Here is a 288,358-nt window from a genome sequence, read left to right as displayed (position 1 = left end):
TCGAGGGTCAATTGATTCTAAAAGATAAGTTTATTACCCAATCAGCCGCAGATATCAGGAGAAAGCTCCAAAAACAAGCCCTGGGCCCTGAATAAAATTTGGAGGCATTATTAAACCTAGAAACCTCAGTGTTCTATAATAGGGACCAAGAGGAACAGGCCCAAAAGGAAAAGCAAGATCAAATAAAGGCTGCAGCCTTAGTCATGGCCCTCAGACAATCACCCCTTTGGTGGTTCAGAGAGGACAGAAAATGGAGCACGCCAATCACCCAGGAGGGCTTGTTATCAGTGTGGCTTATAAGGACACTTTAAAAAAGATTGTCCAATGAGGACAAAGGTTCTCTGGGTCAGAAGCCCCTAACCAGATGATCCAACAACAGGATTGAGGGTGCCTAGGGCAAGTGCCAGCTCATGTCATCACCCTCACTGAGCCCCGGGTACATTTAACCATTGATGGCCAGGAAATTGACTTCCTCCTGGACACTGGCGTGGCCTTCTCAGTGTTAATCTCCTGGATGACTGTCCTCAAGGTCTGTTACCATCTGAGGAATCCTGGGACATCCTGTAACCAGGTATTTCTCCCATCTCCTCGGTTGTAACTGGGAGACTTTGCTCTTTTCACATGCCTCTCTTGTTATGCCTGAAAGTCCCACATCTTTATTAGGGAGGGATATATTAGCCAAGGCTGGAGCTATTATCTACATGAATATGGGGAACAAGTTACCCATTTGTTGTCCCCTACTTGAGGAGGGAATCAACCCGGAAGTCTGGGCATTAGAAGGACAATTTGAAAGGGCAAAAAATGCCCACCCAGTGCAGATCAGGCTAAAAGATCCCACCACTTTTCCTTATCAAAGGCAATATCCCTTAAGACCTGAAGCTCATAAATGTTTACAGGATATTGTTAAACATTTAAAAGCTCAAGGCTTAGTAAGGAAATGCAGCAGTACCTGCAACACCCTAATTCTAGGAGTACAAAAACAGAACGGTCAGTGGAGACTAGTGCAAGATCTTAGACTCATCAATGAGTCAGTAATTCCTCTATATCCAGTTGTACCCAACCCCTATACCCTACTCTCAAATACCAGAGGAAGCGGAATGGCTCGCTGTTCTGGACCTCAAGGATGCCTTCTTCTGTATTCTCCTGCACCATGACTCCCAGTTTCTCTTTGCCTTCGAGGATCCCACAGACCACACATCCCAATTTACATGGAAGGTCTTGCCCCAAGGGTTTAGGGATAGCCCTCATCTGTTTGGTCAGTCACTGGCCCAAGATCTAGGTCACTTCTCAAGTCCAGGCACTCTGGTCCTTCAGTATCCAGACGATTTACTTTTGGCTACCAGTTTGGAAGCCTCATGCCAGCAGGTTGCTCTAGATCTCTTGAACTTTCTAGCTAATCAAGAGTACAGGGTGTCTAGGTTGAAAGCCCAGCTTTGCCTACAACAGGCCAAATATCTAGGCCTAATCTTAGCAAGAAGGACCAGGGCCCTTAGCAAGGAATGAATGCAGCCTATACTGACTTATCCTTCCCCTAAGACATTAAAACAGTTCCAGGGGTTCCTTGGAATCACTGACTTTTGCCGACTATGGATGCCTGGATACAGTGAGATAGCCAGGTCCCTCTATACACTAATCAAGAAGACCCAGAGGGCAAATACTCATCTAGTAGAATGGGAACCAGGGGCAGAAACAGCCTTCAAAACCTTAAAGCAGGCCCTAGTACAAGCTCCAGCTTTAAGCCTGCCCACAGGACAAAACTTCTCTTTATATGTAACAGAGAGAGCAGGAATAGCTCTTGGAGTCCTTACTCAGACTCCTGGGACAACCCCACAACCAATGGCATACCTAAGTAAGGAAATTGATGTAGTAGCAAATGGCTGGCCTCACTGTTTACAGGTATTTGTGGCTGTCTTAGTGTCAGAGGCTATCAAAATAATATAAGAAAACGATCTCACTGTCTGAACTACTCATGCTGTAAATTGCAGATTAGGTGCCAAAGGAAGTTTATGGCTGTCAGACAATTTCCTACTTAGATACCAGGCGCTACTCCTTGAGGGACCGGTGCTTCAAATACGCACGTGTGCGGCCCTCAACCCTACCATTTTTCTCCCAGAGGATGGGGAACCAATCGAGCATGACTGCCAACAAATTATAGTCCAGACTTATGCCACCTGAGATGATATCTTAGAAGTCCCCTTAGCTAATCCTGACCTTAACCTATATTCCGATGGAAGTTCACTTGTGGAGAATAGGATACAAAGGGCAGGTTATGCCATAGTTAGTTATGTAACTGTACTTGAAAGTAAACCTCTTTCCCCAGGGACCAGTGTCCAGTTAGCAAAACTAGTGGCACTTACCCGAGCCTTAGAACTGGGAAATGGAAAAAGAATAAATGTGTATACAGACAGCAATTATGCTTATCTAATCCTACATGCCCATGCTGCAATATGGAAAGAAAGGGAGTTCCTAACTTCTGGGGGAACCCCCATTGAATACCACAAGGAAATCATGGAGTTATTGCATGTAGTGCAAAAAGCCAAGGAGGTGGCAGTCTTGCACTGTCAAAGCCATCGAAAAAGGGAAGGAGAGGGGAGAACAGCAGCATAAGTGGCTGGCAGAGGCATGGAAAGACCAGCAGAGAGAAAGAGAGAGACAAAGTCAAAGAAGGAAAGAGAGAAAGAGACAGGAAGTCAGAGAAAGAGAGAGAGAGGAAGAGACAGAGAGACAGTCAAAGAAGGAAAGAGAGGAAGAGACAAACATGGATTCAGAGAGAAAGAGAGATAGACACAGAAAGTCAGAGAGAGGAAGAGACAGACAAAGAAGCAGCCAAAGAGAAAGAGAGATAGAAGTGGTACCTATAATTGATAACTGAAGGTCTCTGTAACCTTATAACACTCCAATACCACCTTGTTATGAGGGTAAACAAGGGCGTAGACTGAAAGCACTGAGGCCACTGACAACCTGTAGCCTTCCTATCAAAAATCTTAACCCAGCAGGTTTTCTAACAGGGGATCTAAATCTTAATTATCATATAAAGGTCCGACCAGACCAAGGAGGAACTCCCTGCAGAACAGGACGAGATAGATGGTTCCTCCTGGGCAATTAAGGGAAAAGACACAATGGGTATTCAGTAAGTGATAAGGAAACTCTTACAGAAGCAGAGTTAAGAAAACTGCCTAATAATTGGTCTGCTCAAAAGTGCGAGTTGTTTGCACTCAGCCAAATCTTAAAGTACTTACAGAATCAGAAAGGAGACATCTATACCAATTCTAAGTTGACATGGACTGAACGAGGTTTTATTAATAGCAAAGAAAAGTTAAAATCCCAAACTTACTAGGTTTTCTACTAAAGTAAAGTTTGCTAAAGTTACCAGTGTAACATGCATTATCCTATTACCACACACTCTCAAATTCTTTCTCAGACAGTTTGCAAGAAATAATGAAATCTATCTTATTCTACAATCCAAAATAGACTCTTTGGCAGCAATGACTCTCCAAAACCACTGAGGCCTAGACTTCCTTACTGCTGAGAAAGGAGGACTCTGCACCTTCTTAGGAGAAGAGTGTTGTTTTTACACTAACCAATCAGGGATAGTACAAGATGCCGCCCAGCATTTACAGGAAAAGGCTTCTGAAATCAGACAATGCCTTTCACAAGTCTTATACCAACCTCTGGAGTTGGGCAACATGGCGTCTCCCCTTTTTAGGTCCCATGGCAGCCATCTTGCTATTACTAGTCTTTGGGCCCTGTATTTTTAACCTCCTTCTCAAATTTGTTTCCTCTAGAATCAAGGTCATCAAGCTACAGATGGTCTTACAAATGGAATCCCAAATGAGTTCAACAAACAACTTCTACTGAGAACCCCTGGACCAATCTGCTGACCCTTCCACTAGCCTAAAGAGTTTCCCTCTGGAGGACACTACAACTGTAGGGCCCCTTCTTCACCCCGATCCAGCAGGAAGTAGCTAGAGCGGTCATTGGCCAAATTCCCAACAGCATTTGGGATGTCCTGTTAAGAGGGAGGATTGACAGGTGACAATGTGCTAGTAGCCCTTGCTTGCTCTGGGTGCCTCCTCGGCCTCGGTGTCCACTCTGGTCACACTTGAGGAGCCCTTCAGCCTGCTGCTATGCTGTGGGTGCCCCTTTCTGGGGCTGGCTGAGGCCAGAGCTGGCTCCCTCTGCTCACAGGGAGGTGTGGAGTGGGAGGTGTGGGTGGGAGACAGGGCTGCATGCGGCACTCACAGGCAGGCAGGTGTTCCGGGTGGATGTGGGCTCAGTGGGCCCTGCACTCAGCATGGCCGGCTGGCGCCTGCTGGGCTTAATGGGGGGACAAGCTCACTCTGGGCTGCTGGAGTGCCCAGACTAGGTGCCGCAAAGTCCCACAGTGAGTGCTAGTGAGAGGTGAAGCCGGCTGGGCTTCTGGGTTGGGTGGGGACTTAGAGAACGTTTCTGTCTAGCTAAAGGATTGTAAATGAAACAATCAGTTCTCTGTGTCTAGCTAAAGGGTTGTAAACGCACCAATCAGCACTCTGTCAGCACGGACCAATCAGCTGTCTGTAAAATGGACCAATCAGCAGGATGTGGGTGGGGCCAATAAGGGAATAAAAGCAGGCCATCCCAGTCAGCAGGGGCAACCCAGCTGCTCAGGTCCACTTTTACGCTGTAGAAGCTTTGTTCTTTGGCTCTTCACAATAAATCTTGCTGCTGCTCACACTTTGGGTGCACGCTGCCTTTATGAGCTGTAACACTCACCATGAAGGTCTGAAGCTTCACTCCTGAAGCCAGCGAGGCCACGAACCCACTGGAAGAAAGAAACTCGGGACACATCTGAACATCTGAAGGAACAAACTCCAGACACACCATCTTTAACAACTGTAACACTCACGGTGAGGGTCTGCAGCTTCATTCTTGAAATCAGTGAGACCAAGAACCCACCAATTCCAGACACAGAACTACAGATAAGTGAAGACTACTATAGTTTCAAATAGTTGTTTTCTTTATCTGTGAATTTTGTACTTTATTTTAAGTTAAACTTTATAAATTGAATAATTTTATTTTTTAAGAATGTGGAGTTGAATTTAAAGCTAAAAATAACCATGTTATATTCCATTTTCAAGTTTGAGAAAACCTGGATTGGTGATAGAATATAATGATACTTATAAAATTATCATTGCTATGTATCTAGGATCCCTATTTTAGTACTTTGAAAGGCTGGGACAAAATTAGTATAAACGGGAGAAATATAGTTGATGCTTAGAAACCTGCAAATGGTTAAAAATATGTTACTGAATAATCTCTGAATTCAATTTTTTTACTCCTGGTATCCTCTGCTATCTGCAGTGAATCTTTTAGTATGAGTAAGCTTCTAATGCTTTCCACAGAAATACTATCATGTTAAAAGAAAAAAAAGAGCAAATAGAGCTTAGAAGTTATGCTTAACAACAAAAATGAAGTTCAACTAAACACATTTTTATGTGTTTAATTACAGTTCCCTGTTATTTTTTTGTAAAATATTGCATTTATATATAGCCTATGGGCTAAGGAGTAAATACACTATGGTTAGCTGTACTTGTGATTATATATATTGGAATATATATATTCCAATGGATTAAATTATAGTACTCTGACTAAAATGAGTCATATTTTCATATTTAATGACTAAATATTTGGTCATGTTTATGTGAACATGTGTGGTCATTTTTGTTGTATAAGAGCCCAAAAGTACAACTTTTCAGTAGCATGGTACCTCATGTATATTTAAACAAAACAAAACCTAGGCATCTTATTCGTTGAAATATTTTCTAAATAAAATTTGAATATTTACAGGCAAAAAATGTTTTCTTTTCAATAACATTATCTTCTTAAAGTACAAAACAATTACTATATCTATCAGTGAACTGTAAGTGGCCATATTTACTAAATGTAAATGCATATTCTGTATCCCAGCAATTGCCATCCAAAGAATACACCTAAAAAGAAATGAGTATACTTGTTCATCAAATGATATGGACTAACCATATTCATAGAATCACTGTTTTCAAAGTTAAAAATTTAAAAAAACTGTAAGCTATTTAAAGTCCCATTATGATTCAAATTCATCAACAATGTATGTTCTGTGTACACAATAGATCATTATACACAATGAAAATGAATGACTTTTATTATAAACTATTAACAGCATATTTCCTAGACATAATTTTGAATGCAATAAGCCAGGTAAAAATAAATTTACACAATGTATAATCTGTTAATATGAAATACAGTAGTAAAAAAATGTGAAATTTGTTTATGAAATTAGAAATTGTGAGAGTGGTTATTCTTTCATGGGAGTGACTACAAGGGAGCACAAGGGAAGAGGGCTTTACTTGTAATTTCTTGTCATTCTTTCTCATAGTTTTCCAAAATGCAATTCCTTAAGGCAGCACACATTTAATTTCTTGCAATTTCTGTAGGTCGGAAACTGGGAATAACTTAGCTGGGTGTGCTGATTCAGTGTTTCTCACAAGACTGAAATAAGGGGCTTTTCTAGGGATGTTGTCACCTCAATGCTCAACTGTGAAAAGATTCAATTCTAAGCTCACACATGTGGTTGTTGGCAAGATTCAGTTCCTTGCATGCTACTGAACTGAGAACTCAAATTCCTTGCTGGCTGTTCATCAGAGGCTCACCTGAGTTTCTTACAATGGGAGCCTCTCCTACACAACAGCATGCTGAATCAAAATCAGCAAGAGAGAGAGTGCTAGCAAGATGAGAGTCATAATCTAACAAAAACATGAAAGTGATGTTCCCTCAACATTGCCAATTTCTCTTTCTTTCTTTCTTTCTTTCTTTCTTTCTTTCTTTCTTTCTTTCTTTCTTTCTTTCTTTCTTTCTGTTTCTTTCTTTTTTTCTCTCTCTCTTTCTTTTCTTTCTTTTTCTTTTTTACTATCCCTCCTTCCATCCCTCCCTCCCTTTTGCCTTCCTTTCCTTCCTTCCTTCCTTCCTCCTTCTCTCTCTTCCTCCTTCCCTCCCGCCTCCCTTCTTCTTTCCCTTCTCTCCTTCTCCTTCCCCGTCCCTACCCTCTGCTTCCCTTCCCTTTCTTTCTGAGACAAGGTGTTGCTCTGTCACTCCAGCCAGAGTGCAGTAATGCTATCACAGCTCACTGTAGCCTCAAACTCCACTTCCCAAGTAATCCTCCCACTTCAACCTTCCAAGTGGCTGGGACCACAGGTGTGAACTACCATGCCCAGCTATTTTTTTATTTTTATCTTTATTTTTGTAGAGACTGGGGCCTCCCTTGTTACCCAGGCTGGTCTTAAACTCCTGGGCTCAATCAATCCTCCTACCTCAGCATCCCAAACTGTTGAGATTACAGGTGTGAGCCACCATGCCTGGCTAATGTTGCCAGTTTCTGTTGGTTAGAAAGAAATTACACAAACTCAAGAGATTACATAAAGCTGTGAATACTAAGAGTCAGGGATTATTGTGAGTCATTTTAGAGGCTGCCTCGGCACCGTTGTCAACAACAAATTGAATACACACACAAACTATATACCTATAGATATTGCTATGTAAATATCTATCTATTCACTCATTCTTTATTCTGTTTCATTAATCTGTATATTTGCTCTTATGTGAATACTATGATGTCTGGATTACTGTGTTATATTAAGCTTTGCAATTGGGTAATAGAAGTTACCCAATTCTGATCTCTCTCTTGGGCATTTCCCCATACATTTAGTGTTTCCCTGTCAGTTTCTATAAAAACACCTGCTGAGACTTCGATTTGAATAAATAAATCAATATTTGGAGAATTGACATCTTAGTACTGTTGTTTTCCAATTTCTATACTTGGTATGTAATTGTAGTCATCCATGCTATATAGTTTTATGTGTCTAGGTTTTACATAAATATTTTAAACGTTTATTCCAAATATGTCATGTTATCAGATGCTATTGAAAATAGCAATTTTTACATTTCAGTATAAAACTCTTAATTGTTAACATATAAATGTACTAAATGATCCATATTTTGTGACCTTAATTAATTCATTTATTAGTTTTAGAGTCATGCTTGCATTTTTTTTTAAGGATTTCCTATGTATGTGATCAGGTTATCTGAGAGTAAAGACAGTTTTAATTTTTAATGCTGAAATATTAATATATGACTTTTATTTCTGATTAGGACCTCCAATACAGTGTTGAACAGAAGTGGTAAGAGCTGATATGGTTGCCTTTTTTACCAATCAATCACAGAAAATATTCAGTTCTTCATCATAAAGTATGATGTAAGTTATATGATTAGAAATGCCCTTTATCAGACTGAGGTTGATACCGTTTTATTTACTAAAAGTTTTTAAATTAATAAATACTGAACTTTAAACTTTGTTTAAATGTTTCAATTAAGTTAAAGTGTTAAACCAACTTTACCTTCTTATGATAGCGTCTATGTGGTACATTAGCCCTTTTAAACATTATTGGATATAACTTACTAATATTTTTTAAGGAATACTGCTTCTACATTCTAGTTTTTCTATGATGTTTCTGTTTAATTTGAATATCAGTGTAAATATAGCCTCATACATTATGTTGAGATGTGTTATCTCCCTCTTATTTTGTGAAATTTTACTATTTTATAATTACTCTTTAATTTTTTGATGGAACTAAACTGACTTTTCTATGTGAGAAGATTTTTAATTACATAGTAAAATCACTTAAAATAGAAGGTGAGTGAGATTTTCTGTTTTCCAGAATTGATTATGGTAACATGTGTCTTTCAAGATTAGTTTCTACTTTATTTATGCTGTCAAATTTGTTGGCATAAAGTTTTTCATGACAGTTACTTATTATTCATTTACTATCATTATGAAGTTTGTAGTTATGCTTCCTGTTCCAATTCTGAGATTTGTGAATTCCCTCATTCTTTTTACTTTGTTTTAATTGGCACAGCTAACATTTATCAGTTTTATTGATTTTTCAGAAAAGGGGTGTTTGCTTTTATTAATTTTTCTCTATTGCTTGTCCATTTTCTTTTTTATTGATTTTCACAGTTATTTTTTTATTTATGTTTTATTTCTTATACTAATCCTGGGTTTAATTTGCTCTTGTTTGTATAGCTTCTTAAGGAAGAATATCATTAAATTTAAGGAGTTTACGTATAATAGAAAGTTTATAATTTTAACATTATTGTCACTTTTATGTTATTATTTTTACTTGCATAGGTGTATGTTTCCATCTATCTTATTACTTATATGCTTGAGAAATATTCTTTAGCAATATTTATAATACAATCCTACTATTAACATATTCTATACTTTTTATTTGTCCAAAAATAAGTTTTTATTTTGCCTTCATTTTTGAAGAGTTTTAATGAATTTGAAATTCTTACTTGACTTTTTTCCCCTTTTTTGAGCACTTTATTTATATTGTTCTTTTCATGCTTGTGTAGGATCTGAAGAAATGTATACAGTGATGCTTATCTTCATTCCATTGTATATAATTTATCTTTTTGTTTTTCCTGCTTTTAATATTGTTTCTTTAGCAGTATTTTTTAGCTATTTAAAAATCATTAGCTTTTTTGGAGTTTATTTCTTTGTTTTTCATCCTTGAGATGATTTAGCTTCTTGGAAGTATTAATTCATAATTTTTATCCATTTTAGAAAACATTGTTATTTCTTTTTTCTTTTTTCTTTTTTTGAGACGGAGTCTTGCTCTGTACCCCCGGCTGGAGTGCAGTGGCCAGATCTCAGCTCACTGCAAGCTCCGCCTCCCGGGTTTACGCCATTCTCCTGCCTCAGCTTCCCGAGTAGCTGGGACTACAGGCGCCCGCCACCTCGCCCGGCTAGTTTTTTGTATTTTTAGTAGAGACGGGGTTTCACCGTGTTAGCCAGGATGGTCTCGATCTCCCGACCTCGTGATCCGCCCGTCTCGGCCTCCCAAAGTGCTGGGATTACAGGCTTGAGCCACCGCGCCCGGCCAAAAACATTGTTATTTCTATCTTGAAATATTTTTTTCTGCCTGCGCTCCCTTTTGTTTTTTATTAGGACTCTAATTATTAATACATGTACGTTAGAGCAAATGTTATTGTCCCTACTCCCTCCCTCCTTCCCTCCCTCCCTTCCTTCCTTCCTTCGTTTCTCCCTCTTTCTCTCTCTGTGACAATTGTCTTCCCTCTATACTTCCCCTTTGGATGATTTATATTGCTATATTCAATGTTTTATCAGAAGTGTATAATCTTCTGTTACTCTCACTAAATAAAATTGTTATTTCAGACAGTATTTAATATGTTATATTCATTTCTAGGAGTTCCATTTAGTTTTAATCCTTCATTTTTGTTTATATTTTCCTTTAAATTCATGTAAGTAGCCCTTTAAATTTTTTGTCTTGTGTCTGACAAAGACACATTGTGTCTGACATTTTGGAGTCTGTGTTATTTACCAATATTTGCCTCTTAATAAGTCACATATTCCTCCATCTTGGCATGTCTTGACACAGTTTATTGGATATTGGGTATTGCTATGGACTGGACTAAATTTTATCTCCCCAGAATTCATATGTTGAATACCTAACCCTTGATACTATATTATTTTCAGATAAAGCCTTTTGGAAGATTATTAAGATTAAATGAAGCCATAAGGGTGAGTCCCTACTCTGACAGGATTGGTATCATCACAGGAAGACAAAAAGACACCAGAGAGTTCCCTTGCTCCCCTTGCATGATGCGTCAAAGGAAGTCCATGTGAGGATACAGCAAGAAGACAGCTATCTACTGAAGTAAAACATTTTAAAAAATCGGTAATAGCATAAATAATAATTATAATTATAGTAAAAGAAATAACAATAGCTCCTAAAATAAATTGCTATATTAACCAAGGCTAAAAAAATTTAAATAGCCCCCTTAAAATTAAAGTTAAAAAAATTAACTGTCTCTCCCAAAAAACATTAACCATATCTACCCTCCACACATACTGTACACTCCTATTTCTTTCTTCCCTACACAGCTCCAAGGTCACAAAACAAATAAGCACAAGCAGCAAACCAAATTTTCCCAGAAATATAAGACATATTGCCAAATTTTCACAGCAGCCTTTACTCTCACTTCTACAAACCTGCTTCCTACTTCACATAATGCCTGCCTCAAAATACTTTTTAAAACACTCGTTTTCTTTATTCTAAGCTCAAACTTTAAAAACATGTGTCCACTAAGCCGATGTACCCTTTAAAAAAACACTTACCTGCACTCCGTTCAATCTCGCCAGTTCCTTAATTTCTGGCAACACTACAAGCCAGGAAGAAAGCCCTTGTCTGAAACATAATTTGCTGTTATCTTGCTCATTCACTTCTAGCCTCAACAACTTTTGAGGAAATAATTGTTGTTTAAACCAACCAGTCTTTGGCATTTTGTTATGGCAGTCCAATAAAAAGTACAGATTTTATATTATGTTGTTTTTGGTTTGAATCTTGTCTTCATTTAATGTGATATTTTCTTTCATGGCAGGCAGTTAAGTTGCATGTGGGTTAGTCTGATAGGCCTACTAAAGCTGCGATAAGATGGTTTAAAGTATCCTACATTTAGTGAATAGTTCCGTCCTATTAATAAGGCATGTCCTTACTGGTAATGCTATTGGCTGTCTGTAGGGTTGAGATCACTGGCTGGTTGGGACTCAAACATCTCCTATCCTGTATGAATTTCTGGAATTGTTAAACTTATAATTCAATGATTTTTTTTACACAAATGAATAGCGTTTCACCCGCCAGTCATTTATTGGAAACAACTTAAGGATAACCCTGTGCAAATCTCTGGATTTTTTTTCTCCACATGGTTCCCTCCTCTTTGTTACTCTTCCTCTCAATTTCCAACCACTTTGGCCTTCCCAGACTCTGGCCTCTGTCTTCTCAACTTAAAAAGTCTGCTAAATTCTGACTGAGTTCTCCTTCCCTGGCCCTCAGTTTGGAAATTAACTCTGGGCAGTCACCAATGTTGATCTTACTTCTCATTTTAATTAGTTTCCTTCTTTAGGAATCACAATAATGTGCTGCCTGTTTTCCAACGTCCGAAAACTGTTATTTCATGTATGTTGTGCTCTTTTCCAGTTCCTAAGGGTGAAAGATCTAAAGCTTTAAATAAAAAATCACTGATCTATCATAAAGTTGTATTAATATCTAATTGAAATTCCCCACCCCCACCCCCCATCTGGAAAAGGTTTGTTGTTTTGTTTAAAGTGGTCAGAAAAATACTCTTTCATAAAAAACCTGAAAGTAATGAAGATGCAAGTTGAGATTATACTTGTAGGAAGTTTTTGGTTAGAGGAAATAGTGAGGGTTAAGTGTGTAAAGTGGAACATTTAACAAACCGCTAGGTGACCGATGAGGCCCTTGTGGATGGAGAAAGGGGAGGAAGGTAACCACTGAGGTATGTTTTAAAGGCCCAGAATTTGACTCTTCCTCTATATGTGCTAAGAATGCCATCTGGGCTTTTGAGTATAGTATTGGCATGCTCTGACTTGTCTTTTTAAAATACCACTGGCTGTTTCTGCAAACATAAAGGGCAGAAAAAATATTATAAATAACTAAAACATGTGATTACCATAAAAATGTATATTATTTTCCAGGCACTACTCTAAGTGCTTCGTATCTGTTAATTCGTGTAATTCTCACAATCAAATGGTAAAGAGATGTGCTAGCATTATTCCCATTTTACAGAGAAGGAAACGAAGGCATTCAGAGAGTAACCATGGTTACCTTGATAATAAGTATGGCAATCTGGCCCCAATGCAGTGATCTTCCTAACTATAATATGTCAACACAATTCCCAGGGTTGTTCTGAGAAATAACTGATATAATTAATATAAAAGGTTTAGAAGAAAGGTCTGGGGCTTAGTACTTTCTTAGTACTCAAGAAATGTTAGTGACTGTCATCTCCCTTGTGCCAACTCTGCCCATTCCTACCTTACCATTTATTGTGAAGTCATATAACACTTATTATGGTTTAATCTCTTAGTAGTTTTGCTTTCTCATATCCCTGGGTCTTTGCAAATGGATTGTATTCTTAACTTCCTATTTCCTGAGGTAAACTTTAATTTTTCTTTACTTTCTTTTTTAAACCTTAAATTTTATTTTAGATACAGCAGGTATACGCACAGGTTTGTTACATGGTTATATTGCGTGATGCAGAGGTTTTGAGAATGTATCCTATCATCCAGATAGTGAACATAGTACCTAATAGGCAGTTTTTTAGACCACGCCCCCTTTCCTCCCTCCCCCACCCACTAGTCTGCAGTATCTACTTTTCCCATGTTTATGTCCATGTATGCTCCATATTTAGCTCCTACTTATGAAAACGTGGTATTTGGCTTTCTGTCCCTGTGTTAATTCCCTTAGAATTGTGGCCTCCAGGTGCATCCATGTTGCTCCAAAGGACATGTTTTTGTTTATTTTTATGGCTGGCATAGGATTACATTGTGTAAATATAAGATAGGAACATAGAAGGTAATTCTGTTACGTATCAATTTAGGTTCATACACTTCATTTATCATAGCTTTTTCAAATAGTTTAACTGAATTTTCTACTAGTTGTAAGTTTCCCTTAGTAACAAAGCAGTAATTACTTGTGCCTATAAGTCATTTTGAGTGTCTTATTATATAATGAGAATGGAATTATATAATCAGTTGTCCTTGAAATAACAAATAGGCTATAATGAAATTACTTCCCTGTTAAGAAATTAGTTTTAGTGTTAAGTTCATATTAACTTCTTTATGCATTTATGTATTTACATATTTGTTTACCCTATGAAATTCAATCAAAATGATAAATTGTGCAATAATTTTACAGAAGAAATGCAAGTAATATACTTATAAATTATCAAAATTAACATTTTTTCATCAGCTTCCTGAAACAAATCAAACTAAGAGAATCAGCATGATGTAACAAATATACAACTAAAATTTTAATTAATCATTCAAGATTTAAATCATTACACTATCACTTATCTTTGGCAAGTAACTTAATTATGCTAAGTCAAAATTTTATTCAAGTGAACCTACTTCTTTTGAACAATTGCTTATATTAACTATATCAGTGAGCACACAGAGAAGAGGTCACATGAGGACAGAATGAGAAGGTAGCCAGGAAGAGCAGCATCACCAGAAACCAACACTGACCTTGATATTAAGCATCTAGCCTCCAGAACTGTGAGAAAATACGTTTTCACTATTTAGTCACTGAGACTGTGGTATTTTATGATAGCCCTAGTAGACTGATACAGCCATCATCAACGATTTTTTTTTTTTTTTTTGAGACGGAGTCTCGCTCTGTCGCCCGGGCTGGAGTGCAGTGGCGCGATCTCGGCTCACTGCAAGCTCCGCCTCCCGGGTTCACGCCATTCTCCTGCCTCAGCCTCCGGAGTAGCTGGGACTACAGGCGCCCGCCGCCTCGCCCGGCTAATTTTTTGCATTTTTAGTAGAGACGGGGTTTCACCGTGTTAGCCAGGATGGCATCAACGATTTTAATGTATTTTTTTTCTTCTTAGAAATCATATCATTCTTAATGTATGAAATTAAGGGCACCATAAAAACATAAATATATATGCACATATACCCCTACGTAATGATTAGGTACGTTTACCTCTTTCCGGGATGTATAGACAACCTGCATATATGGAATTAATACAAATAAAAAGAACACATCTAAAGTACTGTAAATACTCATTAAACTGCTCTCAAACTATTCCTAGGCACTACTATCTAATAAAACCTTGGTTATTTGAAACTTATGCATGACAGAATAACGTAGGCTATAAGGAAATCAAAAACTATAGCTAATCTTTTTACTTTGTGTTGCCTGAAACTCTAATATTATTTTATTTCTGTCTGAACTAAAATGAACCATAAACTGAAAAGGAGTAATATATTCTAAAAATGGACTATGATATGATACAGCAAGTTTACTCTAAAATCCCAAGGGAACTACAGATAGCAGTAACAATTTTCACATAATAAAATGAATTGGCAAGAAACAATATGAAATTATGAATCAGCTGCCAAAGCTCTTATATTTTAAAAAAAGAATTTCATATCTGAATAACAAAAACCTTTGTAACCATGACAGCTAAAAAGCAAAATGTTAGTGTTGAACAACGTAGTAATTCTCAAAATGAGTTTAGGCCAAGGGCACCTGAGTAGTTTATTGCTCTAGTAATACAGAGAGCATATTATTATTTTATTTTACTTTAAAAGGAAGACTGTTTTCTATTGAAATATTTGTTATGGCTGTTAGAGTTGGAAAATCTAAGTATTTTTATTTTTCCCTAAAAAAATCTATAAATCAACAAAAGCAGCGGTTCATTGTGTATTTACCCAGAAGAATACAAAAAATCAACTTTAAACTTTTATGGCTAGTGTACATATTATATATATATATATTCATATATACATATAGGTAAATTTCACTCCAGTTCTACTCAGCTTTCTTCTTCTTGAAATGAAAACATATATGAAGTGTTTTTGTTTTAAGATCCTTAACCTAGATAAAAACAATCTTCGTTATTGAACTAGAAAATCTTTGTCAATTATGGAATTGATCTTATTCAATTTTGAGTGAGTCATATCCAAGTAATAAAGTGTCTTTCTATATTACATATATTGTAATTAAACCATATTCTGTTTGAGGTGGTTTACAAATATCTCACAACTTTAGCAAAAAAGTATAGGGTAAAAATTATCCTCCTTTCACACATAAGTCCCATGAGGTAATATACTCAAGTTACACACCTAGTTAACAATAGAACTAAGATTAGACCTAAATATACATTATAAAATATCAGTAGTAATTATCAAAAGATAGTAAACATTAACATCATGTAAGGTCACACTTCAGTGAAGATTTACCTTCATGAATGGTATAGTAAGACCTTACACCATGACTTCCAACGTTTAAAAACTCTTTTTACTTCATTTAAAAATAAAGACATATGATTTCATAAACTACATGCACATTTTGATTTTTTTTTCATTTTGAATTTTGTTTCTCTGATTCTGGTTTGACACACATAAGTGCAGTACTTCCTTTGATTTTCGTAAGTACCCAATAATTTATATGTATATGGCATTGGTGATGGCAGTGGTGGCCGGTTTGAATAATTAAAAGAGCTGTGGCCGTGGACTCGAGAATCTCTGCATTCTCGGGGGTCCAGGAAGCCCGCTCCCAACAGGCTTGGAACTGTCTGCTCCCGCTGCCTGGCCTTTTCTCGCTCTCAGCAACCGCTTTGATTTTGGAGCATAGTTGGGGCCAGATCCAGGCGCTGTCACAATTCAGCAGGATGTGTGCGCACTTGGGGCAGCATGGAAATGCCACACCCCTGATGCCTTGGCTCCCTCCAGACTTTGGGCACCAGTGAGCATGGGAGGGAGGCAGAGGGAAAACTGAGGATGGCTCTGTGTGAGCCTGCAGGTGACCCTTGGCATGAATAGCCTGGGTATCATGGATGGCAACAGGAGGCATGCCGGCTCCCAGGCAAAATGGGGTGAGTCCCCAGTGAAACCATACATTCAGGTCAGGGACAGTGTGAGGTCTGGGAGCTGGGCTACCAATTCCACAGTCCCAAATAAGAATTTATGGTTTTTTTTTTTTAAATTTATTAATTATTATTATACTTTAAGTTGTAGGGTACATGTGCATAACGTGCAGGTTTGTTACATATGTATACTTGTGCCATGTTGGTGTGCTGCACCCATCAACTCGTCATTTACATCAGGTATAACTCCCAATGCAATCCCTCCCCCCTCCCCCCTCCCCATGATAGGCCCCTGTGTGTGATGTTCCCCTTCCTGAGTCCAAGTGATCTCATTGTTCAGTTCCCACCTGTGAGTGAGAACATGTGGTGTTTGGTTTTCTGTTCTTGTGATAGTTTGCTAAGAATGATGGTTTCCAGCTGCATCCATGTCCCTACAAAAGACACAAACTCATCCTTTTTGATGGCTGCATAGTATTCCATGGTGTATATGTGCCACATTTTCTTAATCCAATCTGTCACTGATGGACATTTGGGTTGATTCCAAGTCTTTGCTATTGTGAATAGTGCCGCAATAAACATACGTGTGCATGTGTCTTTACAGCAGCATAATTTAGAATCCTTTGGGTATATACCCAGTAATGGGATGGCTGGGTCATATGGTACATCTAGTTCTAGATCCTTGAGGAATCGCCATACTGTTTTCCATAATGGTTGAACTAGTTTACAATCCCACCAACAGTGTAAAAGTGTTCCTATTTCTCCACATCCTCTCCAGCACCTGTTGTTTCCTGACTTTTGAATGATCGCCATTCTAACTGGTGTGAGATGGTATCTCATTGTGGTTTTGATTTGCATTTCTCTGATGGCCAGTGATGATGAGCATTTTTTCATGTGTCTGTTGGCTGTATGAATGTCTTCTTTTGAGAAATGTCTGTTCATATCCTTTGCCCACTTTTTGATGGGGTTGTTTGTTTTTTTCTTGTAAATTTGTTTGAGTTCTTTGTAGGTTCTGGATATTAGCCCTTTGTCAGATGAGTAGATTGCAAAAATTTTCTCCCATTCTGTAGGTTGCCTGTTCACTCTGATGGTAGTTTCTTTTGCTGTGCAGAAGCTCTTTAGTATAATGAGATCCCATTTGTCAATTTTGGCTTTTGCTGCCGTTGCTTTTGATGTTTTAGACATGAAGTCTTTGCCCGTGCCTATGTCCTGAATGGTACTACCTAGGTTTTCCTCTAGGATTTTTATGGTATTAGGTCTAACATTTAAGTCTCTAATCCATCTTGAATTAATTTTCGTATAGGGAGTAAGGAAAGGATCCAGTTTCAGCTTTCTACTTATGGCTAGCCAATTTTCCCAGCACCATTTATTAAATAGGGAATCCTTTCCCCATTTCTTGTTTCTCTCAGGTTTGTCAAAGATCAGATGGCTGTAGATGTGTGGTATTATTTCTGAGGACTCTGTTCTGTTCCATTGGTCTATATCTCTGTTTTGGTACCAGTACCATGCTGTGTTGGTTACTGTAGCCTTGTAGTATAGTTTGAAGTCAGGTAGCGTGATACCTCCAACTTTGTTCTTTTGACTTAGGATTGTCTTGGAGATGCGGGCTCGTTTTTGGTTCCATATGAACTTTAAAGCAGTTTTTTTCCAATTCTGTGAAGAAACTCATTGGTAGCTTGATGGGGATGGCATTGAATCTATAAATTACCTTGGGCAGTATGGCCATTTTCACGATATTGATTCTTCCTATCCATGAGCATGGAATGTTCTTCCATTTGTTTGTGTCCTCTTTGATTTCACTGAGCAGTGGTTTGTAGTTCTCCTTGAAGAGGTCCTTTACATCCCTTGTAAGTTGGATTCCTAGGTATTTGATTCTCTTTGAAGCAATTGTGAATGGAAGTTCATTCCTGATTTGGCTCTCTGTTTGTCTGTTACTGGTGTATAAGAATGCTTGTGATTTTTGCACATTAATTTTGTATCCTGAGACTTTGCTGAAGTTGCTTATCACCTTAAGGAGATTCTGGGCTGAGACAATGGGGTTTTCTAAATATACAATCATGTCATCTGCAAACAGGGACAGTTTGACTTCTTCTTTTCCTAACTGAATACCCTTGATTTCTTTCTCTTGCCTAATTGCCCTAGCCAGAACTTCCAGCACTATGTTAAATAGGAGTGGTGAGAGAGGGCATCCCTGTCTTGTGCCAGTTTTCAAAGGGAATTTTTCCAGTTTTTGCCCATTCAGTATGATATTGCCTGTGGGTTTGTCATAAATAGCTCTTATTATTTTGAGGTACGTTCCATCAATACCGAATTTATTGAGCGTTTTTAGCATGAAGGGCTGTTGAATTTTGTCAAAAGCCTTTTCTGCATCTATTGAGATAATCATGTGGTTCTTGTCTTTGGTTCTGTTTATATGCTGGATAATGTTTATTGATTTGCGAATGTTGAACCAGCCTTGCATCCCAGGGATGAAGCCCACTTGATCATGGTGGATAAGCTTTTTGATGTGTTGCTGAATCCGGTTTGCCAGTATTTTATTGAGGATTTTTGCATCGATGTTCATCAGGGATATTGGTCTAAAATTCTCTTTTTTTGTTGTGTCTCTGCCAGGCTTTGGTATCAGGATGATGTTGGCCTCATAAAATGAGTTAGGGAGGATTCCCTCTTTTTCTATTGATTGGAATAGTTTCAGAAGGAATGGTACCAACTCCTCCTTGTACCTCTGGTAGAATTCAGCTGTAAATCCATCTGGTCCTGGACTTTTTTTGGTTGGTAGGCTATTAATTATTGCCTCAATTTCAGAGCCTGCTATTGGTCTATTCAGGGATTCAACTTCTTCCTGGTTTAGTCTTGGAAGAGTATAAAGGTCCAGGAAATTATCCATTTCTTCTAGATTTTCCACTTTATTTGTGTAGAGGTGTTTATAGTATTCTCTGATGGTAGTTTGTATTTCTGTGGGGTCGGTGGTGATATCCCCTTTATCATTTTTAATTGCATCGATTTGATTCTTCTCTCTCTTCTTCTTTATTAGTCTTGCTAGTGGTCTGTCAATTTTGTTGATCTTTTCAAAAAACCAACTCCTGGATTCATTGATTTTTTGGAGAGTTTTTTGTGTCTCTATCTCCTTCAGTTCTGCTCTGATCTTAGTTATTTCTTGCCTTCTGCTAGCTTTCGAATGTGTTTGCTCTTGCTTCTCTAGTTCTTTTAATTGCGATGTTAGAGTGTCAATTTTAGATCTTTCCTGCTTTCTCTTGTGGGCATTTAGTGCTATAAATTTCCCTCTACACACTGCTTTAAATGTGTCCCAGAGATTCTGGTATGTTGTATCTTTGTTCTCATTGGTTTCAAAGAACATCTTTATTTCTGCCTTCATTTCGTTATGGACCCAGTAGTCATTCAGGAGCAGGTTGTTCAGTTTCCATGTAGTTGAGCGGTTTTGATTGAGTTTCTTAGTCCTGAGTTCTAGTTTGATTGCACTGTGGTCTGAGAGACAGTTTGTTATAATTTCTGTTCTTGTACATTTGCTGAGGAGTGCTTTACTTCCAATTACGTGGTCAATTTTGGAGTAAGTACGATGTGGTGCTGAGAAGAATGCATATTCTGTTGATTTGGGGTGGAGAGTTCTATAGATGTTTATTAGGTCTGCTTGCTGCAGAGATGAGTTCAATTCCTGGATATCCTTGTTAACTTTCTGTCTCGTTGATCTGTCTAATGTTGACAGTGGAGTGTTGAAGTCTCCCATTATTATTGTATGGGAGTCTAAGTCTCTTTGTAAGTCTCTAAGGACTTGCTTTATGAATCTGGGTGCTCCTGTATTGGGTGCATATATATTTAGGATAGTTAGCTCTTCCTGTTGAATTGATCCTTTTACCATTATGTAATGGCCTTCTTTGTCTCTTTTGATCTTTGATGGTTTAAAGTCTGTTTTATCAGAGACTAGTATTGCAACCCCCGCTTTTTTTTGTTCTCCATTTGCTTGGTAAATCTTCCTCCATCCCTTTATTTTGAGCCTATGTATATCTCTGCGTGTGAGATGGGTCTCCTGAATACAGCAGACTGATGGGTCTTGACTCTTTATCCAGTTTGCCAGTCTGTGTCTTTTAATTGGAGCATTTAGTCCATTTACATTTAAGGTTAAGATTGTTATGTGTGAACTTGATCCTGCCATTATGATATTAACTGGTTATTTTGCTCGTTAGTTGATGCAGTTTCTTCCTAGCCTCGATGGTCTTTACATTTTGGCATGTTTTTGCAATGGCTGGTACCGGTTGTTCCTTTCCATGTTTAGTGCTTCCTTCAGGGTCTCTTGTAAGGCAGGCCTAGTGGTGACAAAATCTCTAAGCATTTGCTTATCTGTAAAGGATTTTATTTCTCCTTCACTTATGAAACTTAGTTTGGCTGGATATGAAATTCTGGGTTTAAAATTCTTTTCTTTAAGAATGTTGAATATTGGCCCCCACTCTCTTCTGGCTTGGAGAGTTTCTGCTGAGAGATCTGCTGTTAGTCTGATGGGCTTCCCTTTGTGGGTAACCCGACCTTTCTCTCTGGCTGCCCTTAAGATTTTTTCCTTCATTTCAACTTTGGTGAATCTGGCAATTATGTGTCTTGGAGTTGCTCTTCTCGAGGAGTATCTTTGTGGCATTCTCTGTATTTCCTGGATTTGAATGTTGGCCTGCCCTACTAGGTTGGGGAAGTTCTCCTGGATGATATCCTGAAGAGTGTTTTCCAACTTGGTTCCATTTTCCCCCACACTTTCAGGCACCCCAATCAGACGTAGATTTGGTCTTTTTACATAATCCCATACTTCTTGCAGGCTTTGTTCATTTCTTTTTCTTCTTTTTTCTTTTGGTTTCTCTTCTCGCTTCATTTCATTCATTTGATCCTCAATCGCAGATACTCTTTCTTCCAGTTGATCCAGTCGGTTACTGAAGCTTGTGCATTTGTCACGTATTTCTCGTGTCATGGTTTTCATCTCTTTCATTTCGTTTATGACCTTCTCTGCATTAATTACTCTAGCCATCAATTCTTCCACTTTTTTTTCAAGATTTTTAGTTTCTTTGCGCTGGGTACGTAATTCCTCCTTTAGCTCTGAGAAATTTGATGGACTGAAGCCTTCTTCTCTCATCTCGTCAAAGTCATTCTCTGTCCAGCTTTGATCCGTTGCTGGCGATGAGCTGCGCTCCTTTGCCAGGGGAGATGCGCTCTTATTTTTTGAATTTCCAGCTTTTCTGCCCTGCTTTTTCCCCATCTTTGTGGTTTTATCTGCCTCTGGTCTTGATGATGGTGATGTACTGATGGGGTTTTGGTGTAGGTGTCCTTCCTGTTTGATAGTTTTCCTTCTAACAGTCAGGACCCTCAGCTGTAGGTCTGTTGGAGATTGCTTGAGGTCCACTCCAGACCCTGTTTGCCTGGGTATCAGCAGCAGAGGCTGCAGAAGATAGAATATTTCTGAACAGCGAGTGTACCTGTCTGATTCTTGCTTTGGAAGCTTCCTCTCAGGGGTGTACTCCACCCTGTGAGGTGTGGGGTGTCAGACTGCCCCTAGTGGGGGATGTCTCCCAGTTAGGCTACTCAGGGGTCAGGGACCCACTTGAGCAGGGAGTCTGTCCCTTCTCAGATCTCAACCTCCGTGTTGGGAGATCCACTGCTCTCTTCAAAGCTGTCAGACAGAGTCGTTTGCGTCTGCAGAGGTTTCAGCTGTGTTTGTTATTGCCCTGTCCCCAGAGGTGGAGTCTACAGAGACAGGCAGGTTTCCTTGAGCTGCTGTGAGCTCCACCAGGTTCGAGCTTCCCAGCAGCTTTGTTTACCTACTTAAGCCTCAGCAATGGCGGGCGCCCCTCCCCCAGCCTCGCTGCTGCCTTGCCGGTAGATCACAGACTGCTGTGCTAGCAATGAGGGAGGCTCCGTGGGCGTGGGACCCTCCCGGCTAGGTGTGTGATATGATCTCCTGGTGTGCCTGTTTGCTTAAAGTGCAGTATTGGGGTGGGAGTTACCCGATTTTCCAGGTGTTGTGTGTCTCAGTTCCCCTGGCTAGGAAAAGGGATTCCCTTCCCCCTTGCGCTTCCCAGGTGAGGCAATGCCTCGCCCTGCTTCAGCTTTTGCTGGTCGGGCTGCAGCAGCTGAGCAGCACCGATCGTCCGGCACTCCCCAGTGAGATGAACCCAGTACCTCAGTTGAAAATGCAGAAATCACTGGTCTTCTGTGTCGCTGGTGCTGGGAGTTGGAGACTGGACGAATTTATGGTGTTTTTTCCAGGCCCACCCATGGCCGCCCATGGACCAATCAGGACCCACTTCCTCCCTTCTGAAGCCAATAAAAATCCCGGACTCAGCCAGACACGGGCAGATGTTGGGATGACCTGCCTGTGGAGAGGAGGTACTCACTTTGGGTCTCCTGAAACCTGTTCTGCTGCTCAATAAAGTCCCTTTCTGCCTTGCTCACCCTCCGGTTGTCCATGTATCTCATTCTTCCTGGACACCAGACAAGAATTTGGACCTGCCAAATGTCAGGACTGAAAGAGCTGTAACACAAGCAGGGCTGAAACAAGCCCCTCCACTCAGCACCTTGCAGGCAACAAGAAGGAGAAGAGTTGCAGCCCTTTGGGGAGCCCAAACCTCAGGGATCCCTGAGCCAAGGCTGTGACATCATCCTCTTTGGGGTTCTGTGGTACCTGGCATCTCCAAGCTTCCAGAACCACCAAGTTCCCCTTGTCCAGATGCAGGTGCCTGCAGTGGAAGCCATGTGCAGTATATGTGGTCCAGCAGCAGTCTCGCCCAGAGCCAGCGCCTGGAGCTACCGGCCCCACCACAGCAGCCAGAGTGCTTGTCTGTGCACAGGACGGACCCTGTGCTTGATGACCACACACCCCTCATCATTCCACACCTGGGGCTTGCCTTTAGCAGGTGTGGGATCCAGGTCGGTAGCGCAAGTTGAGCGCAGCCTGATGGGCCAAGTGGGCAGAATGAACCCAGCAACGGAAAGCAATACTCAGGCAGAAGGTGCTGCCAGCCACAAAGTTTTCTGGCCAGAGAAATACACCCCAAGGATCCCTTGACATTTTTGTGAGCACATCTGGGATCTGCAAAAGTGTGGATAAAAGCAAACTTGCTGGTTTCTATCCTATTTTTTTCAAAGTCCCTAAATTCCACAAAAGCTAAAATGAAAGAAAAATACTGGGCCTCTGTCAGCCAATTAAAAGTGACTAGCACAGCTGCCAGACTTAAGACACAGAGGACAGGCTTGCTGGGGAGGAGAGCGTGGTCAATTCCCCATTACCCTCGGGGATTGGGCATGTTGATTTTGTTTCAATACACTTTCCTTTCATGGAGGTCTAGCCATCATATGAGATCAGAATAAGCTCCTGGGGCAAATAAAGGCATCTGCCTAAGCTCCTGGGGCAAATAAAGGCAACACACCTCAGTGTTGCCTGAAGGCCCCTGGACCTGCTCCAGTCCCTGACAGGGGCTCATTAGGGTGTCAGCACTAGGACCTTCAGTCTTTCTTATTGTAATTTCTTTCTTTTTATCTTTCTTTCAAGACTTCCATGGTTGTTATCCTTTTCTTTGCATACAATGTTAAGGGTGTTCTTGCAAATCACAGAGAAGATATTACTGGGTAGAATGGGCAGTCGGCTTGGTCATTAGGTGTGTAAAATCAGACGTTAAGAGTAGCACAAACAAAGCAAAATGTGCCTTGGTATCGTTACATAAATTTGTAGCAAAAATGTTATTGTCATTTCCTTGGTTGCCAACTTAGTGCCAAGCACCTTGAGGCACAGGAAAGAAGCATGGCCTCAGGAAGGAAGCATTAATTTCAATATCATCCTGCAAATGGACCTTTTCCATAAACACAAGGGCAAATGTTCTAAGGTCCCATGTGTGCAGACCGTCTTTGCCTTGCACTGTAATACGGACCTTTTTCAATGTTGTAATATTGATTCAGCCTTCCAGTGGCCATAATAGGAAATACTGCAAGGGGCAATCCCAGGACACTAGGGAAGAAAACCCAAGAAGTACCTCCAGCGGGGGAGTCAACTCCCTTTGCTCTTTCTTATCCAGGTTGTCTCTCAAGCTTGCCCCAACCTAGAAATCCTCATTTTAGTCAGGTCAATCTCACTCCTGCCCCTGAAACAGATGCCTGGTGAATATAGCCCAGTGAAGATCCAGGTACCTTTTTCTCAACAGGACTTAAGGCAAAGTAAGGGGGAATCTTCGCAAGTTTTCAGATGAACTTCACAGGTATGTAAAGGCTTTCCAGGACTTAACCCAAGTATTTGAATTCTCCTGGAATTATGTCATATTACATTTGAACCAAACCTTGACTACTGCTGAAAAGCAAGACACTCTGCAAGCCCCTCCCCTGAACTTAAGATTTTGTTTTGTTTTGTTTTGTTTGTTTGTTTGTTTGTTTCCCTACACCATGTTAGGAGTCAGCATAGTCCTGCAAATACAGGGAATTTGTCTATGTGAGGGGTCAGTTTTTGTTTGTTTGTTTGTTTGTTTACTTTTGGAAAGTACCTTATTAGGTCAGGTCACCAGTTCCAAGGACTCCCTTTCATTCTCTTGTTTGAGGAGGACCTGGTCCCATCACTTCATCTGCTTATGACAGGGAAGCAATGGAGGCTCTGCCTCACCAGTTGCTGACAGTAATTTGGTAAGGGCCACCTGAAACTTAATTTAATGAGTCCATCCACTTTCCTGAGGCAATGCAAGCTTCATGCTGAAGCCCTGAAATGCAAAGCTAGACCTGAGGGACCCAGAGAGAGATGACGGCAGAAGTCAAGGGGCACAGTACAGGTGAACATGACTAATTCCTGCCAATTAAGCCCTCTCACTTTGTGGATTGAGGTCATGCTAGACTCCACGGCATACATAAGGTCTAGGGAATCCAAAGGTTCCCAACAGTGGGAGGATAGGGCAGTACATAAGTAAGTGTGAATATTCCTACCCACTAGGCCTCCCCACTTCACGAGTGAAAGTCACACTTGCACCCATGGTTGACACTTGCAAAGGTCACCAGGATTTGGGAATATAAAGTTATAAGAAAGAAGGGGACACCTTTATTTTTTTCCCTTAGGTATCTTTGGTATTTGCTGGAAACAGAAAGGAACAAAGGGGCACCTCTTTCCTCTCTTTCCAGAGGGGTAACCAATCATCTGCAACATGCACTCCTCTTGAGTGCATCCTTAATCATTGGAACTTTCTTGACCCTCAGACTCTGGAGAAAGAAAAAAGAAACGTTTTTCTGTTATCCTCTTCTGTCCTCTCTGTAGGGGATCACATATCTGTACCACAGGACACTCCTCAGATGCATCTCCCAAACTGGGAAACATTTAATTTCCCCAAACGTTAAGTTGCTTGGCAATCTCTTGAAGAGGCCATCCACTGCTAGGGAAAAGGGAAGCCAGAAGCCTAACATGCCAGCAAAAGGGTAAAAGTTCTTAGCAGTTAGAGTCTGGGTTCTCTGTGCAAACTGGTTGTAGGAATGGTAAAAACAACTGTATTCTCTGCTCCTCTATGAATTCAAAGCCAGAAGTATTGGCCATTTGGCATGGCTAAGGTCGGGTAGTAAGGGAGTTAAAAGGAATTCTTAAAAAAGAAGTGATATGGATAAAAGTCAGCTTAACTTAATGTGGATATCAATGTTATATGTCTATTCAAAAGGACTTTATACCGTTTCTCTTCATGGACCTTGTTTCTCTGAAAAAAGGTTTGTTTCTTCTCAGTTGACTGAATTATTTCTCTCCATTTTGTCTTGCCACTCTTAATGCACACATGAGAGGCCCTAAGATACGTTCTGATGGCCTGGGACTCCTTGGGACAAACAGAGGAGGTGCCACTGACCCCGTTTTGGGGAAAAAAAATCCTCTGTTTTCCTCATTGGACCGCAGGAATTAGAGGTGGATGGATCCCTCTCAAAACCTGTTTTAGTCTTTCCACCATGCCTGCTTATTAGGCACCTGTAAGCTGCAGGTGTTCCTAGCCCTGTTTCTTGAAGGGCTTCAACTTGAGGCCAGTAATACAATTAAGAGTTCGGCAAATGAAAAATCTTACAACTACTGGATATTTTTCTGTCTCTCTGTGTAATTATATATGTGTGATGTTTATATGAAAATGACCTCTTATTAATTGGCTTAAGAAAAAATGCATGCTTAAATCAAATATGTTTAAAGAAAATAAAACTGCAATGCCTTTTAATTAATGTGAGTTTAACTTTTGAAAAATTCAAACAGCTTTAAAAATTATTGGTAAAATAAAAATGTCTTAGAAATATAGACATGTAGTCTAAATGATGCAGGTAAGAAACTAGGTTTGCTAAATGCTTTAAGGTCATAAATTACTTCTTTGGCTTTTGAAAACTGTTTGGGTTGCCTGCTTTACAGTTTGGTAAGACCTGGGGGCATATGACGTTAACCGCACCCCTAATTATGCTGGAAAGAGTCAGACCTCATCTGCACGTTGGCATAATTAAAATAACTTTCCAGATTTTACACCAGAATTAAAAATTGGTAAGAGCTACCATTTTAACGTGTTGTTGAGACTACTAGAAATAGATTTACATGCAAGGTGTGTAAGGAAAATAAAATGTGTCTTTTGTAAAAGATTATAAGAAGGCATAGGAATGTCAATTTTCTCCTATTGTATAGGGTTAAAGGATTGTTTTAAATTACGTAAGCTAAAGTAAAAGGTTTAATCAAGTTGCGGAAGGTACACAAATATTAATTGTATAAGAGCAATTCTGTGTGTGAACATACTGACTAAATTTAAATGGGTGTTATTTGGTTTTTCTGTAATTTGAACATTTGAATAAAAGCACAAAAAGTTTCTTAAGGCACTAATATTCTCTTTAGCAAAAATCTGTTAAGTGTAAGACTTTTAAGAATATCACCTCATGGTCAAACTGATTAAGATTTGACAAATTTGTCTATAGGATTTCATTGAAAAATGGGGGTTAATATTAATAATACACCAATGCAAGGGTGAAATGTGGCTTGCTTTCTCTTGAACAAGAATTTCATGTAATGTTAAAGGATAATGAAAGATTTTTATTTGCCTCATGAATAAACTACTGAACAAAGAAAAGAAAGACTGGAGAAAGATTGTTCAGAAAGCTAAGTCTTTCCTCTCAATTAGTAAGGTTTTTTGCCTTGTTTTTTAAGTGATCATTTTAACTAAATAAATGTCTTACGGGAACCTGGAATTCTATTTCCTAAAATCAAGTGTTCTAAAGCTTTAACTTATTTTCTAGGCTTCCCAAAATCAAATTTCAGCTTTGAAATTGGCTTCTCTAACCCTTAAGTTTAGGATGTGATGGAGGGCCACTGGAGCATCCAAAAACAGGAATATTTCACATGTTTAGTTACATGAGAGTGCCAAAATTAAAATGAGTTTTAATGTTCTTCAGGTTATATTTTAGTGAATAATATTAATATATGTTCAAAAATTGTGTGGGAGTTCTAAAGTCAAATGTCTGAGTACATGCTATCAATCATAATTAGGGTTACTATGTTAAGTTACCATAAAGCAAAGAAAAAACTAATTTTTTTGTCAATATTTGGTCTGCATTTTAGACTAACCTTGCTTATTCTTGTGAACTAACCACTGATCACTGACTGAAGTTCAAAAGAGACAAAAGGGAGAGGTAATGTAAAAATCTGAATCAATATTCTAATTCTGTGTGTGTCAGCAGCCTCAAGATTTTTGAGCTGTCCTTACCCCTTATTTTGATTTGATTCCTATCTTCTAATATCACGGTTTGTCTCTTTTCATCTTCAGGTCACCAAACTCCAAATGGTCATGCAAATGGAACCTTGGACAATGGCTCCCTTTTACTGGGGACCCTTAGATGGGCCTTTCACAGAAGATCTGACTGCCATTTCCCCCAAAACAATGTCCCCTGTCAGCATGAAGCAGTTAAGAACAGTCATCCTCCCTGAGTTTGTGTCCTTTGTAGGGACATGGATGCAGCTGGAAACCATCATTCTCAGCAAACTATCGCAAGAACAGAAAACCAAACACTGCATGTTCTCACTCATAGGTGGGAACTGAACAGTGAGATCACTTGGACTCGGGAAGGGGAACATCACACACCGGGGCCTATCACGGGGATGGGGGAGGGGGGAGGGATTGCATTGGGAGTTATACCTGATGTAAATGACGAATTGATGGGTGCTGACGAGTTGATGGGTGCAGCACGCCAACATGGCGCAGGTATACATATGTAACAAACCTGCACGTTATCCACATGTACCCTAGAACTTAAAGTATTAAAAAAAAAAAAAAAAAAAAAAAAAAGAACAGTCATCCTCCCTATCCTAACAGCAGTTAGATGTACCTCTTCAGAGTGTGAATTGATGGGCGGTGGCAGCCCATCTGGAGTTGCTGCTGCTACGATGCTGACTGCATTTGGGGAGGTAAAGCTGCTGCTCTGTGCTCCACAGAGCTGGTTGGAGCTAGGAACAGGTGGGAGCCCTGCCTCCTAAGTTGGACCCCCTAAGTTACATACACCTTGCATGTAAATCTATTTCTAGTAGTCTCGACAACACGTTAAAATGGTAGCTCTTACCAATTTTTAATTCTGGTGTAAAATCTGGAAAGTTATTTTAATTATGCCAACGTGCAGATGAGGTCTGACTCTTTCCAGCATAATTAGGGGTGTGGTTAACTTCATATGCTTAGGAGCCCTGCCTCCTAAGTTGGAGGGGTGGTAGCCTCACCTTCCCAAGAACAGTTACATCCACCCAGCTGTAGCTGTGGTCCTGGGCATCTCTGCACTCAGAAGGGTCCAGGAAGTCCCCTTTTCCCCACAGGCTCAAAAGTGCTTGCTCCCACTGACTAGCCTCTCCCACTGGCACCTACTCAGGTTTCAGAGCAAACTTGAGGCCACGGCTGGTGCTGTCACAACCCAACTGGGTGTGTACATTTTCTGGGTAGTGTTGACATGCCAGATCCCTGCCACGTTGACCCCCTCTGGACTTTGGGCACCAATGTGCATGTAAGGGAGGCCTACGGGGAACTCAGAATGGTTCAGCATGGGCCTTCAGGTGCCCCTTGGCACAAACAGCCTGGGAGCTGTGGATGGTGTCAGGAGGCAGGCAAAAAGGAGTAGGTCCCCGGTGAAACCCCACCTCTAGGCCAGGGAGAGCCTGAGGCCTGGGGGCCAGGCTGTCAGTTTTGTAAATCCAAATGAGAACTTACGGTGCCTTTTCTGGGCCCACCCATGGCTGCCCATGGACTAATCTGCACACATTTCCTCCCTTCTAAAGCCCATAAAAATCTATGGACTCAGCCAGACTTGTGCAGATGTCAGTATGACTTGCCTGCAGAGAGGAGCTACCCACTGTTGGTCTCCTATCACCTGAGTGCTGAATAAACTCATAGGGACATCCTGCCTGTGGATAGGAGCTACCCACTTCAGGTCTCCTCTCTGCTGAGGGCTGTAGACATTAGGATAATCTGTCCGTGCATAGGAGCTACCCATCTGGGATCTCCAGAGAACTCTCCTGCCACTGAATGAAGCTCCTGTCTGCCTTGCTCACCCTCCAGTTGTCCACATACCTCATTCTTCCTGGATGCAGGACAAGAACTGAGTACCTATTGAATGGTAGGACTAAAAGATCTGTAATACAAACAGAGCTGAAACACACTTCCCCCACTCGCCATATTACAGGCGACGAGAAGGAGAGAAGAGCAGCCCTCTGGGGAGCCCGGACTTGGGGGCTCCCCGAGGCAGGGCTCTGACACCCTCTTTAGGGTTCTGTGGATCCTGGTGTCTCCAAGCTTGTTGGGGGGCAACACGTTCCCCTTGTCCAGATGGAAGTGCCCACAGTGGAAGCCTCATGTAATACGTCTGGTCCAACCTCCGCCTTACATGGAGCTGGTACCTGTGCCAGTGTCTGGAGCTGTCTACTCTGCTGCAGCAGCCAGTGGGTCTGGTTGTGCGCAGTGGCCAGAGCCTGTACTCACTCACCCACACACTCCTTGCCACTCCGTGCCTGACCTGCCCTTGGTAAGTGTGGGATCTAGGTCGGTAGCACGAGCTGAGAGCAGCCTGCCAGGCCAAGTAGGTGGAATGAACCCAGCAGGTGTGAAAAATACTCAGCTAGAAGGTGCTGCTGGCCGCAGAGGTCTTTGGCTAGTGAAGTGACACCTAAAGTATCCTATGACGTATCCATACATTTTATGTGCATTTATCAATTACAGTTGGTTACAAATTTGATAAAAAGACATTGTACATTTACTTACAAGAAATAAGGCAAAGAGAGGAGTTGTGTAAAATGCAATCAACTGATTGTATTACTAAGCAGAATTCTGATTTTTATTTCTTTGAACTATTCCCCTTGACTGCTTTGACACTATCAAACACAACCTACGTTCTGGAAATATGTGACATATTTAAATATCATGTTAGATGAGAATGCACTTTAGGAACTTATTTATAATTTCTTTCATTTTTTAATATCTAGGTTATTTTGTTTTACTGATTTATTCTGCTTCTCAGTAGATTGCCTTGAATTTAGAAAAGTCTTTAGTTTGTTAATCTTACTACAAAATGAAAAAATCTATTAGAAACTGTGTAATCACAAAATGTGAACATGCTTTTTTTACTATTTTTATTTCCTGTATATAGGTTAATCACATTTGAATACATGTATTTTGAAGCATTTATTCACTACCTCTAGAGTAAAAAAGAAGCATATATAAAATCCAGTTGAAATATGACTGCATCGATTCATAATTTTCCAGTTCTAACTGATTTATGATACCCTTGAAAATACCATAAAAATCTAATGTCCTCAACATTTTTAAATCAGTTTGAATTTTTATATTGATTTATATTATTATACTTATTTTATTGTAGATACAGTATAGCATTGCAAATTCTAGTACTAATCTTAAAATAGCACTTTTTTTAAAAACAGAAGACATCGGAAACAAAACTGGTTCCTAATGCCATAAAAGTCTCAGGAGTCTTAGATATCTGCACCTCAGATGACAACTTGGGACATCTAGTAATTTATTTTGAAGTCTCTAATTTCAAGTTTGAATAACCTAGAAGTACTTTTTCTTCTCATGATTGACATATTTCCTGGACATCATCCAGAGAAGCTATGTACTATTAGTCTTCATATTCTTTGTCATTTGTTATAGAACAAGCTTAGTCTAGTGTTTTCTGAAAGGTAGAAATTTTTCTATCCAGAACACTCAGTGAATGTAAAACAATCTAAAAAAATTAAGAACTTATTCTATAATTAAAAGCATCCATTAGACAAATATTCATTGATGTTTACCCTGCCACAAATCCTGAGCTCTGGATATAAAATAATGAACCCTGCTGCTATTAAGTTTATTGTTTACTAAATGATATGGATATTAATCAATTAAAAATGCATCTGACAGATTAAATAATTTGAAAACATTGAATTATTTCAAAAATATCACTATAACTGACATTATCTTAAGGTCATATCAGAAATAATAAACTATAAATTGATTAGATGATGATAATATTTCTTCTAAAAATAAGTTTTTTCTGGTCTTCCAAGGAAGTCTATCTAATTTTCCTCAGCTCATACTTCCTAGAGATACTTTAGTAGTTATTATACAACCAAATTCTTTTATGAAACTACTTCAGCTTATCTTTGGAGTGTGTGTGTGTGTGTGTGTGTGTGTGTTCATGTGCCTGTGGATGTATTTGTGCATGTAATTTGTTATGCCAATATTCATGTTATTTTTATTTTATTATTTCATCTAACATATCTCTATAACTTCCATTTTGGTCGTAGTGATATTCATGAGAAATACATCTTAGAGATCCACTTAGTGAAAACCCAAGACGAGTCTTGAATTCTTTTATCTTCAATGTTCAAATTTTAAATGTTTGGTATTTTCCATAAGCTATAAAGTCCTTCATGTCTACTAGAAACAGATTTGCCAAAGAGGAAATAATCTTAAATAATTGTCTTGGAAAAGACATAAGACACTTGTTTTGCCTCTTTTCTATTTGTTCATTTTACCAAAGTGAATGCACTTATAATACAACAGTGAAATATGTTTCCACAGTCCCACTATCAGGCTTTTCCAGTTTATGTAGTTGTCCACGGTGCTTTTATTCAAAGAATATATTTTGTAGTGTTGCCATGAATACGAACTAATATTGGTTGTATTAGTTTTCCAAGACTGCTGAAGAAAAATACCATAGAGGTAGTGGCTTAAAACAACACAAGCTGTTATTATACAGTTTGGGACATCAGAAATCTTAATGGTTCTCATTGGGCTCAAGTGGTGTGATGCTTGCATTCCTTCTTTCTGGAGGTTGTAACAGAGACTTGAATTCATGGCTCTTTCAGCTTCTTGAGGCTGCCCAAATTCCCTCACCCATGGCATTCTTACTCCATCCAACCAGCTTCCTCCAGCCAGCAATAGTGGGCCAAGTTGTTTTCACATTGTATCTCTGACTCCGACTCCTCCATCCACCTTCCTTTTCCACGTTTACAGTCTCTTGTGATTACTTTGGATCTACCTGTATAATTTAGGATAATCTCCCTACTTTAATATCAGTTCCTAATCAACCTTAATTTCATGTTCTACTTTATTCCCCTTTGCCATGTAACCTAACATATCTTCTGGCCATTAGAAAATGGACATTTTGGGGAGCTTGATTGTTTCTACCATGTAGAGTAAGCATTAAATTCTGAATAAATTATGTAGATTGACTCATTGTATTCATTAGTTAACTATTGAATCAATCTAATTATATGTGAATAGTTACATGATAGATATTAAAGCAAATTATCTGTTTGATAACCTATGTATTTAAGTGCATTCCACATGATGAAATAAATAAAAGGAGTCATAATCCTGTGTGATTTGTGGCCAGAAGAAGCAAAACTATTTTTCAAAATGCTTACATAAAATAAAATTCTTACTGCATGTTGAAAGCATTTTTAAAGATTTTCAAAATATCTCAATATTTTTTGGTTCATTTATTCTTTGAAATAAATGGAAAATATACAAGCAAGAGAAAATATTACTACCTCTGTATTACAGATAAGGAAACAGAAGCTCATAGAGTTTAAGAAACTGACAATATAATAAAAAAGGATGATTTAATCTTTTCAGAGTTTCCACAGAACTAATTCTATTAAAAGCTGAGTCTGGCAAATGCTTGGCTTGCCTTACAGTCAGTTTAATCTCTTAGAAGCTAGAGAGAATTATGAGAGGGATTATTCTATACTTAATTCCAGCCAATGAAAAGTAACTGGCAGAGAAGTTGAAATGACAGAAAATCTAAAATAAATTCAATCTAAACTCTTAAAATTTATTATTGTTGAGGTGGCTTACTTTGGTTTAGTCGAATATACAGCTGCCGAGACCAGCTTGGTAAGGGAGACCCTAACCCAACAGCTAGAGGAATTAAAGACACACACACACAAATATGGAGGTGTGAAGTGGGAAATCAGAGGTCTCACAACCTTCAGAGCTGAGAGCCCCGAACAGAGATTTACCCATGTATTTATTAACAGCAAACCAGTCATTAACATTGTTTCTATAGATATTAAATTAATTAAAAATATCCCTTATGGGAAATGAAGGGATGAGCCAAATTAAAGAAATAGGTTGGGCTAGTTATCTGCAGCAGGAGCATTTCCTTAAGGCACAGACCGCTCATGCTATTGTTTGTGACTTAAGAATGCCTTTAAGCCATTTTCTGCCCTGGGCAGACCAGGTGTTCCTTGCCCTCATTCCCATAAACCACAACCTTCCAGTGCGGTCATTAGGGCCACTATGAACATGTGACAGTGCTGCAGGGATTTTGTTTATGGCCAGTTTTGGGGCCAGTTTATGGCCAGATTTTGTGGGGCCTACTCCCAACATACAGCCTTCAACAGGAAAAGATTTTTAAAAACTTTAACTTAATAGAGATAAATAAAAACAAAATGCTTACTGAAATTTATTCATTTATGGGACAATATAGAATTAATTAATAGGAAACATTAATGATAACAATGGATTACTTTGAGAAATAAAATTCTAAAGAGGTGGTCACAAATAATCTTAAGAAAGAAGAAAATAGTAATAGTATTTAAAGAGCCGGTCATTGAAGGTATTGTAATAAAATGTATAAAAGATGAAATAGAAAGTATGCTAATTAAAGGTAATTATAACAAATTGGAAGCAAGCTATGAAAACTTTTGTAAAGCAAAACTAGCATGATATGATTCTTGTGAAAAAGTATTAAATGACCACATAATGGTCTTTTAAATTATATTTATTATAAGACAAGAAATGCTAAAATCAATGCTCAGTTTACTTTATGATAATGCTTCATTGCTAACACATCAACAAAAATTATACAAGTTTTCAGCTTTTTCTGGCAAGGTGAATGACTACCCCCAACAACAAAATTTGACTCAACATTGGTAAAAGTGATATTAAGTCTAAGATAGGAGAGAAGATTTTTAGAAAGGATATTTTTAGAGAGCACTTAGCTGCTCTATAAAAATGTAAATCTCTTGGCCTGGATGACATCCATTCAAGAATGCTGAGAAAGAAATTGAAGATGAAATCTCTGAATAGCTGTCAATTTTCTTGGAAATATTAGGAAGAGAAGGAGAAGGCCTGGGAGACAGGATAAAATGATGGCACAACTTTCCTAAAGGGAATATGTAACTTTTCTTAAATTATAAAAGGTGATGTAGAGTAAGGTAATGTACAAAAGCAATAATTATTAAAATTTGGTATTTATTATTATTTAGAAAATGTCATTTCTTTAAGAGAAAAAGCTTCTCATTAGTAAAATAAAATAAATGTAACTGTATGCCCTTTAAGTGATACACCAAAAATAATACAGTGCAAAAGGGTGGATAAAGGATGTGGTAAAAATATGCCATGGAAAAGCTAGTATAAGCAATACACACTGGTATACCAATATAATTATCAGAAAAAATACAATATGAGGCAGAAAGCAGTCCATGGGGGAAACTGGTATAAAAGGCCAAGTTCAGTTTACCAGTCTTTAGTTTTTATTCTATGTGCTCTATGCACTTATTGAAAGTAATTAAACTTTCCACTTTAGTATTCTATAAGACTTCCATTTGAAATCTGTAGAGATATAGTGGTTATTCAAACACTAGTGCTAGAAATACTGGTTATACTAGTTGCTATGAAACACTCCATACTGTTTTCTATAGCAGTTGCATCAGTTTACATTCTAACCAATTGTGTGCAACAGTTCTGATGGCTCCACATTCTTGTTATTACTTGTTACCTTTATAGATAGATAGATTGATTAATTGATTGATTGATAAATAAATAAATATAATAACCACCTTGACAAGTGAGAGGTGAGCATCTTTTCATAGAAATGGTAGCCATTTCTATGTCTTCTTTGGAGAAATGTCTATTTAAACTCTCTGTCCACTTTTAAATCAAGTGATTTGCTTTCTGTGATTGAGTTTTAGGAATTCCTTGCATATTTTGGATACTAATCCCCTATAACATATGGTTTGCAAATATGTCCCCTAAATCCATAGGTTGCCATTTTACTCTGTTAATTGTTTCATTTGCTGTGTAGAAGTTTTTAGTTTGATGTTGTCTTTCTTGTCTAATTTTACTCTTGTTGCTTGTGCCTTTACTATCATATTCAAGAAACTACTGCTTAGCCCAATGACCTGAAGCATTTTCCCTATATTTTTATCTAGGAGTTTTATAACTTGATGGACCACATTAACAAAACAAAGACTAAAAATAACATGATCATTTGAATAGATGTAGAAATAGGATTTAACAAAATTCAGGACATTTCATGATCTTAAAAAATTCTCAACAACTTAGTATAAAAGGAAATTTCCTCAACTTAATAAAGGTTACATATAAAAGCCCATAGTTAACATACTCAACTGTGAAAAATGGAAAGGTTTTTCTCAGAGACCAGTAACACAGCAAAGAATTTTACGCTCACAACGTCTATTCAATACAGTACTTGAAGTCCTGGAAAGAGCAATTAGGCAAGAAAAATAAATAAAAGCGATTTGAATTGGAAAAGAAGTAAAATTACCTCTGCAGATGACATTATCTTTTATGTAGACAACCCTAAAGACTCAATTAAGAAAAGTTTTATAACAAATAAATTCAGTAAAGTTGCAGGATACAAAACCAACATACAAAATTCAGCTGTATTTCTATACATATACAATAAATGATATGAAAATGAAATTTTAAAAATTCATATACAATAGCATCAAAAGGAATAAAATACTTAAGTATTTCGGGGAGGTGAAAGACTTGTAAAATGAAAACTACAAAGTGTTGATGAAACAAATTAAAACAGACACAAATAAATGGAAGACACCCATGTTCATGGATCAGAAGACTTAATATTATTAAAATGTCCATAAGTACCCACAGCATTATACAGATTCAATACAATTTCTATCAAAATCCTCGTGGCATTTTTACAGAAATAGAAAAAAGAAATATAAATTTCATGAAGAACCATGAAAGATCCCAAATAGCCAAAATGATCTTGAGAAAGAACAAAGCTGAAGGTATCATACTTCCTGATTTCAAAACATATAACAAAGCTATAGAAATTAAAAAATTATGCAACTGTTATAAAGGCGGACATATAAATCAATGCAACAACGTAGAGAGTTAAAAAGAAACCATGCATATAGTCAGCTAATTTTTGACAAGGTTGTCAAGAATACACAATGGGGAAAGGATAGTGTTTAACACTTGATAATAGAAAAACTGGATATCTACAGGCTAAAGAATGATATTGGGCTCCTATCTTACACCATACTCAAAATCAACTCAAAAGATTAAAGATTTAAAAATATTACCATGTGAATAATTTGTAAAATTGTTTTTTCTAAAATTATAGCAAAAGTGGAAGCAGTATTTTTATGTATAGAAATGAATCAAGTAATCAATAATATTTGTTATGGAAATAATGTTTTAGATAACAGTTCCTGAAGCTGTAATGATAAGCAAAACAGACATAGTCCCTGACTTATTTCCCATAATGGATTTCCTGGAGTTGAGGACCGTGGGACTTGTAAAAATCAAATCTAGTAATGTAACGATATCTCTGACTAACATGCTGAACTTCATAATATTGAAGTTTATTGTTTGCACAGGTTATTTTATTTTAAAACACACGAGGAATGTAGTATTTACAAATGTAGATTATATAGGTCTACATTTATCTATAATATAAGCATATTGTCTCTGAAAATAGAAAACTGTCTTTGTAAATTATATATGAATTTTTAAAAGCTGTGTGTCTAGAAACCAGCAAGTATACATAAAAACCATTTTGCAATACTCTAAGCAATATTAGCCTATTGATTTTAAATGATTAGTTACTGATCACTTAGATAGCATTTGCTGAAAGATTATACTTAATATTTGTAATAAATCCATTTTCACATATTCATATTTATTTACTAATCAGGTATTTATTTTAAAATATTAGACTGTTATTCTACTTTTTCACAATGCTATTTACATAATCTTTATTTTCTTAATTAACTTCTAATGTTAACAAAATGCAATAATTGTGTACATATTTTAAAATTAAAATAACATAGAGCTTAAACCAACACAGCAATATTCTGTCCCAGATTCCCCTTTTCTAGGGATAAGCACTTTTAACTCCTTTAAATCTCATTGGTGGTATTTACTTTCATATTTTTATGTAGCATGTTTACATGTATCTTAAATATATTCTAGTTTTATGTATTATTGTTTAACATTCTATATTCTACATAGAGGAAGAGTTATGCAACTCTTGCACCTCCCTCTGCGTGAATGCATGCACGCACACACACGTGCTCACACATGACTTTGCACTCTCTTACTCTCTTCTAAATTATGATTATATATTTTACATAGCTGACTTTAACAGGAAACTATGCCTGCATTTCTATTTTTAAATTTTTAAATGGAAAATTCTATTGAGAATATTATAGATCACATGCAGTTCTAAGAAGAAATAGAGAGTTTCCTTATATGCTTTGCCCAGTTTTTCCCAATTCTAATATTTTGCAAAACAATAGTGTGATATCATAAAAAGTATATTCACCTAAAAATGATCCACCCATTTTATTCAGATTTCCGCAATTACACTTGTACTCATTTGTTTATATGTGTGTGTGAGTGTTACATTCTATAGAATTTTCTATATCACATGTAGACTCCCAATACATTACCACAGTCAAGATCCTTAACAACTCTAAAATCAAATAATCCCTGCATTGCTGTTTTGTAACCATGCCTGCTTCTCTCTAGTCTCTCTAGTCCCCCTGACTGGTCCCTGCTCTAACTTCTGACAATGACTAATTTGTCCTCTACACAAAATTTCCTTCATTTTTGAAAATGTTATATAAACTGAATCATAGTGTATTACCTTTCTATTGATTTTAATCACTCAGCTTAATTCCCTGTAGATTCACCCAGATGTGTACATAAATAATTTATTTTTTAAATTATTGAGTAGTATTCTATAGTACGTATGGACCACAGTTTGTTTAACCATTCTTGCACTGAAGGACATCAGGAAAATTCTGCTTCTTGGTTATTACAAATAAAGCTGCTTTGAACATTCATGTGCAGGTTTTTGTGTGAATGTAAGTTTTTAATCATTTGGGATAAATGGCCGGAGGTGTAATTGCAGAGTCACAGAATTATGGCATGCAAAGTGTTTTTAAAAACTGCCAAATTGTTTTCCAGAATGATTGTGCCATTTTACATTCCAATCAGCAATATGGAGTAATACAGTTTGTATCTCACCATCACTATGTCATATCACTATTTTTATCTTAGTTACCTTGATAGGTGTGCAGTGAGACATTTCTTCATATATATATATATTTACTATAATTGATGCTAAAGGTGTATATTTATATATTCATACAAATATATATACATACGAATATGTTTATATATAAAAATACATATTTACTTTCTTTGAAAGCAATGTTAGTTTCATTTTTTATACATTTAATTTCCAACTTTTAAATCACCTGTTTACCCACAATTTTTCTTTCACACATACCTGATGATTTACTAATATTTTTCTTCTTTTAGAAATCACCTATAGAAACCATAATCTTTCTCCTCTCATGTGGATTATTTGCTTTCTAGTCCTGTGTATAGCTGACATTCTGTACTTCCCTTGATTTCATCCTAGGAATTCCTTTACCTCTTTTGGGTTGGAGATCCAGTTTTCAAGAGCCCATATTTTCTCTTCCCATTTTATTCTCTCGTTTTGATTGAGTATACTTTCCTAGGATTTTCTGAGATAGGTGATTTTGAAAGTAAATTTGGGGGGAATTTTTTTTTTTTTTTTTTTTTTTTTTTTTTTTTTTTTTTGAGACAGAGTCTCGCTCTATCGCCCAGGCTGGAGTGCAATGGCGCGATCTCGGCTCACTGCAAGCTGCGCCTCCCGGGTTCACGCCATTCTCCTGCCTCAGCCTCCCGAGTAGCTGGGACTACAGGCGCCCACAACCGCGCCCGGCTAATTTTTTGTATTTTTAGTAGAGACGGGGTTTCACCGTGGTCTCGATCTCCTGACCTTGTGATCCGCCTGCCTCGGCCTCCCAAAGTGCTGGGATTACAGGCGCGAGCCACCACACCCGGCCGGGGGGATTTTTATACCTAAAAATATTTCTATTATGGTCTCACATTTCAGTGAGAATTAGTTGAGTCCCTCAAAACTGGAAGATTATTCTTCACTGTTTTCTACTAATTCTGCTTCTTTATCTGTATCCTCCACCCAACCCCCTTTTCTGGTAGCATTTAGAATTTTCTAATCCTTGGCAATATAAAATATGGTAATATTGCTTTTATTTGGTTCTCTATTAATTGTTTTTGTTTTTCTGTCAGAACAAGACCTTTTATGAATATGTAGTGAAGTGTGGCTGTCTAAAAGGATGAAGATCCTGAGGAACTAATTAGAAGCTCTGTTTGTTGTAGAGGCTTGTTGACAGCTAGGCCTCACTTAATGTGACCAAACTCGATTGTTATATTGGGGAATTCCCAAATATGAATACCTATAGGTATTTTCTTTTGAGCTGCTTAGTTTCTCCAAAAACCTCCTGTTTCCTGTTTAGTACATATAAGCCAGTGTTCTAGGAGTTCAGGGAAGGAAAAGTGTGTTTGTGTGAGGAGCTCATCATCAGTATGAAGATTTTCACTGAATCCTGTTTTCAGCTTCACTTCTCCCCACAGCAGGACCTCTTTTTCCCTAAGCCGGAATCTGTCTTTTAACCTCTCCAGAGAGTAAACATCTTCTGAAAGAAGAGCAGAAGCGTATTTGATGGACTTCATGGACTGTAGAAGGATTTCTGGTTTTCTAATAACTTCCTTAAAAGAATTTTACATAATCTTGAGTCTCTATCCTTGAGTCTCCATCCCTGCCTATGGGTTTATGGTGCTTAAAGTTTTTAACCCTACCTGCTTATCTCTTTTTTTGCTCTAATAATATAAGTCAGTTACTACTGGTTCATGTACTTTCTAGCTTATAAAAATTCAGTAAACCACTTGTTTCCAGTATTTTCATTTTTAAAATCATTTTGGCCTGATGAATTGATGCCATTCTTGATCCTTTACAACTATTAATGTAGGATTTTATAAGCAGTGGGGAGAAATGCATACATTCAATTTAATATAACCAGAACTTACTCATTATTTTGTAGAACCTCCATTAAACATTACACATATAATGCAATTTCAGTGCATTATACGTTGAAAATCATAAATCATCTTGTTATGAAACAGTCTTTCACACACCGTTTAACGGCTCTTGATCTGAGGTCCTACATGGTGTCACTGATTGCTAGGTAACCCTTAAGTTTCAATTTTAATATCAGCATTCTAATGATATTTCCAGTAATTGATGCTAAAGGTATCTAGTGTTATTTTGTTGTTGCTGTTTTAATTTTTAGGATAAATTGGAAACAAACATTATAATGAAGAGCAACCAGTTTTCCATAATTGTTGAAACATCACAGGTTAGACTGATGGATTTGAGAAGTAAAACATGTCTTGATATGATTAAGACCTTTTTTTTTTTTTTTTTTTGAGACAGAGTCTCACTCTGTCGCACAGGCTGCAGTGCAGTGGCACGATCTCAGCTCACTGAAAGCTCTGCCTCCCGGGCTTATGCCATTCTCCTGCCTCAGCCCCCTGAGTAGCTGGGACTACAGGCGCCCGCCACCTCGCCCAGCTAGTTTTTTGTATTTTTTTAGTAGAGACGGGGTTTCACCGTGTTAGCCAGGATGGTCTCGATCTCCTGACCTCGTAATCCACCTGTCTCGGCCTCCCAAAGTGCTGGGAGCCACCGCGCCCAGCCAAGACCTGTCTTTAAAATGTGTGCACAATGAAAAAAAATTGTAGACAAATATGTGTCTTTAGTTCCTTTTTTAAAAATTTCTAAAAGTAACATAAAATATTTAGAATAAGTTAAATCCACATCTTATAAATTAAATCTAATGCTGCATTAGGAAGAAGAGATGGTATCAGCAGACCAGACACTTCAACAGTTTCTGAAATATTATAGGCGTGAGCCACTGCACCCTGTCCCATAAATTTTAGTAACTAATGAATTCATAAGAAAAATAAGAGGAAGAAAGAAGGAAACAATGACATATGGGCAAAAATTCTGAGAAAGTGTTCAATAAAGGGAAAGCCAGAATGACCATATAAGAGGAAATACATTTTTAAAAGACTTTATTTAATATAATTTTAAGGTGTTTATTTCCTTATCATTAAACTATTTAATAGACATGTTTAGGGAACAGACAGGAAATTTGATAAATGACTCTTAAAGTACCTTTAAGATCTGAGATTATTATTCTAGGATTCTTCTTTCTGAATAGCATTCTGTTTGCTATACTATTTTAAGCTACTAGAGATTCCCTTACAATAATACATAGGGCATTTATAATATCCACCAAATTTGCATAGTGCTAACAAGAAAATATGGAATCTATAAAATAAAATATTATCATGTATGACTCCAGATTATATGGAGACCTGTGCATTCTTCATTTTTATATGAAAGGAAATCCAATATGGAAATAGGGACAGTTACAATTCTCAGGAGTGAATACAATCTTAAACGACATAAGAATCAACTATAATGGCGGTGAAAGAAGGGACTTTTTGAGTCAAGAAAATGGTTTGTGGGCACTCTCTATGGTTGAAGTATAGTATACATTGGTATAACCTGAAAGTATCTGTAGTGGAGGCTTTTTCTTGTGTTTGGAATATAAGATAAATTATTTTTAAGAGAGGCACAATATCTTCCTTACAGTATCTCCCCAATCTCATATCTGCAGAATTTGAATACTTCCTGTAACTTAAGGTATGAACCCGATTGTACATTCTTAGAGATTTTTCCATACCAGATACCCAACTTTGTATAACTGTAATCCTAGTTCCATATGTTCTGTAGCAAGTTTCTCTTTGCAAAAATTATGGCCTAACCAAATTTATTTACAAAGTTATGAGACTGTTGACACAAGAGCCCTGAATACCCCATGAAAGAAAACTAGGAACTCTACCAAAATGCAAAATTGTTTCTATCTATATCATAAAACATGGTTTGACTGATATCATTTTTAATAGGTACCTGAGTTGATTGCAGTGTGTACACTACAGAGTGAAAGCGAGTGATAGAGATCATTCCATCTGAGGAAATAATAAAATCTATTCCTGATCTACATTCCACATGGCCCAATGGCAAGAGAGTCATTTGCTGATGGTCATATGTAATAAATATAAGTAGTGTTTGGGATATTGACTTTCAAGAACCATTCCTAAAAGTATGCTTATTTGCAAAGTTATGAGACTACTGACACAAGAACCACTGGTCTACAGATAATGGTAGGAAGTGAAATGATAAGAGAAGATATGAAATCACACAGAAGAAAACAGTGGACTAAAATAAAATAAGGTCAAGATCAGAAATTTGCAAACGACCAACTTTAAACAAAAAAAGGAATATAATATGCTAAAAGAGACTGAGTAACATCGTGAGATTTCAATCAAAGAGAAAGGGAAGATTGGTATTTTGAAGGAAAGGAAGTAAGAACGTAGAGAGATGAATATAATTGAATAACCATTATGTGACAGATATCATGATAAGGAAGAGAAAATTCATAGATTAATTACTGTGATATCAAATATCACAGGGAAGTTTAATAGAAGTAGAAATGAAAGGGACTGTTTGTTTTGGTAAATAAGAGGTGTTTTTTATACATAATGAGATCAATATTATATCATCAACTAATATTTCTGCCAGGTGTTGTTTTGTATATTGCCATACTGCCCTTGAGAGACTCACTTTTATTGGGAAATGGGATCAATAAGCAGAAATACCTTTGTAATAAGTAAATTTAATAATAAGTAACTTTGAAACTATGGAAATAAAATATCAGGTACCTATGTTTCAATAATTAGGAATATTTGCAAGCATCCTTGATTTGTTATTTCTATTATTCTCATCGTCCATAATGATCATTATGTATGCCCATTTTAGTCATCTAAATATATTTGTCATTTGTCCACTCGTTTTCACACTCAGTCTATTTTCACTACTTATCTGTGCTACTACAGTGTCCTCTAAACCAGTCTCTTTTTATTCAAATTGTCTCAACATAATAAAATCTCCGGAGAGGTGCCAAAATAATATTTCTAAAACAAATCTAATTGTATCACACACTTAATTAAAATTATTCAGTAGTTCTTTACAGGCGTCAGACTAAGTACCAAAACACACAAAGCTTTTTATCACCCTGTCTTGCTGGCTTCATGCAATCATGGAAATCTGATCAGCTCTATACTATAACATCTGTTGCATATTGGTATGATTGAGTGGGCTCTGTGTTCCCACTCAAATCTCATGTGGAATTGTGATCCCAAGTATTGAAGGGGTGGGAAGTGATTGAATCATAGGACTTGATTGGATCATCGTGGGACGTCCCCCTTGCTGATCTCTTGGTAGATTTCTCAGGCAATCTGGTTGTTTGAAAGTGTGTAGCACTTTCCCCTTCACTTTCTCTCTCTCCTGCTCCACCATGGTAAGATGTGTTTTCTTCCATTTCGCCTTCCACCATGATTGGAAGTTTCCTCAGGCCTTCCAGCCATGCTTCCTGTACAGCAGGTAGAACTGTGAGTCAATTAAACCTTTTTTTCCCCTAAATTAACCAATCTCAGGTAGTTCTTTACAGCAGTGTGAGAACAGACTAACACACACATTCTTTTAATTTCTGTACATTTTTGCCTGCTCTATCTTCTTTAGTTAGCTGCCTTTTAGTTCTGTTTGCTTATGTTTTAAAATAATGCTGAACATATAACAGTGCATGATTGTTGATGAATTCAATATATGAGTACATAAAAACCTCTAGAAATGTTTACTTTTGTTTATGTGGCAACATAAATAGTAAATAAGTTATTTAAAATCATGTTACTGAAAACATAAAATGCATTGAATAAAGACTGAAAAAGTAAAATACTTTATAAGCATACCTTCATAATAATTTTCATAGTTTATTTTCCTCCACATCATTTTTAACTTTAAATACATGCCTTATCAATTCTTTACAGAATCTTTGAAGTGGGAAAAAATGAGAGACAATATCCTTTTGAAACCATATTGCCCCTGGACACGGTTTTTAAACTATTGATCCAACAAAGGACTAATGTCCACATTCTTTAAGAAACTTAAACAAATCAACAGGAAAAAAATTCCATTAAAAACTGGGCAAAGGGCATGAATAGACGCTTTTTAATAGAAGACATATAAGCAGCTAACAAACATAAAAAACTGATCAACATCACTAATCATTAGAGATACAAATCAAAACCACAATGAGATACCATCTCACATGAGTCAGAAACGCTATTATTAAAAAGTCAAAAAATAACAGGTATTGGTAAGGCTGTAGAGAATGCGTAGACACTGTTGGTGGCAAAAGAATGCAAATTTACTCAGCCTCTGTGGAAAGCAGTGTGGAAATTTCTCAAAGAACTCAAAGCAGAATTACCATTTGACCCAGCAATCTCATTATTGCATATACATCCAAGAAAAATGAATTGTTCTACCAAAAATACACCTATACTCATATGCTTATCATAGTATTATTCACAATAGCAAAGACATGGAATCAATCCAGGTGCCTGTCAATGGTGGATTGAATAAAGAAAATATGGTACATATACACCATGGAATACTATGCAGCCACAAAAAATAATGAAATCTTGCCCTTTGCAACAACATGAATGTAGCTGGAGGCAATCATCCTAAGTGAATTAACCCGGAGGCAGAAAACCAAATACTGTGTGTTCTCACTTATAAGTGAAAGCTAACCACTGTGCACACACGAACACAAAGATGGGAACAATAGATACTGAAGACTCCAAAAGGGGGAAAAGAAGAAGGGGAGCTCAGGTTGAAAAGCTACCTATCAGGGTCCATCTTTACTACTTGGGTAATGAGATCATTAAAAGCTCAAATTTCAGCATCACTCAAGATACCCACGTGGCAAACCAGCACATGTACCTTGTGAATCTAAAATAAAAACTAAAAATAATTTTTAAAAGACTCTTATTCAGAGTCCAGTCAGCAGATTAATTTAGCTGAAATATCTCAAAAGACTATGGCATACAAGTCTGTCCCTGGAGAAAATTTTGGAACTGCGATAGAAACTCCAAATAAGAAAAAAAGGTACTTCCTAAGATTTTTCTATCCACATTACTATGACTTCCAAATAACTAAGGAATAGAGCAGCTCTGAACTGCTTTGCCTAGAATGTAACAGGCATTCTGTCTTCATCCTCTAAACTCACTATCTTTTTTCAGTATTCTAAACTGATAGTTTGAAAGGCAAAAGGTCACACTCAGTCCCATATGTTCCTCCCATCCCCTCATGTCGTCTCATCATATAAAGAATACTTAAATGCTGTTTAGTTTTTACATCCATAGTTATAGCCTGACATAAATACATTTTTTAAAAGAAATATAAACAATTCCCACTGATTATGTTAGTGGCTGCAAATCTTAGATAAACAACTTTATTAGTTCTTACAACTTTCCCGGTTAATAGTCTAAGATAGATGTCTCATGACAGGGTTTGATATATTATCAGAAACAGGTGATTTTCAAGTATGACCACCCTCCAGAATGTTTATTGAATATCTTCTAATTTTTTAAGTGTTAAGGAAGAAAATGACAATATAGATGATTGCAATGAAATAAATATCAACTTAAAATATATAACTTAAAATATATTGTAGTGCAATCTCTATGGAAAATAGTATAGTGGTTTCTAAAAATATTAAAAATCAAATTGTGATTCAGCAATTCCACTTCTGACTGTATTTCCAAAATAATGAAAAGCAGGGTCTTGAATAGATATTTCCACACCCATTTATTTCACAGCAACGGTACTCATATTAACCATATGATGGAAACAAGCCAAGTGTCCATCATCAGCTGAATGAATCCACAAAATGAATTTGCATTCATCAGATGAATGAATCCAAATGTCCATTATCAGATGAATGAATCCACAAAATACACAATGTAATTACTCAGTCTTAAAAGGGAAATAAATCATGTCACCTAATTAACATGTATAAAACTTGAGGATACTAGGCTAAGTTAAATAAAAACAATCACAAAAAGACAAATATGGAATAATTCTACTTATGTGAGGTATCTAAATTGTGAAATTCATAGAAACAGAAAGTAGAATAGTGTTTACCAGGGACTGCAGGGATGGGGAAATGGGGAATTGTTGCTTTGTTGGTATAGAGTTTCAATTTTGCTAGATAAAAAGTTCTGAGGATCTGCTACACAACATTGTGAATATACTGAACACTATTGAATTGCACACTTAAAGATGGCTAAGATAGTAAATTTTATATTATGTGTTTTTACCACAATTAAAAATTTAAAATACTTATAATGTACATAGAAATGTATAAACAGAAGAATCCACAAATTATAAAATGTAAGAGTTGAATAGGGACTCAAGTAGCATTTAATCCAACATTTGTTATTCTCACTCATTGTAAAACTATCACAGAGGATGAAATGTGCTTTACAGAAGAGCATATAGCTATTTAGTGGATAAATTAGGTCCAAAATCAGATCTCTTGATGTGGTGCAGAGCTCCCTATACCTCATTAAGATGTCATTTCCTTATTTTCAGGATTTTTTAATATTTAAACCAAACAAGCCATATGTAACTTTCCACTTGAAATAGATTTTAGGCATATTAAATACAATTTATTTTATGTAATATTTTTGTTTCTTATCTGAGAAATCTTTATAAAATATCTTTACCCATTTTTCTACCATTTCAGTGTAACGTGAAAAGCAGTTATTTTTGCTGTAGTAATTTTGCAAAATAACTCATTGCTTCCTTGGACATGTTTGTTCTAAGTTAATTATTTCTATTCCTTTGGCATAATTCATAAGAAAGCGAACTTCATCATGTCAGGTATTTACCTACTGAAGCTCATTTCCCTTCCTTCTGACTACAACAGAGATAATTCAACACTGGCAATTTAAAATTCATACTGCAGGGAAAAGGAAAGGGGCAAAATTCCTCCTTATGAAAAAAAATCACAATAAATCACACAAAATAAAATTGCTGAGAACTACAGGAATTAGTTGGGTTCGGGTTTGCAACATCTGTTGTTGTTAACAACAAGTCTTTAGCTCCAGGCTAATCAAAGATTAAATAAAATAAATCTTAAAATTTTATTACATATTTCTTATATGTTACATATGCATGTATAATTTCAGGATCATATGCAATTATATTTATAATATATAACTATAATTATATAATTATATTTCCATGGTATTGTATATTATATTTATATATTTTTATAATTATAAGTTTAATTATATAATAATATTTATATTATGCCACCTGCCTGTTAACTACTTAAATGTTATCTTCTACTCAATTAGCTCATCCAGTCATAAACTGGCAGCACCTTAGATGCTAGGAAGTAGGAAATGTACTGAATGGAGGTTAGGTGTAAAGAATAGTACTGACATTTCTTCTTGCCTTACATTTCAAACCCTTTATTTTAAAAGAATTAAATAAATAAAATTTTATTTCTCAATTGAACATTATGTATACTATTAAGATATTTTCACTCAGTGGGAACTTTTGCTTCCTTCCTTTTTCTTTCCTTTTGTTCTCCTTTCTTTTTTTCTTATTTACATAATAAGAGAAGAAAGGACAGTGTAGAAATAAGAAGCTAAGTGGAAGATGCTATTGCTTTTGAGAAACTTACATGTATCACAAGAGATCCCTGCAGATGGAATTAATGCTAGGCTCAGGCGGAGCCAGTAAAGTTGCATTTGGGCTACTCCTAGAGCCTGAAGAGACTAGGACCTTTACTGGAATTAAATGTGGCCTTTAACAGGTTAGTACTTATTAAAAGGATGTGGCCTCATTAGGAAATAGTTGAACTTTTATAATTAAATAATTGAAATTTAGCTCTGATTTTATGAGAAAAATACTTTCAGAATTATGGTGTTGGTTGCATATTTTAATAAGAAACTTGATTTGTATCTTCATAAAACAGGGAAATTTCACAAAAGTTATAATGTTTTATAGATCCCAGGGTGGACTGGAAAAGTTGGGATAGTAGAGTGTGAATCTGTATTAGAAAATAAGGTTGAGAACAGGGAGAGGAGAGAAAATGAGCACAAAATAATAAAATAGTACAATTTTTTAATAAGTGCCTCCAAATTGTTTGGTCACCTTTTAAAGAATGTCCGAACAAAAAACTATCTCAGAATCTTTCTATGTTGACTGCTTTGCTTCACAGAGCACTAGCACTCACAATATTTATTCTCCAAAACTCACTTCTCAAGTTTAACACAATTTACAAATGCGAAATTTCATAGCTCTCAAAGTCTATCACTAGTGTCATTCACAGGAATTTCCCAATTGTGATTCTCTCCTTGGAAATCAGTCTTCCACCATGGCTGAGAGAATGTATTTTCTCCATAAATTGCAAGTCTATTTTGTTTTCTCCTTCTTCACTTAAGTTCAGAGTTTTAAAACCTGGTCTCTCTTCCACTATTAGTGGGAAAAAGGTATTTTTACAATATAATAATCTTCGTAGGTTTGCATGTCACCCTCAGTAGTGATAGTATATTACATTATTAAACATATACATTAACAACTAGGACTGCAAGCATCTATGTACATATAATTGTTGTTTAATTGGTTACTTTTCCAGGTTCAGGACTTGCCAAATATTAACGAGTAGAAGCCAGGCTTATATTTATAAAGCTAAAATGGTTCACAGATATATAGGTGCAGCTCCTCTTGTCAGGACAAATTTAAAGTGTCCACTATAGAATATACTATATATATTTCACTATAATAATATTGTATGTAATGCTATACTATATATGGTATATATACACATATATATACACATACACACACAAATACAATCTCCGTAGACATTATTATATTTAACACTATTCCTGATAAATAGGGTAAATCATCTTGAAGACCATTTCAAATAGGTGGTCAACAAGTTAAACAGAAAAAGAAATGAAATAAAAAACAGTTGTAAGGCAATAGGTTCAAAAGAGCATACTATTTTATAATCAGTCACAAAACATATTTTAAAAATCAATATGATCTGTGGTGACTCAGCTAAAATTCACTGAAAGCAACTGAAAAGGAATAAAATTAGTTAAAACTGAAGAAATAAAAAGACTGCATTTTAGGAAAGACTACGTGTTCTAAGTTTATGTGCCTATGTCTAGTTAAAATGGGTAATAATGAGGTTAAGATATTTTTTTAAAAATTTCGATCTCACATGAAATCATTCAATCTGATTATATGAATTGAAATCATATATGAAAGTATGATTATATGAATTACAGTAAAATGGTTATAATCTCATAAAACTATAGGGTTTGTACAGACAATGAATTTATTTTCCTGTGAAAATAATTTATTTATTTAAAAAACAACTTTGCTAGACATTTTCCAAAAGGAAGAAGGAAATTTAATCTCTGGCATGTGGCTCTGGGTAGAACCAACAGCTTCTAGTACTGAGCTCAGAAGTAGGAGCCATGCGGAAAGGGAGTGGTGGGTATGTTCTATACTTAGACTTTGCCTAGAGGCATTCTTAGTCTCAGGTGCAAAGATTTTCTCTTCAGTTTGTCTAGCTCTCCCCGAGTTCTATGAATTGGACTACATGCATTCCCTCTTGATGTAGTTCCCATTTTCTGAATTGCTCTTTCTACTGTCTATCCTCTTCCTATTTAATCCCTTATATTTGTCTGTCTTCCTAACTAGATAATGCCATTGATTTTAAGGTTATATATATATTTTTATTACATGCATGACTTGCTGGAAGAGTGCTTTTTTCCAATTCAGAAGTAAACTCCTTGAGACCAGGTACTATGTTGGCTTTGTTCTCAATTGTATCCTTCACGGATAACATATAGAAGTTTGCTAGCATGTAAGACATTTAGTTAATATTTGTTGAAAGGATAAATGAAACCACTCTAGTGGTTGGGGCTTTACAGTAACTTACTGAAGGCTCAAGATTTACAAGGCAGGTGGAGAAACAGATACCCAGGAAGGAATAGAGATAATTGATTTTCCATCATTCCATCTTCAGCTTGAGAATCCACCTAAATTGCAAGAGAATCTCAGTTGCAACAGAATGGTGTATGAATTCAGTCTAATTAAATGTTTTGTAAGACAAAAGTCATCAGAAAAGCATTTGATATGTGGTTAAAAATCAAAGGCTCATGGCTAATTGTTCAAAGGCTTAGGGAATCTGAGGAAGCTAAATATTGCCATTCTAAGTATGCTTTCTCTAGATATGTCGTAGTTTCATTTAAAATGTAAAAAGGAAATCAGTAACTGATACACAGTAGTGATTCCTTGAAGAAAATCAATTAAAAATAAATTTGTTAAAGTAAATCTTAGACTAAATGTATTAAATTCTAACAGGCTTAAATACACTGGTAGCATTTTGATAAATAACTGACTTCCCATTTTCCCTCTTCAGATGACAAAAATCCTTAAACATACACACTTTTTGATAGAGAAATTTGATCCATAGTGATATCTATGGTGAATATTAAAGCTAATGAATAGAAAGGTTATATGAACTCCCAGGCTTGACTCTAACTTAACTGAACACAATTTCTGAGTCAAAACAAGAAAATTAAGAAAATAAAATAATGTGAGTTCTTTTATTTAAAATAAAAGAGCATGCGGTTGTTGAGAGATAAAAAGCCAAAATAGGAAAGCATTCATAATTGCAGAAATATTCTAATCATATTCCTATTAACTTAAAAAGGTACGCATCTGAGATTACTGTTTATAAAATAAATACTGTTCCATGTAAATAATACCAATCCCATAACTTGAGTTGCTCTCATTGGACACAATTTGAATGTGATTTTACAAAAGTGAGGACAAAATTTATTTTTTGAAGGTTTAGAACTGTTTTTACAAATATTTCCATGAAAGGCATACCTAATAAGGAAATGCAGACAGTTGGGATTTGCACTCTTTATTACCCTCTTCACACAGGTGCATTTTCTCACGGCAGTGACTCAGGTCAAATAATATTGCAAAATATTATACAAAAAGAAGACTCACTTGATATAATTTTTCTCATTCATTTAGAAAGCATTGACAGGTGCTCACCAAGGTCCAGATGCTGATAATACAGAGACGAAAGAGCAAGACCTAAAGGCATGTGAAAGTATGATTATATGAATTACAGTAAAATGCTTATAATCTCATACAACTATAGGGTTTGTACAGACCATGAATTTATTTTCCTCTGAAAATAATGGTCACCAACGCTACTTTGTTTCAAATCCAATTCTCCTTTTTTAAGAAATCCCTTTCAATTAAGTAATGTACTAAAACATTAAAACAACATGGTCTTTGGATTTTCAATACACAGCACAGTAGAAAAGCTATGAAACTGTGTTGATACCGATGATATCTGTATTAGAGTGCAGTATATAGTTTATGCCTAGTATTCTTAGAAATCTCACCCTCCCTCTCTCTCTCCCGCCCACACTATATAATACTTATCGCTATATCTTCATCTCTGTCTATTTTCATTTCTATGTCTTTATTCTTTCCTTTAGTGAAAAGTAGGGAAAGCTGTGGGATAGGGTCTGTTCCACAAGAGGCCAGGTAAAAAGATACCTGGTTGGTCATAGCATATGAAAGCATGGGATTGCACATAGTCACAACAGTCCTTGAATCTGAATCAATCCATTAAAAATATACCCATATTTAAATTACAAGAATAATTCCCTCTGAAAGGAGGTCTTTATCACTTAGAGTTTTTAACCACCTAGTTTCCAGAAACACTACCATTGCTCCATCTGTCCCCTGTCAGGAAGTATGAGAGATAGGCTGTGGGAGACCTTTGGTTCTCATTGCTTGGGAACTGAGGAAGTAGGGTTTCATGAGTTAGAGATCAGCCACAAATCATCTTGCAGTCTGGCCCTTGTGTATTCTTTCATGGGTCCTGCGGGGAGGAAAAAACAATAATAAAAAATTAAAAAAAAAAAACAAAACAGAATAGTGAAAGCACAAGTCATCAGCACATTAGTGTTGGCAACTTCAGTGGTGCTATGCTTTATTTCATGTGTCTGCTTATCTGAGCTCATGGATGTGCCCAGATAATGGGTATTTGGGAGTATGTTTGTGAGGATATTTCTGGAAGAGATTAGCATTTGAATTGATAGATTAAGTAAAGATTGCCCTCACCAATATGAATGGGCATCATCCAATCTATTGAGAGCCCAGATAGAAGAAAAGACAGAGGAAGGTCAAATTTGCTTCTTTTGAGCTAGAACATCCATCTTCATCTGTCCTGACACAGGTGATCTTGGTTCTCAGGCCTTTGAACTGAATTATACTACTAGCTTTCCTGGTTCTCCAGCTTGCAGAGGGCAGACCATGGAACTTAGCTTCCATCATCACATGAGTCAATTCTTAGAATGAATCTCTTTTTCTCTGTACATACACACATACTTTTTAGAAAGCAAGGAATCCACTTTATTATTTAATATTTATTTTTAATGAACATATAATTGTACATATTTATGGGGTACACAGTGATATTTTGATATGTGTAGTGTATAGTGATCATATCAGGATAATTAGAACATACATCATCTTGAACATTTATCATTGATTTATGTTGGGAGCGTTGAATATCCTCCTTCCAGCTGTTTCAAACCATATATATTATTAACTATAGTCATCCTACAATGCTATAGAACACTAGAACTTATTCTTCCTATCTAGCTGTAATTTTGCATCCTTTAACAAATCTCTCCCTATGCCCCCAGTCCCCATCCTTCTCAACCTCTAGTATCTCCTGTTTTACTTCTTACTTCCATGAGATGAAAGTTTTTAGCTTCTGCATATAAATGAAAACACGCAGTGTTTAACTTTCTGTTCCTAGCTTATTTCACTTCACCTATTGCCCCCAGTTCCATCGATGTGGCTATGAATGACAGGATTTCCTTCTTTTTTATGGCTGAATGTATATATTCTGTATTTTCTTTATCTGTTTATCTGTTGTTGAATACTCGGGTTGCTTCCATATCTTGGTTATTGTGAATAGTGCCTTCTTCACTAAGTTTAATCATTTCTAGCTGTTGAATTAAAGTGAGAGACATGCAGCTCTTACTTTCATTTGAACAGGTAGAAGCCATTGTAGGGTTATTAGTTGGCCTAGTTTCAATATTGTTAAGTTTCAGTGAATAGGGTTGCATGAGGAGAGCGAGAAAGACAGGAAACGCTGCTAGGTGGAGCTATCAGAGCACACACATTCATCAATTAAGTTCACCTTCATATATGGATGCAGTTCATGGCACCACAATATAATTACAATAGGAACATCAAAGATCACTAATCACAGATCACCATAAGATATATAACAGTAATGAAAAACTTGAAATATTGAAATAATTACCAAAATGTTATACAGAGACATGAGGTGAGTACATGGGGTTGGAGGAATGGCACTGATAGACTTTTGATGCAGGGGTGCCACAATTCTTCAATTTGTAAAAAGCGCAATGTCTGTGAAGCACAAAAAAGCAAAGTGCAATAAAAGGAAGCATGCCTCTGTGTGTGTGTGTGTCCTATTGGTTCTCTTCCTCTGGATAACCCTGACTAATACAAATGGAGACAGGAGGTGGAGCCTTAGGCATGGACATAGGAGCCCTGGGTGTCAGGCATCAGACTCTCCCTCCACACACGCATTGACGAGCATGGACAACACAACTGCCACATTGGTCATGGCAGCTACAACGCATCCCCCCAGAAGGGGAGGAAAATGGAAGGAGTTCTAAAATTATAAAGAGGTCTACTTTAGGGAATGAATGTGAAGCAGTTCTGGGTACTCTAAAAATTTCTTAGAAATTATATGAAGAGGAAATAATGCAGTCATTTCCGTAAAATGAGAAGATGAGCCAGAAAAATAATGCTTTGAAAATTTTTTGAAAAAGTTTTCCTCAACATAGTCTTGACTGAAATGTATGGATAACACTTCATATTTACTTCAGCGGTACATCAAAAATCAGTGACTTAATATTTAATCTCAAAAACAAGAATAATTTTAGATAAGCAGTTTAGGATCTGTATTATTGCATGATGAGTAAACAGCTTTTACCCTGGTTTTTTTTTCCCTTTTACACATCAAACATTTCAACAAATCTGTTACCCTGAACACACAAAGGGCAAGGTTAGAAATATGGATTTAGTTTGTCCCAGAGCAAGGCAATGAGTTCCTAAGCAATGGAGGACTCCTTCTCATTAATGGAGAAGGGAATACAAGAGTGAAGTGAAATATGAGAGATAGCATTTGGTAAGGACACAAAATTCTTTTCTCATATGGCATTTTACTTTAAAGGATATACTGGTCTGGGATAGCCAAGACTGGCACTCCAGGGTCACTGATTGATAGGAGTCTGTGCCACACTAATTACATAATTTGAGTATCATATATAAATATAGCTAATACATGGAATATGTATAATTTTATAAAGATAATAAAGTTATGAATAATGATGATCAAGGGCTTTTAAAAATAATGACTTGAATAAATATGAAGAAATGGACAGTTACTGATAAGAACAAAATAAAGTAGCAGAAGTCAATAAAATTTCAAGGAAAATTGGTAAACTGGATAAAGAGCAAATGATAATAAAGAATGGAAATAATTCATACGCTCTGTTAGGAAGGCATCAGTAATGTTTGGTAATTAAAAACTGAAAAACTTTTTAACGTATTTACTCTTTTTAATGTATTTACTCTCAAAAATTCAATTATTTTTTAATGTGTTTACTCTCAGAGGTCATCTTAGACTTGTGCATTGTGTATTGGTTGTATCAGCCAAGATAACCTACAGTAGAGCAAACTCTAGATGGCACATGAACTTCTAAAAGCACTCAGTCAAGTAGGTCTGCCAATACACCTCTTATCGGCTTTACATTTTAAATTGTTTAGGCAGTCCACAGCTTTGAAACGCCTAAGAGTTTAATTACCAATATACATATGCTGAGTAAAAGCACTACAACTGTTAACTTTCACTGGCTTCTTCTTTTCTCATTGTGTGAACGTCTTTCCATCTTTCCCAACTTTCAACTAGAAATGACCACCCTTTTTTCTTTGAGTCCCCATATTCCTACTTCAATCACAATTTATATGGCATGTCTTGGATAAATTTAATTACATGATGGGCTCTATCAACAGTCTACACGCTATTTGGAGATAGAAAAATATATTATTCATTTTTGTGTCCTAAGATTCTAACACAGGAGTTAGGACATAATACTCATTGCGAATGAATGTTTATTGAAAACTAATAGGGTTACATTGCTCTTGATATGGCAGAAGAGATGCAGCAGAGCCTCCCCTCCTGGTTATTCATCAATATCCATTCTTCTTTTCTTTCATGGCAATAGGCCATGAAAGAGAAACCCTGAGCTGTTGCTAGGAATATATTTTCCACCATTCCTGATGGCTGGATTTGGCCACATGCAGTGCTCAGTACGATTTCTGTCTCTTTCACTTACAAGGGAACTGCTGCAACACTTGACATTCTCTGTCATCCTCATCATGCCAGCTGGAAACCTGACCTGCCTTTTACTCATCCTCAACCTAAGTAAATGATACCCTAGGTAATGGCAGAGCAACAAAAAGCCGGGAAACTGAGTCTCTGACGATCACTGGAACAGAGATGTGCACACTCCCCCACCCCAACCTGGAATCTTCATTCACATTCTTGGGATGAAGGAGAGAATAAATATCCTTGTTCTCTTAGCCAGGGTGTTTTGTGTCACTTTGTTACAATATATTCATATTTATTCTAATTACTAATATACACATTCTGAGTAAAAGCACCAAGCACAAAATACCTAAATATATTTCTAAGACATGTTTCAAGAAATTTTTAAATTAATACCTGAGCTGGCAAATTATGAGAACACATAAATAAACTGAAGACTAAAGCCAGCAGTTTCATTAGGGATATGTGTAGATCCCTAGCAGCCTAGCACTTTGATTTTTAGGAACCACATTTATGACATAGGAGACAGGACACACCAGGCAACAATTTAGATTATAAAAAGCCAATACCCTATGAAGAGTGAAGTAAAGAAAAATAAAAATGGTTCCAGAAAAGAAAGACATTTTTCCCGTCTTTTCTAGTCTAGATTCCAGATTTATGAAATAAAACCAGATGCCCCTCCCAAATGTTTAACTACACATTTGTATTTCATTGAGATTCTCATATGGGTAAGATCTGTTAAAGCTCAAACTGAAAGGTAATTTAATCAATTAATCTCAGGTTGATAATATATGCTCATGTACCTGGAAAAAGAAATACACATTTTGTTTGATGGAATCCACATTGAATGCAGGCTTCTAAAAATTCCTGTAGATAAACTGTCAACGACCCTGAGCTCAAAGAATCAGAACACATATGAGAAGAATCAGAGCAACACATATCACATATATTATATCAGCTCTAGAATATAAAATATCGATACATATTAAATTTTAAAATAACAACTGAAATTAGACAATGAGTGCATTGGGTAAACAGCAAGTTAGAGACATCTGAAGAATAAACTAAAACAGAATTGATGAGAATATTCAGAATGCAGACAAGATAAATGAAGAGATGGAATATGTGAAAAAGAGAATAAGACACATAAAGGACTGTGGAAAATGTGCAAATTACATTTAAATGAATTTCAGGAGGAAGTGGAGACATCAGGGAAGGAGTGATGTTTAAAAAATAGAAAAATGTTTCAGAATTGATGAAATAAATTAATCCTCAGATTTGAAAATAACTATCAAACATAATGAGTAAAAATAAAGCTGCATCCAGGTTGATCAAACTGAAACCGCAGTGCTCCAAACACAAAGTAAAACAAAAAATAAAAGTATATTTCATCTATTTAGAAATGATAGCTAATGTCTTTATATCACCAGTGTAAACCAGAAGATAGTAGGATAAATATCCTCAGAGTAGTAAGATTGTCAACTTAGAATTCTTTAGTCTGCTGCATTAACATTCAATAATAAGTATGAAATAAAGATATACTCAGATAAAGAGTAGGTTTTTACCCACAGATGTAAAGAATAACTTTGGGAAGAATGAAGGCTTCATACACAAGAAAAAATGGTGAACTCTAAGAATGGTAGGCCATGTGAAACAATATATAGATATAATGACTACATGAGGTAATTATAATATTGTCTAATTTGTGTTTTTAAAAAGACGGTTCTAATGTACTCCACAAATAATAATAATATAATAAGGAGAGGGCAACTGAATTTAAACCTTCAAAGATAATTTTCTGACTACAGCAAAAGATGAAAATATGGAAAAAGTTTAGTTATTGTTTTGTTAAATATGTGCATTAAAATTCACAGAGTAGCTATAAAGTATAGAAACAGTGTAAAACTTGCATAGAATGTTTTGGAAAATGGATTGATGAAAAATCAATCCGAAAGAAAGCAAGACATTTTAAAACAGTAAACACTGGGACAATGAGGATACAAAATAAAATGCTATACACATGTAATCAATTTTAAAAACTAAATGATCGTGCTCGCTTCGGCAGCACATATACTAAAATTGGAACGATACAGAGAAGATTAGCATGGCCCCTGCGCAAGGATGACACGCAAATTCGTGAAGCGTTCCATATTTTTAGACATTTCTCAAAAGAAGACATTCATACAGCCAACAGACACATGAAAAAATGCTCATCATCACTGGCCATCAGAGAAATGCAAATCAAAACCACAATGAGATACCATCTCACACCAGTTAGAATGGCAATCATTAAAAAGTCAGGAAACAACAGGTGCTGGAGAGGATGTGGAGAAATAGGAACACTTTTACACTGTTGGTGGGATTGTAACTAGTTCAACCATTATGGAAAACAGTATGGCGATTCCTCAAGGATCTAGAACTAGATGTACCATATGACCCAGCCATCCCATTACTGGGGATATACCCAAAGGATTATAAATCATGCTGCTATAAAGACACATGCACACGTATGTTTATTGCGGCACTATTCACAATAGCAAAGACTTGGAATCAACCCAAATGTCCATCAGTGACAGACTGGATTAAGAAAATGTGGCACATATACACCATGGAATACTATGCAGCCATCAAAAAGGATGAGTTTGTGTCCTTTGTAGGGACATGGATGCAGCTGGAAACCATCATTCTTAGCAAACTATCGCAAGAACAGAAAACCAAACACCGCATGATCTCACTCATAGGTGGGAACTGAACAATGAGATCACTTGGACTCGGGAAGGGGAACATCACACACCGGGGCCTATCATGGGGAGGGGGGAGGGGGGAGGGGTTGCATTGGGAGTTATACCTGATGTAAATGACGAGTTGATGGGTGCTGACGAGTTGATGGGTGCAGCACAGCAACATGGCACAAGTATACATATGTAACAAACCTGCACATTATGCACATGTACCCTAGAACTTAAAGTATAATAATAATAATAAATAAATAAATTTAAAAAAAAAAAAAAACTAAATGATCAAAAATGCCCTCCCGAGGCTCCAAGATGGCCGAATATGAACAGCTCTGGTCTACATGAGATAGACACAAGCTCCAGTCCCACCGTGATTGACACAGAAGAGGGGTGATTTCTTCATCTCCAACTGAGGTACCTGGTTCATCTCATTGGGACTGGTTTTGACAGTGGGTGCAGCCCACTGTCAATTTTGGGGGATGCCAAAATTGTGGAATTTTGGGGGATGCCACCTTTCTTAGAAACTGATTATTCTCTTCATATTGACTATCATGTTCCCTGTCTTGAAAAGTTAAGCTGAAATCTTATACATGAAAAACAACATTAACAGCAACAAAGCAAACCTGAAATTATAACTTTGAATATCTATAAGAGAAGGAAACGTTAAGAATATACAGAAACATAAATCCTTCTTGGAAAACACTGCTTTTGACAATTCAAGGGAGGAATTATCTTGCAAAATAAAATTTTAAAGTGACATTTTAAAGGAGTTCTCCTGATAGAACTTTGCTTCTGTTTTATAGCTGGTTAATTGTAGCTTCGGTGGACAGTTTGGCATTTAGAATTGAAGGTAAGTTAGCTCATGAAATCAATTACATCCACAGCCATGTTTTTAATGTACAATTTTACTCTGGTAAGTGTGCTATCAAAAACATGTGGGCCTCCGTGTCTATTATACACAGTTACTGCTAAGAATGCAGGGACTCAATGAGATGTTTTCTCTTTCACACACTGGAAATATATATAATGCAGTACTAATACCCTTTGTTTGCACCACAATTTTCAAACTTAACTATCGTGACAGAAAATAAGCTACTAAATTGACATATTATGTGTTTAATTTTGTATTGAGTGTTTAAAACATGGTTACATTGAAAAAATTGACAATTTTGAAGATTTTTAGATAAAACAATTTATCAGAAATGCTTATATATGTTTATTTTTCTGTGAATAATACTGGGAACTAACCTTATTCTTTTGCTTCTGTTCCATACTCAACAAAGATTTATTAGATTACCTTAAAATGACAGAAATAAAATTATATACTACATATCTACATACTACCCACGGTAATATCTACTTACTTACCCATGGTACAGGTATCTTGTGGGAGTTTGCTTTAGTTTGAATAGTATATTAATACAAAAATAAAAGTCATAATTTACTTGTTAATTCAAATATGTGAAGAATTGGAGGAAAGAAGATAAAAAAATTGAAACCATTATTGCATTGATATGAACCTAAATACTTCTTTCCTTTGACATTTACTCATTAAGCATTTAATGTATCAGTTGCTATGAAAATTACAGCAATTGATAATACATAGCCCTTGGCCTTAATATACTTTCTAATGTGAGCCAGAGAAGAAAATGAAAATAAATAAATGTATAAAATAAGCGCAAGGAACTATATCAACGTTGTTTGAAGTAGTAAACCTAATGTGGTAAGACCTGTGGTTATCTGATTTCAGCTGAGTGAAAATCAGGGCTGTACAAAACTGTTGAAGACTATAAATTCAAGTACAACATCTTACGCAATTATCCATGTACATTAAAGCACCATTATAATACTCCTACTGGTTTGTTTAAAATAAGCATTTATGATTATATTTTGGTGAATATATTTGAACAGATTTGGAAAATATGACGTGTACAAATACATACAATTTTAATTGCAACATCATAAGTATTTAACAGTACACTGTCTTTATTAGAGGCCTTGCTCTGATGCCTAGAGGCCTTTTTACCATTACTATACACAGTTTTGTGTCTAAAACTCTCTCTTGTTATTAAATTTTGAAAATTTCTTATCTCCCCATGCAGTGTAGTATTTTTACACATGCCTTATGTGCTAGAGTGAAGAAAGCATCTGGTAAAGTATAAGTACATAGCTTCCTTCACATGCACATGCATGTGTTTATATATGGGGGGATATATACATGGGCACATGCATACATACATGACATTATATATGTGTTCTATATATCCATAAATACATATTTAAAAAACTTTTACCAGAATCTAGGCTTTCCTATACATAACATCATGTCACCTTCAAACACAGACCATTTGACCTCCTCTCTTCCCATTTGGATGTCCTTTATTTCTTTCTCTTGCCTAATTGTTCTGGCTAGGACTTCATTGCTGTGTTGAATAAGAGTAGCGAGAGTGGGCACCCTTGTCTTGCCTCAGTTCTTAGAGGAAAAGCTTTCAGTTTTTCCCCATTCAGTATGATACGAGTTGTGGGTTTGTCATATATGGCCTTTATTGTGTTGAAGTACTTTCCATTCATACCTAATTTATTGAGAGTTTTTATCATAAAGGGATGTTGAATTTTATCAAACGCTTTTTCTGCATCTACTAAGATTATCATATTACATTTTGTCCTTAATTTTCTTGAAGTGATGTATCACGTTTATTAATTTGTCCATGTTGAACCATTCTTGCATTCTTGAGTTAAATCCCACTTGATCATGATGTGTTATTTTTGATGTATTGTTTTATTCAGCTTACTGGTATTTTGTTAAGGATATTTGCATCTACGTTCATCAGGGATATTGGCCTGTAGTTTCATTTTTATGTTAGTTCCTTCTCTGGTTTTGGTATCAAGGCTGGCTAGCCTTGTAGATAAGTTAGGAAGAGCTCCCTCTGCTTCAAATTTTTTGAATAATTTGAGAAGAATTGGTATTAAGAACTTTTAAACGATTCATTAGAATCCAGCAGTAAAGCTATCCAGTCCAGGAATTTTCCTTTCTTTTCTTTTATTCTTCACCTTTTACTTTAAGTTCAGGGGTACTGTACAGAATGTGTAGGTTTGCTACATAGGCAAATGTGTGCCATGGTGGTTTGCTGCACAGATCATCCCATTATCCATGTATTAAGCCCAGCATCCATTAGCTATTCTTCCTTATGCTCTCACTCCCCCAGCACCCAACAGACCCCAGAGGGTGTTGTTCCCCCCGTGTGTCCACATGTTCTCTTTATTCAGCTCCCACTTATAAGTGAGAATATGAGGTGTTTGGTTTTCTGTTCCTGTGTTAGTTTTCTGAGGATAATGGCATCCAACTCCATCCATGTTCCTGCAAAGGACATGTTCTCATTACTTTTTATGGCTGCATAGTGTTTCACAGTGTTTATGTACCACATTTTCTTTATCTAGTCTATCATTGATGAGCATTTGGGTTGGTTCCATGTCTTGCTATTGTGAAGAGTGCTGCAGGGAACATACATGTGCTTGTTTCTTTATAATGGAATAATCTTTATACCTTTGGGTATATACCCAGTAATGGGGTTGCTGGGTCAAATAATTTTGGTCTTAGATCTTTAGGAATCATCACTCTCTTCCACAATGGTTGAACTAATTTACACTCCCACCAACAGTGTAAAAGTGTTCCTTTTTCTTCATAACCTTGCCAGCATGTGTTGTTTCTGGACGTTTTAATAACTGTCATTCTGACTGGCATGAGATGGTATCTCATTGTGGGTTTGATTTGCATTTCTCTAAAGATCAGTGATGTTGAGCTTTTTTTTTCATATGTTTGTTGGCTGCATGAATGTTTTCTTTTTGATAAGTGTCTGTTTATGGCCTTTGTCATCGGGTTGTTTTTTTCTTGTGCATTTGTTTAATTTCCTTGTAGACTCTGGATATTAGACCTTTGTCAGATGGATAGATTGCAAAAATTCTCTCCCACTTGGTAGGTTGTCTGTTCACTCTTCACTCTGGTGATAGTTCATTTTGCTGTGCACAAGCTCTTTAGTTTAATTAGATCCCATTTCTCAAATTTTTCTTTTGTTGCAATTGCTTTTGATGTTTTCCTCATGAAATCTTTGCCCAGGCCTATGTCCTGAAACGTATTGCCTAGATTTTTTTTCTAGGGTATTTATAGTTTCAGGTTTTACATTTAAGTCTTTAATCCACCCTGAGTTAGTTTTTGTATATGGTATAAGAACCAGTTTAAATTTTCTGCATATGGTTAGTGAGTTGTCCCAGCACCATTTATTAAATGGGAAATCCTTTCCCTATTGCTCGTTTTTGTCAGGTTTGTTGCAGATCAGATGGCTGTAGATGTGCAGTCTTATTTCTGAGTTCTCTATTATGTTCCATTGGTCTATGTGTCTGTTTTTGTACTAGTACCATGCTGTTTTGGTTACTGTAGCTTTGTGGTATAGTTTGAACTCATGTAGTGTAATGCCTCTAGCTTTGTTCTTTTTACTTAGGTTTGTCTTGGCTATTTGGGCTGTTTTTTTGTTTCATATGAATTTATTTATTTTTCTAATTCTGTGAAGAATGTCAATGGTAGTTTAATGGGAATAGCATTGACTCTGTAAATTACTTTGAGCAGTATGGCCATTTTCATGATATTGATTCTTCCTGTCCATGAGGATGAACAGTCCTGCAATTTTCTTTGTTGAGAGACTTCGTATTACTAATTCAGTCTCATTACTTCTTATGGGTCTCTTTACATTTTCTACTTCTTCTTGGTTAAATCTAGGTAGATTGTATGTGTACAGGAATTTGTTTCCTCTAGGTTTTCACATTTATTTGTGTATGCTGTTCATGGTAGTCTCTAACATTTGTAATTTTGTTGTGACACCGTTTTTTCATTTCTGATTTTAATTATTTGGGGTTTTTCTTTTTTTCTTAGGTAGTCTAAAAAACTATTTGTTAATATTATCTTTAAAAAATCAAATTTTTGTTCTGTTAATCGTCTGCACATTTCTAGTCTCAATTTCATTTATTTCTGCTCTGATCTTATTTCTTTCCTCCTACTAATTTTGTGTTTGGTTTGTTTTTGTTGTTCTGGTTCTTTGAGGTGTATTGTTATGCTGTTTATTTGAAATTTTTCTAGTTTTTTGACATGAGGAAATGCTTTAGGGCATTGCTCAGGTAAAAGGTTTTTTAAAAAAGGCCTCAAAAGTATGGTCAACAAAAGCAAAAAAAAAAACCCAAAAAGGATTATATAAAACTAAAAAGCTTCTGCACAACAACGGGAACAATCAACAGAGTGAAAAGGCAACCTACAAAATGGGAGAAAAGATTTGCAAACTGTTTATCCAACAGGGGATTAATATCCAGACTACACAAGAAATTCAAACATCTCAACAGCAAAAATCAAACAATTCGATTAAAAAATGGACAAATAATTTGAACACACTGTTCTCAGAAGAAGACATAGAAATGCCTCAAAATATATATTTTTAAAATGCTCAACATCACTAATCACCAGGAAAATGCAAATCAAAATCACAATGAGGTATCATTTCATCCCAATTAAGATAGTTATTATCAAATAAAGACAAAAAAATAATAAATGCTAGCAAGGATGCAGAGAAAAGGAAACTCTTATACATTGTTGGTGTGAATGTAAACCAGCACAGCAGCTGTGGAGAACGGTATGGAGGTTCCTCATAAAACTATAAATGCAGCTATCATATGATTCAGCAATCCCACTCCTGGGCATTTATCCAGAGAAAAAGAAATGAGTATTGGAAAGACATCTTAACCTCCATGTTTATTGCATCACTATTCACTATAGCCCAGATATGAAATTAACGTAAATGTCCAACAACAGATAAATGGATGAAGTATATGTGGTATGTACATGTTCTTTATACTCATATTGTTATGAGTATGTACATTATACTCATTCATAAAAAATAATGAAAATAATGAAATCTTGTCATTTGTGGCAAGTAGGCAGAACTAGAGGTCCTCATGTTAAATGAAATAAGCGAGGAGTAGAGAGTTAAATATTGCAGATTTTCACTCAGATACAGAAGGTAAAAATAGTTGATCTCACAGAAGTAAAAATTTGAACAGAGGATACTAGAGGCTGGGAAGGATAGGGAGAAGGAGAAAAGAGAGATTTGCTAAAGGATACAAAATTACAGTTAAGTAGGAGGAATAATTTTTAATGTTCTATAGCATTGTAGGATAACTATAGTTCACAATAACATATTGCATACTTTCAAATACCTGGGAGGATACTGAATATGCCCAATGCAAAGAAATGATAAATGTTTAAGATGATTAATATGCAAATTACCCTGACCTGATCACTATACATTGTATGTATCAAAGTATTACTGTGTACTCTGCAATACATATAATTATTATATGTAAACTAAACAAATGAAAGAAAAAAATAGTATCAGAGTTCTTAATATACATGCATATGGTGCGGAAGGGAGGAATAGAAGCAAGAAATACTGAGGGGTTCAAAGTATTTCCCTATCTTGTTTTTTCTTTTGTTTGTTTTTCAGATGATGTCTTGCTGTGTCACCCAGCCTGGAGTGCAATGGCGGGCAATCTCGGCTCACCGCAATCCCCACCTTCCGGGTTCAAGCATTTCTCCTGCCTCGGCCTCCCGAATAGCTGGGATTACAGACTCCCGCCACCACGCACAGCTAATTTTTGTATTTTTAGTAGAGACAGGGTTTCACCATGTTGACAAGGCTGGCCTCAAACTCCTGACCTGAGGTGATCAGCCTGCCTCGGCCTCCCAAAGTGCTGGGATTATAGACATGAGTCATCATGCCTGGCCTCTTTCTCTATCTTTTTAGGATCATCATCTTATTCTAATTGAGTGGGAAGGAAATGAACTGGAGAATCTAATAAAGGAGTTTGTAGCACGTATTAAATTGATAACTTAAGAGAAACTTCCTTAAGATCCAGGGTTTAATTAAATTGAAAAATTCAGCAAAATTGACAATTTTTTTATTCTTTTTTTTTTTTTGGTAGAACAATTTATTTTTCTTTGGATATATGCCCAGTAATGGAATTGCTTGGTCGAACAGTAGTTCTATTTTCAGCTCTTTAAGAAATCTCCAAACTGCTTTCCATAGAGGCTGAACTAATTTACATTCCTATCAAAAGTGTATACGTGTTCAGGAAGGTAATTTTTTTCACTTTTATTTTAGGTTAAGGGATACATGAAAGTTGCAGGTTTGTGATATAGATAAATAGTGTGTCACAGAAGTTTGGTGTACAGATTATTTCACCACTAATAATTTATTACTAAGTAGTTTATTACTTAGTTTATTACTAAGTAATAAACATAGTACCCAGCAGTTTTTTTGTTTCTCACCAGCCTCCTTCCCTCCACCCTTAAGTAGGCCCTGGTGTCTATGGTTCCCTTCTGTGTGTCTATATGTATTAAATGTTTGGCTTCCACTTACAAGTGAGAACATGTAGTATTGGATTTTCTGTCCATGTGTTAGTTCACTTGCAATAATGATCTCCAGCTCCATCTATGTTACTGCAAAGGACATGATCTTGTTCTTTTATGTCTGTGTAGTATTCCATGATGAGTATGTATACATTTTCTTTATCCAGTCTAATGTTGATTGGCATTTAGTTGGATTCCATGTATCTGCTATTGTGAATAGTGCTGCAGTTAACATATATGTGCATGTCTCTTTATAGTAGAATGATTTATATTCCTGTGAGTATATACCCAATAATGGGATTGCTGGGTCAAAGGGAAATTCTGCTTTGGTTTCTCTGAGAAATCACCGAACTGCTTTCCACAATGGCTGAACTATTTTATTACATCCCCACCAGCAGTGTATAAGCGTTTCTTTCCTCCACAACCTCACCAACATCTGTTATATTTTGGCTTTTTAATGATAGCCATTCTGACTGGTGTGAGATGGTATCCCACTGTGGTTTTGATTTGCATTTCGCTAATGATTAGTGATGTTGAGCATTTTTTTCATATGATTTTTGGCTGCATGTATGTCTTCTTTTGAAAATTGTATGTTCATGTCCTTTGCCTACTTTTTAATGGGGATATTTGTTTTGTTTTGTTTGTTTATTGTGCTTGTCGATTTGTTTAAATTCCTTATGGATTCTGGATATTAGGCTTTTGTCAGATGCATAGTTTACAAATATTTTCTCCCATTCTGCATGTTGTCTGTTTACTCTGCTGATTGTTTCTTTTTATGCAGAAGCTCTTTAGTTTAATTATGTTTCATTTGTCAAGTTTTGGTTTTGTTGCAATTGCTTTTGGTGCCTTCATCATGAAATATTTGACATGTACTATGTCTAGAATGGTATTTCTTATTCAATAAATGATGTAAGGAAACTGGGTAGCCATATGCAGAAGATTGATGGTGGGTCCCTTCCTTATACTATATATACAAATTAGTTCAAGATTGTTTAAGTACTTAAATGTAAAACCAAAAATCTTTTCATTCTTTTAAATTTTCAAGACTATATGAATAGACATTTGTAAATGGATATACAATGCATCTGTCTGCAAACATTTTATCCTAATAATCCCCCAAATTATTCATCTTAAAGATGAATAAAATGAAATCCCGAGAGTTTAAGTAATTTACAGAGGTAGATGTAAAGCCAGATTTCCTAATAGCCCATGTAGAATAAGGAAGATGTCTTATTCACCTTACATAAAAGATGTGAAAGTATTACTATTTTAAACAAATTTCCACTACTTTCATAACAAGTTACCATTAGAGGCTTAAGCAACACAAATGTATTATCTTGGAGTTCTATAAGTTGGAATTCTGACATGGGTCTCAGTGAGTTTAAAGCATGAAGTCAGCAAGGCTGTATTCCTCACTGAGGAATCTGGAGATATCCCACTTACAGGCTCATTGAGGTTGCTGAGAGGATTCACTTCTATGGGGTTGTGAGAATGAGGTCTCGGTTTCCCATGCCCATTGATGGGGGATTGCCCTCAGTTTCTACAGGCCTCCCACATTTCTTGCTCCATGGTACCCTTCCTCCAAATCTGAAACCAGCAGTGGTGATTGGAATCTCTTTCATACCCCCCAGTCTCTCTGCTCTCCCTCTCTACCCCATTTCTTCTCTCTTTTCCTCCTCTGCTGCATCTCTCCAACTGTGGCATTGATTTTAATGTCTAGATAAGATATTTTGAGAGAAATGCAGATTTTTATTACAACTATTCTCTTTTTTGTTAGAATTATCTCAAAGTATATGGCAATTTATTATCTAATTCCACCAAATATTTTGGTTTTAAATTTTTCTTTCATTTTGTTGTCCTAAACCAAGTAACACTAAAGTCAATCAAGTAGAATATCAATAAGAGCCCAGGCTCTTAAGCACTGTGTTTCAATTTTCAAATGTATGAAATCTTGATTTTGTTGTCAAATGTCTGCTAGTATGTACTGATTTTCAAGTATATGGTTTGAAGGTTGGTGGTACTTAATAATATGTGTATGGAGAAAAGCTTTGTCTTGGCTTGTTGTGGAGATTTTGGAAAATAGAAAATTTCCCTGTTGTAGTGGCTCCCATCTGTAATACTAGCACTTTGGAAGGCCGAGGCACAAGGATCGCTTGAGCTCAAGAGTTCAAGACTAGCCTGGGCAACACAGGGAGTCCTTGTCTCTACAAAAAAAGTTAAAAATTAGCTTGCCGTGGTAGCACACACCTGCAGTCCCAGCTACTTGGGTGGCAGAGGTGGGAGGATCTCTTGAGCCCAGGAGGTCGAGGCTATAGTGAGGCACGCTTATGCCACTGTACTCTAGCTTGGATGACAGAAAAACCCTGTCTCAAAAAGAAAAAAAAATGAAAAAAGAAAAGAGAAAATTTGATTAAAGTAAAGGTATTACAATATTGATGTTGTTTATAATACTGTCTTTTTACTCTACACAAAATCCCTAACAGTCTCATCTGTATCCATGACTTCAACGACAGCATATAGGCCTTAGACATACAAAGATCATAGATTTCTATTTTGTATTCAAAATCCAGCAATAAGCTTTCTAATAGACAATTTCATCTGGGTGCTTCACAGGCACATCAAACATCACCCTCTTGCATCCAACTTTATTAAAAGCTCTGTCATCTGTCTGGTTGTCTAATCCAGGAATTCAGAATTCTTCCTAGATGTTTGCTTCAAACATCTTTTATTTTTCTGTCTGTCATGTACATCCCCACACTTAAATTTGACTCTGGAAGGGCTATGAATAAACAGACCCTGTCTTGCCATCATGAGTAGAGTTTGTGATTCCAGAGTCACTAATATGGCTAATATGGACTCAGTGGTTAGACCAGGAGTGGGAAAATGTCTCTACTTAATAGAGATGTCATAGGATAGAGAATCGTAACTTTTACTCTAGAATCACTAGCAGTAAAGTTGGCGTAAATGCCTGATAATAAAACCTAGATTTTAAAAATTGAGCTGAAGAATCTAGAAAGAGGGTCATACTGATATGAATTTCACCCTGATGTAGAGCCAAATCCAGCTTTTGGAATTCCCAGCTAGAAGAGTCCGTTAGTACATGTTATTTATTAAACTGGTAGGAATTGGCTTAATGGAGCTTGCAACTAAGTAATATTTAAATATAGACTTTGTCCAATTAATTGTGAATTCTAAATCTTAAATAGCTCTCAAATCCTGGTTCTCTTCTCTGATAGTTTAGCCTCCTTAACCTGCTTTTTCCTGTGCCATCCTGTCCTTCCACAGGTACCTCTGCGCACTATCCTCTACATTGCACATGCCTCTATTGTCTGTAGTGTAAAATGTAAATATTGATGCATGAGACTTACTGTTCTCATAATATTGCCTACCCATTTGTCAAGACTTTTCCTTTCTATTCAGTCTTCATTTTAAATCATAGTGAAACTAAACTCTTTTCCTTGGCCTTCCATTCATTCATGCTTTTGGAGAAGTGTTTATGTTCTGTTTGTGATGTCTTATTCTCCTGCACATTCACCTAGTGAACAGCTTCCTCTCATATAAAAGTCCTCTGGAGAAGATTCTCCTTAATGCCCAGGCAGTCTTACATGCTGTGCAGCTCTGCATGCTCCCACCATACTTTGCATATCTTTCCTTTATAGTAATTGTTTCTATGCCTGTATGATGATTACAAACATGGATTGGGTATGTTTAGCCTTTGTATCCTCTGGCATCTAATGCCTGTTTTTAAATAAACTGAATAAATTAATCAACTGTATAAAGGTCTAACTCTCTAATAAAATAACTAGATTCTGAATGAATCATGAAATTAAATTTGAATGCTTATTCGGATAAAGGGGATTTCTGCAAGATTAGGACAGGAGGCAGATTTGGCCTTACAATATTTAATAAAAAACAGCCTGTGATAACAGATGAAATCCCTGGATTCAAAAGAAAAAAAAAGTGGATTCAAGGTTGAGATTCCCACATTACTCCCTGCTTGACCTTAGGCAATCTTTTAATCTCTCTGAGTATTAATTTCTAAATGGCAAAAAGAAAAGATTTTTTCCTACTTACAATAGGATTATTGTGATCAAAAGAGATAAATGTGGTGAAGTCACTGAGCACTCTGAAGGGAATTATACAAATATAAGATACTGATCAATTATGAAGATGGAAATTTAATATACCATGAATATATCATACAAAGAAATAGCCTGATGACTTGGATTCCTTAAGAACAAAATGTGAAAAATATAAATCAAATGCAGGAAGACGGGAAAGAATAGATGTATTTTAACTCCATAGTAATAAAGTGGATTTTCCTCAGCATTACATTGGGAAATACAATGAATGTTTTATAAGTCATTTTGTGGAATTCTTACTTTTCGTTTATTATTTCTGCATACATAAACTATTTGAAATACTAGAAAGACCTTGTCCACTGTTCAGCACTCATCATCTGGTGGGAAACAAAAATCTCTAATATAATAATAATACTCAATGGTTAAAAGTCATTTGGATTCTTAGAAATGTCAAGTGTCTTCAATACATAGTAGTATTGCCAAGGAACCATGAAGCCTCCATAAATATTTATTTTTTAAGATTTAGTCATTATATATTTTATATAAACATTTAATAGGTACTTTCACTGCAATGGATTTGAAATAATTTAGGATGACATAGTAACTACAGAAAAGCTAAAGGAATCGGCAATGTAATAGGATATCCACATATTGTAAACAAGCATGATACTAAACCTTAGCTAGCAGACATCAAAACTTTATTTTTACTTATTATTTAGTCTCTAGAATCTGATAGTTACAATATTTTTGTTTTAAGTCAGAGAATATAAATTCATTGTTAAAGCATATAATCTGATTTTAATAATAACATGTGAATCAATACTGGTGATATTTATTGCAGTAGCACCTTAATAACATGAAGTCTAGCTGGCATAAGTATAACATGCCTGTATAACCATGGTAATAAATAGATTTAAAAATCGTTTCAGCATTTCTACATTTCCATTTTTAAGTCAAAGTAAAAATATCATGTTTACTTCTGGTAGGGTTAAGGGAATGAAATCAAGTTCAATTTAAGAAACAAATCTCCATTAAAAATTTCATATAAAAATATACTCTTAAAAAATTATATGAGCTAAATGATCATTGCCACTCTGATATCTAGCAATTTTTACATATATTTAGAGGATGTGGGCTTGAGTTTCTGCTGAGTCAATATTAATTTTGATTTGCTATCTAAGTCTTGATATTTCTAATCAGAAATTTCTTATCTAACAGAGAAGTAAAATATATGCCTTGAAGGGTTACACTAAAAAGGTAATCCACACACATACAATGAAGTTTGAAAGTGTTTTGATAATGAAAGATGGTTTCCTTTTCATCAATTTTAAGGGCTTTTGTGTCTGTTTCTGGGTGATGTTTTTAACAGTTGTGTCCTGAAAAAATACCCTGGTCACAATAGGAATCATTTGGAAAACTAGACAGAATTACCTTAGCAGCCATTTTCTTAAGTGTTTATGCATCATCAACTTTTATTTATATATCCACATATAGCATCCCCCACTATTTTTTGTTCAATAAATCATTAATTAGAATGTACTGTGTGTCAGGAAATGTCGTAGGTCCAAGGCGACTTTAAGAAAGTGGACATGAAAACAAAAACAGGAATAAAGCCCAACATCCTCCTGGAATGCATCAAGCAGTGAGGAGGTAACCATTAATTTAAGAATTATGCAAATTAATGTTAAATTGCAACTATAATCAGTATATGAAAATAATTATTAAGTAAAAACTTATTTCTAATAAAATCTTACCTGGTTAAGAAGATTAGGAAAGAATTCCTAAGGCTAGAATATTAGAGCAGAGATTTAAGGGATGTAGAGCAATTACAAAGGTGAAAAGGAGTGGGTGGTAAAGGGAAGAAAAGTGTTCTAAATAGAAAGAACAGCATGTGCAGGATTACTGAGCCAGAGAAAGCTGTATTACATTTGATAAACTGAAGATCGTTCTGACTGGAGCATGGCAAACAAAAAGGACAGAACAGCACAAAAGGAGAATGTTTTAATCTATTATAAGTCTTTTATGTTATTCCAACTCAGCAGTACCTCTAAGTCCAGACCATCAATTTCTGCCAGTTGTTCACTTTGCATCAGTAGCTTGACTTAATTTCTTGCACATGATGGTCAAATTATATTCTACACATGTTGTATTCCTGTGACGACCCAATATTAGTCCCCAGTATCTTCCACAACTTTTGGGTCAAGAAAGAAAACAAAGACCTAACCAGAGTTTCTTCTCCCCTTCTTCACTCCAATGCTAGTGCACTTTCTCAATTTAGCATGTTTTGGCCCTACATTATGCTAGTCAAGACCATTTTGCCAGACAAAATTTTTCTTACATGTAATAAAGATTTCTCTTCTGGTGTCTCCAAAAAGTAAATGGCAAAGATGGTAAACTTTCCACTCCAAGAAAATAATGCAAACTTTTGCTTATACTTGACGCAGGCGTTCAGCCTAAGCTTTGCTTTCATGTAAGGACAATCTGCACAACTACAAGAAATCCTCCTATGTTGTATGCACTGCCACTTTTAGTAAATTTAATTACATCCTGAAATCTGAGTGAAGGCCTATAGGTCCTGTTATCCGCAGAGGCAGTTTTCTCTTTCTTATTATAGGGATGAAGTGAAAGATGGATAATCCTACACTTCTATACTTCTATATCTAGCTTCACCATCTGTAGAAATAAGCCAATGTTTCTAAGTTCTAGTAGGTTTTTTAGATCTTGCTAACTGGAAAACAGCCAAATACATCATCTTTGATGATTTCCCATTGAAGTTCATTCTCTGCCTTGTTGGTTATGACTCTGCATATTTTTAAGTTTACAACTTATTTGTTTCAAAACATACCAGGAATAACATTCCTAGTTAGGTCTGTACTCAATTCAAAATTAATTTTGGACAAAATTGTGAACTATGCAAAATTATTCTTTGTGAATGTATAAACCAAGATTTGCAAAATTCAAATCTTTTAATGGTACTCTCTCTTTTTTTTTTTTTTTTGCAAAGACGTGGATGTATTTTATTTTATTTTATATCATTCTTTTTTTTTATTTTTTAAAAAATTTATTTATTTATTATTATTATTATTATACTTTAAGTTCTAGGGTACATGTGCATAACGTGCAGGTTTGTTACATATATATACTTGTGCCATGTTGGTGTGCTGCACCCATCAACTCATCAGCACCCCTCAACTCGTCATTTACATCAGGTATAACTCCCAGTGCAATCCCTCCCCCCTCCCCCCTCCCCATGATAGGCCCCGGTGTGTGATGTTCCCCTTCCTGAGTCCAAGTGATCTCATTGTTCAGTTCCCACCTATGAGTGAGAACATGCGGTGTTTGGTTTTCTGTTCTTGTGATAGTTTGCTAAGAATGATAGTTTCCAGCTGCATCCATGTCCCTACAAAGGACACAAACTCATCCTTTTTTATGGCTGCATAGTATTCCATGGTGTACATGTGCCATATTTTCCTAATCCATTCTGTCACTGATGGACATTTGGGTTGATTCCAAGTCTTTGCTATTGTGAATAGTGCCGCAATAAACATACGTGTGCATGTGTCTTTATAGCAGCATGATTTATAATCCTTTGGGTATATCCCCAGTAATGGGATGGCTGGGTCATACGGTACATCTAGTTCTAGATCGGTACTCTCTTCTTTTCTTTAAAGCCCTAATGCTGATGCTGCTCCTTAATAAAATTAATTTCATAGAGTAATTTTTGAATCTCATCATTCTTTGTATATTTCTTGATTTAACATTTTCTGTAACAAAAAACCTTCTCTTAATTCCCTTCTGAATAGGTCATTGATTCTGATTTTATTCAATGAATAATAACTTTTACTAGCATTCCTTATTTTGATGGTCATATTGTTCTAGATCTGGCCAGTAGAGCCCTTTGAAGTGGACTCTGTGTTCTTTAACACGGCCTCATTAATCTTTGAGTCCTACCTTACTGTCAGGCACTACAAATAATATTTCCGGCATAGCTTTTATTTTTCCAGTCTCTGGTCTGGAAAAAACTGGTTCTCGTGATAATAATTGATTTAGGAAAAAGTCATAAATGCATATTGAAACTAATGTTAGAAGTTTGAGAAGTAAGGAGATATTGGCATAGTCTCAAAGCACTCCTTCAAGCGTCTTCCCACAAGATGTTTATTATTTGCAATGGGAAAATCGAAACTTTAAAATGAAGTTGCAATTATTACACTACCTTAATAACGTGATCAAAGTTGGTCCATCACCAGTAATGGAAAAATCAAAATCATGTACCTTCTGATATAAAGCATCATTAAAGTGGTGCTTTTCAAAAACATATGGAAGCATATCTAATCATTAGGAAACATCACATAAACCATGCCCAAAGAATAATCTACAAGATAACTGCTTACTCTGAAAATGCCCACCTCTTGGTACACAAAAGAAACAGAGAAGATGTTTTAGAGCAAGGAGACTAAAATGACACAACTTAATATAATTCATAATCTGGACATTTCTTTTGCTATCAAGACCATTATTTGAACAATTGTTAAATCAGATTAAATGCTAATGATTATATATTATTTTCTCATTGTTATTTTTCTGATTATGATAAATGGACTAAAATTCTGTTCAGAAGCATCTTGATTTTTAAAAGTAGGCAATAAAATTTTAGAGGTAAATAGGTACCGTATCTACAATTTTCTTTCTGATAATTAAAAAAATTATCTATCTTGTGAGTATGGTAAAATATTAAAATTTGGTAAATCTAGGTAAAGAACAAGTGGGAATTCTTTGTATTACTTGTAACTTTTTCAGTCTAAAATTGAATATTACACAGTTATAATTAAAGATAAAATATAAAGGAAAATATTTAAAGTCAGTACTTTTTTATTAAAAAGTGTAATTGCTACTCAGAATGACATATGCAATGAAGCTGAACATCACAGAAATGCTGTGGTTTTTTTTTTAATTTTAAATAATTAACAATCCCCACAGGCAGCTAATCATTAATTCATTTATTTATTTTTCATAATTCTATTGATCATAAGAAATTCTTTTCAATTTTATGTGGTTGGCTTTAATTGGAACTATATTGGAATTCCTGAGGGATTAAAAAAAGTTCTGGGAACTCAGAAAATAAGATAATTGGATCAGGTGATGAATTAAAATATGAAGGAAACAGAGAAGAAATCAGTGCCTACTAACAAGTTTTAGCATCTTACTGACATTAGCAGAAGAGAACTCAGTGGAACTTTTGCTATTAATTACATACAGTCCAAGGTGGCAAAAGTAAAATAAAAGAAAGAGCTTAAAACCAACTTAAATCATGTTATATTTCTCATTAGACTTTCTTCCCCCACAAATGATGGCACATATTTTTCTTCCTACTTATCTTCTATCTACATTTGTAGGACCCTAATGGACATTGATGTTTCTCTCCAGAGCAATCTGTTCAAAAAAACTATTGCTAAACTTTAACAAATAATTCAGGGTTTGTAAAAATACATGCAGTAAGATATTTATTTTTCCTTTACGGATTTGAATGTTTTCTCTAAGCATTGCTAAACACGAAATAAAGATGGCAAATCATATACCCTGGTAGTTTGCAACTTGGTATATAATTGCAGGAATTTTGTAGCTACCATTTGGTATAGCAGAATATATGAGAGAAGGTTTATTTTCAAAGGAATGCTTAGGAAACTTAAGCATTTTTTTGAAAAAAGAAAATCAGCCAAAATGATACTAAAATTAATTATAATAGCACACATATTACTAAAGGTAAATTATATGTATATGTATAATTTATATAATTTTATGTATATATATTATCTATATAGCTTAAATTATATTTTGAAGCATTTTTCCTTTGGTTACTATATGTATAATAAATATTATGTGTTTACTGTAACTGGTAAGTTGTCCTTGCCTATTTTCCCCATGTACAAACTAAACACCTATTAATTAATCACTATTCCCTTAAAATACAAGTGATGAATATGTTTTGCTCTAAAATTATACTAACATGACTTTTTAAAAGATTTATGAATTACTGCACATTCTACGATGTAAAAAATGATTTATGTAAACTGAAAACACTTTCTAGAACTTTGGCTCTATTTGTTTAATTTACATTATTTTGTTTTGTTTAAATCTTTAAACATATGTCAGTTATCGAGATAATTAAAAACACACTGCATCCTTATGGAATTTAGTGTTCAAATTCAAATATGTTTATTTATATGCATTTTATATGCTACTCTATAAAGTAAGTAAATAAAATTTTTTCTCAGGTGTTTTTCTTAAGTCATTTGTTAGTTCCCTTCTAATTTAAATACATTGGCTCAAACCATTTCATAATACACCCAGTGAGGGTATAATAGCCTGTTTTTTCCTAGTGTTCTTTGTCTTCACCATATTGACAGAATTTCATCTCCCTTCATCTTCACAATCATGCTTTGTTTAGACTTTAGTTCCTGGAGAATTCCACAGTCATCTGGGAGCTGTTTTCATAGGTCAATCAGGCCAATGTTGACTTATAATTCAGAAATACACTGGTGAGGCTACTGACCTCCTACTCAGGATAAATTAGTGCTTCTGATAGTATTGCTCTGGAAATAGTAACAAACAATGGACCATGAAGCTTAAGGTGGACAAGGTACAATATAAAGTATAATGGGCAGAGATAAAATTACAAACCAGTGGAATCAATGCCTTGGCTGTTTCCAAAAGGTCTGTATATTGTTTAAGATAATTAATAACATGATTGACAAGGAAAGAGGCTGGAGAACAAGGTCAGAAAAGTGAAATTTCAGAATTGTTGCATCAGTTTTAGTAGCAGTAAATTTCTGGGTGTGGCAATGGGAGAGGTAACTGAGAGTAGTGGACAAGTTATAAGGAAACGAATGAGGTAGTCATAGATAACAGGTTAAAGATGTCATATAGGGAATAGAAATCCAATGTCCTTGTATAGTAAGAGAAAAGTGACACTGAAACAATAACTGTGAGTCAGGAATAGGATGACCAACTCATGTTTTCACAACTGAAAGTCCCTTTTCCTGAAACCCCCTGCAGTTTCGGGCAAACTGGAAGAGTTAGCCACTATATTAGTTCGTTTTCATGCTGCTGACAAAGACATACCCGAGACTGAGCAATTTAGAAAAGAAAGAGGTTTATTAGGCTTACAATTCCACATGACTAGGGAGGCCTCATGATCATGGCGAAAGGCAAGGAGGAGCAAGTCACATAGATGGAAGTGGGCAAAGACAGGGCTTGTGCAGAGAAGCTCCTGTTTTTAAAACCATCAGATCTTGTGAGATCCATTCAGTATCACAAGAACAGCAAGAGAAAGACCCACCCTCATGATTTGGTCATCTCTCACTGGGTCCCTCCCATAACACATGGGAATTATGGGAACTACAAGATGAGATTTGGGTGGGGACACAGAGCCAAACCATATCCGTCACCTTAAGTGAAGTATCACCTTAAGTGAGGTATGAGACCAGCAGTGAAGAAGTTAGCAGCTTCATAAGGAGCAAATATTTTGTGGGAAAAAGGTGTGATTGCCAGGAAATGGCAATGAAAGTGAAAAGGAAAACTTCACTCTCCTTATAGGTTTGACTTGGGATAGAAAAAACAAACCTATCTTGAAAAGGCCAGTGAAGCAGTTTTTGCAGAGTGTAATGAGGGCTAATTAAGTCAAGGCTATATATATATTTTCATATATATAGAGAGAGGAATATATATAGGAATATATATATGAATATATATAGTAATATATATATAACATATATATATAGGAATGCTGTGACAGTGTGGAGGAAAAAGCAAATGTGCTCAGGATAAAAGAAGAAAAAAACAGAAGTCAATGAGGGCATAGTTCAAGGGTTTTGGAGAGAGAAGAAAGGATGGAGGAATAGAAGAGAGAATCAATGAATTTATGAGAAGTAATAGAGTGTAAGTGCAGGTGACATACAAGGAGCAAAATGACAAATGTTGACTTTGATGGTGACTGAGGTAAACATGGAGAAGCACTAGAATAAATTGTTAAGTCTCTTTATAACAATAGTCATAAAACTATGGTCTGGAATGTTTTTATTTGATGGTATGTTGGCTTCTGAGTCTCTACTTCTTGGTCTGTACAAGGTCTTTTTTCAGTGATATTGAGAGAGTTCCTTCCAACTTCCTGAGGTTGATGTGAGCAGAATCAGAGGAGCTGCTTCCGGAGGCCGCGGCTCTAGGGAGGGTAGAAGTGTTGTTGCCTCGATTTTACTGCAGGAGTTCCCCTTTGCTCTGACCTATGCCTATTATGTGGGCTAAAGTTTACCTATTAACCTATTAGAAGGTAGACAGTTTACCTGGAGTTCATCAGTGTACTAATAGCAAATTCCCAGTGCTAAACTCTACTTTGTTTGTTTGTTTGTTTTATGGTCTCTGGGGTCTATTCCATAAGAAGTTGCTGTTTATAAATAATTTTTATTTTTCTTTACCTTTCTGTTTGATGTTGTACACAAAAACAATCAACCCATATTATGACACGCTCTTTAAAATAACAATTTTACATTGTAAAGATCTCAAACAATTTTAATTTGCATGAGAAAATGAGAAAGTCTTGACCTTCACACACTTAAAGCGACTTTTGCATGTACATTTCTACAATTCATCTAGGTGTCATAAGGAAAACTGTTGTTATTTTATGATTTCTTAGAATTTTACAGTTTTGGAACTTTGGAAAATGAATGCTAGGGAAATCACATTCGTTAGCTACTGAATATTTAAAGATATTACATCATGCTGATGTAATAGGTAAAACATTGCTTGTGGATTAAGGGACTTCTGGATCATTACTGTAATTCTTTTTCACAGTGTCTTGAATTAATGCTTGATATCCACACTTAAAATAGCTTGGAAATTTATATACCATCTTCTTATTATTAGACCTTTCAGATGTGGTCAGAAACTACAACATTATTTACTAAAAAAAAAATAAGTAGATAGATTTTTCTACTAGCTAAGGATAAATTTAAAGCACAAATGTTCAATGACAGAAAATAAAACTTACCTGAGCCACCGTCATTTTATTTTTATTTTCCCCAAACAACTCCTTGGTAGACACTAGATTGAGAGAGAGCTTAATATAATTACGTACCTGTGAAATTATTACCAGCTTTGACAGAAATGCCTCTGAGAAATTTAACATCTTAATTAATGTCAAGAAATCTTATTTGCCTTTATAAGGAGAAAAAAAAAAGTCCAGAAGGGAGTATCTGTGCACATTAATATTTTTACATTTTAAAATTCCCAACATCTTGATTTTTCTCTGGAAGCCATTATAAAATACATGCTCTTTGTCTGAGAGAACAGATATATAGGCAGAATATGAATAAATCATAGATTTTTAAAGAACTAGTTGTGAAAATTCAAGGGAAATAATCAGTTAAGACACAGTGAAATCAAACAACAATTGACTACCTTCCAAAATATTGACATGTATTTTCTGGGTGAATTTTGTGTTGCCTGGAGTTTGGATGCTAGCATTAAAGACTCAGAAGTATAACAATTTCAGCTTTTTTGAAGTTGATGCAGATTTCAAAAATGAATTGCACTTAATCAATGCAAAATAGTGGTGTGGATTACTAGAATAACATTTTTAAAACAGCACAAAATACAGACACTAATACTTGTATCAACATGGCCAAAAAATTTTCTGCTTAGGGAACCTGTGTGGGAAAATAGATTATAATACAAATAATAATTGGTGTGAATAATAAATGTAACTGTTAACAGAACCCAGATACCTGTGCATGCATGATGAATATATTTTCTTTCTATGGCAAGCAATCCTCCATGGGAAGTTTTTTTATGGTCTCTGGGGTCTATTCCATAGGAATGGTAATCTGAAAGTAAAGAGAGGGCAAGGAAATCGGAACAGTGGAAGTCTGTTAGATAAACTGAATGTTTCCAGAATAACAGAGTCTTTGGATTCCTTTCTAGAGGGGTGACCTTACCAGTAGCAGATAAGTCTGTGGTAAATGTCTGCTCCCTTCTGGACCTTGTTTGTAGTCATTGCTGATGTTGGTTTTTGAAGAATTATTGTTTTCATGGGCCTGAGAGTTACCACCCCTTTTTCTGAGGGACACAGTTTCTTTTCTGATAGACATTCAATCTGGTTGAAGTCTAATCTTAGAAACTTTGATGTCGTTGTAACTCTTTACATTGAATTTCCATATATTAAGTGCCAAGGTATTTCAAACGTGGCACTACTGACAGTTGAGGCTGGATAATTCTTTGTTATGGGTGCCTGTTTTGTGTAATGTAGGATGCCTAGCACTTCCCTGGGCTCTCCTCTACTAAATGGCAGTAGCAACTGCCTAACCCCTTCAGTTGTAACAACCAAAACTGTCTTCTGACATTGCCAAATGCAGCCTGGGGTGAGTGGCAAATATATCCCTAATTGAGGACCTTGATTTAGTCTGAAGAGTTATATATTTGCTTCTTAGATTAGAAAGCAAAAGGACACCAAACTTCTATACATTTTTTTGACTTCTTATAATTCTGTAGTTGCCATATACTCATGGCCTAATGTGCTAATGGCCTTTTTTTCTTTTTCTTTTTCTTTCTTTTTTTTTTTTTTTTTTGAGTCTGTCGCCCAGGCTGGAGTGCAGTGGCATGATCTTGGCTCACTACAACTTCCAACTCCCCAGTTGAAGCCATTCTTCTGCCTCAGCATCCCGAGTAATTGGAATTTCAGGTGCACACCACCTCACTCTGCTAATGTTTGTATTTTTAGTAGAGATGGGGTTTGACCATGTTGGCAGGGCTGGTCTCGAACTCCTGACCTCAAGTGATACACCCGCCTCAGCCTCTCACCTCCGAAAGTGCTAGGATTGCAGACATGAGCCAACATGACTGGTGGCTAATGGTCCTTTCTAAACCTTGTGGCTTTTAGTACTGAATTTGGTCTATACTTCTATAAAAGATAGATTTTTTTTTTTTTTTTTGCCTGGAGCATTGGCTCATGGAAAGCCACAATGGGAGAACTGCTTGACCCGAGAAGGAGTTTGAGAGTTCAAGACCAGCCTAGGCAACATGTCTCTTAAAAAGAAAAAAAAAAAAATTAATTGGCCAAGATGTCTTCTTTAAAATAACCATTTCCATGTTGAATACCAAAAAGATAAAGGACAAGCTGCATTTTCTTTTGGAATTAGCAAGAAAAAAATATTAAAGATATCAGTTAACACTATAGGCAATTTGGAAGGAAATTTTTCAGAGTGTAAATGGAAATTTCAAGAGAGCAACTCGGGTTATATGCTCTCACAACCCAGTAGCAAGAGAGATAAGGAAATGTATAGAGGCAGGCAGTTGTAGTAATAAAAAGTTTGTACAAGTCCTCCCTTTCTCTTACAAAGTAAAGACGGAGTGCTGGGGGGGGGGTGGTCATATATGAAGATCTGTTGCTGAGCCACAAACAACAGGGTCACTTTTTCTTTTTTCTTATTTTTCTTTACAGACTTTTTTTGAGTTGTTTATTTTCTTTTGCCTAATTCTTTTAACAAAATGTTTAAGATCTTTAGTTATTGTAAATTAAGCCAGCAATATGTGAGTAGAAAAACTGGGAAGATTTAACATTTCCCTAAATCTACTAAAGTAGAACTTAATATTTTCTTAGACTGAATGTATATACAGAATTTGAAATATTTAATAAAATTAACTCTATTCTTTAGAACTTAATTAATACATATTTGCTACATTATCTTCCCTTTCCTCTCTCCCTTCCTTTTTCCTCTTCCTTCCTTTTCCCCTTATCCCTTACTTTCTAAATGTTTTTTCAGAATTATACTTTGAAGTAAGTCTTCAATTTTATTGCAAGTTGCCTTAACTTGTGTATGTTCTTAATGACTTTTTCCATCTATCTTCTGCATCAGTACTACTACTCAGCTATAATTTTATGTCTCCTGATGATTAGAATCCTTATTCTTCTTTTCTCTTTCAAGATCCCATTTCGATTTTCTCAATGTATTGTGTTTTGATTAAGTCAGTATTATACTTTGTCACCTATTAGTGATAAATCAACAAATATTTACTGCATTTGAACTTTATGTTAGACTCTCAGTTAGATAGAATTGGACAGCCTTCATGGGTTACCTGTTAAGAAGAGAAATATTATTACCCAAATAATTGCATACACAATTCACTGTGATTGAATTGAATGAAACTGTTTAATAGAAGGAGCTGTCATGTAAGGTATAGTAGATTCTATTAACTACTGTTACCAATTTTTCTCCTTTCCTATGCTCATAGCTTTTGTCATGAGAGTTGTTTTGGCCAAAGTAATATGAAAGTGTGTCAGTTCCAAGTTAACACAAAGTATGATTCTCCTCATTCCTTTCCCCAGCTTCTAGCAGAATAAGTACTTTGTTCTAGATAGCCCCCTGGTCAAGAGTAATAAGAAATTTAATAGGCAGAGGTACCTTACCTGACCCCAGTGTGAGAACCTGAGATTGAATCACCTGAAGAGAACCAGTCTTGTAAGTGTGATAACAAATGCTTATTGTTTTAAGCTACTAAGAATTTGTGTAATGTATTTTTTGGGAAAAAAAAAAGGAGAGGGATTATAAATTTAATTTTTTAGATAAAACGGGGAAAATGTATCAGATTATTATACAAGTGTTGCTGCGTGAAAATGTACTTTAATATAACTTAATATAAAGATGACAAACATTTCTTTTATTATATCTATAGTAATTGTTTACGCTTTTCCATTTGACTATTTTCAAAATTCTACATATCATTATTTCTTCTGTTCCAGTTCTAATGCAATGACAGCGAGTAAAAGGATTTGTTAAAGCAAGTCTTTAAGCAGTGTTATGCTGTTTCTTCTTTCAATCAGGGATTTGCAGACGTGATAGATCACATCATATCAGTTATAAATATTATAATCAACACACATTTTTAAAAGAGATATGTAAAAGTAGATATCAGAAAGGGGTTGAATGGTATAGTGGTCTAGGCAGAGTGAGAAACTCAGGTTTAAAGGAAATATAATTTAGATTATGTTTATGGCCCTTCTTACTGCCCAGAAATTTTACAATGTTTTATTAATCAATTTTTTTCTACCATTATTCTAGTTGGCCATTTTATATATTCTCCTCTTTCCTTTAAACTCCAACATAGCTTCATACTCAGCTTATCACTTGCCTCCTATTTCAATGAGAAAACAGAAGCAATTTAAAGAGAACTCCTCAACCTTTCACTTCCACACACGCCTCCTACTTGTGTCTGTCTCCACTTTCTGCGTTGTCTCCAGTTTTATGGACAAATTGTCTACACTCTCAGTTACAGTCAAAGCCGCTATCTTAGTTAGGTTTTTTTCCCTCCAATAAAACCCAGATTCTGCAACAATGCTTCACTTTCTGGCAGTCTATTTGAGAAGTGATCTTAGGAAAGAAAGTAAAGGAATGAGGAAAGTGGGAGAAGAAAAGGAGTAAAGTCAATGAAATGATTTTAAGCAGCTGGTTACCACATTGGGTATGTGGGGTCAATCTGCTGGGGATCCTTTGAAAGATGCCTCGGAATTGTCTCACTAGAATATTGGAAAACTGGAGCATTGACCATGAGATCCACTCTCCTAAGTTGCCTGGAGTGTTATCCCTGTACTTTCCCCTCCTCTCACCACAACTACCCCCATACCTCCAGGTTGTGTCTACTTTTAGCGGAGGATCTTCTGCAGTGCCAGAAAATGGTTTGAGGAAGGAAGCTATCACATGCAGGGGTTACCGCAGCTGTGGGTGAACCCAGCAGTTGAAAGGATATATAGCGGGTAGTCAGTATCTCTGCTTCAGCATCCACTCTTCAATTGTTCCTGCTCGTCTACTCAAAAACACTGCTCCACAAACTCCCTTCCTCTCTTTTTCCAACAATTTTTCCTTCTTCACTGAATCCATTTTTAATCAATTTAAAGTAAGCTATTAAATCTCCCTTATTTATTTATTTTTTTTCTTGTTCTCATTTGTCTTTCTAGCTACTGGCCTATTCCTTTCCAGCCTGTTGAGAAAAATTCCCTGAAGCAGTTTACACATTTGCTGTCTCCAATTTTTTTTTATTCTCAAATTTTCTAACCAGAATTCTGCTTCCACTGTTTCATTAAAAATGTTGTAAATAATCAGTCATTAATCGCCACCAATATCAGTCCTCTGTGCTCACCTCATTTGACTACACAGTTTTCTTAGTTAGCTCAAGTTTTTTTAGTTAGCTCAACTTTTTTTTTCTTAGTTAGCTCAAGTTAGCTTAGTTAGCTCAACTTTTTTTAGCATGGTATCAAAATTAAAATGACTCCCTAGCGTAAATATTCAACCTGGCCTCTCTTCTAACCCCTAGACTTAGTTCTTTAAATGCTTACTTGATAACTTTAACTGGATATCTTAAAAGTATCACAAACTATACCTAACCAAAATTAAATTTCTGAAGAATTCCCACTTCCCAACCCTCCTTTTTCTCTCACTGTTCAAATCAATAAATAAAAACTCAAGGTGTCCACTTGCTCAGGAAAAAAGAAAGCCAAATTTGATTCTTCTCTTCTTTTTCATCCCTCACATCTGAGATTTTAGCAGAATGAGTCAGATTTAAATTCAGCATATATTAAGATATCACTACTTATCAAAATATGCACTGCCATCAATTCGCCACAGTCCACCGTAACCTCTTCTTGATTATTGAAATAGCCTCTGAACTGGTTTCCCTGCTTTTTAGTTTCTAGTCTTATGCAGTCTAGTTTCAACACAGAAACTAGACCAATCCTGCTAAGTAAAGATTATGGCATATTGCTTATTTATTTTTCCAAAATTATCCCAGGACCTATAAGACCCAAATGACCTTACTCTCTGGCCTAAGCTCCTATAGCACTCACTCCTCCCCAGTTTTCTCTGGTGAAGACACTGACTTCTTTGATTTTACTCAAACATATTAGACGTACTTCTGCTCAAGGCTTTTGGCATTTTACAGTTCTCTCTGCCTTAAATACAATTTCCTTGATAAATTAATATATTGCAGGGCCCATTTCTTCTTTACCTGAGGCCATTACTTAAATGTAACCTTTTGAATAATTCCTTCCAGGCCACTTTATCTGAAATTTTCATAGCCTCTTACCAACTCATTAACACATTTGTTCTTTTCCCTGCTTTATTTTACTTACTTGAACTTATCACTACCTATCATGCAGAATAATATACTTATTCCTTGTATTTATTGACTATTTCCCTCACTACAACATAAAATCCAGGAGACCAGGATTTTTTGGTCTATTTTGTTTTGTCTGTTTTATTTACTGCTGCCAACTTTTGCACATAATAGGTCATATATATACACATATGTGTGTATATATGTGTGTGTGTGTACATATATACAGACATATATACACATATGTATATCTTAAATGCATGCATATATAAATGAATTAAGACTATACCAAGAATATTGGCAAAGTCATTAATAATTAATTCACATTTATTAACTATGTAATTATTATATACTATACATTGTACTTTAATATATGTTAATAATTATCAATTACATGAATATATGAATTATAATAATTAATAAATACTAGCAATCAATAATGATTAATATTAATTAATATATTAAGTGATTATCACCATTAAATCATTAAATTATATTAAATAATTAATGTCCATTAATATATTAATATTAAAAATTAATAATTAACTCAATATTTGAGAACATTAATTTTCAAATTATTTGTTATAAAATTGTTTCTATCCTTATATTTCATTCCCTTAGTGCCTGTAGTTAGTCTTCTGTGTTACAAATCTTGTCAATGCTATTTGTTTTTTAACCCTAAGCTAGAATTGTCAAATACGGATTTATTGTATTGGTCCTTTCAAATTTTGTTTGTTTGTTCATTGCCTCACATGACTGGAAAAGTGTTGACATTTGTGTTAGTTGGAATTCTCTGAGAAGCTGACTCCAAAACAGGATTAGCAATGGGAGAGATTTATTAGGAGCAATGCCTGTTAGGGGAAATGAGGGGAAGTGTAGAGTCAGACTGTACAGTCAGAACTGTAGCTATCAGACCACCCCATAGTTTTAATTTCAACAGAAAGAGTTTCAATTTCAACTGAAAGAAAGGAAGCTTAGGTGGAAGTGTATTCGACTGTAGTGCAATTCTAAGGAAGGTTTGGCAAGGCTATCAGAGAATTCTTGAACTAATGGCACCCCTCAGGGGAATGCCACCTCTCACAGAAAGAGACCTGTCTTAGGAGCCCAGCTGCATTCAGCCACTGGTTAGGAGCAAGCCCTGCAAAGTGTGGCTTCAGCAGGAATGCAGTTACGGACTTTGAAGAGCAGTCATTGGGACATCAGCAATTACACTCCCGGCAGGGCAGTCAGAGATCACTGAGACACATTTTTATGACCACATCATATTTGTTTTCTATTATATGATATTTTGCTTTTTAAAAATCAATAAATTTCTTCAAATTCCCATAATTTAATTTTATTTTTTTTTCAAATTTAGTTAACAATTTCAATAGAAGATGAAAACTTGCCACATCACATTATTTGAGGTCCCTGAAATGCTCCTATTTAGAATAAAAAAATAAGCTAAGACAATTCGCCCTGCCACCCAACACCAAACAACCAAACACACTCCACTACTTTCCTGCTCTTTGGCTTCTCCTCTGCATTTTGTCAAGTGTCAAGTCACCAATTATAACTTCCCACATCTGCTGTGTGCTGGTTGGGTTTCTAGTCTTGGCAGTGCAACTCCACATTCATTCTGACCACAAGACCCTACTGCCCAGTTGGATGGTTCAGTTCCTGTATTGTCCCTTTGCCCAGCCTTCACAGGGAAGATGTCATGATGAAAAAGTCACTTTTCCCTTCATCCTCCTCCTTCTTACTGCTTGGAATATGGGTATGATGTCTGGATTTGGCAGCTGTCATGTTGTGACTATGAGGTGACAGCATAAATGCAAAAGCCAAAACTGCAAGAAAGATATGGAAGAGAGAATCCAGGTCTATAGTAACATCTTTGAATAATAATATCAGGCCTAGGCCAACAAACTTGGGACTTTCTATCAAATGAGAAAAATAAACCCTCATTAATTCCAACATTTTGGTTTCCTTTAAAAAAGCTGAAGGTATTTCTAATTTATATACTAGTGAAGCAATAGGTGGTATTATTTAGGTTATAAGAAAATGGCTGTAGTATTTTCATAATTTAGGATTTGTATCAAAGTATAAATATAAATATATATTACACATATATATAGTTTCCATCTCTAATTACTGTACAGTAGTACAGAAGGTATCTAAATATCTACATATTATGTATTAATAAAACTGAAGCTAAGAAAATTGGACTGTTTTTTCTTATAAGTGTTGAAGTTGGATCAAGTATCTGGAACTCCATGTTCCTTCTTACCTTTTTTTAAAAAATAAATTACATTTATTTTGGAATAAACATATAGCAAAATTAATCTACTTTAAATGCAGAGTTTGATGAGTTTTGCAAATGTATAGTCATGTAACAAAGACCACAAGAAACAGAATATTCAATCACCCCAAAATTTCTTATGTTCCCATTTGCAAACATTAACCATTGAGTGTTTTAATTACGGAATCTCTAGAGTGTTGTACAGAGGGAATCACACCGTCCAGAGTATTTTGTGTCTGCCTTCTTTCATTAGCATCATTATTTTGAGATTCCTCATGCTCCAGGATGCACTGTCTGTTTGTTTTCATTGCCAAGTAGGAGTCCACTGTAGTCCATGTTGTTTTATGTATTTAAGAACGTATTCCATATTGTTCAATTCATTCCCAAGTTAATGGATATCTAGTTGTTTCCAGTTTGGAGCTACTATAGTAACAGTACTGTGAACATTTGTATGCAACTTAAAAAACTAAAAACAAACAAAGAAACAACAGAACCCAGATTTCTTTGCCATTACTCGGGCAACTGCTAAACATCAAACTAAACAATTCAATGTGTACACCTAGTGTCATATCTCAAACACTGATATTATTCTCCACAAAAGAAATTAGACATTGAATTTTTACCCTCATGAAATTATGGGGTGAAAGCAATATATGAGTAGTATTAAAAAATTTTCACGTATAGTGGCTAAAAAAAGTGTATAAATTAAAAGGATTCTAAAAATGTAAAAGTAAAATGGATTATAGAAACAAATAGTTGAAATGCATGTGGATGTTTGCGAGTTTAGAGTAAATATTGCATGTTCATAAATCAAATTCAGGACAATATGCTCTCACATTTTTGTCAATACCAACCACAAGATATGGCAGGAATAGGAAAGCTGTTTAAATTTTGACACTACAAAATTGAATCTGGCCTTTGAATGCAATATTAAATAGCACTTTCAGAAAAATCATTAAGAAAATAGAAATACGAACATTAAGAACACTAGTTTGGCCGGGCGCGGTGGCTCAAGCCTGTAATCCCAGCACTTTGGGAGGCCGAGGCGGGTGGATCACGAGGTCAGGAGATCGAGACTATCCTGGCTAACATGGTGAAACCCCGTCTCTACTAAAAATACAAAAAACTAGCCGGGCGTGGTGGCGGGCGCCTGTAGTTCCAGCTACTTGGGAGGCTGAGGCGGGAGAATGGCGTGAACCCGGGAGGCGGAGCTTGCAGTGAGCCGAGATCACGCCACTGCACTCCAGCCTGGGAGACACAGCGAGACTCCGTCTCAAAAAAAAAAAAAAAAAAAAAAAAAAAAAAAAAAAAAAAAAGAACACTAGTTTAAACATTTTGGTTTTCTATAAGAAGGCCTATATGTACATAAGATATAAGCAGCAATAAAGATGAGAAGATAAATATACATCCTTCTTTTCTTGACTATTACAATTTTACTTTTGTAAATTGATATATAATAGTTGTGCAAATTTCTAGAGTACCTGTGAATTGTAATACATGCATACAATGTGCAATGATCGAATCAGGGCAAAAAGAGTAGCTGTCATCTCACATATGTGTCTTTTCTTTGTGTAGGAGGTATTCCAATTATTCTCTTTTGGCTATTTTGGAATATACAATCAATGACTGTTAACTATAGTCTCCCTACTGTACTATAGAATACTAGAGCTTATTCTGTCTACCTAAGTGTATTTTTGTACCCATTAACCAACTTCTTTTCATCTCTGCCTCCCCATTACCCTTCCCAGCTTCTGGTAGCCACCACTCTACTCTACCTCCATGAGATCCATATTTTTAGCTTCCCCATATGAGGGAGAGCATGTGATGTTTTTCTTTCTGTGTCTGGATTATTTCACTTAACATAATGACCTGCAGTTCCATCCATGTTGTTGCAAATGACAGTATTTCACTATTTTTATAGCTGAATAATATTTTATTATGTATACCGACTACATTTTCTTTATCCTCTTATCCATTGATGTTTCTTTAAAGTGTTGCAAACAGAAAAGATTGCTAACACCAGAGGATGTGTCTCAGTTTTGTACTTTTTAAAAATAATCAAATCTGGCTCCAGTTTCAGTTGCTGTGTTTCTAACTGTATAATATGCCAAGGTCTTTTGAAGGTTCAGAAATGAAAAAAAATGTTAAAGAAAATTTATGATATTGCAGATAAATTGATAACTCCACTTTGTTGAAAGCATTTGTCTAGATTCATTAGCAATATAAAATTAACCTTGGGTGAAAAGTACATCAGACTTCATATACATATAAACTGATGATTCTCTCCTTTTTTCTGAGATGTGATCATATGCATCCAAAGATGCTAGTAATTCAGGTTCCCATGTTATATGTCTATCTTCTAATAAATGCATTGAAGGCAGCATTTTTCTTCTTTTTTTACTATTTTGGGTTGTTTCCCAAATATTTAAATATTTGCTACTCTCAGTTTTGCCTTTTCCACACACTTTAACAACTTTTAATGGAGGAATAATGCTTAAAAGCTTTTACTTGTCATTTTGATTATTATATAATACTATTGTCAGACAATATGAACATTATTATTCATGCTTTTTATTTTTAAAATACTTTTTCCATGAATGTTCATATCAGCCTTATTAAAAATAGCCTAAACTGTAACCAAGCCAAATGGTCTTCAAAGGCTAACTGGTTAAATAATTGTGGTACATCCCTACCATGTAATACTATAGTTTGAACTATAGTACAAAGGATATTCATGCAAAGGATTTCTTGAATAAACTTTAAGGCAATTATGCTGAGTGGAGGAAAAAAGCCAATTTCAAAAAGATACAACCTGCGACCTTCCATTTACATTAGATTCATGAAATGACATAATTATAGAGATGTTAGTTATATAGAAAGGTTAGCAGTTGCCAGTAGTTAAAGATGTAGAGGAAAGAGAGGGTGTGTATATGAAAGGGCAAATGAGGGAGTTCAAGGTGATGATAAAGTCAGTCTCTTAATGGTGGTGGTAATTACACAAAGATACATGTGTAATAAAATTTCACAGATCTATGTACACACACACAAATGAGTACAATAAATAACTGGTGAAATCTGAATAAGCTCAATGGATTGTACCAATGTCGAATTACTGGTTTTAATATCCTTCTACAGTTATGCAAGATGTTAACATTGGTGTAGGCTGGGTGAAAGTATACATTTCTTTGTATATCGTGAATCTACATTTGCTTTGAAATTGGAAGTAGAGAAAATACATGTAGCAACAGACTGAAATAAAATGCAGAAACTGATGTGAGAATCTAGCAGAACTTTAACGTGATCTGTGAAACTTGAAAAAATAAATTAATTACGAAGTATTAGAGTAGGTATTACATGTGGAAATAATACAAAACTTCAAAATAAAACTCTTACTTTTTTTAAATTCAATGATCTATCTTGCACTTTTATTTATCCATGATTTTGTGGTATCACAAATTGGTCATTTTGAAAATACTGGTTCATAGAGTTACATGGATCTTAAAAACTTTGACACATTTCCTTACACAATAGAAAAATATCACATTCATTAACAACACCACAAATCTCATGAGGAAATTAATTCAGTATTGGGAAGCTGTGAAGCTTATAATAAAATCAACAATAGAAAGAGCGTAAGTCTTTCAAAATTATAATTTTTGCTTAAAAGTTCACATTTTATCTTGGCAATTAATACTGCATTAGTTTTCTATTGTTGTTTAGTGACTTGCCATAAATTTAGCATCTTAAAACAACATATATTATTTTCATAGTTTCCATGGGTCAGAGTTTCCAGAGTCTCACAAGACTAGAATGCAGGTGTCTGCCAGGCTGCATTCTCATCTGAAGTCTTCACTGGGGAAGAATTGCTTCCAAGCTCATTCAGTCTGTTGGCTGAATTCATTTCCTTCCAGCTCAATGACTGAGGGCTCTTTTTGCAAGCTGTCTACTGGAGTCCTCCCTCAAGTTTCAGTAATTTCTGCTTTTTTAAAAAAGTAACACGGCCGGGCACGGTGGCTCACCCCTGTAATCCCAGCATTTTGAGAGGCCGAGGTGGGCGGATCACTTGAGGTTGGGACTTCAAGACCAACCTGACCAACATAGAGAAGCCCTGCCCCTACCAAAAATACAAAATTAGCTGGGCATGATGGTGCATGCCCATAATCCCTGGTACTTGGGAGGCTGAGGAAGGAGAATCACTTGAACCTGGGAGGTGGTGGATGCATGAGACAAGATTGCTCCACTGCACTTCAGCCTGTGAGACGAGCAAAACGCCGTCTCCAAAATAAATAAATAAATAAAAGTAACACATGGTTATGGCATATTATACGGCAATTTATGTATGTATCCCCTACATTTTTAGAGACAGTATTGTCGCCGGTTTTGGCCACTGGGCACACAATTCAAAATATGTAGTGAATACGAATCTCAAGGCTACAAAAGTTAAGTGTGCAAGAAACGACACATTATTTGTTAACCGTGCCAATTGGACTGTGAATTTAAACCCCTGTTCTGCTAGGCTAGAGGAAACAACAAACTTCTTCTCATTTTTCCACTTTTAGTTCTTAGGGACCTTAATACTGGTGGTTTATAGTGGTAACAAGGGGTCCTCTGTTCATCAGTTGTTCACATAAATACTGGAAACACCTATCATTGCATTTTAGGACTGAGCTCCCTACCTGTTTCATGTCACTCACAGAAAAGGAGGATATTGTGAGGGTGACTATGCTCCAGTGTAGCCATTTCTCTGGAAATTTGTTGGCTCGGTCTCCTCTACTTCAGAACCTAGAGATGTGTCTCATCTCTCCTTCCCTCTTCCCTTCTTTTTCTAGGTACCTTTCTGGATTGTTTGCTTGAAGAAGTTGAGTATCTGCCTAAGCAGGGGATGCAGGGAAGTAGGTACAGATACAAAATAAAATATGTAGAGTAACATCTCAGAATATTATACCACATTACCCTTAGTAAGTCTTCACATTCATGCAAATAATATTGACATGTTTTCCAGATGCCGTTAACCTTCAAATTATATCGTATTATCAGCTTTCTTGTACTTTCCCTCAAGGAGTAAGAAATAAAATTGGTCTGATATTTACAATCATTTTGTGACCCTTGTGTCTTAGCCTTTGATGGTGATTAATTTCTACTCCCTCAAGACTCCCTTTTGTAGCATTGACCCTCTAATAGTACTTTATCCATGATAGAATGATAGAAATTTCACTGAGGCAGATTGAGCTGAAAATAACTAGTTCCTAAACTAGGAAAGAACTGACGTCTGATTTCAAAATGGCTAGATGTAGTCAATTTGATAGGAAACATGGTCAGATTATCTTCTCATTGTCCCTGACTCTATATGCCCAGACTTTGGACTTCACAGTTCAGGTGATGTGCCCAGTTTAGATGACTGATGGGTAGAGTGATCACTAGACTGTATAAGTGACAGCCCTCATATTCAACCCTGTAATTGGAACAGACATATCAGAAGAAATGGATATCTATGGAGCTTTGTTATCTGAAGAATTTCATTCCTCATTGCTCTCCAATTCTACAAGACTCTTGAAACTTGCTCTAACCTATGCAATACAAACCATAGATTATTTCACAGTGGAGGCAGTTCATTATGACACGTACATTTTTCATAAAAACGTGATTTTCAAAAGTTCTACTGGGGAAGAAATATTTCACTCTGATGCTGGACAATTTACTTTCCAGTGTTGTTATAAAGTTTGTTAGTTTTCCAAGAGCCAATTTCTATATATGGCCCAAGGAGGGCATATTGGAGACATATTGGGAGAAGTTCTCATGTTTGGCACATTGGTGGAGTTTCTTCATCTTTTTTTAAGGGTTACTTCATTTTAACAGCTGTTTCTTGAAATACTCAAACAAAGGGTTGCCATTGGCTTCCCCAATGTCTACAAAGCGTTGATCAGGACATTTAAGTCCTGAAACAAAGCTCTGCTGCCTTAGCCAGTGCTGCTAAATACCTCTATCTAATGCCTGGCTTCTCTTGTTAAAAGGACTGAGAAATCAGCCCAACTCCATATTTTTCCTTATTTAGTCACTAGGACATTCTGTGTATGTTGTGCTTATTTAGGTTAAGCTTGAAGCAGAACTCACCCAAGTCAGCTCCAAATAGTTCAGATCCAACCATCCCGAGTCTGAAGTTCCTTAGACCAGTATCCTTCCTACTCCATACAATAATTTAGTTCTTTTGAAGATGATAGTCAGAGGAAGAGACTTTTAAATTCACCTTCTACACCAATGTCTTTCCATTTATTTTGCCAGGAATAAGAAAAAAAAAAATCTCAGCATACTCTAACAAGTCTGGTTTTCCTCTTCTTTTTATTCTGCTAAATTCTGCTTCATCTACTCCGTAGTTTTAAAATACTTACCAATGCTCAGTCACAGTCATTCTCTTAACAATCCCCTAGAGTCACCAAAAGCAGCAGCAACTTCTGAAATTATATCTTAGTGTTGGGTGCTATTTTTGTTCATCTTCTCCAATAATCTCTATTAAATTTTTTAAATAGCTGAATTCATATTTGATGCAACAACTAATAAACTTATTTTATTTTTATTTCTCTCTGTTATGGCTTACTTTTTGTACATTTTTTTTTCTTTTCCTCCTACTAGCTTGTTTGATCTATGTTATATTTATCCCATTCCACCTTCTTTTCAAAATATTTTTCAAGGTGAGTGTTCCACTGTACCTTTTCATTTCTATCCTGCTAACATCTTAAATAATGAAAGCTTTTAAGTATTTTTATTGCCTCATTCTTAAGCCACATTTACAATACCAAAGGAAACTTATTTTCAAATGTCATTTTTATCTCTTCACTTACACTTTCTCATTCATACTATTGTAATCTATTTAAAGTTAACTAAAACTAGCTATAAACTTTGTTTCTTCCTGTTTTTGTCAGTTTAGACAGATTTATTTCTTATGACCCTTTCTCAGAATACAAGAGAAATATATTCTTTGAATCCACATATTTACCTAAATAACTTTCTTTTGTCTAGATGGATGAATAATGACTTAGCTGGGTGTGAGATTCTTTCTGATTCTCTTTTTTTTTTTTTTTTTTTTGAGACATGGTCTCACTCTGTTGCCCAGGCTGGAGTGTAGTATACAGTGGTACGATCTCTGGTGACTTCAACCTCTGCCTCCTGGGTTCAAGTAATTCTCCCATCTCAACCTCCCGAGTAGCTGGGACTACAGGCACATGCCACCATGTCCACCTAAATATTATATTTTTTGATAGAGACAGCTTTCACTATGTTGGCCGAACTGGGCTCAAACTCCAGAACTCAAGTGATCTGTCTGCCTTAGCCTCCCAAAATGCCACTGTGCCTGGCTCAGTCTGATTATTTTTAAGTAACTTGGTATGATGTCTTAAATGATTGTTTAAAAAACATTTTTTTTGCTCTTAGAATTTATGAATTATACAACTACGTGCATAGCTCAAGTTCAGGTATAAGCATATATTTTCCCTGTAATTTGGTAAAAATGTGCTCTCTATAAATTCAAATCTTTTTTTTTTTGAGTACAGGAAAAATTTTTCTAATATGTCTTTGGAATATATTTTATTCTCTAATTAAAAACTTAATTAGTATTACCTATATAAATTTATTTCATCTTTTTGAAACTACTATTATCTCAATATTAGTTGTTCTAAATCTGTTTTAAAGACAAGAATGTTTTCTCTTACACTGTATTTTGAGTAAAAGTTCACTTTGTCTGCTAGTTGGCTAATTTGAATTATTACCTTCTTTCGTATAAGAAATATGAAGTACTAAATGCTGAGTAATATAAAATGCTAAGTACTAAACTTTTATAGATTATAAATTTAAGGTACAGAAAGTCTTTGTGTGTCTGCGATTGCTTTACTTTAGTATCCTAAATTCCTATGTTATATCTGATAAAGGTATCATTGTCTTTTCTAATAGTGTATTTCTTCTTATCCACCTCTCCCACGTGGTCCACTTCATCCTTCTCTCAGTAGTTGCTGAATCTCATAGATAAGTTTTATTTTCCTAAATGTTCGCTCACTGGAAATCAGATTTCACTGGTATTGTACCTTACTTCTGGGACATTTGGCAAACAGTGTCTCTGCCCATATATGTTAACAGTGCTCCAGGTGGTGAGCTGTGCCTCTCATTTATGCACCTGGAGGAAGGCTCTCTCTTTCCCCAACTTCTTCACTGCAAATGCTTCATGGGCTATGTATCAAAGTCCACCTAGAGAAACAGAAATCATACTAGCTATTTCAAAATAAGAGATGCAAAACACAGAATGTATTCCCTGCTCTTAGAAGGCTGAAAGACCCAAGAGAGAGCGATATAGTTCAGAGTTGGGACTTTGGAAATGCATGGAGCTGCCACAGCTGGGATGGGTGAATAGGGAGATTTTAGTTAGTACTGAATCCTTTGGTGTTTGTTGCTAACATGGAAATGAATCTGAAATAGTATCAGTGTTGCTCTCTTCTTCAAACTTCTCAGTTCTGATCAGTGCCTGATACTGGCTGAACACAACTGAAAGCAAGCTTGTAAGGAAGTCTACAGTTTAAACATTCTAAGCTTCAATATTTGAAATAGGAATACAAGAGTAGGTCTGGGACCAAGAGCTGAGAAATTGAAATAAAATAATAAGAAAAAGCTACAAAGATTGCAAAGGTTATAAAAGTTGAAAAGTAAGCATATTTCTACTGTCAGGGGCAAAGTGAATATCACAAAGATATTTGCCTCTTGTAGCTTCCTAGAGTACAGAAAGTCTTGCCAGCTATGCACACTCATTTTACGCTATTGAAGAGACAGAGAATATGGACGTTCATCCACTATACCAAGACAAATATGTATTAGATCCCTGATAGTCGGCAAACTATTTGAAAATATTTGACATTTTGTAAATGCAAAGAAAGATGGAAATACATTAATGTTCTGAAATAAATTCATAATAATTGTTTCTATTTTTGTGTCCTTGTGATGGAAAATGTCTTATTAATCATCTTCATTTGAAATGTAATTTGCCAAATACAATTATCTTGTGTGATCTTTTCTACGTTGGTAATCTGCTAATTTCTTAAAAGAACAGAAAATTCTTTAAAGTATATATCTAAACACTAAAACTAAAATGACTTTTTATAATTTTTGAACTAAATATTCAGAGAAATAGTTTTGAAATCATTTTTGATTCTTAATCACATTGGCTTATTAGGTGTTTGATTACTTGGTGTACTTAGTGACATTATCCTCCTGTGCTTTTCATATTTTTCATTCTTCCTTTCAGATAACCAAGAAAATAAATAGGTTCTTCGTGATTTTTTTCTTAGGAAAAGATAAAGAATGGTGATAAGTCATTTTGCAATATGCCTATCTGGAACCTCTTTTTAATTTGTAAAGAATGGCTCTCCTAGAGTTTATGAAAAATTTAAAGATAAACAATGACTACTATTTGCATTTGCTAGTTTGCTGATCACTCACATTTCCTTTTATTGTCTGTATAGTGCAGCAATAGTTCCAATAATGTATTTTTTCATTGTTTTATACATGAATTGTCAGTGAAAACCAATATCAAGTGCTCCTCAGGGTGAATAAATAAAGAGGACATTAGAAAAAACATAAAATAAGTGCATTTTACAGGTAGCTAAAATTCCATTCTTGGGAAATTTAAAGAGAAAAGGGGCGTTCCAACCTAAAAGGAGTTTCGAAATCCTTTGACTTCTTTTAAAACTGACTTTAGAATAATTGTGCCTGAAATATTTGTCTAACCTTGAGCAGAAACTGTTGATTAAAAAGAACTACATTGGCCTGGCGCAGTGGCTCACACCTGTAATCCCAGCACTTTGGGAGGCCAAGACAGGCGGATCACGAGGTCAGGAGGTCCAGACCATCCTGGCTAACACGGTGAAACCCCGTCTCTACTAAAAATACAAAAAAATTAGCTGGGTGTGGTGGCGGGTGCCTGTTGTCCCAGCTACTCGAGAGGCTGAGGCAGGAGAATGGCGTGAACTCGGGAGGTGGAGCTTGCAGTGAACCAGGATCGCACCACCACACTCCAGCCTGGGCGACAGAGTGAGACTCCGTCTCAAAAACAAAAACAAAAACAAAAACAAAACACTATGTTAATCATTTATATTATGCAAATAATATTATTTATTGGTAGTTTCTATTTTGTGAACATAAAGATAACACCTATTTTTACATAAAATTAATAATTTTAGTACACCAACACAAAAGTTTAAAAAATGCTCTACTTCATGACCGCGTGTTAAATATTGCTCTCAATTTGGCAAACATGTGTATACATATCTATATGTAAAAGTAGTATGGAAAAGGCATATATTTATACTATAGGTCTATTTATAATAAGCTAACTCATGATGTACCTGTTATTTTAAAGCTTTTTTTAATTCAATAAATTGTCATGACTTAATTTCCATACCTGATAGGGAGTGTATGTTATTTTCTAATGTTTATGTAGTACTCTGTTGTATGTACATATCATCATTTAAATACACATTCCCATATCAAATAGTTTTCAGTTTTTAGCAGTATAACATTCAATGTTGGGATGAACAAAGCTACACATGCATTTTTTCAGCTCTTTTTCAATTATATTCTTACAATAATTTCTAGAATTAGAATTAGCAAATCAAATCATGTACAGTAGTCCCGTTTATTGGTGGGGAATACATTCCAATACCCCAGTGGATGTCTGAAAGCATGAACAGTACTAAAGCCTATATATGCTCTGTTTTTCCCTATACAGATGTACCTATGATAAATTATAATATATAAATTAGGCACAGTAAGAGATTGACAATAGTTAATAATATAATAAAACAATTATAAAATATACCTAATAAATGTTATGCAAATGTGGCCTTACTCTTTCTCTACCTGAAAATATTTCATTCTGCTGTATGCCTATTTTCTGACTGCTGTTGACTGCTGTTGACTGCAACTGGGGAAAAGGGAAAGGGGGATGTACTCTATACAGCCATGTGATGCATAAGAGCAGAGAGAGGTTCTGAGAAAGGCGTCCTTGGGCTATTTCCTTATGCAAACATCATAGAGTGTACTTACACAAACCTAGATGGTATAGCCTACCACACGTAGGCTACACAATATAGCCTATTGCTCCTAGGCTACAAATCTGCACAGCATGTTACTGTTCTGAATACTGTCAGCAACTATAACACTATGATAAGTAGTTTTGTATCTAAACATAGAGAAGGGACAATAAAAATACAACACAAAAGGTAGAAAATAGTCCACTTGTATAGGGCGCTTACTATGACTGAAGCTTGAAGACTGGAAATTGCTCTTGGTGAGTCAGTGAGTGAGTGGTGAGTGAATGCGAAGGCCTAGGACATTATTGTACGTTACTGTGGACTTTATAAATCCTGTACACTATTTTTTATATACATTTAGACTACACTAAATTTATAAAAATATTTTTTCTTTAATAACAAATTAATCTTAGTTTACTATAATGTTTTAACTGTATAAACTTAATTGTTTTTAACTTTTGAATTTTTGTGGTAACACTTCACTTAAAACATAACCACTTTTTACAGTCATACTAAAATATTTTCTTTATGTCCTTATTCTATGAGCTCTTTTCTACTTTCAAAATTTTAAATTTTTCAAAACTTTTAAAACTTTTTTTGTTGAGAACTAAGACACAACATGCACATTAGCGTGGGCCTACACAGGGTCAGAATCAGCAATATCATTGTGTCCCACCTTCACATCTGGTCCCACTGGAAGGTCTTCAGAGGCAATAACTGTCATTTCCGATGATAATAATGTCTTCTTCTGGGATACCTCATGAACGACTTGCCTGAGGCTATGTTACAGTTAACTTTTGTTTTCATATGTAGATAAAAAGTATAGTAAATACATAAATCAGTAATACATTTATTATCATTATCAAGTATTATGTACAGTGCATAATTAAATGTGCTATGCTTCTATACAACTGGCTGCACAGTAAATTTGTTTACCCAGTATCACAACAAACACATGAGAAGTGTGTTACACTGTGTTATAAGGAAGGCTATGATGTCACTAGGCATTAGGAATTTTTCAAATCCATTGTAATAATATGAGATCACTGTTGTATATGAAGTCTGTGTTGACAGAAACATTATTATGCCTCACATGGTTGTATATAAATATTGATAGTGTACCATTAAACTCTATCACTAAACTCTCTCTACAGAAGAGATTTGCAACTTTAACAATCAGAAAGGATGCCTGTAGTGCCCATTTCACTCCATCCTAATTGATATTCTTAATAGTTAATTATTCAAATCAGTTTCTCAATCTTGGCACTATTGACATTTTGGGCCAGATAATTCTCTGTTATAATTTTGATAAAAAATAAACAAATATTTCAATCTGGTATGTAGTAACTTTAATCATATTTTTTCTATCATTTTCTTTTCTGACATATATATGTAATGTAATAATGATAAATATGGATATAATTAGTTCAAAATTATGAAATATAGCATATATTGTATATTTAATGTTTTTATTTGTTTAACATTGGCACATTTAGATTTATTTTGTAAGGACAAGATAAGGATTGTGATATATTTAAAGCAACAGTAAATATCTAGGTAATTTTACCAGTACCATTTATCAATGATGTAAGATTAGACAGAAGCACAATATTCCTGGTGAAAGACCAGAAAAAAGAATATATTCTAGACAACGAGAAAATGATCAGGATCGCCTATAAAAGGAAGAAAATAAAAGAAGCCTGGCTTAAATGCCATTTTGTAGACAGGGTTTCAGGATTTATACAATTATTGAACAGCTTGATGAATGAGGAAGATAGAAGCACGGACATTTAATTATCACAAATGAAGAACTTGGGAAATGGCAATGATATGGAGGCAAAACAATAAATTCAGATTTTGAAATGCCTAATACCCTGTCATCAGGCCTTTGTTAGATTTGGAATTGTATATATGTATTGTATAGCAGCACTGATTTAATTAGTGAGAATAGATGCCCTATTTATATGAGGTAATGTTTATAATTACTTTTAACTAAATACACTTCCACACTCTAATTGCCCTGAAATATACAAACATAATATCATATTTAATAAAAATATGTAAAATAATTATGGTAATTATTTATAATTTTATATGTAGAAAACCACATAAAATAAATATGGTGTATTGTTTATAAATAAAAACTTTATTTGATTAACAAGAGTAGAGTGTAATTTAGTATTCCCACTGATCTCATAAATATTTATTTTGCAGAATGTGTTTCTTCTTCAGAAAAATATAGACACTATAAACTCTTAACAATAATCTTAAAATTACTTGTTCTACATAAGACTCTTTATGCGTCTTTTGGGCAACTATATTACTTTGCATCTTATATTCACAGAAATAAAGAAATGTACCTATATCTGTAACTATGAAGTTTTCATACAGATTATAAAAACATATATTTTTGTAAAGTGAAGAATGTTCCTCAATTTTAAATTTAAGACTGTAGATCTCTTTTTAGTTTCATAATTTTTCTCTTTGTCTTCGGTTTCAGCAGTTTAAGTATTATATTCCTGGGTGTGTGTGTGTGTGTGTGTGTGTGTGCGCATGTTTCAATATTTTTCCTGGTTGGTGTTCTCTGAGCCTGCTAAATCTATGATTTGCTAGTCCGTCATTAATTGTGAAAAGTCTCCAGTCATTATAACTTCAATTTTTTATTCTGCCACATTCAATCTTTCTTCTCCTGCTGGTATTCCAATTACACGTTAGCCCTTTGAATATTGTTACACGTTTACTGAATATTGCCTTCTGTTATTTTTCATTGTTTTTAGTCTTTGCATTTCAGCTCAGGAAGCTGTTATTGATATATCTTCAAGTTTGCTTATTCATTTCTCATCTGTGTTGAATCCGCTGATGAGGGGATCAAAGACATTCTTCCTTTCTGTTACTGGTTTTTTTTTTTTTTTTTTTTTTTTTTTCATTTCAGGCATTTCATTTTGATTTTTTCGTAGAGTTTTTACCTCACTGTTTACATTACCCATCTGCTCTTATTTGTTATCTGCTTTTTCCATTACACCCTTAAACACACTAATCATAGTTATTTTAAATTATGCGTTGGATAATTCTAGCATTTGTGTGATATTTGAGTTTGGTTCCAGTGATTGCTTTGCCTCTTCAGAATGTGTTTTTTCTTGCCTTTTGAAATGTCTTGTATTTGTTGTTATTGCTATTGTTGAAAGCCGGATGCTGTATTAGGTAATAGAAACTGAGTTAAACAGGACTTTGGTGTGGAGAATGATGTTAATCTGGCTGGGAATCAGGCTATGTTTAAGGTTTGTTGTAGCTATAGGTTCCAGAGGTTTCTAATCCTTATTTTTCTCTTCTTTCTTTACTTTGGATTCATATGTGGAGGCCCCCTCAGACAGATTCTGTGTCTTGACAGTCTGTCATCTATATTTTGTTGCTATTATATGTATGGTGGACAGGGTAGGGAGATAGAGCATTGTATAATTTTCCAATTAAATCTTTCTTTTAATAAGTCTGTGCCTCAGGGTTGTGACTTTCACGAATATTTCTCTAGCTTATGGTTTTTTTCCTCCTGATCCCTACTCCTTTTCCTGATTACAGAGTTTCTACTATGATTATTTCCTTTAATGTCTGACCTCTGTTGACTGTGCCACACCCACCTTATGTAAGATGGAAAGAAATAAGGGAGTTGGACTGGGATGAATTCCCTTTCCTCAGTTGGGATAAAGATAAAATGCTCTGGTACAGTCCTTTTGTCTGAATGTAGGCCTTTTCTTCTCTCTTTTTTTTTTTTGAGACAAAATCTACCTCTGTCTCCAGGCTGGAGTGCAGTAGCCCAATCTTGGCTCACTGCAACCTCTGCCTCCCGAGTTCAAGCAATTCTTCTGCCTCAACCTCCCGAGTAGCTGGGATTACAGGCACGCGCTGCCACGCCCGGCTAATTTTATTTTTAGTAGAGACGGAGTTCACCATGTTGGCCAGGATGGTCTTGATCTCCTGACCTCGTGATCCGTAAACCTTGGCCTCCCAAAGTGCTGGATTACAGGTGTGAGCCGCCACGCCCGGCCTGAATGCAGGCCTTTTTTATGAGGCTGTTCTGGCCATCAGTCATTATAATTTATCGTCCCCTTCCCATGACAAAACCACAAGGGACTTTGTCCAGTTCCTCTCTACAGGAACCTGGGGTTAAAAAGAGGAAAGCCCATGAAAATGTTTGAGGGTCCCACTAAGATCATAGTTAGCCCCCGGGGTTTCTCTGGCAAGGGAATCCACATTCAACCTCCAGCAACTTATCAAAGTTAACAGGTAAGTGTTCCCACCAGTTCGTAACCCCAGCAGCCTCTGCTCCAGGTACACAGATCATAGCTTTAGCTGGATTTTCTTGTCTTTCTCGACTTTTGGTTGTAGGTAATTTCTCCTACAAAATGTATGAAAACCCACAGTAGAATGGTAGAAAAAGAATAAGAGGTAAGAGACTGATCAGAGAATTAAAAACTATCAGGATGCTGAAAGAGAAGACAGGGTTTATTAATTACTTTGTAGCATTTTATGTTACTTTAGAAAATTTAGATCATACTTATTTCTATCAGTAGAAAGTTTTAATTTTCTAGTAAAAAATGTTGTCTTTGACACAGAAAGATAAGCATTGTATGTCCTCACACATTTAATTATATTCCAAAGAGCTTATCTCAGAAGTTGAGATGAAAACATTGGAAGCATAAATTTTGAATACAGATGTAGAGCTACGGAGTTAGACATGCGTAATTCTAATATAATCTGTAGAAATATACTTTGAATATTCACATATAAATGTTTGAATGATGAGTCAGCATAGTTATACTGTTCACAAATTACTATTTCATATGGTATACAGTATATATTAGAAAGCCATAGAAAGGGATTTATTAAACATATTTAAATATATGTAGTGATTACATGGGTTACCTATTTGTACCAAACTATTTTACTTGTTTAAAGCTTAAGACTAATGTCTGTTATTGAAGTCGCATATAGCTACTTCATATGACTATAAATCTAATCGTCTGTATGTGATCTCAACATACATCTCAACATTTTAAAAACTATAAAGTGATATATTCTTGTACTTTTAATGATTTAAAACAGAAGCCCAAAAAGTAGGAGTGTACACCAAAGACATCTGTGTCACTTTTGCCTTAAGGCAAATGCTAGAATATCTAAATAAAATATATACAAGATATAAGCTCATAAAAGAAGTTATCTTTCTTATGTATGTGTGTCACTGTTAGGATATATTCAGTATTAAAAGCATAATAATAGGAACATATTGAGACAGACAATATTAAAATGATTGATAAAGCCCAACAATATTTATAATAATATTTATAGAGTGTGGAATAATGACATTATTTATTTATTTTTGAGACAGAGTCTTGCTCTGTAGCCCAGGCTGGAGTGCAGTGGTGCAGATGTTGGCTCACTGCAACCTCCGCCTCCAGGGTTCAAGTCATTCTTCAGCCTCAGCCTCCCGAGTAGCTGGGATTACAGGTGTGTACCACCAGGCCCAGCTAATTTTTGTGTCTTTGGTACAGAAGGGGTTTTGCCATGATGGCCAGTGGCCAGGCTGATCTTGAACTCCTGGTCTCAAGTGATCTGCCCACCTTGGCCTCCCAAAGTGGTAGGATTACAGGCATGAGCCACCATACCTGACCCTAATTATATTATTATTGAATTCCATAAAAATATAATCTTTCAGGTTATCAATTATGAATTTCATATTAAATGTTAAGTATTTATTTCTTTTGACTTTAGTAATTTTATTTTCCTAAGTTTACCCTGCATAGGTAAGCCCTTATGTTCCAAAATAATAAGGGCTAAAATTGTTCTCTGGAGAAAAATTTGTAATAATTAAAAGTTAAAACCAACTTATTTAAACATAGAGTACCTTTTAGTATGTTTTCACAAAAATACTGTTAGTCATGGAAAAATATTATCTAGAATTAAATTTGTTCTGTGGAAATATGTCTATTACTACTATTGTGCAACATGAAAACAATTTCTGAAAACTATAGATACAGAAAATTTGAGTAAATTAAAACACATATACTCATGGAGATACTTGGTTTGCTATACATCATATATTGATAATATTTATGTATTGCTGATGAGTTATAAGCTGTTCTTATTCTATCCTTTGTACTTTAATTACAGCTTTATTAGGATATAATTAACATACTATAAAATTCACCCATTTAAAGTATACACTGTTTTTTGTATATTCATAGAGTTGTGGAGCTAATTTTTCAATATTTTCATCACCTCAAAAAGAAACCTCATATACATTAGCAGTCACTTCCCACTTCTCCACACCCAGTGTGCCTTGAAACCACTAATCTGCTCTCTGCCTTTGTGAGAATTCTCTGTACTTTCTGCTAAATGTTTCTGTAAACCGAAAGCTGTTTGCAAAATAAAGGATATTGATCTGAAAAAATAAAATTGCAAATATACATATCACAAGTTTTTAATAAGGATTGAAATATTACTTCCATAGTTTATTTAATAAGTTCATTACAAAAGAAAACATATTGCATGCGATACATCTAATGATATGATTACGTGGCACTTTAAGGTATCGTATGAAGGTTAAAAAAAAGAAAAGAATATTAAGATTTGGAGTGATTAATCTCTCATACTTACATCCATATGCTAGACTCTAGCAATTCACTGATGTTCTAATTTATTTCCTTTTTTTTAATTGGCTGCCTGCCATCCATTGTTTATTTCCTAGGTTTCTACATGAATAGCAGTAAACTATTAAGTAGCTAATGATGGTTACCTAAGTGCCTGGTTGCTAGTATGATAATATAATTAAAGAAATTGGAATCCTGCCATAATTACACATCAGGAAGACAAGGATAATCTTCATGGTTACACGTGTATCCTAGACTCTATTATCTGAGCTTTTACCCATCCATGCATTAGTTAACAGAGCTTTGATAATTAAACAAGAGACTCAACATTAAGGACTCTTATCAAATTGAATAAAAACAATCTATGCTTTAGAGTCTTTCATTGTAAATATATAATTTATATTACATTATCTGGAAAATATGTATGTTTACTCATATTTGCATAACTTAACCATCCCGACTATAGATAACATTTATAAGTAGATGTTATTGACCTATCTTTTTTGAGTGAATAGCAGAATTTCTCTTTCCAATAAATGCAGAAAAATATTTAGTTTAGTAGGAAGAGACTGAGGTAAATAATTAAGTATTTAACTATAAATCCTTCAGAACACCACATCCACTATATTAATATTTGTTAATATTGAGACCTGATCAGCACAGAGTGCCACGTAACAAGGGCTTGTGTTGCCTTGTTAAGGCATTTGTGCACAAGTGATTATAGCATCATTATTTACAACAGACAGAAAGAGGAAACAACCCAAATTTTTGAGGAACCGCCACACTGTTCCCAAAGTGACTTTCTCATTTCTCATTTACATACAATGTATGAGGGTTTCAATCTTTCCACATTCTTGCCGATTCTTGTTACTTTCTTTCTTTTTGATTACAGTCATCTTGGTATCTCATGTGGTATAACACGGTATATTTTGTTTCACAAATTTTGTATTCATTCAGAAAAAGTTGAAAAGTGAGTAAATTCTGTGTATTTATAGTTATTAAGTGACATGTAAACTATATTTCCTGTTCACATTTTTCTACATTTAATCTTCTGGGTTTTTAGATTTCATTGGAGGTTGGAGGTAGCAATAATGCTAAGGTAGCTAACCTTTCAACATTCTTGGGTGAGGTGATCTTTTGGTGAAAACAATTCTGGCATTTCTCAAACAACTGGGGCTGAGGCAGAAATAAGTTTCAATGAGCAAGTGTCAAATTGGGCTGCTTAACAAACTCTAATCATTTGAAGCAAAGGAAAGAAACAAATAGACAAATGTCCTCCAGCTTGTGGGAGAATAACCCAAAAGAAACAACCTGACACATTGGCGAAGATTTTAGGCTTCAGTGGTCTGTGACATGCTAGAAAAAGCCCCACAAGGTAGACAGCAACTAATTACACCTTTTGCATCCTAGGAAATAAAAAAAAGGAGCATGAGAGCCTAAGTATTAATGGCTGTATATTCTGCTCTTGGGAATAATGCTGTGACATAGTTATTTGGAGACAGGTAGCTTCTAGGGCAAGTACTGGAGTAGGTACAGGTTGGGACACAAGAAACTCTCAGGTTTATTGTATGTGAGTCAACAGATTCTAAGTTACTAGATGTGTTTGGGGGAGAAAAAGAGGCTCTGTGGAATTTTTGGCAAATGCCAATAGGAAAGTCGCGGTGCAGACCCATGAAGTTAGGTAGCAAAGTCATGATCCCCACAACAAAGACGTTTACATCATTCGCAAGACAGCTCTTAGCATAAAAATGATCTCAGTACATACTGAGTTTCTAATTAAGGAACATCGTCACCTGGGTACTGCCAGACCAACCCAATCATAAGGTAAAGTGGGTCTAAATGCAATCCATCCTAAAATGCATATGTCACTTTCACAATTAGGTTCAAGCATAACTAGAAAGTCCAAGGAAGCTGTACCAAACGTTGACACAAACTACATGTCACTATCATTGTTACATTGATGTATTTACATTGTCAGACAAAAGTCATGGGTGATTTTATATGACTAGCTAACGGGGAATGAAACACATCATGAATGTGCCAGCCTTGTATGTAAATGTGAGCTGAAAATGAATGATTACTGAATTAGAGGCACACTCAGTGGTGACCCTAAAAGACAGTGGGGGCAGGAAATACTCCTCCAGTGGTTATAGCTGCAGGAAATGCACTAAGTTATCTACTTTCTGTGGATAGAAGATAACTTGAAGTAAGGTTATACATGCATTCAGAGGCAGTAACAAAAGGATCTGCTCGCTGGCCAGCAGATGGGAAGGACCAAGCTTGGAAGGTGCAGAAAAGTAGACCTCAGAGAGGAGCATGTGGATAATCAGCAGCAATAAATATTTCTTCCTGACATATTAAACATACAATAAAGAAAACGCTGAAATGCAATTAGAAAACACTGATATTCATTTCTATGATATAAATTAAACTATTAAAATAGAAGTTAACTTTATTGACATGGTAAAGAAAATGAAGTGAAAATAGCTCTGTAATTTTTTGATATCTCTTCTTCAAAAGGTGTAAATACTTTCTCTTCCCTTGAATGTGGGTCAGGCTTAGTGACCCACTATTTATGAATAGAACATTGCGGAAGTGATGCTATGTTCCTTTTGAAGCTAAGTTGCAAGTAGAATATAACTTCTGCCTGACTTTCCAAATGAGTATATGATATATTCATGTAGAAAGTACACAGAGTTTTTAATGTTTAAGAAAAAATTAAATACCATCACTATTTGATAATGCAACAATAATATGACATGATGGATATAGAGAGGTTGAAAGAATAGAAAAATGCAGATAAGGACAAAGGCACACATATCCTTATCTTGCAAAATGGGCAATCACAACCATCAATATGTAAAAGTATAAGCACATTGCTTTAACTGCAAGAAAAACAAAAAGGACCTAAAATTTTTTGGAGGGAGAAAATAAAGAGGTCTTATCTGAAGCTGATAAATTGAAAAACAGCTATAAAAAATTGTTTATAATATGCAATTAATTACAAGAGACACAAGCAGAAAAAGAGTAAAAGTGGTTTCTCTAGGGTATAATACAAAGAATAAGGAAGGGAAAGGACAGAAGACTCTTGCTTTACGTAATAAGCCTTTCTGTACAATTTTATCATTATACTATGCTTAAGAATGCATTGATTAAAATGTAAAAAAAAAAAAAAAAAAAAAAAACACCTCCTAAAAAGTAGCCAGAGTGCTGCAGAAATACAGAATAGAAGCACAGACAATGGTTAATTCTACATGTCAATGGCCAGTGAGCCCATATATTTGTGATTTTTTAAATGAGATTAACATTTTGAATCAGCAAACTGTTGGTTCCATTTTCCTAGGAGCCCCAACTAATGCAAGACCTAAAGTAAATTTTGTACTGGCTTCAGTGTAATGTTTATCAGCCAGTGACTCTATAGCTGTGTCTAGAAAAATAGGAATTAATGATATGGTTGAGACCAGACTGAACATTTTAAACAGAGTATAAACTATGTCCAAACATCCTGAAAAAAAGATTCTGAATGTTCAACAAGTTGAACCTTTTACAGGATGTATCTGGAATAAAGATGTGTTTAGAGAACGGGATAAAAGACTCAGAAGCAGGTAAGAAAAGACCTAATAAGCTTGAACTTATTCAAGGACTCGAGGCAGAGAAAGAGTAGTATGATCAAATTAAAATGTTTGACAATTACATTTGTATAATTACGATGGATAGGAAGGAGCATAAAATTGCAGACCAAAGGGCAGTTTAGGATTCTGTGGAACTAAGAGAGAAATTAAGGCCTAAATTTTAGCTACTGGTGCTGGTTAGAGGACAAGAGGTATTTAAGATATAAAAATGACAGAAATATGCCACACTGGATATAGCTAGAAGAGGGAAAATGATTATTGAGATAGACTTCCAAGTTTCTAACGTGAGAGACAAGGTGAATTGTTAAGTCATTCACCAAGAGAGAGGATGTAGAAGAATAAACAGGTAGAACAGATGGTGACTGGGGCTGAGCCTCACGGTAGCAAATGGATGAGAAGATAAGCAACAGGATAAAAGTCACTGATGCAGTTTTGAAATTTTAATCTTGTTAAATTTTGAGCCACTACTGCTATTTTGAAATAGCTATAGGTTGGTGCAAAAGTAATTGTGATCTTTGTCATTAAAAGTAACAGCAAATATTGCAATTACTTTTGCACCAACCTAACATGTCCAATATTTCATTGTATATAGGAGACCTGAAGCTATAGATTTGAGTATCATTAGCATATAGATTGTAAGTTAAGCCAGAAAATCTTTAAATGTGAAGGAAAAATAAATGAGAGCAAAATTATGGAAAACTTATTGTTTGATATATAACATAGAATGTACCATGATGGTAATCTTTAGTCTCTCAGAGAAGTAGGAAGAGTCAAGATGGAATGGTTTTACAAATTTTGGAAAATGAGAGAGCCTCAAAAAGTAGTCAAGAGCATCAAGCAGTATCCAGCAGTCTATTGAAACAAAAACTGTAAATTAAATCTGGCAAATAAAAAAGACTTTTTCTTTTTCAGTTCAACAGAAACACCATGAAGAGAGTTATTTGTATGATATTATAGGACAATAGGACTGTTCTAACATGGACACAGCCTTTTTCAGTGCTGATGCATTCATACATACTAATGTGCATGTGCACACACTGCAAATAAAGAAGATATTACTACAACTATTAGACTATTGTCAACAGAGAGGGAAAACCATATCACAATGTGTAAAAATGTGAATTTTCATCAAACTTGAAAATCACTGTGAATAATTTGCAGAACTTTAAGGAGTACCTGGGAATGGGAAGGAAGCTGAAAGACCAAAAGGGGACAAAGGGAGAATACAACTAGAAAGGAAAATAAATTATTAAATTATATTGGCATAACTTGGTCAGCTTTGAAAAAATATTGTATTAATAAATACTCTATATTCATATCCCATATCAAAATTTATAGTAAGTGACCTTAATATTTTTAAACTACTTAAAAAGAAGGGAAAAATCGGAGTGAATGCTTATCAAATGTCTGGATAGAAAGGGCTTTCTATGTTTGCATATTTCTATTAGTTTTGTAGGAGTGTCAGTTAGGGATGAAGGGGCCAGCAGGAAAGCAAAATACCTCTTTTTCTTTGTAGGTTTCTCAACCTTAAAAAGCCACATCCAACCTTACCCAGGCAACCTCACAGGCATCAATGGCTATAAGCAGGATACAGTTAGTTAATGAGACTTTTAATTGTCCCCCTTGAGGTAGGTTATATGGATGCGTGGGCACATAATGTCTTAGCTACTATGTATCAAATTTGAAACATTGTTATGTGCCAACATTCAGTGTTAAAACAGACATATTTTATCTAGCACTGCCATACCTTGTGGGTAGTATTACAAACAAAAAGAGCCTTTAGAAAACAGTTTTATAATATATCAAAATTATCTGTATCATTTGCCTTCATATTATCACTTGGAGATTCTACATTAGATAACTAATTACATATAAAGATATACAGGTGTGGTGGTGTACACCTGTAATCCCAGCATTTTGGGAGACTAAGACTAGTAGATCGCTTGAGCCCAAGAGTTCGAGACCAGTTGGGCAACATGGTGAAATCTCATCTCTAAATACATACATATATATATATATGCCAGGCGCGGTGGCTCATGCCTGCAATCCTAGAACTTTGGGAGGCCGAGGCAGGCGGATCACTTGAGTGAGGTCAGGAGTTCGAGACCAGCCTGGCCAACATGGTGAAACTCCATCTCTACTAAAAACAGAAAAATTAGCTGGGTGTGGTGGCACGCCTGTAATCCCAGTTACTTGGGGGGCTAAGGCAGATCACTTGAACCCAGGAGGCGGAGGTTGTAGTGAGCCGAGACCACGCACCTGCCCTCCAGCCTGGGTGACGAAGCAAGACCTTGTCTCAAAAAAAAAAAAAAAAAAAATTACAATTATTTACTTCATTTTTGGCATAATATACATATAAAATTATAGATAATGTATATATTATATATGTATATATACATAAAAATTCAAGAAAGTTAATTATAATATAAAGCAGAAATAATCCATAAATTCCCAATAATAATTTAGCTAGATAAATTTTTGCATATCCATTGATCAGTATACAAATAACTAAAATGGTTTTTATAAAAATGAATCAATTTGGAAAGTAATCACAATAAATATTAGATAAATGTACACACTAACGTACATATTTATAGAATTATATATAATTTTTTATTTTATTAAAATTAATGATCTATAGAAATGACAAACAAAGCCTGAAATGTACAAGGACCAATGTATAATCAAGAATATCCAATAACCTTAATTATTTAAGCAGTTGGTACTAATACATATATACATACATACACCAATATAACAAAATGAAGTTAGGAACAGATACATAAATTTAATACAGGGACATTATGGGTTAGTAGGGGAAAGTGGCCCATTCAAAAGGTGCTGATGGGATATTTACTATTGCTATTGAAAGATAAATTCTAGATCTTTACTTAATGTTATGTACATAAATATAATAGATATAAATTAAATATCTAAAATTTAAAAAAACTAACTTTGAGAAGGATTCATAAGCAAGTTATCTATGATAACAAGGTAGGAAAGATTACATACTCAAGTCTCAAAATGTCATACCATGAAGGACTAGATTGATACACTCAATTACATGAAAACTTAATGAAAACCTTCTTTATGTAAAAATATATACAGAGTGAAAAGAAAAGCCACAGTGGGAGACAAGTTATATGCAACTTTTAACAAGATATGTAAGTATTTTGAGTACTAAATAACTCCTATGAAGCAAAAATGAAAAATAAGCATTTGTTAGAAGACCAAGCAAATAATATGAACAGAAAATATATGGGAAAAGATATTTGAAGGCTAGTAAACATGAAAATGAACTCAAAATCCCTAGCAATCAGATAAATACAATTTAAACAGAATGAGACATGGCTGATCACCAAAATAGATTAGCAAAAATAACGTTTATAAAATTGCGTAACACCAGGGGTAGGTGATTTAAGAAAAATTGATTCATACATTTCTTTTGGGAATATAGCATGGTACAAACATTTGGAGAAAATTTGGTTGTAACTAATTTGAAAATGTATATACTCTGTGACACAGAGTTCACCAAATATACATATTTTCTAGAATTCTTGTACATGTAGGCAAGAAAACATACAGAAAATATTTCCTGTGGTATTGTTTGCAATTGAAAAGGCAATAAACAAATTAATGATCAATTTGCAGGAAATAACTAAACTGTGGTTTATTTATACACTGGAATACTAATACAAAGCACTTAGAATTACCAAAATAAAGCTACGTGTAAATACAGCAATTTTCACCTAATATCAAAATATTTAGGTGAAAATTGAGTTGAAAAAAGACATGTTTATCATTGTGTTATCTATGAAATAGTGAATTATGCAATGATATTTATATATACCTGTGACTACATATGCATGTTAGAAAGCTTCAAAAATTCATATCCTTTGCCCACTTTTTGATGGGGTTGTTTGTTTTTTTCTTGTAAATTTGTTTGAGTTCTTTGTAGGTTCTGGATATTAGCCCTTTGTCAGATGAGTAGATTGCAAAAATTTTCTCCCATTCTGTAGGTTGCCTGTTCACTCTGATGGTAGTTTCTTTTGCTGTGCAGAAGCTCTTTAGTTTAATGAGATCCCATTTGTCAATTTTGGCTTTTGCTGCCGTTGCTTTTGGTGTTTTAGACATGAAGTCTTTGCCCGTGCCTATGTCCTGAATGGTACTACCTAGGTTTTCCTCTAGGATTTTTATGGTATTAGGTCTAACGTTTAAGTCTCTAATCCATCTTGAATTAATTTTCGTATAAGGAGTAAGGAAGGGATCCAGTTTCAGCTTTCTACTTATGGCTAGCCAATTTTCCCAGCACCATTTATTAAATAGGGAATCCTTTCCCCATTTCTTGTTTCTCTCAGGTTTGTCAAAGATCAGATGGCTGTAGATGTGTGGTATTATTTCTGAGGACTCTGTTCTGTTCCATTGGTCTATATCTCTGTTTTGGTACCAGTACCATGCTGTTTTGGTTACTGTAGCCTTGTAGTATAGTTTGAAGTCAGGTAGCGTGATGCCTCCAGCTTTGTTCTTTTGACTTAGGATTGTCTTGGAGATGCGGGCTCTTTTTTGGTTCCATATGAACTTTAAAGCAGTTTTTTCCAATTCTGTGAAGAAACTCATTGGTAGCTTGATGGGGATGGCATTGAATCTATAAATTACCTTGGGCAGTATGGCCATTTTCACGATATTGATTCTTCCTATCCATGAGCATGGTATGTTCTTCCATTTGTTTGTGTCCTCTTTTATTTCACTGAGCAGTGGTTTGTAGTTCTCCTTGAAGAGGTCCTTTACATCCCTTGTAAGTTGGATTCCTAGGTATTTGATTCTCTTTGAAGCAATTGTGAATGGAAGTTCATTCCTGATTTGGCTCTCTGTTTGTCTGTTACTGGTGTATAAGAATGCTTGTGATTTTTGCACATTAATTTTGTATCCTGAGACTTTGCTGAAGTTGCTTATCAGCTTAAGGAGATTCTGGGCTGAGACAATGGGGTTTTCTAAATATACAATCATGTCATCTGCAAACAGGGACAGTTTGACTTCTTCTTTTCCTAACTGAATACCCTTGATTTCTTTCTCTTGCCTAATTGCCCTAGCCAGAACTTCCAACACAAAAGAAGACATTCATACAGCCAACAGACACATGAAAAAATGCTCATCATCACTGGCCATCAGAGAAATGCAAATCAAAACCACAATGAGATACCATCTCACACCGGTTAGAATGGCGATCATTCAAAAGTCAGGAAACAACAGGTGCTGGAGAGGATGTGGAGAAATAGGAACACTTTTACACTGTTGGTGGGATTGTAAACTAGTTCAACCATTATGGAAAACAGTATGGCGATTCCTCAAGGATCTAGAACTAGATGTACCATATGACCCAGCCATCCCATTACTGGGTATATACCCAAAGGATTGTAAATCATGCTGCTATAAAGACACATGCACACGTATGTTTATTGCAGCACTATTCACGATAGCAAAGACTTGGAATCAACCCAAATGTCCATCAGTGACAGATTGGATTAAGAAAATGTGGCACATATACACCATGGAATACTATGCAGCCATAAAAAAGGATGAGTTTGTGTCCTTTGTAGGGACATGGATGCAGCTGGAAACCATCATTCTTAGCAAACTATCACAAGAACAGAAAACCAAACACCGCATGTTCTCACTCATAGGTGGGAACTGAACAATGAGATCACTTGGACTCAGGAAGGGGAACATCACACACAGGGGCCTATCATGGGGAGGGGGGAGGGGGGAGGGATTGCATTGGGAGTTATACCTGATGTAAATGACGAGTTGATGGGTGCAGCACACCACCATGGCACAAGTATACATATGCAACAAAGTTGCACGTTATGCACATGTACCCTACAACTTAAAGTATAATAATAATAAATAAATTTAAAAAAAAAAAGAAAGCTTCAAAAATTAACAGAATAATTAACAGTTACTTCAAGTGTAAACTTAATCTGGAAATAAAACTTTAGAGAAAAAAATTGAAGGATTATAGTTACAGCTGTATGTTTTAGCTCGTAAAAATATATCTGAAACATATATAGTAAGATGTTAATATACATTAATCATAGAAACATTATGAATTTTTTTGTTTTGAATTAATTTTTCTTTTTGGTATATTTTATAACTAAACTTTATAAATAAGTAATATAACAGCATTGCAGTACATTTAAAAATATAATAAATATAGGAAAAACTAATATTTTAACTATGTCATGTTTCTTTGTGGTCTATTTCTATGTGGCATGTTATACAATATTTACTATGGGTATTTTTTATTTCTTATTTTCCTCTCTTTGATATAAAACTACTCTCAACATCTCCACAAATGTAGGATGCAAACAGACGATGACTCAGATTTCACAGTTTTTTTTCCCTTGCATTTAAAGACTTGTGAACACATTTAATTCTTTTATGTTGAGTAGATACATGAATAGGAATAGAATGTGGCAAAACTAAGAAACCCCATGGCAGATGGCCTGCACTCCTAGTAGTATTTGCTATACTCAGAACAGTGCTTAGGCATACAATAGCAGCTTATTTATGTAAATTAATATTTTCACATCATCCCAGAGCTGGTACAAATCATAGTGAGAGATCTTCATTGCCAAAAAGCATTATTCTTTACACAAAAAATTTAGGGAACTAACACTCAAAAATAGTTCATGCAATTTATTACTGTATAAAGGGGCAACTGTAGATTAACGGTGGAGAGAAAGAAACTGTGCAGATACCTATTATCTGGTTCATAACCTCTGATGATATAGAATAGTATATAAACCAAGGAAAGAAAAATAACTGGATAAATAGAAAATTGAAGTAGTTGTAACTAATTCATAGAAATAGGCTATGTTTCATGTTTCATTTTTCTTCAGTGTTTAGTTTCATATGGTGTCTCATTTCATGGGGAAAAAAATAGACTGGGTTTATTTCCCGAATTTAGGTGCAGATACATAACTTCCATGTAACCCACCTTGACTGTATGTGGATGCCATCAGATGCCTGATACATTTGCAGCACTTGATGTCTATATGAGTCACCGTATAAATAGTTTTAACCTTTACTTATTAAAAGGAATGGTTATTTCGGGTTGCATATATTACCTCTTCATCTTTTTTGGGACACAGTAACATAGAAAAGAAGACAGTGACTTATTATCTGCTGTAAAAATAAGGGCACAAAAAAATGGAGACGGAGACTGAATCAGAACATTCTGAGAGTGAACTGCAGTTGAATATTTTTAAACTGGAGCATAACCTCAGGTTAACTTTCATGACCATCTCTGGCATTCACATCTTTAAAAAAAGAGTGTATCTCTAATGATTGCGGCATGTTTATTTATATTTTATTTTACTTTTTGCTACTAATAATTTATTGGAAAAAAACTGCAAAGAATATTTTGCTTTTTACATTATTATAGTAGCAAATTAATGAAAAGGCCTTCAATCTAATGCCCTGATACTATTTTTCAAATGTATTATTTAGGTGCAATTGGAAAGAGAGAGAGAGAGTAGGTGTGTGGCGGGGGTGGGGGGTGGATACAGCTGGGGAAGGGAGAAATACACTTTTGACAAGAAAGAAACAGCAGCTACATCTGCTAAGTTTCTGTTTCTATAAAAAGAATACCTGCTAGCCTGCTGACATGAGGCAGACTAAACTGCAATATTGAAAGATTAAGGCCAGCTGGTGTTTTTCCAGTTGATTTGCATTTTTGAAGCTCAAGGTGATCCCCTTTATTTTTAACGATGTTGATGCCTCAAAAAGTTGGCATCTTATGATAGTGAAGTTACCTCTTTTAAAGACATAAGAAATCAAGTTTGAAAAACACAAATAGAAACGATTAACATCAAAGTGGCTAATTTGCAATAATTGCTGTGTGAATGTTTACCTTGTTGATTAAATCTAACTATTTATAAAGGGCCTAAGAAAAATCTATATCCTGAAGATATGTGGGAAGGGAGAAAGAATGTAAAGAAAGAAATTATATACCTATGTTGGAAGGAAGAAAACTTTCCAAGTAAATAAAAAAGAAATTCACAATAAAAATTAGATTGAATTCAAGAAAAACTAGCTCTGCAAGTCTATTAGACAAAACATTACTTAATCTTCCATATTTTGTGTATAGTAAAGGCAACTATTGCCCACTCCCTTCATATTTATCCTTGCTCCTAGCACACACACACACACACACACACACACACACACACACACACACACACAATGATCACCACTTGTAGACCTTACTCCCTCTCTTATTACTGCCAGATCATATTTAACTTCACAATTCCATGTTAATGTATTCTGAGAAATGGGTATGATTTCTCAATGCTGCAAATATTATTGAGGCTATTGTTTGTATGGTTGACCTGCTCTTACCATATTTGCTTATTGTATATTGTTACTATTTTCTGACATATGTAGTTTATTAATATTTTTTCAATTTTACATACATTTAACTTATACAAAAGTATTACATCTCATTCACATAAATTCTATAAAATATGAAAATCAATTAAATTTTAAGGTACAGTTTGAAAAACTAAAATCAGATCAAAATGAACAATTTACACCCCAAAACTGAAACTGCTGCTTAAAATATTTTTAAAGAAGAATGATTCCTGCAATGAGTGAAAACTATCCATATTAAACATCAAAACTACAGACTTAGGGTCATATTTTACAAAATTGATTCATATTTAATTTGTTGAGGTTATGTACACTTTTTAAGGATATAGCTACCATATATTATACTTAATGTTTTGTTATCATTATATAAACAATTATTACTCTGAGCATATTTAATTTAGTAACTGAAGAGTGGACAAATGCATTAGAGGCTATTTTACTACAGAAACTAAGTAGACAAAGACATCATGAATATTATATTTCTTCCTACTGTACTTTACGTAATTTGGTCCTAACATGTAATGGTCTTTGCCTAACATTTTAAGTACTTTACAATAAAGTGGATCTTATGAAATTTAGTCTTGAGCCACCACATATTGGTGGATTATCAAGGCATATATTGTTTGTGTGGAGAACTATAAACTCTTTTTGTTTGCAGCAGACAACTTAACCCATCTTTTTGTCAGTTGTCTTTTCTAGGTATTGAGTGCTTTCAATTCTTAGATGCAAAGTCTTCAGAAGTCATTAAATGTCATAATTCTATCAAATCTATGAGATCCTTGCTATCAAAAATCATGCCTGGAAATAAAGACAACTTGTTGAACATGCTGTAGAAATATTTTACCAGCCACATTTTGAACTTCAAAATGTTTTTGAAATAAAATGTGATTTTGGTGAGTGAAATACTTTAAAAACAATTTTTAAATAAATAATAACTCAAAAAAACCAATTAACTCTGCTAAACAAATGAGCATGGCTTAGACCTTTGAAAGTGATGTTTTTGAATACAAGAAATGTGATAAATTCAACAAATGATAAGTATTTACCATGTGCTCAGCTCAGTAAACAATAAAAAGTAAAACTGGCATGTCCTTAAAATTTTCAGTTGCATATGATTTAAGGTTACTTTGGAATATAGTGGTTAAACCAACTTTCTAATATCATAGCAAACTTAATGTCAGACATTGAAATCATTAATTTGCTTAGTTTTGAGCAAATTTCATATATTGATAGATTAAACCTATTTACCTGTTTCAAAAAATCAAATAAAAACATGAAAACCAAAGTTTATTGATTGTGGTATTTAGTTGGTATAAGGACTTTCCTTATATGTGTTAAATGGCTATATCCTAAAAAATTAAAATCTCATCTCAGAAAAACAAGTAGAAATTAATTTAATTTATAATGAGAGTGACGACGCAGCAGACAAATTTACCCAGGACTTATGGCTTTTGGATTTTGGTAAATGTGAATAATTACATATTTTTTTGGATTCACATTAACTATGTTTGAAACATTAATACAACATTTGAGGTCTTTTTAAAAGTAGCCTTGTGATATTGTCTTAATATAATTATTTGAAGATCTGGGGTATTTACTTTGAAGGAAAGCAATTTTAAACTGCAACACTGAATCTATAGAGTTCTTAAATTATAACTTGAAAGTCATTATGCACTCAATGAAACCATGACTTTCTGCAATATAAAATCTAGTCAAGTAATCATAAGACTATTTTATATACTAATGAACTATTTAAAATATAATATAGGTAAATGTGTATTTAGATATATATATATATGAGCGAAGAAGGTTGCTGATAAAGGAGACATGGTTATTAAGAAATTATTTTTGTTTATTAGATGGATGTAGATATTAAAAATACCACTAAGATGTACTGGCAAAAAAATGAAAAGGGGAATATTTTATAGCACTTCAGTGTAATAAAAACAAGGACAATGTTGTCTTCCCAAATTAGCTTTGAACAGCAGTTCCTCAAATTACCTTATACGTAAGACTAAAGGAGTTAAGCCTGAGTTACAATTGTATGATCTATAATATGGAATAATAGCAACTTCTTATAAAGTTGTGAAGATAAAGTTAGAGAAATTAAAAAGTGTTTACCATAGTGTTAGCAAAATAGCAGATGCCTAATAAATATTAGTCTCGAAACAATGTAACATTAGATAACATTTTAGTTTTGAATGTTGGAAGTTATTTTTTTTATTTTTTATTTTTTTTTTTTGTGAGACGGAGTCTCACTCTGTCACCCAGGCTGGAGTGCGGTGGCCGGATCTCTGCTCACTGCAAGCTCCGCCTCCCGGGTTTACGCCATTCTCCTGCCTCAGCCTCCCGAGTAGCTGGGACTACAGGCGCTCGCCACCTCGCCCGGCTAGTTTTTTGTATTGTTTTAGTAGAGACGGGGTTTCACCGTGTTAGCCAGGATGGTCTCGATCTCCTGACCTCGTGATCCACCCGTCTTGGCCTCCCAAAGTGCTGGGATTACAGGCTTGAGCCACCGGAATGTTGGAAGTTATTAAGGGTAAACTAGATGAATTTTTATGATAGAGTGAAAGCTAGAGAGATGGATAAATAGTACCATGTAATTCCTATTTATTTGTCTTGCTATTTCATCATATGTAGACACAATGTAAAATCAGAAAGAAAACAAATCAATGAATCTCTGAGGGTAAAATGATGATCAGAATAATCTTTTAATTTAGTACAGTTAAGTTACTGGGTTCTGATAATCTAATGGTGGCAAGGAGGATATTGATAATTCAACTGAAACTCTATTGAAATGATAGAGTTTTGACAATGCTGCAGTATTTTTTCTGGTAATCAAATTTTTACAGAAGAGGATTGTCAACTTGAAATTAGAAATTTGTACTTTTGGTTTCATAACTGAAAATTGTCATATTGAAATGTATTAATCATTAGATTTATGTTACCACAGATATATAAGTACACAGAGGTTAAAAATAATCACTATTCTTTCCAAAATTATGCAGACTATATATTCCCCTTAAGAGTTCTGAGAAAATTCCTGCCCTTGTCTCTTTTAATTTTAAAAAAATGTCAAAATTTGTGAAACAGTAAAATGCACAGATCTTAACTGTAAAATTTGATAAGTTCAGAAAATGTATAAACCCACATAAAAAACATCCAATTTATAATACAGAGCGTTTCATCACCCACAAAAATTTCCTCATGGTGCCTTCCAGTAAATTCCCATCTCTTATAGACGATTCTTGAACTCACATTTTTCATAACATATTCAATTGCTCTCATTTGATCTGCATGTAAATGGAATCAAAGATAATGCCCTTAATTGACTTAAGTGACATTTATTGTACTCTCCACAAAATAACAGCAAAATGTACATTTCTTTCAAGTAAACATGAAGATAAAGCTTAACCAAGCCCATACAGGAAACCTTAAGAAATTTAAAAGCATAGAAACCATACAGAGCATGTTATTGGACCATAGCAAAGTTAAATTTGAAATTAATAACTAGAGACATAAGAAAAATTCCAAAATATATTTGGATGTGATACAATATACATCTAAATAACCCACAGGTCAATGGTAAAGTTTTAAGAAAAATTTAAAATCATATTTTAAAATTAATACAATTTAAAATATACTAAAATTTATAAGCTATAACTAAAGCACAGCTTACAAGGGCATTTGCAGGCTTTAATATTTCTATTTTAAAAAGTCTCAAAATCATAACATAAAGTTCTATTATATAAAGAAAAAAATAATGCCAGGCACGGTGACTCACACTTGTAGTCCCAGCACTTTGGGAGAATGAGATGGGTGTATCACTTGAACCCAGGAGTTATAGACTAGTTGGGCAACATGGGGAAATACCTCTCTACAAAAAAAAAAAAAATACAAAAATTAATCCAGCTTGGTGGTGAATGCCTATAGTCCCAGCTACTTAGGAGGCTGAGGTCGGAGTGTCACTTGAGTCCTGAGATGTTGAGGCTGCAGTGAGCCGTGATCACACCACTGCACTCCAGCCTGGGAAACAGAAAGAAAAAAGAAGAAAAAGTAGCAAGGAACAAACAAAGGACGTAGAAGTAAAGAAATAATAATTAGAGAAGAAATCAATAATATTGAAAAAATAGAGAAAGTTTATCAAATCAAAAGCTAATTCATTGAGAAAATATTTTTAAGTTAACTCAAAAATTATCGATACCAGGAACAAAAGAAGAAATATCACTACTGATCCGAGAAACATTCAAAGGTAATAAGAGGCTATGACACAGGACTCTTGCCCATACAGTTTACAACTTACAACAAATAAATAAATGATTCCTTGAAATATACTATCAAAATGCATCGAAGAAGATATAGATAATAGGGCTAGTCATATATCTATTTAATAAATTAGAGTTTTATGCAAAAGATTCCAAAAAAGAAAACCCTTATGTTTTCACTGGAAAATTCTACCAAATATCCTGCAAAAGCTCTTAGGAAAGTATTATTAAAGAACATCCAATACACATAAAAATGAGGACAATTGCAACCAAGGGGAGTTCATTTCAGGAATGGAAGAATTTTGCAACCTTCAGAAACTGAACAATGTAATTCACCATATTAACAGACTAGAGAATAGAAGCTTTATGATCATCTCAATAGGTGATTTAAAAAAACTTTGACAAAATTTAGCATCCATTTATGATAATTAGAAAAAGAGAAAAGAAAATCATCAGCAATCTAGAGACGTAAATGCCTTAACTTGAAAAAGAAGGTCTAAATAGAACAAAATGAACAACATCTATAGCTAACGTCGTGTTTAATGTTTACTGACTGATCTTTTCCTTAAGGTTGAGAATGATACAATGAAATGATGTCCACTCTTACCACGGTTATTCTACATTTTACTGGAAAGCTAACCAGTGCAATAATATAAGAAAAAGGATTAAAAGACATACAGATTGGAGTAGAAGTTATGCAACTCATTGTCTCTCTAGATGACATGATATCCTACTTAGAAAACTAATAATCTATATAAAATCTACAACTTTTAACTTTTTTATTAGATAACATTAATATGTAAGTCAATCATATGCCTATATACCAACAATAAACAATTGAGATATGAAATTAGAAAAATATTATTCATAATGGCACCGAAACTGAGATTCTTAGGTATAATTCTAACTCAATATACATGGAAAAATATAAAACAATGATAAAATAAATTCAAAAGTTCTAAATAAATGGAATCCCATAACATAGTCATTAATCGAAAGAATAAAATATCAATTCTCCTCAATCTTATCTTATCTAGTTAAAATGCCAGTAACTTTTCTGTAGCTATCAACCAGCAGATTTCACATTTTATTGGAATGGCAAAGTGATCTAAATAGCCAAAACAATTTTTATCAAAACAAACACATTTAGAGGACTCCCAATACTCAATTTCAAGACTACAGTTCTCAAAATAGCGTGGTTTCTTTTTTTTTTTTTAACCCAACTGTTAAATTTATTTTTGAAAATAAAAAACAAAATAAAAATATTAATATGTTTAGCAAAACTCAATGAATTTAATTTTCATTGACATGTTTATTTTTTAATGAGCTAAATATTTACAAATACTTTTTTTTCTTTTTTTGTCTGCAATGGAGTCTTGCTCTGTTAGCCAGGCTGGAGTGCAGTGGTGTGATATTGGCTCGCAGCAAGCTCCACCCCCTGGGTTCACATCATTCTCCTGCCTCAGCCTCAAGTACCTTGGACTACAGGCACCTGCCACCATGCCCCTGCCACCATGCCCAGCTAATTCTTTTGTATTTTTAGTAGAGACGGGGTTTCACCATGTTAGTCAGGATGGTCTCGATCTCCTGACCTTGTGATCCACCCACCTCGGCCACCCAAAGTGCTGGGATTACAGGCGTGAGCCAGCGTGCCTGGCCTACAAATACTTTTACAGTGGAAATGAAGTTTTCTTAAAGAAAAATAAGAGTGATTAGATTTGGCTAAAGAAAAAGTACAACTGTTTCTTTATAATATTGTTATCCAGGGTTATTTCGGGTGTTCCTCCAGATGCCAATTAATTTTATAGAGTTCCTTTTTGTCTGTCAGTTGAGATTGAATGATGGACTTTTAGAACTGGAGAGCCAACCTCCTCTTATCCTCCATCATCTTTATAGACAGGTAACTGAAGCTTAGGTTATTTTATGAGCAACATTATTAAAACAATAAATATGGTTTAATTGAGTAGGCTCTGTAAATCCTCCATCATCATCATTATATATCTATCAACAAAATGATTTATGCATTTTTGAAGCTAGAAATTTCTCTTTCTTTATCACTCTGGAAAGGAAAAACATTGACATTTACTAATTCTAAGCTATTTGATTTCAACTGTCTGATTTTTTTAAAATGTTGATTACCCAGTTTAGGCTTGTTAATTGTATTATTATTATCAGTCTCTTCCTCCACTTTTCTGTAAATGTGATTTTGAAAATGTGTAGAATAGCACCACAGTGCAATTCTTTTTTTTTTTTCTTTTTTTTTTTAAATTATACTTTAAGTTCTGGGGTACATGTGCACAACGTGCAGGTTTGTTACATATGTATATGTGTACCATGTTGCTGTGCTGCACCCATCAACTCGTCAGCACCCATCAACTTGTCATTTACATCAGGTATAACTCTCAATGCCGTCCCTCCCCCTACCCCCTCCCCATAATAGGCCCTGGTGCGTGATGTTCCCCTTCCAGAGTCCAAGTGATCTCCTTGTTCAATTCCCACCTATGAGTGATGAGTGAGAACATGCGGTGTTTGGTTTTCTGTTCTTGTGATAGTTTGCTAAGAATGATGGTTTCCAGCTGCATCCATGTCCCTACAAAGGACACAAACTCATCCTTTTTGATGGCTGCATAGTATTCCATGGTGTATATGTGCCACATTTTCTTAATCCAGTCTGTTACTGATGGACATTTGGGTTGATTCCAAGTCTTTGCTATTGTGAATAGTGCCACAATAAACATACGTGTGCATGTGTCTTTATAGCAGCATGATTTACAATCCTTTGGGTATATACCCAGTAATGAGACGGCTGGGTCATATGGTATTTCTAGTTCTAGATCCTTGAGGAATCACCATACTGTTTTCCACAATGGTTGAACCAGTTTACAATCCCACCAACAGTGTAAAAGTGTTCCTATTTCTCCACATTCTCTCCAGCACCTGTTGTTTCCTGACTTTTTGATGATTGCCATTCTAACTGGTGTGAGATGGCATCTCATTGTGGTTTTGATTTGAATTTCTCTGATGGCCAGTGATGACAAGCATTTTTTCATGTGCCTGTTGGCTGTATGCATGTCTTCTTTTGAGAAATGTCTATTCATATCCTTTGCCCACTTTTTGATGGGGTTGTTTTTTTCTTGTAAATTTGTTTAAGTTATTTGTAGGTTCTGGATATTAGCCCTTTGTCAGATGAGTAGATTGCAAAAATTTTCTCCCATTCTGTAGGTTGCCTGTTCACTCTGATGGTAGTTTCTTTTGCTGTGCAGAAGCTCTTTAGTTTAATGAGATCCCATTTGTCAATTATGGCTTTTGTTGCCATTGCTTTTGGTGTTTTACACATGAAGTCCTTGCCCATGCCTATGTCCTGAATGGTATTACCTAGGTTTTCTTCTAGGGTTTTTATGGTTTTAGGTCTAATATTTAAGTCTCTAATCCATCTTGAATTAATTTTCGTATAAGGAGTAAGGAAAGGGTCCAGTTTCAGCTTTCTACTTATGGCTAGCCAATTTTCCCAGCACCATTTATTAAATAGGGAATCCTTTCTCCATTTCTTGTTTTTCTCAGGTTTGTCAAAGATCAGATGGCTGTAGATGTGTGGTATTATTTCCAAGAGCTCTGTTCTATTCCATTGGTCTATATCTCTGTTTTGGTACCAGTATCATGCCATTTTGGTTACTGTAGCCTTGTAGTACAGTTTGAAGTCAGGTAGCGTGATGCCTCCAGCTTTGTTCTTTTGACTTAGGATTGTCTTGGCAATGCGAGGTCTTTTTTGGTTCCGTATGAACTTTAAAGCAGTTTTTTCCAGTTCTGTGAAGAAAGTCATTGGTAGCTTAATGGGGATGGCATTGAATCTATAGATTACCTTGGGCAGTATGGCCATTTTCACGATATTGATTCTTCCTATCCATGACCATGGAATGTTCTTCCATTTGTTTGTGTCCTCTTTTATTTCACTGAGCAGTGGTTTGTAGTTCTCCTTGAAGAGGTCTTTTACATCCCTTGTAAGTTGGGTTCCTAGGTATTTTATTCTCTTTGAAGCAATTGTGAATGGAAGTTCATTCATGATTTGGCTCTCTGTTTGTCTGTTACTGGTGTATAAGAATGCTTGTGATTTTTGCACATTAATTTTGTATCCTGAGACTTTGCTGAAGTTGCTTATCAGCTTACGGAGATTTTGGGCTGAGATGATGGGGTTTTCTAAATATACAATCATGTCATCTGCAAACAGGGACAATTTGACTTCTTCTTTTCCTAACTGAATACCCTTTCTTTCTTTCTCTTGCTTGATTGCCCTAGCCAGAACTTCCAACACTATGTTTGAATACCCTTTCTTTCTTTCTCTTGATTGCCCTAGCCAGAACTTCCAACACTATGTTGAATAGGAGTGGTGAGAGAGGGCATCTCTGTCTTGTGCCAGTTTTCAAAGGGAATGCTTCCAGTTTTTACCCATTCAGTATGATATTGACTGTGGGTTTGTCATAAATAGCTCTTATTATTTTGAGATACGTTCCATCAATACCGAATTTATTGAGAGTTTTTAGCATGAAGGGCTGTTGAATTTTGTCAAAGGCCTTTTCTGCATCTATTGACATAATCATGTGGTTTTTGTCTTTGGTTCTGTTTATATGCTGGATTACATTTATTGATTTGCGTATGTTGAACCAGCCTTGCATCCCAGGGATGAAGCCCACTTGATCATGGTGGATAAGCTTGTTGATGTGCTTCTGGATTGGGTTTGAGAGTATTTTGTTGAGGATTTTTACACTGATGTTCATCAGGGATATTGGTCTAAAATTCTTTTTTTGTTGTGTCTCTGCCAGGCTTTGGTATCAGGATAATGTTGGCCTCATAAAATGAGTTAGGGAGGATTCCCTCTTTTCCTATTGATTGGAATAGTTCCAGAAGGAATGGTACCAGCTCCTCCTTGTACCTTTGGTAGAATTCGGCTGTGAATCCGTCTGGTCCTGGACTTTTTTTGGTTGGTAGGCTATTAATTATTGCCTCAATTTCAGAGCCTGCTATTGGTCTATTCAGGGATTCAACTTCTTCCTGGTTTAGTCTTGGGAGAGTGTAAGTGTCCAGGAAATTATCCATTTCTTCTAGATTTTCTAGTTTATTTGTGTAGAGGTGTTTATAGTATTCTCTGATGGTAGTTTGTATTCTGTGGGGTTGGTGGTGATATCCCCTTTATCATTTTTTGTTGCATCTATTTGATTCTTCTCTCTTTTCTTCCTTATTAGTTTTGCTAGCAGTCTATCAACTTTGTTGATCTTTTCAAAAAACCAACTCCTGGATTCATTGATTTTTTGGAGGGTTTTTTGTGTCTCTATCTCCTTCAGTTCTGCTCTGATCTTAGTTATTTCTTGCCTTCTGCTCGCTTTTGAATGTGTTTGCTCTTGCTTCTCTAGTTCTTTTAATTGTGATGTTGGGGTGTCAATTTTAGATCTTTCCTGCTTTCTCTTGTGGGCATTTAGTGCTATAAATTTCCCTCTACACACTGCTTTAAATGTGTCCCAGAGATTCTGGTATGTTGTATCTTTGTTCTCATTGGTTTCAAAGAACATCTTTATTTCTGCCTTCATTTCGTTATGTACCCAGTAGTCATTCAGGAGCAGGTTGTTCAGTTTCCATGTAGTTGAGTGGTTTTGATTGAGTTTCTTAGTCCTGAGTTCTAGTTTGATGGCACTGTGGTCTGAGAGACAGTTTGTTATAATTTCTGTTATTTTACATTTGCTGAGGAGTGCTTTACTTCCAACTATGTGGTCAATTTTGGAATAAGTGCAATGTGGTGCTGAGAAGAATGTATATTCTGTTGATTTGGGGTGGAGAGTTCTGTAGATGTCTATTAGGTCCGCTTGGTGCAGAGATGAGTTCAATTCTTGGATATCCTTGTTAACTTTCTGTCTCGTTGATCTGTCTAATGTTGACAGTGGGGTGTTGAAGTCTCCCACTATTATTGCATGGGAGTCTAAGTCTCTTTGTAAGTCTCTAAGGACTTGCTTGATGAATCTGGGTGCTCCTGTATTGGGTGCATATATATTTAGGATAGTTAGCTCTTCCTGTTGAATTGATCCCTTTACCATTATGTAATGGCCTTCTTTGTCTCTTTTGATCTTTGATGGTTTAAAGTCTGTCTTATCAGAGAGTAGGATTGCAACCCCTGCTTTTTTTTGTTCTCTATTTGCTTGGTAGATCTTCCTCCATCCCTTTATTTTGAGCCTATGTGTATCTCTGCATGTGAGGTGGATCTCCTGAATACAGCAAACTGATGGGTCTTGACTCTTTATCCAATTTGCCAGTCTGTGTCTTTTAATTGGACCATTTAGTCCATTTACATTTAAGGTTAATATTGTTATGTGTGAACTTGATCCTGTCATTGTGATATTAGCTGGTTATTTTGCTTGTTAGTTGATGCAGTTTCTTCCTAGCATCAATTTTCTTTACATTTTGGCATGTTTTTGCAATGGCTGGTACTAGTTGTTCCTTTCCATGTTTAGTGCTTCCTTCAGGGTCTCTTATAAGGCAGGCCTGGTGGTGACAAAATCTCTAAGCATTTGCTTGTTTGTAAAGAATTTTATTTCTCCTTCACTTATGAAACTTAGTTTGGCTGGATATGAAATTCTGGGTTTAAAATTATTTTCTTTAAGAATGTTGAATGTTGGCCCCCACTCTCTTCTGGCTTGTAGAGTTTCTGCTGAGAGATCTGCTGTTAATCTGATGGGCTTCCCTTTGTGGGTAACCCGACCTTTCTCTCTGGCTGCCCTTAACACTTTTTCCTTCATTTCAAGTTTGGTGAATCTGACAATTATGTGTCTTGGAGTTGCTCTTCTCGAGGAGTATCTTTGTGGCGTTCTCTGTATTTCCTGAATTTGAATGTTGGCCTGCCTTACTAGGTTGGGGAAGTTCTCCTGGATGATATCCTAAAGAGTGTTTTCCAACTTGGTTCCATTTCCCCCCTCATTTTCAGGCACACCAATCAGACGTAGATTTGGTCTTTTCACATAATCCCATATTTCTTGGAGGCTTTGTTCATTTCTTTTTCCTTTTTTTTTTCTCTAGACTTCTCTTCTCAGTTCATTTCATTCATTTGACCTTCAATCATTGATATTCTTTCTTCCAGTTGATTGAGTCGGTTACTGAAGCTTGTGCATTTGTCACGTATTTCTCATGTCATGGTTTTTATCTCTGTCAGTTCGTTTATGGCCCTCTCTGCATTGATTATTCTAGTTATCCATTCTTCCATTCTTTTTTCAAGATTTTTAGTTTCTTTGCACTGGGTACATAGTTCCTCCTTTAGCTCTGAGACGTTTGATCGACTGAAGCCTTCTTCTCTCAACTTGTCAAAGTCATTCTCTGTCCAGCTTTGATCCGTTGCTGGCAATGAGCTGCATTCCTTTGGAGGGGGAGATGCACTCTGATTTTTTGAATTTTTTGAATTTCCAGCTTTTCTGCCCTGCTTTTTCCCCATCTTTGTGGTTTTATCTGCCTCTGGTCTTTGATGATGGTGATGTACTGATGGGGTTTTGTTGTGGGTGTCCTTTCTGTTTGTTAGTTTTCCTTCTAACAGTCAGGACTCTCAGCTGTAGGTCTGTTGGAGTTTGCTTGAGGTCCACTCCACACCCTGTTTGCCGGGGTATCAGCAGCAGAGGCTGCAGAAGATAGAATATTGCTGTACAGCGAGTGCTGCTGTCTGATTCTTGCTCTGGAAGCTTCGTCTCAGGGGTGTACCCCACCATGTGAGGTGTGAGGTGTTGGTCTGCACCTAGTGGGGGATGTCCCCCAGGGGTCAGGGACCCACTTGAGCAGGCAGACTGTCCGTTCTCAGATCTCCACCTCCGTGCTGGAAGATCCACTGCTCTCTTCAAAGCTGTCAGACAGGGTCATTAACATCTGCAGAGTTTCTGCTGCTTTTTTTTTTTTTTTTTTTTTTTTTTTTTTGCTATGCCCTGTCCTCAGAGGTGGAGTCTACAGAGACAGGTAGGCCTCCTTGAGCTGCGGTGGGCTCCACCCAGTTGGAGCTTCCCAAAGGCTTTGTTATCTACTTAAGTTTCAGCAATGGCGGGCGCCCCTCCCCTAGCCTCCCTGCTGCCTTGCAGTTAGATATCAGACTGCTGTGCTAGCAATGAGGGAGGCTCCATGGGTGTGGGATCCTCCTGATCAGGTGTGGGATAAAAATCTCCTGGTGTGCTGTTTGCTAAGTCCCTTGGTAAAGCGCAGTATTAGGGTGGGAGTAACCCGATTTTCCAGGTGTTGTGTGTCTCAGTTTCTAAAGGGATTCCCTTCCCCCTTGCGCTTCCCAGGTGAGGTGATGCCTCACCCTGCTTCACCTCTCGCTGGTCGGGCTGCCCCAGCTGACCAGCACCCATTGTCTGGCACTCCCCAGTGAGATGAACCCGGTACCTCAGTTGAAAACGCAGAAATCACCCGTCTTCTGTGTCGCTCATGTTGGGAGCTGGAGGCTGGAGCTCTTCCTATTTGGCCATCTTGCTCACACTCCCCAATAGTGTGATTTCCATGAAAAAGTGTTCACATAAATTAATGTAACAGAGAACAGAGTTCAGAAATAGAACTTCACATTTATTGAAACTGATTTTAATAAGATGCAAAGACAGTTCAATTAATACAAGGTGATGCTTTCAACATGTATGCAAAAAAAGGAGTATTCATATAAAAAAGTGAACCTCAATCATGACTCACAATTAGTACAAAAATTAACCCAAAATTGGTGATACATCTAAATGTACAAGTCTTGGCAAACTTTTGGAACAATTTGATTTGTCATACGCTGCTGTGAGGAATGTGAAGTATTACAACCACTTTGGAAAATGGTTTTGCTATAACTGTTAAACATGCATACACCATTTGATAGAACCAATTTTCTTCCAGGAATTTACCCAAGAGAAAAGAAATCACATTCCATATCAATACTTATAGATCCGTTTTCAAGAAACGTTATGTTTAATAACCCATAACTGGAAACTACATTGACAAATTTATGTTAAGGTGTGAACACATTGTGGCATATCCATATGATGAAATACTCCTCAGCAATAAAAAGTAATGAACTATTGATACATGTAACAACATGTATGAATCTCAAAATAATTTTACTGAAAAAGCAAGACAAAACAAAGTACATATGATATGATTCCATTTATATAAAATTCCAGAAAATGCACATTAATTTGTGATAACAGAAAGTAGATTGGTAGTTGCCATAGATGGAGATTGTGAGGAAGAAGTAAGGCAGGGTGGAATGACAAAGGTTAACAAGGAGACATTTGTGAGTGGTGAATATATTTAGGACATACTTTATGGTTATGTGTTCATGGCTGTATACACATGTTAAGGCTTAACTTATTTTGAACTTTAAATATGTTCAGTATTATAAATAAATTACACCCAATACACTTTGAAAATATAAACATTATAAACTATTAAATGACCAGCTAGAAACAACAGAAATATCAGTCAAAGAGGTTGACATACTGTTCTGAGTAAATGCAAACAATGAAACAAATGGCTTCAAAGCATACCAAAAAAAAAATTCTCCATTAAATTAATGGAATTCACAATTTGATTTGCATGTTAATAAACATTTTGAAGTATAGCATGTATTAAAAAGTAATCAAATTTCAAGTGGTGACTTTGATGCATCATTGAGGAAACAACTCATTTAACTTCACCCTAATCAAGAGATGGAACATACCTTTCTCATGAAACTGCCTATCCTGCCTTCCCCCAAACTAAGCGCTTCAAACCTTCATAAAGTTCATCATCTTGCCATCTTCTGACAGGGTAATAAATTAATCTGCTTTTGAATACTACATAAATGTTCATCTCTAGTTCCTTTCACTTATCATTATACTTATGAGATGATGTTGATAGAAAGCAATGTGCTAATATTTATAAAATTTCCAAATGCATAACCCCTTGGCTCAGCAATTGTACTATGACGAATTTATTCTAAAGACATGTATGCCTATGAGCAAAATCACATTTTTTTAAAAGAAGTTTTCAATCTGCATTGTAATTACAAAATCTGTCAATAACAACAGCAAAAAACACACAACAGAGAACTGATTCAATATTAAACGTTATCTAGGTAAAGTAGAATATTATGCAGCCATTTGAAAGCATAAACCAGTTCTTTTAAACAGCACATTTAAAATAAACACATTTATATAGGTATAAATTATATCTGGAATAATACAAAAGTTGTCACTAATTTTAAAAACACAGGTGAGGGATATTTTAATTTCTCAATTTATCTTTAGTTAGTTTGTATTGTCAGATAAATGAAATAGTTTAAAATCGTTTTAAAAACTTAGAATTCTTAAATGTAGACACCCCAGGAATATTGCTATAAGTGAAACAATTGATAATGTTACTTCTAATCTTGAAAATACTTGCAAATGAAAATTAGGATCTTTACTGTATATAATTAAAATGTATTTTATTTCACAACAATTTCTATAGCTTAACTTAGTTTAAAAAATGACTGTCATAAATCCTTTCACTCTTCTGTGACAAAAATATAATAATAAGTAAAAAAAATAAGTTACACGTGGCAAATATTTGAAGTTACTTAACCAACACTGGCACTTTCAAAACAAGGGAATATTTACACACTGCACACAGACAATACTAAGCTTCATGTCTGATCCATTTTGTGGTCTATATTGAGAGTGTAGTACATTCTAGTACCAACTTTTAGAGGCTTTTGCTTTTTATACTCTGCAGAATTGTATGAAATATCAAGGCAGTATTGTGATAGCTGATGTTACAGAAACAAATTGAAGACCACTTTTCCAGATTAGTTCATTCAATTACTACTTATTTGAGTTTGATTTCCCACAGGCTGTATGGAAAACAAGAAGACATTTTCTCAGTCATTTAGAATGTTAAGTAGAGCAGAAAAGTAAATGGATCCAAACTATTTTCCTTTTGAGAAGCACAGGTTCCTCTTTGAAGTACTTGTGTTTTATCATTATGGATACTTCTTTACTGACATGAATAATCTCCCTTTTGAATCATAGTATCCAAGAAGTGCAAGATGAAAAGATCTGATGAGGTATACATTATCCTGTCAAGACCCTTCATTGACAGAATAACTCTTTTTACTCTCTTTGTGTTGAGTCTTATTTTTTCTGAGAGTATCAGAGCTGTAGGTTTCTTTGATGTGGTTAAATTTCATCCTCCTAAAAGGAAACAATTCAGGCTATTATTGTCATCCATTATCTAATAACTTATATACAGAGGTATTATTATTTTGCTTTGGTTTTCACTTTGCTTTGTAGCCAGGGAAGACCATTCATATTCCAGAAAGCTGTTCTCACCAGTAGAATCTGAGCAGAGCTGTTGCAATATTCAATTTTTGGGCCTAGCCTTTTAAGAAATAAATGTGCCCATTCCACATTCTCTTTACTCTTCCTGCTGTTGGAAACTAATGGAAAAGTGGACACAAGGAATGGTAAAACTGCAAGCTGGAAGTGGCCCTTGTCCTTAAATACATTACTTTGAATGTCACCTGTCAACCATAAAAACTGTACTGGTCCATTGACTGAATGAGAAAATGCTTCTTATGCATAGTGACTCAAATTGTGGTGGCAGGATTAACCTACCATTAGTCAATCTCACATGATTGTATTAAAATAGACAAGATTTCTTGGCTGATATCAGCATTAGGAGGAACTTGTATTTATTATGAAAAGGAAGTCTAAATCACTTTCACAATTTTAGGATGTGTGATTAAATCAAAATAAAACTATTTACATCTGGTTGTGACCTGAATAGAGTTGTTCATTCATATGCAATCAAATTATGAAAAGAGCAAGCAGTTATAAACAACCTAATGCAGATGTTCAACAAAGAATACAGCCCAGATTTAAGCCTCAATAGTGTCTCAAAATATAACGCATATTTTGAATTTTAAAATAACAACCTAATTTTGTAACAATAACTCCAGATTTCCAAGTTATATGATAAAATAAGCACAGTGTCAGTTTTTACATTCAGAGTTTTATTAAAATAGCCACCAAAAGAAAATTCTGAACAAATTTGGAATTCTCAGAACATAGGGAATTGTATTATAAATAATCCTCAAGGAAATAATGGAAAATATATTGACATTGAACCAGAATGAAGAAGTTAATGGGGTCTAATTTATTCACCTCTATTCATTTCTGAAACATGGGACCAATAAGGACCTTTGGGGAATCCCAGATTTTTTTCAGGAGTGAAGATTGGAGTGGAAGTAAGGATTAAAGACACCACATTGATTTTGTTTTATACCACTAATGAGTAGAAGTTTAAAACAATGGCACCTGTGTATAAGAGGTGTTTTACAACAGCTAAATAAGTAGGTAGTTGTTCGGTGATAAGAGCTTGTCCTTGATAGGAATTAAGTGTAAAAGATCTTGCAGATCTTGACCTGAATTCAGTTTGAAGCAATGAGTGTGGGATTCTTACAATTACCATTGGCAGTAGAAGACTCAAGGAGACAAATTAAGGATACAGCAACAAAATAGCGAAAAGCATTAAAAATGATAGAAAACACAGTCAAAAAGCCCTGACACCCTGTACCTTCAGGACTTCCACTTAATTTTACCATAGGTGATTAGTAGCACTTGCACGTGTTAAATTTGTGAAGTATAAATTTAAATTTATAAATGCTAGTACAAAGGCAATGGCTAAAATAAGAAAAAAAAAAAAAATCAAAGAGATCAGCTGTAGCAAAAAAGGAGATCAGTACGTACTATGACATTGACATGGAAACTGGACCAAACAAAATCATCTCAGAAAGATGGCCCTTCACAGGCCATCTACACCAGTCATCAGTAAGAAATGGCATAAAGGGACTTTGTATGCTGGGATCGGCATAGTTGTAGAATTCTTCATAGGTTAGTAATTGCTGAGTTAGAGGTAGAAATGTTTCACAAGCTGAACTTTGGTTAGGTTCTCAGAAGAGACACATAAAAACAAGAAGTTGGATAGTGAGCAGAAACAAGGTGAATTCACACAATTTTGAGGAAGCTATTAGATAGGACTCAAATATGAGTAACCAAACACATTCACAAATATAAGCACACACATCCACATTCACAAAATGTAGCTGTACAAAATTGCAATATACAAAATAAGGGAAGTAATACTCATTGGAGAGAAAAATATGTAATAACTAAAACTAGAATAAGATTATACAATTAATCTATTTTCTATTTTATTAAAATTCAATAAAACTTGAAGAAATGTACTTTGAAAAACAATATTTAAAATGAGATTCAAATACCAAGTAGAAATAAAATGGGAAGCTGAATCAAATGTAGGCTGCAAGGCTAAAGTAATTTTTATTTAAAACAAGCAAAAGGAGCAGGGCACAGTGGTTCAGGCCTGTAATTCCAGCACTTTGGGAGGCCGAAGCCAGGGGAGTTCTTGAGCCCAAGAGTCCTAGACCAACCTGGACAACATAGTGACACCTCATCTCTACTACAATTTTTTTTTTTTTTTTTTTTTTTTTGAAGATTACCTGGGCATGGTGGCTAGCACCAGTAATCCAAGCTACTCAGGAGTCCGAGGCGGAAGGAAGGCTTAAGGCCAGGAAGTTGAAGGGGCAGTGAACTGTGATCCTGCAGCTGCAGTGAGCTGTGATGGTGGTACTGCACTCCAGCCTGCGTGAATCCCTTGTGGCAGTATCCAGGGCATCAGCGAGATCCTATCTCAATTTTAAACAATCAAAAAGCACAATGAATACTGCTAAAAGTATAAATAGTAATGCGAAGAAAAAACAAAATAACACAGGAACAGGAAAACAAACACTGCGTGTTCTCACTCATAAGTGGGAGTTGAACAATGAGAAGACACAGACACAGGGAGGGGAACATCACACAGTGGGGCCTGTCGGTGGGGATGGCGCGGGGAAGGTGGGGAGGAGATACGGGACGGATAGCATTAGGAGAAATACCTAATGTAGATGATGGGTTGATGGGTGCAGCAAACCACCATGGCACATGTATACCTATATAACAAACCTGCACATTCTGCACACGTATCCTAGAACTTAAAGTATAATAAAATAAATAAATAAATAATTGCCCTTAAGGTAAAGAAAGAAAGGTCAGAGATTATGAAATGATTTGTTACACTACTGAACAGACTGATAGCTATTGAATGAGCTACTTCATATTTTCCAAAAAAAAGGTCAAAAAAAGACAGCAAACAATAATGGTTTTATAGGTCAATCATTTCATTTCCTTTCTAAATTAATCTGATATACCTAATTTATGTTATTAAAGATTTTCCTTCAGCCTACAAAATATTACATTAATTTTAGTGACTAAAAAATAGGATGAAATCCAAGGCTCTTTGCTTTTACTATTTCTCACCATTCCATCCATATAAACCTATATATCACATATAAATGTGATACAGATATACATATATATCACACATATTTTCCCATAGTTTACAAATATTAAATCAAACCATACCAATTAGTTAATATAGGATTTGCATTTTGAATTAAATACTACAGATAATTCCAGGTCAAAACATTTTTAAATGTTTACAAACTAAACATTGTGAACGTTTGGAAATACATATTCTATGTCCAGGCCAGACCCAGATAACTTAAATCAGAATCTCTTATTGCAGTATCTAAGGAGTCAATGATTTTAGAGTTTCCACCCCCCCATACCTGGTGATTCTAATGCATAGACAAGGTTGAGAAAACTATATAGAGCAAAGGCATTAGCTTATAAAGCAGCAATATAAGCCACTTGTGTCTTCACTATGATCTATCTATTGATGGATAGATCACCTCTCCGTTAGGCAGCTGTCTTGACAGCATTCCCTGTCTTCCCCTTCTTTTTGTCACTTTGGCTTCAGGATTGGTAACAGCTTAGGTATTTTAAAAAAAATCATTTTCCTATATTCTCACCCATATAAAGAAACCCTCCTTAACTGGTTGTATTTTGAATGAGCCAATTTTTTTTTTTTCTCTGTAAAGACCCCTAAGCATACACTGTAGATGAACTGCCTTTGTTATTACATAAAGCCAACTTCTACTTGTACATTGGCTCCCATCCCTTAATGCCCTCTTAAGAATATTGATCCAACAATTGTCTCCTCTATCTCTTGTATCAACATTTTTTTCTCTCTTTCTCTTTGATAGTTATTGGAGCTATGGAAACATTTACATACAAACAGCAGTGATTGTTTCTTTCTTAAGAAGATCCTTCCTTTGAAGCCACATTTCCCTTCACTATCTCCTCATTCCTCTGCTTCCCTTTAGAACAAACCACACTGCCCCCAAACCACTATTCAGCCATTCTGATTCCTCTTGTACATCATCTTCAACCTCTACACACGTACCACCTCCTTTTAAGGGTCTTATTTTCACACTCCATTCAGACGGTTCTTGGGAAAGTCAGCCACTTCTACCTTGCCACATTACATTCTCTGTTTGCAGACTTCTTAGTTGAACCATCAAAATATTTGGGAACATTTCAACTATTTCCTCTCTGAAGCACTTTTCTTGGTTGTATTTTGGCATATTTGTGTCTTTTGCTGTTTCTCTCACATCATTCCTTCTCTTTCTTAGTCTCCCTTGGTAGGAACTTCACTCTCTGACTTCTAAAAGTTGGAGTGCCCCAGACCTCAGACCTCTTTGCTATACCCTCATTTTCGGGTTATTCAAGTAACTTTATGTCTTTAATGCCAACTGGATGCCAACTGTTCAAAACCCTCCAATGGCTTTTCACCTCCTTAAGGTCAACACCAAAGCCTTTCAGTGGTATAAAAAAGACTACAAGATCTGAGCCCAGATAGCTCTGTGACATCACCCACAATTTCACTCCCCATGATCAGGCTCCTCCTCACATTGGACAATCATGATCATACCTTGGGACCTTTCCACATATTATCCCTTAGGCTTTCTGAAGAACACCCATATGTTTCATTCCCTTCCTGTTTCAGTTCTTGGATTAATATCACCTTATTATAAATTGGGCTTTATATGATCCCTCTCTATAAAATAACAACATTCTCCAACTTTACCTTCTGTATCCCTATCAGCCTACTTAATTTTATTTCAAGACACTTAACATCGAAATCACAATACATTCAATTGTTTGTTTATTTATTGTCTGCTTTCCAACCTTTCCCCGCTAGACTATAAGTATTCTATAAATCTAAAACCTTCCTTTTTTTTTTTAATTCAAGTCACTGATCTCACAGCATCTAGAATACTATCCATTACAGAGAAAGTATTTGAGAATTTCTGGTTAATTGGATGAATGAATGAGTACTCCTTTTCATTTTCTGTGAATTACCTGTGTGTTTCTTAAAGTTATATGTTATGTTTTCTTCATATATAAGAAATTTTAACCTTTTGCCCTTTACTTGCCAAATATTGTGTCCTGGTTTATCATTTGTCTTTTTAGTTTATGATATCATTTGTCATACATAAAAATTTGATATTTAATTTTGATAAAATTGCTCAATTACAAAATGATTATAACAGGTAAGTAAAATGTGTCACAATAAATGGCTTTTTCTTTTCTTTTCTTTCTTTTTTTTTTTTTGAGATGGAGTTTCATTCTGTTGCCCAGACTGGAATGCAATGGTGCAATCTAGGCTCATTGAAACCTCCGCCTCCTGGCTTCAAGTGGTTTTCCTGCTTCAGCCTCCTGAGTAGCTAGGATTACAGGCATACGCCACCACGTCTGGCTAATTTTTTTTTTTTTTGTATTTAGTATTTAGTAGAGATGGAGTTTCATCATGTTGGTCAGGCTGCTCTCGAACTCCTGAACTCAAATGATCCACCTGCCTCAGCCTTCCAAAGTGCTGAGATTACAGGCTTGAGCCACTGCACCCAGCTCAATGGCTTTTTATTTCACATCTCTCTCTTTCAAACTCACAAAATATTAACACTTTTATAAAATATTCAAAATTAAAAATAATCTTTAATGAAAAAAGGACGTATCTGCAACTTGGAAGTACAAAATGCAATTTCTTTAAAAATCTACCAAATCTAGTCTGGGATAAGACAGCGTGCTGATAAATAACACGCACTGCCTCAGCCCTCATATAATAAGTTTTCTCACAGGTTAATGTCACTTTTTCAGCAAAGTTTGGTCAAACAATTACTATGTGCAAAAAGACAAAGTAAGTGCTAAAGATAATATTGAGAAATACAGTGTGTGACACCCCTTGTGATTAAAAATATGCATTCTTGGTATCAAACAAAAGACTATAAAAGGCAAAAAACACCAAAATTAATAACTATATACACATACATAATAAACATATGCATTTCCATATGCACATATGTATACATACATGGGTATATGTTTGTATGCAAATATTCAGTGCTCAAACTTTGGTAGTTACCTAGACTTTGCATCTTCCTCCTTTATGCTCCATCATCTTCAAATCCTAACACATTACCATAAAGGGAGGATTATGCTTTTCATCCAGGATAATGTAAAGTAGCATGCTGAGCTAGAATCAAAAACGTTTGCTATCTTAGTATATTAACTTTTCACGGGTAAAACTGTTTGCCTAGTCGTTTTAGAAAAGGTGAGTCTGGTCTTATCCTTAAGAAATTCTGTTCAAATTAACGCTGTGACAAATTAAATGTCTTCATTTTTGTATACACTAAAATACCAAATGGAAATGATGATATTTAGTTGTCTAATAGTAAATGTTCTCTGTAGTACTGAAGGACTTCCTAGATTATTGATAACAAATTCCCTCATAACTTTCTGAGTGAAATTTTATATGTTTGTGTGTGTGTGTGTGTGTGTGTAAAATATAATCAATATATCTGAAAGTTTTTTTTAATTTCAAAAAATATTTAAATATTAAATTTATTAAAGATATTCCAGGGTTTACATATAATGATTATGTTTTTATTTTTGTTTAAGATTACAATTCATAATTGTTGTTTCATTAACTATTGTGTGTCTATGCTTTTCTAAGTTTTTGTTAGAGACTTGCATCTGGTCCTTAGTATTCTTGTAGAATTGCAATGGCACATCAATATCTGTATACGTTATTAGCTTTTCAAAGAAACGATTCTGAATTTTAAATTAAATTAGGCTTACAAAAACTATACATTTTCAATACCATTAGTACAACTGTAAATGCACAAGTTAAAAAAAGACATTAATTTTGAAAGCATATTGAAGAAAGTTTTTTATTTGGTGGCAGGTAATAGAAAAAAAGGTATTTCATTTCCTATGATTTGCTTATAGTTTAACCAGTAAACATGAAAACCCTTTGCCTGAAGACATTTCTCATTTTGAAAAGCACTGAATTTTACAACTACAACAGTCTTCTCAGAGTACTCATTAAAATAAAACCTTCAATTAATTTAATTTTAACTAATTCCTCTTGAAGCCTTGAGTCTCTTAGCTACTGGATCACATGCCAAACTTGCAAAATGACATCTTTTTATTTCTTTCTAAAGTATAAATTTTCTATATCCCTGGAAATATTTTGACAGTATATCGTAAATCTGAGTCTGGGAAATTGTAAACTTATATAAAACTCATACACATAAAGAAATAAAGAATATACATTACTTACTAAAGTCTATAATAGCCCTTCCAAAAATATTTCTTAAAATTATTATTTGTTATAGATAATGCTAATTTAAAGACATACATTGCTCCAGAAAACCACTATATGATGTCATCTATAAATGCATTAGACCTATACATGTAGAAGTAAGTTTATTAACGTTACTAAGAGTGCTCATAACTGTAGCTAATTAATTGCTTGTGACCACACTGGCATGATTTCCTAACAATGATAGTAGGCTCAACTTGGTAAATTTCGAATCAGTGGGAACTGATAGATTCATTGATTGACTGAGGTCAAACTTCCCTATGCAAATCAAACTATGTAATACAAAAATTAAAATTCTTGACATATGCTTCTTAAAATCTTCTATCTAAAACATTAAGCCTACTGGTAGAATAATTCTACCTTATTTTGCTGTCAAATAACTTGAGTATCACTTAAAATAAATTATTAAAATTAACACTGATTTTTAAGTGGACAGGATCACTTTAATATTTGTTTCTGTTATTATTATTATTAAAAGATGGAAACTTGCTATGTTTCTCAGGCTAGATTCAAACTCCTGAGCTCAAGGGATCCTCCTACATCAGCCTCTCTAGTAGCTGAAACTACAGGTATGTAATATTTAGCTTTTAAACATGGTATGTTCTAGACTTTAGAAGTAGAATATTTGAATTATCTGAAAATATTGAGCAAGTGACTAAAGTCTGGGAGCCTGAGAAACTATGATAAAATTACTTAGAAGTAAAATTAGTAAAGAGGCCATTTTTCATGGTCATTCTTTGAATGAAGTATAAGTAACAGTAAGCTATTCCAAAGGCCTGGGGAGATCAGTATATCTTTGGAACTCTTTGGTTTATTCCAAGGTCTTAATCTTGGCAAGATTTTGAACTTTGCTGTCACAAACATCCAGCAAGTCAAATTAGCCTGTGTTAGAGGCAGAATTTTTTTATTTTTTCTGAACCAATTTAGCTCTAGTAGAACTTTGAAAGATTTATTGCAAGATATAAACTTTACTGGCTAAGTTAGCGAAATCAAATCAATTATAATATCAAAATAGAAGGAAGAATTCAATTCAAAAACTGATACTCTTCATCACTGGCATTTTAAAATAAGAAGTCTAATTTTGTTTTGAGAGGATAGTAGTAAACTGCTTTTTCTTAGTAAAATGTAAGTTAACTACTGTTATAATTGCACAATAAAATACATGTTGACTTGCAACATCACATTCTGTTCTCATAGATACAGTTAGTATCTATTCATGGCCATGGTTGTCATGTAATAGTGGGGGAAAAGGGTCTCTGTTAAAATTGGAAACACTTGAAATACTAGTGTCTAGGCACTGACTCACTAAATGCTAAGAAAATAAGACAAGGAAAAGAACTATTAATATATTATGTACTTCCTGACCAGAAATAAAATAAGGATGTTACAAGAAAGACTGCCATAGTTAAATTGGTATTTGTATAACCCAAGCTAACTATGGGTCATGTACCAACCCAAAAGGTTTAGAAAAACACTGGAATCATATTCCACTTCAGAGAAGAAAGATTAGAAAAAGACACTGACTCTTAAAACTAGTAGTGTTGATGACCTAAGCAGTAAGAATGACTGAAATAGCCAAATTAATTATCTTAACTCTATGTAGTTTGCTGACTTCTGGAAATTACAGGAAGAACAAAGTTTATGAGTAAGGCTATGAAAGGACCCTGAAAAGAAATTCAAATTGGTCAAACTGTTCATTTTCTTACACCGTGAAAAGGTAGAATTTTCTTTTGGAGAAAGCACAAAGTTGCATGAAGAATTTCTTAATAACATAACAATCAATTAAACAGACTGGTACTTGCTAAATATTTTCAAGGCTTTAATGTCTTAAACTCATCGCCTGAGCAGGGTTAAGATGGTACTAGTATCTATAAAGCTGCGTCAGTATGACTCTAGGGAAAATGGAAGCACCTTGGTAAGGGGCTTATTTTAATCTAATGTTTTATCAATAATTAGGTTTATAATAAAAACAAATTCGTTTATTCTAAAGATTTAGTGTTCAGATGAGCATGTAGGGCATAGGTCCTCTGAGCTCACTGAACCAAGACATTACCTAAGACACAGACATTGCTCAACCTCCCTTGGGTTACCCTGTCAAAGCAATGGCATGACACACTGACATAATGTTACCCTGGGGGATGAGTACTGGGCTCTTAGTCTTGTAGAACTGCTTTATCCACCTGACATGTTGGCTTGTCATAATTCTAACCTCCAGGTTTCTCTTAAATATTTTTATTGTTGTTCTTGCATTTGTGTTTTGGGGCCTGAAATTAACATAAGAAGAAAAGAGAACTTCACTTTTGGTTTTGGTGCGATATTGCTGAGATGCTGTCTCCAATATAAAACTGGGACAACTTCATTGATTTTTAATTTTTTAAAGAACTTTGCTTATTTTACTTTAAATTCTTATTAGGGTTTCGATAACAGGAAAATTTTTATAATGATCAAATAAGTGGCATAATAGTTTTGACATTGCATTATTAAGATTGATTTTATAAGGTCATTTGAATCATTATATAATCTTCAGTGAGTTATAATTAACCCTGTTCCTGGGAAAAATAATTAAGATGAAAACATAAAAATGTGTAATTTGGAGCTAGGGAACAGTATGGCCTTGAGTTTCTGTAACTAGTGTATCTGTCTAAACCATTTCAGGTCTTTCTGGAGTCAAAAAATAAGCAACTAAACATTGCTATGAGAAGGATACATGCTGCATTAGAAAATGAGAGTAAAATAACTATGCTAAACAGATACTCCGCTTCCCTAAAGAATATGGGAATGGCTTAAAGAATAGCTACCATGCTGGGGAGCCATTCACTTACGGTTATGCCCAGTGGTTAAGAAAACAAAATGGAGGGGATTGCATGGAGTGAACAATTTCATCTTGTTTCCTGTGTTCCTGAATATAGAACAAGATCCTCTACTATGGCTATGCACCTGGAAAAATTACCAAATAAGATGTCTCTTTACTTGTTTCACCCTAAAGGAGGAGTGAGGACAGACTTATCCAAATAATGTAGACAGATTTATCCAAATAATGTAGACATCTTGTGATCTCCACGAAGAAATAGGATAGACCCATCCCCCAAAGTTTTGCTTGGATGTCAAGACTGATGATGCCACATACACACCAAGAGGTTAAGGAAACAGTTTATTACTCTCATAATGAGACTTTCTCAGGAGAGCAGGGCAAGCAGCAAGCAGGTCCAAAAATGGCTTGAGAGAGTATGGAAAGTTGCCTGGCTTGGATTTTTTGTGATTAGGGAAAGGTTGGGGCGAAGGCTCCCACACATGGGCTAGGGCTTAATTGCTTTGAACTTCTGGCTTCCGCAGAGGGAGTACCTGTGCTTTCTTTTCAGCTTGCTCAAATATGGGGCAGAAGAGGAAGAGGGAGTGGTGGGAATTGAAAGCTGACGTCAGTAAAACACAAACAATGAAGTCAGCATCTTTATTATAAATTAGAAGTAAATTCTATTGGAGAAAAATTTCCTTCGAAAGAGACAAAGGATGAGACTATGTCATGGCAAGAAAACTATGTGTGTAAGAGATTGGAAGTGAAATTTATAGCCTATTTAAGCAATACAGTTTAGAGAGATACAACGGAAATTCTCTTTCAAAAAGGTAGAGTGAATTCAAATTTGAGTACCTAAAACATGATATTGGAGAGAAGAGGAATTTAAACTCTTGAAATTAGATAGGTATATAAAAAGATTAACTAGGAAAAAATATGATAAAATATATTTTTTGTTTTTCTTTTATTTTTCCTTTTCTCTCCTTCCATCTTTTACCATTTTAATGCAATTTTCTCAATACATTGACTTGTTTTCATTCTCCTCTCGATTCATTTTCTTTTTTCATTTCCTTTTAGACAAATGTTGATATGTGAACAAAAGCAAATACTGGAAGCATATAGTTTCCTGTCTGGTTTTTAAAGTCCTAATTTAATTTCATAAAAATTCCATAGTCTTTCTCTTAACCATACTAAATGATTATCTTTAGTTTTTGTTTATTCTTCTACCTTACTTTTGTTAAGAAAAAGCTGTAGCTTTTCTCTAAAATTTCTCTGAGACATAGAGCTTAGCAAAATGACACCACCATTCAAAACATCCCTGGAGAGATCCCAAGTTAGAGCTGTAGATTGGATTTATATTCACAAGATTTGGTGCAAGAAAATAATTATTTTTGAAATATTGTTACTTCTACAAATAAAAATGTCTTATAATGATGTTACTGAAAATTAAAAGCTTGTTTTTATTAAAATCCAAAGAGGAAATAAGATAATGAATACTTCTTAAAATATAATTAGCACAGCTTTTTTATGGACTTGGGGATTCATATTTCAAATCATGAATTTGTATTAGGAAATAAAGTAAATGTACTAGTTAGGTACATTGTTTTCCTTTTTATCTTCTTTAATGGATGCATCTAAAGACATACCTATGTTACATAAATTGAAAATATTCGTAGAAAGCCTATAGTCCAACTCACTTAGCACATCTGTAAACTACAATGCTTTTAGAGACCCTGGCTTGCCAGTGGTAACAAGTCTGATAGGAACAGCCTTCCTGAGGCGAAGTGTGATTAACTAAAAAGATAAATAGAGAACTTTAAAACTGTAGCACTGAGGATGTAGAATGACCATGTAATATCAATGTCATGGGACAGAAATGTGATCAATTTTTTAGATATAGCTATTTATTTATTAGGCTGTTGTAATACATACACTGTGAGAAGAAAAATGTAAAGTTGACCTCATAATTCCCCATGAAAAGGAAGCAAACCAACCGACAAAATGTTTTTATGGATCGTTTTAACTGTGGAAAGATTTTTCTTAGGTTAGAGTTCAAACAAATCAAAGAATAACTTTCTCTGAAAAAAAATAAAAATTTAAAGGTTGGGTATGTACAAACAGGAAGAGAGGAGATTAAAGGAAGTTGAAGGTACTCAATAATATAACAACATGCTTGAATCAGGGTAGAAGATGTGACAAATGAAAGTTCTCTGACAAGGAATCAAAGACGGGTGAAATAATAGAAAGAAGATACAAACATGTCTAAATTTAATTTTGCATTCTATGCTAGGATTGGATGAATTACAGTTGTTGTTATCTTGATGCCTAGGGTAACTAAGTAAAATGGGGCTATATTTCTCTCACATTTGTGTTGCAAATAAGGAAATTATTATAGGAAGCAAGAAATTTGAACATTCTGAAAGGTAGAATAAGCTGCAAATGTAGCTCAGAAGTGACTAGGTGTAACAAAAGTCCCCTAAAATCTCTAGCAGGCATTTTAAAGGGTGCAGGGTTCCCAACCATATATGGAATAGGATTTGAGCCAATTTTCTTTCAATGCCAAAATAAAAATTATCCAGAGCTGGCACCTAGTTATAATTCCAATGAACTCTGTACAATAAATGCAGTTTCCCAAACAGTACACATAGTTTCAAAAAGAACATTTGGAAGAAATATTGATAAATTTTATGCTTTACATAAAACAATTAGTTTTTAGCAAATAGAGATTTTAAATTTTATTAAGATTGTTTTTGATTGACAAATCATAATTGATCATTTATGAAGTACAATGTGATGTTTTGATATTTCAAAATAACTGAGAGAGTAAATTTCAAACGTCTTATCATTTTTTTTTTTTTTTTTTTTTTTGAGACAGAGTCTTGCTCTACCACCCAGGCTGGAGTGCAGTGGCAGGATCTTGGCTCACTGCAACCTCTGCCTTCTGGGTTTAAGGGATCCTCCAGCCTCAGTCTCCTGAGTAGCTGGGACTACAGGTGCATGCCACCACACCCGGCTAATTTTTTGTATTTTTAGTAGAGACGGGGTTTCACCGGGTTAGCCAGGATTATCTGGATCTCCTGACCTCGTGATCTGCCCACCTCGGCCTCCCAAAGTGCTGGGATTACAGGTGTGAGCCATTACACCCGGCCTATTAAAGACTTCTATTGCATTAACAGTGTTAATACTTGTGAAAGAAAATTATAAAATATAATTAAAAATAGCAGAAAATAAAATCAACTACATAAAATTTTACCACTTAATAAGAATGATTATTACTAAATAATCTAATTATACAGTTTTATGAAATTATTAAATGAGATATATAAGCATTTTAATATTTTATAAATGTTTTTACATTTTAGTAAATAATCTTTTTTCAAAAAATACTTTCTTTACATAAGGTGTATCACAATTTACATATGCTTACTCTTTCATTTAATGGCAGATCATAAAAAGGTTTTCATATCAGTACATGTAGCTCCTACTTATTTTATATACAGATGAGCATCTATAATCCAAAAATCTAAAGCATGAAATGCTCTAAATTCCAAAACTTTTTGAGTTCTAAAATGATGCACAAGTGGAAAATTCCACACCTGACCTTGTGTGACAGGTACAGTCAAAATGTAGCAATACAACTCAGTTTTTTAGAGTCCCCAAGAGAAAAAGACCCTCCCAGCCCACATAAGCTGTGATATCTTTTTCCATTGCATGCCCGGATTCCCCCAGAGAAGCACACACACTTAACGGTTTTTGTTTTGTTTTGTTTTGTTTAAAAAAAAAGAAAGAAAAGAAGAAGAAGAAAAGCATGTGGTCAGGGCCAAATGCACCAGTGGCAGGATCCCCACAGTACCCTACATGGAACTAAAACCTATGTGAATTACTCATTGTGATTGTTTGCGTAGTCTCTGCTGTATGGTATAAAGATATTGTTGAAAATGTCAAAAAAGTCTGCAGATATCCCCTATCAGTAACAGTGATACCAAAAATAATAAGCATTTATGTTTATCTATGGCATAGAAAATCAACCTGTTGGAGAAAGACAGCAGTGTAAGTGTGAAATGTCTTACAGAAGAGTATGGTGTTGGAATTACCGCTATATACCTAAAGAAACAGGATAAACTGTTGAGTTATATGCTGAAAGTGATAAACGAATGTTAATGAAAAATAAGAAAACATTGCATAAAGCTAAAAATAAAGATGTTGATTATATTTTGGAAGAGCGAATCTTTAAGTGTTGCAGTGAACACATGTCAGTAATAGTAATCATAAAATAAGCCAAGATCCATCACGATGAACTGTAAATTGAAGGGAACTATGAATATTCAACACACTAGTTGCAAAAATTTAAGAAAAGACATGGCATTAAATTTTTAATGATTTCTACTGATAAAGCATCTGCTGATCACAAAGCAGCAGATAAATTCATTGAGGAGTTTACACAGATCATTGCAGATGAAAATTTGACACCAGAACGAGTCTTTAATGCTCATAAAACATTGTTCTGATGTTACTGCTCCATAAAGACACTGACCACAGCTGATAAGGCAGCTCCTACAGGAATTAAGGATGCTAAGGATAGAGTAACTATGCTGGGATGTGCTAATGCAGCAGGCAAGCTTAAGTGTAAAGTTGCTGAAATAGGCAAAATTTGGCATTTTTGCTGCTTTAAATGAGATAATTTCTTATCAAGGCCCATTATTATGATACAAAAGTCATGGATCACCAGAAACAGCTTTCTGATTGATTTCACAAACATCTTCTACTAGTGGTTCATGCTCACTTCAGGAAAGCTGGACTGGGTGACAACAGACCTCAAGTGAGAAAAAAATGACTGACTTTCTTACATATGCAAAAAATATACCTTCAGAATTCATCAGTAAGCTTGAGGAAGTAGATATCAAAGAAGTTTTATACATTTATATTGAGGCTACAGTTGTTCATTCATTGACCGATGGTGAAATAGCCAAAAGGGTTGTAAATTAAGGCAATCTTGATAATATTAAGAATAGAGATCATGTTGTTAACACTGAAGAAAAAGTGCCTATATATGACATGGTCAAAAAGTGTGATGGGCTTATTTAAAAACTAGAGCAGTGTGCATTTATAACAGAAAAAGATATTATGTCAGTATATAAAATCAAAGAGAGGCTTCTAAGACAAAACATATGTTTAATGAGGCAGAAGACCAGAGGAAACATCTTTAAAAGATGTCTAGTAGAATTCCTCCTTATCCCCAGAGGACCAACTTCCTGGTCTCCCCACTGCTTCTGATGTTTCTTCTCACCTAAAAGAAAAATACAGCATACAGCAACTTTTAAATCAATACACAACGTTGTAGGTGGTGAATGAAAGCCTGCTGTTGTTTGTTCTTGCAGTTGTTTTAACAACAGACACAAGTATTCTGGTGATGCTACTACTTTAGTTACCCTGAACACGTTTTCACTGTATTAACTATATTTCTTTTTTACTGTTACGTACTTATGTATGAATAAATGTAAAAAAAAAGATTGCCTGTTGGTGGCATATAAATTAAGAGCCAAGAATGATGGTGATGCCAAACAACCAAATTGTCCCCATGGGTGGCTGAAACAGTGACAAACTTTCTTTTAAAAGAATTTTTGCTTAATTCCAATAGTTTTTGGGGTACAAGTGGTTTTGGCTACATGGATGAGTTGTATAGTGGAGAAGTCTGATATTTAGTGCACTTGCCACCTGAGTAGTGTACATTGTACTCAATATGTAGAGTTTTTTTTTTTTTTTTTTTTATTCATTGGCCTCCTTCTGAGTCTCCATTTCATTATATCATTAATATCGCTCTGAATGTCTTTGCATACACATAGCTTAGCTCCCACTTAAAAGTGAGAACATATGGTATTTGGTTTTCTCTTCCTGAGTTACTTCACTTAGGATAATGCCCTCCAGCTCCATCCAACTTGCTGCAAGACTCTACTTTGTTCTTTTATATGGCTGAGTAGTATCCCATGACACCTTTATTTTATGATAGTTCAATGTACATGAAGTTTGTTTCATTCAAAAAATTATTTAAGGTATATATAAAATTACCTTCAGACTGTATGTTTAAGTTGTATACGAGCAATAAATGAATTTTATTTTTAGACTTGGTTGGGTCCCTTCCCCAAGATATGTCATAATGTGTATGTAAACATTCCAAAATCCAGATGCACACACACACACACACACACACACACACACACACACATGCAATTTATAAACTTGATTTAAAATATACTAAAAATGCTATACTTAAGATGCTAAAAAATTTGTATAATTAAAAAATGTAATTTCTGTCTCCTACTCCATTCAAACTTACCCCATTATTACTTAGTCAAATAAATTACTTTCCATGTGACTGTGGACAAATGGATTTACCTCTCTAAATCTTAGTCTCCTTGTCTGTAAAAAGTCCCAGTGAAATACAGTTGTTTGTTTTGAGAATTAAGAGAGAAAATATATTTAATGGTCTTCCTGGTGTCTGGCACACATTTGTTACTCAGTCTGTGTTAGCTCTTACTCACAGATATGAATCATATTATTTTTTTCCTAGTAATGCAAACATTTATTAGATACTTACTAACTTAGTTAGCTAATAGTGATTTCCAAATTAGGTAATTCCATATTCATGAATTGACATGTTTCTTTTTGTCTTGGTTTAATTCTCCCCATGAGAGAGAGAGGGAGACTATCCTTGATAGTGTTATTACTGAATATCAAGGCAGATATATATAATTTTCTAATAAAAGGGTTTTCAAATAGATACTTTTATTTAGAACAAACTACTAAAATTTACTTAACTGATAAAAAATTTTTAAAGGGTAACTCTAAGAAATATATTGAGTCAAATTACTTACAAAGTCAAATTTGTCCTAAATATATATACTATAGTATTTTATATATAGTATAGTATATATTATATATAGTATAGTATTTCATAGAATTTAGTTAATTTGCACAAAAAATATGCTGAATGCAAGCAGGCAGTCAGCAAGCAGCTTAAAAAGTATAGGGAATTTCTAGTATATAGGAAAGCTATACATTAAAAAAAGCTATACAAGTTCTCATACGTCATCCTAATTTTAGTAAATAGAAAGCAGATATTAAATTTGTGTCAAGTCGTTACATTAAGCTTACTCTGATATCCTGTGTTTCATAATTTTACATCAAGTTTACTCTCATGTTCTGTTCATCATAAATCTTTATGAGCACCTCAGTAGCTCCCACAGTGTAATTAGCACATCTGATGAGTCACGTCCTTCAACCTGCTTCAGTAAAGTTAGATTAACTTCATTTTCCCATTGTATATATGTCTACATATATATATTTACACACACACACACACACACACAAATACATGCACATACATACGTACCGCTCCCATTCAGGGTATTAACTAATCATTTTCATTTTTATTTATTCAAAAAAGCAACCCTTTGCCTTACAAATAAATTTTATACTTTAAAATAAATGCCTTATTATTTTCTTTGTTTTTTTCTTTTTTTCTAAACTCTTTCATTTATTTTTATTTCTTAAAAAATTAAATAAATGCTCTCAATGTTATGGATTTGGTTTTGATTTCTACTATGGCTGCATTCTACACCTTTTGATAGGGAATATTCTCAACACTCTTATTTTCCAGGCACTAAGTCAGTGCGGTTTTACTTGTTCTCTGATACCAGAATTAATTATTAATTTTTTCAGATTATATTAATCAACTAATTAATTAGCTAATAACCAAGTAATGTGTTTGTATTTGTTTATAGTTTTATTAAAATGTCTGTAATATTGACATTTATACTGTCAGTGATATTTTTTCCTTGATTTTTGCTGTTTGCATTTATTTATATTTTTTGAGATTTACTATATGGCCATTTTTCTGTTTCCTAGACACTTAAAGAAAATTAGACACTTTACCATATCAAAGTGGAAGATTTTTTACCAGCTTAGTTAAAGGATTTATAGTTGTCTAAGTAGACTGGTGAAGAGGCGAAGAACATAAATAAACCCAGCAGGGAAATATGAATTTTTCTCTTTCTGAGAAAATGGTTTTTGTCAAAACATCGTGCCAGACTTTGTTTGGTGGACTGCCATTTCTGACACCGAAATGGCTTTTACTTTTCATCCAATGTCACCAGACTGCCAACCACAGTGTAAGAACAAATATACTCTAGATGCCTTGTGGCAATCAGTGGCCCATTCCTGATTGAACAAATTTGGCCTAATTGAGCCTGGCAGAAATGTGCTGCCTCAGGAATCTTTTTTTCTCAAGCAGAAGTAGCAAACTGATGGTCTAAGAGATGGGTAATCATAAAATTCATTAATTGTCTAAACTGGACATATTCAACAATGAAAGGGGTTCTATTAGTGCTTATTCTGAGAAAATTGTCTTGAGAAAATCCTGAATTATAATCTCCCTAACTGTGAGCTAAATGAGCTTACAATGTGTTGATGGGGAAAGGATTTAAATTAGCTGGCAATAGTTAAAAGGTCAGAAGAGTTTGCATAAGAATTCACATTGCCATTTTATCTTGAAAATCATTATGAGATTTTAACAATGAATGTTCTGTACCTGGTTCTCAGGGAACTCTGGGAAGCTGACTCTGAGATTGAGCTAAATGGGCAGAAGGTTAATTAGGGAGTGTCCTTAGGATCAATACCTGTGGAAGGGCGGGGTCTAGACAAGTTGGTCAGAGGGAGGCAACCCCAATGACAGTTGGAGCTGACCCCAGGAGACACTCTAGAGTTAAAATAGTCCAACATAGTGTCCATATTTATATTCTGCCTCAAACTAGCATTGGTTCTGTGGTGGCTGGATCAGACTACACTGGAGGAGGCTGTTGTTTACAATGGAAGCAATCCTGGCCAGGCACGGTGGCTCACACCTGTAATCCTAGCACTTTGGGAGGCCTAGGAGGGCGGATCGCCTGAGGTCAGGAGTTCCAGATCAACCTGGCCAACATGGTGAAATCCCTCCCATCTCTATTAAAAATGTAAAAAATTAGCCCAGCGTGATGGAGGTTGAGGTGGGAGAATTTCTTGAACTCGGGAGGCGGAGGCTGCAGTGAGCTAAAATTGTGCCACTGCACTCCAGCCTGGGTGACAGAGTGAGACCCCATCTCAAAACAATGAAAAATGAATATATTTTTTAAGTGGATGCAATTATTGAAGAAGCTAATTGCTGAAGTACATCTACAGAGATAGGCACTACTTCCTTGAAATGGTATCTTGGTGGTATGTGCTCACTAAAATAAATTATTACACTTCAGATCAGCAATCAACTAGAGATGAGGAACTTCCTCATGTTATAAGGCAGCATTTCCAATGTTTTCTACTTGCCCAAGTCACACCTTGCTGTTGTTCTTGGCCTCTATATTGATTTGAGCCAGTGACCTTTGATCTACAGCTTTATATGTTGTTGGAACTACCAAGTAATCATTCTGTTCTTAGCCTCCTGTGGGCTCCTAGGAGTTTTGCCAACATTGATGACTTTAAATTCCTCAGAATAGTGAGGAGACCACAGTGGCTTATAACCCAGTCAGACCCATTGATCCCTATTTAATCAAATATTTTATTCATTCCCTTAACTAACCTGAAATGAAATTCAGAATTATGGCTACATACATTAAAAAAAATATAATGCCCTAAGTATAATATGAAGGCATAATAAAATGTAGAAGAGTTTATAATAAAAATATTTTTATACATAAAAACTTGGAGATGACTATACAAGTGGAAATACTGAAAGAGCAAAATGCTTGTGCCTGAACGTAGAAAATCATAGTAAATGTCATGAGCACAACTGTAGACAGAAACAATTTTGTGTGATAACCTATTAAAAAAATACAAGAAAACAATGTCCCAAAATGAGGAATGACTCATTCTATGCCTTGTTAAAAAAAAAAAAAAAGTCTTTTTAAAAATCTACATACATAGTAATTACCTTACTGTAAAATTCATTGAGTATTAAATATGTACAGAAATATTTTGTATTTATGTGAAAAATAAAGATTCTCGACACAGTTATTAATAAACTTGTTTTTACCTACATGAGTAATCAATACATCGTTCAAATTTTGAGAGATGCAAGATACGGAGCAGATCGTTGTTATGTAGAACTGTTGAGAGCATTGCCAGATTTCAAGCATTTCTGGCACTAATCCAGTAATTGTCAATAGCACCTTTCAATCAATAATGCCTTCACACTGGAACACCATGTTAAAAACCACTGGACCAAAAGAACTTTAATCAAATTTACCAATCCACTTGACAGTCCTTGCCCCATTTTACCTAATCCCCAGTGGTTCACCATCTCCATTGCTTTTCCATTAAGCCATACTGTTACAGGAAGACAATTTGTCAGTCTGTCTAGAGCCTCATCTACCCTGTATATATCAAACATTCTTTATAGTTTCTGGCATTTAGAAAATGATTTACCCTAGCTTCCAGATGATACGTCTTCCATATTTCTTCATTTCTTAGGCTATTTCTTATAAACTGGAAAGGAGATATTCAAATGTGAACTCATGCCAACACATTTCTGGGAAGCTCTAAATATTTAATTCTGCAAATGGAAACATTCATTTTACAGAGATCTTGTTATCCTAATCTTATATTGAGTATTTCCTCCAGGAGAAAGCATTCTCTGAGAATATATGAAAGATAATTTTGACTGTCATTTTTCCAATATGATTACAGAAACTTCATTAAAAATGATTGGGGACTTTGGTATTATGTTTAGAGAACAAGCTTAATGTCTACAATATATACACAGGATTTAATAGATTCAGTAGGCTGAGGGTAGCAGCATGGTAATAAAACACCATCAAAAACTCGCATTTCAGTCCCACTTTTGTCAGTAACTAGTTATGTGAACCTAGATAAAGCATTTAACTTCCTTTGGCTCCATTTTCCATCTGTGAAATTATTGAGTTGGAAAACATGATCTCTAGTGGCTCTTTCAGTACAAAAATCCACTGACTCTGTTTTCATGATTAACTTTTCTATATTTTTCAGATGTTAAATTGGCAAGAAATTAGGATTTGAGATTTTTTTTGGAAAGCTTTTGACTATATTTTTCAAATGCAGATGTTTGGTTACATATAGAATTTCCCTGATGCCTAATGATCTATGACCTCAATTGCCTCCAAGCAGATTATCCATCTGCTATCTTACGTTGACTCTGAAAATATAATTTTAAAATGTCTTCAGGAGAGTAGTTCCATGGAATATGACATATCTCGAGACACAACAAGGCATGACCCATTTCAGCATAGGTGGAGGGGAACTGGAACCTAATCTACTTAGTAGTAGGGGCAAACACCAAGGTGGCTGACCGATCTCCAGTTGTTTTCTTGCGGGAAATCTACACTGGCAGACATAACTTAATAACTCAAATGTACAACACATGATAGGTAATAATTGCAGACATGTCATTGGTTTCCAAGAACAGTATAAAATAATAGATCACATAAATCAATGTTGACTGAATTTAATATCAACATATATTCTTTATTCATTGACTACCGATTGAATGCCTGCCATGTGTCTCTGAATAAAAAAGAGTTTGTATATTGATATTCAACATTACGTAAATCATTCAGTGTAGGAGAGAGTTTTAAACAACACTCAGACCTAAGTAGGGAACAGTAAGCAAAAACAAAAAGAAAAGAAGGAGGGCCATCTTCATGAAATTTGAATATTACCCAGACCATTAAGTGGACTCAAGTTAGAAACAATAAAGATGCAGTTAGATAAACTATAATTCAGTGCAGGATTTTATATAAGGAACAATGTAAAAGTCTAGTCTTCATTATATCACCAACTAAAGACTATTAGTTGCCAGAACTCATAACTTGTACTTCCTAAATATTTTCTCTGAACTTTGTTTTCCAAAAGTCTTCTGAATGTTCTCAGGCAAGCTTAGGCTTATAGTCACAAGGTTTCTTTAAGATCTCCAAAGACACAGGCATTTGAAGACAGCAATCAATAGCATAAACAAATTAAATACAAGCATAGCCCATATTAAATTTTATTTAAAAAAAGAAATTATCTTTTAATTTTGTGATATATATATGTGTGTGTGTGTGTGTGTGTGTGTGTGTATATATATATATATATATATTTTTTTTTTTTTTTGAGACCAAGTCTCACTCTGTCGCCCAGGCTGGAGTGTGGTGGCGTGATGTGGGCTCATGCAACCTCCACCTCCTGGTTTCAAGTGATTCTCCTGCCTTAGCCTCCAGAGTAGATGGGATTACAGGCATGTGCCCCCACGCCCAGCTAATTTTTGTATTTTTTGTAAAGATGGAGTTTCACCAAGTTGGCCAGAGTGGTCTCCAGCTCCTGACCTCAGGTGATCTGCCCACCTTGGCCTCCCAAAGTGCTGAGATTACAAGCATGAGCCACCTTACTATTCTTTTATAATTTTTAATGAGCTATGATTTTTCTGCAAACATCCTTCATGCACAATGTTTTTGTGTTTTTATAATTTAAAGAAAATTTTATTTTTGTGTCCCACTGTGACTTTAAAATATACCCATTGGAAAAAATTCTTCCCTTACTCCTGAAAGATATTTTTGATGATTTTTCAAGTAATAAAATTTTCATGGTCATTTAATTTTACTAAAACAGTATCAATTTAGAAATTAAAATACTCAGTTCTATGTTATAATCCTAACTATGAATTGGACATAAATTTTTACATGACTCTTTGTGCCCCCCAGCTGGGGCTTTCTATAGGTAAAAGGAGGGGAAGAAAATGAGAATTTTATGGCCGAATAGGAGCAGCTCCAGTCTCCAACTCCCAGCGCGAGCGACAGAGAAGACCAGTGATTTCTGCATTTTCAACTGAGACTCCACCTCTGGGGACCGGGCAGAGTAAACTAAACAAACGCAGCAGACACCTCTGCAGACGCAAAGAACTCTGTCTGACAGCTTTGAAGAGAGCAGTGGATCTCCCAGCACGGAGGCTGAGATCTGAGAAGGGACAGACTCCCTGCTCAAGTGGGTCCCTGACCCCTGAGTAGCCTAACTGGGAGACATCCCCCACTAGGGGCAGTCTGACACCCCACACCTCACAGGGTGGAGCTTCCTCTCACAGGGTGAGAGGACGCTTCCAAAGCAAGAATCAGACAGGTACACTCGCTGTTCAGAAATATTCTATCTTCTGCAGCCTCTGCTGCTGATACCCAGGCAAACAGGGTCTGGAGTGGACCTCAAGCAATCTCCAACAGACCTACAGCTGAGGGTCCTGACTGTTAGAAGGAAAACTATCAAACAGGAAGGACACCTACACCAAAACCCCATCAGTACATCACCATCATCAAAGACCAGAGGCAGATAAAACCACAAAGATGGGGAAAAAGCAGGGCAGAAAAGCTGGAAATTCAAAAAATAAGAGCGCATCTCCCCCGGCAAAGGAGCGCAGCTCATCGCCAGCAACGGATCAAAGCTGGACGGAGAATGACTTTGACGAGATGAGAGAAGAAGGCTTCAGTCCATCAAATTTCTCAGAGCTAAAGGAGGAATTACGTACCCAGCACAAAGAAACTAAAAATCTTGAAAAAAAGTGGAAGAATTGATGGCTAGAGTAATTAATGCAGAGAAGGTCATAAACGAAATGAAAGAGATGAAAACCATGACACGAGAAATACGTGACAAATGCACAAGCTTCAGTAACCGACTCGATCAACTGGAAGAAAGAGTATCTGCGATTGAGGATCAAATGAATGAAATGAAGCGAGAAGAGAAACCAAAAGAAAAAAGAAGAAAAAGAAATGAACAAAGCCTGCAAGAAGTATGGGATTATGTAAAAAGACCAAATCTACGTCTGATTGGGGTGCCTGAAAGTGAGGGGGAAAATGGAACCAAGTTGGAAAACACTCTTCAGGATATCATCCAGGAGAACTTCCCCAACCTAGTAGGGCAGGCCAACATTCAAATCCAGGAAATACAGAGAACGTCACAAAGATACTCCTCGAGAAGAGCAACTCCAAGACACATAATTGCCAGATTCACCAAAGTTGAAATGAAGGAAAAAATCTTAAGGGCAGCCAGAGGGAAAGGTTGGGTTACCCACAAAGGGAAGCCCATCAGACTAACAGCAGATCTCTCGGCAGAAACTCTCCAAGCCAGAAGAGAGTGGGGGCCAATATTCAACATTCTTAAAGAAAAGAATTTTCAACCCAGAATTTCATATCCAACCAAACTAAGTTTCATAAGTGAAGGAGAAATAAAATCCTTTACAGATAAGCAAATGCTTAGAGATTTTGTCACCACCAGGCCTACCTTACAAGAGACCCTGAAGGAAGCACTCAACATGGAAAGGAACAACCGGTACCAGCCATTGCAAAAACATGCCAAAATGTAAAGACCATCGAGGCTAGGAAGAAACTGCATCAACTAACGAGCAAAATACCAGTTAATATCATAATGGCAGGATCAAGTTCACACATAACAATCTTAACCTTAAATGTAAATGGACTAAATGCTCCAATTAAGAGACACAGACTGGCAAACTGGATAAAGAGTCAAGACCCATCAGTCTGCTCTATTCAGGAGACCCATCTCACACGCAGAGACATACATAGGCTCAAAATAAAGGGATGGAGGAAGATTTACCAAGCAAATGGAGAACAAAAAAAAGCGGGGGTTGCAATACTAGTCTCTGATAAAACAGACTTTAAACCATCAAAGATCAAAAGAGACAAAGAAGGCCATTACATAATGGTAAAGGGATCAATTCAACAGGAAGAGCTAACTATCCTAAATATATATGCACCCAACACAGGAGCACCCAGATTCATCAAGCAAGTCCTTAGAGACTTACAAAGAGACTTAGACTCCCATACAATAATAATGGGAGACTTCAACACTCCACTGTCAATATTAGACAGATCAACGAGACAGAAAGTTAACAAGGATATCCAGGAATTGAACTCATCTCTGCAGCAAGCAGACCTAATAGACATCTATAGAACTCTCCACCCCAAATCAACAGAATATACATTCTTCTCAGCACCACATCGTACTTACTCCAAAATCGACCACGTAATTGGAAGAAAGCACTCCTCAGCAAATGTACAAGAACAGAAATTATAACAAACTGTCTCAGACCACAGTGCAATCAAACTAGAACTCAGGACTAAGAAACTCAATCAAAACCGCTCAACTACATGGAAACTGAACAACCTGTTCCTGAATGACTACTGGGTACATAACGAAATGAAGGCAGAAATAAAGATGTTCTTTGAAACCAATGAGAACAAAGATACAACATACCAGAATCTCTGGGACACATTTAAAGCAGTGTGTAGAGGGAAATTTATAGCACTAAATGCCCACAAGAGAAAGCTGGAAAGATCTAAAATTGACACTCTAACATCGCAATTAAAAGAACTAGAGAAGCAAGAGCAAACACGTTCGAAAGCTAGCAGAAGGCAAGAAATAACTAAGATCAGAGCAGAACTGAAGGAGATAGAGACACAAAAAACTCTCCAAAAAATCAATGAATCCAGGAGTTGGTTTTTTGAAAAGATCACCAAAATTGACAGACCACTAGCAAGACTAATAAAGAGGAAAAGAGAGAAGAATCAAATCGACGCAATTAAAAATGATAAAGGGGATATCACCACCAACCCCACAGAAATACAAAGTACCATCAGAGAATACTATAAACACCTCTATGCAAATAAACTGGAAAATCTAGAAGAAATGGATAATTTCCTGGACACTTACACTCTTCCAAGACTAAACCAGGAAGAAGTTGAATCCCTGAATAGACCAATAGCAGGCTCTGAAATTGAGGCAATAATTAATAGCCGACCAACCAAAAAAAGTCCAGGACCAGATGGATTCACAGCTGAATTCTACCAGAGGTATAAGGAGGAGTTGGTACCATTCCTTCTGAAACTATTCCAATCAATAGAAAAAGAGGGAATCCTCCCTAACTCATTTGATGAGGCCAATATCATCCTGATACCAAAACCTGGCAGAGACACAACAAAAAAAGAGAATTTTAGACCAATATCCCTGATGAACATCAATGCAAAAAATCCTCAATAAAATACTGGCAAACCGGATTCAGCAACACATCAAAAAGCTTATCCACCATGATCAAGTGGGCTTCATCCCTGGGATGCAAGGCTGGTTCAACATTCGCAAATCAATAAACATAATCCAGCATATAAACAGAACCAAAGACAAGAACCACATGATTATCTCAATAGATGCAGAAAAGGCTTTTGACAAAATTGAACAGCCCTTCATGCTAAAAACGCTCAATAAATTCGGTATTGATGGAACGTACCTCAAAATAATAAGAGCTATTTATGTCAAACCCACAGCCAATATCATACTGAATGGGCAAAAACTGGAAAAATTCCCTTTGAAAACTGGCACAAGACAGGGATGCCCTCTCTCACCACTCCTATTCAACATAGTGTTGGAAGTTCTGGCTAGGGCAATCAGGCAAGAGAAAGAAATCAAGGGTATTCAGTTAGGAAAAGAAGAAGTCAAATTGTCCCTGTTTGCAGATGACATGATTGTATATTTAGAAAACCCCATTGTCTCAGCCCAAAATCTCCTTAAGCTGATAAGCAACTTCAGCAAAGTCTCAGGATACAAAATTAATGTGCAAAAATCACAAGCATTCTTATACACCAGTAACAGACAAACAGAGAGCCAAATCAGGAATGAACTTCCATTCACAATTGCTTCAAAGAGAATCAAATACCTAGGAATCCAACTTACAAGGGATGTAAAGGACCTCTTCAAGGAGAACTACAAACCACTGCTCAGTGAAATAAAAGAGGACACAAACAAATGGAAGAACATACCATGCTCATGGATAGGAAGAATCAATATAGTGAAAATGGCCATACTGCCCAAGGTAATTTATAGATTCAATGCCATCCCCATCAAGCTACCAATGAGTTTCTTCACAGAATTGGAAAAAACTGCTTTAAAGTTCATATGGAACCAAAAAAGAGCCCGCATCTCCAAGACAATCCTAAGTCAAAAGGACAAAGCTGGAGGCATCAAGCTACCTGACTTCAAACTATACTACAAGGCTACAGTAACCAAAACAGCATGGTACTGGTACCAAAACAGAGATATAGACCAATGGAACAGAACAGAGTCCTCAGAAATAATACCACACATCTACAGCCATCTGATCTTTGACAAACCTGAGAGAAACAAGAAATGGGGAAAGGATTCCCTATTTAATAAATGGTGCTGGGAAAATTGGCTAGCCATAAGTAGAAAGCTGAAACTGGATCCTTTCCTTACTCCTTATATGAAAATTAATTCAAGATGGATTAGAGACTTAAATGTTAGACCTAATACCATAAAAATCCTAGAGGAAAACCTAGGTAGTACCATTCAGGACATAGGCATGGGCAAAGACTTCATGTCTAAAACACCAAAAGCAACGGCAGCAAAAGCCAAAATTGACAAATGGGATCTCATTAAACTAAAGAGCTTCTGCACAGCAAAAGAAACTACCATCAGAGTGAACAGGCAACCTACAGAATGGGAGAAAATTTTTGCAATCTACTCATCTGACAAAGGGCTAATATCCAGAACCTACAAAGAACTCAAACAAATTTACAAGAAAAAAACAAACAACCCCATCAAAAAGTGGGCAAAGGATATGAACAGACATTTCTCAAAAGAAGACATTCATACAGCCAACAGACACATGAAAAAATGCTCATCATCACTGGCCATCAGAGAAATGCAAATCAAAACCACAATGAGATACCATCTCACACCAGTTAGAATGGCAATCATTAAAAAGTCAGGAAACAACAGGTGCTGGAGAGGATGTGGAGAAATAGGAACACTTTTACACTGTTGGTGGGATTGTAAACTAGTTCAACCATTATGGAAAACAGTATGGCGATTCCTCAAGGATCTAGAACTAGATGTACCATATGACCCAGCCATCCCATTACTGGGTATATACCCAAAGGATTCTAAATTATGCTGCTATAAAGACACATGCACACGTATGTTTATTGCGGCACTATTCACAATAGCAAAGACTTGGAATCAACCCAAATGTCCATCAGTGACAGATTGGATTAAGAAAATGTGGCACATATACACCATGGAATACTATGCAGCCATAAAAAAGGATGAGTTTGAGTCCTTTGTAGGGACTTGGATGCAGCTGGAATCCATCATTCTTAGCAAACTATCACAAGAACAGAAAACCAAACACCGCATGTTCTCACTCATAGGTGGGAACTGAACAATGAGATCACTCGGACTCAGGAAGGGGAACATCACACACCGGGGCCTATCATGGGGAGGGGGGAGGGGGGAGGGATTGCACTGGGAGTTATACCTGATGTAAATGACGAGTTGATGGGTGCAGCACAGCAACATGGCACAAGTATACATATGTAACAAACCTGCACGTTATGCACATGTACCCTCCAACTTAAAGTATAATAATAATAAATAAATTTAAAAAAAAAAAAAAAAAAAAAGAAAATGAGAATTTCATCCATTTAATACCTTATTGTTTATGGACACTTCAAGGTTTAGGAGACTAGGAAGAAAAGAGAGTTGAATGATTATAGATTAAGATCAGAAAATTTCTTCCTTAACTAGTATTGAGGTAACTTAATAATTATATCATGTAGTAATTCCATTTTTAACTTTTTGTGGAACCACTAGACTGTTTTCCAAGGTGGATGCAACATTTTATATTCTCATCAATAATATATAAGAATTCTAACTTCTCTGCATCCTCACTAACATTTGTCATTTTCTGATGGTTTTATTATAGCCATCCTAATGGGTGTGAAAGGATATCTCATTATAGTTTTGATTTTCATTTCCCTGATGGCTAATGCTGTTGAGTATATTTTCGTGTCCTTATTAGCCATCTATATCTCTTTGTAGATAAGTTTTGAAAAGTTAAATGAGGTATTTGGTAGGTCATAAAGTCATCTAATGATGTTAATAAATTTAGTACATTTAAAATAATATTTACTATTTTTTCATACATGCTCTAAAAATGTTAAATTGTTGAGTAGGTAGTTCACATTAGCTTTCCTTAACTTTTCAAAACTTGTTTACAAAATAGCTATACAAGCTATAATAATCCTTAAAAATGATAAAACTAAAACTGAGGGAAGCTGAACGGCTTGCCCAAGCTTGTACAAATATCAATGGAGCAGCCAGGTTTTTCTTAAATCTATGCTTTTTACATTGAATATGGTTGTTGAGAAGTCAGTTAACACTTGAGAAAGATTTTAGAATAGTTGAGAAAAGACAAATTCAGGGAGAAGCATAGTAATAATACAAGGTAATAAAGTGGGGAAGACACAGTTGAATGCTTTGAGAAGTTTAGTTGCAAAGTGAATTTTTTTTTAAATGAAGGAAGTAAGGATATAGTTTTATGATTAAATCACTTAAATGGTGAAGGAGAAAGAATAAAATAAATGATGCTGTACTACACCCAGTAGAGTTCAGCAGCTCAGTCATGGGATGACAAAGGATGAAAGCCAAGAAGTGAAGGCATTAACCTTGACTAGTAGTCGTGAAAAAAGAGTTTAAGGTTAAATCTTTTTCTGAGTCTTGGGAAAAAGAAGTAAGACAGGACTTAAATGATAACCTTTGTTTTTAAGGGAAAAGGAGCAGATTGTTGCCAAAGTTCTTTGGTGGGGATTTTGTGTGTTTCCTTTGCTTCTAAATCTAAATTTTGCCCATTTTTTTCTTCCTAAAGTTACCGTGCTCCCAAAATTACAGTTAACTGAAGTATCTGATAAGGTGGCGTCTTGCTAATCAGGCTTTTATCTATGTTGTCTTCTTACTGACAGATTAATTGCCTGAATTGCCTTTTTATTTTTAAGTATTCCTGAGAAGGAAATTTAGCAATTAAAATGATTTAGACTTTGCTGTTTATATAGCAGTTTAAATGACATTTGAAAGATAGTGGAGGAAATTAATAAATGATTGAACAAAATAATATGTAGCAGAAATATGTTTGTTGCTATAATTAAAAGTGTATAACTTAGTAATCCAGGTCAATTTTTACAAAGAATCAACGAGTAGTGCTTTTCAAATGGCTTTAAAAATTGATTGTTTTTAATCAGTCGTATTTCAAGTTCAGGCATGGATTTGAATATTTAATTAACTGATTTTTGAAGTAATATGTTATGCACTTCATTTTTATATGGTTAATAAGTACTTTGTTGTACTGATATAGTGAGTATTCATAAAAGTTTAACTACAAACTTCAAATCAGTATATTAAGAACAGATTTTTATGTTTTTAATTATTAAAGAAAATGTGCCAATACTGATTTTTATTTTCCTGCTTCATTTTAAGTGTTGCTCTATATACTCACTATAGAAAAATAAGCAAAATGGGAAATACATATTTTAAAATATTTAATTATCAGAAATTATAGCTCCAGATAATATTGCTAAAAATTAGAAGCATATATTTTAGACTTGCCCCCATAAAGCTACAGATCTATAAATTATACACAAATATGTACATATGTTATTTCACAAAATGGAATCCTTACAATTATATAAGTATATTTCTTTTGATACATGTTGAATATGTTTCCATGCCAATAAAACTCTATTTTTATAAATGTAAATTTGGCCATACGGAGTCTCATTGCACAATGATACCAACATTTATGCTATCATTTCTAAATTTTACATATTAGAAATGACATTTGATTATTTATATATGTATATCATGTATGGGATATATATTTATACACATATGTATTACATGTATGACTGATCTTATTTTTGCCTTGAGACAAAAAACTAAAAATAGAATTTAAGTATGAAAAAGCATCAAGTAAAACTTTTGATATTTGACTAATTTGTCTCCAGAAAGAAAAGACATACCAATTTAAACTCCATCAGTTACTTCTTTAACAGTAGCAGTAGGAAATTTACAGCCTATGGGCCATATCTGGCCTACCATTATTTTTGTAAATGCAAGTTTTGTAAATACAAACACCTATTTGTTTACATACTGTCTCTAACCACTTTCACAGTAGTTGTGACAGAGACCATGTATTATGTGTATTATGTTTAAAATAGCATAAATTATTAACTATCTTCCTTTATAGAATAAGTTTGCCAACGTCTGTGTTATAGTGTTTCCCCTAAATATCTGGTTTTATATTTATTGATGCAGTAACAAATATAAAGTAAAATAGAATAAATTATATCCATTTTAATTTGATTAACAACTGAGAGCCTTTAGAGTATCCATCACCCAAATAACATACATTGTATCCATTAACTAATTTCATCCACCCCCTCCCACCACCTCACCTTTCAGTCTCCATTGTTCATCATTCCGCTCTCTCTATCCACATGTATACATTTTTAGCACCCATTTATGAATGAGAATATGTTATATTTGACTTTCTGTGCCTGTCTTCTTTCACTTAAGATAATGACTTCCAGTTCCACTGATGTTGCTGCCAAAAATATGATGACTCTTTTTTTAGTAGCTGAATAGTATTTCTTTAAATGTGTGTGGACATATATATGTATACATACATATATACTTATACAGCATATTTCCTTAATCTATTCATCCATTGATGGACACTTAGGTTGATTGATTCCGTATATTTGTTATTGGGACTAGTGCTGTAATAAACGTATAAGTGTAGGGTTTTTTTTTATTATTATTATTTCTTTCTTTTGTTTTGGGTAGATATCCAATAGTGGCAATGCTGGATCAAATGGTGGTTCTACTGCTAGTTCTCTGAGAACTCTCCATAGTGTTTTCCATAGAGGTTGTGCTAATTTACATTTCCACCAGCAGTTTATAGAGTTCTCCCGCATCTTCCCCTACATTAATTATTTTCTGTCTTTTTAATAATGGCCATTCTGACTGGTGTAAGATGGTATCTCATTTTGGTTTTAATTTGCATTTCTCTGATTATTAGTGATGTTGAACATTTTTTCATATGCCTGTTGGCCATTTGTATGCCATATTTTGAAATTGTTCATGTCCTTTGCTCACTTTTAAATGGGATTATTTCTTGTTATTGTTGAATTGTTTAAATTCCTTGAATGTTCTATATATTAGTCCCCTGTTGGATGAATAATTTCCAAATATTACTCCCATTCTCCAGATCGTTCACTCTGTTGATTATTTCTTTGGCTGCGAAGAATTTTAGTTTAATCAAGCTCCATTTGTCTGTTTGTTTTTGTTGCCTGTGCATTTGAGGTTTTAGTCATAAATCCTTTGCCTAGAACAATGTCCAGAAGATTCCCCCCCTAGGTTTTCCTCTGGTTTTATTATAGTTTCATTCTTTTATTTGAGTACTGAATCCATCTTGAGTTGATTTTTGTATATGGTGGGAGATACGGGTCAAGTTTCATTCTTCTGCATATGGCAATCCAATTTTCCCAGCAATGTTTATTGAAAAGTCTATGCTTTCCCCAATATATGTTCTTGTAGGCTTTGTCAAAGGTAAAAACCTTTAGTAGATTTATAGAGTTATGTAATCATCGCCAAAATCCTGTTGTAGAGTTTCAAAAAGATTCCTAATGCACATTTGCAGCAATTCCCCTATTATAACCCCAGTTCTTCATAACCACTACTTTCAATCTAATTTCTGTGATTAAATATCAACTTTTTGATGAGAGTTGCTGTAAATAAAACGATGTGTGATTGTGTTTGTCCAGGTACTAGGGAATGCACCTTTGAATTGTTTCCACTTTTTGGCTGTTTTGAAGAAATGCTCCTATAGACATTTATGTAAAAATCTTCATGCAAGATATGTTTAAAGTTATTGTTGTACATACCTAGAGTTAGAATTGTTGGAGCATATAGTACATTTTGTGTAACTCATTAAAAAGTTGCCAAATTGTATGTAAAGTAGTGGCATTATTTCACATTTCCATTAGATATATATGAAGTTTGCAGCTTCTCAGCAGAGTCCATTATTGTGTATCTTTTTTATTACAGACATTCTAGTAGGCCTGAAGTAATATCTCATAGTGATTTTTATTTATTTATTTATTTTTTTGAGATAGAGTTTTGTTCTTTAGCCCAGGCTGGAGTGAAGTGGCGCAATCTCTGCTCACCGCAACCTCCGCCCCCCAGGTTCAAGTGATTCTCCTGCCTCAGCCTCCCAAGTAGCTGCAATTATAGGCACCTGCCACCACTCCCGACTAATTTTTGTATTTTTAGTAGAGACAGGGTTTCGCCATGTTGGCCAAGTTGGTCTCAAACTCCTGGCCTCAGGTGACCCACCCGCCTCAGCCTCCCAAAGTGCTAGGATTACAAGCGTGAGCCACCGCGCCCAGCCCTCATTGTGATTTTAATTTGAACTTCTCTAATAACTAATAACTTATTTCTGTGTGCGTACTAGACATTTCTATATCTTCTTTGGAAAATGTCTATTTAAGGTTTGCTGATTTTCAATTGGTTTGTCTTTTAATTGTTATCTACATATTTTGGATACAAGCCCTGATCATATATATACACACATACACATATGTGTGTGTGTGTGTGTGTGTAATAAACACGTTTTATATATATATATATATATATATATATATAAATGTATTTTTCCTCTTTTGTGGGTTATCTTCACATTTCTTGATAGTTAATTTTTGAAACACAAAAGTTCTCAATTTTTTTCTTATTGCTTATAATTTTGGTGTATAACGTAAGAATCCATTGCCAAACAACACATGACAATAAAAGATACACGCATTTTCTTTCCTTCTTTCTTTTTTATTTCTTTTTTGAGACAGAGTCTCACTCTGTTGCCCAGTGGAGTGCAGTGGCACCATTTCGGCTCACTGCAAGCTCCGCCTCCGGGTTCACGCCATTCTCCTGCCTCAGCCTCCTGAGTAGTTGGCACTACAGGCGCCCGCCCCCACGTCCAAATAATTTTTTGCATTTTTGGTAGAGACGGGGTTTCACCGTGTTAGCCAGGAAGGTCTCGATGTCCTGAACTCGTCATCCGCCCGCCTCGGCCTCCCAAAGTGCTGGGATTTCAGGCGGGAGCCATTGCGCCCGACCACACACATGTTTTTCTAAGAATTTCGTAATTCTCAGAAAACAGGTGTTTTTATAAAAAATTTGTAATTAGAGCTTTAATCCATTTAGAGTCAATTTTTACATATAATGTGATGTATAATCAAACATAGCAAAGAAAATCTGAGGTCTAAAGAGAAAACAATTGAACTCCACTGAATATAGTCTGCCTCTGCATCATGAATTTCACTAATCAGAGTTTAATGACTATTTCAAAGAGGAAACATTTTCTATATGAAAGATGTGCATACATGAATGTGAAAATACCATAATACCATATGTATATGATAAAAATGAGAGGGTCATTTCACACTTTAGCATGGAAGAGAGGGCACTCTGTCTCTGTCATAACCCAAAACAGCTAGATTATTTTTGTAGGCAATTTGGAATCTCTGGAAGACATAAAATTCACCCAGTGTTTGATAGATTACATAGGCCAGGAACTGAATTACAAATATAACACCCATAGATAAAACTATAGTATTAACCTAGTTTTAGCACATCCCATAAACCCTATGGAGTCCAGATAAATATCTGCATTATTTAATGATGACAGAATTTCTATAAGACTGTATTCTGGAGAGAATTTGCTTCTTTTGTTTGTTTCTGTTTAGTAAGGCATTGTATCTAACAGAAAGTGTTTGCTGTGTTTGACGGTTCTGCAGGTAAACCTCAGGGCCCCTAAATTGTCATAAAATGATCCATGAAGGACTTCTTTGAAATATGTGACATGACCATGACATTTGTTTATCCACATCAGGAAAACAGGGGTAGAAATATCGTTTGTAGTTTAGGGACCTACGACCAAGCTATTAAAAAGAAAACAGTGGTGGATAGAAATACCCTAACATAGCCACTTCTGACTGAATTCACCAACAGCTTTGAAAATAAATATCAGCGGTTAAAAACAATCCCACACTAGAGTAATTTCTATCTATTCTTTATAATTTTTTTATCTGTACATATAAGTGTTTAGATATAAAAGTAGCAGTTTAGCAAGATTCAAGATTATATTAAACAGGCCGGGCGCAGTGGCTCACGCCTGTAATCCCAGCACTTTGGGAGGCCGAGGCGGGTGGATCACGAGGTCAGGAGATCGAGAGCATCCTGGCTAACACGGTGAAACCCCATCTCTACTAAAAACAAAACAAAAAAATACAAAAAACTAGCCGGGCATGGTGGCGGGCGCCTGTAGTCCCAGCTACTGGGGAGGCTGAGGCAGGAGAATGGCGTGAACCTGGGCGGCGGCGCTTGCAGTGAGCCAAGATGGTGCCACTGCACTCCAGCCTGTGTGACAGAGTGAGACTCTGTCTCAAAAAACAAACAAACAAACGAACAAAAAACACACATAAAAAAACTGTATTAAACAGGAGGTTTCAAAAAACTTAAGAATGAGACAATTATACAAAAATTTTATACCAAGAATTTCTGCTTTTTAAAAATGTATTATAAATATCAATTTTAGAAGAAAAAGGTATGCAGAATGGGTTAAAAAATGTTCTTTCTTCACTAAAACCGTTAAGAAAATTTAATTATTTAAAAGTTTGCATGAGAAACTTTATATAGATGCTGATACAACTAGAAAAATATTCAAATGACTATCAAAAATGTTGATTCTATACAATCACATTAGAAACGAATTACTGAAAACTTTCTTGGTCTCATCCAGAAAACCATTAAAATTTTGAATCAATTGCTTAGATGTAACAGAATTGAAATTTAAAAATTTTTATAAGCACGATACAAACACCAATTAATCAGTGCAGACACAAGATTTAAAACACAAGCTAAATATGAGCTCAGGAACATGTATTTTAGAATTAACTTTTACTTAAATAATGAATCATATATAATTATAAGAGAACTAGAAAGCTATTGCACAAATTAGCAAAATTGGGATTCTAAATAATGAATCTTCCTTTGTGCTTATGAGCTACATCCATTTACCATATCTGCTACTTAAGTTTCTTTAACTGTACTCAAAGACACAACTGCAAAGATAAAAGTTATGTAATGCTTAAAGACCGTTAATAGAAAACAGCAGTAAAAAACTCAAATGACTAAATTTGTTGTGATTTTGAAAATGCAGTATGCTTGTAGAAAAATAAATCAAATTTAATAAAAAACAGGATTAGAAGAAAAATAACGTTCAGTTCCTAATAGCTATTATCTCCACAATACTCTATCCTGGCCCAATTAAATGGAAATGTCTTATTAGACTTATTTGTCTCATTTTAAGGAATGATATTTACAGGCTGTAGTCTATAAAACACAAGATTGACCTTGTGTTTGAAAGGTCTTGAAGCTCTATGACATGAGAAAACAGGAAAAGATAAGATGTTTCAATTACATAAGGCAAGACTTATGAAATACAAAAGAAATACCTTCAGATAGTTGATGTACTGTCATGGAAAATAGTGGCTAGATTAAATTATGTTGCTGGAGATGACAAAAACAATTTTTATGTATGACAATTATTCAGAGACAGATTTCAGTTCAGTACAAAGTGGTGTGCCTCTATAACAATTAGAGCTCCTGTTGGACAGCTCCAAGGGAATGGGCTGTCTCTCAGAGTGGTGCATTCCTGTCACAGGAAGTGTTCAGCTGAACCTAGATGAACACTGGTCATGGATACCATGGAACGTTTTTCCATTTTAGAAGGAAGATATAATTAGAGACCTTTAAGCTTGTTTCTACCTTCCATATTCTCATTTTATGGTCACTTTGACACATTTCAATGTTATAAATTGTCATTCCAATCTATAATTTGAGGCTGATATCACATGAACCAGTAATCTGAGTGACAGTGTTTCATGATTCATGCCCCATTAAATACTAGTAAGCAATATATATATTTATATACAAATTGTTTTCACTTTTATTTTGCCATCAAGGTTTGTGTCTCCTACCCTACCATCTTGGTGATGTCACCCTTTACAATAATTAGATTTCATCAAGAATACATGTAAGTATATTTGTATACAAGTAGACAGTTATACGTATGTATTAAATAATTTATAACATTTTCATTTTAATTTATTCTTTTTTTCCCAATTAGTTATGATATTTTAAAGATTCAACATATTTTACTCTATTTTAAATTATCAAAACATCGTGTTCTCTTGGGCCAGTAAATGAGTTAGATTTTTTGATTATTTGTTGGTTGGTTTGTTTATTAGAGGACCCAAACATCTCAAAGAATTTATTGTGTTAGTTTGTTTTGCACTGTTATGAAGAAATACCTGAGACTCTGCAATTTATTTTTTAAAAAGTATTTATTGGCTCATGGTTCTGCAGACTATACAGGAAACATGACAACAGCATCTGCTTCTGGTGAAGTCCCAGAAAGCATCCAATCATGGTGGAGGGGAAAGGGAGGGTAGGTGTCACATGGCAAGAGTGGGAACAAGAGAGAGAGGAGGAGATGCCATGACTTTTTAAACAACTTGCTCTCATAAGAACTACTAAAGCAAGAACTCACTCATTACCAAAGGGATGGCACCAAGCCATTCAAAGAGGATCCACCCTCATGACCCAAACCCCTCCCACTTGGCCACACCCAACATTGGAGATCATATTTCAAAATCAGATTTGAAGGGGACACACATTCAAAGTATATCATTGGTTCTATGCAGTGGCCTGGTTAAGCTATATATTTCATGCAGGCCAAAGACAATATCTGACATGTGCATAGAAGGATTAAAATTACATATCTCAATCCACATAGGCAATATGTCTGATTCTCCCATCACTCTACCTGTTGCACTTTGCTGGGTTTAACCTGTTTTAGTTTTACATAGTTTGTCTTTAAATATTTTGCTTTTTGCATGATGATTTAATTTAATTCTCTTAAGCTTACTCATGCATTTTATTAATATTATATTTTACTGGGGAATAAGAGTATCCAAGTGAAACCTCCATGCTTGTAGCACTCTAGCAAATTTTATCTTCATTCAGAAATTTGAAAAATTCTTATACTCTCTCTTAAAAGTGATTGAACTGTTATTCTTTTTTTTCAGTGGGTTTACACTAATATTTTGCCTTTTTTCTTCTTTTCCTAGCATATCCAAAAGGTATGAACTAAATATATACTGAGTGTACCACAATCTCTCTTGTTCCAAGTAGTAATTTTAAATTTTACCAATCTAGAGCACTAAAAAGTAGAAAAAATGAGTAAGACTTACTATTTGACAGCACAATAGGGTGACAATAGTCAGAAATAACTTAATTGTATATTTTAACATAACTTAAAGAATATAATTCAATTTTTTTTAACTCAAAGGATAAATGCTTGACAGGATAGAAACCCTACCCTCTGCAATGTGCTTAGTTCACATTGCCTGCTTGTATCAAAACATCTTATGTACCCTATAAATATACACACCTACTATGTACCCACAAAAACTTTCTAAGACTTTTAAAAAATCACCAACCAAGTAATTTATTTGTTTAGTTCATTTACTGGAAGTAAAAGTATTAAAACAATTAATGTTTATTACTTTTAAATGAAGACCACAGTGCTATCGAAGAATTCATCAGTAAGTTTCTGCAATTTAACCCCCAGTCAACTCTGTCAAATCAGTGTTAACATTATTTCCACCAAACATTAAATGTGGAAAAAAAAATCTCTAAATATAATTCTGGAAAATGAATGTGTACATTTGTACACACACGTGCAAATATGTTTGTAGACATACATAGAAAGTTATTGATACATGTATTATATAATTTCCAATTATATAAAGTATATGTATGGATTTGAATATATGTGTGTGTGTTTGTGTATGTGTGTGTACCAGCAAAGATACAGCAGTGGTAAATAAGCTAATATTACAGAAAAAAAGTATCCATTTCATAAACTTGAATTTTCCATATTTATAAAACATGCAAACTTATTATAGCTTAACTTGTATAATTCATTGTCTTTAAAAGTCTAATCCATTTAATAATTACTAATAATATGCACAAAAATTACAAATAAATATTATAAAATAATATAAGGTGCTATTCAAAAGATCAAACAAGTTACAAGGATGATGTCTACCTTCATATAAATGTCATGGATAAATTGGTGGGAATTCTATTTTATTTTTATTTAACTCTTGATAGTCCCTGGCTAACCCGGGAAGACACTAAAACTATCATTTGTGAGTTTATACTACTTTTAAGTTCATTTAAATTGAAACATTAATTTCATTTAAATTGAACCAAGTTTCAATTTAAATAAATGTCACTTTTCAATGTGTGTAACTTAGAAAACATACTCAAAACATACAAATTATTCATAGTGAAAAACAGAGTTATGCATCTTTTTGTAATCATTTTCATTGATGCTTTGCCTCACTTTATGATACCCTGGTCCCTCAAAAAGAGAAAGAAAGAAAGAACAAAAACGAAAAACATGTAGAGTCTCAAATTTCTATACTATAAGCTACAAATTATAAGAATCATGTCTTCTTTCACAATTTTACACACTGTATTCATCATAGTGTCTGGCAACAGTAGGTGGCACTAACTATTCCCTTAATATTTTTAATAAATATCTAATTCTAAGCAAATAAAGCTGTTTTAGAGATTGAATTGGTAAAAAAAAAATATATATATATATATATATATATTCCACAAAGAAATACTCACCAATCAAACAGCATATTAAAAGGATGATTTAACATGACCAAATGAGATTTATCCTAGGAATTCAAGGGTGGTTAGACATAAGAAAATAAATAAATATAATGCACTATTTAATAGACTGAAGAAAAACAACAGGTAATCAACTCACTTGATGTAGAAAAGACATTGGACAAAAATTCAACATCCTTTCATGCTAAAATATTCAAAAATCAAAGAAAAGAAGGGAATTTTCTTAACATATTAAAGGTTATTTATGTAAAACTCACAGCTAACATCATACTTGATGATGAAAGACCAAAATGTTGCTCCTTATGAATAGGAACACAAGGGTGCCTGCTTTCGACCTCTCTTATTCAACTTTGTACTGGAAGTGCTAAATGGAACAATAAGACAATTAAAAGAAATTTTAAAAAATCAAAATTATCACGGAAGTTACTTCTGTTTATAAATGACATCACTCTACATAGAAAGCATCAAATAATCTACAAGAAATCTTCCAGAGCTAGTAATAAATTCAGGAAAGGTGTAGGATACATCAATATGCAACAATCTGCCAAATGAAATTATGAAAGCAAGTCCATTTGCAATAACATCTAGAAGAATGAAATACCAAATAATGAATGTAATGAAGGAGATGAAAGACTTGTACCTTGAAAATTGTAAAACATTGGAAGAAATTGAAAAGTCAATCTTTAAATTCATATGAAACTTAAATTGGCCCCCAATAACCAAAACAATTTTGGAAAAGAAGAACAATGTTGGAAGCCTCATACTTCTCAGGTTTGATGCCTACTACAAAGCTACAATAATCAAAACAGTGTTGTATTGGCAAAAGGATAGACCTATAGACCAGTGGAACAGAATTGAGAGTCCAGATATAATTCCATACATGAACGAGCAGTTGATTTGTGGCAAGGTGCCAAGTCTACTTAGTTCAAAAAGAATAGCATCTTTGATAAATGGTGGTAAGAAACTGGCTTTACATATGCAAAATAATAAAATTAGACCCCTAACTCACGTTATGTAAAAATTAATTGAAATGGAACAACAATCTAAGGACAAAAGCTGAAACCATAAAACTCTCAGAAGAAAACGTAGGGGTTAATCTTCTTAATCTTGGATATGGCAAGGGAATTATCAAATGACACCAAAAGCACAAAATACAAAGAAAAAATGTATATTAAACTTCATCAAAAATTTTAAAATGTTTGTGGATCAAACAATACTAACAAGAAAGTGAAAACTGGCGGAATGAGAGAAAACATTTGCAAATTACATACTAAAATAAGAATTTAATATCCACATTATATTAAAAAACTCTTGAACTCAACAACACACAAACTACCTTATTTTAAAATGAGCAAAGAAATTAAGTAAACATTTCTCCAAATAAGATATACAAATGGCCAAAAGAACATAAAAAGTTCATTATTATTAGTTATTAGTGAAATGCAAATAAAAAGTACGACTAGATACCAATTTGTACATCGTAGGCACGTTTTATTAAAAAACAAAAAGGGAAAATAATTTTTTGTGAGTGTGGAGAAATTGAAACCCTCATACATTGCTGGAGGAAATGTAAAATGGTGCAGCTGCTGTGGAAAACAGTTTGGCAGTTACTCAAGAAGTTAAACAAAATTATCCTATGACCCAGCAACTACATTTCCAGGCTTATACTCAGAAGAATCGAAACAAGGACTCAAACATTTACACCAAACTTATTGCAGCATCATTCACAATGACCAGAATGGTGGAAAGGTGGAAAGAATTCAAGTGTTGATCAACAGATGAATGAATAAACAGAATGTCATCTATACATATAATGGAATATTATTTAGCCAAGAAGGAACAAAGTTTTAATATATGCTACAACATGAATGAAACTTGAAAACATTGTGATGGGCTCTATAAGTCAGATACAAAGGTCGAATAATTTATTATTCTACTTATATAAAATATCCATAAATTCATAGAGACAGAAACTAGATTAGAGGTTGCCAGGTACTGAAGGGAGACGGAAATGGAAAGTTGTTGCTTAATGAGTATAGCATAACTGTTTGGGATAACAGAAAAGTTTTGGAAGTAGATACTGGTCATGGCTGTACAACATTGTGATTGTCATTAATGTCACTGAATGGTACTGCTGAAATCATTAAATTTTCAAATTTTATGTTAGATGTATTTTATCTCAATTTAAAAAATCAAAATATAAAAAATTAAATTGTTTTGAAAGCAGCATACCCATATAGTTCTACTCTAAAAGATAAAAGCTTATTATGCTCACACATAATAAACAGTTTTTGTGCGTCTAGCACCAGTGTTTGGCTGAATAAATAATCTCTACTTAAGGAGGTAACAGAGGTGAAAGTACTTTCCCTTGTTAATTTCTGTTTGTGTCCCACAGCCTGTGATTGCACTTCCAAATGATGTCTACATGACACTAATAATTCAACCATTTTATTTTATTATATATACATATGTTTTAATTTTTTTGTTTTTCTTTATTCTATAAAAAGAGATACATATGCCGAATGTGCAGATTAGCTACATAGGTCTACATGTGTCATGGTGGTTTGCTACACCTATTGAACCATCCCCTAAGTTCCCTCCCCTTGCATCCTACCCCCAGCAGTCCCTGGTGTGTGTTGTTCCCCTCTGTGTTCATGTATTCCCATTGTTCAACTCCCACTTCTGAGTGAGAACATGTGGTGCTTGGTTTCTATTTCTGTGTTAAGTTTGCTGAGGATAATGGCTTCCAGCTGCAAACGACATGATCTCATTTCTTTTTATGGCTGCATAGTATTCTGTGGTATATATGTACCACATCATCTTTATCCAGTCTATCATTGATGGGCATTTGGGTTGGTTCCACCTTTGCTATTGTAAATATTTCTGCAATAAACATACATGTGCATGTCTTTATAGCAGAATGATTTATATTCCTTTGGGTACATACCCAGTAATGGGATTGCTAGATCAAATGGTATTCCTGGTTCTAGATCTTTGAGGAATTACCACGTTGTCTTCCGCAATGGTTGAACTAATTTACATTCACACCAATAGTGTAAAAGTGTTCCTATTTCTCCACAGCCTCGCCAGCATCTATTGTTTCCTGACTTTTTAATAATTGCCATTCTGACTGGCGTGAGACGGTATCTCATTGTGGTTTTGAATTGCATTTCTCTGAACAGAGCCCTCAGGAATAACACCACGTATCTACAACCAGTTGATCTTCGACAAACCTGACAAAAACAAACAACGGGGAAAGGATCTCCTATTCAGTAAATGGTGCTGGGCAAACTGGCTAGCCATATGCAGAAAACTGAAACTGAATCCCTTACTTACACCTTTTGCAAAAATTAGCTCAAGATGGATTAAATACTTAAATATAAAATCCAAAACTATAAAAATCCTAGAAGAAAATCTAGGCAATACCATTGAAGACATAGGCATGGGCAAAGACTTCATGACAAAAATGCCAAAAGCAATTGCAACAAAAGCCACAATGGACAAATGGGATCTCATTAAACTAAAGAGCACAGCAAAAGAAACTATCATCAGAGTGAACAGGAAACCTATAGAATGGAAAAAAATTTTTGCAATCTACCCATCTGACAAAGGTCTAATATCCAGAATTTACAAGGAACTTAAACAAATTTACAAGAAAAGAAAAAACATCAAAAAGTGGGCAAAGGATATTCACAGACACTTCTCAAAAGAAGACATTTATGCGGCCAACAAACATATGAAAAGAAGCTCAACATCACTGATCATCAGAGAAATTCAACCATTTTATACTACATTCTTCATTAGATTGACTTTTGAATCACAGAATCTGTGAGAATGATTTATTTTAATATTTTAGAGAACTTTAAAATAAAATCTATGGATTAAGCAAACATGGTCTATTAATTAAAAAATCTGATATAGTTTAATTATTTTCCTGGAAGATCATAGTCTGTCACAGTTATATTGAACAAGTTGATTGCTATTTGATTTTACTCTTGCTTAATTAAATAAAGTTATGCACTCATATTATTATTAGATATCTTTGGGAATATCCCAAATGTGCCCAAGTCATGTAGTACAAATAATGAATTTTCCTTTTTCAAAGAATAATATTGCTATACCAAATAAGAAAATATGTTTAAGGAAGAAACACCAACGTGTAAACACCAACGTGTAAAGAAACACCAACGATACTGTAAGCTATACAGTATCTGTCTGAAATAGTATAATTTACCTCTGCAAATCTAAGCCTAAAACTGCCTTAGTTAAAAATTCTACCTACTTCATAACATTTCTGTATCAGCAGATAGGCTAAGGAAGCACGTGCCCCTCTGTGTTCCTAATAAGGCAAAAATAAGTAACAAATAAATTTCAGCAAGAGGTGGTTTGGTTCAGAAATGTTCATATGGGTTAAGATTACCAACTTGCCTGAATAAGGAAATAAACTAAAACCGATTTGTTCTATCTCTTTGTTTGCTAAAGCTTCTGTTTCCTATGGTTGAAAAACAATATCAGAGTGTAATCTGCTCCTATTTTTGATGGACATAACATAAACCGAAATATGGAAATCAGCAAAATAGCTAACATTTTTCTAAACCAACGATTTTCAAGTCCATGTGTAATAGAATATTTAGTGAAACATTGATGGAATCACAAACATGAAAGCACCTAGAAAAGTGCCTGGCTCATTCAGTGAACTAATAAGTTAAATTGGATTTTTTTCATATATGTTCCCCCCAGTCAGTATCATTAGTAAATCTAAAACAAGACATACACACACACACACACACACACACACCCGAGGAGAGAGGGGTAGAGAGAGAGAGAGAAGGAGAGAAAGAGAGAGAGAGAGAGAGAGAGAGAGAGAGAGAATTAAATTTAGAGTTAAAAAGCTAAATTTAATGCTCCCTACATAAAATATGATAGAGAAAATGCTAATACACATTAGGAATAAACACTTAAAGCCTGTGTCCCATTTTTGTCACAATTTATTATAAATAACTTATTAGAACAAGAGTTTAAAAAAAGAAAAATTATCAGGGTATCTGGCATTTTCAGATGTTTTCATCAACATATCCCAGAGGTTAAAAATGGCCTAGCATATTTTGACTTTTGAGAGTCCCAGTATATTATAAATGATGAAATATCAAAGCAAGTTTATCAAAATGAGGTTAGGCTTTAAAGAATTACAGATAGTGAGTTGATCATGTTAACACATTGAAAATACCCTGACTTATGAATAACCTCAGTTGGAGATTAATATCAAAAGTGTCATTGCTATGTCCTTCATGAAAATGAGACCCAGCGCCCTCTATGTGGCATGTAGTCCTGTTTTGCACAATTCCCACATGATGAAGATTACCCTATAAACGTTAGAACTATTTTTCCCTTAATTATTATTGATTGTGATAGAAATGTTTAAAATATCTTTCTTTTCCTTTTAAGAGACTATTTAACTTAATATCATAGAGCATCAAAAATAAAAACATCAAATATTACTATTCACCATTTTAATGATATTATATTACCATATGTTCATTAAATGGAAATGACATACTTCTTTCCCTTTAGAACATTATACTATCTATCTAGAGGTAATTCAGATATGCAATATTTATTCAGTGCCTGTCATATGCAAAGCACTATTATAGGTTCTGAAGATATATCAAGAAAGAACACACACACACACACACACACACACACACACACACACACACACGAACCCTATTCTTAATGTAGCAGTCAAGGCAGAGGTTGAGGAGAACAACAGAAAAAGTAATTATTTTATTTATTGAAGTCTTGAAAATATCATTTAATATTAATAAAAATATAATATATGCTTATTGCAAAATTAGAAGCAATACAGGAGAATATAGTAAATATTAAAAGTCCTCCCTTTCTACTTCTCCACAAAATCCCACTTACGAGGAGGACTATTGCTGAGTTCTTATATGTATATGTATATTATATATGAATCATATTGTCTCCACGATGAGAGAAAAACTATTTATATTTAGACATACACACTTATGAATAATTGATCTACATATTTATAGCCCTTTTCTCGCTCTATATATATATATACATATGGATCTTTTTCTATGTGTGTAATTTATATACATGGTCTTACTGCTGAAAGTTGGATATGCTAGAGATGAACAAATTATTTATTTTAGCTCTCTAAATCTAAATATTTCTGATTCCAAGAGTTGATAGAACAAATCACTTCAATCTTTCATTGTAATAATTCTTCTTATTTTTGTGTTTCCATGACTCCAGGAGACATATTGAATATATAGAAAATAGACCCTGTAATCTTCAGTTCTATATGGTCAGTGCATAGCATACTTATCATTATCCATGTCAGCATGATCCTTTGAGATACAAGGTATTCAGGTTTCAATGTTAAATAATCCATATTAGCCTTTTTCTAGGCTGAGAATTCTCGGCTGTAAGGTTTAGTCTTCTAGGCATCATTCTTCCTCCTCCCCTCAAGGCTGCCTCTCACTTTGCATCTCATCCATTCCACACTAAAATTACTATCACTTCCCTGGAGTGTTTCAAGCTAGCACAGACCACAGATAGCAACTCCTCATGTAATCTGCAGAGTAGCATCACCATCTGAGGCTCAGGTGCTTGTTCGAGTGCTCACTCTCTCCCTCTGCTTTTGTCATTTCCCTCTTCCTTTTTCAACTTTAAGGGGTTAGAAATTCAAATTTGTGTCGGGGTGGGAGACATAAATTTAATGTGGGAGGTAGCAGAGTATGCTACCTTTAGGAGGTATCATTGTTTCTTCCCTTTAACCATGCCTTACTCGGTAGCTCTGTTTGAATTCCTCTGATAATAGTGCACCCACCACATTACATATAATATTACATTTTATTTATGAATTTAATGAGTTGTAAGAAAGTTCTGCTTTCCTTGAACCACAATATGTCATTGGGTAATGTCTACACATTTATTTTAACACAGATCTACTTGTGGAGCTAATAGTATCAGGCTCAACACACAAAGCGCCAAGACTATTTGAATAAAGGTTTCATAGCCTCTCAAAGGCATCCCTTCTCTAAATTGAACTCCATCAGTTATTTGTTTTTTCGTGGAATATCTTCATGAGATATTTTCTCCATTTTCTCTGTCCTCTGCAAAATTAAACCAAGGCCTTATTTGTTTTAGTATTGTTCTTAAAATGTAAAATTTAATACTAGATGTAGAACTAGAACTCAATTTTATTTACCAGAAGCCACTTAAGAAGGACTAAATAATTATTTTCCCTATGTGTTCTATTTTTCCATTAGGAAATGAGATTCAACATGAAAGTTAAAACATTGTACCAACAAATTTTGAAAAATTATGACTAAAATAGCTTTACAAATAAGGATATTAATGATTCATACTGAGTTACAATGCATGTTTATCTTAAAGACTAGGATGTGGAAAACCACTAGCTAAAGATTATAGATGTATTTGTTACTATGTACTGTAAACAAACAAGAACAAACAAATTAAAAGGCTGCATTAAAGTAAACAGATAAGAGTTACACTGTACTTACTCTGATTTATAATTAAATAGCAAAGGTAACAGGACTTCAAAATACATTACTTTTGGGGGACTAACAAAAACAATATTGAGGCAACAATGAATGATAGCAAAGCTTAAATAAAGGCCCATCTGTGTGAACATGTGTAGTACAAACTTTACAATTGTGTACCAACCCATTTTGCTAGTAGATTTATAGTTATATTACTAACTTTAACTTTATTTTTAATATCAAATTTGAATAATCCTTATTAAATTGCTGTTAGTTACACTGCACTTATTAATCAATTCCCTCATTTCTTGCACACATAGTTTTCACATGTACCGTGTTTTGGTCACTGTTCTAAGTTCTGGAGCTAGTTCAATAAAAAAGAAAATGAAAGTCATTGCCCTTCATGCATGTTATATTATTATAATTTTTATTTCAATTTTTACTTTTTACTTTTTAATTTTTGTGGGTGCTTACTAGGTGTATATATTTATAGGATACATGAGATGTTTTTACACAGGCATGCAATACATAATAATTACATCATAATAAAAGGGTTATCCATTCTCTCATTTATCCTTTGTGTTATAAACAATTAAGTTATACTGTTTTAGTTATTTTAAAATATACAATTAAATTGTTAACTATAGTCACCCTTTTGTGCTATCAAATAGTAAGTCTTATTCACTCTTTATAACTATGATTTTATTGAACCTATTAACCATCCTCAACCCTCCCCTGCCCCACACTATCCTTCCCAGCCTCTGTCAACCTTCCTTCTACTCTCTATGTTCATGAGCTCCATCGTTTTGATTTTTAGATCCCACAAATAAGTAACAACATATGATTTTTGTCTTCCTGTGCCTGACTTACCTCACTTAACATAGTGAACTCCAGTCCCATTTGTGTTGTTGCAAATGACAGGATCTCATTCTTTTTATGGTTGAATAATATTCCATTGTGTACATGTACCACATTTTTTTATCCATTCATCTGTTGATGGACACAGGTTGCTTCCAAATCTTGGATCTTGTGAATAATGCCACAGCAGCAAACATGGGAATGCAGATATCTCTTCAATATACTGATTTTCTTTCTTCTGGGCATATACCCAGTAGTGGGATTGCTGGCTCAATGTTTAGTTTTTGCAGAACCTCCAAACTGTTCTACATACTAGTTGTACTAGTTACATTCCCACCAACAGTGTATGAGGGTTTCTTTTTCTCTACATCCTCACCAGCATTTGTTATTGACTAATTTTGGGATAAAAGTCTCTTTAACTTGGGTGAGATGATATCTCATTGTAGTTTTGATTTTCATTTCTCTAATGATCAGTGATGTTCAGCATCTTTTCATATGCCTATTTGCCATTTGTATATCTTTTTTGAGTAATGTATAGTCAAATATTTTGCCAATTTTTAAGTCAGATTATTAGATCTTTTTTCATATAGAATTGTTTAAGCTCCTTATGTATTCTGGTTATTAATCTCTTTTCAGATGGATAGTTTGCAAATATTTTCTCTCATTCTGTGTGTGGTCTCCTCACTTTGTTGATTGCTTCTTTTGCTGTGCAGAAGCTTTTTAACTTGATGTGATCCTATGTGTCCATGTTTGAACGATGCTTGCATCCCAGGGATAATAATGGTCATAATAAATAACCTTTTAAATTTATTGTTGAATTTGGTTGGCTAGTATTTTCTTGAAGATTTTTGCATCGATATGCATCATAGATATTGGCCTTTAGTTTTTTGTTTGGTTTGGTTTGTTTTTTGATATGTCTTTGTCTGGTTTTGGTATCAGGGTAATACCGGTCTCAGATTTGAGTTTTGAAGTATTATCTTCTCTATTTTTCAGAATAGTTTGAGTAGGATTGGTATTTGTTCTTTACATATTTGGTAGAATTCAGCAGCGAAGCTATCAAGTCCTGAGTTTTTCTTTCCTTGAAGAGTTTTCATTCTAGCTTCAGTTTTACTACTTGTTATTAGTTTGTTCAGGTTTTGCATTTCTTCATGGGTTCAAAGCTGGTAGGTTGGACATCTCCAGAAATTTGTCTGTGTCTTCTAGATTTTTCAATTTACTGGCATGTAGTTGGTCTATAGTGCAGATTAAGTCCAATTATTTTTTGTTGATATTCTTTATGGAAGATCTTTCCAATGCTGAAAATGGAATGTTGAATTCTCCAGCTATTATTGTTTTGGGGTCTATATCTCTCATTAGCTCTAATAATATTTGCTTTATATATATGGGTACTCTGGTGTTATGTGCATATATATTTAAAATTGTTTTATTCCTTTCCTGAGTTGACCCATTTATATAGTGACCTTCTTTGTCCCTTCTTATAGTTTTTGTCTTGAAATCCATTTTGTCTTATATAAGTATAGCTACTCCTGCTCTTTCTTAGTTTCCTTTGGCATGAAATATCTTTTGTCCTCCCTCTATTTTCAGTCTATGTGTGCCTTTACAGGTTAAATGTGTTTCTTGTAGGCAACAGATCAATGGATCGTGTTTCTTTATCCATTCAGCCACTCTGTGTCTTTTGAGTGGAGAGTTTAATCCATTTACATTCAATGATTCAGAGTAATTATTGATAAGTAAGGACTTACTCTTGCCATTGTGTTATTTGTTTTCTGGCTGTTTTGTGGTCCTATCTTTCTTTTAATTGGTATTATTATTATTATTATTTTATTTATTTATTTATTTTGAGACAGAGTTTCACTCTTGTTGCCCAGGCTGGAGTGGAACGGCGTGATCTCGGTTCACCACACCCTCCACCTCCTATCCCAGGTTCAAGTGATTCTCCTGCCTCAGCCTGCTGAGTAGCTAGGATTATAAGCATGTGTCACCATGCCCAGCTAATTTTTGTATTTTTTAGTAGAGACAAGGTTTCTCCATGTTGATCAGGCTGGTCTCAAACTCCCAACCTCAGGTGATGTGCCCATCTTGGCCTGCCAAAGTACTGGGATTACAGATGTGAGCCACCACACCCAGCCAGTATTATCTTTCTTTTTTCTTTCCTTCCTGTTTTCCTTTTAGTGAAGGTAATTTTCTCTGGTGATGTGATTTTGTTTCTTGCTTTTTGTGTGTGTGTATCCATTGTATAATTCTTGGTTTTAGGTTACCATTGTGGTTGTAAACACTATTTTATAATACATTATTTTAAGTTGATAACAACTTAAAAATGTTTCTCTAAATAAACAAATAAGCAAAAAGAAAACTAATAAAGATTCTATGACTTAACTTCATCTCCCTACTTTTTAACTTTTTGTTGTCTCTATTTATGTCTTGTTGTACTATGTTTTGAAAAGCTGTTGTAATTATTTTAATTGGTTAATCGTTTAGTACTTCTTCTTAAGATTAGTTTGCACATCACAGTGTTATAATATTACAGTTACTGTGTTATACTATTCCGTGTTTTTCTATATACTTATTTCAGTGAGTTTTGTCCTTCAGAAGGTTTCTTATCACTCATTAACATCCTTTTCTCTCTGGTTGCAATAGTTCCTTTAGTATATTGTGTAGGGCAGGTCTGGTGGTGATAAAATCACTTTGCTTTTCTTTGTCTGGAAAAGTGCTTATTTCTCCTTCATGTTTGAAGAATATTTTCACCAGATATAATAATGTAGAGTAAAAAGGCTTTTTTTATTTGTTTGCTTATTTTCTTTTTTTCAACAGCATCTTCATATGTCATGCCACTTTCTCCTGGTCTGTGAGATTTCCACTGAAAAGTCTGCTGCCAGACATATTGGAGCTACATTGTATGCTACTTGCTTATTTTCTCTTGTTGCTTTTAGGATTCTTTTTTTATCCTTGACCTTTGGGAGTCTGATCATTAAAGGCCTCGAAGCAGTCTTCTTTAGATTAGATTTACTTCATGTTCTATAATCTTCCCTTACTTGGATATGTTTATCTAGTTTGGGAAGTTCTTCATTATTATCCCTTTGAATAAACTTTCTTCCTTATCTCTTTCTCTATATCCTTTTCAAGGCAAATCACTCTTAGATTTGCCCTTTTGAGGCTGTTTTCTGGATCTTTTAGGTGTGGCTTATTGGTTTTTATTCTTCTTTCTTTCTTTTTCTTTCTTTCTTTTTTTTTTTTTTTTTTTTTGGTCTCCTCTGTATTTTCAAATAGCCTGTCTTCAAACTCATTAATCTTTCTTCTGCTTCATCAACTCTGCTATTAAGACTCTGATGCTTTCTTTCATGAGCCAATTGCATTTTTCAGCTCTGGAATTTTTGCTTCATTCTCTTTTATTATTTCAATCTCTGCTAAATTTATCTGATAGAATTATACATTCCTTTTCTGTGTTATCTCGAATTTCATTGAGTTTCCTCAACAGAGCTATTTTAATTTTCTGTCTGAAAGGTCACATATATTTGCCTCTCTAGGATTGGTCCTCAGTGTTTTATTTAGTTCATTTGGTGAGGTCATGTTTTGTTGGATTGTCTTGGTACTTTTCAGTGTTCATCTGTGTCTGGGCATTGAAGAGTTAGATATTTATTTCAGTCTTTGCAGTCTGGGCTTGTTTATACCCGTCCTTCTTGGGAAGGTTTATCAGATATTCAAAGGGACTTGGGTGTTGTGTTCTAAGCTGTATCTGCTGTATGGGACACCTGAAGCCCAGTAACACTGTGGTTCTTACAGACTCATTGAGGTACCACCTTGATGGTCTTGGACAATATTCAGAAGAATTCTCTGGATCACCAGGCGGAGACTCTTATTCTCTTCTTTTACTTTCTCCCAAACAACTGAAGTCGCTCTGTTCTGAGCCATGTGGAGTTGGGAGTGGAGTGACACAAGCTTCCCTGTGGCCATCATCACTATGACTGTGCTGTGTCATATCTGAAGCCATCACAGCACTAGCTCTCACTTATGGCCTGTTGTAACCACTCCCTGGCCAGTGAATGCTGCCTGGCCTTGGACTCACCCTTGAGGACACAGTGTGTATTAGTCAGGGTTGTCTAGAGGGAAGAACCAATAATATATTTATAAGGGGAGTTTTTTAGGGAATATTAACTCACAAGATCACAGGGTCCCACTACAGGCCATCTGCAAGCTGAGAAGCAAGGAAGCCAGGCAAAATCCCAAAGCTGAAGAACTTGGAGTCTGATGTTTGAGGGCAGGAAGCATCCAGCACGGAAGAAAGATGTAGGCTAGGAGGCTAAGCCAGTGTAGCCTTTTCATGTTTTCTGCCTGCTTCATATACTGAACACATTGGCAGCTAATTAGATTGTGCCCACCCAGATTGAGAGTGGGTCTGCCTTTTACAGCCCACTGACTCAAATGTTAATCTCCTTTGACACACCCAGGATCAATACTTTGCATCCTTCAATCCAATCAAGTTGACAGTATTAACCATCACAGTGTGCTCCTCTCTGGCCCAGGGCAGGTCCAAAAATACTGTCTAAGATCCAAGGCCTGGAATCAAAGACCCCAAGAACCCAGCTGGTGCTCTATGATCGTGTGGCTGAATTGTTACCTAAGGTACAAGACAAATTCTCCTTTACTTTTCCCTTTGCCTTACTCAAGGAGAAGTCTCTCCCTGTAGCCAACATAGCTGGGGATGGACCTGGTCTTACCTGAAGCCAGTAAGTCTCAGTGTCTCACCCAAGGCCCTTGATGTAGTACCTAGGTATTGCTGCTGTTTTTTCAGGACCCAAGGTCTCCTCAGTTATCAGGTGATGAAGCCTGCTAGAACTGATTCCTTCCCTTGAAGATATCAGGTGCCCTTCTGTCCAAGAGTTTGTCTAGAAATGTCATTCAGGGGCTAGGCCCTGAAAAGTGGGCCTCATGACTCTGACCAGTACCCTATCCTGCTGTGGCTTAGCTGGTATCCAAGATGCAAAACAAAGTCCTCCTTGCTCCCTCCTTTCCTCAAGCAGAAGAAAGGGGTTTCTTTTGGAGCCACAAGTTGTGAAGCCTGGGTTTCGGTTAGAGGTGAGGCCAGTACTCCCTTAGCCACCCGGGCTGATGTCTCAAGTCAGTCTTGTGCACTCCTAGCCCTCTGGCTCTAGGCCCCTTTCCGCACTAGGATTCACCTAGGAGTTTCAGTCCTTGTGGCCTAAACTGCCTTTCAAGTTTATTTAAGACCCCGGAGCCTTTATCCTGTGGTGGTGATGGTTGCAGGAAATTAAGTTCTGACTGCTGGGATTGACAATTCCCCTCTGGCTAGGGCTGATTTAAATGCTCCCTCTGTAGTCAAGCATCAGCAGTGTTTGGTCAGCATTTTCTTTCTGCTTTAATATGGCAGCACTGAGTTCAATGCCTCACAACTGCTGAGTTCTTCCTCTCCCTAAGTTACGGAAATGCTCTCAGCACCATGCCTTCATTGCTGGAAAATGGGAGTGGGGTGGCGTCTGTGATTCAAGACAGTTTTTAGTATCTCTTCAGTGCCTCTTTCAGCTATGTGAATTGAAAACCAGGTACTGTGAGTGCTCACCTGAATTCTGGTTCTTATGAAGGTGCTTTTGTGGTGTAAATAGTTGTTAAATTGGTGTCCTTGTAGAGTGGACAATCTATAGAGCCTTCTATTCTGCCAACTTGCCCCATCTCCTCATCTTGCAGCTTATATTATATGTTAACTGTAAAAGCTTTACTTAAAAAGAAAATTCTGCACATCAGTCATACCCATTTATCAAAAATGACTATTATTTTTTAAACTGGAAGATCCGACTGAGTCTTACTATTGCAGGTATTTTGATAACAAAGGTTATAATGGGAGTATGTTTTTATTCTAAGTCCTAACTTTTATCATTTTAACACATATGTAAAATATTTCACTCTGCTTAATTACCAGTAAGCCATTTGATACGCTTTCTGGACTTTTAAGAAAGATTTATTTCCACTACCTTAAACAATCTTATAGTATGGTGGGCAGAATAATTGCACCTACCAAAGATGCCCACAACCCTATCTCTGGAATTTGTGAATATGTTGTAATTCAGGGCAAAAAGGACTTTGCAGATGTGATAAAGCTAAGAATGTTAGGATGAGGAGATTTTCCTGGATTATCCAAGTGGACCAACTCTAATCACATGAGGCCCTAAAGTGGATAATTATTACTGATTGTGGTCAGAGATGTGAAAACAGACGGAGAACGAAGGGCCAAAGACCTTCAATATGACCAGTCTCACGTCTTTCACTTTTAAAGCGGAGGAAGGAGGGAGATCATGAAACAAGGAACGTGGCAGCCTCAAGAAGCTGTGAGTGGCCCTCACCTGACAGCCAGAAAGGAAATGGGGACCTTGGTTCCACCATTATTCTGTTTTAGAATTGCAAGAAGCATCCTTTAAAGCGATAAGGAAAGAAAACAAAAGTGATAAACTTTACGTATTTGGTTTGTGCTTAAGCCCTAGGCATTCTTTATATATGCTTATTCAGAATTGTATGGTTCCCTTCAGCTGTTAGCTATAGGCATCTAGTGATAAATAAGATAGTTTAAGACTAAATACATATCTTACAATTATATTATTGGCAATATGCAGCATAGGGTAATTTTGGAGCATTGTTCTGTTTCTAGAGCCCAGTATTTACACCATCACAATCTAACAAAATAAATAAAATAGGACAACATAATTTTCAAGTACCTAAAAAATTATAGAATTATATTTTTTTAAAATTCAGCTTCACTTTTTTTGAAATGATTATATTACTTTCTGTATTATATTCCCTTCTTATACTCTATATTTGATATTGTGCATTATATAAACAAGTGTTAAGCTGAAAGTCAATAGTGTTGGTGTCTCATAAAAATACTTCCTTTGAACTATTTGGCAAGCCTCCTAAGTTCTCTAAATTTCAATTTTTTAATTTGACAATGATACATTTGTAAAAGGTGATTTATTTATCTGATCATTTTGTAAACATTTATTAGAAGAAATTGCTCATATCCTCTACTTTTGAAATTTCAAATATAGTCAGTGGTACTCTACAAACCCATCTTAAAAAATTCTTATTTACCAAATATAGTATTCATACTACTATGTAAATTATTTTGTTGCCTCCTAATACAGGTTTGCATGTCCAAAATATATAAAGAAATTAGCATTACTGCAATAATTTTCTTTAAAACAGTGCATTTGATAAGAGACTAATAAGCTATGAGACATAGCCATTGGAGATAATACTTTTCCTCATTGTTTTTGATTTTCTAAATCCTTTTCACTTACCATTTAATCATTTGAAATATCTATTGTGTATTCATTTGTTTCTGTCACTTCTCTCTCTCTTTACTTACTTCATTATTCATTTTTAATCTGGGGAAATACATTTCTAGGTTTTATGTAATATCTAACAACCTTAGTTTTTGTCCTAAATATATTGAATAAACTTCCTGTTGGAAATTTTAATAAATCGACTAATTTTAAATGGTGATTTTTGGCAACTTTTTAAAGCTTTCAATCTAGGTTTCTATATTAATTTTTCAAATAACTATATCAGTTGCATATTTTTAGGTATATAACCTGAGTTGCGTGATAAGGACATATACTCCATCTACATCATTCTTGCATTGTTTTAAGGGAATATAACAAGTATGAGTTTTTAATTTATTTTATTCTGTGAGAAATCTGACTTTTAGAAAAAAACTACTCTTCCATTTCTGGGAGATTTTAGATTATAACTTTAAAAACAGCAGACCCTTCTCCCACCTATCTTATAAACTGATGGGACTAATTAATAATTGGTGCAATTAATTTGCCTTTTTTGGAAGGCAAACTAGTTATATACCTAAAACATTAAAAATAGGAGTTCCCCATCAAAATAATTTATGTTATACTAAATAATAATATTATATTTGAAAATACAAGTTAAAAAACCATAGATTGACATATAGTTTCATATATAAAAATATTTTCCCAAACACTATATGGTGGCAAAAAAATAAGAAAAAAACTAAAGGCCTCACAATTTCAGATTGATTAATAACTATAATATATACATTAAAAAAAACTACATACTAATTCATGGTTATTACATAGATGTGCATGTATTAATTTGAAGAGACATTTATGCTATATTGCTATATAAATTAACTCAGTTATAAAACTAGAATATAATCCCATCACATAAATATTCTTAGGAAAAGTCTAAGCATAGACTTAAAATAATATTCTTAAATGTCTGTTCATTTCTTATTGCTTTACAAACTTACTGTTTACCACTAACTTAGTGGCTTACAACAAAGCAAATTTATTATCTTATATTTCTATGAGTCAAAAGTTTAAAAAGAGCATTATGGGGCAAAAATCAAGGTGTCTGCAGGGCTGTGTTCCTTCTGGCAGCAGTAGGAAAGAATCCACTTCTTGCTTATTTCAGCTTTTATAGGCTTCCTGCATTCCTTGGCACATCACCCCTCTATCTGCAAAGCCAGATACGCCTTTCTCACATCATTATGACCTCTGCTTCTGTATTCACATCTTCGCTGACCGTGACTCTCTTGTCTTCCTCTTTCACATTATAAGGACCTTTGTGATTATATTAGATGCACACAGATAATAATCTTTCCATCTCATGATCTTCAGTTAAATCACAGCTGCCAAATTCCTTTTGCTGTGTAAAGTAATGTATTCGCAGAGTCAGGATTTTTCATGTAGACATTTTTGGAGATCTGTTTTTCTGCCTACCACAAAAAGGTATTTATTTTTATTTCTTTTTTATTTCAGATAATTTCTGACCCTTCCTTCCCCACTCTGATCCACTAGCAATTAATCATTATTAGCCAAATAGTGTATATCCTCCCAGATTATTTTTACATATATGTTTACACAGATAGGTAGATACTTATTACATCATGGAATCATACATTCTGTTATTATCCTTAAATTTTCCTTGAAATATATACTCTGAATATTTTACAGAATTTTTGTATAGTCCTCCTGTAGGTTTATGAACACAGTTTTAATTTGACAGTTGCTGCCAAATTGCTCACAAAAATGTTGTAAAATTAGAAACCCACCTCCTGTGTCTGCGGGTAGTTTTTTCTTCACAATTTTTGTAAAGGTTGGACATTATTATTCATTATAATATTTGTAAAATTGGAAAAATATCTGCTAATGTATTTCCATGAATGCTACTGAATGCAATAATCTCTTTGTAAAAATTGTGATAAAAAAATCGAAAAAGAAAATGTGACAATTGCTATGTGTTAAAAAGAATTGCCAGAAATTAAAATCTTTTAAAAACAACAAAAATGCTTTGCAGTACAGGGATGTTGGGAAAATCAATAAATAAATTCATGAAATAGATGACAGTCAAGGAAGAAAATAAGAATATTAACACTACATTATTTAGCAAAAAATGTCAGGGAAACTGGCTGAAACAAATACAAAATTAAGTCAAGCCTTATTTTATACATTACTTCAAATTTTAATATCAGATAAATGTCAGTCTGAAAAAAATCAATTAACCAATAACTTATAAAACAGAAGATATATACACTGATTAATGGGTCTTAGATTTAAAAAAAATTTTAAAGTAATAGAAATGTGACAAATCACAAAGGAAAATGGTCAGTGTATTTCACTATGTAAATATTTAAAATGCTTTTGAAAATCTAAAAACAAAAAAGTAAAAGACAACAATAAACCAAAAAATTCGTTTGGAAAATACTTGTCAAACAAAACTGTAATACTTTCAATAAGTATTAAAATTAAATAAGGCTATTAATAAATGACTGAGATTATTTAATTCATGGACTACATTCATGAAACACATTTAATTCTCAGAAGTGTAAATGCTATACAAATAAAATAAAGACTCTAGAAAATAATGTATTTAAATTAAACATTCTAATCAAGTTAAAAAAGCTCTTTTGTAAACCTATCATTTTATCCCATGAAACTATAATAATGCCTGGTACATAGGAAGACACTTAAATATTTATTAAAGAGAAAAATGAATGAATGATTTCTTCATAGCATTATTTATAATATTCAAAATTTGGAAATAACCCCTATGTGCAACCCAAATAAAAGAAACAGTTAAATAAATGATACCTAAATAAAAAATATCAATTAGGTAACATAAATCATGTTTTGGAAAATATTTTATGTCATCTGAAAAAATGTTTAAAAGATAATTTTCAACATTAAGCCTGAGTCCTTTTATAATTAGTTATGACATCAATGAGTTTTCTCTAATTATATAGATAACGAAATACAGCTACAGCTGATCTCATTTTTTCTTAGTTCTGCTTACCCAAAGAAGTAGATTGTGTAAACTCTAAAGGCACCTCAACTTCTCTGAGGCCATGCAAAGCCTCCTTACCTCAAAGCTCTTGCCTTGTTGATACATGAAGTCACTCTTTTCCTGCTGCTAACTCTTCATACTACTATGGCCTTACCACCCTCTATACCTACTTAAGAAGCAAAGTCATTGAACCCACAATAAAATAGCCTGGAATAATATTCTGAACCATTCAAATAAGTTACAGATCGATTCTGCTGCTGTCTTGAGTTAATTCTTATACTTACACCTTAACGATCCCTGTCTGTTGCTTTGAAACTGTTTTACTTCTGGAGCACAATCCTCGCTTTACAGGCCCATGCCTTCTCTGGTAACTCAAATACTCCTGGCCATGCGTACACCCTCTTCTGTTTACCTCAGCAGATTTTATATCAGAAAGATGTAATTTAAAACTAGATTATCCATGACCCCAACATTATAAATACTACATATACAAAACAGTGAGTTTTGGCAGGATAAACTGAGCTTTATTTCTCTACATCATCTGTCCCATGCTATCACCCCATCATTGACACCATCTTCCTCTCTTACAGGTGGGTTGATCATGGGAACTCATTATAAATATAAAATGCTTTGTAATATTCTTCTGAGGAGGGGGACTACTTTTTTCTGAGAAGAGGGGGAAACAGTGATTGGAATAAAACCAGAGTCTAAATTATATGCTTGTAAAAAATTAATTCAAGTTAGGTTTATGGCACTACAAGGATTTAGGAAAAATTGTATTTGAGATTCTCTAGAGCAGTGTGGCCATAAACAGGTTTTCTAATTTTTCTCTGAAATGCAGTGCGTGGGTATTGAACTCTTCCTTACTTTTTGAAAACGAAAGGTGTTCTAGGCCCTAGTCCTAGAATTAGTCATTTCTCCAAGGATCTCTGGCTCCTTTTCTTGAAGAATGGAACCCAATTCTGACTGCTAGGGACACTGTTATTGGAGTGTCCTTGATTCTTGACCCTCTTAGTTTACAGCAAAAAAAAAATACAGGTTTATGTGATAATTGATTTACAGGCATGCACCTATAAATATTTCTATATGTAATTCTCGCACTTGCTCTCATTCTAATAAGCTGGCGTGAAAGTAATTGGTGCTATTATTTTTAATGGCAAAAACCACAATTTAATGGCAAAAACTGCAGTTACTTTTGCACCAACTTAACATCTATCTATATTACGGTAAACTTGAGTTCATACGGATGTTGCCAGCTCCAATACGCTACCACATAAATTATTCTAGCATCTTCCCCTTGAGTCTCTGTAACCTCCTATTCCAAGAATAAGAAACTTGTGTTTTACTACCTGCCATCAACATACTTGTTTATTTTCAGTGTACATGTATAATTCCAGAATTGTTATTTCATATGCTTGTGAAAGCAACTTTATCAACTAGATTATGGGAGTTGTGTTCAGTTGCATGCTTTTTAAAATGTTTTAAATTAACAGACTTTTAGAGCAGTTTTATGTTTACAGAAAGCTAAAAGAACAGAGTTTACATATACCCTCTCTCCCTCCACACTTTGTTTCTCCCATTGTTAATGCTTTGTGTTAATATGATACAGTTGTTACACTTGATGAACCAGTATTGAATACATTATTATTAACTAAAATCCATAGTTTACATTATCATTTACTCTTGATGCTGAACATTCTATGAGTTTTGACAAATTGATGACATCAATCTACCATGACAATATTATACGGAAAATTCACTGTCTAAAAATCCCTTGTGCTCCTATTATTTCTTTCTTCTGTCCTTTAAACATCTTGAATCCACAACCAAAGAGTTTTTTCTGTCTCCACTGTTTCCTTTTTACAGATTATCAAATAGTTGAATAATACAACATGTACCCTTTATAGACTGGCATCTTCCAATTAACAATATGCATTTCAAGTTCCTCCATGTCTTCATTGCTTGATAGATCTTTTATTTTCATGACTGAATAATATTCCACTGTATGAATGTGCCATGGTTTGTTCATCCACTTATCCACTGAAGGACATCTGGCTGTTTCCAAGTTTTGGAAATTATGAATAAAGCTGCTATAAACATATGTGTGCGGGTTTTTGTGTGGGTATGAGCTTTAAACTCATTTTGATAAATACCAAGGAGTGTGACTGCTGGATTTGTATGATAAAACTATGTTTAGTGTTATAAAACTGGCAAAACTCTCCTCCAAAGTAGCTGTACCATTTTGCAGTTCCAGCAGATATGAATGAGAGTTCTTGTTGCTCCATATTCCTACCAGCATTTGTCATCATCACTGTATCAAATTTTATCTATTCTAACAGGTGTACAGTGGTATCTCACAGTTGTTTGAATTCTCAATCGCCTAATAACATATGATGTTGAGCATCTTTTTATATGCTTATTTGCTGTCTGCTATTGTTTGTTTATCCCTCATGAATCTCATGTTGAAATTTAATCTCCAATGTGGAGGTGCTGGGAGGTAGGGTGTAACTGTAGGTGTTTGGTTCTTGGGGATAGATCTCTTATGAATAGATTAATTCCCTCCCTCAGAGGTGAGTGAGTTCTCACTTTAATAATTCCCAACAGAGTTTGCTCTAAAGAGGCTAGCACTTCTCCCCTTTCACTCTTGGTTTCTTTCTTGACATGTGATCCCTGCACACAGTGGCTTCCCTTCATCTTCAACCATAATTGGAAGCAGCCTAAGGCCTTCACTAGATGCAGTTGTTCAATCTAAAATCAGAATCATGATTTTAGACCTTTTTAGACTGGCATCTTCCAATTAACAATATGCATTTCAAGTTCCTCCATGTCTTGATTGCTTGATAGATCCAGATAGATTCTGGATAAATCTTTTTTTGAAAAAAATGAATCACCTAGATTCAAGTATTTCTTTACAGAAAGACTAAACAAACTAGGACATCATCTGTATATCTTCTTTTGTGAGCTATCTGTCTAGATCTTGTACTCATTTTTTTCATCAGAATTCTTGTGAGTTTTAAGATTTCTTCCTGTATTTTGAATGTGAAGCATTTTTTGGATAGGTGTTTTGCAAATATTTTATCCCAGTCTGCAGCTTTTAAAAAATTCTCTTTACAGTGTCTTTTGCACAACACAAGCTTTTAATATTAATTAAGTAAAACCTACCAATTTCTTTTTCTTTGGATAGATCTTACTTTTGGTACTGTATTTAAAAACCCATCGTGAAACACAACATCACTTAGACTTTCTCTTATGTTGTCTTCTAGGAGTTTTACTGTTTTGAATTGTACATGTAGGTCTGTGTTGCATATCAAGTTAATTTTGTGAAAGGTGACAGGTATATTGTGTGGGCCCTTTATTGTTCCATATATCTCTTTTTTTAACAACAACATTGTCTTGATCAACATAGTTTAATAGTAATTTTCAAATTCTTGTATTGTAAGTCTTCCATCTTTGTTTTTCTTCCTTTCCATATTTATTTTGTAATACATTTTAGGCATCCACTAAATAACAGGCTAAAATTTTCATTGGATTTTCATTGAATCAGTGCATCTAACTGAGAAGTATGAACATCTTAACCATATTGACTCTTTCTAGTCATGAATATGGAATTTAACTCCAATTGTTTAGATCTTAGATTTCTTTCATCAGAGTTTTGTTGTTTATTTCACATATATATATTCTTCATATTTTGTTTTTCTATGCCAAACTAAGTATTTTAATTTAGGGTGTTATAGTAATTCTTGTGTATTTAATTTCAAATTCTAATTGTTCATTGCTGGTGTATAGGAAAGCAATTGACTTGTGTATGTACCCATACCTCAGAGATATTGCAGGTCTGGTTCTTCACTAAGGCAATAAAGAGAAATGCAATAAAGAAAGTCACACAAATTGTTTGTTTCTCAGTGTGTATAAAAATTATATTTATACTATACTGTGAGAGTATTATATCTCAAAATAATGTGCAGGCCTTATTTAAAATATACTTTATTGCTAAAAATGAGTAACAATCATTTGAGCCTTCAGTGCATTGTATTCTTTTTTTAGTGGAGGGTCTTGACTCAAAGTTGATGGCTGCTGACTAATTAGTGTTGTGCCTGCTGAAGTTTGCATTGGCTGTGCCAATTTCTTAAAGTAAGACAACATTGAAGTTTCCCATATCAATTGACTCTTCCTTTCATGAAAGGCTCCTCTGTAACATGTGATACTGTTTGATAGCATTTAATTAACAGTAGAACTTCTTTGATAATTTAAGTCAATACTCCAAAACCTTGCTGCTACTTTATCAATTGATATATTTTTCTAAACCCCTTGTTGAGATTTCATATTCACACAGCTTTTTCACCAGAAATATATTCCACTGCAAAAAACCACCTTTATTGTCATCTATAAGTAACAACTCCTAATTGATTCAAATTTTCTCTTAAGATTTCAGCAATTTAATCTTCTAATTGCCACTTCTACTTCTAGTTCTCTTGCTATTTCTACTATATCTACAGTTATTTCTTCTACCAAAGTCATGAACACCTCAAACTCATCCATTAGGCTTGAAACCAACTCATTTCAAACAACTGTTAATGTTAATGCTGATATTTTGACATCTTCTAATGATTCCTGGATGTTCTTAACGGCATCTGGAATGGCAAATTATTTCTAGAAAGTTTTCAATTTACTTTGCCAAGATGCAACAGAGAAATTACTATTTATGGAAACTATAGCTTTATAAAATATTCTTAAATAATAAGGCTTGAAAGTCAAAATTACTCCTTGATCCATGGACTGCACAATGGATTTTGTGTTGGCAGACATGAAAACACTACGAGCCTTGTATGTCTCCATCAGACCCCTTCACTGACTAGGTTTATTGTCAATTAGTAGTAATATTTTAAAAGCAATCTTTTTCTCTGAATAGTAGGTCTCAACACTGGGCTAGAAATATTCAGGCTTTCTTATTTAATTTATAGAGCACAGGCAGAGTAGATTCAACATCACTGATAAGGACTTTAGGATTTTTAAAATGATAAATGTGTACTGCCTTCAACTTAATGTCGCCAGCTGCATTAGCCCCTAACAATTGAGTCAGCCTGTCCTTTGAAGTTTTGAAGCCAGTCATTGACTGCTCCTCTCTAGCTATGAAAGTCTTAGATGGAATCTTCTTTCAGTATAAGACTGTTTCATCTACACTGAAAATCTATTGTTTAATGTAGTACTCTTCATCAATTATCTTAGCTCAATCTTCTGGCTAACTTGCTGAAGCTTCTACATCAACACATGCTGCTTCACATTGCACTTTTATTTTATGGTGATGGTTTCCTTTCTTAAACTTCATGAAATAACCTCTACTAGTTTCCAACTTTTGCTCCTCTATTACCCCTTTCAGCCTTCATGGAACTGAAGGGGCCTTATTCTAGATTAGTCTTCGGCCTATAAAAAAGTTGTGCTTGGTTTGATCTTTTATCCAGGCCACTACAACTTGCTCCATATCAGCAATAAGGCTATTTGGCTTTCTTATCATTCATGTGCTCACTGGAGCAGTGTTTTTAATTTTATTGAAGATCATTTCTTTTGCATTTACAGCTTGGCTAACTGATGTAAGAGGTCTAATTTTAGGCTTATTTCAGCTTTTGACATGCCTTTCTCACTAAGATTAATACTTTCTAGCTTTTAGTATAAAGTGAGAGATGTGTGACTCTTCCTGTCACTTGAATGTGTAGAGGTCATTGTAGTGTTAATTTACCTAATTTTGATATTGCTGTAACTTAGGGAACAGGGAAGCCCAAGGAGAGGGACAGAGATGGGGGACCAGTCATTGGTGAATCAGTTGGAACACACACAGCATTTTTTATTAAGTTCCCCATCTTATATGAGGATGATTCATGGTGACCCAAAACAATTACAATAGTAGCATCAAAAGTCACTAATGGCAGATAACCATAGAAGATATAATAATAATGAAAAAGTTTGAAATATTGTGAGGATTTCTAAAATGTGACACAGAGACATGAAGTGAGCACATGCTGTTGGAAAAATGACAATTATAGACTTGCTCAATGCAGGGTTGCTACTAATCTTTAATTTGTAATAAATACAATATCCATGAATCATAATAAAGGAAAGTGAAATAAAACAAGGTATACCTGTATTAGCCTTATATCCTACAAGCATACTATAATTGCCTGTTAGTTCTAGGAGTTTGTCATTGTAGTTGAATCTTTGTGATTTTCCACAAAGACAATTATGTAATCTGCAAACAAATATTTTCATTTCTTTTTCCCATTTGTATGCAATTTTAATTACTTTTGTTGGCTTATTGCAAGACTTCCGGCAAGATGTTGATAGAAATGGTAAGAGGCAACATCTTTGTTTTGTTCCTGATCTTGGGAAAGCATCTAACCTCTCAGCATTAAGTACAATGTTAGCTGTAGTTATCTTTTTGAGACACTCTGTATTACATTAATAAAGTTCCCCCTATTCCTAGTTTGCTGAGATTTCTTTTTTTATAATGAATGAATGTTGTTGTATCGAACATGTTTTCTGTACTTATTGATATGATAAAACTTTTTTTTCTTTTTTTAGCTTGTTGATGTAATGGATTACACTGACTTATTTTTGAATGTTGATCCAGTTTTCCCTACCTGGAATGAATCATACTAAGTAATGGTATATAATTATTTTTATATATTGTTAGATTTTATTTGGTAATATTTTGCTGAAGTTTTTCACATTTAGGTTCATGATGGATATTGGTCTATGGTTTTCTTTATTGTAATATTTCTCTCATTTAAATACTAAATGATTTGGGGTTTATGCTAACCCAATACAATAAGTCAGGAAGTATTCCTTCTGCTTCTGTTATCGGGAAGACATTGTAAAGCAATGCCATAATTTCCTCCTTAAATGTTTTGTGGAATATACCAGTGAGTCCATCTGGGCCTAGTACTTTCTGATTTGAAAAGTTATTAATTATTGACTCAATTTATTTAAGAAGTATAGATATATTCATTTTATATATTTCTTCTTTTGTGAAATCTGAAAATTGTGAGATGTTTCTTTTAAAAAATTGGTCCATTTCATCTAAGTTATCAAATTTATAGGCATAAAGTTGCCCATAATATCCCTTTCAATATCCACAGATTCAGTAGTGATAGTTCCTCTTTCATTTCTGATGTGATTATTATTTGACCTCTTTCTTTTTTTTTTTTTTTTTTTTTCTTATATAGCTTGGCTTGAAGTTTATCTAAAAGAATCAGATTTTGCTTTTATTGATTTACTCTGGGGATTTCTTGTGTAAATTTTATTGACGTCTGCCCTAATGTATATGTTTTCTTCTGTCTACATTAGATTAAATTCACACTCCTATTTCTAGTTGTCTAGGAAGGAAATTTAGATTTATTTTTATTTTAGATATTCTTTCCTAACACATATATCAAATGCTAAAAATTTTCCTTTAAGCAGTTACTATAGCTGCATTTCACAAATTTTGATAAGTGTATTTCTCTTTTAACTTTGTTTAAATCTTAAAAAAAATAAAAAATAAAAAATAAAAACATTTCTTGGGATTCATTCTTTGACCTGTGTGTTACTTAGAGATATGTTGTTTAATTTCAAAATATTTGGAGATTTTCCAGCTATTTGGTTTTTAGTTTACTTTTGATTTGTAGTCTGGGAGTATATTTTGTATAATTTATATTCTGTTATTTATGTTAATGTGTATTTTATTGTGCAAAATATGGTCCATGGTCCATGCTATCATTATGAATTGAATGTAGTCTTCCCAAAATTTATACATTAAATGTCCCAACCACAATAGATTTTTATTAGTGTTAACATTAATATCTTTCTTCATCATTTTACTTTAAATCTGTCTGTGTTTCTATATTTAAAGTGGGTTTCATCTAGACAGTATGTTGTTGTTGTTATCTTTGTATTCACTCTGTCATTCTCTCTCTTTTATTCATGCATTTAAACCATTGATGTTTGAAGTAGTCATTGATGTGGGTGGATAAATATCTATTATATTTGCAACTATTTTCTATCCACTGGACTTGTTATATGTTTACTATTTTGTCTTCCACTTGTTTTCTGTCTTCCCCAGTTTTAACGGAGAATTTTCATGAATCCATTGTCTTTTTTCTGTTAGCATATCAATTATACCTTTCAAAACTTTTTTTAGTGGCTGCCATTGCACTTACAACATCCATTTACAACTAATCTGTGTCTACTTAGTTAACGCTGCACTGCCTCATAGATAGTGCATACCTTAAAGAGAACACTCCCAATTCCTCCCTCCCAACCCTTATAACATTGCTGTCATTCATTTTACTTATCCATAAGCTATGATCACCAAATACATTGTACCAGTTATTTATTTTGAACGCTGTTTTCAGTTAGATAAATTAAACACAAAAAACATACAATCTTTATTCTATCTTCATTCTTTCTCTAACAACCTTCCTTTTTTTATGTAGATCTAATTTTCTGACCTATATTATTTTCATTTTCTCTGAAGACTTCTTTTAACATTTCTTGCAAGCCAGATCTACTGGGAACAGATTCTCTCAATTTTTGTTTGTCAAAAGAAGTCTAGTTCTTCACTTTTGAAGGATTATTTCATTGGATACAGAATTCCGGTGTGGTGGGATTTTTGCTATTGTTGCTTTGGTTTTTCTTTCAGCACTTTAAATACTAACTTCATTCTCTTCTTGCTTGCATGAATTTTTTGGAAAAAAAAATTCCTATGTAATTCTTATCCTTGCTCATCTATAAGTAAGTTGTCTCTCCTGACATTCCTGGCCCTTTTGATTATTTTTTATTTGTCTTTGACTTCTGACGTTTTGAATATGGTGTGCCTAGGTACAGAATTTTTTATTCTTATTTTGCTTAATGTTCTCTAAGCTTCTCGCATTTGTGGTTTGTGTCTCATCGATTTTGGAAAATTGTTAGTCATTGTCACTTTAAATAATTTTTTGTTGTTGTTCCTTTCTTTCTGTCTTTTCCATATTGCCATTAAACCTATATTAAATATTTTATAATTGTTCTACATGTTGTAAATATTCCTTTCTGCCTTTTTATTTTCTCTTTGCTCTTTAGTTTGGGAAGTTTTCATTAGCATTTATTCAACATCATTGATACTTTCTCTGGCCATACCCAGTCTACTGGTAAGCCCATCAACTCCATTATTGTTATCTCTTATAGTACTTTTAAAAATTTAGCACTTACCTTTATTTTTCTTCCTTAGAGTTTCTATCTCTCTCTTTACATCACTCATTTGTTCATCTTTTTTTCCCATTATCACACATAGCATACTCATCATAGTTATTTTAAATTCATAGTGTGATATATTAAAAAAACTCTGGCATAACTGAATCTGTTTCTAGTTTTTGCCCTGTCTCTTCGAATTGTATATTTTTTGACTTTTAGTATAATTTATAATTCCTTTGTTGAAAGATAGACATATTGGGTCAGTTAAAAGGCACTAAGGAAAACAGATCTTTAGTGTGAGGTTTTATGTTTTTTCTGGCTAGGATTTAGGTGTGTTTACTGTTTTCTATATCTGTAAGTTTCAGAGGCTAAAATTTATTCTGTTGTCTTTGTTTTTGTTTCTTTTCTTTGTGTTTCTTTAGATCCTCCTTCTTAAATAATGCTTTAAATTTTCAGTTCTTTCCATTGTAATTGCCTATTATTATGCAGGAATCCTATAGATGTGATGGTGGTAAAGTATGGGGGGAAATAAAGTTTTCTATTGTCCTGTGATTAGATTGCAGTCTTTCAGTGAGCCTGTGACTTAGGGCTATGATCTTTACAAATTCTTGCTAGTGCTTTTCCCCTCAGAAAGGAACTGGAATTAGGTATTCCCATCCCCCCGTGTCAGGCTCCTGTAAAACCTACAGTGGTTAGGTTCTGGTAAAATAGTTTGACTTGAGGGAAGGCTTTTGTTAAGGAGAACAGAATCCTCTGGTTATATTTTTAAATGGTTACTTTTCCTCTTCCCCTGCCAGGGGATTTTCTCAGATCTTTGCCTTGATAATTTGCTGGGACTTCTGGGGGTCAAAACTTATGAAAATGTGGGTCCCCCAACAAGGCTGCTCTCCATCTAGTTCTTAAGTTTCAAGGTTGTGCACCTGAGCTGCCAGCAATTCAGTGATTACTGTTTAGGTTTCCCTATCCCAGAGCTAGCTGCAGCAATAGGTTCCTGCTCCTGGGCTTCTTTTCTAAAAAGCTGTGATGCTCTGTATTTGCCTATGTCTCTAATTTGAAGGACAGCAGCTTGCCTTTGCTGGGTTTAAGAAAAGTTGAAGACATTAAAGTTTTTAGCTCTTTTTTCTTGTGAAGATGAGACTGATGACTTCTAAGTTTCTTAAGTGTCTGACCTGAGACACTTAACATTTTGGATCTCTGTTTGGTTTCATTTATATTGATCATTTATTTGCCTTTAGTCTTATAGACTCTATTCATTTCCAGAATTATGCAGGCCAATATCTTATTCCCCATAATTCTCAGTGAGATTGTTTCAAGCATTTATAGTACAATGAATGTCTTTCATCATATTCTACATTCCATCCTATGATCCCCTGATCTCCTAAGTAATCTGGCATTCATCCGTGTACATTAAAGTTCACTCATTATCCTATAAAGTTATATGAGTTTGGACTAATGCACAGTGATATATATCCACCATTACAGTATCACAAACACCAGGCTCACTACCCTTAGTAATACCCTCTGCTTCACTCATCCAACCCCTCCCCATCTTGAACCCATGACAGCCACTAATATGTTTACAGTAACTATAGTTTTGCCTTTTTCATAATGTCATATAATTGAAATCATATAGTATCTAGCCTGTTTAGATAGGCATCTTGCATTTAAAATTCATCCACATCTTTTGGTGGCTTGAGTACTCATTTTTAAAGCACTGAATAATATTCCAGGCATTACAGTTTTCTTACTCCTTAGTTCAGTTAGGTCTGAGTTCCTGTCCCATTACTGAGAAGAGGCATGTGGACACTGGAGAGTGAGTAAGGCAGAGTAAGGTTTAAGTGAAAGGACAGCTCTCAGCAAAGACAGGGACCTGAAGTGGGTCACTGGAAATGGGCCTGAGTTCTGTTTTTTTTTTTTTTTATGTAGCAAGAACAAGGGAGTCTTCTGTGGGTTCTTCCCAAATGGGGAAGGTAAAGCTCCCTCCTAAGGGTGTTGCATCTGTGCATGCCTGGGGTTGGCCATAGTGTCTACATCTTAGTTATAACCCATGAGTGCATAAGCGAAACCTACAGGGGGGCTAAAACCACAATGCTGATGTCATGTTAATGATATTATAATGAGCTGGGTCCAATTAAAGATATTTAGGTTGATTTATTTCACCTGCACTTAAGTTGGGACAGCCCCTACTGAGCAAACATTCTGGCATAAGAGGAAGTTCTTAATCAAATTTCTTCCCATTATCTACATGGGCAGTGCAGGTGTGGTCCCAAAGTGTTTTTCCACTCCCAAGACCCTCCCTCTCTATCTACATAACTGGCCTTTAACTGCCTCCTCTCTTACATGGATGGATATGCCATAGTTTATGAATTCACCTATAAAGAACATCGAGGTTACTTCTAGTTTGTGGAAATTATGGCTAAACTACATGTTATAAACATTTGCAAGCAAAGTTTTGTTTGGAGATAAGTTTTTAAATCAGTTGAGTAATTACCTAGGAGTATGAATGCTACATTTTATAGTGAGACTATGTTTAGCTTGGTAAGAATCTGCCAAACTGCCTTCCAAAGTGGCTGTACAATTATGCACCCCAAGGGCAACAAATGAGCAGTATTCCTATTGCTTTACATCCTCACCTGCTTTTTTGGTGTCAGTTTTTTGGATGTTAACCATTACAGTAGGTGTCTAGTAAAATCTAATTTTATTTAAATTTGCATTGTCTTAATGATATACGATGGTGATTATTTCTACCTGTGTTTCCTCTCTAGTGATGTGTCTGTTTAGAGCTTTTGCCCAGTTTTTTCTTGGGTGGTTTGTTTTGTTATTGTTAAGTTTTAGGACTTCTTTATTTTGTATACACGTCCTTATGAATTTCCTAAATATATTCTCTGATATTGGGCCTTGTCTATTGATACTCTTCGCAATGTCTTTGTCAGATAAGTTTTAAAACTGATAAACTGTGAGTTATATTTTTCTTTCCTGAATTTTGTTTTTGATGTTGAATCCAGCAACTAATTGCTAAACTCATCATCACACCAATTTTTACTTATGTTTATTTTTTTCTTAGAAGTTTTCTAGTTTTGGATTTTAAATTTAGGCCTATAATCCATTTCAAGTTAATTTTTTGTGTAATTTATAAGATCAGGCTAGATTTTCTTTTTTTCCCACACAGAAGTCTAATTGCTTTAGCATCATTTACTGAAAAAAAAAAAAAAAAAAAAAAAAAAAAAAACTATCCTTCCTGCATTGAATTGCTTCTGTGACTTTGTTAAAAATTACTTGACTATATTTGTGTGGCTTCATGTCTGGGGTCTCTATTACATCTCTAGTTCATTGATTTATGTGTCTACTCTTCTACTAATATTCTACTGTTTCTAATTCTATAGCTTTATAGTAAGTCTTGAAATTGGATAGTATGAGTCCTTAAATTTTGTTCTTCTCAAGCATTGTTTTAAAGGCTATTCTAATTCTTTTGTTCTTGGGGGAGAATTTTTTAAATGTATTTTTAAATTTTAATTTTTATGGGTATGTAGTAGGTGTATATATTTGTGGTGTGTTAGGAGTATAAGGTATAATAATGTTGTAAACATGTTTTGGCAAGAGGCTAAGACATGGTAAAAAAAGATAAAAGTGTAAACATGTGTTGACCAAATAGAACATGTAAAGCAAGATAAAATGGAAAGATGTTGACACAGATGTTGCCAAATGTATCTGGGACTTTGGATTTTGATAAAAAGTTTGGTAAGCAATCCTGGACATTGCAAAATGTTTTGATTTTGGACTTTTGGCAAACAAAAGGATCAAAACAACAATGAAGATTACCACGGTCATAAACAATCAGGAAAAAGGATTCAGGACTACACCTAAGGATGAAGCACAGAAAAGAAGGACTTCACAACCAGCGGGCTGCGGCAAATCCCCAATTAATCTCTAAGCCCCTTGCTGCATGCTTAGAGGCAAGAGCTAGCTGTATGGAGGCCCTCTGCCCATTCACTCTGACATTGGACAAGACAAGGATGGACAGACTGGAGGTTGTTTGATCCTCCAAGGGTACACTTGAATGTTGAATGGAACTCAGATTGAATGATTTTAACTGCTGTGGTGAGGCTGGCCCTTAATAACCCCCTTTGAGTGTGTCCTGTGAGTGTGTGTGCTGAGAAATGACAGTTGGTTATAGTAATTAATAAATCATGTGATTCAAGCATCTAACATGAGTGGCCAGTTGTTGTCATTTCCTGTGCTATAAAACCCTTGAGAAAGCGCAAGTTATGTCCTCGTGACATGGTGCATGTGAGACGTTTTGACACAGGCATATAATGTATAATAATCACATCAGGGCAAATGAGGTATTCATCCCCTCAAGAATTCTTCATTTCTTTACATTATAAGCATTCTAATTATACTTTTTCTTATTTTAAAATGTATAGTAAATTATTGTTGACTGTAATCACCTTATGGTGCTATCAAATACTGGATCTTACTCATTCTATCTAACTATGTTTTTATATACATTAGCTATCTCTACTCTATCGCTCACTACTCTTCCCAGCCTCTGGTAACCATTATTCTACTCTTTATTTCAATTTTTTTTTTTTTTTTTTTGAGACGGAGTCTTGCTCTGTCACCCAGGCTGGAGTGCAGTGGCCGGATCTCAGCTCACCGCAAGCTCCGCCTCCCGGGTTTACGCCATTCTCCTGCCTCAGCCTCCCGAGTAGCTGGGACTACAGGCGCCCGCCACCTCGCCCGGCTAGTGTTTTGTATTTTTTAGTAGAGACGGGGTTTCACCGTGTTAGCCGGGATGGTCTCTCGATCTCCTGACCTCGTGATCCGCCCATCTCGGCCTCCCAAAGTGCTGGGATTACAGGCTTGAGCCACCGCGCCCGGCCTCTACTCTTTATTTCAATCAGTTCGATTGTTTTAATTTTTAGTTCCCACTAGTGACTGATAATGTGCAGTTTGTCTTTCTGTGCCTATCTTATTTCACTTAACATAATGTCTTCTAGTGCCATCCATTTTGTTGAAAATGACATCTCACTCTTTTTATGGCTAAATAGTACTCCATTGTGTATATGCACTACATTTTATTTGTTTTCTTTTTTTCATATAAACTTTAGAATTATTGCCAACATCTACAGAGTAGCTTGCTAGAAACTGGATTGGGATTGTGGTGAAACTATTCTGCAAATTGAGAAGAATTGACATTTAAATAATACTGATTCTTTCAATTCACAAACACCAAATATCTTCCCCACTTATTTTATTCTTCTATGATATTTCTCAGCAGTGTTTGGCTGTTTTCTACATATAGATGCAATACATATTTTGGTAGATTCATGTAGAAGTATTGTATTTCTTCTACTGCTTTTTCACAAAGATCAAAAGTAATTAAATGAAGGAAGAATAACCGTTTCAACAAAGGGTGCTAGAGCAATTGGTTATTCATAGACCAACAACTGAACCTCAGTCTAAACATCTAAACCTTACACCTCATACAAAAGTTAACTCAAATGTATTACAGACTTAAATGAACAATGTAAAACTACAAAGCTTTTAGAGACCACAAGAGATATTATCTTCAGGATGTCTAGGTGAGCAGGGAATTCTTACACTTGATGCCAATAAACATGACCCATTAAAAAAAAGAGTTAACAAATTGGACACATCAAAATTAAAAATATTTTCTCTAAAAAAGACTTTCCTTAAAAGGTGGAAAGACAAGCTGTGGACCAGGAGAAAATATTTGCAAATCACATATAAAGGACTGAAATATAGACTATACAACAGACTGAAACTCAACAGTAAAAAAATAAATAATCCAATTAGAAAATAGGCAGAAGACATGAACAGAAATTTTACTGCAGAGGACATAACAATGGAAAATAAGTACATAAAAAGGTATTCAACAATGCAAGCCATTAGGGAAACACAAATTAAATCAACTATGAGATATCACTAAAAACACATATGAGTGATAAAAATTAAATTGAAAAATGTTGACAGCAGCAAATAATGATCAGGATGCAGAGAAAGCAGATTACTCCTATATTGCTGATGGAAATATAAAATGGCACAGCCAATCTGGAAAGCAGGATGGTAGTTTTTTACATGACTAAACATGCCACTACCATATGACCCATAAATGCATTCCTGAGTATCCCAGAGAGATGAACACATACATTTACACAAATACTTGTACACTAATGTTTACAGCAGCTTTATTTATAACAAATAAAGTTGGACATGACCCATATCATTCCATGGATGACTCGTTATATAAACTATTATGCATACACACCATGACATAATACTTAGTAGTAAATACATGGAATTATTGATGTGTGATAACCTGCACAAACTGTCAGAAAATTATTCCAAGTGAAAAAAGACAATGCCCAAATCTTATGTACTGTATAATTTAATTTAACATTCTTTTTTAAATTTTGGGGTTTTTTTGCAGGGGGGAGGGCAGAGTATTGCTTTGTTGCCCAGGCTAAAGTGCAGTGGCACAGTCAGGGCCCACTGCAACCTCTGCCTCTCCGGCTCAAGTGATTGTCCCACTTCAGCCTCCCGAGTAGCTCAGACTACCAGCTCGTGCCACCATGCCCGGCTAATTTTTGTATTTTTAGGAGAGATGAGCTCTAGCTATGTTACCCAGGCTGGTCTAGAACTCTGGACTCAGGCGACCGTCCTGCTTTGGCCTCTCAAAGTGCTGGGATTACAGGTGTGAGCCACCATGCCTGGCCTATTTAACATTCTTGAAATGACAAAATTATGGAAATTTCCAGTTAGGTAATCTTAACCACCCAAGAGATGCTATTTGGAGATGGGGCCTTGAGAGGTAATTAGGTTTAGATGAGCTCATGAAAGCAGAGTCCTCATGATGGGATTGGTGCACTTGTGCAAAAAAAAGACACGAGAGCTTGCTGTCTCTCTCTCACTGCTGTGTAAGGATACAGTGAGAAGGCGGTCATTTATAAGCTAGAGTCTGACCATATTGGCACCTTATTCTTGGACTTCTAGCCTCCAGAATTGTAAAGAAATAAATTTATGTTGTTTAAACCACTCAGTGTAGAATATTTTTGATGGAAACCCAGGTGGACTAAGACATACAGTTTTTATTCTTTTTCTCCTTAAGCCAAGAAAGTTGCATTATTTAAAGTTTTGCAATGTGTTTAAGAACTTGCTGATATCATTTACAAGCTATGTTATGGCTTTTAGAGTACATAAATATTAGTTTCAGAAGCTATAAGAAGATATATTTTAAAAGAAGAAAACATTCCTAAAGTGCCCCATTTGCTGTTACTTCATTCCACCATTAACTTTTTGAGTTAACTTGGGTTTTATTTTTCTTTTTATTTCCCTCCTTTTTAAAATTAGAACACTTTTTGCTTATTAAGAATCACCTCACAGATGAAAGAAAAATGCTCCAATTATCTTTTGGGAATGAGTTTTCATACTACATGCACATCAATTCTTCTCAAGAGGAGACATACCTATTTCAAGACTTCTTTTAAAATTACAATTTAAGCAGCTCTTATTTGTGTCAAAATTATTTAGTCTGTTTGAATTGCCCCAAGAAAAAATATTCTAAGAGGCTTTATAAAAGGAAAACTTCTTGTTATTCAACTCATATGTTCCTCCTGAGAATTTTTTAAAACACATCTATTTTAAGAACCTGAGGGAAAATTTACATTTTACCGAGTTGCTGTAAACAACAAATATAAAAAGATTCAAATAGAGTTGCTGAAGCAGGAGTGTGTTGAATTACTCTAGTAATTCTTTAGTATCTATTTATATATGTTTCTAATAGTTCCCTCAGAAATATTCACACAAAAAAAGAAATATGATGTTAGAAGCAACAACGTAATGGTCCACTCATACAACATGTTCCAACAGATAAATTATTCTAACACCAATACAAGTAGAAATATATCTAGGCATTATAGATCTGCATCTGTTTTTATAAGGCATGCTTAAATAATGTATCGATGATCAAATCACTTCTGTAATATAACAACTATGTCCTGGCCCATAGTGGGTACTAATATATATTAGTAGTTAAAGCAATGAAGGTACTTAGTTGTTATAAAATAATGGAATATAAGCATGACCTAAATACACATACATGACCTCTATACCTACATACATACTCTCAAGCACATATATATGTAAACTTGTGATTTGTACTCTGATTTTTTTATAGAAGCACTGAATTCTCCTTACTGCCTTCATATAAGAAAATAGGCATTTATTTTTCTCTCTATCCAATAAGTTTGCATGATGAATCTGATTCCTCTACCTTTGCAAAGTTGAACATCGTGCATTGAGATGGTGTGGTGGCATTTCAAGATCAAGGAAACTTGGTTCTCTAAGTATCTGGATGTAGAAAAATTCTAACCAACCCAAATCAGCAGATTTGAAGGCTGGGAGGTGTTTGCTAATACCATATAGTCCTTGACTAATATACTCAGTGTTATTGTTCCTTAAATGATCCATGACTTACTCTGTTTACTTTGTTACTATAAATCAAATTTTATATAAACATATGCCTTTGTTTAGACAGAAAACACCATATTTTTAATAATAGTTCTTTATGTAGACACAGCTTAACACTGATTTTCATTTCAAATAATATTATGAAATGATGCTGGTCCTGAATATCTGTGTGCTCTGAACTAGAGTAAAATTAAATCTCATTTGATTTTAGCCATATGTCCCTTGAGAAGATACTACTAGATAATTATATGCTATATTATGTATTATGGTTTGCCTATACCAGCTAGCTGCCATCCTACTGAGGAAAAAGACATCATTCTAATGTACTGTAATAAATTCTGATCATGAAATCAGCCTATCAGGAAGCACCTCTTGGATATCATGGATAACATGCTAGGAAAATACATTATTTTTAGTGGTGAGTGCATGAAGCCCTGTAAGTGACATTCATGTATACTATTAACAATTTGATCCAAATTATATTGTTTTTACTTTCCTTCATAGGGAAAGAAAAATAGGCACTGAGTCAATAATGTCAATAAATTTGTTGTCTCTTAGAGTTAAAAAGAAATACAGAGATTCTTTACATCATAGCATCAATTGAAAAGAAATAGAAGGTCTAAAACTAATATTCAAATTAAAACTACCTGGAGATATCCATTCATTTATAATACGTGGCTCTACCACTTCTCTCAAAGTTATTTTCAGTGCCTCCCTGCTTTTATTAAGTTGAAGGCATCTATTTAATCAGAGAAAATTTAAAACTTTACTGAAAGATTACACAGAGGAAAAAAACTATATTCTGCTTTTGAGATTCTAAGCAATATTTCAAATTCATAATAGAGACAATGGTTTGAAAAAACACAGCTTTTGTTTAGAACAGGCACACATTTTGTGGGAAAAAACGATTTTAAGATTAAAAGGGCTAAAATTGAGAGAAGGAAGACAGAATTTATTTAGACAAAAATAAAGGGGTAAGAGATTGGGCGAAGATTCAGATAATCCAGACCAGGTAGTCTCCACTGGGGTTTCTAGAGCTGTCAGTGAGAAAGGGGCTTAATTCAGGAGGGTTGAGTGGTGCTCATCTCACAGGATGTGCACATAAAGGTGTGCAAAGTTGACCTCCAGCAGTTGGTCAGTCTCTGTCAGAGCAAAAACCATTTTTAATATCCTGATGAGACGGATATTATGAGAGGCCCTCATGTCCACAGTTCACATAATTCACAGAATGGAGAGAAAACTGCACTCCCTCTACTTGTCATATGTGGAGGACTTCACCTTACCTGGGACCTTACATGCCTCCATGTTTATTTAATAGAATTGATACACTTGTTGAGCTCTGCCTTATTACACTGAATTGACAAACCCTTCTTTGCAATGCCCCAGATGCTCATATCTCATTGAGTGCTCCTCAAGCTTTATTGTGCATGCATTACCTGAAGATATTGTAGAAATGCAAATTCTTGTTTCATAGGCCTGGAGTGCAGTCTGAGATTCAGTCTTTCTAACAAGCTGCCACGTGATGGCAGTGCATCCGTCCAAAGACCGTAATTGCCCCGGACAGTCACATATGTCTCAACCCCGGATGCACATCAGACACCCATGGTAATAAGATAAAAATACCAATACTCAGACCTCAACACCCCTTTGCTAGAAGGATTTTGTTGTAATGTATCTGGAGTAGGGACAAGACATCAGTATATCTTAAAAGCCTCCTTATGATTTCTAATATGCAGATCGGGTAAGAACACTGGAATAGGGGCCGGGCGCGGTGGCTCAAGCCTGTAATCCCAGCACTTTGGGAGGCCGAGACGGGCGGATCACGAGGTCAGGAGATCGAGACCATCCTGGCTAATACGGTGAAACCCCATCTCTACTAAAAATACAAAAAACTAGCCGGGCGAGGTGGCGGGCGCCTGTAGTCCCAGCTACTCGGGAATCTGAGGCAGGAGAATGGCGTGAACCCAGGAGGCGGAGCTTGCAGTGAGCTGAGATCCGGCCACTGCACTCCAGCCTGGGCGACAGAGCGAGACTCCGTCTCAAAAAAAAAAAAAAAAAAAAAAAAAAAAAAAGAACACTGGAATAGGGAGTTAAGAAGTGAAATCCTCCAGCACCTACTTTTGGATGAGATTGGAAAGAAACCAGTGGAGATAAGACTCTTCCACCAACTCAAAAGTAGTGAACGGAAAACCCAGTTCTGTTATATAAAGATAAACACACACACACACACACACACACACACACACACACACAGAGGAAAGAATCTGATTTGCTATTTTTATTTTTATAACATGCTTATTGATTTTACTTGCTGATAAAATATCCATAATCAATGTTTACACTTAAAATGCCTTAGTAGATGCCAAAGTCTCTTTGAAACTAAATTGTCCTGGGATTGACATATAGTTTCCTAAATCTTTCAGAATCACAAAACAAAATAAAAAATGATCAAATGACAAGCAATGCTTTATAAAGTAGTAAATATATTTGTGAGTGTGTTTTGTTTTGTTTTGCTTAATGCTGACAAGTAAGTGATAATATTACTTTAAAGCAAAGCTTTTTAATGGACATTTCAGTTATGACTTACACCTTAATTTTATGGACCATTAAGAAAACATTTGACAAAATGTAACATTTTTAATAACATGGATTATAAATGACAATCTGGAGGATTCTTACCTTTACTTATATCAAAGAGCTTACATAAAGCCTTAAATTCTTTTGTTATGAATTATTTCAGAATTGATTCTCTTAAAACACACACTACAAAAATAATCACATATATTTTGGGAGAATCTTTGAATATAGAACTTTAAGATTTTTAATTGTTTTTTTGTTCTATATTCCTATGCTACATCAAACTACTCCTGACAGATGACAATTTAGTCTACTTTAGCACCAGAGAAATCAATTCACAATCCTCCCACAATATAATCAATTGCATTTATTAATTCTCCAGAACTGTGTCTTTCTGTGTAATCTAAATATGTTTCATTGAACCCAATTTGGCCTTAACATAAGAGAAGAAATATATATGTCTTTTCTGAGTATTAAAACTAATCACAGACATTAATAATGCTGTGAAGTCATCTTTTAAGAATTTGTTCCTCTGTAGAATGATTTTAATTCTCAAATGAAATGTGTGCTTTTTTTTTTTTTTTTTTTTTTTCCATTTGGTTGCTCAGTGTCTGTCTCCAACTCTGAATAACAGCAATTTCCTTTTAGGATGTACTATTTCTCCCCGACTGAGTATAGTCTAGGTGAAACTCACTAAGCTGCCCTCCTCTAGCTTGAAATTTTTGGTTTTAATTGCACAATTTATTTGGTTATTTCCAGGCTTAATTGCTGTGCTAAATGTCTACTATTATTGTAAATTCCATTTTTCAAAGTGCCAGAACAATGGGACCTCCCTCAAGAGGTCACTCTTTTACAAAAGTCTGTTCACAAATCAGCTTATGCTCCTGAGCTTTTATTTCTCATTGAAAGTGAATCCATCATTCAGCTTATTTCTTGGTAGATGATAGATAGGTAGATAGATAGATAGATAGATAGATAGATAGATAGATAGATAGACAGACAGATAGATAAATAGATGATAGATAGATGATAGTCATAAAGAGATATTCATTTAATTAGACATATAGTTTTATTCATGCAAGCATATGTTAATTGAAATTTATGGTAATCATACTAACTACAAAGGAATTCATTTTCAGAATTTTTATAATCAAGGACCAGTGAATATGCCAAAATCTCAAGTTTACGGATGCATCATTGTACTTATGCTCTTCCTTTCCAGTTAAAATAGCCTAAAATTTGTCAACCCTGTAACAGTTACCATATACCTGAGAAACAGTCAGATTAAGGCTGCCATAGGAATTGACTGAAATGATCAGGTTTTCGTATGTTATTTTAAAATATATAATTTTGCATTTTAGTTTAGATTCGGGGGGTATAAGCCCATGTTTTTCACCTGGGTATGTTGCATAACGCCAAGACTTGAGGTATGAGTGATCCCATTACCCAGATGCTGAGTATAGTACCCAATACTTAGTTTTTCAATTCTTATTCGCCTCCTCCATCCTCCTTTAGTAGTCCCCAATGTCTGTTGTTGCCAACTCTCTGTCCATGAATAGCCATTCTTTAGCTCCCACTTATTGTATGTGTTTTTAAATAAAGTATTTTTTTACCTTCGTAAAAGCAAGTACTGTCCTATTTTAATAATATGCTGAGTCCTTCCAAATATCAAACCCTATTTTTATCATTTGAACTGGAGATACCCCTTGATATCTTTGAACCTCAAGTTTCTTCCTATAAAATTAAAATAATTTCTGTCTTTAGCAGTGATGCTATTTTTCTTTTAAATGCTTTAATATTTAAGAGGAAAATAAATTACCATAATGATTTTCCAAATCAATATTATTCTAGTAGTGATATGAGGAAAAAAATAAAGATTTTCTTCTTAAATTTAGGCAAGGTTGATTTAGGCAAGTATATTGATCCTTCCCAATCAAAATGCTGATCCCCAGAATCTTGGACACGCTTAAAATTATTCCGAGGAACACACAGAAAATGGCTGGGAGAGTAACCAGAGAAACATATGGCCCAGGTCTCCACTTTCTTGCCCAATCCGTTGCCAGCTGAAATGTCACTTCTTCATCAATGCTCCCATCACAAAATGCTAATTTTCTTCAGTTATTTTTCACTATGTTTTCTTTTCTTAATAGCATTTACCACAATTTAAAAGTATTTATTCACTTTTTATGTCCTTCTTTTCTTCAGTAGAACAAAAACCTTATATATCTTGCTGTCACCAACTTCTCTCTTCTTATAATCTTCTTAATCAACTCTAATTGACCTTTATCCTATTTTCTCTCCTAAAACAGGGCTTATCAAAAATAGTGATACCTCCATCTTGGCAAACCTATTGCAATCTCCCCTTAGGTACGTTCAGTCTGTCTCATTTCTTAATATATTTTTGTTTATTGACCCGGTGTCTACATTTTTACTGCCTTACTCCTACATTTCACACTTATATCTAATCAGTTTAACATTTACACATACATTTCTGAAAAAAAAAAGATATAAACCTTGATTTTCCCTTTTGTCTCACACTCTTCATCCAGTCTATTAGTAAATCATGTCTATACTTTTTTCAAAATACAACATAAATCTAATTTTTTAAAAATAATAATATCCTAATACCCAAGTGAAAGATACTATCACTCACTCCTGTAACACTACAACAGTCTCCTCAGTAGTTGCCTTGCTCCTAGTCTTGCTCCTTTCCCCTAATAGATCATTTTCCACAGAGCAGCCATTATCAGGTCAAAGTGTAGAACACATTCTCACTTCACTATTTATATAACATTAAATTTAATTTTAAATCAAGCATGTGACATATATCAAACAGTTATTAGTAATTTATTAAGAAACATTTTCAGATGAGTCAAATAAATAGGTTGGTTTAAGGAGGTAATGAGAAATGAGACAATATACCCTCGTGTCATATGCTTTATTGGTGAAGAAATGGAAGAAAGTGATGTTCTGAAGAAAAAATGAGGGTTAGAAGTAGTTTATATTACATATTTTCAAAAGTGGCTGATAAAGAATGAGAGATTGAAGATGAAAGAGAAAGAGAGTGACTGCAAGGACCCAGATGAGACATGAGACTGTGGCTTCCATTATGTCTGTCTCTGTTTCTCTATCACTTTATAGAGGCAGTTAAGAAGCAATTCACAGAGAGAAAAAGTGTTTAGTAACTTTTGTCATTGAGACATGCAGATATACAGATAGAATAAGAATTTCCTAGTGCCTGTCTCTTCAATTTAACTCAATTTTAAAATCCAATTATGTGTTTAAAAATGCATATGAAATATAATGCCTAAGAATGGATTACAAATGTTACTTGGACCTATGAAATGAGCTTAATCTAAGATATTGGTATCAATTAAAAGGTTATTCTGTGGAGGGCAAAATCTTCTGAATTAACAAAAGGCCCAGAACAAAGGGACAACAGCAACATCACCAACAAATACCAGCAAAAGCTTTGACCAGGAAAAAACTGAGCACAGGCTCTCTTAAGTATAGCATTAAAACAAACAATTCTTCCCCTGAAATTCAAGATTAATACAATAAGCACAAAATATTGTATATTGAAAATGTTTTACTTTTGCAAGGAGAATATGCAAATTGGTTGGTTAGAATACTCTACCATTTTTCTCTCCTCTAAAATCATCATGCTTTGTATGGCTAAAGGGAAAGAGGTTACTATTGTTGCATGGATATTAACCAGTCTCTGCTGTCATCTGAGTATAGTTTCAAAGTAAACCTTGAAGTGATTGATACTGTGGGTGAGATGAGCAAAGTATAGTACTATTGTTGAATATGCCAAACATATTGAAACCATACTTGTTTGAAAAGAGAAGAATGTAGTTGTACTTTACAGTTCTGTACTTTTTGTATGTTGACAAACATTTTTGTCAAGTTCAAGAGCCTTTCTTTACTAACTTCAAAAAGGAATGTCATTTTAATAATTCCAGTGCTCTCTGACATTTGCACCTGCAGTATAATGTATGCATTCAAATGTAGCTACATTTTTCATAATTACTCTGTCAGTCATTTGATGTTTTTAAATCTTTTTTTAAATGTGTGTATTACAGTTCCCAAATAAGAATTCTTTCCAATAACAAGCCTTACATTAAATTTTCCTCTAATTATTATTTTTAGAATTGAAATATTATTAATTTAGTGGCTCCACTATAATTACATTTGCCTCATTATCCAGTTGACCTTTATTAAAAGTTTAACAGAAAGGATATTTTAATAGGAGGGGTATTTTCAACCCAATTTGATTCCAATTTTGTATATTTTTTGTGGGGATATGTCCTATTGTATTAATCTGAGAAAAGATATATTGTATTATAACTATGATATTTAATATAAAAATGCTCTGTATATGATAAAAGTAAAATGTAATATACCATCTATTTTATTGTATATGAAAACAAGTATTGTAAATTGTTATCTTCCAAGTACGTGTCTTGCTGCAATATTATCATTTATACCTTCTATATCTCATGAAAATAATTGATTCTAGATACCATTATTTATGTTCCAAAATAAATAGCCTTTATTTGGATTTTGAAGGAAAATCCAAACAAAAATTTGTGCATAATCATGCCTTTAAAAATATTTTTTAAATTGTGCTAAAAATACCACAATGTTGGATGAAATCGTCTCTAAACTCAGTACTGATGCTTGAAATTTGATTTTTTTCAAAATAGAAAACTTAAAATAATTAATTGAAATAATTTAAAAGCTTAAAAGAGGTGGGCGCATGGAACCCAGGAGGCAAAGGATGCAGTGAGCTGAGGTTGCACCACTGCACTCCAGCCTGGGCGACAGATCGAGACTCTGGAAAAAAAAAAAAAAAAAAAAACACTTAAAAGAATGAATGTTAGGATTAAGCAACATATGACTACTATCAACTAGCTGTTCTCATGCTATTTTCTTTCTTTCTTTTTTTTTTTTTGAGACGGAGTCTCGCTCTGTCGCCCAGGCTGGAGTGCAGTGGCCGGATCTCAGCTCACCGCAAGCTCCGCCTCCCGGGTTCACGCCATTCTCCTGCCTCAGATTCCCGAGTAGCTGGGACTACAGGCGCCCGCCACCTCGCCCGGCTAGTTTTTTGTATTTTTTAGTAGAGACGGGGTTTCACCGTGTTAGCCAGGATGGTCTCGATCTCCTGACCTCGTGATCCGCCCGTCTCGGCCTCCCAAAGTGCTGGGATTACAGGCTTGAGCCACCCCGCCCGGCCCTCATGCTATTTTCTAATCTTAACCTTCAGCATTTGACACAGTTCACTTGCTACTCCTTCACATACTATTGCCACTTGTCTTATCCCAAACCACATAATCATACTGACTCTTCTGTCACCCCACACTTCCAATCTGTTATCTTGCCTTCAAAATACATCAGCTTTCTGACCACATCTTATTCCCTCCATTGGTCTTAGACACCAACATCTCTCACCTGGATTGAAGCAACCATATTCAAATGAGTCTCTCTTGTCCACTCTTCCCCAACCCTGCACCCCACTCTACACCCAGTCTAGTCTCAACAGAGCAGCTCGATTAATCCTGATAAACCTAAATGAATCTTGCCACCCTTCTATTCACAACCCTGAAGTGATTCCCCATTTGTTTTATACTGAAATGTAAACGTCCTTAAAATGCCTTGTAAGACCCTACATAATCTGGTTTACCTTTAATTTGCTATCACATCTGTATTAAGTTTTGTGCTCCCTGCTCTGGCACACCCGCCTCCTTGCTCTATCTCACACCAGCACACTTTCGCATTTAGATGTTTGCCGTATCTGTTCTCTCTTCCAGCAGTGTTGTTCTCTTAGGTATTTGTTTGGCTAACTTGTCCATATCCTTCTGTATTTTCTCAAATGCACCCTTTCAATGAGAGTGACTCTGACGACACATTAAATATTTCAACGAATTTCCCCTGCACTCATAGTTCTTCTTACCTTGCTGTACTTTGGCTTTTCTCCATCTAAGTTAGCACCTGTTAATATACTTTTAATTTTATTATTTGTCCTGTCTGCCTTGGTCTAGAAGAATTTAGGCTACATGGGGGCACACAACTTTGGTCTTACTTGTTTGTTGATATATCCCCAACACTTAGATAAGTGAATGGCACTAGTGAGAAATTAAAAATTTGAGAGTCTGACTGATTGAATAAAATATATGTTTCAATTTTAATTAATGCATTTGACTTGTTTAGGCATAAAAATGGTGACTTTTTTCTGTCATGTAAAATTGAAACTCAGATCTAATTTATACATTTAACACGATGGTGAATATGGTGTTTTGTTTTAATTAATTAACTTACTTATTTGGTAAACTGCATGGTGTTTTTAAAAAAATCTGGTTATAGAGTAATTTTGTAAGGATGGAAGAGAGGTAGAATAATCATTAGGTAAAAAATAATAATTCAGGATTGACATATTTACTTAAAATCACTCACGTATAATATTTAGGAAAAGTATATAAGATTGGGTCTCTCTACATATACATGTAGCTGATTGATAGACACCATTTTGCCATTTCTAAGCTCTTGAAATTCTGTACTTAGTGTTCAATTTTCTATTTTTTACATGAATAAAAATTTTTAATTTGGAACAAAGCAGTATATCGATATGTAATATTTGATCACAAATATTGACATGCAATATTTGGTAACAATTATTTATTGTAGCTAAACATAAACAAAAAATAGGATACTTTCTCTCCCATGTCAATAATATCTCCATTTGTAAAAAATAACTTCAATAATACCTGCTTTAGGGGAATAAGGTAAGAACAACATGAGTTCATGCAAGTTACATATTTGCTAGTGTTCTTGACATTTAAAAAATGTTTAAAATGTTGGCTATTATTTTTTATTATGATTACCGATCCAGTTCCAAAAGAATTAAAGTTCACAGAAATGCTTCATTCTGTATCTTTAAAGTATTTTCCATAAATATCACGTAACAACTTTTTGACTACTATTATACCTAGGAAGATAGTAAAGTTTAAATGATATGAATTGATTATTTTATTTAAAAATATGCATTTTTGTAATTGAATGTACACTATAATTATCATGCTTCACTTGAAATTACTATCTAATAAAGCATGTTTGGCATTTACAAAGTCCCATGTTTTCTTTAAAGAGATTCATATGATATCACTGATTGTCATCACTAATCACATTTTGGAAACTAGGAATTAAATGAAGGAATGTGTTTGTTTGGATATAATGTTACATATACAGATCTCTTGCATTGTGAATTGGTCTAAAGTTGTTAGAGGAATAAATTGAATATGTGTGTGTGCGCACGTATATGCATGTGTGTTATATAGTTATATATTGGAGGTTATCTGAAGTTTACACAAAATGTAAGTTTTTGGAAAGATTCTAAAATAAAGTATTAATAATGGCAAAATATAAAGATACAATATGTTAGCACTTAATAAATCTGTTCAATAGTATCTTTCTTTTAGAACCGTAATGAGCAAAGACAGAGAAGACTGATAGTGGAGCCTTATGAATTTTGTAGTTTATGGGATCCATACTAACTTGAATAGTCCATTAATAAGATTATTATGAGAGAGACATTTAAATGCTTTTAAGACAATTAAGGTTTTAGTTTTTTTCCTGTAAGAAAGATAATTACCTATATCTTTGTTATATATGAGTAAGTAATATACTTTAAAGTTCCCCAAGATTTAGTTTAAAAAAAAAAACTTAAATAAAATAGAAATTGTGATAGTTTTATAGACAAGTTAGATAACAAATGTCATAAAAAATGATACACAGGCTTGAATAATAATCTCAATATACTTAATGAAAAGTAGAATGTATTGTTTGCTTCTGACTTTGATTTTGAAGTAATTATAAAACACAGAGAATTTCAAAAATAGTACGGAGATGTACCCGTCATTCAACTTTTCGTCACTGATTGCATCTTAAATATAGTACAATATTAAACTAGAAATTTTCCATTGGTATAATGTGTGTGTATTTAGTTGTCTTTCTAGATATTAATATTATTGCTGAATGTTGGACTTTTCATAGAACAAATGGGAGATTAGGTGAGGTTCTCATTATATTAACACACACACACACACACACACACACACACACACACACACACACACACACAGATTTCTGCTAATTGTTACGAATTACTTTGAGCATGAGCCTGTGTTATCTTCTGTAAAACTTTTCTTTCCAGAATGCTAAAGGATTCTAATCCAAGTTTCATGTGACATCTTCTACTCTCTTAGGCTTTACATCTTACACTGTTTATTCGGCTACAGTGGTGTGTCAGAGGTCTATTAAGGTTCAAATTACTCAAAAGACAGCAAAAGACAAGATGATATCACCTATGTTGTTAAACTTAGTCTTTCCCCGTTAAAAGAAAGTTGTAAATGACATACTCAACCTGATTTTTTAAAAAAGTACAATATACATGTATTACACAGTACAATAATTAAAATATGTTTGTGAAATATTTGCTTTTAAAGTGTTAGTCAGGTTTTTCTAGAAATTCTTTTTTAGTAAAACTATTATCTCTAGATACTCATCAATACAATCTTAAAATAGTATTAACGATAATTTTCTTTTACTTTTTATTCCCACCGCTATCAAGGAAAGATATTATGTATCCTCTTGAGGGAGGTCCAAATAGTCATTAAGGAAGCTGAGCAGCTTGGCTTTAGAGTTATTATTTATCATTTACACAGAACCATAGATATGTATAGCACCAAGGAGAATAAAGAAATGCCTTAAACTAAGTGATTTGTTTCCAACATAACCCAGTAAGGAAAAATAAAAATCCAACATTGATAGTTTTGTAATACAGGAAGATTTTATACCAATGAAAGCCTTTGAAATATCAAGAAATATTAATATAAGAGATAATAAGATCTTAAAAACAATTGATATTGTGACATTTAAGAAACAAAGGTAGCAGAGGAAGAATATAAAGGCATCACTCCGTAGAAAGGTCAAAACAGAGCTATCTAGGAATGTGAATTTAGAAAAATATATCCCAGTAAAGAGTATTACATTTAAGGTAAGTCTAGGAATATGTCTCCCTGTCTATATATGGAGAGAGGGACCCATGTATAAATGTGTGTATTTGCAACTACATAAAAGTTTATGTATTAGTAGATTAAAAAGAGAAATAAATATAAATCTCCAATATAGATTCGAATTAGGTGAGAAAAAAACTTAAGATCCATTTTTTAGAATGAATTATTATGTCTCTATAAAATAAGAAAAGGTAGTTTCTTTTAATATTAACATTTATAAGAAATACACAACTCATCCCCAAAGCAATCAACGTATTTAAAGATGCAGTAGGATAATATCTACTACATTCAATGATTTGAAATAATGTTCATTGTCACTACTAATATATACCATTAATCTGACGATTTCATCTGGCTCTTTCTTACCTCCCATATTTCACCCAATATACCTCTTTTCTTTTCAAATTATGTTCCTGGAACACTGGATTTTTAAATGCTCAGATAGCATGGTCTGTTCTGCATCACATTCTTCTTCCTTTTCAATTTTCAGGTTTCTGACAGTCTACCTAAAGTATTCCTGTCTGCTTGTTATTAACTATCACATCCCTCTTTTAATTTCTCCCATAACACAAGCATTACTTACATTTTATTATTTATTAATACTCAAATTTATTTTGTGCATTTTAATCCTTCCCAGATTAAAACATATGCATTTTGAAGCAATTATTTCTATTTCTTTCCTACATATTTTCTCCCTCTATCAAATATTCTTCCATTTTTATTTTACCTTTGCTTCTGTAAGGGTCAGGTGCATCTGGGATGTGCAAATTAGAAGGATGCTAGCATGATTCTCTTCCAGTTTTGTATGTAAGGTGTCACATTCTTTATCTCAATCATTCATCATTAAAAAACTGCTTACATGTGTGCATTGAGGTCCCAGGTAGAATAATTATTTTAGAAGCTTAATAAATATAAAATTAATAACAAACAGCATGTCTTGTGATTATCTCTTTTTCTGCATTCCCTGGGCTTAGAACTTTATTTGAAGAATACAGTCATTTATTAAATATTTTAAATGAATAAATTAATACTTTTTTGAGAATAAGATTATAAACATTCTTAAAGAATTGGTCTAATGTTTCACAGCAATTCCTATAAAAATCCCAGCATTTTATTTTAAATACAGACAATCTTACCCTAAACTTACATGAAAAAGGAAAGGAACTAGAATAGCTAAAACAGTATGGAAAAGAACACAATGGGAGGAATTATACTCCCCAATTTTATTTAATTATATAGCTATTGTATTCAAGACTAAGGATTAATGGCAAAGGAATTGACATATTGATTGATGAAACAGAATGAATAGCCTAGTAAAAAACACAACTACACCTTCAGCCAACTGATTTTTAACAAGGGTACCTGTGTAATTCAACAAAGAAAGGCAGTCTTTTCAACAGGTAGTCCTGAAGCAATTGGATACACATAGGCAAGAAAATGCATCAACATAAACCCAATACTTTATACAAAAATTAATACCAGATTAATAATAGATTTAAATGTAAAACTACTGTAAATATTTCAGAAAAAAATAGAAAAATCCTCAGGATATAGGGTTTGGTAAAGAGTTTTTAGACATTAAACCAAAAGCTTAATCCTTGAAAAAAATTGATAAATGGGACTTCATAAAAACCAAAAATTTAACTCTGCGTAAAACTTTGTTAAGATGATACAAAGATGAGTTACAGACCTAGAAGATATATTTTCAAGCCACATCTGACAAAAGACTTATATGTAGACATTATAAAATACTCTCAAAACTGAACAGTATGCTGATTTTGCAGAGGGTTTTAATCACAAAGGGATGCCGGATTTTGTCGAATGCTTTTTCTGCATCTATTGAGATGATCATGTAATTTTCATGTGGTGTGTCACAATTATTGATTTGTGTATGTTAAATCATTCCTGCATCCTTGGTATGAAATCCACTTGATCCTGGTAGATTATCTTTTTGATATGTTGTTGGATTTCATTAGCTAGTATTTTGTTAAGAATTTTACCATCTATGTTCATCAGGGATATTGGTCTGTAGTTTTCTTTTTGGTTATTTCCTTTCTTGGTTTTGATATTACGGTGATACTGGCTTCATATAATGATTTGGGGAGGGTTCCCTCTTTTTGTATCTTGTGTAATAGTGTCAGTAGGATTGGTACAAATTATTTGAATGTCTGGTAGAATTCTGTTGTAAATCTGTCTGGTCCTGGACTTTTTTGTTGTTGTTGTGGTTGGTAATTTTTTAATTTCCATTTCAAACTAGCTGCTTGTTAATGTTCTGCTCAGAGTATCTAGTTCTTCCTGATTTAAGCTAGGAAAAATGTATCTTTCCAGGAATTTATCCATCTCCTCGAGGTTTTCTAGTTTATGTGCATAAAGGTGTTCATAGTAGCCTTGTTTCTTTTGTATTTCTGTGGTGTCAGTTGTAATATATTCCATCTCGTTTCTAATTAAGCTTATTTGGATTTTCTCTCTTCTTTTCTTGGTTAATCTTGCTAGTAGTCTATCAATTTTATTTATCCTTTCAAAGAAGCAGCCTTTTGTTCCATTTATCTTTCGTATTTTTGTTGTTGTTGTTTCAATTTCATTTAGTTCTACTCTGATCTTGGTTATTTTCTGTCTTCTGCTGGGTTTGGGTTTGGTTGGTACTTGTTTCTCTAGTTCCTTTAGGTGTCACCTTAGATTATCTGTTTGTTCTCCTTCAGACTTTTCAATGTAGGTGTTTATGGCTATGAACTTTCCTCTTAGCACTGCCTTTGCTGTATCCCAGAGGTTTTGATACGTTGTGTCGCTGTAGTCATTCAGTCTGAATAATTTTTAAATTTCCATCTTGATTTCATTTATTTAATTTCCACGTATTTGCATGGCTTTGAAGGTTCCTTTTGGAGTTGACATCCAATGTCATTCCACTGTAGTCTGAGAGAGTGCTTGATGTAATTTCAATTTTCTTGAATTTATTGAGGCTCATTTTGTGGCCTATGTTAGAGAAAGCTCCGTGCGCTGTTGAATAGAATGTATATTCTGTGGTCGTTGCGTAGAATGTTCTGTAAGTATCTGTTAAGTATATTTGTTTCAGGATATAGTTTAAATACATAGTTTATTTGTTGACTTTCTGTCTTGATGACCTGTCTAGTGCTGTCAGTGGAGTAGTGAAGTCCCCCACTATTATTGTGTTGCTGTCTGTCTCATTTCTTAGGTCCATTAGTAATTGTAATATAAATTTGGGAGGTCCAGTGTGAGGTGTGTGTATATATATATATACTTAGGATTATGATATTTTTCTGGTGGAAAAGGCCTTTTATCATTATATAATGATCCTTTTTGTCTTTTTTAACTGCCGTTGCTTTAAAGAGATCCAAATACAAAATGGCCAAAAGATACAAACAGGTATTTCACAAAAAGGATATGTGAATGGTAAATGGCCACATGAAAAGATGTTCAACACCAGTAGCCAGTAGGCAAATGGAAATTAAGACTACAATGACATACTACTACATACCTACTAGAGCAGATAAAACATATTTTTAAAAATGTGACAACATGAAATTCTGATGAAGATGACACCCTAGATCTTGATACATTGCCGGTGGGAGTGTAAAATGATATACCCATTCTCAAAATAGTTTGACATTTTCTTTAAAATTTAATAAAAGAAAAATATGTACATGCCATATACTTAGCCATCACATGACTTTTATTCAAAACAAACACCTAAACAAAACCTGTACAAGAATGTTCATAGCATCTTTATTTTTAAAAACCCCAAACTGAAAACAACCACAACTCCTTTAAAAGGCAAATGGCTAAGGCAACTGTGGTACATCCTGCCATAAAAACTGATTCAGCAACTTAAAAAGAATTGGCAAATTCTTTGAATTTTGGTCTGTCCTTCAAGGAGCTTAGAAGTCACCACATGATCCTAACAACAAATAAAAAGCTAAATATTTTTTTAAGTCAATAAAGGTTTTTAGGTATTTCAGAGAAGTGAGATCACGGGGCAAACCACTGTGTCCAAAATTGGAGGAACAGGTAGATAGACAGACACACACAAAACAACACCACTTATCAGAGCAGGTGTCTCCACAGGAACCAGTTATCATAGTAAGGAAACCTAAATGGTAATTGAGCAACTGCTGGAGGCTCAGGATGGACAAGTCTGAGAGTTAAAATCTCCAGGGGGACTCAGTTATAGGGAACCCTAATGCTTTTGTGTGTTTATTTCTAGGAGTTATACCAGGTCATCACAGTGAATATCAGAGAAAAATCCTCTCCTGCTTTGAGCAGAAGAGGGGAGAAATAACCCCTTTGAAATATACTAGAGTACTCTGTTCTTCTTAAGAAAGCCTTCCCTCAGGAGAAACTATTTTTATCAGAGCCTTAACCTGATAGAGCTTTACCAGAGTCTAACTCACCCAGGGCAAGTAAAACACCCTACTTTAGTTACCTCTAGCCTACTAAGTGGAGGAAGAGAAATACTAAAAATCCAGCCCTTTTACTTACCCTGTCCCACCTAAATGGGAGGGAATAAAGAAGCACTGGTGAAGTCCATAGTCCAGAAGCACAAACTCACTAAAAGACTAAGACTAATAATAAGACTACAGATTGCTTTCCTCCTCCTGTCCCCACATTACAACTGCATTACTAAACACCAATTTACTGCCTTTAAAAAAAAATTGCCCAGTACATCATATTTACCTTCCAACAAAAACTAGAAGGCATACTGAAAGGCAAAACAAAACAAAAACAAGACCCACACAGTGTGAGAAAGCTAAATAAGCATTAGAACGGTGTCAGATTTGGCAGGAATGTTAGAACTATCACAGCATAAACTTAAAATAAATCTAATTTAATTTAATTTAAATAAACCTTACAGTTAATATGCTGAGGTTTTTGACAAAAGAGTAGACAACATGTAAGAACTGGTAGATAATGTAAGTAGATGGGGAAATTCTAAGAAAGCATCAAATAGAAATGCTGGAGATAGAAACACTATAAAAGAAATGAAGAATACCTTCAGTGGGCTCATTAGGAGATTGGAGGAAATGAGCAAAAAGTCTCTGACTTTGAGAATATAATAATAAAAACCTCCAAAATTGAAAAATAAAGAAAAAAAATAAACTACAAACAAACAAAAAAACAAAACCCCTCTGAGAACAGAATACCCAAGAACTCTGGAACAACTAGTTACACAAACAGTGTAACATATATATATAGAGAATACCAGATGTAGAAGAAAGAAAAGAACAGAAGAAATATTTAAAGCCATAATGACTAAAAGTTTTCCCAAAATAATGTCAGACACCAAATCACAGATCCAGAAAGCTCAGATAACACCAAGCAGCATAAATACCAAAAAACCTACACCTGGGTACAACATATTCAAGCTTCAGAAAATCAAAGATTAAAACAATTTGAAAAAAGCCGGGGGAAAAAATATGCATAGAGGAGTAAAGACAAGAACTACATCCGACTTCTCAGAAACCATGCAAGCAATGAATGTAGTAAAATATTTAAAGTGTTGACACCTGATGTATGCTTTTGTACAAGTAAAATGAAAGACAGCAATGATATAAGAAATGAGAAGAATTAGAAATATTTTGTGAATATAAGATACTTATGCTATTTGTGAAGCAGTACAGTGTTATTTCTAAAGTGGACTTTAGAAGTATGATTGACGTGAAAAGATGATAAGAAAGAAGAAAAAAAGGAATTACATAAAGTGCTCAATTAAAACCACACAAAAAAAGAAAAAATGTGAAAAACAAAATAGAAACAAAGAATAAAGGCAACAAATAGAAACCAGTAACAAATATAGTAGATATTAATCTAACTGCGTCAATAATCAATAGATGAGAATTAAAAGACAGAGATTTTTAGAGTGCATCAAAAAATAAGACCCAATTATATACTTTCTACAAGAAACTCACTTTAAATCTAAGGAACCTTATAGAGGAAAAGTAAAGGATGGAGAAAGATATACCATACTATCTCTAATCAAAAAAAAGAGGGAGTAGCTCTATCAGTTGCAGACAGAGCAGACTTAAGAACTAAGAATGCCATCAGGGATTATGGACAAATTTGATAATTTAGATAAAGGGATTGCTGGGTCAAAAATTTAGAAATAGCTCAATTTAACAACCTAACATTACAACTAAAAGAACTGGAGAACCAAGAGCAAACCAACCCCACAGCTGGCAGAAGACAAGAAATAACCAATATCAGAGCTGAACTAAAGAAGATAGAGACACAAGAAACCATTCAAGATCAATGAATTCAGGAGTTGTTTTTGAAAAAGAAAAAAAAATAATAATAAAATAGACTGCTAGCTAGACGAATAAAGAAGAAAAGAGAGAAGATCCAAATAAACACAATTAGAAACATGAAAGGGGACATTACCACTGACCCCACAGAAATACAAATAACCATCAGAGAATATTATGAACAACTCTATGCAAACAAACTAGAAAATCTCGAATTAATGGGTAAATTCCTGGGGACATACATCCTCCCAAGACTGAATCAAGAAGAAACTGAATCCTGGAACAGACCGATAATAAGCTCTAAAATGGAATTAGTAATAAATAGCCTACCAACCAAAAAGAGCTCTGGACCAGATAGATTCACAGGCAAATGGTATCAGATGTACAAGGAAGATCTGGTACCTTCTCACTGAAGCTATTTTTTAAAATCTAGGAGGAGGGACTCCTCCCTAACTCATTCTATAAGACCAGTATCATCCTGATACCAAAACCTGGCAGAGACATGACAAAAATTAGAAAACTTCAAGTCAATACCTTTGATGAAACTCAATGCAAAAATTCTCAACAAAATACTGGTAAACCAAATCCAGCAGCACATCAAAAAGCTTATGCATCATAATCAAGTAGGCTTTATCCCTGGGATGCAAGTTCGATTCAACCTACGTAAATCAATTATTGTGATTCATCACATACACAAAACTAAAGACAACAACCACATGATTATGTCAATAGATGCAGAAAAGGTTTTTGATAAAATTCAACTCCTTTTCATGTTAGAAACTCTCAATAAACAAGGTATTGAAGTAATAATCCGCAAAATAATAAGAGCTATCTTTGACAGACCCATAGATGATACCATACTGAATTGGCAGAAGCTGGACGTATTCCCCTTGGAAATCAGCACAAGACAAGGGTGCCCTTCTTACCATTCCCATTCAAGGTAGTATGGAAGTCCTAGCCAGGGCAATTAGGCAAGAGAAAGAAATAAAGGTATTCAAATAGGAAGTGAGTAAGTCAAACTATTCCTGTTTGCATATGACATAATTTTATATCTAGAAAACATTATAGTCACAGCTCAAACATCTCCTTAATCTGATAAACAACTTCAGTGAAGTCTCAGGATACGAAATCAATGTAAAAAAATTACCAGCATTTCTGTACACCAAAAACAGCGAAGCCGAGAGCCAAATCAGGAATGCAATCACATTCACAACTGCCACACAAAGCATAAAATACCTAGCTATAGGGCTAACCAGGGAGGTGAAAGATCTCTATAATGAGAACCACAAACCACTACTCAAAGGAATCAGAGACGACACAAGCAAATGGAAAAACATTCCATGCTCATGGATGGGAAAAATCAGTATTATTAAAATGGCCATACTGCCCAAGGCAATTATTTTGTAAAAAGGAATGGGTTACCGATACAGGCAGTATCATGTTTAATCTCACCTGAATTACTGTATAATAAAAACCAATCCCCAAAATGTCACACTCTATATGACGCCATTTATATAGCATTCTCGTAAGGACAAAATAATAAATAGGGAAACAGATCAGTGCTTCTAGTGATGATGGGGGTGGTGGTAAGAAGGGAGTTACTGAAGGGGAACTTTGTGTCGAAGAAATAGTTCTATAGGTTGATTGTCATGGTGGTTACCTGAATTTACACTCACACAGAACCACACACACACCCTATACCAATGCCAATTCCCTTCTTTGATATTTTGTTATAGTTATGTGAAATACAATCACTGTAGGGAACTTGGTGCAAGGTACATAGAGCTCTCTGTCCTTTTTTTTTTTTTTCTTTTTTTGTCATTCTTGTAAATTTCCAGTTATTTCAAAACAGAAAGAAAAAAGGTAGTTTCTGACTATCTATTTCTGACTACTTTCAGTCTAATGAAAGGAAAAAAAGACATAATTTTAAAAACTCTCCTTAGAGGTGTTCTGTTTGCAGGCGTATCAGAGGTACCCAAGACTATTGGTCTGATGATTCCCTAGGGGGATTCACAGAATTTAGCACAAGTTTTACTCACAGCAAAAGGATACAGAACAAAATTAACTAACAGGGAAGTTGCATGGAGCAAATCTGGGGAAACCAGACAGTTTCCCAAGGGTCCTTTCCCAGTGGAATCACACAGAATGTGTTTAATTTCCCCAGCAAGAACATGTGAAATGTTTTCAACTGGGAAGTTGGTTACAGAATTATCACCCACAGTTTTTATTGGGCCAAGTCAAACAGGGGGCCTCTACCTGGTATGTACAAAAATTCCAGACTCTTAGAAGGAAAGTAGGTATTCAGGATATACCATATTGCTTACTCAAACAGTTTAAACACAGTGAGCAATTCTTACCATGAGGAGGGTAGGAGCATTCCTGAAATCCAGGTTCCCAGATGCCAGCCAAGGGCTCATCTTACAAGCAGAACTTTTCAAGGGCAGCAATTTAAACCCACTATGTTAACACTTTTCTGTATAGTAAGGCCATACATGTTGTAAAATTAAGCAAATACATAAATATATGTCAAATATAAATGTATGACATTATGAGAAGCAAGTATTCATGTTCTGAAAAAACAAATATGGAGTGGGGGGTCTAGTAAGGCAAGGATGAAATTGGTGCTGTTAGTTTAGATTTGAAGATAACATTATAAACATGATTTTTAAAAATCTATCTGTCAATATATCTATCTACCCACCCTCCTACCAACCTACTAAACTACAGTTCTCTTTATTAAAAGGATCCAAGTACAATACCAACCCAATAGGCATTAAGGCATCAAGCAATTATATCTTGCTTCTCAAAACTATTATTCACTTAAGCGAACAAGTAATTTTTGAAAAATAGTTGATTTAAAGGATGGGGCAGAGAAAGTACAAAGTAAACTCGTAACACTTCATTATGCCACAAAGTAAGAAAATACTATTAAAGGGGGAGGGACTCAAGTCAATGTGAAAATGTTTGCACTAGACAATTATGGGACAATTTCAGCATGAAATGTATTGTAAAAAGAATGGATTATAATCCAATGACTATGAACCCATAGAGATTATAAGTATATTAATAAATAAATAATGTAGGTGTAAAAATAATAGATTAAAAAAAAAACTCCCGGTACCAAATTTTTATTTATGTTTCAGGCAAGAATAGTCCATCAATGCCAAAACCATCAGTTAAAATGTGATGGAGAATGGAATACGGGCTGCTTTTTTAATGTATTGATATAAAAGATGCCACCTAAATTAAATACATCAAATTAAGACACAACAACTAGGACTCAGGGACATTATTCCGCCCCCTCCCCCCCCCCCACGAAGTGTTGTACTAAAAAAATGCGATATTATATATGTTAAATTTTTGCCAAAAATGCATAATCTGAATCTAATCATATGAAAACAAAGAGAAATCCATATGTTCTCCTTAAAGTGCCTGTGTTATGAGATACAAAGAAAAGGTGAGGAATTGTTTATGGCTAAAGGTGGCTAAAGAGACCCACAAATAAATAGAAGCATTATCCTGGATCAACTAAAAATACTATCTATATATATATCTATATATAGATCTCCATCTATATATATACACACATATATATACACACACACATATATATATACACACACACACACACATATATATATATGGAGATCACTGGGACAATTGAAAAAAGTTGAAGTATAGTGTACTAGATATAATTATTATATCAATGTTAAATTTCCTGAACATGTTAATTGTACTGTAAACATGTGATTGAATGTCCTTGTTCTTACAGGTGGAATTATTAAGGGATAATTGATCATGTCTGTAACTTGCTCTCAAATGGCTCAGCCAAAGGACAGAAATGTCAGAGAGATACAGAGAAGGAGAGAGGAGGAAGGGAGAGATAAAGAGAAAAAGAGAAGATATGGTAAAGGTAGCACAATGATGAAAATTGGCAAATATACGTAAAGGCATACAGAACTTCGATGAACGATTCTTGCAACCTTTATATAATTCTGAAGGCTTTTTGAAAAATGGCAAGCTTTCAAATAAAAGCAATTTAGGAATTGTTTTACATATACATGGTAAATTAATGAAAGTAAAGCTACATGGTTTTTAAATGGCATTAAACACTGAATATATTGCCTGGGCCTAATTTATAGGCATGAAAGTCGAGTCATGTGGAATTTTTCACATTCTTTTTAAATTATGTAAATTAAATTAGAAAGTTAAAATGTTAAGCTACCACCTGGCACAGTTACTTAAAAATATTTTCATTAACTGATTAAATAAAATTACTTTATTACTTTTATATAAGTAGCTTTTGCTTTTATAATATATACAGCTGACTCAGATAATCAAAGTCCTGCTGGAGTGTAAGTATTATGTCACAAGAAGGCCTAAAGACGGCCCCACTGAGAATCTAAATGAAACCATTCTCTTGGGATCTCAAAGTATCTTAGTGCTGGATTAAAGCTGATGTCCAGGAATCTACACATAATTCACAGAAAACAAATTGTGTCATTCCTCATTGGTAAATTTAGTATTCTTCCCATTAACTTCTTTGAGGAGGATTGTAATTGGAGACTAGTGCACGTTAAAGGGGCTCCTTAGGCAAACGCAGAGAGTGCCACGGGTCAGAATTACCACCTTTCATCAATCTTGATATAAATGTAGAAACATATATTTCAACATATTCAAATGTATTATACTCTCACATTACCTCTCTAGGATTTCTCATCCAAAGTGTTTCCTGTAGGAGAGAACCAAACACACTGGAAAGAATAATAGGAAAGTTCACTTGCCAGAGTTTGGAAGGGAAGTGTGATGGAGATAGAGCATCTGTCAGGCTCTGTGTATCTAGACTCTTAGATCTCCAGCCTGGCCTGCTGGCCTGGGCTCTAGTATCTGGTCTCAGAGAATATGAAGTACTTAGGTCACCACATTATTTACTGTTTGTGGGGGTCACAGCTCTGCCTATAGATTCTCCAGCTCAGACTTTTGACATTACAAGCAGCTAACAATGCTCACATATCATGCTTTAATAGCACATTTAGGTACCATCCTACTATCCTGTGTAGAACGTTGGAATCAGTGGCTACAGCATCTTAGAGAGCTCCGTTTGTTAACAAAGTGAGTGCATAAGTTGGGTAATGTCTTGGCACCCCAGTCTGCCCTCCATATCATTTACATGTGACAGGGAGAGCAATGCAGCAACCACCTTATGATTACAAAACAAAGGACAAACACAGAATCCTAATGAATTATGTAATCCCAAAAGCCAGTGTTTCTTAAGAAGATTTAAGTCCCAGTTAATTTCTTCACACCAATAGAGTGAAGATTAGTCTGAGGCAATCAGTGCGCAGCCTACACAACATGATTTGGGCACAGTTTTGCCAAAACTCTTCCCTATTTATCACCAAAGGACTTCATTTGTATGATATCAACCTCAATTTGAAACAGTTTATAATGCAGGGAAAGACAGACATAATGTAAGATTACATTTTATGTATCTCCCACTAACATATGAATAGGTAAAACACAAAATTCATGGCTATTTCAGGTGGATTTTCAAAAATATATGCATATCTAAAATGAGATAATAACATTGGCTAGCCTGCTATGTTTTCAGCAATATAGTATAAAAACTTACTTTGCCCTATTTTGGGCTTAAAACTAACGCTAGATTTCAAAAGAAAATTTCAATTAATCAGAGAACAAAAGTTCATCATTTTCTTATGAGATTGTTTATTTGAAATTATCAGTGTCTTACCAGGAGTGGAGACGGGGAGGAAATAGATAAAAAGTAGAAAAGGAGACAAACTTGCTTTTATGTAGGATGAATAAATCTGGAGCTCTAATGTACAGCATGAGGAATATAGGTACGAATGTTGTATTGTATACTGAAAACTTGCTAAGAGAGTAGATTTCAGGGGATCTTATTCCAGAAAAGTAACTGTTGAAGGTGATTGAAATGTTAATTTGATTACACTATGTGTATGTGTATCAAAACACCACGTTGTACATCTTAAATATATACAATAAAAGTGGGCTTAAATATAAACATTTTACAAAACAAAGTATTTGGTAAAAATTATTTTACTTTAAAATTTCATCTTTCTTGTTTAAAATAGTTTTTAAAAGTAATATTATAATGAAAAGTTTTACAACTACAATAAAAGCTTCTTTGAAAATTTTAACACAACTGAATAAACAGCCACCAAGATAATGTTGTAACTATGAATATAAAAATGTTGGTATCACAGCCTTACTTGAAACACCACAAAAGTATTCTCTTTATGCTATTTTAACCTTTTATAAACTAATTGAGTTCTTTCCAGAAATGCATTGATTGGGCATGAAGGTGCTCAGTTAATACTCATTTAGTTTTAATTACTTACATGTATTAAAATATCAGAAAAGCATGTGAATAAAATGTAGCATTCTTCCATATTTTACTACCTATCCATGTACCTCCAGCTTTTCATGAATAAACTTGTTTCCTGTTAGTTTTTATTCCCGTATGAGCTAAAAAGCCGAAGAATCTCTAAACATCCGTAGAATGCCTTCCATGGATACACCTGACAGTATCTATTATTTGTCTCAAAAAAAAAGTATGATCACTTTATGATTATTTGTATGTGGTTTTGCTAGAAAAGAATTGAACGTTATTAGTTGATATATAACAGAAATAAACACATATTCATAATTTTCAAGTAAACATTATTATCTCTGGTAATGATGTTACGTCTATAAGAAACCAAATATTTTCATGGCTATTACCAAGCCCTTATGCACCCACCCAAACTTTGGATGTAAGGGAATTAAAATAAAGCAGAAAGAAACGCAGGATATGTAGGCAGTAGAAACCTGAATATCTCTTTGTTTAAAGATACCTAGATTTTCTGTATTTCCATGTTAATCATACTGAATTATAATTAATTTGGTGACACAATTCACTACTATACTAGTACTTGTTAAAAGTTAGGCTGTCAAAACATAGAATATGGCCACTACATTAGTAAAGACTGACATCTTCAATTTAAAAAAGCTCTATCTGAATCTGGTAAACAAATATCTCATGAGGCAAATTTCCCCAAGTAAGTAATGAATAAAAATGAGAAATTTTTGAAATATGCAACTACTGTGTTCTTTTTTGTATCTTCCCCAGAGTTAAGGAGAGGTTTGGGAACAGGTTGGGAGAAAGGTAAATACAATGAAAGGCAAGTACATTGTTTGCTATAATTTATCTGAGATTTAGCCATGCTTCTTGGTATCAGGGAGGAGGGACCAGTGAATGACTTGTAATTAGAATAATTGTAAATTGCAAACAAACTACAGTGAAATATGGTATCGACACGAGTTAGTCATTAACTCTTGTTCTATTATTGATGTTTTCTCCTCATCATTACACAAAATGGCAGAATACTGGCTTAACTTATGACATCTTTTATCTTTATTATCCTTACATATTGATTTTTTTTCTAGATGAGTCATGAAGGCTAAATGTGTGTGTGTGTGTAATATAACTATTTCAATCATATTACTCATTTTTCAGAAATCTAAGTGTCTAACTAAAATTTATACTTGTGTCAACTAAGGATGGTGCCTGGTTCAGGAAATTCCTTGTGATTAGATATGACTGTATTACAACTATATACCTTTTGCTACAACTGATTAACTATGGATTTCCCCAACATGAAATCTTTTCAACAGGAAAAGGCAAATATTATGGTAAATGTAATAATCTGACCTTCTTAGTTAAAATATGTGAGTTATATCATAAATGTGGACACTTCAAAATAGTTATTTATAAGTATTTCAAAAGAGGAAAATTTAAACATCCATAATGCTAGAGTCTAAAGCAAAGTTGGCAAACATGTTGAGAGATTTTAAATGTATTCTTAATGATACTCCATTTCCCTGAGACATTCTTAGTATCTGTTCACCTTCTCTTGTATTTAAAAAAATCCCAAATTTATCAGTGTCTTTCACATTATCCCCCCCAAACCTACCCATTTACATTAATATTTCATCAGTTATATTACCTTTCTAGGCATGCTATGCTCTGATGTTATTTGGCCAAATGCATGTAGCTGCTATTGAAGAATAAATTACACCAGACAAAGTTAATTAGGCAAGATGACCTTATTCAAGGTCATTGAATTATTATTGAAACAGTGGATAGAGGCAGAACTCAGTCTGAATTAAACTCTGCTTAAACAAAGGGCTGAGACCATTAACCAACCTCTCTTAACCCCTCCCTTCCCATGGAAGAAATAAGTTCTAGTGTTGAATAGCACAGCAGTGTTACTGTAGTTAACAGTAATTTATTCTGTATTTCGAACTAGAAGAAAATATTTGAAATGTTCCCAACACACAGAAAGATACATATTTGAGGTGATAGATATCCTAAAAATTCTGATTTATCACACTTTGTATGCAGGTATCAAAATATCACATGAACTCCATAAATACATACAATTATTATGTATCAGTAACCAAAGAAACAAAAACAAAGGGCTAGGAGTTTTGAAAAGCTGAGGTTGGAGGGTGAGTTATAGACCATTTGTGGTGTTTGCTTACTGCCTTTACCCAAAAGAAGAGTAAACTTTCCCTTTTTGGCAGAGGTAGTTTTGGAGGCAGTTCCCTGCAGAAGTTAGGCCCCGATTTTCCCACAGAAACTGGAAGATAGGGGCACTGTCTTCCTTAACATTACATGTCAAAGGAATGCCTCCCAGGTCTTTGAGAAAGACTTTCTTGGGTTGTAAAACTAGCAAGAAGCTTTTAAAATGATTTATACCTCAAAGGAATAGAGGAACGAATTTACAATGACAAGATTTCTAAAGTAAATGCTCTTTAAAAAAGAAAAAAAAAAAAAAAAAACAAAACACAAGGGTCAGGGGCTTAGAGGCAGAAAGAAGCCTGTTTAAAGTTCGATCCAACTGAGAAACACTAAGGCCTTCTTGATCACTGTCATTTGGCTTATAATTAAAACTCAGTCTCCAGTGATAGTAATTAGAGCTGCAGATATGATTCTGGGGAAATAAATAGCTGCAGTATGTTCAAATCACTACTTCTGTTTTTTTTTTTTTTTTTTTTTTCTCTTACACAAAATGAGGATGTTGGACCAAATTATCTCTCAAGTTAATTCCAATTTAACTTCTACAGTTCTATTTTTCTAATATTCTTGTTTGTTTAAATTCTTTTATATAAAAAAGAAAGAGAAAGGTGGAGAAGGAATGAATATCATTGATTGCCTTGTTTCATAAAAGCAAAACTGAAAATAAAAATATATAAAAAAAATTAGTAACAGCAAATGATCAAGCATTCAAATCTTTAACAAGAAGAGAAGCTAGGTGTCTATAATGCTAGATCCCAAAACAACTTTGTTTTCATGTAAAGTTCATGTCAATTATGTTGACATAACTTGCTTGTATTGTTAATGATGATCTTTTTTTCATGAGAAGTGGTGATTGCTGATCTTATGGCCTTTTCACCCTTTCCACCAGATTCTCAAATCTCACCTAGGATAAATGTAAAAATTTATGCTAAATATTTTTTGACTAATCATTAGACTTACATGTTTCCAAATTAACAAGACTATTATTAGCCAAATGTCCCTCTAAGGGTTTGCGCTCTTTCTATTCGCATCCTGCTGCTATAGTACCCAGGTACGTCATCCACAATTTTCCCGCAATTTTTATAGGTATTTCATTTAGGGATGCCAAGTTCATTGCAAATTTGAATCAGTCTTTTGAAGATCTATAGTTTAAAATTAAGCAATACAAGCTAAGCATTTCCTTTGGTTTCCGACAGATAACAATATGAATAGACAATGCATTGTTTTCAGGGTTTTATTCTTGCTTTAAACAAATTTCATTAGACTCATATCTTGTTTCTTTTCTTAACATTTTAAACTTTGGTGTCTAGCAGGGCAAAGAATAATGGAAATAGCTGAGAAATTAAAGGTCTATATTCTGATTCAAATGCCAATTCAATTCGAAGAACTCAGAAAGATGCAGCTGCTTTGAGAGATAAGGAATTAAAGAATACCTTATGGTATCTACTAAAACTATAATTTAAAATATATAAGTACAAATCCTGCAACATCAAAAACTCTCTATTATGAAAAAACTTAAGGTAGTAAATGCAGTATTTTAAAAACTCATAATGTGAGGAATATAAAGTTTACAATTTTTTTTTTTTTTTTTTGAGACGGAGTCTCGCTCTGTCCCCCAGGCTGGAGTGCAGTGGCCGGATCTCAGCTCACTGCAAGCTCCACCTCTCGGGTTCATGCCATTCTCCTGCCTCAGCCTCCCGAGTAGCTGGGACTACAGGCGCCCGCCACCGCTCCCGGCTAATTTTTGTATTTTTTTAGTAGAGACGGGGTTTCACGTGTTAGCCAGGATGGTCTCGATCTCCTGAACTCGTGATCCGCCCGTCTTGGCCTCCCAAAGTGCTGGGATTACAGGCTTGAGCCACCGCGCCCGGCCAAAGTTTACAATTTTTGCAGTGCATTTTAGTCTGTAAATCTCAAGTAGTTTATTCCAAGTTATACTCTACTGTGTATTACAATACTTTTTAAATAATTTTTCACCAGCAATATTTTAAAAAGCAAACAAAAAGTATGAGTAAAAAGTTCCTTCTCTAAATTTAATAAAACCAGAGTTGTGGTATTAATTAAGAATGGATGTCCACATCCCAATTTGTTGTTTTCCTGTGTAACTTCTCAGTCTCATTTATGAAAATTTTAAAAACTTACAGTTTATAAATCAGTGGTGCCTATTATAGTAATGCTTCATACATTAATGACACATTTAATAACTTTAATACAATAATAACTGATAATAATTCATAGAATTGTGGTATGAATCCAGGCATTAAAGGCCTTTGTCCTGGCCTCCATAGAGGGCCTTGCATATTTGCAAACATCTAAAACAAATTAAGTAAAGAATGTACAGAAACATTGGTTTCTTCAGATCAGGTACCCAGAACTAGAACAACACTACTCAGAATCCTAAAACATCGATGTTCTTTGGTTACTAATATTCTCTTATTTCCAGAGTACTTCTCTCTATACTTCTTACTTCATATCCTTGGAAAACAGGACGACTAGATTTCATTGCTGGGATAGTTTGTGGATTTAACCTATGCTGACATTGAAACAGACAATTGGTAGGAGTGTAGGGAAAGATAGTTGAATTAGTGGAACTGAGGAGACAAATTAACTTGTCAAATACTTTTCAACATGAATGCAATAGATTTGTGCAAAACAAAATGTGTTTTCTCAATAGTAGATACAATCTTCTTGTTTGTTTCTGTTCATGGACCAGTAAGTAGTTCTGAATGTAATCAAGAATTTGCACTGCACTTGTAGGATTTGCACATGGTGACTGAGAAATATTTTGTATCAATTAACTTTTTTTTTTTTTTTTTTGGAGACGGAGTCTCACTCTGTCACCCAGGCTGGAGTGCAGTGGCCAGATCTCAGCTCACTGCAAGCTCCGCCTCCCGGGTTCATGCCATTCTCCTTCCTCAGCCTCCCAAGTAGCTGGGACTACAGACACCCGCCACCTCAGCCGGCTAGTTTTTTGTATTTTTTAGTAGAGACGGGGTTTCACCGTGTTAGCTAGGATGGTCTCGATCTCCTGACCTCATGATCCGCCCGTCTCGGCCTCCCAAAGTGCTGGGATTACAGGCTTGAGCCACCGTGCCCGGCCGTATCAATTAACTTGAATTACCCTTATGTTTGTGTATCTGGGGGGCCTAGATAGAAGGTGTGTGAAGAATAGTAATAATTTTCTACATTGACAAGTAATTGTATACTGAATAATATTTTTATATAGTTTACTAACATGTATTTAATTCTCCCAAATGAATTTAAATATCCAGATTTATTTAAATAAATTCGATCTAAATATTAACTTTTAAAATTTTTATTTTTAATTTTTAATATTAATATAAATTTCAGTAAGCTATGTTTTAGATTACAATAAAATAGTTTTTGAAATATATAAATAATTTTATTTTTCCAATGTGTCCCATTGTGTTCAATTTGTTTTTCAAGAAACATATACTCACATTTTAAATACAATTAAAATTTTTTGTTGCAACAATCATTTTGATAATTGAGAATAAATAAAAATCAAGGTCTTTGTAGAAAGAAAAAGAAACAAAAAAACACAGTTTAGGACAGAAAAATAAAGCAACGAAAGAAGTGTTGTTATTATAAAAGTATTTAAACAAAAGCCAAAATTGACAAATGGGATCTAATTAAACTAAAGAGCTTCTGTACAGCAAAATAAACTACCATCAGAGTGAACAGGCAACCTACAAAATGGGAGAAAATTTTTGCAATCTACTCATCTGACAAAGGGCTAATATCCAGAACCTATAAAGAACTCAATCAAATTTACAAGAAAAAAACAAACAACCCCATCAAAAAGTGGGCAAAGGATATGAACAGATACTTCTCAAAAGAAGACATTCATATAGCCAACAGACACATGAAAAAATGCTCATCATCACTGGCCATCAGAGAAATGCAAATCAAAACCACAATGAGATACCATCTCACACCAGTTAGAATGGCAATCATTAAAAAATCAGGAAACAACAGGTGCTGGAGAGGATGCGGAGAAACAGGAACACTTTTACACTGTTGGTGGGACTGCAAACTAGTTCAACCACTGTGGAAAACAGTGTAGTGATTCCTCAAGGTTCTAGAACTAGAAATACCATTCAACCCAGCCATCCCATTACTGAGGATATACCCAGATTATAAGTCATGCTGCTATAAAGACACATGCACACATATGTTTATTGCGGCACTATTCACAATAGCAAAGACTTGGAATCAACCCAAATGTCCATCAGTGACAGACTGGATTAAGAAAATGTGGCACATATACATCATGGAATACTATGCAGTCAGAAAAAAGGATGAGTTCGTGTCCTTTGTAGGGATGTGGATGCAGCTGGAAACCATCATTCTCAGCAAACTATTGCAAGAACAGAAAACCAAATACCTCATGCTCTCACTCATAGGTGGGAACTGAACAATGAGGTCACTTGGACACAGGAAGGGGAACATCACACACCGGGTCCTATTGTGGGGAGCGGGGAGGGAGGAGGGATAGCATTAGGAGATACACTTAATGTAAATGATGAGCTAATGGGTGCAGCACACCAACATGGCACATATATACATATGTAACAAATCTGCACGTTGTGCACATGTACACTAGAACTTAAAGTATAATTTTTAAAAAAAATTAAAAAAAAAAAAGCATTTAAGCCAGGATAAAGACATAATATATTTTGTTTATTTCACAGTTTTTTAAAACTCAATTTATAACTTCTAAATATTGAGACATACGGTAAAGCGGGCCCTGGTGATATTCTTGTCCTAGACACTACAAATTTTAATGATGACACCGAATACCTTTGTATTTACATAAGTCAAATTGCTTTATCTGAAAACTATATGTTCTGTACTGGACTTTCCTTCCTTCATCTTTTTAAATGCTGCTTTTATGAGTATGATCAAGTCAAGTGAGTCTATCAACGAAGAGAGAGTGATCAACCATGACAAATGATACCCAAGGGCCAAATAAAATGATCATTAAATTTAGCATTATAGAGGCTATTGCTGGCAATTAATAAGAATATTTTAATGGAGTAGGGGTTAGATGTGGATAGTATGGGTTTAAGAAAGAATGGATAAAAGGACTAAACATTGTGAATTCGATTGAGTTTTACTTCAAAGGGGAGAAAATAAATAGAAATAGCTTGTTGAAATAATTAGAATAAAGATGAGACAAAAAAGTAATAGCATGGCTGCATGCAGATGAAAATGATTCAGTAGAGCAGGAGAGGTGGAGGCTATGGAAGAGATGGGATAGGATTATTATTGCCCAGTTCTAGTCACAAGTGGAAGGAGGATTTAATTTTTATAGGAGCACAGAGAGTCATTTATGGAAACAAACAGGAAAGGTTAGTATGTAGATATGAAAGCTGGTATGTGGGTTATGCCTGTTCCCCTATTCTGATTACTTCAGTGCAGTTGTAAGCAATATTTTGATCTCAGAGCAAAAATAATAATTCCACCTATTTTCTAGGGTTGTTGAGATGATTAAATGAGTTTGTACATGTAAGAAACTTAGAATGCTACATGGCATCTTGGTATCATCTAATGTGTTAGTTGCTGTCATAGACATTAATTTCTTCCTATAAATATGTCTGCTGTTAATTTCACCAAACTCTTTTGAAAGAGCCCAATCTTTCAAATTATTCTTGAAAACCATGATTAAAAAATTTAAAAATGAGAAGTACTGTAAATGTATATCTATTTATATATAAATATAAATTATATAAATAGTATATTATGAATTATATATTCAAAAGATATAATATATTTATATAAATATAAATTATATAAAATATATAAAAATATATGATATATAAAATATATATCATTTTGAGATATATAAAAAATATATATCATTTTGAGATATATAAAAAATATATATCATTTTGAGATATATAAAAAATATATATCATTTTGAGATATATATAAAATATATATCATTTTGAGATATATATAAAATATATATCATTTTGATATATATATAAAATATATATCATTTTGATATATATATAAAATATATATCATTTTGATATATATATAAAATATATATCATTTTGATATAATAAATACTTTTTTTCCTCTTAGTATATCTCCTATTCCTTCAACATCTGACCATTGCTATTTGCTTTGTTTTCCAGGCCTCGTATCAATTCCTTTTCCTGTAACAGGTTTTGTCCTCATTGCACTCTTACTTCTTCCTAAGTGTTGATGTCAGTATACGGCCTAAGTAAAAGCATGTAACAAGTTTAAAATACCAAATAGAGTCATCTTGTAATTAAAACCTACATATTCTGGTGCTCAAACACACAGTTGGTTTCTTGAGACTTTTTAAGGTTAATGGAAATGTGAAACAATAATGATGTTCTCCCTTGGCTTTTATTCATTTGGCACACTGAAAAAAACTTTATTCATTTAAATCTTTCTTCTATTAATACAAATGGCAATTGTGCTACACTAAATTAATGAGAATTGTATAAACAGAATATTTTTCGTGATGGGGATGAAGTAACTAGTGTTTTACTAAGCATTAACTTTTCTACCTGTCCTCTTATAGGTGTTTTTGATTGCAGTAACCATGACCACAAAGCAGTCTAGCAGGACTGCATAGGCTGGAAAGCGCTTGCAGGTGTGTAATCAACATTTTGCTTGCATGTTTCACTAACTCAGTGGGAACACTATCAAGTGGGTGGATTTGTCCTTAATCATGACTAGTGCGGAGATGCTGATTCTCTAAATTTAATATATGTATTTTTGGACATTTAATTTTAAGTAAAATAAGAAGTTAAGATCCTCCAAAAATTTTACCTTCTGTTATTTTACATATGAAGTCGCTGCACCTTTTTATGAGATGGGGTTTAGAGGCAAGCCTCCTAGATGTTTTAATAATTATCTCCTAACTCTAGTCTGCAAATAATTTTATTTGACAGAATAAAAAAGACATTTTCCCTTACATGAGTTAAAGAGTTTAGAATAACTTTACTTTTATAATTGTATGCATACATTCATTAACATATACTCCTGGCAATTAGTTAACATATGCCTTCTACTTTCTGGATGATATAAAATACCTTGGGTTTTTGATTTATTTAATATGATCAAAAATTCAGTTTTGTTAAAATTCTTATCATATGGTTCTCCTTATCTTTTTATGCTACCTTCAACTTTAAGTCTGCTCATTCAACCTCTTTGACACATGAGACCATTTAAAATCCACTACTTGCCTGAACTTGTGACTTCCCTTTGGAGTCAAGAGGTGTCAAGGCTAAAGGAAAGTCTGAATATGCTACTGGCTACTGGCCTGAATCGTTCTAATTTTTCTACTTAGGTCATCGTTACTTAAGCGTAGAGAATCAGAAAGACCAGCTTTCTTCAGATTTCATTCCCTGCATATTTTCTTTATACAAAATGAAAGTTTTAGGAAAAGAAGGTAATTATACTGCGGATAAAGTTCTTGTAGGACTTTACTCATCAATCAAAGATAAATAATCATGTCTCTATTGTTTATTCCTTTTGTAAGTATATATCTCTAATTATTTTGCTTCATGTGGAGTCAACACTATTGATTCTTGCTTCTTTGTCTGCATTTAATGTGCTGTATCTGCTCTTCGACCTAGCATCAATAATTATCTTGCTCTTGTATTAATTTGAAAACATTTTGTTCCAAGGGAAAATTTCTACTAAACCAGTTTATAATTGAATTGCCATATAATGAATTATCTAAATGCAATGAGAAATTTCCAATTGTCTAGGAAGAAAACTTTTGATTAAAAGTATGATTAAATTTGAAATATATTTTAAAAGTCATGGGTACAATGACATTACATATTAACCTTCTGATGAAAATATTTTTGAAGTGAATAATAGTTGTTCAATAATTTTGTTTTTTCTTAAATATTTCTTTCTCTTATTGCCTGCATTAAATTATTCATGTTAATCCCTGTTTCTGGATGATCTCAGATTTAGGAGATTCATAGCAGAGAAACATTTGCATCAGTAGGGACACCACAAAGATTATCTAGACTGAGTGATTAGGTGGACAAAAAACTGAGGCTCAGAGAGGATGAGAAACTTACCTGAGGTCACACTTTAAGCAGTTAGGGGAACACTGGGTCTAAAAATCCAAGATTTCTACTTTGGGGCCTTCTATATTTCCTTCTGTGTCACTGTGCTTTCCCTAAAGTGGAAAAGAAATAAAACAGTAGAATGGATTGTGAGAGTAGGAAACTAAAACAAAATTTTAAAAAGGTGTGAACATATTTTGAAAGCCATTTAAAAAAAAAAAAAAAACTAGAACATTCTATCATTCAATTATGTATTATATCTCAATTTATAAGAACACGATAAAACATAAATGTATTTAGGTTTATATAATTGTTAATTAAATGACTGAAATCTTTTTATGTGTGAAGAACTTCACTTTATATCAATAAATTTAAGCTAAAGGTTACAATAATGTTTTTCAAGGTAACACGTATGTTAATACATAATTAAATTGCACACACGTAAGACAGAAATGTGAAATAGTAGTAATAAATTATTATTTTGATTTTTGTTGTAGTGGAAAGCCAAATTTTTATTTCTAGTCTCATCTTCAAGGAATCTTTTATTACCATACTCTTAGAAGTTTAGATGGCTGCTTTAGAGGACATGGAGGACAACAAGTGACAGCACAATTAGACCCTAAGTGAAACACAATCTTTGTTTTTTAACGGAGGTTAGCCAGATTTTTATAATGTGTAAATTCTCCTTTTGTTCATATATAACAGTGGCATGCTTAGATAGGTCCTAACTGACAAAAAGTAGCCTTTTTGTCTGTCCATAAAAAGTATCTTTAAACTCAAAATGAATCAATTCTTTCATTACATTAAGGAAATGTGTAAGCTAGCAAAATTCTAGACAAGGCTAATTGTTGTATTTTAAGTGAGTCTTAAACATATGTTTTCCATGCCTACGAACATTGTAAAAATAAATAAAAATTTTAAAAATATAAGATTTTATTTCATCAGCTGTATTACCCCGGAAGTCAATTACACACCTTGAGGTTCAATGGAAGTGACATGCATTTAATGCTAAGCTAGTGGATAAAGTCAATCTGTGCGGTAAGCATTTTACACTGAAAATTAATATTGAATTTAGAACATCAAAAATTGATATTCAAAATCTCCTAAATACCCATGAAGTAAAATGTTTATAATTTTCTATATGACACCTTATTTAGTAAAACTTGTGCATAGTAAGATTTCAGGGTCAATAAGGAAAGTTACAAAGAACAAAAGAAAAGGCTGTATACAAGGGACCAGACATTCTGCTTTTAAGACAACTGTCGAAATTCTAGTGGCAAATGTGTGTGTGTGTTAGTGTTGGTGGGGAGCGAGCATAAAGTGACTGGGAAGTAGATAATTCTGATGTCCTCCTGCTTGCCTTTAGGATTTAATCTACTCGATTTCAAAAGTGTATCTATTATAACTTTAACACATTTAAATGATATGTTTGTTATCGGAGTTAAGATAAATAATACATGTCGGACTGAATTAGTGTTTATTGGATTTGAACTGGTCTAAGCCTTGTTTGATCTGACTCTCACACAGTACGTCTTTGATAACTCTAAAAAAACTATTACCTGCCTGTTCTCTGCTGCCAAATCATCCAATGAATAATAGAGATTTTAAATGACACTTACTCAAGCATCAGGTTTTAAAATTAGCTCACGATATGGTTTGGCTCTGTGTTCCCACCGGAATCTCACATTGTAGCTCCCATAATTCCCACGTGTTGTGGGAGATGATTGAACGATGGGGGTGGGTCTTTCCTGCGCTGCTCTCGTGATAGTGAATGGGTCTCACGAGATCTTATTTATTTATTTATTTATTGACGGAGTTTTACTCTGGTTGCCCAGGCTGGAGTGCAATGGCGCCATCATGGCTCAGTGTAACCCCCACCTCCCGGGTTCAAGCGATTCTCCTGCTTCAGCCTCCTGAGTAGCGGAGATTATAGCATGCACCACCACGCCTGGCTAATTTTGTGTTTTTAGTAGAGACGTGGTTTCTCCATGTTGGTCAGACAGATCTTGAACTCTGACCTCAGGTGATCCGCTCACCTCAGCCTCCCAGACCACACCGGTCTATGGTTTTTAAAATGGGAGTTCTTCTGCACAAGCTCTCTCTTTGCCTCCTGCCATGCATGTAAGATGCGACGTGCTCCTTTTTGCTTTCCACCAAGATTGTGAGGCCTCCCCAGCCATGTGGAACTGTAAGTCCAGTAAAACTCTTTCTTTTGTAAATTGCCCAATCTGGGGTATGTCGTTATAAGCAGTTTGAAAATGGATGAATACAGCTCATAAATATGTAAATGATAGAATTCCATTGTATTGTATTTTTTCAAAATATTTTACGAACAATTATAATACATTTTCTTACAAGTAATTTGGAAATTACTGTATTACACTTCCAATGTTTAATTCAAAACATTAAAAATGATTATACAGCCAGTGGGGTGGCCTATGTCTGTAATCCCAGCTACTCTGGAGGATGTGGCAGGAGGATCGCTTAAGCCCAAGAATTTCAGGCTGCAGTGAGGTATGATCATGCTACTGCACTCCAGCATGGGTGATAAGAGTGAGACCCTGTCTCTAAAAAATACAGTAAAATGCAATACAGTACAATGGAATTCCCATGTAAATGCCATTTATCAAAGACAAAATTGATGTTTAAGAAAAGCCTAGAAAAACTTTCTTATTTGTTAGCATTGAATTAAGTGCATTATGTTGATTCATTTATAAAAACTAATTCTGTAAAAGACACCTCAAATCTCCTGAGAGCTCCTTCACTGCAAAAAGACGGCAGAGATTCTGATATCACTAATTGAATATATTTTGGAGGGGGTTATACCTGATTATTTGCTTCTATTTCTAGAACAGACTAAATTAATCTTATGCTTTCAGCCGAAAATCCAAATTTGTTAGCATTGCATAGAATGCCTCATGGAACCTGGCCACAAACCACAGTTTTAAGTCACATCTCTTCTCTTTCCATTCCCATCTATTTAAAAATTACAAATCTATTTAAAATACCTGTATCATTCCGAATGTTAGTCTTAGTGTATTAATTTTATTTCTCAAATTCTACTTTTTCATTAAAAAATAATTTTGCAATAATTATAGACTCACAGAAAATTATAAAAATAATACAGAAAAGTCCCAGCTACCTGTCACCCAGTTTCCCTCAATAATAATATCTTACATGACTCTAGTCTGATATCAAAACAAAGACATTAAAATAAGTATAATCCCATAATTTATTCAGCTTCCACCACATGTATATGTTCTCAAATGTGTGTGTTTTGAGTGTATTCTATACAGTGTTATCTCCTATATATGTATATAATCACTACCATAATCAAAATACAGAACTATTCTATCACCACAATATCCCTCTTGCTACTCTTCTCCGATTATTTGCCTAGTAAATAGGCAGCTTAATTACTATTGTTTTCTAAACCTTTCCTGAGACTGCGGGTACTGTGTGTCCTTGTGCTCTCAGAGCTCCCTGTTTGGGCTCTTTCAAAACTCTTACTACATTACATTTTAGTTACTCTTAAAATGTACATCTTACTAACTAAACTGACTGCAGACTCTTTGAAGTTGGAAGAGTAAAGTAATGTGTGTTGAATGGGTACCTACTGGGATAATAAAATTTGCCAAAGATGCCTCCAATAATCATATCTTGTTCAAATAACAATTTTCTGAACCTACAATTTTAAAATACTATCTCTGTGCTATAAATGAGTTAATTGACTTTTAATGTATACATGCTTTGGGCCCAATTTTTACAAAAAATTATTATAAGAGTTAGCACAAATAAGAACAAAAAGAAATGATTAAAATATAACTGCTGATGCATGGTCTACTTTTGCTGCTGAAGATGCCATAAGCATCTTAATTACTACACAGAGAGTCATTTTTTAGTAAAGAGAACTACAAACACTTCAAGTGTCCATAGTGTTCATCAGCTAGTAAACCTGGCAGGTGGGTGGCTATTCCAAAATTCCTAGTAGTTAAGCAAATCTCTAATTAGAAATTTCAAATTCCTAGAGGTGTTTGCACAGCAATCCAACATAAATTTAACTGCAGCACCACTGCCCCAGGATATATTGCCAATATACAGACTACAGATGTATGTTATTAGAGTTTTAAAGAAGATGCACAAAAGGAAATTAAATCCTGTCATCATTATTTTAATTTTTATGTGAATATAGATACTTTATCACCTGATTTCAGTATATTGAATCACTCCCCAACTTCTTGCTCATACTAAAAGGATAGGTTTTTATACTTTACATTTTTAACTTTTCTCAGTATTTTACAAGTAATATTACAAAACACTAGTTATAAAGGAAAGACCCTACCAGAAATGGGGAAAAAAAAATTGTAGTTTTTGAAATAATGGTTTAAAATGGAATTAGTTTCTTACTTTCAAGTTTCCACTACTTCTTAAAGTCTTACACTTCTGGAAAAAGTAGACTTAGTACATAATCTTTTTTTTTTCTCAGACTTGCATTTTAGAGATCAAAAATAATTTTGCCATATTAAACATTGTTTTTTGCAAGAATTAGAGAAAGATAAACCTGAAAGACAATATACAAATATAGAAAAAAATGCTACATATTATAAAATTTGTGTATATAAATGTAAAAATACATTAGTTGAATATTTAGAGTCTGTATCCATTAAATGAAAAAGCAGTATTTTTTAAATCTAATAACACTTTTTTGTTGCCCACTTTATGACCTTTAACCAATTTGAGTTCCAACTTTCCAACTTTAGAACAGGCTTTTGGCAGTAGTAGAAGGCAGTCAAATTCCTAGGCAGGCAGGGACTGGTCCTCAGTGAAACTCGACTTTCAATCAAAGAACAGTGTAAGGCCTGAAAACTGAGCTGCCAGTTCTGGATAAAATCCATGGACCAGAGTAAGGACTCCCACTCCTGTTTGGAGTGCATCCTCTCAGTTGGTCCTTACCTTTCACTTATTTTACATATACTGATCTTTCTGTGATTGGCTACCAGTTGAATCTTCATTTGCATAGAGTGAAACGTCACTCCCACTCCTGTACCTGATTGATTGTGGGTCAAGCCTTTGTTTTGGCCTCTAATTGGTTCTTTCCATTATTGTGACTCTTTCTGAATGGTGCTTTTCCCAAAATGGCCCACAGGCCACTCAGGGCACTCCTCCTCATTCTCAGTCCATAAAAGCCCTGAAATTAGTCCTTCAGACAGCAACCGTCCTTTGGGTACCCGGTTTCTGTTGAGAGCTTTTCTGTCACTTAATATATCCTGCTCTGCCTTACTCACTCTCCAGTGTCCATGTGTCTTATTCTTCCTGGTCTTGGGACAAGAACTTGGAACTTGCTAAACTGCAAGAGTACGGGAACTGAAACCCTCCAGCTCACTGAACTGTGGGCAGTGGGAATACAACAGTTATAACACTTCCTCCAGCTTACCAAACAATGGGAGTGAAGAAGCTGCTGGGCACCACTCTCACCTGCTTGTTGAACGGTGAAAGTAGAGAAGCCACAACATTTTGATAATGTGAAAATAAAAATGTTTTGAAGAGGGAATAATTTTTTTAAAATTGCATTTCACTGAGCTCTATAATTTTAATCTTTCACTCTACAAATATTTAAGAAGAGATGATTGACATCATGCATAGACGGAATCCAAGATAATTGATCTCACAGAAGAGCAGAATGGTAGTTGCCAGGCATGGAATGATGGTGGTAGGGGGATCTGAAGAGATGTTGGTCAAAGGCGACGAAATTTCAGTTAGTTAGGAAGAATAAGTTCAAGAGATCCATTGCACAATGTGGTAATATAGTTATTAACAATATATTGTATTCTTGAAAAGCAGTGCCTGTTAAATGTTCTCAGCACAAAAATGGTAACTGTGTGAGATAGTATGTACATTAATTAGCTAGATTTAGCCATTCTACTATATAAATATACTTAAAACATCATGTTGTATACTATATACACAATTTTATGACAATTTATAAGTAAATACATGCAAACATTAAGACAATAATATATATTAAATGTTGAAATTATGTGATGAAAAGCATACTCATTTCTCCCAAGTGATTCACTCTCTAATTAGAATGAACTACTAGAGATCTTTGCAAAAACAATTACAAGGCATGTGTGCAATGCTAATTTGTGTACTTGTACAATGTGCAATGTTGTAAGAAATTTTACTTCCACAAATGTTATAAAAATTCCAATATATTTGTATCATTTTCTAAAAGTTGTTTCTGGTCTTTAAAAAAATAATGAGAAAATTATTTTTATACTTATTCACATATTTACTATTTCTGGTGTCTTTTTTGGGTTGGTCTAATTTTCCTTATGTTGTTATTTTCCTTCTCTAAAGAATATCCTTTAACAATTTTATTTTTCTATATTGCAAGTCTACTCATGACAAATTCTTTCAGCACAAAAAATAAAAATAACAAAAGGAACAAAATAGTAACAAATGTATAATCAGTCTTACCATTTTAACTAGTCATAGTAAGACTTTTTGTCATGGTGATAAAAAGCACATTTGAGATCTGCCCTTTTAACAAATATTTTTAAGTGTACAGTAACATATTGTTAATTATAAGCAATTTTATAATAATGTGATACAGTAGATCTGTAGAACTTTTTCATCTTTCGTGACTAAAACTCTCTATCCATTGAACAGCAGCTACACATTTCCTCCTCCATCTCCCAGCCAGTGGCAACTAACATTTGATTTTCTGTGTGTCTATGTAGCTGAATGATTTTAGATACCTCAATAAGTAGAATCCTGCAGAATTTGTTCTTCCACAAGTAGCTTATTTCATTTAACATAATGTCCTTAAGGGTCTTCAATGATACAGCATATAACAGGATTCCTTGTTTTTTAAGTCAAATAATATTCTGTTGTATGTAGATGCCACACTTTCCAAAACCATTCAGCCATTGATGAATATTTGTGTTGTTTTAACCTTTTGGATATTGTGAATAATGCTGCAATGAATGTGGGAGAGCAAATACTTCTTAATGACACTGGCTTCAATTCTTTTGGATAAATATTCAGAAGTGGGATTGCTGGATCATATGGTAGTTTATTTTTAACTTTTTGAGGAACCTTTGTACTGTTTTCCACAAAAGCTGCACCATTTTACATTATCCCCAATAGCACATAAGGGTTTTTATTTCTCTATATCCTCGCCAACACTTACTTCATTTTTTAAATAACAGCCATCTGGCCATCTGGCCATGCTAATAGATGTGAGATGATACCTCATCGTGGTTTTGATTTGCATTCTCCCGATGAGTTATGTTGGACATATTTTTCATATACCTACTGGCCATTCATACGTCTTTTTTGGAGAAATGTCTGTTTAAATATTTTGTCCATATTTAAATCAGGCAATTTGTTTTTTGGCCTTTTTTTCCTATTAAGTTGTAGAAATTCCTTATATGTTTGGGGTATCAAACCCGTATCAAATGGTAGTTCTAAGTTCTTTGAAAAATCTCCTGATTTCCACAGTGGCTGAACTAATTTACATTCTCACCAGCAGTGTATAAGCATTCCCTTTATTCTGCAGCCTCATCAGCATCTGTTGTTTTTTGACATTTTAATAATTGCCATTCTGACTGGTGTGAGATGGTATCTCACTGTGGTTTTGATTTGTATTTCTCTAATGATTAGTGATGTTGAGCATTTTTTCATGTTTTTTGGCCATCTGTATGTCTCCTTTTGAGAAGTGTCTTTTCAAGTCCTTTGGACACTATCTAATTTTTTTTTTCTTAATGAACTATTTAATTTCCTTATAGATTCTAGATATTAGACCTTTGATGCATAGTTTGTGAATATTTTCTCCCACTTTGTAGGTTGTCTGCTTACTCTGTTGATAGTTTCTTTTGCTGTGCAGAAACTCTTTAGTTTAATTAGGTCCCATATTGTCAATTTTTGTTTTCATTACAATTGTTTTGGGAGAGTCAGTCATAAATTATTTGTCAAAGCCAATGTCCAGAATACTATTTCCCAAGTTTTCTTCTAGGATTTTTATAGTTTTAGGTCTTACATTTAAATCTTTAATCCATCCTGAGTTATTTTTTATATATTGTGAATGGTAGGGGTCCGGTTTCATTCTTCCACATGAGGCTAACCAGTTATCCCAGCATCATTTATTAAATAGGGAGTCTTTTCTCCATTGCCTGTTTTGTTGATTTTGTTGAAGATCAGATGGTATTCTGTGTGTGCAGCTTTATTTCTGGCTTCTCAATCCCTTTATTGAGTGTATACCCTTAGGAAAATAAATCATTCTACCAAAAAGACATACACACTTATATGTTCATTGCAGCACTATTCACAATAGTAAAGACATGGAATCAAGCTAAGCTCCCATCATGATGTGCTGATAATGTCTCATCACAAAAGAAGAAGAAAAAGAGAGTTCCTTAATTTTGGCTTCATCTTAGGAAAATAAACAATTCGATATAACCCAATGAGGGTTGTATAATTTTTTGATGGCCTGTGACATAAATCCATTATCTGTACTCTTGTATCAATTAATATTTTAAATACAAACAATCAAACTAAATTCTAGGTAACTAGAGCATTTTAAAGAAATGACTTGAGATAATATTGTATGTTTATAAATCAGAAGAGAAGCTTAACAGTCAGACCCCAGGAAGAGCAGGAGATGGTTTCTGGATATCTATGATATCTCAGGAAATGCTCTTATAATCTATAATTTAGTCTGCTCAATAGAAAGTCTAACTATTTGATAATTTAAAAGTGATACAGTATTTTATTTTATAATAATTTTGATTATTTTGTGACACAACATGAGTAAAGGAGTGAATCAGCTATAACTAATTTATATTCTTGTCTTACTTAGCTAAAGAGGCAAATTACCAAGACAGCAGTCTGATAGGTTTAGGTTGTCAATTGAACTTCTTTGTCCACTCTTGAGTGACTAGCTCAGGTGGATGGCACACAAAGGAAGAAGTAGAGATTATACCCCAAAGGAAACACTTGACCTTTAAAAAGTTAGTAGATGTAACTTATTGGGGGGAAAAATGCTCTTAGGTCAAACATGTTTAAGACATACTGGACTGGAGAAGCATGTTTTGTTTTGTTTGTTTTAGCAGCATTTTAGAACTTCGTGCATGTTTATTAACATGCCTTCACAACATTGGTTGCTTTGGTTTTCCTTTGGAGTATATTTTGAGAAATGCTCCATTAGAAAAAGCAAACAAACAAAGAAATTAAAGGGTTCCTTTCATAGAGCACTTCTACTTTCACTATAAAATACAACTCCAACTGAAACTCAGATAAAAGGGAGAATCATTTAGGAAACACTTTATTTATTAGAATTACCTGGACAGATTGGTAAGACACAGATTGCTGAACCCTGCTCCCAGAGTGTCTGATTCAGGAGGACTGGTGGTGAGTTCCAAGAATTTGCATCCTTAACAAGTTCCCAGGTGATGCTGATAATGCTTATCCTGGAACCACTTTGGAAAAAGTTCTGTTTTAATAATTGCTGGAATCAGTAAATGAACATAATTGTTTAAATCTTTAAATCTTTTGTATAACACAGATAAGCCTCTGAGGCTTATGATGCAATGGAATTGACTCATTTGCATAATCCTCTAAATTCTGTTTCTGAAAAACTGTATTCACCTGGCCATGCTAAACATATTGAAGATGATATGAACTCCTGGGCCCTCAGCATGCTCTGCTGACGTTAGATGTAACCTCACAGAAACGTCTCATAAAAATGTAATCAGTTTCTGGAATGGGCTACAATTTGGACATGTTCTCCAGTAGAGGAGAGACTCTCGTGTCCTTCAAGAATCCATGCCATCCTGGTATCCCTGGGAATGCCAGCCTCTGGTGTAAGTTTTCTAAAACAAAAACAAAACCAAATGAACAAACAAACCATAAAGGAAAAAAACACAATCGAACTGTCATATTACTTTATGCAGTGCAAAACATATTTTAACTCGTCCATTATAAGTACAGAAAGTAAAAAAATAACACTCAGAAAAGTGATAGATTAAGAGATTGCACTGTGATGTGTAAGCAATCATTTAACTTTCTTGGAACATATTGTATTTATTGATGGTTAAATTGGCATTTCATATTTCTCAAGGATTGGTATGATGTTTCAGCATGTCAGTTTAATTAGATGAAAAAAAGGTACATGCTTACAAGCTGGCCAGATAAAATCCATCAGTCTTACCAATATAGGCAACCACATTAGAGGGAAAAGAGATCACTGTTACGGACTGAATTTTGTCCCTTCAAATTCATAGGTTTAACTCTTTACCCATAAGATGACTATATTTGGAGATAGGGCTTTTCAGTAGGTAATTAAGGTTAAATGTGGTCGTAAGGACAAGGTTCTAATTCAATAGAACAAGTGTCCTTAAGAATAGGAAGAGACACCAGCAATGCATGTGCACAAAGAAAAAGCAGTATGGTCTGCAAGCCAGAGAGAGAGGATTTTGAAGAAAATAACTCTGTCAGTACTTTGATTTTTAAGCCACCTGTTTATGGAATTTTGTTAGCACAGGCTAATACGCTCTTCTTTTCCTCTTAGTCCTATTCAAAGCTTCATATAAGCATTTGCTAAACACACTCCATTCAGGATTTGATAGTCAAATGAACTTGTGAAACTCTAGGATAAATAACGTCCAAACAATAGTGTTTACTGAAAGGGTTAAATAAAGATTACTGAAAGATTTCTGACACATTATTTGATGCGAATCAAATAATATAAATATTATAAATCTGATGTGAAGGGTATTCAATGCAACATTTTTCAATTTACTAAATATTGTTGATACTACTGCTCTTTTTTCTTTTTTACTGTCTTTTATTTGTTTAAACAATATCTCATGGGAGTAGCATTGGCAAATATTGTTTTACGTAAGTTAATGACATTTCATTATTAGGACTAACGTTTATCTTTCTCATTGACTCAAAATTTAATCTCTTTGTTTTATATTAGAATTTTACATCATCATTTGGGTTATTACTCTGGGTTTCTGCATTAAAGAAATAGCCAATAGGATGTGTTTGTATATATACATTTATGCCTATATATACACACACATACATATTGACGTATTTATATTTACACACACACACACACACACACAGACAGAGAGAGAGAGAGAGACAGAGACAGAGATTTATTTTAAAGAATTTGGATGCTGGCAAGCTAGAGACCCAGGGAAAAGTTATTGTTACATTCTCTAGTTTGAAGGCTGTTTGGAAGCATATTCCTTCTTCTTCAAGGGACTTCAGTCCTCTCTCTTAGCCTTTCAATTGATTGAATGGGGTCCATCCACATTGTGGTGAGTAATCAGCTAGGCTGTACTCAAAGTCTACTGATTTAAATGTTAATTACATCATAAAAATTACCTTCATAGCAATATCTAGACTGGTGTTTGACTACTACTGTGTACTATGGCCGAAACAAGTTGACACGTTAAATTAACCATCAGAGTGCCCATAACATTCATCCCTGATTTGCTTTTACCACATTTTACCCATTTAAAAACCAAAGTCCTCACGCCCAATCTTCCTTTTCTTTCCTGATACCTGAGTGACAGATGAGACAAATATATTGGCAGAACTTGTTAAATTCCATGTTAAAAAGCTCTGTCCAGCTGATACGAGTTTACTTACTCTGCTGCTATCAGCAAGTGACACTGGAAAAGTCTGCTTCTTTCCCTGTTTATAGTTTTCTGCAGTTTCTGACTCTGAAATATTACGGTCACATAACTCATTCTGTGTTCCAATAACATTTTAGGCCTCCATTTACCTCTCACATACTGTTCTGTAACAATTGTTCTTTGCTTTCTGCTTTTCACAAATGGAAAATATCATGAAACCTTTTAAATTTATATCTTCTAATAAGTCTTTTCCAGGCAGAGCCCAAGAATCGGTCATTTTAAATCTTTTTTTTCAGTCCCCTAAAAGAGATATAATGCAGTTTGCTCACTGATGGCTTTAACATTATGGTCTGTTCACTCCATAATTATATTTATAAAATGTATTAAATTATATAAGTAGTCACATTTGATTTATAAACTTTTCTATGCTTAAGTTCCTTTCTCATTGTTGTGCATAATTATCAACTATTCTGAAAACTACATCTCTCCTGTCCTAAGCCTAAGAAATAATTTCATGTTGTATTTTAAGGAGATCAAATCATCTATGAAGAAATACCTTTTCCATCTTCCTCTTTTTCTCTTTCTTTGTGTCATAACATTCTTATGCATTGTCTTGGGGAAAAAATGTACTTCTGTTCTTTGAAACTATACCACTTGGCATTCAATAAATATTTGTTGATTGATTTAACAGTTTTTTTTTTAATTTTTAGACGCACTGTTTTATATAAAGTATTTCTAATATATTCTAATGCTTTCTTTTTTTTTTTTTTTTTTTTTTTTTGAGACGGAGTCTCGCTGTGTCTCCCAGGCTGGAGTGCAGTGGCGTGATCTCGGCTCACTGCAAGCTCCGCCTCCCGGGTTCACGCCATTCTCCCGCCTCAGCCTCCCAAGTAGCTGAGACTACAGGCGCCCGCCACCACGCCCAGCTAGTTTTTTGTATTTTTAGTAGAGACGGGGTTTCACCATGTTAGCCAGGATAGTCTCGATCTCCTGACCTCGTGATCCACCCGCCTCGGCCTCCCAAAGTGCTGGGATTACAGGCTTGAGCCACCGCGCCCGGCAATGCTTTCTTTTTTAATAAAAAATTTTTATTGTGGTAAAATACACATAACTACTTTTAAATTTATAGTTCAGTAGTATTAAGTGCATTCATATAGTTGTGTAACCATCCCCACCATTCATTTCTAGAACTATTTTCACCTTGCAAAACTGAAACTATACCCATTGAACACTAACTCCATATTCCACTGTCCCTTCATCTCTGGCAACCACCATTCTACTTTTCTGTGTCTATGAATCTGACTACGCTAGGAGACACACATAAGTGAAATCATAGATATTTGTCTTTTTGTGATTGGCTTATTTCACTTAGTGTAATGTCTTCAAGATTCCATCTATTCATCTATTTGGCAAACTTGTCTCTATTGTATCGCCTACATATTTCATAAATTTGTTTCCTCTTATTCATTCTCTCAACTGTTTTGGCTAAATTTCTCTGTATATTTTATATTGACTCAGTGAAACGGCCTAGTGACAGTTCCTTCATAATATTCTGTTCATTCCTAATCATCACCCACCATTGTCAGAATTAAGTAGTTATTGTGGTTACTACATTATTTTTGTTACTGTATTTCAGATTATAAACCTAACCAAATTACTCTTTGCTTAAAATATTTTACTGTCTTCTGATTATCTATTTTTTTAGACTAGATAAATTTAAAAATGAGTGTATATACATTCTTCTGAGTTCCATTTATTATTATGTATAAGATGTCTTATTTTTTATCATGGACCCTATGCTTCATTACATTCTTTTTTATATTAGAAATTTTAATTCAACTACTATGCTTCCAAATGTATATCTCATTATAAACAAGTAACTCAAACTTTTTACTCCTTTTCTAAAAAGTTTATTAATTTTGTGAGTCTTAAAAACAGATCTTGATTTACATCCAGATGTCATCATGGTATTACTTTTGTCGACCATTTCTAAGAAGTGTAATGATTCCAGAGTATGCCAACACATAAATAAGAAAACGTTCTTTTTGTCAATTGTAGAAGAAAACCAAGAGTGACACATTAAGTGCTATATACTAAGTACAATGTTCTGGGTACATGTTATGTTTCCTAAATGTAATCTTTATATTAAATTTGCATTAATTTTATACTAGAAATCTTAATTAAATTACTATGCTTCCAACTCTATATCTCATTATAAAGAATTTACTCAAACCTTTTATTATTTTCATGTAAAGATCATTAATTTTGTGAGTCTTGCCTAAAATAAGAGAGGAGAACATAGAACAGAGAGAAGAGAAAAAAGAGAGCAAATAAAAGGAAGAGAATATTGATTATGTTATGTTTATTATGTTTGGGACTTAGTTTTTCAAGATGTGTGAATAAAAGGACAATTGGGTAACCATGAGCCTCTTAGGTCATTTTCTATGATAACTACACATACAATGTTCTGGAAAGAGATAACTCGATAACAACTATTCCACCACTGTATACACCAGTTAATCATATAGTCTTCCCTCAAAGAGGAATTTAGCTTCAACAGGCCTATTATACTTCTTAGGAGAGTCACCCATGCATATCATACATCACCAGGTTGCCTCTCATGGAGCATATTATATATTGCTACAGAACATCTCTAAGCTGAAAGAAGATTTATACAAACACAGCAGTGAGTGACAAGGAATCTAAGTGTATATCAGGGAGCTATTATTTGTATGAGTTTTCAAAACTTAAAATATGTAAGCAGAAGGCAAAATCACCATATTTAGATCTGTAGGATATTTTTAATCTTTTAAATTGTATCATTTATGTTCATATGTTTAGGCTTATATGAGAAGAGCTGATAAACCTAAGACAAAACAAAATAAAGCAAACTTAAATAATTGAAATCAGTCAATGATATATTATTTCAACAAATAAAAACATACAAAATATATTCTTGGACCATGGCAAAATTAAAGTAGAAGTTAATAACAGAAAGATACAGAAAAATTGCCAAATATTTGGAGATATAACAGCATACTTTTTCTTTTTTTTTTGAGACGGAGTCTCGCTCTGTCGCCCAGGCTGGAGTGGTGCGATCTCGGCTCACTGCAAGCTCCACCCGCCGGATTCACGCCATTCTCCGGCCTCAGCCTCCCGAGTAGCTGGGACTACAGGCGCCCACCACCTCGCCTGGCTAGTTTTTTTGTATTTTTTTTTTTTTTTTTTTTTTAGTAGAGACGGGGTTTCACCGTGTTAGCCACGATGGTCTCGATCTCCTGACCTCGTGATCCGCCCGTCTCGGCCTCCCAAAGTGCTGGGATTACAGGCTTGAGCCACCGCACCCGGCCATACTTTCAAATAACTGATAGGTTAAATAGAAAGTTATAAAGAAATTTATAAACTATTTTAATGGAGAAATGGAAACATCCTAGTGAAAATTTGTGTGGTATCACTAAAACAATGCCAAAAATTTGTGTATCATTATATGTTTATAATGTTATAAGGGAAGAAAAGTCTTCAATTAATGATGTAAGGTTCCACAGTAAAAATAATAAATTGATGTAAGAAGGAGAAAGAAAATAAATATAAAATCAGAAATTAATGAAATAGAAAATGAAGAAAAGATAGAGAAAATATAACAACAGTAGAGTTTTTTTAAGATTAATAAAATTGTAAACCTTTGGGCTGATTTTTCAAAAAAACATAAGAAGGCACACATTACATATATTACTGACATTGGAATGTCAACCCATTAAACAACTGAGTTGAAATGGACATAATTCTTGTGAGACACGAACTACCAAATCTCACTTACAAAAATAATCGCCTAGTTAGCTCTAAATCTATTACAGAAAATGAGTCTTTATCACATTCTCACAAAGAACAATCAAGACAAAGATGCCTTTCCTAATGAATTCTACCAAATATTTAATGAAGAAATAATAGAAATTACACAATACTCTTCTAAAAATGAAGATGAGCTGTCACACAACTAATTTTATAACACCAGTGATACATTATAAAAGTAAAAAAAGTATCACATTCATTACATAAACTCAAAATTTTCTAGCCCAATATCAAAAAATTCTAGTAGTAGATATAGTAGCTGATATATCATGACCAAATGGCTCTATCCTACTGTATGTAATATTGGTGAATATTTGAAGATTAATCATTATAAAGGACCATATTTATATTTTGAAGAATAATATGAAATCATTTCAGTAGATGTAGATACAGTATTTTGGAAATTGCAACAACACCTGTGTTAGAAATTGTTGCAACCTAAGAATGGTAGAGAACTTCATTTTGATGAGAAGCATTTATAAAAAAAAGTCTAGAGTTAAATTATATTTGTATAGTGAAAGAATGATTTCCATGAAAATTATGAAAAATCAAGAATGTTCACTCTCATTACTTCTATTCAGTGCTTTACAGTGGTATTATTCAGTGCAATAGGGCCAGAAAATATATCAAAGAAATGGATTGGAAAGAAAGAAATAAAACTGACTTCACTCAAAGACAATGTGATCAGTTTTGCAGGTAATATAATGAAATTTTCAAAAGTAAGTGAATTTGAAAAGATCATAGAATATAGGTCAACATACAAAAATAAATTGTACTTCTGTTTTCTGGAAATGAACAACTGTAACTTAAAGTTTACAATTTTTACCTTTAAAATCACATAAAAATATATAATTACTTAACATAAATTTAAAGGAATATGTGCTACATATTTAAATTTCAACCACAAAATAGAGCTGGCTGCAATGGGGCATTCCTGTAGTCCCAGCTGCTTGGGAAGCTTAGGGGAGAGGATGCCTTGAGCTCAGGAGTTTGAGTTCAGCATTCTGTACAACTTAACAAGATGCTATCTCAAAAAAAGTGTCACAGAGATAAAAACAGACCTAAATATAAGTGATATAACATGTGTACATTCTCCAAAAATTAACTTATTTAGCGTACTTACAATCAAAATTCCAGGAAGCAATTTTTGTCAAAATTGACAGGCTGAACCTAAAATTTACATATAAATATAAAGGAGTTAGAATATCTAGAAACAATTTTGAAAAATAGATTTGAGAGATTTGGCATTATCCAAGTTCAACATTTACTTTCTGAAATGAAGAATGTGTGGCATTAGATCAATGATAGACATATAAATCAAAGGAGAAAGATATAAACCCAGAGAGTATGGGCAGTCATGTTCTACACCCACATATTTACCTGATTAATCAACTATTTAATATTGTTGTTTTGTTTAATATTTTTATATTTGTTTAATATATTTTGTATAATATTTGTGATAATACTCAAACAGGAGTTACTATTGTTTTATTTAATATTACATTTGTTTAAAATATTTTGTATAATATTATTGGTAATAATTAAAACAAAAGCAGGAGATACCAAAAAAACATAATCATACTAGTTTTTATAGATTTATCAGATTTTTTTTGTTATGGATTTGAATTATCTACTATTGTTCATTAATTTTCCACCTGAAGGACTCTTTGTAACATTTATTATAGGTCAGATGTATTAGGAACTTGCTCCTTTAGCTTTTATTGACCTTGGATGTTTTAATTTCTCTTTTATCTTTGAAGAATAGTTTTGCTGGATATTTAGTTCTTGAATGACAATACATTTGTTTGTTTGATGAGAAATTGTCTACTAATCTTTCTGAGGATTCTTTGTACCCTAGGAGTCTTTTTTACTACTTTCAAGATTATTTTGTCTAGCTTTCAACAGATTGTTTCTGATTATTTTTGGTGTGGATCTCTGACTTTATCTGCTTAGAATTTGTAGAAATTCTTGGATGTGTAGTTGCATATGTTTTATTAAATTTAGGACATTTCAGCCATTTTAAAAGTATTTTTTGACTATTTTTCTTCCTTCCTTTGGGAACTACCATAAGGAGTATGTTGGTATGCTATATGATGTCCCATAATTCCCTTAGCCTCTGTTCATTTTTGTCCATTTTTTTTTCTTCTATTTTTCAAACTGGTTAATTTCAATAGCTCTCTCTTCAGAAAGTACCCTAATTATTTATTCTGGCTGCACAAATCTACTGTTGCATCTCTTCAGTGAATTTTTATTTTAATATTTGAATTTTCAGCATCAGAATTTCTGTTTGGTTCTTCATATAACTTTTAATCTGATTAGTAATCTTTATGTGTTCCTAGACATCATTCTCTTGATTGTCTTTTTTATTCTTTAGTGTTTTCAACATACTGAAACTAGTTAGTCTTTTCTAGGAAGTCCAGTTTCTGTACTTCATCAGAGATAGTTTCAGTTGAAATTTTGAAATGTGAATGACACATACTTTTGTATTTCTCTATATTCTTTATAATATTTGTTGAGAGCTATACATTTGTAATGTTGTAATGTGATAACTCTGTATATAAAATTCTCTCTTCTCCCCAGGTATTGTTGTTGCTTTTTGAGGGACACAGTCATCCATTTGTTTAGCGATTTTTTCCAAACTTCTTTTCCAAGGATTACATTCCTTGTCATATGTTCCATTTTCTCTACAGTCAGCCTGTAACCTGACTGGAATGTCCTTAAGTGCTTGAATGTAGAAGAAATAAAAAGTACTCTGTCTCTTTAAATTATTTCAATGAATGCTGCCCAAGAAGCTCCTTCATAATGTTGAGGTTGAAACAATAGCCAGCCTCTACTCTATGGGGCCAAAGAAGGGCACTTTCTATGTTATGTGAACTGTCAATATTTGGTGAAATTTATCTGCCTCTTGTTTTAAAAAAATCAAGTGCTTCTCTGGATGCTGAAAGTGTTGGCCTAGATTGCAGAGTTCTGAAATAGTCAAATCTGACATTTCTTGTCAGCTCTTCAGTTATTTCAGTGAAGAAACTCATTCCTGATCCTCCTACTCCACCATCTTCCATGGTATCACTTGGTCACTTTTTTAAATGATAAATTTACTTTAGGAAATATTCTTCATTATGTTTTTGATTAAATCAAATAATTATGCATTTGTTTATGTTTTCTAAAATCAGACTAATTCATTTTCTCGCCTCTCTGAAATTTATACAAACTCCTACAATGTTCTTGTTTTCACTTCTGATTTTCACCATAAACATGATACTAAACTAATAGAAACTACAAATGTCATAAAATCACTGTTTTTTTTTTCACTCTTAGTATGTTTGATATACTCTTAGATTTTTTTATACACTAATTTCTATTACCACTGAGTAACAAAAAGTGTGAATAAATAAAATAATAATGAATGAATTATTGCTGGATGGATGTAAAAAATAAATGAATAAGATTTACTTAGGGACCAAAGGATACATAGAAAAATTAATTATTGACTGGGCACGGTAGCTTACACCTGCAATCCGAGCAATTTGGGGGGCCATTGTGGGTGGATCACCTGAGGTCAGGAGTTTGAGACCAGCCTGGCCAACATGGTGAAATGCTGTCTCTAGTTAAAAAAAAAAAAAAATACAAAAAATTAGCAGGGTGTGGTGGCACGCGCCTGTAGTCCCAGTTACTCGGGAGGCTGAGGAAGGAGAATCGCTTGAACCTGGGAGGCAGAGGTTGCAGTTAGCCGAGATCACACTATCGCACTCCAGCCTGGGTGACAGAGTGAGACTATGTTTCCAAAAAAAAAAAAAAAAAAAAAAAGAAGAAGAAGAAAGAAAATAAAATAAAAGAATGCATAAAAATAGTAACCAAACCAAACCAATTAAAGTAATGACCTGAAACAGTGCTTCATAAAAGTGATTGGAAAAGGATACTGAGAGGAAATAACCAGTGATGTAGGTGTAAAAACAGGAGGCAATGATGTCTACTAGGAAAATTTAAGTGAGTGCAGTTGGATGAGAGATTCCTGCACTAGTGGTGTTGATCTGTGGCTGAGTGAAGGAACAGTTTTGCAGGGAACAAATGAAGGCTACCACATTGTTCTCCCTATTATGTGAGAGATAAAATATTTCCTACTACTCTTAAACATTTTATAGCTTCAGTGTGAAAAAGAAGATAAGTAATCAGAGCCAGAAGCACTATCAATTCTTACGGTACATGAAGCAAAAAGATCTATAGAAAATGCATATAGTACTGTGAAAAGCATAGAAATATAGCTATCTGACTCAAAACTTGGCAATGCAGTTAGAGATCTCATTTCGGAACAAAAGGTATATTGCCCATTTTGAGCTCCCTGCCAAGTTATAAATTTATCTCTTAGGTTACTAGAATTTTTAGGAAACTAACTTTTGTTGTATTTTCATTTGGATTCCTATGATGAGAGTCTATAGAAGAAAATTTCTTCCTCATGTAGGTGAGTATATGCGTTTTTATATTTTGATCATTTGTCAGTGGAATGTTAAACTCAAAGTAGCAGCAATTTCAGAGAAAATATTTAAAAGAAAGTTAAGCTAGTGAAGAGAAAGACACACAGACACACATTTTGTATTACAGACATTGTAATAAAGAAATGCTGGAGGGTATGCAAAAATGATATCAATCCTATCTTATGTGGGTTATCATTTTGAACTTAAGAAAAATTCAGAATGTCTAATCTGTAATTTAAAACTAAATGCAAATATAAGGGTATGAAATTAACCTCTTTACGTCGTTTATGATCTGAGGATGCACTTACTATTAATACTATATTTAATTTAAAACATTATTGAAATGTATATGTGGCAAAAATTTTATCAATCTTACTAGTATATGAGCTGAAACCAAGGAAAAAAATAATATCATGTGATGTAATTAAGGACTAACCATTTGACAAATATGCTGGAGGATCTGCAACTATTAGAGCTGATTATTTCTTTATTCTATGATTTGTTGCAACTCAACACATAAAAATTCTTTTGAGAAATCTTTATAGCAAGGATCAAGTTTCTACTTGATTTCCCTACCCACCACATTTAGCATAATGGTATTTAATCATCTTATTGTATATAAGTTTCTCAAGTATTTCAAATTATCAGATAAAAAGTTCAGTGAAAAAAATCAATATTATTAACATTATGCATATTGTCGATAAAACTATACAATAGCTGTGTCAGATTGTTAATAAGAATATTCAACATCCCGTAAAATGGGATGCAACTTATATTGCTCTGTCTTACAAAATTTCAGTTAAGGAGGAAGTATGAGCCTTGCCACAACATAGTCTGGCCTTGTTGGAATGTTCTGATTTCAGATTGTATGGTGGAGAAATGGGATATTAGTCTCTTTGCCCTTTCATACTCCCATTCAGATAATGCATTGTTCATGAATGACAGTTATTTTAGAAAAAGGCAGAAAGAATAAATCCTGAAATTGGCTTTTAAAACTTCCTAAGACAGTATTCGTTAACAGATTATTGTATAATGTAACTGAAATTTGGGGGAGACTATTGTATTTTTCATGACATACTGAAAAAAAACCTGCAGATAAAAATATACTTGTTCTCTTTCAGATTATATGTGCATAATTTTTAAATGTAGATAAATCTAGTGAAAAAATATTAATTCCAACAAACCACCAACACAGGTGCCAGTGTATGCCTCCCCGGGACACAAGGATAGATACATTTAACCCACCATCACTAACACTGAAGCCCGAAGATGGGCCCATCTGGCATTCCAGTCCCCAGTACACATCACCACAGTCTCCACTAATAACCATACCCTAACACCATGAGGAAACCACAGATACCACTGACGTTGTTTATGGCCGGAGAAATCACTGGAGGCTTCACTGTTCCGTGTACCCAGAAGCAAAGCCAAAGGGTTTTACCCAACCAACACCACAGATGCATCTACAGTAAAAAGGACCCCCACCCCCAACAAAAGTAAATTCAAAAACAGGAAGAAACAACTGTTACACCAGTTGTGCAGAAATCAACATAAAGACACAGAAAACATGAAAAAGCAAGGAAATACGACACCTCCAAAGGGACACAGTAATATTCCAGCAATTGATCTTAACCAGAAAGAAATTCCAGTTATCATATTAGTTCATCTTTTATAAGGTTTAAATATATATTAGGTTCTATATAAATTAATTGGTATCATTATATATCTTTTGTTATTAGAGTGATAAAGACATTTTAGTTGTGTTGTTTAATAAAATTAAAGTGATTATGCTCTCTACGTATTTTTTTTGTATTGAATTATCAGCCAAGAACAAACACCAGAGTCAGAAACACACACACAGGTTTACCAAAGAATACTGTCTTCGATCATACTCCTAAATTTTAAAATTATAGTTTTAGTTACTCTTTTTATATAGTCACACATTATCAGAGGCAGCATTATTTTGTTTTGTGCCCTATAAAGTAATAAATTACATCAGACATACAGATGTCTAAATTTGACTTATGTTAGTAATACATCTTAGAAAATATATTCTACATTTTATCTCAGCGATTTTTAAATAATCTAAAAACACTTATACATTCAATTGAATTGAAAAATGAAGTTGTACTTGACAGAAAAGTCTGAATGATCTTTTCTTAGCCCTTGAATTAAAGAAGATTAAACAAAGTTGTAATGAATTATAGCCGTGCCTTAGACTTTTTTCCTTTCTGAAAAGTGACCTACTGTTTCCCCCTGGAACTTATTCACAGTTGGCTGAATCTGGGACACTGGGGAGTGCTGGAGGTCAGTGCTGCAGGTTGGTCTCATGGTGCTACTTATATTAATATTGTCTTTAATTAAATACTGTGTGAGATAAATTAAATGGATTTGGTCCAGTCCTCTTTTGGTTATAATACTCGAAGTGATCAACAAAGTTGCATACTCAAATGAAAATTTGAGTTTGGTCGAAAACATATCAGGCTGAAGGATGTTTTTTTAAAGGAACAAGCTTTCTTTCCCTTGCCACAAAAGTAGTAAAACCTACCAAATTCAGTTCTTCCCAGGCAATGCAGTTACCAAATGGACAAGCTTCCATCTGTCCATTGTCCATCCTGTGTTGACCTCCTACCTGCCACCTCTCCATAGGCCCTGGAAAGCATATGGAACTGCTCTAGTTGCTGCATTTTGCGTAAGTAGTGAAGTCCTTTGCCTCTGACCCAGGAATCTTACTTCTTCTGCCCCTAGCTATGAAACTGTAATAGGCTAACTTGGTAGACTGTAAGTATGTCAAAATCCCAGACCTTTTATAGTTCTTGACAGTCTCATAATGGTTTATTTTCCAGTTCCCCCAAAATAATGCCCAAAAGGGGTGACTGTGAAAGAGACACTCCTGCATCCACATACCTTAACAGGACTAAGAACTGAGATTACCTATATCTTCATTACTTTATTATTTTCTCCAGAAAATTTTTTTACTGAGGAAGATACCACTCTAAACCTATCAATAACTTCATTGTATGTGACAGCAGTTTTCCAAAATTGATTTTTTAAAAATAGATCGATCACTTAGCCTTTTTATCTGGGCTCTGATTTACTAAACTGAGTGAAGTATTTGCTTATTAAACACTTCTTTACTTATCCAGATTTCCTCCAAGACCTTAAACTTCTGGTGCCTACCAATCTGAAAAATTTGCCCAATCATGTTCCAATTTCCTATATGGAAACACCTACCTTAAGCCTCTCAATCCTACAACCAAACACCTCATAAAATTTTCACCTCACCTCTCTCTGTTGGAACACTACTAAGATCCTGTGAAGTGAGTGCTCTTTCTTCATGTAGGAAGTAATAAATATGACTCTGATTTATTAGGTCATGCATACTGTGTGTGCATGGGTGTATATGTGTTTAGGAGTTTGGGGATTAACAGTATATAATGGTGACTTTCAGAGAGCTACAATTTTACTAGACTTAATAACTACTCTATTCGGTATTTTTCCCTAATCTTTCAGAATTTCTGTATGTATTTGATTAAAATGTGTAGTGTTTATAGTTTAAAACTGCTTGAAATATTGTAAAATTGAATTTATCTGTATTGCCAACGTGCAATATGCAAATCTACATTGTTGTAGTTATTAACTGCAACGTAAATAATGTAACTGAGCTGATGCATTATTGAGATAGTGTCAATGAATCAATTGTGTGAAATGGTCATTTGTTGTTTTGTGTGAAATAAGTAGTAAGTACACTGGGAGATTTTCTTTTCTCTCCATTAAGCTGTTACACAATTATGAACTTTAAAAAAGGATTAAACAAACTACTTCTGGATAAAAATACCCTGTCTATTGCATAAAGTTCACTTTGCTTCATGTGTTTCAAATTTAATATAATCATCCCCAAAAGTCAAGAAAAATGCATTTGCAGGATTTGGGCTTTCTTTCATTTCATCTTTAGCAGTAAGAAAAATCTGTAACTGTAAGAGCCATCACTGAAGAACTATATAATTTAATATTATCTCTTTATTTTTTGAATTACGAAGTCTTCATTTATTTCAAAGTTGTCATATTGCATAAAATATACCCACCAATTTATCTTTTCCTTGAAGTTACTGGTGGCAGAAAGATGATTTCATTATTTTACCAATGTGCAATCAAATGCAAAGGCTCTCTACATGAATTCTGCAGGCCAGATTTTTCTTTACAATAGCCATCCCTGCTTTAAGAGAAATAATGTAGTTATAGCTGTCTTTCTAAGTGCATTGAGATTTGATTACAGGCTGCAGCAGTAAATGGCTTTGACTAATACAGAAAAAAATGTACAAATACAGTTTGAAAGTTATCCAATAACTTCAAGTAGGGAATATATCTGTTACCTTTCTGCCTAGAAAATTTTAAAGAAACATTCAAATAATTTAGATAAAATTACAATTTGTTGGTAGTTAATTTTAGTGTAGACTTAATAATTAAATACAATGATAATATTTTTTTAAAGGAGGGAAAAAAGACTGTAAAAAGGCCATCAAAAATTTTATTTCTGTTTGTAAAACAATACCAATTTTATCACTCTAGGTATAAAGCATATTTAATAATGAATATGTAGCAAGAAATAAAATTTCACTTAGACTCAGTGCCAAAGAAAGGAAACCAAATTAATCATGAGATACAAAATTATCTCCCGATATTGCTAATTGAATAATTAGATTTTACACTGGATCATATGTGTGTGTGTGTATATATATAGATCCAGTTTTTATATATATATATATGCAGACACATACCACAACATATACATATATGTGTGTATAATACATACGTGTGTAATATACAGTATATAATACGTTGTATAATGTATATATGCACAAATGTATTATTTTTAGTCAAAAGAAGAAAAAATGGTATGTTCTAATGTTAAATATTTCTAACCAGTTTTATATATGGAAATAACAATTTCAAGCTGTGAATCATGTACTATAGATAACGAATGTTAGGATCAGGTAATTCGCGAAGAAATGTATAGGTTATCAAAATCAAAATTGTGTCACTAATGTTAAGAAAACCCTGACAGAGCCAAGAAAAGCCATGAAGAGAGAGTTCTCATGCTTGCGTGCCTGATAACAAAAACAGTCACAAAACACTACAAAAAACACAAGCTTGTACAAAGGCCATTGAAGCCTTACACAAAAGAATACCTCCGCAAGGACATCTGCCCAGCACCTGCCTGTCCAACTTCAGACTGGCATCACTTCAGACTGGTATCAATCTCTGTAACCAAAGATAATTATTCCAAAATAATTATGTAACCTTTCTTATTTTTTTCTTTAAAAACATTTATCTTCCTTTACCTCCCTGAATGTGCACATCGTTTACCATGGCATGCATATTCCCATTGTAATGCTTTACTTACAAATAAACATATTTTCTTTTAGAGAGCCTCTCTCTGTTTGTTATTTAGGTTGACAAAGCAAGCCCAGTAATCTGTTAAAGCAAGCATATCTACAGATTGTTGGTAATAGAAACAGATTAAAACCCCTGATTAGGTAAGAAATATGCTGACATGACAAAAATCTAAATGGAAAGCCTACAAAGTCAAGGAGTTAGTAGAGTTAGACAGAATAACACAAACAGATCCATTCTCAGTATTCAGATTAAGAAAGTACAATTGTGTGCTGCATAACAATGTTTCTATGAAGGACAGGCAGCATATGTAACAGTGGTCCCATAAGAGACTAAAAAATTCCATCCCCTAGTGACATTGTCACCATCATAACCTTATAGCACAATGCATTACTCATGTGTTTGTGGTGATGCTGGTATAAAGAAACCTACTGTACTGCCAGTCGTATAAAAGTGTATCACATACACTTATGTGTGGTATATGATAATGAATGACTATAGATTTACTCCTGGGTTGGTTCAACATATGCAAATCAATAAATGTGATTCATCACATAAACAGTACTAAAAGCAAAATCCACATAATCATCTCAACACATAATCATCTCAATAGACACAGAAAAGGCTTTTGATGAAATTCAACATCCCTTCATGTTAGAAACTCTCAACAAATTAAGCTTCAAAGGTACATACCTCAAAATAATAAAATCCATCTATTACAAACCATAGCCAACATTATACTGAACAGGCAAAAGCTGGAAACATTCCCCTTGAGAACAGGAACAAGGTGAGGATACCCACTGTCACCACTCCTATTCAAAATAGTATTGGAAGTCCCAGCCAGAGCAATCAGGCAAGAGACAGAAAATAAAAGGCATCCAAATAGGAAGGCAGGAAGTCAAACTCTCTCTCTTCATAGGTAATATGATACTATACCTAAAAAAAAAAAAAAAAAAAACCCTCATAGCTTCCACCCAAATTCTTCTGATAAACAACTTCAGCAAAGTTTCAGGTTACAAAATCAATATACAAAATCAGCAGCATTTCTGTACACCAGTAGTATCCAACCTGAGAGCCAAATCAAGGATGCAATCCTATTCACAATGGCCACAAAAATAATATTTTTAGAAGTCCAGTTAACAGGGACGTGAAAGATCCCCATAGCAAGAATTATAAAACACCGATGAAAGAAATCAGAAATGGCACAACAAATGGAAATAACATTCCATGATTATGGATAGGAAGAGACAATATTGTTAATATGACCATACTGTCCAAATGTATTTATAGATTCAATGCTATTCCTAGCAAACTACCAACAACGTTTTCCACAGAATTCAAAAAAAATTCCAAAATTCATTTAGAACCAAAAAATAGCCTGAATAGCCAAAGTAACTCTAAGCAAAATGAACAAAGCTGGAGGCATCACATTATCTGACTTCAAACTGTACTATAAGGCTACGGTTAACTAAAACAGCATGGTACTGGTATAAATATGTATATATACACACACACACACACACACACACGCCAATGGTACAAGTTAGAGAACGCAGAAATAAAGCTGCACACCTACAACTGTCTGATATTTGACAAAGCCAACAAAAATAAGCAATGGGGAAAGGACTGTATTGAATAAATCTGCTGGGATAACTATCAAGCCATATGCAGAAGATTGAAACCGGACCTTTACATCTCACTGTATACAAAAATCAACTTAAGATGGATTAAAGACTTAAACATAAAACCTAAAACTATAAAGACCTTAGAAGAAAGTCTGGGAAATACCATTCTGGACGTTACCTGAGGCAAAGTCTTTGTAACAAAGTCTCCAAAAGCAATTGCTACAAAAACAACAGATGACAAGTGGGACCTAAAGAGCTTCTGCACAGCAAAAGAAACTATCAACAGAGTAAACAGACAAATTATGGAATGGGATAAAGTATTTGCAAACTATGCATCTGACAAAAGTCTAATATCCAGAATTTATAAGGAACTGAAATAAATCAACAAGGAAAAAACAAATGACCCTATTACAAAATGGGCAAAGGACACACACAGACATTTCTCAAAAGAAGACATTTATGCAGTCAATGAGCATATATGCTCAATATTACTAATCATTACAGAAATGCAAATTTAAACACAATGAGATACTAGTCAGAATGGCTATTATTAAACAGTCAAAAAATAACTGATGCTGGCAAGGTTTGAAAAGGAAATGCTTATACACTGCTGGTGGGAATGTAAAATAGTTCAGCCATTGCGGAAAGCAGTTTTGTGATTTCTTAAAGAACTCAAAGCAGAATTACCATTTGATCCCAAAACCCCATTATTGGGTATATACCCAAAGGAATATAAATCATTTTATCGTAAAGACACATGCATGTGTATGTTCATTGCAGCACTGTTCACAGTAGCAAAGACATGGAAACAACCTAAATGCTCATCAATGGTAGACTGGCTAAAGAAAATGTGGTATTTAAACACCATGACATGTTATGCAACTATTAAAAGATGAGATCATGGCCCTTGCAGCAAAATGGATGAAGCTGGAGGCCATAATCCTAAGCAAATTAGTGCAAAATCAGATAAGCAGATAACTCATATTCTCTTACAAGTGGGAGCTAAACACTGAGTACAAGTGGAAACAAAGAAGGGAACAATAGATACTATGGCCTATTTGAGGGTGGAGGGTAGGAGGAGGATGAGGATGGAGAAGCTATCTATCGGGTACTATGCTCATTACCTGAGTGATGAAATAATTTGTACACCAAACCCCCATGACATGCAATCTACTCATGTAACAAACCTGCACATATAGCCCTTGAACCTAAAATAAAAGTTGGAAAGAAAAACATAAAAGAAGTGTCTATTTACTGGTTTATTTATTTACTACAGTACACATTTCATTGTTATTTTACAGTGTATTTCTTCTACATATACATAAAACATGTTAACTGTACAACAGCCTCAGACAAGTCACTCAAGAGGTATTCTGGAAGAAGGCATTGTTATTGTTGGAGATGACAGCTCCAAGTCTGTTATTTGCTCTGAAGATGTTCCAGTGGGACAAGATGTGGACGTGAAAGACAGTGATATTGATGATCCTGACCCATTAGGTCTAGCCTAATGTATGTGTTCATGCAAAAACAAAGGAATTAACAAAGAAGCTTAAAATAATAATAACAAATTTTAAAAATGAAACAATTGTTATAGAATAAAAATATAAAGAGGATATTTGTGTATAGCCGGGTCATGTGTCTGTGTTTTAAGCTACATCTTTTTACAAAAGAGTCAAAAAGTTAAAAAATTAAAAACATTATAAAATAAAAATATTATAGTAGGCTAATGTTAGTTTGTGATTGAAGAAAATTTTAAAAATAAATTTAGTGCAGCCTAAGTGCACAGTGTTTATGGTCTACAGTAATGTACAGTAATGTTGTAGACCTTCACATTCGTTCACCACTCACTCACTGTTTTACTCAAAGCAACTTTCTGTCATGCAAGCTCCATTTACAATAAGTGCTCTACAATGGTGTACCTTTTTTATGTTTTATACCATATGTTTACTGTACCTTTTCTATGACTAGATATATTTATATAAACAAATGCTTATTATTATGTTACAATTGCCTACAGTGTTTGGTACAGTAACATGCTGTACAGGGTTGTAGCATAGGAACAACAGGTACCTAACTACATAAACTCCATGTTTAGTAGGCTGTACCAGCTAGGTTTGTGTAGTACACGCTGTGATGTTCATATAATGATGATATCACATTTCTCAGAATGTATTCTTGTTAAGTGATGCATGACTGTATCTACGTCGGTAGTATAAATTTGAAAGGTCAGACTGATAGGATAGTGGCTTTCCAAGTAAGCATGCTAGATGGATGTACAGAGGGTCAGGGGTGAATAGATTACTGTAAAACTTATGACCTATAGTTTGTAGCTGGAAAGAGGTACGAGATTTGCTTACAAGATTTGGAAGTTCAATATTCCTTCTTTTACTCCAGAATTATACTAATTAGACTAAAATATAGTAAGTGCACATTAATTATATATATATAATGTATGTATGCATATTATATATAACATGTATGTGTGTATATATATCCTCTTCAAAGGAGATTTAAATATACAGAATGAGCAATAAACATCAGGATACAAAGAAAAGAAAGGCTGTGTAAAGATAAACTCTTTCTAATGATCTAGATGTCAATTATAGGAAGCCATAACAAGAATGATTTTTGAAACTGGGCCAGCGTCTCTTCAAGCAAAAAATTATTATGTAATCTCTTCAAGAATCCCAAAACCGAGGTTAGAGTACAAGTGGGACAATAATTGTGGGCAAGAGGGTGTGCCTGCCGGGTAGAGTAATGCAGAGTGAAATTGGGTATTTGTTAATGTATTGGCTGTTCAGAATAATTTACTGATTTCTGCCCAGAAGCCACACTATAGTTTTTTAAGCTTTTTAATGCCATTTTGATAAAATACAAGTAATTGGGACATATCTAATGTCAGTACTTAATTCTAAGGTGAGTTCAGCAGAAATGTCTCTTGGTGGGATAAATCATAGTATATCATCCCAATGACTAGGAAGATTTTTCTCAGGATAGTTGAAGTCAGAGGAACTGAATTCTAAATTGTAGACCACGAGGAAAGTACGTCATAGGTGGTAAAATGAACCTAAATGTCAGAACTGCGGGGGTGGCAAAACTGACACTAAAAAATAAATCAAGAAGACAGACGCTCAGAATGTGGGGAACCATTCAGGATGAACTGTATAAAAGAGGTTCAAGCAAATGGTTTTATGAGTAAGCACAAGGAAAATGTTAGAGGTCCATTTTTAGATTTGCTAGCTACATGGTGTAGGAGTGTGCTGGTTAGATCAAAAGAATCATGCAGAACTGGTCAGAATGTATGGCAGGATGTCAAACTTTATTCACACAAAAATGTAATATGTTCGAGCACTTAAGTTTAGAACATCCCTGGAGGTCAGGTTACAAGATGTCTTAGATTTGACATTTCTGGTAATTATAGTATTCCAAATATAACTTTAGTTTTGAACTTCAAAAATGTCATATATATTATATAGGAATATAATGAATGTGTACTTATTTTAAGTCAATAGCTATGTACGGAATATTATGTGAGCTTTCTCTTTTAAAACATACAAATTTTGGAGTGAATATCATTATAACTCCCATTTTAAAGAGGAAGATACTGATCATTAGAAAGATTTAAAACATCTTGCTATTTCACAGTGCTAATAAATGGCATATAGAGTATTCTCTTCCAGAACTATCAAATTGAGCTTTTAATTTTCATATTGTACCATAATTTTATGATAAAATTCTATTGTATTTTTATCTGTATTTCTTTGGTCTGAGAAAGATAACCCTAGAGAATTAATAATCATAGTAAGAAGTAACTTTTTGTTCAGCCAATGAAATATTTGTTCTCATAAAAAATGTCAAAAGAGTTGAGGTCACATTAAATTACTTGTACACTGGCATAAACATAAAATTATAATTTGAAGTAATTTCATGTATTATCTATACTTATTTTTCTGAAAGACTGAGCCAAGTTCATATTACTGCTATAAAATGGAAACAAAAGTTCTATTCAGTAACTATGAAATCATACTAAGAAAACAACAAGCATACATTTTTGGGTTCCAAGAAATGCTCAAATTCATTACCTTAGTGCCAAGGATATTATACTTCTGAGTTTTACAATCTGAAAAATTAAACACATTTTGAATAATTACAATTATGGAAGTTACATTTTTCTTCAAAATTTTATTCTCTCTCTTAAAATATACAAAGACTTGAAAATGAGAAAATACGCAAATAGATGAAGCCTCTAACTCCTTTGATAAATTCTTGTTTTAAGATGTACAAAGGGACAATAGAATGCAGTGATGTATATCCAAGGATTAGTAAGGAACAAGTTTATGCACAAAAAGGGATCACAAAGAATCTGCTTTAAACATCATTTTTCGTGCTATGATAGAGAAAATATTTGAGTAATTAAGGTGTAGAAGACAGTAAATTAGATTTTATTTTACATTTTACCGCATTTTTTTTTGCATTCTTCACAGTGTAATCAGCATTTTGATGAAAAAGAAAAATATTTCCATAAATGCAATAAACATATTTCACCAATGAATTCTGTGGTGTCCTAGAGGAGTTCTTTTCTATTTTTTTCCCAAGATCTGTAGAACACTGTCCCCTACTTATCTGTGGTTTTGCTTTCTGCAGTTTCTGTTTCTTGCAGTAAACCTCAGTTTGAAAGTATTAAATGGAAAACTCCAGAAATAAACAATTTATAAGTTTTAAATTGCAGCCATTCTACGTAGCACGATGAAATCTCCCACAGTCTTGCTCCATCCTGCCCAGAATATGAATCATCTATTTGTCCAGTGTATGTATCCATGCCGTCAACATGCCTTTTCCTTTAGTAATTTAGGACTGTTGCCGTATCTTAGTGCTTGGGTTCAAGTAACCCTTATTTTACTTCATAATGGCCCCAAACTGCAAGAATGGTATATTTAATTTATAAAGTAAAAATTCTGTAGATATACATGTATAGGGAAAAAAAAATAGTATATACAGGATTGCATACTACCAGAGATTTCTGGCATCCACTGAGGGTCTTGGGAGGTATCCCCACAGGGTAAGGGGGTACTCCTGTAATTTGGACTATTCTGGTTTTGCTTTATTATTTTTGGAATGCTTACTATATGCTATGCACTTTTTATATCTTATATAATTTAGTACTAATCAAAATCCTGTGAGATAGGTATTATTTATTCCTATCTTATATATGAAGCTTATGAACAGGTTAGTCATGCCCCACAAGTATAAAATGTAAATCCAGAATTAAAAACAAATCTTTTTTTTTTTTTTTGAAAGAGAAAAGAAATATTTTATTTCCAAACATGCATACAGGCTTTCATCCAACGGATTTTCTAGAATTTAAAGCAATGACTTCCAGATTAACTGGCTCTGACTCCAGTAGTAGCTGGAAGCCAGTAGTAGCTGGTTCCATAGTTTATGCTGAAAATATTCATTTTTTTTTTTTTGTTCTGCTTTGGTAGATGTTATCTCTTTTTTTTTTTTTTTTTTTTTATATACTTTGAGTTCTAGGGTACATGTGCAGAACGTGCAGGTTTGTTACATATGTATACTTGTGCCATGTTGGTGTGCTTCGCCCATCAACTCGTCAGCACCCATCAACTCGTCATTTACATCAGGTATAACTCCCAATGCAATCCCTCTCCCCTCCCCCCTCCCCATGATAGGCCCCGGTGTGTGATGTTCCCCTTCCCGAGTCCAAGTGATCTCATTGTTCAGTTCCCACCTATGAGTGAGAACATGCGGTGTTTGGTTTTCTGTTCTTGTGATAGTTTGCTAAGAATGATGGTTTCCAGCTGCATCCATGTCCCTACAAAGGACACAAACTCATCCTTTTTTTATGGCTGCATAGTATTCCATGGTTTATATGTGCCACATTTTCTTAATCCAGTCTGTCACTGATGGACATTTGAGTTGATTCCAAGTCTTTGCTATTGTGAATAGTGCCGCAATAAACATACGTGTGCATGTGTCTTTATAGCAGCATGATTTATAATCCTTTGGGTATATACCCAGTAATGGGATGGCTGGGTCATATGGTACATCTAGTTCTAGATCCTTGAGGAATCGCCATACTGTTTTCCATAATGGTTGAACTAGTTTACAATCCCACCAACAGTGTAAAAGTGTTCCTATTTCTCCACATCCTCTCCAGCACCTGTTGTTTCCTGACTTTTGAATGATCACCATTCTAACTGGTGTGAGATGGTATCTCATTGTGGTTTTGCTTTGCATTTCTCTGATGGCCAGTGATGATGAGCATTTTTTCATGTGTCTGTTGGCTGTATGAATGTCTTCTTTTGAGAAATGTCTGTTCATATCCTTTGCCCACTTTTTGATGGGGTTGTTTGTTTTTTTCTTGTAAATTTGTTTGAGTTCTTTGTAGGTTCTGGATATTAGCCCTTTGTCAGATGAATAGATTGCAAAAATTTTCTCCCATTCTGTAGGTTGCCTGTTTACTCTGATGGTAGTAAAAACAAATCTTTTTACTTCATTTTGCAGCTTTTCCTGTCTTTATGTATTGCCTGCTAAAAGCATGTAACTCTCTCCTCTAGTAAATATTTATTCATGAATTAGTTTCCTTATTCCACAGGGATTCCTGTCCATGTAATTATAAAATAAACAATGTGTTCACATCTACATTGTAGGATTTGTTTTCTCTGATTCAAATAAGATGTATTAGGTCAACATACTTTTTAAGTTGATGTAACATATAAAATATAACTAGTAGATTATGTAGTTAGTACAGATGGTGAAAATTGAAAACTTTTTATTTATTTTCACTTTGCTCTATTAATTTATTTTCTGCTCAGATTAAGACAGTAATGATTATCCAAACTTTTGAGTTTGGAACCAGTCAAAAAGCAGATATTATATTCAGAAAAAAGAAACAGCAGCTTCAGAACTGACTGGACAAGATAATGAGGCACAATCAAGATTTCTAATTCTTCTTTCCAAGTCTAGGCATTGGAAGACAGTGATGGTATAAGGTGACACCTTTGCTCAGAACCACTACGTCACACATATTATATCTCAATAATGTGATTAGAGAATAGTTGAGCCCCAGACTTACCTCAGGCAAGATGAGAACTGACTCTTTCTCATGAACTTATTTTAGGATTCATTATCAAAACATAACATGCTAAGCCTTTATGTAAGCTCATCTGAAAAAGATGACAAAAACACGTTGTCAGTTCTATCATAATTCAGCTAAAGAACTGAGCTATGCACTTCTCTTCCATATCAACACAAGTCAACTGGTAAAGTGTTATGTGAATTCATCTTGAATCTACCCTTTCAGTGATCTGCCTTCATTCATTCATTTCTTCAACAAATATTTATTCATCTTCTGCATGCCAGACACTGTTTTTTCCAGGTACTTCGGATTTATCTGTGAATGAAATAAACAATGCTTTGGCAGACATACAGGTACACATACCTGTGCTCCTCTTTACAGTTTTTACTGCTTACCCTAAGTTTCAGGATATGGTATTATCTTGCTTCCTAAATATAAACATCATTTTCTCTTCCTATATATATATATATATATATATGTATGTTTCATAGATAAATATATGATACACAAGTTCCACTGCCTCTGTTCTCTAAACTTAGCATTTAATCTAAATTTTGTATTTGATTAAACATATTCAGATACTCAAAGTGTTTAAATGATGCTAACAGGCTATAAACTATGTTTTCCCATGGAAATATAATGAGAACTGATTCTAAATATATGAGTACCATTACAAATAATTACAAATTCCTAGAGTACATTTTCATCAAAATGGCCTTTTGTGTGCTAAATAAGTATATGTAGCTATGTGTGTATATACTTGTTTTAAAACATAACTTTGACATATTTCTCCAGATGTTTGAATACAAAAGTTCAAATTTTTAGTTTTCTTCAACTACGTATTTAAATGTATATGATATTTCATAACACTTATTAAAGTAATTGTTTTAGAAAATAGGTACACATTTTTTATTAAGCTTGCAAGTGGTCCCTTAAATTCTTAGCACATAATTTTTATTTTATGCTATTTATATAATGTAGAAAAGAGAAAGAGAAATCATATGGTTATTATTCTAGGTATAACTGAACAGAACCAAAATATAAACAATAAACACCTTTCTTGCTCTTATTTTTATTTCAAGGATATTGTATAATTTTAAGTAAACAATTAAATAATTTAGCTTAAAAGAATATTGTAGCTGGTTTATTATGTACATATTTTATTTAGATATTTAGATATGGTGAAAAGAGCAAGAAGGAAATAAAATGAATGGTAGAATAAGAAAGAATATTAAAGGTGAAAGTAGAAACTATTCGAAGCTTGGATTAGAGTTCCAATTGAACCTATGAGTGTTCAAAGACTATGTCACACTATAGATCAAAAACATATAACATAAGCTATTTTTATACCCAGGCTGAACGCTTTTACAAAGTACAAAAAAGCCTTTATAATGTTATCAACATTGCAATAAAACTGGCTGAGATTCTGCTTGCTGAGTTCCATCACAAGCCTATAGCCATTGAACTTTAATCTTGACAAACTCATTGAAATTTAACCATTAAAAAAAAATTTAAGAATGAGAAAATTTAGATTCAGAGACACTGTGACTTGAGGATTTGCTGCAGTATTATTATAAGAATTAGAGCTTCCTGTGTTTCAATTCATGCCCTTTGCACTATAACTGATATTTGGGGATTTACAAAATCCAGTATATTTATCATATGTAGCAAAAATAGTTCAAAAAACTCACTAAACTAAAAGCGAACTACAATAACTATTAACATAAAGAACAGAGTAAAAGAATTAAGAAATAAACTAATAGTGCATTTAGATTTTGCTTTGGTATTTCATGTTTCACAGGATATGCTCTAGGTCTGTTATAAACTGTAGCAGCAAAATAAATTTTAATTAAACATAAAATAAAAGCTAATGAAGATACTAAATAAGAAAAAGTATTTGCAAAATGTCATTTCCTCTCCTGTGCTTCCACAGTACACTTCATACAACTATTAAAGTACTCATTACTTTTATTGTAATTATGCTTACAGTATCCTTCTTTGGATAACAAGCCTCTAAAGGGCAAGTACTCTATTTTCCTCATTTCTGTGTCACAAGTTTCTGGTATAGTGACAGTATATGATTAGGCACTAAAGAGAAACTTTTGAATAAATTCAGGAGTGCATCAGTGTCAAGGAGATGTAAGTGCATCTCTTTCACAGAGATATGTGTGATTTGCAACTTAAGTTCTTAAAGAAAGTATGGAAAAGTTAATTTCAAGAATAACTTTTCTAACTATGTTTATGCCACTTAAATGAGTCAAAGGGCATTCTTTCAAGGTTTCTTGCATCCTGAAAATAATAAATTGTGCTCCCCTGAGTTTAGGCTTGAATCTTTTAAACTTGGTAGCTCAACACTCAAATACCAATTATATTTCTTGGACAGGTAAATGACTTCCTGTAATATTTTCACCAAGATCCTTGAGAACTCTTGTTAAGTAGCAAATTTCCTTCACTGAAGAATGGCAGTACTAGTGATTTGCTTGTGAATAACCTATTATCAGGTTTAACAAATGGATGACCAAAGGTGTTGGCACTAGTGTTGTTGTTATGTCTAACCTAACTAGATTCACTTATAAACTGTAGGTTATTTATAATAACTGATTCAACAAGTGTTTGCTACATTTAGTAATATGCATTTTATGCACTGAGTGAGCTATCAACCTTGGAACAAATAATTATAGCAGAGTCATTATTTACATCATTAAAATACATCATTAGAGCATGGTAAACATGCCATTCGAGTATTATTATTTTGAAATGATCAAAATACTTTTGAGAATCAAATAATTTTTTTGATACATTTATTCTTTCTTTAACAATATCTACTTTGGTTAGTTTTGATCATTTTTTAAAAGTGTTTCCTATAATCAAGCATAAAATGTTACCCAGAAGAGGAGTCATATGATTTTTCTTACTTCTCTAAAATAAAATATTTAATTAATTTGTAGCTTCTTAATGAAGCCATTTTATCGGAAATGTATATCCTTGCTTCCATCTAAAAACTGAGACTGAGTTAAGGACTAGCTACAGCAATGCTATTTGGGGAAGTGATCTTGAGAAAGAGTAGTGGATGACTGGAAAGACTGAAAGGAGAAAGAAGAAAAAGTTACCAAACGGTAGGTTTTCTTTTTTTTTTTTTTTTTTTTTTTTTAATTTATTTATTTATTTATTATTATTATACTTTAAGTTGGAGGGTACATGTGCATAATGTGCAGGTTTGTTACATATGTATACTTGTGCCATGTTGCTGTGCTGCACCCATCAACTCGTCATTTACATCAGGTATAACTCCCAGTGCAATCCCTTCCCCCTCCCCCCTCCCCATGATAGGCCCCGGTGTGTGATGTTCCCCTTCCTGAGTCCGAGTGATCTCATTGTTCAGTTCCCACCTATGAGTGAGAACATGCGGTGTTTGGTTTTCTGTTCTTGTGATAGTTTGCTAAGAATGATGGATTCCAGCTGCATCCAAGTCCCTACAAAGGACTCAAACTCATCCTTTTTTATGGCTGCATAGTATTCCATGGAGTATATGTGCCACATTTTCTTAATCCAATCTGTCACTGATGGACATTTGGGTTGATTCCAAGTCTTTGCTATTGTGAATAGTGCCGCAATAAACATACGTGTGCATGTGTCTTTATAGCAGCATAATTTATAATCCTTTGGGTATATACCCAGTAATGGGATGGCTGGGTCATATGGTACATCTAGTTCTAGATCCTTGAGGAATCGCCATACTGTTTTCCATAATGGTTGAACTAGTTTACAATCCCACCAACAGTGTAAAAGTGTTCCTATTTCTCCACATCCTCTCCAGCACCTGTTGTTCAAGTTGACTAACATTGCGGGAAAACTGGGTTCATTCTCATTAGGGAGACTCTGAGGATATTTATACAAATAATAATGCAATTGTCTGTCCAAAGGACCAAAGAAATAAATGTCTCTCAGATCCCATCACCTCGGAGTCTAGGGTTGCACGGTGAGGGATTAGCACATTCACTATTGTAGATTTGCATACATGCCAGAATCTCATACAGTACTGGACAAGAATCCCAGAGCAGAAAGCTAGAGATACATGATTCAGCTAAGCAAGTTGAAGCTGGATTATATTTGCATACAGCTGGTTTCCATTACCATTGCTAGAATAAAAAGGTGAGCTGAGAGGATATGCACTGGGGTGTAAGTGGTATCTGATATGGTCACTAATGGTTTTACTTTACATTTGAGAATACAATCAAACATAGGAGATCCTCTTTGTATATGTTCCTGCATAAGCAGAATGCTGATTTCTTGTGATGGAAAGATTTATGTCTAATAAATATAATGAGACTGACTATCTTTCTAGTGACAGGGTCATAAATAGTATCTTTAATCATTTTTCCGGATGTGCACATGTCTTTTCCCGAATTATTTTGCAAATAAAAAGGCAGAAAAAAATCTGAGTTTTTTGTTATTCTTTAATTCTATTTATACATACTCTTATACCAATAACTTAACACTGATGTAATGTTGGTTACGAAAGCCATGTGTTTCATCTTAGCTCTTTTGTTGTCTCTGCCCCCATCACAGTCAGAGCTACTACTCATGTTGACCTAGCAATATTCAGGGTCAAGGGGTCTGGCGTATCCAGTGAGGGTGACAGTGATATTTTGGGATCACTTGCTAGGAAGACATCTTGCACTGTTTTGCTTGAATTGTTAGAATTTCTGTTTTACCTTCACAATAAGAAGGATTCTTAGAATTTATATAAAAACACTCTGTATTTCCAGTCCATAATGATATAAGGTGCGATACACAACAACTGCCATCTCAAAATTCCTTCTTAGCATTGTCGATGAAATGACAGACTTATGAATAAATCCTTGGTAGACTTTGAAAATAATTTGTCATAAATGCAAATAGTGTTGTAAAAGTTATGTCATTTCTGGAATACATCATTAAGTCAAATTTTATTCATATCCAGCTTTGTCCAATATATTTATTAACCTGGAATATCCACCACACTGCCCTGAGCCTTGTTTGTATCCATGCACTGATTTTTGAAAGTTATCTGAGGAATGAGTAATACTGAGAAGCATAATTGTTTTGAAGTCCAAAACTATGTGCATGCTTGGAAAGTTAAGATAAACATTTCCCTTCTCTTATGTGTCCCATCACCTAGTTGCCTTTCATTTTCAATAACACAACTGGAGATTTGGAGACATTTTTACATTAAATTTATCACTTGTGCAGCGATAATTAATTTTTATTTTTTATACCCTCTGAAAACTACTGGTGAATACATCATTCTTGACCTTCTGGAATCCAAAGTTCACTAGAGGGCTACTGTTAGGCATACCAGTTGCTAGCTAGCGACTCTTACATTAACAAAAATGCTATAATAATTTAAAGATGTCTTATGTAGAAAGGCGGAGGAGATAAATATGAGCATCGATCTTCATTTTGATCTCTCATAGTCAACATAATTTTTTCTCTTGTAAGGACATATCTCATCTCAGAATGTGCTATACAAACAAGAACATCAGTTGTAAACTGCCAAAGATATATTTTCTCTCTGATATGTACACTGACTGCCTTCTAGACTAAAATTTACAAAATTCCATTATAGGTGGTGGATTGCTGGTGTATATAAACGAGAGTCTAAACAAAAATAATCAAATTGTTAATTTGATAAAGACTACTTTAAGAGTCCCTATACATAGCACATGATATACGCTGTAGGGGAACAAAAGAAGAAATTGTGTGCTATTTTGATGTAGCCATCAATCTGATAAAATACTGCGAAATGAGGAAGGGAATAAGGAAGTAACACAAATTGATACTGATCGTAACTGCAATGCAGGTTGCAAAAAGTAAAGAACAGTGAGCTCAAAAAGAGAATTACATGAAGAAGGTAGAAATTAATCTGGGATTTAGAGAATGAATAATGTTTCAATCAGGGAAAGAAAACATCTAAAGGCTTAAAAGTAAAAAATGCAAATATCTTGTAAGAGATGATAATATATATACTGAGCAAAAGAGATGAGTTGCTGAGTAATCTCTCCAAATAAGGCAGCTCCAATATAGTATAGGATAAAGGTGAATAAATACCAAGGAATACATTTATAGAGAGTCTTAAATGCCAGACAACAGAGTTTTTATATCTTCAGAAGGGAAGTGATAGGGTAGAGGCATATTTAGAAAAAAAAAATTCACTAGTGCTTTCAAATAAGTTGGCCTAGGAAATTTTTACTAGGGGGCTTGAAGAAGAATCATAGGATGGGGTTATGAAAATGAGAATCAGGATGGTGAAGAGAGAGGAAAGACAGGGGCACAGCCCCAAAAGGTACTGAAAGGAAAAACATTTTACTTTCCTCCAGAAATATTTAGGGGAAAAGAGTGAAAGCAAGGAACGGCAGAAAAGATGTGAGGATCTCTAACTGAATAATAAAGTATGCACCAATGACTTAAGCAGGGATAATTTTAGAATAAAACCAATATGGGCAGGAAATACATTAATTTCACTTTTGGACATGGTCATCTTAGGCTGAGGAGAAAACATGTAACTGAATCAAAAATAAGTACCGCATGAGAACAGAAGATGTTAAGTTTGGAATGCATCAGCAACATTAGGAGAGTAATTGAATGTTTTCTAGGATTTATTTTAATGCAAAAATTTGCTAGGAGGAAAATCTTGAGAAACACAGAAAGAAGTAGAGTAGAAAGAATGGTCAGAAACCATACAGGAAAAGTAGAAAAACATGTAAAATTAGATTTTAAAATGTAAAAAATAAAAAATAATAAAAAAATAAAAGTATGGCCTTCAGCTCTAATTTAATATACTTCCTTTTATATCATGCTTAAAGTTATTTTTAAAGTAACTGCTATTTGCCATGTGATCTTTTATCACAGGAGCACTTAAGGAGAGGAGAAAGAGAACTAAAGGATGATTTTTAAACAATTGGCAAACCTCAAATCAGAAGACACAGGCAACCCCCCTGACATATGCACTCAGAGAAAATGAAAAAAAAAAAAAAATCTTAAACCAAGTAACGCCCACTTCTACTTCCAAGTTCCCACCTTATATTAGAGACCCATTTATCAGCCAGTGAGTGAGGATTTGGTACAGTTTGAAACTGGTCCTTAAAGTGCATAAAATATTAATGATGATTAAGTCTAATTCTGAGCTACAGTGTACTGTATGTACTTTATAAATCCCATCTCACGAGTAATTAAGGAGAGAATCAAAGAAAGAACACAATGTGGAATTGCCATTAGTGGGAACATCTGGACTATAAGCAACTGAGCAAGTCTCTTTAAAGCCATGGCAAAAAACCAGATGACAGTTTTAAAGGCAGGCAAGGAAAACTGTGTTCTTACATTCACATTTACTGGATTTGGCTCACCAAAGTTTTAATCTCAGGCAAACAGCTTGCTGCATCTTTGCTTAATACCTTCTGGGTGGAAGCTAATTTTACTGTTGATTAGTTAGAAACATATTTGGGCTTCTACCACTACTTAAAGGGAAAGAATCAAACTATCACTTTTTTTTAAGCTTTACCAATTGTTTAATACCCAGGCGCATATATATATATATATGTATATGTATATAAAATAACTTGGACAAATATATAAAAAGCTATATATATATGTATATAAAATAACTTGGACAAATATATAAAAAGCTATATATATATATAAGCTATATCATTATTTCATATATATTTCATATAGAATGATAACATTTCCAAATAAAATGCAGTTATAACTTTACATGAAAATCTATTTACTTCAATGGAATAAAAGAAAGGAATAACAAGATTCCTGAAATTTTATTTTTGAAATGACACAGCATTGAAGTTCAACCTGACTCCTTTTTACATAGTTATTACATTTCCGTAGATAGTTATCGCACATAACTCTTCCCACATAAGCAGATTTTTCGCTTCTCTTCTCTTTCTTTTGCTTTATTTTTCTTTTTCTAACCTAAATTGCTGTAACTGATAAATACTTATCCAACACGTATCAGTTATTTGTCAAATGTTAACTTCACAGTGTGTTTTATATCTAAGAAATGTACTTTTCAATGTCAGCTTTGTTGCTGTTTATTAAAGGTAAAATTCGAAAGAAAGAAGTGTCACACCACGTGGCACATCAGTGATGCCACCAAACTGATTTTTATGTCTTTACCTCTCTTCCAACCCAAAACAAATAAAAAAGGAAAAAAACTCTACAAACTGATAGAGGAAATTTATATTTGTCAAATCTTTCCCATATAGGTGATCTCTCTCATTTTCCCACTTATCTATAACCTCAAAATGTAATAAACCTCTTTGCTATAAAAGTTGTCTTCCAATGGTTTTTATAAATCAGCAAGTACAACAAGCTACTCATTATATAGTAGATGCTAAGCATATATTTTCAGATTTAATATGATTTAAATTTTAAAATAAACAGTGCTATTTAAGAGATAGTTAACATAGTTTTTATAGTCAAAGTTCAATAAATACTAGCTGAAAAACTAACGAACTGAATAAGTAAATAAAGCTTCAAGAATTTTGCTATTCACTATTTTTTTAACCAAAGTAGGCTATTCTATACATATTGCTTAGAAAATATCCAAACTAAAGTCATCAGTACGAAAATACACTCTTATGTCTTTAATAATAAATCACCAAATTACTTAACTATTTCAAATCAGCTCTTTAAACAACATTCCCCTGGTCCTTTTACTTTGGTGTTAAGTGTTTCTGGGGTCCTCTAAGGCAAGGGAAATTTAAAAGCTCTCCAACAGGGGTGAATAATATTTCACTGTGTGTCGTATATGCCACATTTTGTTTATTCATTAACTGCTTCCAGCTGTTGCCTGCTGTGAATAACACTGCTATGAACATGGGAGTACAAATATCTGTTCAAATCCCTGTCTTCAGTTTTTTTAGGTATACACCCAGTAGCGGAATTTCTGGGTCACATGGTAACTCTATGCTTAATTTTTTGAGGAATTGCTGTACTGTTTTCCACAGTAGCTGCATCATTTTACATTACCCTAGAAATGCATGTGTTCCAATTTTCTAAAGCACTGCCTTTAAATAAACATTTCTTTTTAAATTAAAGTGCAGTATACTTTTAGAGAAGTATATGTAACATAAATGGACAACTTAATGAATTTTCTCAAAATAAACATAATGCTGTAAACAGCATGAAGATGAAGAAAGAGGATATTTCAACACTCTAGAAGCCAGCCTCATATAGCTTCCCAGTTATTTGACCCTCTGAAAGGTAACCATTATCGTAACAACTAATTTCTTATACAAAATTGCACATACAATTTATTTTTATTTTTGAGATTTTTGCAGTTTAGACTCATTTGTGTCAGATTTCTTTTGCTAAAAGTTATGTTTGTGGTAGTCATCTATTTTGTTGAATGCAGTAACTGCTTGTTCGTTTTCATTGTTATGCATATTTGCATGTATAATATTATACATATACATACATCAACATATAAAATTACATAGATAATTTTGTGACTACTTCAAAATATGTTTACCCATTCTAATGTTTATAGACCTTTGGGTTATTTCTGTTATGTGGCAGCATGAACATTCCTCCTCTGGTGAACATATAAATGAATTTCTGTTATATATAAGAGTTGAATTGCTCGTTAATAGGATAGGCAAATATTAAGCTTTATAGGTACTTTAAAAGAATATTCCAAAATTGTGCTACTTTTTTGTTCTTAATAGAAGATATGTAAGTGTTCCATTTGTTCTAGATTTTTGACAACATTTGGTATTGTTTTATAA

The 288,358-nt window shown here is 34.5% G+C and overlaps 2 long non-coding RNA genes and 1 other non-coding gene across 6 annotated transcripts; 1 reads left to right on the top strand and 2 right to left on the bottom strand.

Annotated features, from left to right (window-relative positions):
• Positions 1-52,085: 52,085 nt before the first annotated feature.
• LOC105468268 (uncharacterized) lies at positions 52,086-246,200 on the bottom strand. Of its 4 annotated transcripts, none has more exons than XR_011609911.1 (5): positions 246,109-246,200; positions 244,502-244,602; positions 80,661-80,759; positions 52,906-53,062; positions 52,086-52,260 (listed from the first exon to the last, which is right to left on the bottom strand). It is a non-coding gene; the product is annotated as an uncharacterized lncRNA (long non-coding RNA). The 4 variants fall into 4 exon arrangements; XR_011609912.1 differs by having other exon boundaries at positions 52,959-53,062; XR_979420.2 differs by lacking the exon at positions 80,661-80,759.
• LOC112424355 (U6 spliceosomal RNA) lies at positions 58,670-58,776 on the top strand. The gene has a single exon (XR_003015103.1). It is a non-coding gene; the product is annotated as a U6 spliceosomal RNA (small nuclear RNA).
• A 23,301-nt stretch (positions 246,201-269,501) lies between the features above and the next one.
• LOC105468267 (uncharacterized) lies at positions 269,502-278,888 on the bottom strand. The gene is made up of 4 exons (XR_979418.2): positions 278,574-278,888; positions 275,563-275,600; positions 272,605-272,984; positions 269,502-269,723 (listed from the first exon to the last, which is right to left on the bottom strand). It is a non-coding gene; the product is annotated as an uncharacterized lncRNA (long non-coding RNA).
• Between the last annotated feature and the right edge of the window lie 9,470 nt (positions 278,889-288,358).

This window comes from Macaca nemestrina, chromosome 11 (assembly GCF_043159975.1).
Source record: "Macaca nemestrina isolate mMacNem1 chromosome 11, mMacNem.hap1, whole genome shotgun sequence".
In the NCBI taxonomy this organism is placed as follows: Eukaryota; Metazoa; Chordata; class Mammalia; order Primates; family Cercopithecidae; genus Macaca; species Macaca nemestrina.
The sequence above is the reverse complement of the archived record's forward strand: the minus strand, read 5'-3'. Positions and strand labels throughout refer to the sequence as shown.